We start from the raw sequence: 288,358 nt of genomic DNA, 5'->3' as shown, positions 1-288,358 counted from the left end.
TTTACAGTTTTTCAGCTATCTACTGAGACTAGAAATTATATCTACTGGAAATAATACTGGTGGATCTACTGGGAATGGTGTTGATTCTAGCATTAAAAAATATACTGTATTTCTATAGTACCTTTCCTGTGAGAATCTCAGTGCTTTGCAAACATGATTGAGTTAAGCCTCAGCCGCATTTTACAAATGAGTAAACTGAGGCAGAAAGCGTTTACATGTACAGATGGCCCAACCCTGCACAGCTCATATCTGGATCTGGATTTTAAATCATCTAAAAGTCTGGCCATGTTTGCATCTGGCATTTTGATTTGGTCTATTTTAGAGATAGGGAGCAGCTCTGACCTTTTGAGTGGAGTCAGAGTTTAGATTCCAGAAACATCCCCTTGCGAAAAGTTTGGGTTTCTTCTGAGACCCTGTTTTCATTCATTATAGGGCCCTGAAATCCTAATCCTGATCCTCGTTCAGGTTCTGACATAGTCTCTGTGTCCAACATTTCTGAGTGTTAAAATCCAGGACTTTTGTTCATGAGTATCTCTAATTAAAGTAAAAGCAGCTTAGGAACAGATCCCAGGAATACTTCATAGTTTAAACCAACTTGTCCAGCAGCAATGAAGACAATCCCAAAGGGAAAGCACAATAACCTTGTTTTTCTCTTTTGATCACCATTATTTGTAATCTAGTATTAGAAGCCTGGAAAGACCATGTGTTGTTTGGGGTATTTTTGTCTGTTTTCTGTCATATACATTAATATTAGTCAGTGTTTCTCAAGAAGTACCAGCCAAGATGGCTCTTCTTCCTTCTGCCAGGGTATGTGTCAGCAGAGCCGCAAGAACAAAGGTTTGTTCATAACCTTGGCTCCCTCTGCTGGCTGGTTCTGCAGCAGTCTAGCACCAAATATTGTTAGCCCTACAAAAATTACAGCTTTTGTTGTTGTTAAAAATGTAAACAAGAAAGAGGACAATATAGGATTTTTCTTTTTTAAAAAATCTCAGGGAAATTCCCCATCAAAATATAATCCTGTAAAATGAAACAAACAAATCTGGGATTCAAGCTATTTACCAATATACCCTTGGAGCCAATCTTTTCTGAATACAGTGTTAGAGAGAGTGTGTTTGCAATGTATTTCCTTCATCTATTTTTCTGGATTATTGCTGTGTTTCTTCCTTGTCTTCCAAGCTCTAGACTTCCATTTACTTAGTGTCCCAATAAAGACTGCGTACTTTAGCCTTAAGCAGTGGTAGCCTTCCCCCCACCTGCTAATTGCTTTATTTGTACTTACTGCTTCCGGCCTCTCATCAACAAAGGCTTTAGCGTAAAGAGCAGTGAGTTAGAACATGATGAGGAGACTGGGAGCCAGAAGAGAGAATACTTCTGCAATTACACAGTAGCCTGGAGTAGCTCTTCTCAAGTCAATTATGGAGCCTGGATTGCCTAAAACTGAGGACAGAGCACCTGTTTTAAGTTGTCTATGCATCTAGGTTACTCTAAATAAGGGCAGAGTTCCTGCTTTATTTCCAGTTGCTTGTCATTAATAGTCACGTATTTCCTTCCTAAAGTGTTATCAACACACATTTTTATTCAATTAGCGTATTAATAATGCTTTGCGCTTGCATGACTTCTTTCATCCAAGTGCTACAGTGCTGTACAAACGTTAATGAATTAAGCCTCACTGTAGCCTGTCAGGAAGGTATTCATATGTCCATTTTACAGGTGGATAAGCTGAAGCACAGAGTGGCTTTGTGAGGTGGTTGGATACAAGAGGGATAAGCATCTGTATAAAAACCTAGACAGACTAAGGTCACTAAGCAAATCAGTGGCTCAGCCCAGAACAGAACCCAAGAATTACATATTTAGAGCAGCAGCAACCGAAGTTTATTGGTTCCTGTATGATCTTCTCAAAAGAGTGTTGTGGAGTGCATTGATGGAACATCAGGCTCATGTACCACCAGTGGTACATGTCCGAAAGTTTAGGAACCCCTGGTCTACAGCATGACACCAAGTCCCATACTCTAGGACAGGGGTTCCCAAACTGCGATACATATACCACTGGTGGTACATGAGCAAAGGCATATGCAATGCTGACTCAGGTACTTGCTGTGTCTCTTTAGAATCTCTAATGTTTCTGTGGGAAACAAGTCACTACGTAACTGTGGACTGAACCAGTAAATCTTACTAGGTTTTTTTTAAAGTGCATTTAGTGCGGGTAAAAGATTGCTGATGGACAGCACTGGAAATCACAGTTAATTATATATCCACAAAAGAAGCCCAGCAACTGTGATGCAAGCTTCCCACAGCGCCACACTAAGATGCTCCAATCTTGGCCTGGTGAGGACCCCTATTCAATTCTCAATCTCACCAATGAAACTTCTCATTAGAAAGCCAAATGGCATGGTGGTATCCCTTAGGGAAGTAGTTCCCAAACTGTGGCAATGAACTACCAATGCTCCACAGAGAACTAGTCAGAGGGTGCTAGCTTCTCCTTTATTCCACCTGCAATTGCATTAAGAAAAGTAAAAAAATGGCATTAAATACTGTTCTAATATTAATTTTCCATGTAAGCAATTATTTAGATCCTGCGGAAACATTATTCAATGGCCAGTAGAAAATAAGGGTATCCAGGTAGTCATGATTCAGAAGGCAGGAGTCCCTGAGACAATCTTTCTGTCAAGATGCAGTTCGTGATATGAAAAAGTTTAGGAATATCTCATTTAAGTATTTATGGGACAACACTTATTATTGTACGGTATCTCGGCCCATGTAGATGTACTGGGGACACCCTTATGAAAACACCTGTCCACTAGAAAATGAAATCAGAGCTCCTCTTCATCCCAGATCAACCACTGAATAGTGGTAGTTATCTGACAGTGATAACTTTCTGCCACTACCAGCTCAAGACGTATTGGATCTGGTGACCTAGAGGTGAAAGGCTGCATATCTCATTACCAATCCCCTTAGCTGCTTGAGTCCTGAAAAGCATCTTAGTTCTGACCTGTGCAGTTCGATTGCAATGCACCTCTGAAAAACAGTAGATTGCTAATAGATTTATTTCCAAGAAAAAGAAAGCATTTATACTGTCAAATTAATCAGGTTAAATGAAGTTACACAAAATCGTGTTTTAATACAAACGCCATAGATATTTCCACCGCACTATTTATTTATTTTTTATAGCTGCTAAAGTTTACACCAACAGTAGCTACTTGCCACACTGATGAAGCCAAAATTCTTCTGTCTTTAAACATTTTGATTTTTACCTCCACATTGGAAAAAAAAAACTAATTTGAAAAACAAGGTAGATTTCTATAGCTTATCAACTATTGTAGACATACACAATCTGTACTGAAAGATACAGGTTCATGTTATGATCATCACAGGCTCAGACTGGAGCTGACAGCTGGCAGCCTGGTTAGTTTTACCATAGTTCAAACTGAGGCCACACTGGAGGGAAGGCAAATTCCAGTTTCTGTTTTATCAAACCTCTGTGCAGAGGCAAAGATCAGCTTCAGTGTTTAGCTAAAATTCTTCGGAGATGCATGTTGTCAGATCAAGTGAGCTGCCAACTTCTCCAGAATTATCAACATGCCATGTGGGTGTTTTTGTTAACATTATGTATACATGGAAGGACACATTTTCTACATCTGGGGGAAAAAAAAATCAATGAATTAACAAACTACATCTCACCCACCGCAACCTGTATGGAAATGCACATTAGCTTTTTAATACATGTTAAGTTTTTATCATTACTGATTCAAAGACAGAACATCACATTCTAAAATAACTCTTCACTTCTATAGCACTCTGTAACTTCAGACATCTAGGCAGAATGTGAAGGGAGGAGGCTGTGCTGATGATATATATTTTTTTCTCCCACTCATTTCATACAGTTATATTTATACAAGACTGAAACCCAGAGGTAGCGGGGCGAAGAGTTTTAACTAGCAACCTGGACCGTTGGGAAAAGGCATCTTCATCACTAGGAAAGCTCAGAATGGCAAATGAGTTAGAGTTAAGCTTCCTTTTTCTCAAATCTTTTACCATTGGAGGGTTTTTAAGAGGTGGAGGGGGGGGGCCAAAAATGCTGACCTTAATTAATGGAGACCCACTAGACCCAAAGGAAAAGTTTGGCTCTCAAGGCCTTGGCCTCCCCCTGAGCCTCTCTTGGGTGTAATGAGAGAGCTCAGCTTCATTACTGGCAGCTGAGGGGAAGGGTCACTGGGGATGGATTTGCAGGGCCCTCATTGAGAGATCACTCCATGCTGAGAGGAGCTGGCCATGCTCTTGGACACCTGGTCATTAACATTGCTAATTAGCGGCCATTAATCAGAGCTCTCATTTTTTTTGTTGTGTGTCACCGGCTCAGAGAAACCAAGTGAATAAGAAGATTGTTTCATTACCTCCACATAAGGTGGAATGAAAGCAGTTCCCATCAGCTCAAGATGAGATGGATTAAGGGAAAGGTTAGACAACAGTTTAAGATGAGCCAGGGAGGGGGAACAAGGGGACCTGAGCTGTCCTCTGAGGGGGAAACCAGTCACCTATAATTAATGAAATCTTCCGCAACCTAATTCTAATCACCGTGTGAGCTTCCCACCATCAACCAAACTTCTGCAACTTAAGGGCTCTAATTTATCTGTTTGTGCATGAAATTATCTGGCAACCAATTTCTCTCTTGTTTAGGTTTTCTTCCAAACCAAGCAGGTTTTAATTGTGTGTCATTTTGCATATATATAGATCAAGAAATTACATTTTGTTCAATACACTTGATTAAATTGGTCATGGTGCCCCTTCCCCGGCCCACCAAGCGGCAGAGAAAATATTTTAGTAGCCTAATGTAGAGCTATATTCATTAGGAGTAACTGAGAAAGTAGAGAAGAAAGCTGAGGAAAAAAGCTGAGTTGAAATCTTTTAGCCACACAAGAATGAAAACAATATTATTTGTTCTGCTGATACTGGGTTTGAAAAAAAAAAGACAAAGGAAAATATAATTACTGGTGTATATAGACCCAAATAAAGACTATAATGAGCAACTAGATTGTTAAAAGCTCCTTTGCTTGTGAAAATGCACTGTGGTTCTCTGATGCCCTGTTGTATAACTTTATAGAACAGGTGCCTAATTCTCCTACTGGGATACATTTTAATTGAGTAGTTTGGTTGCTTTACACCAATTTTAATTTTTTTTGTTCACTTTTACTATAACAAGCTCTTTATTTCCACAGACGCAGATACCCTCCGGAATGTGATTAGGAGCAGGTTTTATATGTCCAACTTTCTATAAACAGCATTTTGATTTCTAAAACAAACTAACCAAAAGCTTGATTTGTTCTGCTTATGTGTGAGGGCCAGTAACTTTTAGACATATGCACTGAGCATTTCAATCAAGTTGTTTGCATATCCATTCATTTCAGAAAGACACTCAAAACGGATTACAAACATTTAATTGTGACAGGCATAAAATAGTTAAGCAAGGACAAATGGAAGTTCAAAATATGCCTAAGGATTCACTAGTGTTATTGGATTGTTCTGATCATGGAACATAAATTCCTCTTGTAGTTTCAAAGCGACTTCATTCAGCTAATGCATATTCCCTTTCATAGCAACAAAAAGTAAACCCATGTTTCTTATGTACTTGAATTCTCTGTTTATGTATAGCAGTGAGGTTAGGTAAAAATGTTCATAAAACCAAACTTTGGAGCCATTTCATTTGGGCTGGAAATCTAATAATATGATTTCTGGGACTTCATGGGAAAGTTGAAGGCTCAGGGGGAAATTGCACAATGAACAGCTGAGAAAAAGTTGCATTCTGGCACAGAATCATGCAAATGGGGCACATTCTTCAGTTTTCTCATGACGGATTGTCTCTGAAACTACTGAGCCAAGCTGCTGAAATGCTAATGAAGGAGATGCATCAATGAGCTGTGTCATCCCGGGGGCTTCTGAAGGGGACAGAGTGGGGGGGCCGTGGGGGGAGAAAGGAAGGAAGAAACCGAGAATGAAAAGAAGAGGGGCAGGAGGAGTTTCAAATATTGGGGCTGGTCTGCTCTTAAAATTAGAGAGGGGAGAAAATAGAGCTGTGGTGAACTCTGATCAACAAGCCCTCTTCGCTTGTTAATAATATAAAAGAGCTCGCAAGCCAACTGCCCATTAAACTTGGGATGGGGGTGAAAAGGAAGACTGGGATCCACACATTTTGGGTTTTTTTTATGTTTTGCAAGAATGAGATCAATGTAGAGAGCAGAAGATTCTTGTGAAAACTCAAAAAAAATCATTCTTTTTCCTGCTTAACTTAGAAGCTCAAAAATTGCTGCTATTTACAAACTCTGTCCCCTCTTTTGTGATATTTAAGAGTTTGTATTTGGTAAGAAGACCTGTTACTTTTCATCCAGGCTGAGAGAAAGCCACAGAACTGCACTTTTTTGCTAGCAGAGTCTTAACTGAGCACGTGGCACTTGCTTGCCATCCCCACCTGTGAATTTGTTTTTTAAAATTTATTGTCAGAGATACACCAAGATCTGTATTTTGCTATAAAGTCCTCTGTCTTTGTAATGGGGTGAACCAAAATCTTCAGATCTGATCTATCCCTAAACCATACAGAATATGAGATTTGGATCTCAGAACTAAGGCTTGAGACCATCTCTACCAGTCTTAAAAGTTTGCTGTAGGGTCCACTTAGGAATAGTTTTGTTTTGTTTTTTTAAAGAGCTCGGCTCCCATTTAGGCACCAAAATAAGCAGCCACGGTTTCCAAAGATCTCAGCATACAGGGCGCTGAAAATCTGGCTGTAAGTGGCACAAGAGGAATTGCTGGGTGCTGCCCACTTTTGAAAATCTGACCCCAATTGGGAGTGCTGAGCACTTCAACATATGAACTTTAACTCTCCAAATATAACGTCCAGGATTCAGCCTTCCAAAATTGTTATGAAGTTACCAACAGCTGAGGCACAAAATCTACTCACCTGCCATTTGCCATGATGATTGAGAATAACAGATTTTTTTTTTTATTTACTTGCCCCTGGCAAATGGACAAATAGAATTTTGTGAATCTGGTTTCATGTAAACTCATCAGACCAAATCCTGTGTGGATTTGTACCCTAGGAAAGGCAGCATGATCTGATAGATAGGGGACTGGGCCAGGTATCAGGAGACCTTGGCTTTATTCCTGGCTCTGCCACTGACCTGCTGTGTGACTTTGGGCAAGTCACTTCACCTCGCTTTGTTTCCTCTCCCATTCTTTGTCTTTTTAGGTCTATCTAAACTCTTTGGGGCAGAGACTACTGTTGCTTAGTATGTGTTTGTTTGTATCGCACCTAGCACAATGAGGCCTCAATCTTTGCTGGAGCCTTTGGTGCTACTATTATGCAAATAACAATAATAGTCATAATATAACATAATCCCACCAAAATCAGAGGAGTATCAGTCTGCACAGAACTTGGCCCATGGCATTTTAAATTATTATTCTTAGGTAAAAATCTGCAAAGCTTCTGTTTAATTGATTACTATTTTTTGTCTCTTTTCAAATCTTTTCAGCAACACCAGTGACCTCAGTTTCAAAATCAGCCTCTAAATGTAAACAGCTTTTGCGTGCGTGCGTGTGCTCTCTCTCTCGCTCTCTCTCTCTCTCTCTCTCTCTGGATTTGTGTGCACATGAGGTAACCAGAAGTTGTCTGCATGCCCAAATGTAAAGGTTGAGTCCAAAGGCCCATATATTGTGAATTAATTCTTCTTCCAAAAATGTCGTCAATAGCTATAATTAGTTTAGTTTCAATATAGATGCTGTCTATGCTTTCAAAAAGTACCACTGTTATTCATTCACTCTTGGTGAAATCCAAGGTACTGAATTCTCTTAAGTACTTCTCTTTGTTTCTCTAGCTTATTTAGCATCTGTGTTATAACATATAAACAACTAACTAGCAAATGTGGGCTAATGTGCAGCTTTACAGTTACAATATCAATATTCCAGCGCATCTGAACTGCTAAATATGCATTTGGTAAGAACTAAAATGTTAAGATGAAAATATTAATTCTTTATCAGTGTGTTGATATAAAGTTCTATGACTACCGTAAAATGCTGGGGGGGGGGTATTTCTTTAGATTTAAATAATAAAAAGACACCATACAAAGATTCTGGTACTTAAGGAAATGTTATATTATATTCCAGCAGCATTAAACCAGCAAACAGAATAATTATAGCAAAGTAATCTTAATGTAATATAGATGGATGCTGTATAAAGCATGTGTGTGTACAGAAAGATAAACACACACTCACATATAGATAAACACATGTGCCTTAAACACCAAGTTAGGACTTATGGAGATAAGGATAAATCATAATGTAATGATCTGGAGCTGAATTTCTCCAAGGTCTTGGTGTGTTTGGATCCAAGCTTTTGGTCCAGGTCCATCTCTCAAATATATGGGGACCTCGTTTCGACTAACAAAAGCAAGGAAATTATAAAATACAGCTGACAATTTAATGAACCTTTTTGTGCCCCAGCGTGTAAGACCACCCACACCTCTTAAGATCTCTAATGGAAAATTATACAAGCTGCTCTAACTAAGTATAATTGGATGGGCAAAGGATGGAGTTTTCCAGCCTTCATAATAGTTTTACTTGTTATGTTTTACTGTTAGATTAAATGGAATATTAAATCTTTCAAGGAAATGTGCAAGGGTTCTAAATTTTCTAAGTCTGCTAAATCTTATTTGTTCAGAAAGGTGCAGGTGGGTAAATGTATAGTATAAAAACCCTTTTTAACATTATGGAGTAAATGTTATTCATCCCTTGGGTAAAACTGACATCACTTCTGAGTCATATCGGGGATCAGAGCTGACTGAAAATGGCATGTTTTGCAAAAAGTTTTGAAAATGTTTTTTCTCTGAAAATGTCACTTTTTTTTCAAATTTTCAGATATTTTAGATGAAAAAAATCAAAATAGGAAAGAAGAAAAAAACTGATTTTTTTAAAAACCAAAAATGAAAACATTTTGGTTTTTCTTCCTTTCTTTCACTTGGAGAGAACTGGAGAAATGGTCTGAAGTAAATAGGTTGAAATTCAATAAGGACAAATGCAAAGTACTCCACTTAGGAAGGAATAATCAGTTGCACACATACAAAATAGGAACTGACAGCCTAGGAAGGAGTACTGCAGAAAGGGACCTGGGGGTCATAGCGGATCACAAGCTAAATATGAGTCAACAATGTAATGCTGTTGCAAAAAAAGGAAACATCATTCTAGGATGTATTAGCAGGTGTATTGTAAGCAAGACACAAGAAGTAATTCTTCCACTCTATTCCATGCTGATTAGGCCTCAGCTGGAGTATTGTGTCCAGTTCTGGGCGCCACATTTCAGGAAAGATGTGGACAAATTGGAGAAAGTCCAGAGAAGAGCAACAAAAATGATTAAAGGTCTAGAAAACATGACCTGTGAGGGAAGATTGAAAAAATTAGGTTTGTTTAGTCTGGAGAAAAGACTGAGAGGGGACATGATAGTTTTCAAGTACATAAAAGGTTGTTACAAGGAGGAGGGAGAAAAATTGTTGTTCTTAACCTCTGAGGATTGGACAAGAAGCAATGGGCTTAAATTGCAGCACGAGCGGTTTAGGTTGGACATTAGGAAAAACTTCCTAATTGTCAGAGTGGTTAAGCACTGGAATAAATTGCCAAGGGAGGTTGTGGAATCTCCATCATTGGGGATTTTTAAGAGCAGGTTGGACAAACACCTGTCAGGGATGGTCTAGATAATACTTAGTCCTGCCTTGAGTGCAGGGGACTGGACTAGATGACCTCTCAAGGTCCCTTCCAGTTCTATGATTCCCTTATTTTCCTTTTTCCATTTTGCCATTGAAAAGGAAGGTGAAGGAAAGAGAGGAAGGAGATCGGGATGAATTTGGGCCAAGTTATCTTCCTTACTACAGATGATTAAAAATAGGGCTTAATTCCTCATACCTTGAGTCATGGTTTACACCTGTGAAAATTGGGTGTAGGATCATAATAAATTGGAATGGCAGCATTTTATACCCACTTCATGCAGGTACAAATGATGACTCAAGAGACAAAGTAGTGAAAAATCTGTCCCATAATAATTAATAGTAGTGCATATGTGGCTTTATAATTCGCTCCAAAAACCTGTATTTAATCCTCAGACTTGCATCAGCCAATGTCAGTGTATCTTGTCATTGCACATGCCAATGAAGTAACTGATTTTTCAAGGAAATCTCTGTTCACATACTGTAACTAAGAGCAGGCATGGCCAGCTGTGAGCATGAGCCCAGGTACTTTTATGGGAGATGCATTCCGCCTGTTCTCTCCCACCCCACTGGCGTGCAGTAGCCTTCTTCCCCATGTACACTTTGAAAGTCACCCAGCTGCCTCAACCTTTAATTATGCACGATTTGAAAACCTGTTCACACTCCCTCTTCACCCAGTAGAGAAGTGCCCCTTGCCTGATTTCACTGGACCCACATATTTACTTGGCACAGAACCTGACACCCCTTAGCTGTGTAGACAGCACTTTGAATTGAGGCTTGGTCTGGAGCGCAGGCTTTGAAGCCTGTGCAGGCGGGAGTGGACTTCAGAGTCCGAGTTCCAGCCCAAGTCACAACTTCAAAGAGCGGTCTACACAGCTAATTTCAGAGCACTAACACAAGCTCTGCTACACCAAGTCTGTCCACTCAGGCTGGGAGGCTCGCTGCTGCAGGCTGTGTAGACGTACTCTTAGGTGAACAGCCATTTTGTACTTGATTCTGACTAACAGGGAGGAATTGGTTACAAATCTGAAGGTTGAAGGCAATTGAGGTGATCATAAAATGATAGATTTCATGATTCTGAGGAAAGGAAGGAGTAAGCAGCAAAATAAGGATAATGGATTTCAAAAAAGCAGACTTTAGCCAACACAGAGAACTGGTAGGTAAGATCCCATAGGAAGAAAATTCTGCGGGGAAAAGAGTTCAGGAGAGCTGGCAGTTTCTCAAAGAGACAATATTAAGGGTACAATAGCAAACTATCCTGATGCAAAGGAAAGATAGATAGGAAGAATAGTAAGAGGCTGACATGCTCTATCAGGAGCTCTTTAATAGCCTGAAAATCAAAAAGGAATCCAACAAAAAGTGAAAATGTGCAAATTGCTCAGGATGAATACAAAAGAATTGTTCAAACATGTAGGGACAAAATGAGAAAGGCTAAGGCACAAAATGAGTTACACCTAGCAAGAGACATAAAAGGCAATAAATGCATTAGGAGCATGAGAAAGATGAAGGAAAGTATGGTTCCTCTACTTAGCAGGGAAGGAGGGTGGATAATAGGCAACGTCAAGAAGGCTGAGGTATTTAATGCCTGTTTTGCTTTAGTCTTCACTAAAATGTAAATTGTGACCGGTAAATTGTGGCCAATATGTAACACAATTAATATTAACACCTGGGGGAAAGAATGCAAGCCAAAACAGGAAAAGAACGGGTTAAAGAATAGTTAGATGTATTCAAGTCAGTAGGACCTGTTGAAATTCACCCTAGGGTACTTAAGGAACTAGCTGAAGCAATCTTGGAACCATTTGCAATTATCTTTGAGAACTCCTGGAGGGTGGGTGAGGTCCCAGAGGACTGGAGAAGGGCAAATATAGCACCTGTCTTTAAAAACGGGAACAAAGAGGACCCAGAGAATTATAGACCAGTCAGACTAACTTTGATGCCTAGAAAGATACCTGAACAATTTATTGAACAATCAATTTGTAAGCACCTAGAGGATAATAGGGTTGTAAGTAATAGCAAACATGGATTTATCAAGAGCAAATTATGTCAAGCCAACCTAATGTCCTTCATTAATAGGGTTATTGGCTTGGTGGTTAGGGGGAAAACTGTTAACATGGTATATTTTGATTTTAGTAAGGCTTTCGACATAGCCCCATGGGACATTTTCATAAGCACACTAGGTAAGTATGGTCTACATGAAATTACGATAAGAAGGGTACAAAACTGGTTGAAAGACTGTACTCAAAGAGTAGTTATCTATGGTTCACTGTCAAACTGGGGGCGGGGGGAGATATATCTAAGGGGATCCCACCAGCGTCTGTCCTGGGTCTGGTATTCAATATTTTCATTAATGACTTGAATGACGGAGTGGAAAGTGTGCTTATAAAATTTGCAGATGACACCAAGATGGGAGAGGTTGCAAGCACTTTGGAGGATAGGATTAGAATTCAAAACAACCTTGACAAATTAGAGAATTGGTTTGAAATCAACAGAATGAAATTCAGTAAAGATAAGTTCAAAATACTACACTACAAAGAAATAAATCAAAAGTACAACTACAAAATGGGACCTAACTGGTTAGGTGGCAGTACTGTTGAAAAGGAAAGGGGGCGGATTATAGCGGATCACAAATTGAATATGAGTCAACTCTGTGATGCAGTTGCAAAAAGGCAAATCTCATTCTGGAGTGTATTAACAAGAACGTCATATATAACATACAGGAGAGAATTGTCTCATTTTATGTGGCACTGGTGAGACCTCAGCTGGAATACAGTGTCCAGCTCTGGGCACCACACTTTAAGAAAGATGTGGATAAATTGGAAAGTCCAGAGGAGAGCAACAAAAATGATAAAAGGTTTAGAAAACCTGATCAGTGAGGAAAAGTTAAATAAACTAGGCACATTTAGTCCTGAGAAAAGAAGACTGAGCGGGAGGGGACCAGATGAGTCTCCAAATATGTGAAGAGCTGTTATTAAAAGGATGGTGATCAATTATCCTCCATGTCCACTGAAGGTAGGACAAGAAGTAATGGGCTTGATTTGCAGCAAGGGAGATTGTGGTTAGATAGTAGGGAAAACTTTCTAACTATAAGAATAGTTAAGTACTGGAATAGCCTTCCAAGTAAGGTTGTGGGAATCCTCATCAGTGGAGGTTTTTAAGAACAAGTTAGATAAACACCTGTGAGGCATGGTCTAGGTATACTTGGTCTTGCGTCACTGCAGGTGGCTGGGCTAGGTGACTTTTCCAGGTCCCTTCCAGCCCTACCTCTCTGTGATTCTGTGAAGCTTTTACCTGTAGATCTCAAAAAGAGGCGCATGAAAAAAAAAATCAAACACCTCAACAGTCACACTTCATTTTAAGTTTCCCAAAATTGTTCAATTTCACAAACATCCTGTATAATTTTGTGGATTTTTTCAGTTGAAAATGGACCTACTTTTGTTCCAAGTTCACTCAAAACCATCCCTATAAATGTGCATATTTATCTGAGATAAAAATCAGTATTCACACTAAAACCTGCAAAATTTCAAAATATTTTGAATTGTTTTCAATGTAAAAATGACTATTTTATGAAAAATAGATTTTGGCATCATGAAATTGCCCAGGACAAAACTATACAAACTCTCACATGAAAGGTCACTTTTGTACAACTCTGGCATAATCAAGTTTTTCTTCTGTAAGTCCTGCTTTGAAACTGATTCAGGTCCAAAGAGATTGATATGCATTATAACCTATTATTATTAATTGTATTGTGGTAATGTGTAGAAACCATAATTAGGGACATTGTACTAGCTGCACAATGACCGAACAAAGGATGGTGCCTGCCCCAAGGAGCTTACAACCGAAAGGTTATTCTGTGGCGTATGAGAAATGGGTTGGTGATTTTAATCCAGTGTGCATTGGAAAGGTGCTGACATCACAAAAGTCACCACAACTTGGACTAAGTGACACGCTTGTTGATGAAGGCATCAAGCACTGAATGGCCCATCTGGTCTAATAACAATAAATATATGAATAATGGTTTGACAAAAATGCTCTTTTTTCTAATCCGAAGCTTTGGGGGAAATATTGTCAAAACTGAACATTTTCATGGTTTTTTAAATCAAAAAGTTTATTGATATATTTTGTTTACAGGCTTTCAATAAATGAAAAATTTCAATAACCATTTAAATTTTAAAATGTGCATTTTTTATGAAAAACAAATAAAGGGTCAATTTTGAACCCTGAGAAATGAAATCAACTTGGACATGTATCATGGAATGCTTTTTCCAATTTTTTTTAACCAGTTGCAGGAATGGACAAAACAACTGATCTCTCCCTAAAAGTATGGTCCCTTCAGTACAGAGTTGAGGTACGTTACTGGAGCACTATGGGGGAAACGTGTATTGAGCCTGTCCCATTGACGTTCGATGGGAGTTTTGTACTGATTTCAGTGGGAACTGGGTCAGGCCATTTGTGCCTAAACAGAGGATTTCAGCTTCCAGATATTAACATGTCACCTTTGAGCAGCAAAATAATAATTCATAAAATAAAATAAAAAATAATAATAATCTAGGCAAACTGATTTTTTGCTTTTGGGGTTTTCGGGGTTTTTTTTTTGTTTGTTTGTTTACTGAAAACCAAACTGAGTACAAATGAAATCTTATAATAGGATTCATAAAGGTACTTAGGTGCCGAACTCTCCTGGAAATCAATGGAAGTTACATCTCCACCTTTGTGAATCCCACCCTTAAGAACCAAGGATTAGAACCAAATATTTAACATTTTCACTCAATAAACAACTTATTGGCATATTAGACTGCAACAGCAAATAAGGAACCTGTATAAGAGGCACAACATATTCATTGGATCAGCATTCAGGCTGGAAAAGAGAACAGCACTGTGTATTTACCAGTCCTTAATGCTTTAACTATTGGTTTGATACATTTCATCATGTGATAAAAAATACCTGTACACAGATAACAGGGAAGAGCAATTACTTATATAAAAGCTGCTGAAAAGTTGTCCTGAGGCATATAATAAAAAAATAAGATTCCCCCCCCCCCCCAAGTGAGAAATGATTGCACAGTAATCCATGCCACTTAGTCAAATACCAGAAACGGATCCCTTAGACCCATAATTACCAATGTAACAAGCAGAGCCTTGAGAAAACAAGCTGGCTCTCAAGACACTAATCTCCACTGCTAGAACCCAACCGCCAGGCTTCGTCTTGAGAAGTGAATGAAGCGGGCCAGTCAATAAAGGGACTTACAGAGCCGGCATGAACGTTCCACATGTGCTACTTTGTGAGTGGCCTTCAAGAGGGTATGAGGTGGGGAGCGGGAGAAAAGCAGGACCAAAAAAAGAAAAATAACAAGCCAACTTGCTTCTGCAGAAGCTGCAGAGCTACGTAAAAATAATTAATCCAACTGGTCCCCTGTTTGCGGAAGATCTTATCAGTAAAAATAATAATAAAATGAGCCCTGGCAGCCTGGATCTCTGCAATTACAGTGTGAATTGCATGAGAGGATTATATGAAGTGCTCTTGGCTTGGAGGGTGGGGAACCAAGACGCTTCAGCTTGAGAGCAGCAAGCAGCTGCTTTGGGGCTTTGCACCTGCTGGTTACCAGGCTGTTTTCACCTCTAGACGAAAAGCAGCCTCTCTGTCTCTCTCTCTCACTTCTTTTCACACAACTTCCCAATCTGAAAACAGAAAAGGGGAATAGAAAAATAATCAAATTGCCCTCCTAAAACCTTAAAGGAGTTCCACTGAAACAGCAAGAAACTTCTCAAGTCAGTAAAGGGAAATCTAGAGATGAAGTTTGGGGCCAAAGAAGCGGGGCAGAGGCAGCAGACAGAGTGTGATCTGATATTGGCAAAGTTTCAATGTAAATCCAGGGGGGCAAGGAGGGGGAGGGGGCTGGGGAGAGAAGAAAGGACTCTTTTACTGTTTCATGCTTCTAAATCCTGCCGATCAGCATAAGCTCAGCTCGACATTCTGGGAATAGCAATGAGGCACACACAACAATCAAAACACACTAAATCCGTTTGATGATTCAGACACTTGGTGCATCTGCACCAACAAAATGGGACTTCAATTAAATAACCTTGCCGATTTCCCCAGGAAAAAAAAAAGTCGGGGGAGCATGAGGATTTTTAATTAGTAACTCCAAATACAAGCCGTTTTTTTAATTAGGTATTTGCATTACCACTTTACTCTAAAGTGAGAGTTGTAAGGTCACGGGATTGTTCTGAAAGAAGAACCTGGACAGTTTGTTCTTAACGTTTTGCCGCAACCTGGATTTTCCCCATACAGCTTTATTTCTTTTTTTTTTTTTAAGCAAATGGAACTCGGCTGTAATTTGTCAAGTTGTTCAAAATAAGACAGGCTTCCTTTAAGGCTTTTAAAAAATATATTGTGAAACAGGAATGTGTTCCAAGGCCATAGAATAGTTGTCCCATATTTTTAACATGTCAGGTTTCTCTGGGTGTTTGTGTTTAATCTCCATATATATGTAGTTATACAGAGGAATATGTACACTCTGATATAGTAAAAGTGGAACTGAATGAAAGTCCTATATAACTGTAGTGCATTGCAACCGGCAATACCAGTCAGAGTGAACCTTTGATGATAAAAAGAAAAGGAGTACGTGTGGCACCTTAGAGACTAACCAATTTATTTGAGCATAAGCTTTTGTGAGCTACAGCTCACTTCATCGGATGCTGTAGCTCACGAAAGTTTATGCTCAAATAAATTGGTTAGTCTCTAAGGTGCCACAAGTACTCCTTTTCTTTTTGCAAATACAGACTATCACGGCTGCTACTCTGAAACCTTTGATGATAGTGAACTTCTGTGGGCTATAAAAATATAAAATAAAAATGAGTGAAATCTGGGCCCCATTGAAGCCAATGAAAGTTTTTCCGTTGACTTCACTGGGGTCAAGGTTTCACCCTATAAGTCTTCCATAGTGTGTTCTGGTATGAGAGTGTAGAGTCTCCCGCTCCTTCTCTTTCCAGACACGTGCACACACAGAGAGTCCTTAAGCGGCACCCCTTACCTGCTAGGCAGAACTGCCCCTGAAGTAATGAGATTTTTGTCTGCCTACGGCCCGTGCTGTCTTCTCCTCCTGAAGGTTTAGAGGGAAAACTCAAGCTCTCTGACAGCTTAACTGCCCAATCACACCAGGGTGTGCTACTGCCTTCATTTTTGTTTAAAAGAATTAGACTGACAAGGATACGTTTGTATTGAATTGTGAAACATATTTTTGAATCCTTCCTTGCTGGCTTTGGTGACAATTTTTTCTTTGACAGGAAATTTTCACCCCTGATGTGGAAGTGTTAAGATTGGGTTCCTTTTTTTCTCTCCGGTTTTTAAACCCGTAACCTTTGTTTCCTCCAACTGCAAAAATTAGATAAAAATATTCCCTCCCTCCCAGAGATGCTGTGAGGCTTACCATTTGTAAATGGCTTTGGGAACTTTGGATACACAAGGCCATGTGCATTATTAGATACGATTAAATACTTTGTTTTCTTTCCACATACACAAGGCCTGACTTCCAAAATGGCAAGGAACCCAGCCCCGTGAGCAACTGTGGGCCTAAACTGAATGCACAATAACTGCAGCTGCATGTACAAATCAGGTATCTGTCCATGCAGACTAGACACACAACTGTTTACAAACCTGGACAGCTTCTGTGTTTTGGAAAATCAGGGCTGCAGTATACTAAGTAGACTTTGCTGCTGTCTGTATAATATCAAGTGGCTCCCTGGAAAGTATTTTGAACGGGTTAATAATGAATGATGATATCAATTCCTTGAGAGACTGAAGTTGAAAACGTTAGGCATTTATTATGTAAACTTCAGGTTATGTTGATTTTGGAAATCTTGCACGGTCACCTAGCTTTAGACAAGGCATGACAGATTAGAGTCTTAGCAGAGGAAAAAGTGTGTCTTAGCAGGTGTAAATCAAGGTAACCCCATTGAAGTCAATGGAATAAACCCAGTTTTCCAATTGAGGATCTGTCCCTCATTGTATGCTGACCAGGAAACCAAATATATTCAAAGCTGGGTACATTTATTCTGTGAAGCATTGCAAAGGTTCGATTACTTAGGCCTCTCTGGCACTCTTCATTAAGCAAAACGGACCAAAACTAGGGAAATTCTCCTGGAAAATAATAGCTCTGATCGGCTTGGGGGAATTGGAAAGGAATTTTGGTGCTGGTTCCTTTTGATCGTGATTGATTTGTAAGCTAATGAAGTACTATGTGGAGAAAAATGGCCGAAGCCAAGCAGATGGGGAGCAGGTGTGCTGGACCGATTTTTAAAGTGGGGGTGCTGATCATGGAAACCATATATTTGGTGTTTGTTATTACTACTTCAAGCCAGGGAGTGAAGCAGCACCCTAGTTCCAGCACCACTGGGGAGGAATACGTGGCATGTACCCCATTTCTATACAGTTGCATGCAGCCCCAGTTCAAATTATCCTGGTGACCTGTGACCTGTAACTATGCAGGAAAAGAGAGCATGGATTAGCCACAGGGGGAGTGAGAAGGGTCAGAAGGAGGATTGTGCAACATATTTACCCACACATCCCCACCCCTCACCCCCCTGTGGGATGTCAAAGCCACATTTCTCAGTGTTAACCAGCATCGTTTACTATCTCAATGTATCCTAATTGCTTTCCCTACCCTCCATCATAGGAGGCATATCACCCAGGGGGCCACGGGGAACAGGCAAGGTGAGACCTTCCATCTACTTGCAAGAAGGAAGCAAAGGTTGCTCTGTGGATGCCCACCCTTCACGTGCCCACCGTGCCTGGGATACACCTTTTCTGGCCCAGTGTCACAGGTGCTGGAACTAGGGGTGCTGGGGGTGCTACCGCACCCCCTGGCTTGAAATGGTTTTCATCATATACAGGGTTTACAGTTTGGTTCAATGGCTCTCAGCACCCCCACTATACACATTGTTCCAGCAGCCCTGCCCAATGTAGTAGAGGATTCCTGTTCCTCTATCTCCATACCAGGTTTTGAGGTGAATGTTCCTCTCGCTCACCTTTTCACGTGAGTGGGAACATACGGCTGGGACCTTTCATTAGTATCTGCCCTTAGCAGTGTACTCACAGGGGAAAGGGACGACAGTGACGCCTGTCTGCAATGTGCACCTCTTCAGCACGGGTGACTGGTGTCAGCTTCTGATGTCCCCATCACCAGGGCTTATATGCTTTAAGCAGTAATACACTAATTCACTACTGTGGTAGGAATGATTGAAATATTTAGACATAATGGAGGAAGTTTAATAGGGTCTACCGGGAAACCCAGGTGTTTAGATCAGCTTAAAAATAATAACCTCCTCCCCTGCTGAGAACTTTCTTTTCACAATAAGCTCAGCTTTTATTCTTAGCCATAAAGGCTACCTCAGACAGGAAATTATTCACGTGATTGGTCTTTACAAGTAGTGGAGGGTTTAAACTCAGGGCTGGAGAGGTCATTAGTGGACAGCCATGTGATTAACCTTTGCTAGCCCATTTCTTTTCACACTTTGTTAACAGCTTCCATTATTGCCCTTCTATGTCTTGAGGAAGTAGTTTATTGACAGTATTAAAAATACATAGCTACAAATTCCAAAGAGGCCATCCTGGTGTAAAACGTCTAACAATTTATAACCATCTGATGTAAACGGGACAGAACTCCTCTATTTTTTCATGAGGGAATCCCAAAAGAAATTGAAGGGCTAACATTGGATTTGATTCATACCCATTGATTCAAAACCCATTACCCTTCACTGTCCCTATTTCCCGACCCCTCCCCAAAAATATATTTTATGTGACACACACACACAAAAACCAGGTCACAGCTGTAAAGCTTGGTTAGCAGTCAGCTGAAAGTGTCAGGGTTTAATTGGATGAAATCAGATCCTTAATATTATTTTAACTGGAGATGGGTTTGGACCAAAATCCAAGGATTTTGAGGATGTTTAAAATTAAAACCTGGATGGAGGTCCAAATTTTGCATCTGGCCCCCATTTTTACAGTGGTCTAGGCACCAATAAATGCTTGGATGTTTGATCCAGATGTAAATTATGTGGTTTGTACTTCTATCACTGGTTTTAGTTTGTCAGTTTTGGTTTTCAAATCCAATCGTGTTATGCTTTTTTTTCCTAGCTTTTAGTCTGAAGTTATCTTTATTCATAATACACTGAGACTCTGGGTTGAGAATCTGGCTGGCTAGACATGGGTATAGAGTATTCTATGGTTTTCTGCCTTAGTGTCTGCATGCGTGACGTGACCTGCCTCTAACAACACATGAGGATTCACAGGTGGGACAGACCCATCAGATGTAATGAATGGAATCAAACCGTGGAAAAACCAAATCTAGATAAAAAATGGAAAATGTTGTGATCTGAATGTGTATTTTGCCAAAACAGTGGAAATGAGCAAGATTTTGCACTGACCAAAATTTGCAAATTTTTCATAGTCAAGTTCAACAAAAATGTAACAAAGCAAAAGCCAGAGATTTTTTTGCATTGCTGCTGGGCAGGAATTCAAGTGAGTAGTAAAAGTGTGTGTGTGTGTGAGCACGCTAGATTATGGCTTTCCAAATCTAAAGAGCCATTCCTATAGAAAGTGGCTGAATGTGTCTTTTCTCGTTAACTTACGGGAATTGTTGAGCATTTTTGCACACAATGGGACACTCTTTTAGTATCTGAGGAGAGGGGGCAGAAGTCACAGAGAGCAGAGAAGCAAGCCAAAGAAGAACATCAGTTTATGAGTGCAAAATTTACCGTAGAATATTTAAAAAAAAAAAAAAAAAGCTGAATGTGCAAATTGAAGCTTGCCTCAGGCAGCTAGAATTTCGTCAAGTGGCATTTGTTTGTCAGGAAACCCAACGCCTGACTGAACTTACCAGTCTTACAGGGGACATCTTTATGCACGAATGAACTGCCAGAACAGTGTAGTATGGACTCATGGGCTCTTTATAAAGTAAAAGTGAATTGCCAATCCCCCAAAGCACCAACCTACAATTTTCTGTCCTGAAGTGCCAAGGAATATAAGGAGCAGCTTCCCCTTAGAAGGGTGGGAGACTAGAGGTGAGGCAAGATTTGGGATCCTTTTCAAGGAACCTGGAGAGGGAAGAACCCCAGGTGTGGGTAAGTCGCTCAAGGGGCTTTAAGGAGATTTGGGAAGAGGCCTAGAAACAGGTTATGGAAAGATCCTAGGTTGGGGAGAAGTGAGATAAGGAAGAGGATATGGGTAAGGGGAGAGGGCTTGGGATAAGAATTGAGCACTAGCTTCCTGTTTGGGCAGTGCATGGCTGGAGATGAGAGGGAGGGTAGGAGGAAGTTCCCCAGTATTGACAGGAGAAAGACCAGAGAACACGTGGGGGAAAGGATGATAGAACTGATTAGTCCAGAGAGCGCAAAGGCGAACTACAAAGCTACAGTTGGTATTGATCAACTCTATATCAACAAAGGCTGTGGCCTGCAGTGGGCTGGGGGGGCTAAGGGTGTATGTTTATATTTGGACTTCTTTTCCCCAGGAAGGGAAGGATTATGGTTTGGCCAGAGAGCTACACTTTATCAATTTACCCGAGTAAAGGGGAAACTGAGGCCTGGCCACTTCCTGAGGTCCGAAAGATAAGGACATACTATGATGCCTTTCCTTTTGGTCCATGTAAGCTTTGGATCAGAAAATGTATGTCTGATCAATAACATAAAAACATGAATGATATCAATCATGTAACAGAATCTTTAGTGACATTTTAACAATGCAAAAAATTTCAGCTGATACATATATTTTAATATTTTAGTGGCACCCGCTTGCAGCCCTATTCTTAAAGATGTGTTGGAATTTCTATCCTAAACTTTAGCTGGCGGCCAAAGTTTGACACACAAGGACACAGGAGCATATCTTTTAATGAAATTTTTAAAAATGCAGTTTGACAGGTTTATAAGACGTCCGACTGTTTCTAAAAAAAAATGTACACCAAGGTATTTTTTGTTCTCTTCTAAATCAAACCCAGTTGGGATTTTTAAACAGAAATGTTGCTGTCTGTTAGTTTGCAACGATTGATACTTTGCGGTATTTTATGGCAGTGGGGAGGGGAATCAGGAAAGGCACCAGGGTAATGTTTCAAAAAGCAGACACTACATATATGCTTACTTAATTGTATTCCCCATTCACTCCTCATGTATATTTTTAGACTAGCCCCTTTGCACTTCTCTGACAGCACCAAAGGGCTGAGATTTGGCCAGGTGAGATCTCTCTTAAGTGGTGAGGAGCTCTCAGCCGGTATAAAGCAGTCATGCAAGATCTTACACCAGCTGCCCCTTTCTGTCCAGTCCCTCCCCCTGACACGTACTCCTCCTCAAGCATATGGAGTGTGCGAGGACAGGGAAGAAACATGCCAAGGACAGAGTGCAATTCTCTGCTTCCCTACTCCTCTGTACCTACACTAGTGACATAACATAGAGCAACCCCTAGACTGCTCACACAGAACCTGAGCTAACTATTCCCCACAATATGATTCCCTGAAACTGCCCCATCCCTGTTCTCCTGTGCTGAGTGGAGTTTAGTTGCTTAACAGAATCTGACCCTTAAATTAACACAGATTTAGATTTGATATTTGGCCCATTCCTGCTCCCAGTGAAACCAATTGCAAAAGTCCCATTGAATTCAGTCCCAATGTTTGTAAAATGCTTTGAACATGAAGTGCTAAGTATGGTTATTTGAAGCCTGTGGACAGTGCTTGCTCTGGGAATCACCTCCCTACTCCTTAATCCTGCATCATCTCAGTCCTCAGCTAGACTCTGGAATCTCAAAGATTTGGATTCAGTTCGATGAATGATTTATTTTAACTGAACTAGTTGGTCTCTTCCTACTATGACCTAGATGCACCATGGATATTATCATTGGAATTAGGTTCCATTATTATTACTTTATGCTGTTACTGGGATATCACAATACACTATAGATAGACAGATAGATAGATCTTTAAAATGCATATAAATAGGTATCTAATATATATATAGTTGCATCTGTCTGATGTAGATGCATTGTTCACTGCAATATATTTGCTAGTAGCATGTGTGAGGTTTTAACTTGTGGGGGGGGGGTTCCCCGTAAATTACTATAGTTAGAAAGTTTTCTTACCCAGTAGCACTAGTGCACCATATTGATCTTTTATTTTTTATTTTATTCAGCATCCATTACCCATTCCCATCTAGGATGGAATAGCTAAAGCACTGTTATCAGTTGAGGTTGACCAAACGCTCAAGAGTTCAGAAGCAGAGATCTCATAAGGCACGTTACCAACTAACATGCCATTATTTCCTTGTCTGAGCATAGTTTCATGCGGTAATCGAAGGAGGGAAGAATTGTGTTGTCTTAAAGAGAACAACACTTAGTCTGAATTGTGAAACTGGTCGATGTGACCATATGCCTCAGCATTCTCACTGCATTGGAATAGTCAGGACTTAGCAAAGTTTTCAGTTAGTCACAATATTACACTTTCTAATCAAGGTTTAATTTAGCCAAACAGTAAGGGCATGATGAAGCCCTGGCTGGGATGATTTAGTTGGTGTTGGTCCTGCTTTGAGCAGGGGATTGGACTAGATGACCTCCTGAGATCCCTTCCAACCCTAATAGTCTATGATTCTGTGTCTTGACAGACAAAACAGGTGTTCTTTTCAGTTGTGTTAGCTCATCTGAGTTGGCTAACATGGCTTTAGATACACTAGCCTGTGTATTAACAGGGCTTTTCAATCATGTTAAGCTAAGTCAACTGAGGTAACATGGTGTGGGGCATCAAGACATGGCCTCAGATTCAGCTTTATCTAGTTTTTAGTGAACGCTTTAGCTAAAGCCAAACCTGACCTCAACCCAGCTCAGCTGCTGCACAACTGTGCAACTCTGTCCTGGGAGAGATTAGAATGACTACAGAACTTGCTGCAGAAAGCACTTCTCCGTTGTAATGCGTCAGCTTTCCCACTATTATGCAGTTTAAAAAAAAATCCTTTGATGGTCTTGTGGCTAAGGCACTGACCTGGGTTTAATTCCCAGATTTGGCACCATTTTCCTATGGGACCTTAATCAAGTCACTTCATCCCTCTGTGCCTGCATTTATCGTCTGTAAAATGGGGTTAATATTTCCTTTGTTTCTATTACCTATTTAGATTGTAAGTGTTCTGGATCAGGGGCTGCCTCTTATCACATGGATTTACAATGCTTAATGCAATGAGGCTCCCCATCTTGGTTCCCTCCCTTAGGCAGTACTGTAATACAAATATTAAATACTGTAGTAATAAATTAGGAAAGGAGAGAGAGAAACAGGTCTCATTCCTATCATTTATTTTAGTTCTTTCAAGATACCTCAGCACCACTAGGATGAATATTGTGAGTAACCAGGTACAGAGCCTGCTGTATGGGGAATGACCAAGCAAGAGAGAAAAGAAAAGAGTAATTCCCATCGTGAGGTTTTATTTCAGTGTGTCAGGTTGATGATTTACAATAACTGCTTGGTATCCAAAGGGAAAAAGAGAGAAAGAACTATTATACCAATAATATATCATACTGCAGGCAGTATACAGCTTTACTTTTGTCCTCTGCATCAGTTTATATCCTGAAATTTGACTCTGCAGATCTGCTCCAATCTACCCTAAATCAGCTGTCCAATTAAAGGTTTTGCATATGAGATAATCCTCTGAGTCTGCAGGAAGCTGAGCTAATGTTTGCTTTATATTTTAATGTCTAAAAACCCTAATAACTTAAACCTCAAAATGCCCAGTCAAGTTTGGGGAGAAGCCCTTCATATTTTAATTCAATGCAGTAATGGTTGGGATCAACATGGTATCTCCTCTCCCAGTTCTGGCCACAGCACCTTGCCATTGCCAGCTATTTGGCTATCTTTTCCACACTGCTTTCTCAGGCTTCTTGGAACTCAGACTGGAAGACAAAAGGCAATTCAGACCAGCTTGATGCTCTCACATACTGAGAACTAAACCACTAAGCAGATATCATCAAAACACATTTCACTTGTGACCTTTCACAGCCAATGAATTGGAAGGATTTTCTTTTGCAGTGGATTGAATTTAAAACTACTTCCCAGGAGCGAAAGGTCATCTCATGGAGTCATGATATCCAGTTAAAGAGTTCTATTTAACTGTATTTAGCATCACAATGAATGTAGTTATATATTACCTGGTTTGGGACGCTTTTGAGCTGAGAAGGGAGATGTTGATGGGGGAATAGATCCTTCATCACCCACAGAAATGCACTGTAATAGTTGAGTGAAAGAACAAAGGTAAAATATTTGACTAAATCTGCCCTTAAATCTGTTCCCCTTTGCCAGCAATGTAAGTGGTCAGAACAGCATGGTTTGTGTTGCATAAAGGATGCATTCTCCTCTTGATGTGTACACATTCATGGGAGTTAAGCATGCATCAAAGCGAGAATATACTATTTACCAACTTTCTACAGAACTTTGATCTTCAGATACTGGATGTATTGTGGTAAAAAAACAAATTCATTGATCCTGTTGCATGAAACCAAATGCCCCCACAGCAGCAAATTGTACCACCGGCTACAAATCTAATTGGCAGCTAAAGGGCCATATACACCAGGGGATCCCATGACATTATGTATCCTTTGAGGCTATCTCTTTTCTAGGGAGCACTCCCTCTGCTCCAGATCTCTCTTATCTTAAGGCCTCTCTATTTCAGCCTTTCCCTTTCTGTTGAGATTTCAGGAACGCCTTTCTCCCTGAGCCAAATTCAGACTAGGTATAAGTGTGTGCCACTCACAGAACTGGCTGCAGTTCATGGCATGGGAAGTGATTTCTGCAGACAATTTGGAAAATGTTTTGGGATCCTTTGGCAATATAAAATGAGAGGTTCTACACCCAGTGTTATACATGATTGTACTGCTAAGCAAATACCACTTAGGGAATAATGTGGGTGATTTAGCTGCTTATTCTGTTTGTGAGATTGCCACACCAATTATGGTTTTTCATGAACTAAGCCATTTTTTAAAAGAACTATTCAATCTTCTTAAGTGTTTTTTTAAACTTTGTGAATTGCTTTGAATTTGCTGCACTTACCAATACTCAAAACTCATAATTGCTGCATGTATCAGTCATGATTCACATAGACTCATAGATATTTAAAGGCCAGAAAGGACCATTATGGTCATTTTGTCCGACCTCCTGCATAATGTGGACCATCGACCTCACCTAATAACCGCTGCCTCAAGCCCACCATTTCTGTTTGAGCTCCAGCATATGTCTTAGAAAGACATCCAGTATAGACTTCAAATGATGGAGAATCCACCCCATCTCTCTGTAGCATGGTGTTCGAGCAGTTCCAACTGGACGAGCGTCACTCTTATAATGGAGGTGGGCAGCTTAAAGAATCCAATGGGGCTTGGAATCTCTCAGGGTGAGGGAGCGGATAGAGTTGATTGAAAACAAAAGGAAACTTTCATTAAAACGTTCATAAAAAATTCATTTTGATTTTTTCATCAAAGTTTTGAAATTCAAGGGAAAAAACTTCTGCTTACTGAGCTACATAGGGCTTGCCTGAGGCAGCATTCCTAACAAAATTAAGGGATTCTAAGGGTACATCCCCACTGCAATAGAAGACCCATGGCACGGCCGTGGCTGGCCAGGACCAGCTGACTGGGTTTTGGGCTGAGGGACCCTAAACTGCAATGTTGGTGCTCGGGCTAGAACCCCGGCTCTGAAACCCCTCGAGGGGGAGGGTCTCAGAGCTTGGGCTCCCTCCAGGCCAAGCCCATGCATCAACATGGCAATTTTTACCCCCCGCAGCCCAAGCCTTGCCAGCCAAAGTCAGCTAACCTAGACTCGTCTCTATGACTCAGATTTTTTATCACAGCATACACATATCTACTATTTACAATCCTGCACCCAGCCATTACAAGTCTTAATGTGTGCTCCCACCCATGCGTCTGCAAGGTGCTAGTTTTAAAGGGTGCAGTCAGACAGATCTTAGTCTGGCTCATTCAACTCCCACTTTGCCAGGGATCAAGTGAGGCGTTTTTGAGGACTCTGTTGCCCTGCTATATTAGGGAGTTTCACAGCCCATATAAAATATACTATTTCCCTTGCAAATACTCACCCAAGTCTGCTTAAAACTCAGTTTCTGCAAGGGCTGATGCAAGTAAAACATAATCTGTCAAGTGTTTGCAGGAAGCAAACACACAGGTAGTGTGAATGTGGCTAAAGTTGTTATTAATGTCGATTACTTGCAGTGTGGACCAATTGTGGTAAGCACTGCACAAACATACCAGAAAGCTCTGCCAGGAAGATCTTGTAATATAATTTCTGATAATGGCAAATTGAAAACTGATAAAAGGAAATCCATTTGACACCATGTACAGTTAGCCTGTGGACCGCAGAGCCAAATTGGATTCGACATTGATGTGAATAACAAGAATATTCAGAATCACAATAGTAAATACTAAAAATAAATAAACAAAAGAGGTTAAAACATAAATCATCCCCAGGGACAGATTACCTCATAACTAACTGCTCCAGGGCTTCTTGCACTTTCCTCTGTAGCGCCTGGAACAGTATTGTAGGCCAGATGAACCACTGGTTGGATCCTGGACGGTTTATGTTCCTAGAAGATGAAACAACTGAGTGTGCAAGCAGTGAAGTGCAGGGATGGAAAGAGTATGAGGGGATCAGTATTAAAAATATGCACTTAGGCCAACTAGGGACATAAACTGATGGTTCTAAATGACTTTCTACAGTTCAAAATAAAAAAACTGTAGAATCTCTTTGTGGTGATTCCCTATAGATATTATTCTTGAAGTAGGCCTTGGGGGAGCAGAGGGGTGAAAGAGGGGGTAAGATTTGCCTTGCTCTCCAATATAATTAATGTTTTAGTTGCTTTAAAGTATTCAATGAACACACTATACATGTACCTGAAATGTACTGAAACGGCCCAGTCTTTCTCTGGTGTAAACTAGGTTAGCAGCACTGGAGACAATGCAGCTAATGCTGATTTACATCAGCTGAGAATTTGGCTCAAGGGTGTTGTTTTTTGTCTCCAGTTTTCAAGCTTTTACTAGCTGGAATAGGGCACATTCCATGCAGGAGCTCGTGTTATGCATTTAGCATAGGAAATCATCACCTTTATGCAGGCAAGTAGCAATGTTTCTGGAAGGCTCGCATTAGGCAAAAGCTGATTTATTGGTGTAAATGAAGCACTTTACACAAATGGGGAAATGCCCACCACGCAGGCATCTGGAATTCGAGACATGCATATTGCTTTGCTTCATGCTGGCAGAGCTGCAACTAAATTCTGACCCAGAAGACCACTGCCACCTCAGGGTCTCAGATCCTCCAATCACCTACAGTTTTTCTCCTCCCACAGCTTTAACCCTTACAATGCTGGCTGAATTAATACTTAATGTGACATAGATCTCTGTAGTTGTCAAAAGACTAATCTGTCACCTTTCTCCACACCCCAATTTCAAATTAGAAACCTGCCCCGCAATATATCTTTTTGGATTTATGGAAATACTACGTTCACACAAGCCATTAATGAGTGATTCTGTCAGTTAGGACCCTAATATCTCAGAATTATCCTGTACTGTAGTGGTTTCTAAGGCAACCACACTTTTTGAATGAACTGTAGAGTAAAGTATGTAACAGTCAGTCTACAAAAAGCAGCCACTGCTGTTCTAAGTACATGCAAATAGCAGGGTACCTGCTCTTATTGCATTTAAAGGCTGGGCCACATCCTCAGCTTCAGTGAAAGGAACTGTAGTGATTTATACCAGCTGAAGCTCTGGCCTTTAGTGATTTGGGATATGATATTTAATAAAAATCAAGCCGTTGAAGAGAGTAAGACTATAAATCAGGAAGAAGGAAAGCCACCAAAATATTAAGACCAGTCCTTTTCAAGTCCTTTGAGGACTCCCACTGGGCTTTGAGTGAAGAGGAAGTGATTGGAGGGATCTGAGAAATTGTATATTGTGCTTGGGGCTTCAAACTGCAACAATTTTGGGGTTTTCTGTTTTGTTTTTAAGATCCAAAACTCCTTGAACTCTAGGAGAAATTAGTTTGGAACTTTGCAGCCTGGCTTTCTCTTATATCCCTAAGTGTTTCCTCCCAACCCTAGAATAGGTACAGTCTGGGTGTTTAAAAAAATCTAACTTTAGTTATGTTTTCCCATACACAAAGAGCTGTGCTCTAATTTTGGTGATAATGGGTCATATTTTGTATTAAGAGAACACCATCATCGAGAGAACAAATGTAAGATTTCTATGAGAGAGAGAGAGAGTCTCCTCTGTAATAGGCTGACTCTGGACACAAAATGGCAGCCTCTGAAGCAACGAGTGGGAATGTTCTCTGTTTAAAGGTGCAGTACAAATTCAAAAATCTTTTAAGCTGCATATAACGTAACTCTTACCCTAGTTTTCTCTAATTGAATCTAGTTAAGGCTTTTGAGCACTGGAGAATCTTAAGGAATTCTGAGAACAGTTGTTCTCAAAGTCCATAAAATCCAACCAATAGCATGCGTTAGTCATATCTAACTGAAGAAAGTGATTGGGCCTCCCAGAGAGAGGGCAACAGTGTAGGTTTCTAAAGGAAAGTGATTGACAGGTTCAGAGATGACTGCTAACTAACCCTTATGGCAAATATATTTAATAAAATGTGGATTTCAGTTTGCCCCAACCCCTCCTTCCTTGCCACCATCCTCTAATCAATATTGGACAATGCATGTGGCTATTTTGACATTTCCATATCAACTTTAACCTGATCCACGTGCATGTTCTTTCAAACAGAATAGCTAACGGAGACTTTTATAATGCCAGATCTACAGTACAACAATGCAGCATAAAATATGCTTTCAACTATTGTGCACGTCTTTTGCAAAGAAAACTTCTGATGCATTCTTTTATCTACTCCATTTTATGTGGGCCAGCCCTTGTGCTTCTAGATTTTTCTCCCCTCCAAAAAAGAAATATTTGTCTAATAGATTGTCACTGCTCTCACATTTCCATTTTTAGCACATGCAGATGTGCTCATTCTGATGGAACCTTTCATTTTACTAAACGTGGAGAAGGATTTTTTGTCCACACACCAATTGAGCTGCAATTAGGATCATTACAAGAAATGGATCCAGGAAAGTTTCTTGTGTAAAGTAGGTCCTAGGTTTCTTGGCAACAGATTTAAAAAAAAAAAAAAACAAGAAAAGAAATCCAGGACATCTCCTTCACAACAATCTCCTTCCATCATATCTAGTCTTTTGTTGGGTCTTTTCATTTTTTCAGTTTCTCTTCCCAAGAAAGTAGGTAGCGATAACCATAGGTATCCCGGAGCCTTTTGTTAATGCCGTAATAACAGAAGAAGATTGTTCAAAGGTGTGCTTGAAGTATGCAATTTCCAATTCCCTTTTGAGTGGTCAAACATTATTCAGCCTTTGCTTTTGATTCAAGCTAAACAAAAATCAAAGATACACCCACCAAAATTCAGGATTTTGAAAGTTTCATCACCCCATGTTTGCTGCTAATACTTACGAAATAGAAAAGAATTCTAATTTAAAAATGTAGGGGGCGATAAGTTCACTCTCCTTGCCACCCTAAAGATGTAGTTCAATAGGCATTATGAATTTTGTAATATCCTTGCAGTGTTTTTACTAAAAGCCAAAGCAGAATGACCCTAGCTGAACAATACCTCTTGTAAAATTGCAGCAGTTGCTAAAAGCTTGAATACTGCAGAAAACCATGGGTCTGAATGCAGTTCTGTAGACTCTTTAAGAACAATTGATATAATTTTCAGGTGTCTGAAGTACAAAGAAAAGGAGTACTTGTGGCACCTTAGAGACTAACAATTTATTTGAGCATGAGCTTTCGTGAGCTACAGCTCGCTTCATCAGATGCAAAGATGTACAAAGACTCATCTGCTGCATTCTGCCAGGCAATTATGAGGTTGAAAGTGGCCTGGATCTCAATAAGTAGACTTGAAAAACCTGTATGATGGGGATCCTGAAAGGACAACATTGGGGGATTTTCTGGGAGTCAGCGATGCTGTACTTCATATGTGGCTGTGAAAATAGCACTTAATGGGTGGATGGAAAGGATGCCTTTAACTACTGGAACTTGAGGAAACATTTTAGGTGGGATGTTTATTTCTGAGACCTTTAATCTATTTTTCTAAGGGAGCACTCGCCACATTTCCGAAAATGTTTGGACAACAGTAAGTGTATTAAGCTCCAAACAGCTGCTGTCTGTTTAGCAAAGTCAGAGAAAGCATGCCTTATGCACATTTAACAGTGGGTGGCACACATGGAAAAATGTCTTGTTCCATCAAACTGCAACATGATGTGTCATGAACAGCTTGTCAGAAAACAATGTAGGTTTTGCGTTTGCTTCCAGGTATTACTAGATAGAGAACATCTGACCTGTGATTTTTTTTTTTTTTTTTGCAGCTTATTAGTGGGTGGGGTTACCCACACAGATGCAGGTATTTAGGGATTAACTGGAAATTATGCAGAACAGCAGGTACCATCACTTAGCAGAAATTCAAAATAGTGAACACAGTTTATCTGCTACCATCACTTTTGAAGGGGGTCGTGATACATACCATACTCTCTTTGCTAATTCATAGATTCCAAGGCCAGAAGGGACCGTTATGATCATCTCATATGACTTCCTGTATAACACAGGCCATAGAACTTCCCAAAATCATTCCTAGAGAATATTCTTTTAGAAAAACATCACTTTGTGATTTGAAAATTCGCAGTGATGGAGAAACCCTCACGACACTTGTTAAGTTGTCCCAATGATTAATTACTTTCACCGTTAAAAATTCACACCTTATTTCCAGTCTGAATGTGTCTAGCTTCAGCTTCCAGGTGGGATTGTGTTACACCTTTCTCTGCTCAGTTGAACAGCTTATTATTAAATATATATTCCCCATGAAGGTATTCTGAGTAGCGGGTTGGACTAGATGACCTCCTGAGATCTCTTCCAGCCCTAATCTTCTATGATTACAAACTGTAGTTTTGTCACCTTTTAACCCCTTAACCTTGTCCTTGTTAAGATAAATAGACTCAGAGACTATCCATATAAGACATGTTCTCTAATTCCTTAATCATTCCTGTGGCTCTTCTTTGAACCCTAACCCAGGCCATCGCCTCCACCCAGACTTTTCCCCAAGGCCCCACCCTCGCTCCCCCTTACCCCAAAAGTTGGGGGGGGCTCTGCTCCAGCTGGCAGCCAGGGGCAGCTTGTGTCAGCCCCGGGGGTTGGGCCAGCAGCCTGGGCTGGCCAGTGGCCCGGTTCTCAGTGCTTGGGCTGATGCACGAGCCTGCCTGGGGATTGGGCCAGCACGGCTCGGAAGGGCAGGCCAGTGGCTCAGCTTGGCACAGGTGGGCCAAGGCTCCTCTGGCCAAGAGGGGCTCAGGGTTCCAGCCAGAGGGGAGGGGTTTGGGGTTCTGGCAGGCAGGGCCTCAGGCGGAAGGAACGGGGGCTAGCCTCCCCGAAAGGGGGCTTCACCCGCTACCTATGAATAGATAGATGTGTAAGGAGTCAGTCATCCTGTTCCCTAGTGTGATCTGGCATTCTGTAGCAAACACCAACTAATATCCCATCTTGTGCTTTATCTGTTAGGACATTTGGTCCATCCTGGCTTTTATAGAGATGAAAACAAACCCTATCACATAGTATATGTCTATGGAGGAGCATAAGCATAGTAGCTGATTTAACAACAGAACATGGTAATTTACCACTTTAAAGCTTCTTACTGGGTTTTTAGTGTATTCAATTAGTTGGGTAAAGTAGGAAATTAATAGCATATACATAGCCGCCTATTTTCATGCTGGAATATCGTTTGATTTTTCTCCCCTACCCCTCCCCCACCCCATTTAAGAGTCTTTGGGACAATGAAACAACTTCCAGGATTTGAACCATTAAAAAAACTGAAAATTTGAATTTGGGATAAAATGTCTAAGTCAAGGTTTATTCGGATGCAATCAGAAACCCTGCAAATTGGAAGGAAAATGGTCACCTCTAAACATAGAGCCAAATTCTACCTACAGATTCCCAAGCACCACTCCTACAAACTTTAATGGGAGTTGTACATGTAACCTCAGACAAAATTTACCCTATTCCTGTGAGGCATTGGTGTAAATCCATGAAGTCTCTAAACCATCATTTGAGGACTTCAATAGCTCAGACATAGGTGAGAGGTTTATTCCAGGAGTGGGTGGGTGAGATGCTGTGGCCTGCATTGTGCAGGAGGTCAGACTAGATGATCATAATGGTCCCTTCTGACCTTAATGTCTATGAGTCTAAATCAGAAGTGAAGTATTAATTAAAAGGGCCAATCCTGCAATGTTCTGAGCAACTACTAAAAATTTACTAACTATTCTTGACCGCCCACTGAGTTCAGGGCATTCAGCATGTTGCAGGAAAACCTAAGCCAATTTTGTTTGGGATAAAAGTGACTGTGGACTAGGACCACATCCATGGCAGAGTGATACTTTCCTCCCCTGGGAATGTTGCCTTTGCCAAAAGAAGAAATAATTTCACCTTCCTATTGAGCCAACACAGACAAATCTAACAGTATGTGCCGCAAACCATATTTGTGTCTACTCCTGTGGGGACTTCTGTGAGGTCCTGAGTAGCCTCAGAAAGTCACTGAAGTCCTGAAGGTTACATGGAGTTCTTTTTGGTTCATATATCTTCAGCAATAAGAATTCTATGATCAGAACTTAGTTAACAATTCTGTTGAGGATGGACAAGATAAAAGGGAATCAAGTTCTGCACCTGCTAACAATAGCAAAAAGTAATGAGAACTTATTTTAGTATGTGAAGTTGGCAGACATGCCTCTGAACCCAAAGTTGCACTTATGGCATAAGGATCAGCTCTGATTAAAGTGCCACTTTTGAATAGTCCATTTTTTTAAGGATAAATCTGCACATCAAGGAGGAATTTGAAGGGTGGAGGCACTGGACAAGGTGAGGGAAGGATTCTCAGGTACGTGGGACTGCATGGAAGGTGCAGAGACGAGTGGAAAGACAACACAAAGAGGGAAGATGAGTGGCACACAGTCAGCAATTGTCAGTGCAGGAATAAAAATAATCGGAAAAACCAGTGGTGTGCCATAGAAATCCATACTGTTAGTAAGTAATGGCTGAAGTTTATATTACTAAAGTTTCCGCTATTGTTGGGCTACATCCTTGGCTGATATAAATCCAGTGTAATGTCATTGAACCCAGTGTAAATATATCAATTTACACCAGCTGAGACTCTTATCTGTGTTATATTTATCTTGTTACTGTAATCTTGATTGGGGCCTCATTGGGCTAGAGCCATAGAGAGACAGGTTCCTGACTCAAAGGTCTTACAGTCTCTGGGTATATGTGTATGAGGAAGTGGCACCAGATTAATTAACAGTGTGATTTTCTTAAAACTGATGTAGTTAAACTGGTGCAAAAGGCTGAGAGCATACTGTTATTTCTGTTTAAACTAGGCTTATTTTGGTTTAGTGTAAATCACTAAGGAACTAGTTGAAGCTAAACCTGAAGAGCCACTTTTAAAACAAATAACTGTCCACCCAGGGGTTTGCATTGTTTTAACTAAACTGGTTTAAAAACTGTTGCAAGTTTCTCATGTAGATAAGTTAAGACCCACCAACTGTGTGCAGCAATCAGAAGGAATAAAGGAAAGAAGACTAGCAAAGGAGTCATAAAAACATTGATTTGTATGGGCCAGCACTATGCATGTTTTGAGGTGGTTATTTTGTGAACTAGATGTTAAAAATAATATAAATATCAGAAGTACCTAACTAGACATGCATCCAGCTGTTGTTGGTTGGAAAGTTCCAGTGGAAGTGGGTCTTAACGAGAGATCTGAAGGAGGACAAGGTAGTGTCTTCATGGACTAATTTGGGGAGGATGTGCCATGCGAAAGCCCCAGTGGGATAAATGGACAAACAGCAAATGGGGCTGCCATTGCTGGACAAGGTAGCAATGTGATAAGATATAAACAGGAGAGGCTAAATTGTGAAGGGCCTTAAAGATAAGGAGAAGAAAGTGGGCAGTTGATAAGATGGAGAAGTGGGAGGAAACTAGTGGATGATTCTAAGGGTTGGGAGTTGGAACGGTCAGAATGACAGCCTAGAAATTTTAAGTTAGCAGCAGTGACGTGCATGAATCTGATGAGAGGGAAGTGGGTACTAGGAAAGTGAAAGGAGGGGGCTGCAGTAGTCAAGATGACAAATGAGGTATGGCCTGAGAGAAAAGGCCAGATTTTGGAAGTATTATGGAGGAACATATTACTTATTAATTTAAAATAATGAGATTGGCACCTTAAATGTCACTACATAAGATGACAGAGAGATTCCTGAGAAAACAATAAAACATGTTCTCCTGAACAATACAAGAGGACTGGCAAGACCTGACTCCACTACCGGAGTGGAGATATAAAAAGGACATTGTAAAAGTCTGTGTGAGAGAGAGAGAGAGATTTGGTTCATAAAAGACATGCCGAAATCCAGCCATGAACCTAGCAGAAAATAGTGGGCCAAAATCTCTGCTGGGGCAATTCTTTGTTCCTTTTCTTTCTTCTTTTTATAACTCACCATTGTGTTGAAAGGGACTCAGTACTCTAAAGACCCTGTTCTATTTGGGGAGGTACGGCAGCATATGAGTCTGCACAATGAGGCGTTTGTCTGAAGTTCTCCTTAAAACTATTTGAATTTTAAAGTAACTAGTGTGGGGAACCAGGGCCAGATTAACATTTTGTGGGCCCAACACCAAACTATTTGTGGGCTCCCATGGTGCAGGGAGGGTCGGTCACGGGAGCGAGGCAGGGGCTAGGGACAAGCACAGCGGGGCGGGGAAGCAGACAAGATCCCCCCGGGGTGGGGAGCAGCTGGTACCTACCTCTCTCCGCTGGAGCTGGGTCCTTAGCAGCCAGTTCTCTCTCTCCAGCTGAGCTGCAGCTCTTCAAGGCACCAGCAGCTGCTCTTCCTGCCCTCCTGGCAGGAAGGTTGATTGCAGTTACTTCTGTAACTGGACTTTTAGTGTCCGCTTTTCGACTGGAATTTCTGGTAAAAAACCAGACACCTGGCCACAGGTACTGAACGGGGGGGCCGGGGTCATGGCCCCAACACTTTTTTCTCTCCTTAAGGGTGAGAGATGAGGGGAAGGGGCAGAGAGGAGCAAGCAGTGGGTGAGGTCTCGGGGGAAGAGGCAAAGCGGGGCAGGGCCTCAGGGCAGAGCGCTGGTGGGACCACAGTCCAATCACCGATGGCCCCCCCCCAACTCCTAGGGAGATTCCGGCACTCCTGTCTGGCAACCATAATGGGTCCCCTCTGAGTGTGTGCCCAGTGTGATGGCACCATTGTCATCGTTGTAAACTGGGCACTGTGGAGAACAATGTGTAAATCGTTTATTATGCAATAAAAGAGGACGCTTAAGACTGATAGCAGGCTCTAAGAACATATGGAGTGTGAATTAGGTGTTCCTACTGTAGGGGCTGATTCGGCTTCCATTGAAGTCAGTGAAAAGACTCCTATTGACTTCAGTGGGGAATTGAACTGCGCCTCAGAAGACTATTCCTACAGCCCTTCCTCACATGAGTAAGATCAGCAGAATTATGCCCTTAGGGACTGCAATGTTTAGCATGAAGGAAGCAGTCATGTTAGTCAGGAGAGAAGATACAGCATTTCCTTATTAAATTCGTTAGCACTTAGCTCATTCTGAGTCTGCTCAGGCTTCTGAAGCCATAGTTCATGCCGAGTACGCTCAAAGGCTTAACACAGGTGCTAGAATAGTTGGTTCCATATTAGAATTACATCATCTTGTTTTTCAAAGTTGAGCCCATGGTAGTAACTTGATATCTGTCCTGATGAGCCTCTGTGATGTACTCTGGTTCACAAGCATGGCTGCCTTTCATGCAATTGTATCCAGTCAACCAGTCACTAGTGTCTGAGCTACTCACAGAATTGGGTTTGGGGCAGTCCCATTGCGGGTTAGAGTACACATAACTGGGAGATTTATTCGGCTAAGGTCCAAAGGCCCAATTCTGCAGCCCTTATTTCCATTAGTGAGGATTGAATCTTTAGTCTGATAAATGCTATTATTGCCCAGCAAAGCTGGGACCACTTCGCTGTCCCATGTTATGCTGTTTAGTTTGGTCAGAAGCCAGCCACGTTGACCATCACTATTGATTTTCAATAAAAGAAAAAATGACTCCCGCAAAACAACATACTGAGACCAAGACCAGGCAAACAAGTCCAGGAGTGAAACTAACATTCACAGTCTCCCACCGCAAATCTGAAAAAACACCCAGAGTTGCAGCTGACATCATATCAATAGAACAAATCAGGGATCTGGACTGTGGATCGGAGAAGAGAATTTTGCTCAGAGAGATCCACTAATTAGATCCACCAATGAGCAGCAGCTTCCACCAAGGCAGCACATATGGAGAATGTGAGTTTGTTTTGTAAACATGAAATGAACTGCATAATGCGCTGTAAAGTATATAAATGGCAACATTATTCCCATTTTCCAGATGAGTAAAATGAGATACAGAGAGGTTAAGGGGGCCAGTATGAGAACCAAAAGTCCTGCCTACCAGCCCCTGTTGTAACCATCAGACAGCATCCTCAAAATGAGATTCTAAGAGCTTGGCATGCTCTCCTGAAGGACAAATTCCATTCCAAATGGATTCTTTTGTCCTAAGGCCACATTTTCACCATAGAACATATCTGCTCATAATGATGGAATACAGTGTTGGTAGTGAGGAAGGGGGCATCAGGGGGAATTACAGCAATTGTATGTATTTGCTTGCCTTTATGACTTGCAGGTGGTGGACACTCCAAAGCACTATTTTCATTTATATAAACAGTGTAACTCATCCAAGAATGAATTTGTACTCCTTGAATGAAAGCGGCAGCTGCTCAGCACAAATATCAACCTCGGAAATAGACACATCTTCTCATTTCAGCCTAACAACTGTAATCCACCATCGACAAGTTGGAAGAAAATGAATATAAGAAATCAGAGCAAGAGGAACAGAGAAGGGAAGTGTGACAGAGGGGTAATGCTTAAGGTGAGCCAGGAGGAAAAACCAACCCCTAAATAGATTCCATATTCCCTTGCTGTCCTTGTGAAAGGAGGATAAGTCAACGCAAGACAGAGATGCTAAAAAGATGAGACGCAACACAGGAAGCAGTGACAGGATGAAAGGTTTGCTGAGATCAAACAAGAGAAATGAGAACTATAAGAGTCATTCCTTCCTCTTACACTTGCAAGTTCAGGTACTGGCTTGTGCAAGAGCCACAAGGGAAAAAGCAGAGTTCAATGGATGACCTAGAGATGCAGGGCCTGATTCGCTGCTCCATTATACCAGTTTAGACTGGTATAACTCTGACGTCAGTGCAGAAAACTGGTGTAATACAGTAGTGATTCAGCTCCTAGTTTGAACAAATGGTATAACAGTATAGAGCCCAAACCATGTGGGCTATGGTGCGGAACAGTAATAGTGCTATGATCTCCTGGAATCATAGAATTGCAAGACTGGAAGGGACCTCGACAGGTCATCTAGTCCAGTCCCCTGCACTCATGGCAGGACTAAGTATTATCTAGACCATCCCTGACAGGTGTTTGTCTAATCTGCTCTTAAAAACTTCCAATGATGGAGATTCCACAACCTCCCTAGGCAATTTATTCCAGTGCTTAACCACTCTGACAGGAAGTTTTTCCTAATGTCTAACCTAAACCGCACTTGCTGCAGTTTAAGCCCATTGCTTCTTGTCCTGTCCTCAGAGGTTAAGAAAAACAATCTTTCTCTCTCCTCCTTGTAATACCTTTTATGTACTTGAAAACAGTTATCATGTCCCCTCTCAGTTTTCTCTTCTCCAGACTAAACAAACCTAATTTTTTCAATCTTCCCTCATAGGGCATGTTTTCTAGACCTTTAATCATTTTTGTTGCTCTTCTCTGGACTTTCTCCAATTTGTCCACATCTTTCCTGAAATGTGGCACTCAGAACTGGACACAATACTCCAGCTGAGGCCTAATCAGCATAGAGTAGAGCAGAAGAATTACTTCTCCTGTCTTGCCTACAACACTCCAGCTAATACATCTCAGAATGTTTGGGTTTTTTTGTAACAGTGTTACGCTGTTGATATATATTTAGTTTGTGATCCACTTTGACCCCCAGATCCCTTTCCACAGTACTCCTTCCATTTTGTATGTGTGCAACTGATTGTTCCTTCCTAAGTGGAGTACTTTGCATTTGTCCTTATTGAATTTCATCCTATTTACTTCAGATCATTTCTCCAGTTTGTCCAGATCATTTTGAATTTTAATCCTATCCTCCAAAGCACTTGCAACCCCTCCGAGGATGGTATCAGCCACAAAATTTATAAGTGTACACTCTATGCCATTATCTAAATAATTGATGAAGATATTGAACAGAATTGGACCCAGAATTGATCCCTGAGGGACCCCACTTGCTATGCCCTTCCAGCTTGACTATGAACCATTGATAACTACCCTCTGGGAACAGTTTTCCAACCAGTTGTACACCCACCTTTTTGTCGCTCCATCTAGGTTGTATTTCCCTCGTTTGTTTATGAGAAGGTCATGTGAGAGAATATCAAAAGCCTTATTAAAGTCAAGATATACCACATTTACCACTTCCCTCCTATCCATAAAGCTTGTTACCCTGTCAACGAAAGCTATTAGGTTGGTTTGACATGATTTATTCTTGACAAATCCATGCTCATTGTTACTTATCACCTTATTATCTTCTAGGTTCTTGCAAATTGCTTAATTATTTGCTGCATTATTGAAGTTAAGTTGACTGATCTGTAATAGCCCAGGTTGTCCTTATTGCCCTTTTTATAGACTGGCCCTATATTTGCCCTTTTCCAGTCCTCTAGAATCTCACCTGTGTTCCATGACTTTTTGAAGATAATTACTGATGGCTCATTGGTCATTGGAGTGCACCCAATTTTTGGTCAAGATTCTTAATGTTCAACACTTGAGGACTTTCACATTTGGTTGCAAATATAAAAAAGGCCCTGTTTTTGCAGCAACTTCACAATAAAATGAGCTCTTGGAACAAAATGGTTTTCATTGTGAAATTCCATGTTTTCAGAGACAAACTACTATGATCATGAAAATGTACAGAACAGAATTTCATAAGAAACAAAACCACAATGATAGTGCAAATAGCCAATCATGCAACAGAAAGACTAGACATAGGAATAGATACCAATTATATAGACGCAATAAGGGGTGGAGATAGGACCAAGCATTCTTCTCTGGTTTGTTCTCCTTTGTATAAACCCTGGACAAAACTGATCAAGGTTACTGCATTGAAACTTCACAAATGTATCCTTCGCCTGGCTTCCTCTGTGCATGGTAAGTATTCATGTATGCCCTTGTACTAATACCATGTCATGTGGTTCTTCCTACTACCAGTCTCTAGTCAGTTACTGATGCAGGTTGTTTCATGCACATTTAATCAGTCTGGCTGATATTTCCTCAGATATACAGTAGCTTGCAGGTTCCATAATGTGTATCTGTAGCAAACTGTACTTATGAAAAGAATTGATCTTTTTTCCCTGAAACTTGGTCTACTTTAAACGTACCTTGCTAAGCTGTAGTTCATGTATATAATCAACATGATTAGTTCTGAAGTGACGTACGGTCTTTTTTTAGTATTTCCCCAAGCACCCACTACCCCTCCCAACAGCAAGTCCTGTGACCCACCTTTCTTTCCTTATATGCCTTTGCAGGGAGACACAGTGACCTTTACATTAGAACTGGGCAAGAAAATTGGACAATTGTTTATTCACTAGAAAATGCAGTTTGGGATGCCCTAAAACTATTTACAAATTTGACAAGAATTCACCAAATAGTTTTGGCCCATTGGTCCTACTTTGAGCAGGGGGTTGGACTAGATGACCTCCTGAGGTCTCTTCCAACCCTAATCTTCTAGGATTCTATGATTTTTTGTTCGGGTTAGATTCACAAAGGACTTTGGCACCATTCACAAAGTGGCTAGAGGTGGAGGTGTTCCTCCCCTTACAACTTTTAGCCCCATGGTTGGGACACTCCCTAGGATGTGGGAGACACAGGTTCAATTCCATCCCAGCACACAAACACACACACACACCCCCGATGTGGAGCAGTGTTTTGGTCTTCGGTCTCCCATCTCCCAAGAGAGTGCTTAAGCACTGGGCTTATGGGGTATTCTGGGGCAGGTCTCTCTCTCAATTTCTCCTGTTGATGTTGTTCCACTTTGTATAACATACCTCAAGAGTCATTAGGCCAGAGAGAATAGCCCAGTGGTGAGGGCACCCACCTGTGAGGTGCGATGGGAGACCAAGTTCAAATCCTTGCTCCACATCAGGAAAAGAGGGGAATTAAACCTACATTTCCCACATTTTGGGTGAGTGCCCTAACTACTGGGATAAAAGTGATAAAGGGGATATCACCAGCTCCTTCTCCTGTTTTGTAATTCTAGCCCTTTAAAAATGCCCCAGGAAGCAAAATGTTTCATTTTCACTAAACATTTTAGTTCAACCCCAAATGAACATTTTTGATTCATTGAAGATTCAGAAAAAATTTAGATTTGGTTCGGCCTGAACCAAAAGTTCTTTCTTTGTTTGTTTGTTTTAAACTGCTGGCAACCTGAAAAATCAGTTATACAGCGAGCTCTACTTTTCACCCCTTCCTTTTCTTTTTCAAACTGATGGCCTCTCCCACATCCCACAAACCCTACTGGATGTAGTAATGAGCACAGGATGTGAGTCCTAACTTCTTGCATGAGTATGTAGGCAAGAAAACCTATGCCTGATTGTGCATAATCGTAAAGATGTTTTGTGTGACATGACATGTTGTTGTAAAAGAAGTTCAAGTGTTCATCACTAGCTGGAGGCAGGGAGCTGCTCACCCCGGTAGCAGCATCCAATAAGGGCTGGTGCCTTCCCCTATCATAACGGCTGTCTTGGATGGCAAGTGGAATATGGAACGAGAAAAGGGAGACAAATTTCTAGCTCAGCTGCCGGCTGGCTCTAGTGAGCTGGAGCTGAGAGATCCTGTGTAATGTTTAGCACTGTGGCTGCATATTATTAGGGTTCTCTAGTGAATATGTTCAGGATTAGGTTTCAGAGTAGCAGCCGTATTAGTCTGTATTCGCAAAAGAAAAGGAGTGCTTGTGGCACTTAGAGACTAACAAATTTATTTGAGCATAAGCTTTCGTGAGCTACAGCTCACTTCATCGGATGCATTCAGTGGAAAATACAGTGAGGAGATTTATATACACACAGAACATGAAAAAATGGGTGTTTATCATGCACACTGTAAGCAGAGTGATCACTTAAGATGAGCTATTACCAGCAGGAGAGTGGGGTGTGGGGAAGAAAACCTTTTGTAGTGATAATCAACTCTCCTGCTGGTAATAGCTCATCTTAAATGATCACTCTCCTTACAGTGTGCATGATAAACACCCATTTTTTCATGTTCTGTGTGTATATAAATCTCCTCACTGTATTTTCCACTGAATGCATCCGATGAAGTGAGCTGTAGCTCACGAAAGCTTATGTGCAAATAAATTGGTTAGTCTCTAAGGTGCCACAAGTCCTCCTTTTCTTTTTTCAGAATTAGGGGAACTCTAGAGGAATTTGGCAGTGGGAGTTAGGAGTGCTTTTGCTGCATACTACACTTCTAGACGAGTTTATTTTGGCCTTGGATTAGCATCATTTCCTCCTTTTGTGGTTCTAGGTGACCAGGCTGTTGGAAGCGGCCACACATCAATCTCATAGCCCCAGGCAAGGGATTGAGCCATCTGACTCCAGGAGAGTAGAGCAGGGTGGGGGAAAGCCACCAACCTCCCCTGAAGACAGCTAAGGTACAGTAAGAAGAGGAGTCCTGGGAAGGAACAGAGAAGCCAGTTTACACAGGTTTTGTAGCTATACAAACAGCCTCGGTCAAGGATCGCAGGCTCACTGGATTAAATCCTGGCCTCACCGAAGTCAAACTCCCATTGACTCAACAGGGACAGACTTTCACCCACTGAACCTTGAACCCAAGTTTCAGTTGAGTGAATTTGAGATTGATTATTTTACACAGCTTTACTATATATATATATAAAGTAAGTGTTTAATTAATATACAGGGCCCAAGCCTCCCAAAAGACAGGGAGAGATGGATGTCTAAAAGCATTGTTTTCTATATTGCATAATGTAAGTGACAATACCACTAGTCGTCTTAACTATTGGATACCTTTTTCTAGTCCAATAAGATTAATTTGGAGCCCTTCTGTCAATGAAATTGGACAATGTTTTTATTAGCTGACTGTAGTGAGGTTGAGTGGCCTCCCACTGAGCCAGAAGGGGAGGGACCACTCTCTGAACCCAGGTGGGCGGAAGAGGGCCATGCATGCCCCCCCACCGGAAGTCAAGAGGAGGGACAGGAAGCATAAAAGGCAGGTCCCGGAACTCAGTTGGGCTTCAGCCACCGGAGGAGACAGATGCCTCCTGCCTGCTCCTGAGCCGCGAGACCATAGTGGAGCCCTGCTGAGCTAAGGACCAGGTACATCCCGGGGGGAGGGGAGGAAGTGGCCCATGGGTAGCTGACCTCAGTCTGGCTACATCGCTGCCTAAAACATGGTCAGTGTGTTGCGGCTGGATTCCCTGCTAACCCAGGGGCAGAACACTCCACCTCTGTTAGAGCCCTGGGCTGGGGCCCAGTCAAGTCAGCTAGGCCCATGTCCCCTTACCCCCTGCCTCCCCTCCCCTGGGGTGGCAGCCTCCCCTCTCTAGGCCAAGAGGCCTGTATTTGTTGGCCGTCCTCTGGAGCTAGGATGTCAGACCTCTTTGCTGCTCTGTCCTGAGCACAGGCCAGAGCCATAGACCATTTGCTGCCCTGCCCTGACTGAGGAGTGAGCTCATAAACTTTTGCTGCTTGGCCTTGATTTCAACCCAGAGCACCGAACTCTTTGCTGCTCTGCCCTGACTGCAGGCTGGAATGATAGACTGTTTAATGCCTAGCCCTGCTTGAGGACCTGGGGCCCAGAGACTTGTTTGCGGCACTGGCCGGACTGCATGCCAGAGCCATAGGCTGTTCAGTGCTCTGCTAATTCCCTGACTGTGGGTGATGCCCAGTGATGTAGTGAGACGGAGTGGGCTCCCACTGACCCAGACGGGGAGGGACCACTGCTAACCCACTACACTGACTCCATAAGTAATTTTTCCAGTTGCATTGTTGGAACAGTTCATGATGTAATCACTCTTGAAAACCATCAGCAAGATCACTTCTGATTCCATGGTGTATTTTGGTTAAGCTATTGGGTGATGTAATTAAAATCCAAGGTGGGCAACATCTCACATCGATGATGTTTTGGAAAGTTTGATCGTTTCAACCCCATACCATCTGCTTTGAGGATCTTATATTTAAAAGATCATCTTAAATAACCTTTTCATTGGCATTAAAGATACTGTCATGAAAAATTGTTTAGTTTGGGGCAGTATATTTTCATGAGACGAATATGTATTAAACTAAGCTGTTAACTCTGAGTCAAAGCCAAGACCTGGCAAATAAGATTTGCTTTGCTCACAAAGAGGGATTTTCCATCAATATTATTTTTTCTTAAGGTTAAATAGTCTTCAGCTGAATTTTGAGCGTATTACCTAACATTTCTCACAGTGTGCCTGGAGCCAAAATATCTAACCTTGGACGATACATTTGAAAACAACTGCTTGAGAAGCTGAATTTCATTTTTTTTTCAATTAAAAATATAGACCCTTAGTCAAAAATTTGACTGAGACCTCTTATCAAGCCACATGTAATGTGTGTTATGGCTTATTTTTTATCATACATTAATGAATTATCTTCTCAGTGGAAGAAGACTGCATGTCTCAGCACTCTGAATAAGTACAGAGCATTCAGTTCCACTCCATAGCAAATTCAGCCTTCAACAAGTCAGTGCTTCCAATGATGGCAGTGATGCAAAACTGCTTTGCCAATGTTTTGCTGGGTTTGTTGCTAGGTGATGACTTGGAAAACTTTGCTATTCCTGCTGAGCGGTTTTAAAAAAAGTCTTCATATTAAATAGCATAAAAATAGGCCATCTTGCTTCTTTAACTTCTGTTTTCTACCCCCTGTAGTTCCCTTTCCCCCACCCGTGCACACACCCTCAGCTCTGCTATCCAGAAGTTGGAGCCACTAGAAAACATTTCCATTTTATAAGTAAAGCGGGGGAGGGAGGAACATTAATCTTGCTGCACATGAAATATAGTGACTTTTACAAATGCCCAGTGATTTATGGTGTCTCTTTGTTTTTACTTTAATTTCAGGTTAAAAAAATAATCAGATTTTTAATTATTCAATGTGATTGGAGTGGGGTTTACAGGTTACAACAGATTAGGGAGTTAGTTCCATTGCTCCTGGGAATGGCCATTCCAGCTCAATATGTCTTGTACCTGGGCTGTATTTCAAAAAATCCTTGGCTGTGACTCCTTCACCTGCCAAGCAGCAGGGAATCCTGGGAAAGCCCTTAGGCTTGTCTGAGGCCTGGTAGCATGTCAGTGATTAATGATGTAAAGTTCTAGAGGCGAGACACTGTGAAATCAGATGGTAGCAAAAAGAGTTAATTCTTGGGCTATTTCCAAACTGGGCCTGTGAAGGAAGACAAAATATTTATTCAAGACATTGTACATTTTGTATCTATGGAGGTACTTTTGATGTCTTATTCTCTAGACATGATGCCAGCAAAGTAAACATAATAGTATATGGCTAAATACCATACAGTTAGATGCAATTATTTACCTTTTTTTTCTGCTTTACTGTAGACTTCTTTTTAAATCTTTGCTCTGTTATGCGATATGTTGTAAACATACTGTAGGAACAGCCGTTTTGTGTGGCAGATTTGGACAAAAATAAACAGTGGCCCAAATTTGCCACAGTCATACAAAAATGCAACTCTGTTGATATTCGTGGAGTTACCCACATTTTCAGCCAAGAATTTGGACTACTGACCTTGATAGCATCCAGTTATAATCTAGCTCATAGGGCTTAATCCTACAATGTGCTAAGTGCAGAGTCCTTAAATCCCACCTCCAAGGAGATGCTCAGCAACTTGCAGGATTGGGTGTTTTAAAAGTGCAGCTTTCTTCCCCCGGGGTGTGTTTGGTGCTGTACAAGCATAGAGGAAGATGTGGTTCAAGAACCTTACAATCTTAGGCCCCAGTCCTTCAGAGATGATATAGCTGTTTAACTCTACGTACATGAGTTAAACAGCTATATAATTATTTCAATGAGACCACTTGTATGCATGAAATTCAGCATGTGCGGAAGTCAGGGTCTGAAACCAGAAAATGAACAAACATCAGAATTTGTGCTGAGTTTCCTGTCCTTGGAGGAGTGGGATGAATGTGGGTTTGGCTCTGCTACAGAACTCGTTTCTTATCTGTGTGTAGTTTCCCCCCAGCAGATGCACAAACTTTAGCAGAGTCACTTTAACACTTCATTAATTATTGAGAGATGGCAGAAGTTGTACGCTCTCACATCAGTAAATAGTAATTTAGAGGAGTGGGGGGTGGCATAAGTGAGCAGCTTTTTCACTACAGCTGCACTCCGAGCGGTACCAAAAGTCTTCCTGTGCTTTTTGCCAAAAGAGCTTGTTAGCATAACCTTTATGGATTACATTATTTAAAAAAAATAAGAACAATTTTGGTGCTAAATGTGTGAAGCAAGAATGGGTGAATACATAACATGTTGAACAGATCCATGCTCCCCACACTTCATTCATTTTATATCTTCATATTGGACTGCAGAGCTGAAAGGCATAAAGACAAATTGATTTCATGATTACATGTTACATAACATCATAAAAAATTTAACATTAATTACAGCATTGCTCTTCTCGGCAATATACTTGTCATTAAGTTAGGGGGGTCTGTAGAACTTGGGAATGGTTAGCTAAGGTTAGCTTATTATCAGGATATTACTTCATGGTTTCTAGATCCATCCCTTGGGGGCCAAGGTTTTCAAAGGTTGGAGTCTAACTTTACGCTCCCAAGGCCATAGTTAGGCTCCTAGATAAATGGCTTCAATTACAAAAGTGCTGAGTACTAGGCCCATTGGAAAATGGGCTTTTGTTGAAATTTTCCATAGGAAAAGATTGATTTTTGGCAGAATTTTTAATCAAGAATATCATAAGCCACAGGAGAGACTGCAAAGCATCATGGGAGATATAGTCCTATGAGCCCTACTCCCCTGCTGGAGTGAATGGCGGCAATAGGGACATGGAACTACAACTCCCATGAGGCACTGTGGCACCTCAAGTAGATGCAGAAATTAAGGTTGATTTAACCTGCAACAAAATGTGGTGATCAAAAAATTTTTGAACTGCTTCGTCCATGAAAAGTTTTGATATTTTGACTTTTCTTCCTGATTTGAGACAAAAACAAATGTCATATTATTGGAATTTCTCACAGGATGGAAATTTTGTTTTGGTTTTTATCGACTCTGTCGAACACCCAGCTACACCTATTGAAGTCAATGGGTGATAAGCACTTCTGAAAAATCCAGGCATTAGTTAAATTGGATTTAGGTACCTAATTTTAGGCTCCTAAATCTTAATCCTAACTCACAGGATCTGAGCCAATGGAAGTTGATACAGCAGTGACAACTAAAATAAACCCATTTGGCACACTTCTGTATTTGATTGTCAGCTCTCTAGGGGCAGGGACCTTCTCTTTCTTTATGTTCTTCTCCTCTCTCACGCACTGGACCTACAAGATGAGGGAGTAGCCACCTCGTAGCCTCTAAATATCCCAGCACAAGGTTACCATGCAGGCACTCTTTCCTAAGACTTCAAATGAAAGAGATATGCAGGCCTTCTTGAAGCAGAAGGGGGTGTTATGCACAGAAGCAATGCAGTCCAAACATTATCCAAACCCAGGCCAGTTGTGAAGACTTTTACCAGCTCTGTGGGCCAACTTGCATTCATTGTTTGTAGCAACCTGCATGGAACTTGGAAGGACGATCATAGGTTGCAGGAGGGAAACATATAGAGGAGGTACCAGGAGCCAGTCTGTGTGCACATGACTTAAATGTTTGTGGCAGTTGCAACATCTCTGTCAATAGTTTCCTTAAAGATCCAGTTTAGTTTTAAAAACATGGAGCCTTCTCATGTTATTACCCAGGATGCCATACATAAAACCTGGTGGCAATAGTCAGTCTAGTGTGACCCACAGTAAGGAGAAGAGTGTGATTAATAGGATAACAAAGAGAAACCTAACAACAGACCAAATAGGCAGCATGAAGGGACTCAGACCACTGGGAAAGCTTGACTGGTATACAAAAAAATCTTATAGAAGTATGAAAGCAGTGGAAGCAAGAATTGAGCCAATATACAGAGGTGACCATGGGAGACAAAGTTGGGACTATGAAGCTAAAGCTTTCTGCCTATCTCATTTGGGGAGGAAAGGCTGAGAAGTGAATGAGACACTGTTGCCAGAATAATGCGTGAAACATTGAAACAGCTGATAAAGGCGACTGATGAGTACTGTGACCCCAGACAGAATAAGATTGTAGAGAGACTATTTTTTTACCCAAAACCAAGAAGCAGAAGAGGGAACAGATACTCATGTTACAGAGTTGCAAACTGTGGCATCAATATGAAACTTTGGAGACATTAAAAATGCCCTAATTAAAGACAGGATCATTTGTGAGACATGTAATTCCATCTTACAGCAGATGTGAGAAACATATCTAACCCTGGAGAAATGCCTCCAAATAGCAAGGGTGAGATGTGACCAAGTGCTGGTGATGCACAATAAAACCATTCTGAGGCCAGTGCACAAATGCAGGCCCTCCATAAGAAACCCATGAAACAAGCACTCGGCCTAAAGTACTACAATCATGGGGCTAACAGCCAAGGCTACAGTGTGATGCCTCAGAAGGAGACCTAAGAGCAGCACTGATGCAAAGTCCAGCGACCCGTTGCATTTGCTAGTAAAGCCCTGACCGACACAGAAAGGGGATATGCTCAGATGGAAGAGGAGCTATTGGCTGTGCGCTTTTGATTGGAACAGTTCCATCAGTTGGACACAAGATGGATGTGCAGTCTGATCTACCCCCTACTGCCAGGTCAGGAATGTGGGATTTTTATTTAAAGGGGCTAAAGTGTAATCCTGGGAGATTTAAGAGCTGACATAATGAGACTGATATACGCTTCACACCTGGGGACAGAAGCACGCCTGAGATGAGCGAGGGAGTATATCTGCCAGCCAGGCACAAATGCCAAGTTGAAAGCATACAGAGAGTCATGGGAGGCGCATGAACTGCCAGCTGGGGGAGGGTAGCCCCCAGTCCCGCCCCTTCCACCAGAGGCCCCGCCCCTTCCACCCCAGCCCCGGAGCACTGGGAGGTCAGGTGGCATGACCCCAGCCCCGAAGCGCCAGGAGGGCAGGTGGCACAGCCTGAGCCGGGGCCACCCCACAGGGAAACTGGTCACTGGAGCCACGTCGAGTGAAAGCAGGATGGGGGCGGAGCATGGGCACGGCCATGCTTGGCTGTTGGGGAGGCACAGCCTCTCCCAGCCTATGTTACCCGCCGCCCATGCATGGAGTGGTGCATGGTGTGAAAAAAGTATAGTGGCCAACAGCAGAAGGAATGAAATCCTCTACAGCCTAATGAAATCCCAACCCGACCCTGGAAAAAGGTCAGAACAGATCTGTTCACTTGTAATGATAATAACTACATGGTCACAGTAAATTACTACTCCAGTTTGTAGGAGGTGGACTATCTAGAGGACACTCAGGCAAGAATCGTGATCAGGAAACTGAAGGCGCATTTTGCAACATATGTCATACTTGACACGCTGGGCTCAGACAATGAGCCGCAGTACGCTGCAGCAGAATTCAAACAATCCACAGCCAAATGGGATCCAAGGTACCTACCAACCAATGGGAAGACAGAGCTGGCAGTAAAGACAGCCAAGAGTCTGATGGCGGAGGCAAAATAGACAAGAAGGCGATGTTGGACCTACCAGGCAATGTTGGACCATTGCAATACACTCTCCCAGGGACTAAACAGTAGCCCGGCACAGGGACTGATGGGCTGAAGAACCGAGAGACAGTACACAGAAGCAGATAAGAAAATGTCAGGCTAGACAGGCAATCTGCTACAACAAAGCAGCCAATGACCTGAAGCCACTACACATAGATGAGCTCTGGGTCCCACCATCAAATAGCTACACAAAGCAATGGCAAAAAGCCACAGTCCCATCTGCAGTGGAAAGCAGGTCATATTGAGGTAGGTACAGATTCAGGACGGCAGTGGAGATGAAACCGAAGACAACTGTGGAGTAGTGACAGACAGTAGACCCACGGGATCAAGGCCAGAACCAGGAGAACCATGTGGACTGACATACCTCATTTCTTCTGACTGTATGTGAGCAATACAACAGGACAACACCCTCCTGAATTACAGCAGTGGAATGGAAGCAAGTTCCTCACCAACAGCAGCAACACAAACCAGAAGTGGCAGACAGGTTCTAAGACCAGCATCCCTAGAAGACGATCAGGCCTAGCAGAGGGCATGATAGTCTGGTGGTAAAGGCCACATCCCTAGGGTGGGCTCTGTACTAGCAGCCTCTGGCCTGACCAAGTCAGTAAACACTGGCACAGAAGACACAACAAGAAAAATTGATGAAAGATGTAGAAACCTGAGTAGGTCTTGGAGGGGGGAGCACAGGTTGCAGGAGGGAAGAGTGTGAAGGAGATGCCAGGAGACAAGTCTTTGTGCATGTGGCTTGAATGCTAGTAGCAGTTGCAGCATCTCTGAAAATACTGTCCTCAACGAAGAGCCAGTGTAATTTTAGAAACAGGGGGTCTTCTCATGTTATTACCCAGCACAAGGTACATGCAACAACTGTCTTGTTTTAACCATTTAAACGACTAATGCTTTTCCACTCTGGCTGTACTTACAGATATCCCAGTCTAGATCTTGAGTGGCCCATGTGAGCTTGGTGTAGCTCAGAATGGAGGATGGCTTTAAGCATCTTCCCCATCCTTGGCATAGCAGGTGAGAATTACCATGGAATAAGAAAGCTCTGGCCACACCCTATGTAGGAGCCATTACAGAGGGTGACTGACTAAACTGCCATCAGAGCAGCTTTACATCAATATGTGAACTGTTCTTTTTATCACTTAGCATCTGCTAACAGGGAAAATGTTTTAGGTCAGCCAGTATTTACATGACAGACTGAACGGCACGAAAGGAGCTTATTCTGGTCTATTTGGTAAGTAATAATATATCTTTCACATTTTTCTTTTTAATATGTATTTGCCTGACAGGCTGGAATGGCTAAGAAGAAGAAGTTTTGTTCTCTTGGGTACAAAACGCATGGTGTGTTTTTTTGTTTGTTTTGTTTTTTGTGTTTTTATTAACTTCCTGAATACACATTTACTCAGTCTCCAACATAGCAGTTCTGTTTTCTGGAATAAATAATACACATCTTATAACCTTCCATTACATTTGAAAAGAAATACATCAATTATATAATTGTTTTAAACATGTTATACAGATGGAAAAGTTTTGGCAAATCTACAGGAGCCAGAAAAAATGCCTAAAGAACACCGCTGGATTAAAAACGTTCTTCTCTTTATTGCAAACACCACCTTAGATTATTACTGGTAGATTAATGTATTCTTTGGCCTTTGTTTCCTTTTTCATTTGTGTAAGCATGAACAGTGAAACCAGACAAGTGTTCTGCTCACTTTTGCTTACGACTGGTTTCCAGGCAATTGCACTCCCCTGTTCTCATGGTTTAATGCTGCAATCGGTGAATCTTATTGGGCACATTTGTGGGGGCAGGACCATTGTTTTGTTCTTTGCAAGCACCTAGCACAATGGGAGTGGGGGCTGGCTCATTACAGGGGCTCTTAGATGCTACACCAATGCAAACAATAACTTGCAAGTAAGCACTTTTTCCCGCTGGCTGTCATCTTTTGCTCCAGAGTCTAAGCTTTCTCTTAAAGTAAAAAAGTTTGGTCCTGATCCAAAGCCCAAAAATGTCAGTAGATGGCCTTCCAAGGATGAATTTTTTAATTTTATCTTTGTAACTCCAGGTTCCTCCAAGGAGCTGAGGAACCTAATTATGTTCTGAATCTTGTTGGAAAACGCATCTTTTTGAAGGTACTCTCTTCCTGGGTTTACATTTCATTGAATGCCCCATTCATGAGCTCATTTTAGAATGTTTTTTTTTCCCCCAGCTTCTCTTGTGGTACTGACAGTTTAATGGTGCCAACATTCTGCTACGACAGCAACGTTTGCTCATGAGACAGATTCGGTAGCTGGGATAAACTGTGCATCTAAACTTCCATTTTTTTGCAGATTAAAAACAATCCAGTCCTGCCCCTGAACTGCTCTGAGCAAAATGTTTCTGTGCCCTACAAACACCAACAGTCAAAAGGTGGAGATAACAGAAAAGGGCGCAACCAAACCACTAAACATGGATTTGTAGCTGGGCTTCAATTGCTTATGCTTCAAGGAGGGGGAACACTTTTCAGTCCATGGTACGTTTCTCCGTTGCATGACATGACAGCGACATCTGTTCTCATGTGGCTAATACAGTTCAATCCATGATGAGCAAGATTGCAAACTGACATCACATAGGAATGTGCAGGCTCCCACAGAAGACATGGCATCACATGTGGCCCTTTTTTCAATCAGTTTTTTGCGTCTATCTTCCTCAAAGTGTTTACAGCCTTTATTGTTAATTGCCATGCGTGTCTGTCCATGGCTCGGTCTTCAAAGTTATCAATATGTATGCTGCATAAGGGCAGATTATGTTAAGGGTGTCTTTGAAGTGTTTTTGTTGTCCACCGCACATTCCAGGTTTCAGCTCGCCACAGAGAACTTCTTTCAGGAGTCTCTCCTCACCAATTCTGATAATGTCCTGTCCCTCTAAATTGAGCTTTAATGATCATTGCTGGTGGTTTTTGATCTTTCAGCAATGTTAATGATGGATACTTTGTCTTGACAACGGACCTTCAGAACAGAGCATGTGGCGTTTTTCAAGTTGTTTAATGGGTCGGTGGCAAACTATCCATGTATCATGCCCATAATCAGTCTTATTGGCTGTTTGATGGCGTGCTGGTTGAGTATCCTGTGGTGAAATCTTCTGAAGGCCTGGCTTGCCTTTCGTAGTCTGCCTGATATTTCTTGATCCAGGAAACCATCACCAGAGATGGTATTGTCAAAGTGTATAGCTATACATTATACAGCTAGGGATTAGTCACAAAACTAAGTTCCAGACCCAAAAGTTCACCACATCAAAGCCAGTTCACACATGCTGCCACATGTGTCTTTGCAGGGGACTTCCAGGAAAAGGAGGCCCTGCCCCACCAGGGACAGGGTAAAATACTACTGAAGCGTTTGCCATTTGCGTTCCAGTGACATGTAATGTAGAGTATCAGCAGATTTTAGATGACTGAACTGTGATAACAACTTTAGCCCTATGTGGAGCTGGAACATTTCCCTTACTGTCTAGCCCTGGCCAGAACACATCATGGTTCCCCCTTCCTCCTGTGTAACAGGAATTCTCCATTCTCTAATCCCCCGTCTCCACTCTCACAAATTCATAATGGGAGATGTTACACGAGATTCTGATTGCATTTATACTGGTGGAAATATGATGTGACTTCACTGATGTCAGTGAAGTAATCCTGTCTTTCCCCTGTTTGCCCCTGTGGGAACAAACACTCTCCTTCCTTCCCTAGTTGGCATGGCATAGGCAGTATTACTAACCTCAAACATTCAAACAGGTCCCCAGACTTGAGAGAGGCTGAAAAACCATTAGACTTAAAAGTGTATCATTTTTTGGTTTTGATTTTGGTTTAGGTTTGTTTTCTTTCTGGTTCTGAGCCTTTAGAGTCACTGATTCAAGCTTTTCTCTGCAGCCATGACAGCTAGAAACTTGCATTAAAAAAAAAAGCAAGCTGAGAGTCTCATATGATCACATGATTCCAGAAGCTGGGGCTCTTAAAAAAATCCCCCAAATAAAGTGAGAGTCATGATAAAAGTGTTGGAGTTGGCAACACAGACACTGACAAGATTTTGAAAGTCACCTGGATCAATATTTAGATTTTCATGAGGTAGCAAGTTTGGAAAGCTTTGAAGGTGGCGATTTGCATTTAAACCCTAATTGCAAGTGGAAAGAAAAGCATGCTTATAATAACAACCACCTCCTTTCTATGCCTCCCAGTGTGCAAAAGGGAGGCTTGAAGACTTTGTTTGCCAATTTCCATTTGCAATGCCGGGGGGGGAGGTTACAGCTCCCCCCCCTTTTTTAAAAAATTTGGGAAGTTCACTGTAAGCTGAAAAGCAAACAACCAAGCAAAGACTTTCCATGTACAAAGCAGATGGATGCGCATGGCCTTTCTTGAGGGAGCTGGGCAGGTCTCCTTAACCGCAGCTTGTTTTGTACTGCACATCACTCCACACTGGCAATTGTTATTGTGCACCTGTCTGTAATTTCAGAGGTTCACCCACCTCAAGCAAGCTATATTTAAAAACTCAACGCTGATAAAAAAAAAAAAAAGAAAAGAAAAGTTCAGAGGAAGGGATTTCCTAGGTCACAAATAAACATGTGCAGTTGAGCGCTCACTAAGTAAACAGAAAACAGGGGCAGCTGAGAGAAATCAATTTAGCTGAACAAACAATGTTCCATGTAATGAACTACTAATTATCCTTTTATGCCATGTCAGTCTGAGTGATTACAGAGCCGTGCAGTTTAATTTGACGTTTGAGCATTGCCTTGCTCCATTAGCCTCATATAAAGCTACGACACGTCGAGAGGGGGTGGGGGGGAAGTGGTGTATGGGGTAGGGGGAGGCTGTCTTTATCTAGAACTAAGTAAGCACCTGTAGCAATAATAAAGAAAATATCTTTTGACAAATATCCGGATGATGATAAAGGGTCCAGCATCTGGGGACTGTAGCAAGCATGAGGAGGCATCTGCTGCCCTTTCAGAAAACTTAGCTCTGTGTGTTAATGGTGTCCCAGATATTTGAGGCTTGCATTAAACTAGCCATAAGTAGAGAAATAAATTCCACAGATCAGACACATGGACAGGTTGTCTCTGTCTCCAATACACAGGCTCCTGCATCGGTTTGCCTTTGGCTGCAAACTCTGAAGGAGAGGATACGTGAGCCTCCCAGATTTGAGAGGAAAAACACAACACTTCCTGGACATAAATATCTTTCCATGTGTGTGTGGTGTGGGTTGTTGGGGGTCCCTCCTCCCAGCACACACATACAGTTTTATCTGGCAATTTTCACACTGTAGATAAAGCAAATCCCCTTAGTATTTGGGAAATCTCCTGGTTAATCTGGAACTGAAAGAAGTGTATGATAAATACTAGTTTATTATCACACAGTTTGTCCAACTAGCTGTACTGATAACAGGATTAAGGAGAATTAACATGTGGAGAAAGCTAAAGACAATTATTTGGTATATACATTGTGGCTATTAACTCTGAGGATACCAGTGTAATTACCATATTCTAATATCTGGAGATAAACACTTTGGACTTGATTCTCTTCTCACAATAGCGTACATCCAAAGCAATTCCTCTGAAATCACTGGAGTTACTGCAGTGTAAAACTAGTATAAATGTGGAGAATTGGGCCCATTGTCCAGTATAATAAAATGCAGATTCTTCCATTGCAAAACAGTGACATTAAGAATAAATTTGACCCAGTGTAACTAATGTTACAATTTCTGGAGTTAGGTTAAATAATGACAAACCTTCACCCAAGCAAAAACCTAAATGTAGGTTTTTATCATCTGTACATCGGAAATCCCTCCCATTTTCAATGTCTTCAGCATTGAAAATTGTTAGTGGACCAACAGATGCTAAAATAGTCCATATTCAGGGGGAGCTGATTGGCAGGTGTAAAAGTGTTTCAGAGCACTCCAATTTGAGTTAAAATTCAATGAAATAATTTTTCAACAGATCAGTTTTATTGCTTGTTCTCTTTTGAAGTAAAAATCAATACTTTCCCCTAAAAATAACCACCCAAGCCTGGAAACCCCAAGGATATGTTTCAATATGTTATCTTTCATATAGGATGTACCATCTATAGTTCTCCTACAGTTAGATCCCCAGCTGGGGTAAATCAGCCAGCTACAATGACATCAGTTTACACCGGCTGAGGCTCAGGTCCACAATACGTAACATACTCAAACATCCACCCTCCAGAGTTCTTGCAGTTTCCACACCTTGAACCATCATTCAGTTTGGCCTTTTCTAAGCCTATTCCCAGAGTTTCCACACTGTCCCCAGTTTAAGTGAATTTAGAACTGTTGAAAAGTATCACGTTGACAACCCTGAAGAGTGAAGTCCTCTTATCCACAGTACAAGTATCACGAAATTGGACCTACCAGGCAATGTTGGACACTTTTTTGCCTATAGGCTTCAACCATAATTTGGCATGACCATCATTAGGGTGGTTCAGTCTCCATGCTCATTCAGTTCTTGGCCTTTCTGCTGAGCCAAGAGCCTCAGCTACGATTGGTGGGTTTTGTTGTTTTCAGTGGACAGGTGTGCAGCATTGAGAACACCAAACTCACTTCGCATAGGATCCCAAGCACCTCCAGGGTGATGGCGACTTTTTGGTCACTGCCAACCTGGACCAGTTTTACAACACACTGGGTAAAATTCAACTCTGGTGAAAGCGACAGGATTTAAAAATAGAACTGCCTCTAATCACCCCAGGGCTGAACTGGCCCCATTATTTCTTTTTAATCTGTCACTGTTGTACACATTGGGGTCTCTCTCCAAAGAGCATTTGTAACTCCCATTGATGCTAATGGGTGTGACATGCGGGTATCCAGAAGACAATAGATCCCATTGACTATCGTAGCTCCCTGGACTTGAGTGATGCTCGACACTTGATTAACCTAAACTAATGAGGCACAACTAGAACCAGTGGAAATGCGTAGGACTCATGCCCTCTGAAAGGCTGTAGTGCAGAGTTTACAGTGGTGTTTTCCAATCAGACACACCAGGAGGGCTTCACCCTCATCCTGAGAGAGACCAGTGGAAAGTGACGGCAAGAAAAAAGTGCACACTTAGGAGCAAGTACTCTCTTCCTTGAACATGTTTACAGTGCACAATGGGGCCCTGATCCTTGGCTGGTGCTCCTGCAATATAAATAATAATAACAATGACATAGGAGATGGTTTCAAATTCCTGGGAAGTTTAAGGTTTTGCAAGATTTGATGTCAGCTCTCCACTCATCTGCTTTTCCTCTTCATAGGCCAGGAGCTTGGAGGTTGCTTTCCCAGTTGGCATTAGGCAAGCAAGAATGACCAGCTCTTTCCAACATAAAACACTGATAATTTGGCAAGCAGGAACCTGTGAAATCTGTGAAAAGCCAGTGACCCATGCAGTGGACACTGGTCGTGTACTGACAAGTACCTGGCATTGTCATGGAGTACTATCCACCAACCTGGTCCTGAAGGGAGGTCAACACTTCTGCAAGGTGGTAAGTGCCATTGTTCATTCATTTATTCATTGATTCTCCTGCTCATGGAGTGTAGAGTGCACACTTTGGATCACCCATGTCCAGAGCCTAGTCTCCTGCCAGTGTTGCAGCCTGCTCTGTATTAAGGCTGAGGTAGGCAAGGTCGGAAGCCACAACATCCCTCCAGTATTTGTGCGGCCATCCACGAGGTCTTCTCCATCCAGCTTTTATTGGATCAAGTGCATAAAGCTGGCGGACCTGCATGGACTCCAGCATACAGAGCAGAAGTCCAAGCATCCTGAGCTCATGTTGAGTCATTTGGGAAGACATTGGAGGCTGGTTAGTCTGACACCTGACATCCTTGTTCAGAATGTGATGAAACTACCATGTATGTATGCCTTCAATTCATCCTCGCTGGTTCATGTTGTAAGTGTCCAGCTGACACATTTGAGTCTCTGTGGTGGCCCAGGTTTCAGAGCCATACGGAAGGATAGAAGTCACTGCTGCTTGATAGATGTGCATCTTAGTCCAAGTTGATATGTAGCGTTGATGCCACAGAGGCGTCAAGAACGTGCATAACACCCAGAGCCTTGCTGATGCGATGTGTCATATCAGCAAGGCAACCTTTCTCCTTGGTGACAACAGAGCCAAGATACTCAAATGAGTTAACAGATTCAACTTCTTGTCCATCAGTTACAATGGGTAGGAGTAGAGGTCCACCATCAGCTTGGTCTTCTTCCAATTGACTTGAAGACCAAGCTTACCACTCAAATTAATGCCAAGGGAGCTCCTATTAATCTGCTCCTTCTCCTTTTGAAGTTAATGGCAAAACTCCAAGGGAAGCTTGATCAGACCCTTATGGGGTAAGAAACAGTATTAAAAATCAAAGTCTCATGTAAAACATATAGTTTATGGGGAACACTTGGTATAAAAGTTCTGTAGTACATCAGTCTTTCTCATTGTATTTTACATGCCACTGCATTCCAGGTCACAGCAGGTTAGTGTTTTTGTCATATCTTGCAATGCTTGCCTTTATGTAAGTGCTGCTAAGAATAAAATTAGCAGTGGGAGAGAAACAGCAGTTTGATGTCTAAATTTAGAAAACTTGATGAATAAATCTATTAACTTCATTGCAGAAGGAGAAAAGAATAGCAACCCTTTTTGTTTAAAGGAAAAATAAAATAAATATAAAATAAGAGCTGATTGCCCCTTTAGTTTCTTGAGGGGGCTGATTTAAAGTCTTCTAATTCCAGGTAGAAATCTAAATAATAGTTGATTGCCTGGTTTGATTCATGGGACCATGACTTGAGAAGAAATTTTCCAGTCAGATCTGAGAGATTTTGTTGAAAATATTGTCAAAAAGGTCTCCTTTCAGCATTTATTGGAGGGGAGAAGCACAAAAGGCTATGTCCTCTTCATTACATAGCATAAAGCAGGTTCTTCCAGGTGTTCTGTGCTAACGTGATGCTGGCTTCATTGTAACGCTCACAATAATCACATACCACACCCCAGACATCGGGCAAGCAATACTGCTCACAATGTGAGGACGACCGGAAGGAGTGAAAAGCTGATTCCTAAAATAATGGTGAAGTGAAATAGCACAGGGAGCTGTGGGTTTTAAGAGAGAGGTTCCAAGCTTATAAATAATACCGAGGATACCAATAATTTCCTAAAGTGAAGTTAACCCCAGTGCAGATGACCTGCATAGGAACATATGCACCACTTAAACCCCATGGTAAGGGCCAAATAGGGTATATATACATGGAAGCTCTGATCCAGCAAAGCAACTGAGCACATGCTTAACTTTAAACACATGAGTAATCCCATTGACTTTGTTGGGACTACTCACATGCTTAAAGTTAATTAAGCGTGTGGTTAAGTATTTTCCTGGATGGTGGCCATAAGGCCTTTCTGCCCTCAGGGGACATCCACCTGGAGAAGAGATCACAATTTCATGGATCCTGAGCCATGCCTGAGGATGGATTTAATTTGTCCCAGCTCTCTAGCTCATCTCCTTCTTCCAGGCTGCCTCAGGAGTCCTGGTGCAAATAGAGAGGCTCCAAGATGGGAGTCAAAAGTCCAAAAGAACAGTGGTGTGACTATAGATCTGTAACACACAAATCCCAAAGCTGCTATTGCAGAACCTTAAAGAAACAGTCCATGACTATGGCAATAAAATCAATAGCCATGGCATGACACTGCCCTTTCCTTAGCTTCTAGATTAAAAAAAGGGAACACTGATAGCTGAGCACGTTAAATCCCTGCTGAGCAGGAACAAGACTGTGCCTCAAAATGTTTATTTTCTTCCTTTAAGAATATTTGCTCTGCTTTGATTTCCAGTGTTTCCAGTTGCCATATCAACCTGAGAAACTTGCTCTGCAATTGACAGCATATTTTTCAACACAGGATTTTAACACTGGTTGCGTCAGCACAGAGTTTCAATTGCTAATGTTCCATTTTTTTTTTTAAGTCTGTATCTTCCCAGATAGCCCATGTTAGTTTGGGAATGTGCCATTCCCTGTTTACTCAACACTTCTCATGTCTCCTGAAAGGCAAGACGCAATGGACCAGAATCACCCCACTAGCAGGAGAGAGGTCAAAACTACGGGCCAGATCCTTAGGTCTTGAAAATCAGCGTCACACCGTTAACATCAGTAGAGCTATAGTGATTTAAACCAGCTGGGGATCTGGGCCTATATGCTTGCACGGCAGGCCTGCTGCACCACAGGAGGGATTCAGCCCTCAGGGAAGGATAGTTACCATTGCTGCCCTTCTTTTGGAAATTCGACCAATCAAAGTCAGCTTCATTCTCTAGAACTCTATGGGACTCTCGAAGCGTGGCTGAAAGAGGAGATACATTGAATCAACGGTGAGCACTACCTCTTTTCTTTGAGGCTGGGCTGTCTCTCTTAGAGCTCCCCCGGTGGAGGGGACCTTGTCATCCTCCGGTACTGTTAGAACCTTCGCCCTCAATCCAGTGGACTTTCAGTTGCCGTTGGCCAACCTACTGGCCTAAACAGGAGTGAATCTGGCCCCAGTGCATGAAATGAGTCTGATAGAGTGAGAGTCTATAACATTTTTCATGGTGACTGTACTGGGCTTTTAAAGAGAGAGAGAGAAGGAGAAAAGAAAGGAAAAAACCCTGAATCTCTATCTTTTTAACATGGAGATGCCGCCACAGCAGGAAATAATGGATTGCTGTGATGGTGGCTTGCCTGAAAGCCTGTAGATTTATGTAATGAGAAATACAATTCTTGCAAAGGACATTGTTAAATCTTTTCAAAATTTCAGCAATGAGCCATTTTATTGCTAATAATATGGCTAGATTATTCTTTTAAAGAATCTAAGAATGTTTGACAAGAGAGGAAAATGGATAGGACTTGAGGCACTGTAATCTATATTTTTCGTTTACCTTGCTTGAAGCTTGAACAACACATGTGCCACAAATGATTTGTTTATTACTCATAGCCCCTAAGGGGACCAGTATCCAGTCTCGGAAGCATAATGGCTATTCAAATGAAAGCTTTAATAGATTGTTGCAGATTTGATATCAATGCAGCAAGAGAAAGAGATATGCAAATATTCGGAATTAAACAAACTAGCAGCCACCTTTCACCTCTGGAGCCGCGGTTTCAAATCTGGATCACATCATAAGTGAAATGAGTTTGTTGGCCTCAGTCCAGGTGTCTGGGGAAGTTGTTTTTTTTTTTTTTTCTGTCTCACAACAACATTGCCCAGTTTGAGATGTTTGGCATTTAACTGGCGTTTGTGGCTGAGGAGAGCTCAGGGGTGTTTCAGGTCAGGACCAAGGTATATTAGCAGGGGAAACAGCTGCAGTCCCGGTCTGCTTGTAACAGGGTTGGCTACCACCCAAGTGCCGCCTCATGGCCAGAGGTAGCTCTGCAGCACTCCCCTCCTCCTATTGTCTCCTTCACAGCATTCCTTAACCAAACTCCTGATAGTTCAAAGGAAATTAAAACATTCCCATCCTGTGGTCCAAGTTATTCACTCTTTAAGTACACACTGGCCCTGTAGCCCCCAACCCCTGTTCAATATCTCTCTCCCGTTAGTTGAGAGGTTCCCAGCCCTCTTTCTCAGAGTTGGGCACAGTTAAAAGCCTCTGCGAAAGCTAACCTTGCTGCTGCAGATCTCTGCCTCCAGAGCATCCCCCACCTTACTGTGGCCACCAGCTGCCCTTTATAGGGAAGTTCCTGATCCTACTCAGGTGGGGCGCATCCTGTAATCAGGGTTGGCTTAACCCCAGCCCATGGGGCAAGCCACCTTGTTACTCTGCCCTATGCCTATCTTAAACCAGGGCTAGTAATCTCACCCTTAGATTCTGTATAGATTTTTATACCACACTCATCACCATAGCATCTGATCACCTTCCAGTAAGAAACGTGACTACACAACAATCACGTGTTCTCTTATCCTCTTCCCGGGGGAGAAGTGTGTGCAGTGGAGTGTCGTGCTTTGGCAGGGTTTTTATTTAACTATACGCGTTGCTCCATGTTTATGTTGCAGAAGGCAAAGTCAAAGAAATGCGCCTTGCACTTGGAGTGAACGGTGGTGAGCTTTTTGCTGGTCCTCCTACTGAGCCATAGAAATTAAGGATGGAAAAGCGCTATACCCAAAGATCCCAATGGCCCGTCTATGTTGTGTTAACCGCTGTGGCAGGAGGACCCAGTTATATTTTGGAGAAAGTAGAGCAGAGCTGTAGCTTCATGTGGGGACACAGTTTAAACATGGTTCCATCCCATCTACACTGCAAGACCATGTTGGGGGATTGCCTTGTTGTTAGCGGGGTCCCCCGAGGTACAATCTGCCTAGGAGCCCAGCCCCAAATCCACATCAAGAAATGCTAGTATAACACCCTTGTCCACCCTACAATTGAAACTCTGCCAGCAACAACTGAGAACATGAAACACTGGGGAAAAATAATAATTATACATAAAAAAAAACCCTGTAAAAGTTTTCAGTGTCTTCTCAGTTCTTGTAAAACTGCTATTATCTTGTCCAACCTCCGGAGCTTTTTATGCAATTATCAATTATGTCGGGTGGATTTCAAAATGCAGTCTGAAACACAGAGGCCACATCTCAGGAAAGAATGCTCAATATGGAGAAGTATAGAATCATAGAATAACAGAGTTGGAAGGGACCTCTGGAGGCCATCTAGTCCAACCCCCTGCCCAGAGCAGGACCAATCCCAACTAAACTCCCAACTAAGTAGTCCTCTTAGCAGTACTTTTATTTGTTATTTGCCCAAAATGGAGCATAAAAATAAGACAATGGAAAAGGTTGCAGAGAAGGATGAATCTGTGGTTGAACCACTGGGTTGAGATTCAGAAGATGTAGGTTCAGTTCCTGACTCTGCTGCAAACTTCCTATATGAACATGGGCAAGGCACTTTAATCTCGTCATGCCTCACTTCCATATCTGCAAAATGAGGATAATGATAATCCTCATGGCCGTCTTGTCTACTTGGATGGCAAATTCCTTGGGCAGGCAGTGTCTCTAACAATGTATTATTAGTAGGATTATAACAGTGGAGCCTAACGGTCTGTCTGCACTGAATTGTAAACCTGGGTCTGTTGGACCTGGGCCTGGGGTTTCAGTGGGTAGGTCTACACAGCAAGCAGAAATCCTTAGAGAGAACCTGGCAGAGAATCTCAGAGCGCATGTCTATAGACTCAGGCTTACGGAGCTTGCATCATGGCAGTAAAAATAACTGTGTAGACATCTCCGGTGCCAGACTCTGTTTGCTTTTTAATACATTTGATTCTTTTTAACCCTGGTTGGGCCTTAGGATGTTTTTCCAGAAAGTTATCTTGCCTAAACCTTAATATGGCTAGCAGTCGATTTTAGAAACAAGTAAGGAGATGTCAGTAGATTTATAGGAAGAGAGAGTAGCAGCTGTTCTTAAAAAATATTTAAAATATTGTGCAGAAAGGGTCGCAAACCCTATGGCTTGGGGTAGTGATGCAGCAGTGTTTGGTGCTGTTGCTATAGAATAATAGAGTATTTGTAAATGGAAAGATACTACTGTTTGGTCCACATTTTTCAGTGAGAATGACAGCACTGAGCACTCCATGACCTGGACTCAAAAGTAGAGCTGGTTGGGAATTTCCCAACAAAGTGTTGTTTCACTGAAAAAAATTTGATTTGTAGAAACTGAAATTGTTTGAGACAGAGGGCTGGTTTCAACGAATCTCCTGATTCTATTAAAAAAAAATTGATTTTTTTTTCAACTTGTCAAAACGTCCGAATATGATAGTTTTGAAACAAAAAGTTTCATGCATGTATTCTAAATGCTTCTTTGTTTTGAAATTTTAATTTATTCTAAAAAGGGTTTTTTTCTAAACCATCAAAATTGCAGTGAAATATTTCAAAATTATCAAACTGAAATGTGTTGTTTGAGCCAATTTCAAAAATCTTTCAGATTATTTGTTTGTGAAATTTTTCAAGATCAATTTTTTTTATTTCATTTCCCATCTGGCTCTACTCAGAAGAGACCAAGGAAATTCTTTTGTTCTCTTCTTGGTCCCACTGAAGTACGGCCATGCTAGGTCAGACCAATTGTCCATCTAGCCCAGTATCCTGTCTTCTGACAGAGGCCAGCAACAGATGCTTCAAAGGGAATGAATGGGATGGCAACTATAAAGCGATCCATCCTCTGTTGTCCAGTCCTAGCTTCTGACAGTCTGAGGTTTAGGGACACCCTGATCATGAGGTTTCATCCCTGACCATCTTGGCTAATAGCCATTAATGGATTTATACTCCATGAACTTATCTAATTCTTTTCTGAAGCTATATTTTTGGCCTTCACAACATACCGTGGTAACATATTCCACAAGTTGACTGTGCATTGTGTGAAGAGGTACTTCCTTCTGTTTGTTTTAAACCTACTACCTATTAATTTCATTGGGTGACCCCCGGTTCTTGTGTTATGTGAAAGGGTAAGTAACACTTCCCTATGCACTTTTTCCACATCATTCACGATTTTATAGACTTCTATCATATGTCCCTTAGTTGTCTCTTTTCTAAGGTGAACAGTCCAAGTCTTTTTAATCTCTCCTCATATGGAAACTGTTCTGTATCCCTAATCATTTTTGTTGTCCTTCTGTATCAATTCTGATCTATGTTTTTTTGAGATGGGACAACCAGAACTGCATGTAGTAAACAAGGTGTGGGCATACCATGGATTTATGTAGTGGGATTATTATATTTTCTGTCTTATTATCTAGCCCTTTCCTAATGGTGCCTAACATTCTGTTAGCTTTTTTGACTGCCGCTGATTTCATACCATTGCAGTTTTCTTCGTGCTGCTTTCCAAGACCAAATCTGAGCCAGACTCTGAGTTTTGTGTGAATGGCAAGCGGGGGTTTTTTTCTATTTTTTTTTTTTAAATGTTTCCTGAGTATAGAAGGCTGTCTGATCACAAACAGCTTTTAAAATGATTTTAGTAAATAGTTTGAAACCAGACCACGAAGTCTCTTGTAACTGTAGGCTTGTCCTAATTTGGTTTGTCGCTGGCAGCCCATTTTCATTTTCTTCCCCAACTCCCCCAACCCAACACCCCCCCGTAAGAGCAAAATATTGTATGTTACTTTTGAATCAGGATTTGTAGGAAGCTGCTACACCGAACAAGATACATAAGTAAACAGCGACACCTTGTGGACAAAGTGTATCAGCTTTTCCAAAATATGGAAAAGGCTTGTCGACATGATATTTCTATACTTTACCCTCTGTCCTAGAAAAATCAAATTTCAAATGGAACGAATTAAATGTGCCATATGTTTTGGTTCATGGTAGTATCAAGAAAGAGTCTTATTTCCACAATTCTGCAAAAGTGAAGGTGCCCAAAGCAGTGGCCAATACAGATAGGGGATCTGGATTATTCTAAGCTCTGAGCATGGACACAGCTCCAAATAATGTCAGGGGAGATGATGAGGGGAGAATAGACTCTCAAGTGCAGCACCTGAAATTGAAAAGGTAAAGAGGCAAAACATGACGAGCTATAGAAATGCTTATCAAGGGACTTGCTGGGCACTAGCAGATGCTCACATAAACAAGGGCTCAGTACCAGATCGGTCAAAATGAAACTACCATCCATTAGTACAGGTCTGCCTATAAAGAGTGTAGAAGTCTCATGAGGACTTCCATACAAGTAATGGTATGGCCACATCTCTCACCAAGTCAGGTTAAAATGAACTACTAGCTCTGAGCAACTGATATGTTGAGAAGAATATTTGTTATAAGTTTGGCCCTTTATCCTGTACATGCATCAATACTAAGCTGAGTGTTCACCATCCCGAATGAACAAACTATGTTCATCTCATGCTACCATTCATTTCTTCTCTTTGCTACGTGTAATAAGTATTGTTTCTGCTCCCTGACTAAAACCTTTCAAGCCAGCAACGGAGGCATAACAGGCTCTCTAGCGTTTTTGTGGAGGGAATAATTATTTGTGCTGAAATTCATGAAGCTTTCATGATTCTTAGACTTCGTCAATTATATCAAGTGGCTGTCCAGATACTCTCACACTAATAATAGGACCTTACAATCATGGCAAACTGAATTTAGTGTTCTTGCACAACAATATTTGTGAATCAGGGTTTCTTTCATGTTCAGCCAGCTCTCCTAAACCCTCTCTTTAACACAGACTAGAGCTGCAAAGCTCCAAATCCAACCTGCCTTAGTGAGAGATGTGGACATATCGTTACTTGTATGGAAAACCTTGTGAAAGTTCTGCACTCTTTGCAGGCAGAACTGTAGTAATGGGCAGTAGGTTTATACTGACCCATCTAGAGCCCTTGTTTATGTGAGCATCAGCTAATGCCCAGCAAGTCCCTTGATGATCATTTCATGTTTTGCTTCTTCTGTGGAAGCTCCTTTCAGGATCATGCCCATAGTTTGTCAGTGGTGCTCTAGGAGTCTGATTCCAGCATCAGTAATGCTTGTTTGACAAAGGTGTAAGTGTGACTTCAGCAGATTGACTCCTGATTTACATACACAAGGATAACCGAGAGAAGAATTGGGGCCTATGTTTCTGCCAGTCAGGGTTCTTGCAAAATGTCCGTTTTTAAACTTACTTGTTTATTATTTATTTGCATTGTGCATCACGGCAAAGAAGAGTTTTAAGGGGGGATCTGAAGGAGGACAATGAGGAGTCTCTGTAGGTTATGTGACAGAGTTGGGCCAGATGGCTGCAGGAGAGCGATAGAAGGCAGATATATTAGCCCCAGGCTAAATAGGTCCCTTTTCCCTGGGTAAGGTAACAGGGAAGTTTCCAGAACAATCAGGAACCTTCTGGAAACAATTAAGACAGACAGGCTGATTAGAACACCTGCAGCCAATCAAGCTGCCAGAATCAGTTATGGCAGGCTAATCAGGGCACCTGGGTTTAAAAAGGAGCTCACTTCAGTTTGTAGTGTGTGTGTGAGGAGCTGGGAGCAAGAGACGCTAGGAGCTAAGAGTGAGAACACATACTGTTGGAGGACTGAGGAGTACAAGCATTATCAGACACCAGGAGGAAGGTCCTATGGTGAGGATAAAGAAAGTGTTGGGAGGAGGCCATGGGGAAGTAGCCCAGGGAGTTGTAGCTGTCGCACAGCTGTTCCAGGAGGCACTCTAGACAGCTGCATTCCACAGGGCCCTGGGCTGAAACCCGGAGTAGAGGGAGGGCCCAGGTTCCCCCCAAACATCCCAATTCCTGGTCAGACACTGGAGAAGTTGACCTGGACTGTGGGTTCACAAAAACAGCCAAACTGAGGGCTGCCGTGAATCTCCGAGGCGAGCAAATCCGCCAATAAGCACTAGACCCACCAAGGTAGAGGAGGAACTTTGTCACAGTATTTACAGGGAGCTCCTGCCATGCACCAGTGGCAGCATGGGAGAAAGCACCAATGTGCTTGTTTGAAAGTTTAACAAGTGGGCGATGAAGGCTGGCATCACTGGCGAATCAGAGGCAGGAGGCAAAATCACGATAGCCTCTGAGAGATGATGGGTTGCATGGGGATAGACTGTGAAGGGCCTTGAAAATAAAGCCAGGTAGTTTCTGTTTGATGGGATGGAGAAGAGGGAGTCTGTGAAGAAGTGCAAAGAAAAGTGTAACATGGTCAAACAACAAGCTAGGGATCTTTGAAGCAGCATTTGGGACAGATATGAGCAAGGCAAGATGAGATTTGTCAAGGCCAGAGAAGGGGATGTTGATATTGTGACAGACTGACAATATCCTGGACAAACTTTATGGAATTAAGACAAATTTTACTGAATTAAGTTAAACCTTATTGAATTGGGTTTAATACCTTTGGGGTCCATTGTATTTTTAAAAATGCAGTTGTCTGTTGTGGCATTTTATGTTACTCCTCTAGTAGGTGGAGGTTGGTAATGTCCTTCCTCTGTTATCAGCCCTGTGAAGCCACCCTCCAGGAGTGTGTACTAGCATGTACTAGCTCCCATGGGCATGGGGTATCCATAGGCCAGGGAAGGCTATGCCTCCCCAAACAGCCAGGCATGGCCCTGCCCACGCTCTGCCTTGAGGCCCCACTCCTGCATACCCCCCTTCCCCCGTGGCCCTGTCCACACTGCTCGTCTTCCCGCTCTCCCTCAGCCTCTCCCCTGAAGCTGGTGGGGGCTGGGGCTGAGGCTAGGGTGGTCCGGCCAGCAGCTCAGGGTAGCTGGTGGGTCGGTGCTCAGGCCGGCTAGTGCTTGGGCTGGCTGGCCAGCAGGCCGGGACTCAGGGCGGGTTGGCCAGCAGCCTGGGCTGGCTGGTGGGCCAAGATTCATGGTGGCCAGTGGGCCAAGACTTGGGGCAGCTGGAGCTGGGCTCCTCCGGGCACGGTGGAGGACTCGGGGCTCCAATGGGGTAAGGAGTGCGGAAGGGGAGGGGGAGGGCGGGGCCTTGGGAGGAAGGGGTGGGGCTAGAGGCTAGCCTTTGCGAACAGGGGGTTCACGCACTGCCCATGCTAGTTCCAGCTGGATTCTCCAGGGACCAACAGACAAAGAAAGGAGTTTTGGATAAATAGCCTGATTTTACACAGGCTCAGGTCCAAGGTATTAATACCTCATGGTTTGCAGAAGGCCCCAATTCTTAGGGAAGGGTTGGAAGAACAGAGCCAACAGAGGCCCCATAAGACTGGATGCTTGTTCTGAGCTGAAGCTGCAATGAACTTGAAACCACAAGGAATCCCTTTGGGTTGGGTGTTGAAGGCCTGCTCCTTCCAGCGCCCTACATGAGGGTTGGGGTGATCTCTGGTTCTTTTATTGTTTTTAATGTGTTTTCTCTGTAATGCTTTTATCTTAAGAATAAAATAGCCTTGCATAAAAGAATTGCATGGTAACTATAACTGTGGGCAATCAGGCTATGAACCATTCCTGAAGAGCAAGCAAGCAGGCCTGCTTGGGCAGCCTGTCTCTGCTGGGAATAATGCAGTGAAGGCAGGGAACTGTGCAGCTTGGAGGTACTTCAATCAGAAGGGAGTGAGATGCAGGTCTCCACTCAAGAAAGGCAGCAGCCTGGGGAGCTGGAAGCCTGAGAGTGGGTGCCCTTGCTGAACCACTGAGCTGAAATACAGGTGCAGTTGCCCTGAAGTGTAACAGATACTGCAGGAGTCAATATTCTATTAGTCAACTTGATATTATCTAGTCTTCGAATTTCAGGGATTTTTTTTTTCACTGTTGTTTTTACGAATGAAAAGCTATTTTCCAAATGAAGAATATTCTGAGATTTGATTGGTAAGGCATTATTCTTACTGGTAAGCTGATTCAAGGCCTCTGATATTTTACTTTCCAGCTGTCAAACAGAGGTGTCCCTCATTAAACCAAACCAAACCAAACAATCATGTGAGGACTTATTGCCTGTCAAAAGCCAAATGGAACTCTATATGTGAGTAGTCTACGGTGACTTCACACTGCAAGTTGGGACACATTCTCATTTGAATATGGTTGTGTTTGCAAAACAAACACTTGTGAAACAGTATCTACCCTATATTTAATGCAGGCTTCCATTGAGCTATTTTATATTTCTTTTTCAAATATACTTTTGGACAGTTCCCTAGTTATCATGGAATAGTCACTGGAAGTGAGTATTTCCTCGTGCTAGTGTCTGGGATAAGGATACTATTTCTGGCTCTGCCAAGGGCTCACTGCATAACTTTGAGCAAATTCCTTAACTCCTCTGCACCTCAGTTTATCTGTCTATAACATGGATTTAAAAATACTTACCTAATGGAGGTGTTAGAGAGACAATGTCTCTCTTACCAGCAGAAGTTGGTCTTATCAAAAATATTATCTCACCCACCTTGTCTCTCCAACATCCTGGGACCAACATGGCTACAACATGGCAAACAATAATGTGGGTATTGTAATACATAGGTAATAGTTGAAGGATCAGAGATCCTTGGGGGAAAGGTGCTATGGAAGAGAAAAATATTCTTATTACTAAATAGAACATTTTTCCCTGCCTCCAAAACACTTGAATTTACAGTAAATTACACAGCTACAGTGGCAGGTTATCTTCTCACTCAGACAGATGTAAATGAAAAGGAACTCTTTTAAAGCCAGTGGAGTTACAATAGTGTAAAAAAAGAATATGGGAACTTAGAATCAGGCCCATCCGTTTATACTGTTCACATCAACTTTTAATGGAAATAAAATGGTGGAAAAACAGGACTGTATCAAAGATTCTACCCTGGTGGAATTTTTTAAACTTAGAAATAAGATGTCTGGACTGACAATCCTGCAAGAAAAAGATACTCCCTGCAAACCCCAATATTAGTCACATATCGTCTTTCTATCTATTTCATAGAAATTGAACTCCCCTGCGGAATCATTTTTCGACTTCTTTCCATGGACACCTAAAATACTGCAGAGATTCTATTTTTTTTTTAAAAGTGCCACTAAATCTTCACCTCATTGAGAAAATACCAATTTCATTCAACAGAATCGTAATTAATCTAGTTTGGAGGTCGAGGAGGGCTGGCATATCCCCTTAACTATGAGTAATGAAAGCCCAAAATAGACTCAGGCAGCTTAATGTTCATGACTTGGAATCCTGCCCTTAACAAATGTATTGGATGTTCTTACATGGCCTCCTGGCTGCTTATGCTCATATATCCATGTGCTTTGATGGCATCGTGCCCAATCACAAGGTGGCATGCCAGTTTCGCTGGGGGTATAGGTACCACACAAAGAAGGGGAGGTTTGCTGGGTAATCTGCCTAATGCTCGAAGTGGTATCGCTTATGTGTGACATTCCCTTCCATTGTGATAGCAGCGCCACACTGGTGCCACAAAGCCCCCTCGGACTCATTAACACACGTATGGGCCAGCAGAGCAATGGTAGAAGACAAGTTGCTCCTGGGTAATCCTGGTTGCCAAATAGATTATGTAGCTGCAGGTACCTATTACAGCCAGGGATAGGGTGTAGAAACGTATAATCGCATTTGAGTCCATCCCTCAGGTAGTCTATATGTATGAAGATCCAGCGCAGGCAGAAGGTTCAGGACACAAGCTGAATGTCAAGTGGCCTGGCCTCCATGCATGCAATCCTAATGCCGAGGGGCTCGCCGGAACTTTTCCATCCACTCTTCTTTTGGATGGAAAATTGGGTTTTGGACTAAACTAAAGTTTTGGGCAAAAGTGTCTAGCTTTCCTCAGGAAAATCTCCTCCTGTTTTTCATTGGCATATCAGAAATCAAATACTTTTCAATTTTTGGCTGAAAATATTTGGGTTTCAGAAGAATATTTACAGACATTGGTGGTCAAAAAGCATAAATTTTCCAGTATGGGGGTTTTTTCAACAAAAAGGCTGATTTTCCCACTGACATTTTTGATGCAAATGAAGAAAATTAATTTTCATCTAAATTGACTGGGGGAAAATAACCATTTTTGAACTAGCTCTCCTACTGACATTCATGGAGCTGCACAGATGTACTGGGGGCAGAAATTATGCTAAAGAGCGAGCCCCAAAGCAGAGCAGTGCTTCCTGTACTGTATTCTGTCTTCCAGATCATTAATGATTATGTCAAATACACTGCAGTCCTCATTCCTAGTCCTCTGCTCTATCGATTAGACCACAGGACCTCATCCAGTGGTTTGCAATGCCTACTGTGCATGAGGGGAGGCAAACATAAAAAAGCATAAGGAGTGAGCCTTAGGTGAAGCTCAAGAGACAGCCGAGTCACCTAGCCCCTGATCAGCATTGTAGCGATGACTGAGGTAGATAAGCACAGCTGGCCTGTTGCTTAAGCCTCTGGGTCAGATCTTCAACTTGTGTAAATTAGTGTAACTCCCCTGAAGTGAACAGAGCTCTGCTGATTTACACCAGGTGAAAATATGGCCCTCTGAGTGGAGATGCCTGATAGGAAGAGAATAACCAAAGAATAGGCAAAACTAAGAAATGTGTTTGTCAGTAGGAGAGATCTGCAGCTGTTGACCCTTTTGCTGTTAACTCTGTCTGGGTTATGGCTCTGAATGTGGTAGTAACCAAAAGCCTTTACTAAGTGATGGTTGCTATGTAACCAGGGAGACTGGACCAATGGGTTGCTATTTCCCCAGACTGGGAAATGAGAATCCCCCTTACCTGTGCCAATAGGTCCAAGCTGCTGGGGAGGGAGATGCGAGCGAAGGTCAAAGGAGAAGTGGTAAGAGGGGAATGGAGTGTGCAGGATCACTTGTAGTAAGAGAACAAAATAGGTCTCTAGGAGAGAGGAAGACTACCTGATGGTGTGTATCTTCTGTGCACTAGGCTGCTGACCAAACACAAAATGGAAGCTGCCTGTGCATTTGTCATTTCTCCATTCTCCAAGGGTGCAGGAAAATAGGGTGACCAGATGTCCCGATTTTATAGGGACAGTCCTGATATTTGGGGCTTAGTCTTATATAAGCACCTATTATCCCCCATCCCAGTTTTTCACACTTGCTATCTGGTCACCCTGAGTATGTAGAAAAACAAGTCGCAACAGATACAAACTATTTACAGCACACCTTTCATGTGTCTTCATTTGGTAAGAAGTGAGGGCGCTCCTGAGGCCTATGAATCAAACCGAACAACAAGGAAAATTTCAGAAAATAAAAAATTGTCAGAGACACAGAAGAAAACATCTTTTACTTTTTGACCAGCATGTGTTTTACTTAACAGGAAAAAAGAAAAAGGGGAAAAGGTTCTGCAGTTGCTGGGTCGCATTTGAGTCCATCCCTCAGGTAGTCTATATGTATGAAGATCCAGCGCAGGCAGAAGGTTCAGGACACAAGCTGAATGTCAAGTGGCCTGGCCTCCATGCATGCAATCCTAATGCCGAGGGGTATTTATTATCAAAGTACTAATGAACTTGTCGTGGGAGAATGGGTCTGATTTCTGTTATTTAAAAAAACCCATTTTTCCAAGGCTAATTGTGAGTAAGGCCCCTGATGGCTCCAGGGAGCGGGAATGGAAGGATGAAGATGTGGGGGATATGGAGGCTGAAGGGGTACAGAGCCCTTCATCCTCCACTCCAGGTCACTGGTTTGAATTTGTCCCTGATTGTCATGGAACAAGCTTTTCCCTTCTTGGCCTCCAGTTCATATCCAGCCCCAGAGCTCGATCACCGCCTTCAACTCTGTGAGTTGGGGGCTGGAGAAAAGCTTGGCAAGGTTTCCTTCCTGGAGATGGACTCATAGCATTCTGTCAGTGGACAGCTTTGCCTCCTCAGCCTGCCACCACTTCCCCAAGGAAAAACAGAGGCTTCTGTGCCTCTGTACTGGCCCTGTGTTCCCCTTCTCCCCACCTACTGGGTAGGGTGGTTACAGTGCATCCACTCTGCTGTAGATGGCTGCCCCTGAACCTGCGAAGCAATTGAAGGGGCTTCAGCATAGTCAATGCAGCTTCAGGCTACATGTTCACTGTCGGGCTTGGGTTAAGAAGATGATGCACGTGCCTCAGGCCCCTAACTGCCTGCTGTCAGCATGACCGTTTTCGTAGGATCCCAGGCCCATGGAACTCCCCTTCATAGAGGTTCGGGGAAAGGATGGGGACAGTGCACCGAAGTCTGTCTCACTCCCAAAACTCCTATTGCATCATCAAGGGCAGATCCTCGTGTGGTTAGATCTCTCCACATACTAATCTTAGGGGCCCCGAGTCAGTAGCTGTTTAGTGGCCTCTGTAAAATGGGTTAGTGGATCTCAGGCCACTTTGTCAAAAAGAGGTCTCCACATCACAAATCACCACTACAGCAGGGTAGTGGCATGAAGCTGTCTGGGCACCAATCTACCTCCTCATTCCTAGAGGTGGACCTATATAGAGTCACACTAATGAGGCTGGAACAGCTTCCTCTGCTTCTGCCTATTCTGTAGATAAATATAGGACTCAATTTCCAGTCCAGCACCTTTCCCCACACTAAATTCACTATGTATAGATTGATAGATAGTAGATATTCTTGTTCGTGTTCTAGAGGTAGCCTTAAACAGGATGTTTTAAGCCATGTTGCTGGCTCCTGGAAAGGTTAGCCACATGGCTCTGTGGTGGGCAAAGTGTGTGATTGCCATCGAACTAGGCAGTCATGCTCTCCTTGTCTTAGATTTCTTTATATGAGTCAGAGGATGAGTCAGACAAGGAAACACTGAGGCCACACAGGTGGCCAACTCTCTAGTCTAACCTGTGCAATGACTGAGGTTTTGCTGCGGAGCAGCAGTTTAAAGAAAAAATAACAGAACGTGAGTCACATTCATCCCTGGTGCAGCTCCACCAATTTCAATGGCACTAAACCCATGACGAATCTGGCCCCGTGTTCATCCCTCATAAAATAAAGGAAGCTTCCTCCTGCAGCAGAATCAATTGGAAAAGGGAGAGAGGGGGAAAATGTGCTTCCTTCTAACCCACATTAAAAATAATCATTTTTAGTTGCACAATGGGGACAGATAAAACCAGTTCTGCTAGATACCACGGTACAATCTCCACAGCATGTCATGAAAAACAAATGGGCAAAACTCAGGGATTTCTTTCATCTCTGCTCATTTATATATAATACAGGGGAAGTGAGGGGGCATAAAGTGTGTGTGGGAGGGGTTTTTTTTCCTAAGTTGATCATGTCACCAGGGTGAGCACCGAAAAGCTTTAGTATGGATTTTATACATGGACAAAATGATTGGAAATTAAAGTTTTTATTTGTCAGGTTGATTTAGACCAGTTGGCTAGAAATAATAATATTTATTTTTTAAAAAGACTGCCAGAGTTTTCTCTAGTGTGCAGTGTTTTCTGTCTCAACCGTTTCCTCCCATTTGGCAGGTCAGTTGTGTATGTGAGCACTACTGGAATGCTGAAATACCACCTGAGGGAGAAAATTGCTAATCACTAAAAATTACTAATCTTTCTCTCACGCTAAACAAATCCTGCGGAGAGATTTTTTAGTTACACAAGGGTGCTGCCCCACACCCCTTTCCCCCCAGTTAATGATACAGAGATGCAAAAGGGACCATATCACATCCTAAAATTCATTAGCCGGGGCATTTTCACATGGTAAGTTCTAAGTCTGAGTGCAAAATAAAGACACAAAAGACTGAAAAATCTTCAAATGCACAGCACCAGTGCTCTCTGACAGAAAGGGCAGGGAAAGGAATTTAGACAGCTATATCATATTCTCTTAATATATTACATATTGCCAACCGTCCCCAACTGACATTGTAACCCTGTTGTGCTAGGTGCTGTATAATACCATAGCAATTGTGGTCTCTTCAAAGAGTTTACAATCTAAATAGACAAGAGAGATAAAGGTTGGAAAAAAGGAAAGCATTATTTTATGGGTAAGGAGCTGTGGCACAGAGATTAAGTAATGTGCACAAGGTCACACAGAAAGCAGAGCTGGGAATTTAACCCAGAGCTTCTGAGTCCAGTGCCATCCTTCCTCTCGCTCCTCTATTACCCGCTTTCCCTGCCATATAAATTTCTTATCCCTAACAATGACATTTTAATGACATCCCCGGGGATATGGAGCCTTCTCTTTCCCCACTGTATTTTAACAAAGCCATACTCACATAAACCTTCTAGTTTATGCGATGAAATGCGACATACCATGCCCACACTATGCGACATACCATGCCCACTCAACTGGCCACTGGCAGCAGGACTGAAATCCCAACCCTACTGCTCCAAAAGCCCAAGTCCCACGAGAATTATAGAAAGGAGACCACTGTGGTGAACAAATTAGAGGATGTGCAGACTAGGAGAACGCGCACCAGTGAGATGCTACTATAGTGGTCATAAAAAAATATATTGCCCCAAAGTGTAATTAACAACTATGGCAAACATATTTCATCAGCAAGACTAACCCATTCAGCAGTAGCTGGAGGGGAATAAAAAGAGGCTTTTAATCTGCCAACACCTAGCTTCAGTGCTCTGTATTTCCCCTGCAGCAGCTGATGTAGCAAACGTCTAAAACACGGCAGAATGCCGCACATCCAGCGTTCCAGCCACTGCTACAGACGTTGACTCTAGAAGAGGAATCAGGGTGCTGTGAGATAGGGTATTCGACAACTGAGAGCAAGAAGGGCCACGCATTTAGTGGGGAAAATTTGAGGTCATGTACTCTCTGGCACAGTTCCAAAGGCATACACCCTCAGCTGTTTGAGTCCGGCTCTTGTCTTACACTTAGCTTGTAATTTCTCTGGGACAGGGACCATCTTATTGTTAGGTGAGTTCACAGCGCCTATCACAATGGGGTCCTGCTCCATGACTAGGGCTCCTTGGTGCTATGGTAATATAAATCAATAATAATAATTAATAGTAATGGCTAAATGCATCAATCTCTCTGGTTCAGAAACCTGGGGGATTTTAGGCATTTCTCCCACAACTAGCAGGAAAAGTGCTGTATAGATGGCAGACCTCGCTGAATTTAAATGTGCACCTTGCGGTGGATTTAAAAAAAAAAATTGCTGTACAGTTTTGCTGGCTTAATTCTACTTTGGGCCTCTGAGAGCCATTAGAGAACTTCTGATCAGTGGAACTTGGGCATGTTTTGTTTTCCATCTTTAAGATTCTTTGGAAGCCTGTTTGAGCTTCAGATTCCACAGCCAGTGCTGTGAGGCCGGGATTTCCTAAGGCTCAGCTGCTATGCAACAGATGCACAGGTGTGTTCTGATAACACATCAGCATTCTTGGTTTTCACTTAAGCAGAAAGAAAACAAAAAGGTAGCAGATTAAGTCATATACAGGCACTAACAGACGAGAGAGAGCGAGAGAAGTTTGAAAGTACATTTGGCCAACATAGGAGGTCCACGATAGCCTCGCAAAAACAACTTTTTTTTGACAATTGTGACAGGAAATTTTACCACCAGCCTTTCTGAAACCTACAGTCAGGTTGGAGATTATCATCAGATTGTAGCAAAGCGCTTGAGCAGACAAAATACCATGATCTTTAGGCAGTCACCATCAATTCAACGTGACACCGTTATGATAGCGCCACCTGCTGAGCGGGCTGTTGGTTTTGGGTTGGTTTTTTTTAAGGCATTTCATGGGATTTGATTCTTTGAGTCAAATATAGCCCTAGTGTAAACAGACTCAACTCTTGACACCAGTGAAGCCCGCTTGCTCCAGGGCTGATTTTATCCCCCCTCGTTTCTCAGGTATCAATCAAGTACTGTCACATTGTTAAAAACAGTAGTGGATGCTTAGGACAGACTATGACTAAACTACACTGACTCAGGTGCAGTACATTCTCTGTTCACTGCAGTCCAAGGCCTGGAGCTTACCCTGTATGTCAGTTGTGCCCCGCTAGAATGGAAAACACAAGGCCTTTTCCAGGAAGATTTTTTCACCACCCACTTAAATAGTGAAAAAGTTTACAACCAGGAACAGGTCTTAGGCAATTACATCTAGAAGACCTGAATGATGTTTCACTGCAGGACAGATCCTAACTTGCCCTCCAGGACTGAGTGGGACCCCTTATTGAGCTCTGCCCACAACCTAGGATAGCTAGATATTTCTGCTAAAATGATCAGCAATGAAAGAGTTAACATTACCATTTAAGTTGTTGTCACTGAGTTGGAGCATTAACACCCCATTGGAGTGAATGGGGGAAGGCCACATGACTCAGCTCTGTTAGCTCCACTGAGCCTTTTGCTTGTGCAAGGGCTGCAGGATGTGGTGCTGATACAACTTAGTCTCTAAGGTGCCACAAGTCCTCCTTTTCTTTTTGCAAATACAGACTAACACGGCTGCTACTCTGAAACCAATCACAGGTGCATGTGCTGCGTAGCCCTGCTCGCTGCTTTTCACCAAATCTTCAGAACTATTCCAAAACTAGAGCTTCAGCCGAGTCAGCTAGTCTTCCATGCAGGAGATGGGGGTTTGGTTGCCTCTCCAAATCGCTTGCTGACCTCGGGCTTGGAACAGTATGGAGACAGCATTCTGCATTGCTGGGTGGAGAGAGTACTTTGTATCACTGACAGTGAACTCCTCCTGCCACTGTGGTGTTGAGGGGCTTCAAAGGGAATCTCCATCCAGTCCGTATCGGATCAAAGGTTGATGATTGCAATTGGAAGGTCAGAAAGTGAGGCAAGGCAAGGTAATGTTGTAGGGCAGTGGTTCTCAAAGCTGGTCCGCCACTTGTTCAGGGAAAGCCCCTGGCGGGCCAGGCTGGTTTGTTTACTTGCCGCATCCGCAGGTTCAGCCGATTGCGACTCCCACTGGCCGCGGTTCGCCACTCCAGGGCAATGGGGGCTGCGGGAAGCAGCGCAGGCCGAGGGATGTGCTGACCGCCCTTCCCGCAGCCCCTACTGGCCTGGAGCAGCGAACCCCAGCCAGTGGGAGCCGCAATGGGCCGAACCTGCGGATGCGGCAGGTAAATAAACCAGCCCGGGCCGCCGGGGCTTTCCCTGAACAAGCGGTGGACCAGCTTTGAGAACCGCAATTGTAGGGGACACACTTCTGAAAATCTTCACTAGAGTTTTTGACTGTCAGTAGACAAACCTTTCTGGACGTCTTCACCATTGTTGCTTACCCCCTTTAGCTTTATCTATCTCTCAGCAAGATTGAGTGCTTGTCTACACACAAAAACTCTACCAGGATCAGGGCCGGCTCCAGCTTTTTTGCCACCCCAAGCGGCAAAGAAAAAAAAAGAAGCAGAGCCTGCCGCCGAGGAAGGAGAGAGGGAGTGAAGCACCCGCCGCCGAATTGCCGCCAAAGACGCCGACGTGCTGCCCCAATCACGGGCAGAGTGCTGCCTTTTTCTATTGGCCGCCCCAGGCACCTGCTTCCTTCGCTGGTGCCTGGAGCCGGCCCTGACCAGGATCGTTAAAGGAGTACAACCATACTAATATCAGTACAGTCTATTCTTGTGTGGGAAGGGAAATAAGCTATACTGATACAAAGCACCTATATACAAGTATAACTGCATCCACACTAAGCAAAACTATTTCACTATAAAAAAAGTCACACCCCTAACTAACATAGTTATACTGGTTCAAGACCAGGCATAATACTGAGCACTATATTTGTAACTCTGCTGCCATGCTGAAGGAATCAACACCTATCATAATTCGATTGTTCACTGATAAGTTTGATAAATGCTTTTAATGTACATGAGTCAGAAGCAATGAGTTAGTGCATATTTTTACAGATCAATCAGTAATATTAACATGAAGGTGACTTTCAGCTCAAGTGACAGATTGCCTGTGAAATGCTTTCTCAAAATGGAGCAAAAAGATGCTTTTTATAAAAACTCCTGGCACTCTCCTGTCAAGTCTTTCTCCAAATCAGTGTTGCCCGGTAAAGCAGGATCAGGGCTATTTGAAAACAGCAGCAAGTTAAGCTCTTCTCTGAAAGTTGTGGTGAGGCCTAATTTGCTTATCACCTGGGGTTTCCTTTTTCTCCCAAATTTAGGCATGCCAGTAATTTCTATGGTGATTGGTCTGGTCATGCTTGTATACTAGTTCATTGCAGGTGGGAGTAAAATAGCCAAATATCTGGAACATCTGAGTTGGGAAAAGGGAGCATAAAGAAGTCTACAGGAAAGAGATCATGAGGGAATTATATTAAAGCCTCAGATTGCTCAGAGGCCCAAAGTTCTCTTTTTCCATCCCCACCAAGCCATGGCTACTGAAATCTGCATGGGCCCAGTGCACTGCAGTCAGCTTGGTTAGCACTAAATGCAACAAGGCTCTTATTAACTCACATGTAAGGAAGCTGCAGTTAAATGAGTTACTCATTAACTCTTAGGTAAAGCAACGTAATTAAATAGGGCACTTTGTAAGCCACAGGTAAGCAGTCTGCTCAATAATGTACAGATAAAGCAATTTACACTTAATTAGAGTGCTCCTTAACCAAGAGCAATAATTCTTATCTATGCTTTCATGCAGAAGGATGTCAGAGTGCTTGACAGACTGTGGACCACATCCTGTTCTTGTCTGTTGTCTAGTCTCATTAGGTACGTCTATACTGCAATGTTAGGTGCAGATTTCACACTCAGGCTCCAGCCTAAGCCCCCTTCTATCTACACATGAATCTGCTAAGTCAGGGCTCAGACCTAGGGACCAGGACCCCCTGGGGATGAAGAGTCCAAGCTTGACTCAAGCCGGGATCCAAGGTTCAAGCCCTACTGCTTTGCAATGTAGATGCAGCCCCATGGGACTTCTGCTTTAGGAGTCTGCCTAAAGTATCCCACAATCCCATGGACCGACTGCTCTTTGTCTTCTGGACAGTTACATTTTACCACATTGCACCACAAAGGGCTAGAGTGGCCACATTTTGGGTGGGGACTAGGAAGTCTGGATAAGGGTGCTTGGACTCAGATCCATATAATACAGTACAGACTCTGGCACTCCAAGGTGGGATCCAGGGTTCAGCAACTCTGAATCTGGGGTTACAAATAACCTTAGGTGCTTGAAACCTAGGTTAAAAAAGGTGCTCAAGACTTAGGGTCTGCTAACTCGAGTTCTACTAACCCTGGGCTTACACTGTAGCACCTACCCTTTGAGTCTGTGAGCATATCCACACTAGGAAAAAGGTTAGAAGGCTGATGCAAATTCTATCTAAACCTACAACTGCCTTGTCCTCAGTAGGATGTTAGTTACTACATGTTAGTTCCACCTTTTTTCCTAGTGAACCCAAGGCCTGCAGTATTTGAGTTTACTGAGGGCCAGATTTTGGCAGATAGGGGCCTAAATACCTTTGAGGATCTGGGACTCCAGGATTCTCTCCTGTGCCTACAGTTTGGGCTGTTTTACATGCAGAATTGTAATGGTTGAACTTAACACCTTATCTTAAACTGGTTTAATTAAATTGGTGCAAAAGTCTGTGTGGACACTTATTTTGTCTTAAATCAGGCTTATTCTGATTTAGATTAAATTGTTTAGGAACAGGTGTAAGATGAACCAAAGTAAGTTACTCAAAACAAAGTAAGAGGGTCCATACAGGGATTTGCACAGGTTTCAATTTGGGTGTAGACAGGGTCTGATTCTCCATTGCTCTCTGTCTTGTGCAGTCATTTACACCGCTGCAAAGTGGGTAAAAAAATGCTACAGTTCTGATCTGCTGTAAATGACTGCACAAGATACAGAGCAATCAAGAATGAGGCTCATTGTGCTTGCTAACTTACAGGTGGAGTACCTCCCAACTCATCAAGGTGCACCAGATGGAATGGTGAAAAAGAAGAGAGCAAAGACAACAGGAAGAAGAGGAAAAACAGATGAAAGGTATCCTGTCAGCTAAGCAGCACCTCTTGTCAGTCATAGACTGGAAGGATTGCCTCCAGGGAAGTCAGTTCAGGTAGCAAGAGTGATAAGGGATAGATGATTCACCCAGCTTGAGATAAGGAAATAAATTGTAACTGGGTTCATAATTTTGTTCCCCTATTTTTTGGCCACTGCTCAGGTTCTTTCCTCCATGGATAGATTTCTGAAATAGATTCTGATTCCCCCAAATGTGTGATGATCCCTTATTAATTATTATTATTTTATTATTATTTATTATTAATTATGGCTCATTGGGAAAGAGACTCTGCCTTGCAATATATTTTGGTTTGGTGAACAGGAAAAAGAGTAAAAAGAAAAGGAGTACTTGTGGCACCTTGGAGACTAACAAATTTATTTGAGCATAGGCTTTCGTGAACTACAGCTCACTTCATCTGATCTGTTCTTCTGTCCAGTTAAGCTTTATGTATTGCATTTTCCAAGCAAGTTCATTCTTCTAACTAATCTGTTCTTTTATTAGGTATTCATTTAAACCAGGGTCACCATACAAGTGAATTCTCCTCATAATGTCCTTGGATTTTTACATCACCACTGGCCACTTCGTCCCAAACCTTGTCATGTTCAATGAGTAGATGCATGGTTCATTGATGATAATCTGGTCCTTCTGTAGCTTTGTATATATGATGACACTCATGGACATAGTGGGTCAAATTGAAGGCAGTGGAGTTAAGCCAGCAATGGGTGTAGCATATATGGCTACATAACTGTGAGGACATATATTGATTCCAGGTAATTTGCCTTTAAATCTTTAACTCTTTCATTTTGCCTGCTGTAGAAACTGTGGTATGAGGTGCTTTAATGTGGAGGATTTCGTGGAGATTTGATATTTGTTGGTTAACCTATGTTAAAAGTATATCTTCTTTTAGAAGATATAACTTTCTTTTGGGCTTTCTGAAAAAAATAACAACTTCTAACGTGCCTTGTTTTTGTATGGTGGTAAAGACCAAGGCTGCGTGGCTTTACGAAGCTTTGGGTGTTAGCAATGTGTTGTGGAAGTTTTACAGTAATAAGTAAGGGTTGATAAATTTTATGTTGATGTAGGTAAAGCCTGAGAAACAGAAGTGGAGGGTTTGACCTTAACTGTGTGTTTGATACCTTTTCAGCATCTGAGGAAAATGTTACAATAGCAGAATGTAAGAACCTTAACTAGCATTGAACAAAGGGTTGTTTTCTGCCTGGGATTTGCCTTAGATATGTGGGAAATGGGTTTTTTTACCCACTCATTTCCTGTATCAGGTGTTCACCTGAGCTGGTCTCAAACTTCCAAATTCCAGTGAAAATCTTCATCAAAATTTCAGGTTTTGACAGAAAAGATGAAGAAAAGTGGCAATTATCCCCCCAGCTTTTATATTCACTGAAATAGCCCCTTTGCATTTTGAATTTCTTCTTGTGGCATAAGGCATTTTTTAAACTCTCTAATTACTTTTCATTTGGTCTGACATGGCTTCAGTGTTCACTGAATGGAACAAGTATGGTAACACATGGTCAAGTTATTAAAGCAGAGGTTCTTGACATCCCAGAAATGAGGACTGTGAGTTACCACTGTCAACTTCTGGCACTACAAAATTATATGCTGTGCGTGGTGATTTTTAAGGTACTCAAAAGGAAGACTGGCCTGTGAGCATGTCTGCAAATAATTATTAAGGAAAGAAATCTGGAGGACTTGGGATTGACTTCACCTCTGATCCAAAATAAAATTTAGCCCTGAGACAAAATGTGAATGAGAAGAAATATTCAAGGATATGTGTTAATAGTAAGCTGTTGTCTAAGTGTGCGGTGGAGAGTGTCTCTCACACAAGCTCAGAGGTCTCCGTTAGGAGACCAGGAGAGAGATGAAGCAGCCACTGGGAGTGGAGCTGGCACCACTGGTATTCATGATTAAAGGGCATGATAAGGACCTCCAGGGAGAGAGCCCTGGGAGGTGCTCAGTGGAAGAACAGCAAGGGGGTTTATGAAGCCATGCCCAAGGAACATGGAAGTTGATTTTAGTTTGTGCCTTTGGGTTTGGGTTTGTTAAGGGTTTCTAAGGGAAGTCCTTGAGAGTCCCAGCCCTGAGAGGATTTACTCAAAGACTCTACTCATAGACTTTAGGGCCATAAGGGACCATCTAGTCTGACCTCCTACACATCACAGGCCACAGAATCTCACCCACTCACTCCTGTAATAGGTACATAACCTCTGGCTGAGTTACTGAAGTCCTCAAGAGGGAACCTAGAGAGGCAGCTGGGGAGAAGGCCAGATAGGCTGAGCAGGAAGAAGCCCAGGAAGACAGCAGCAAGGACCTGGATGAAGCCCCAGTCCTTGGCTGCTGGTTATAGGGACCTTTGGCTAGAACCTGGTGTAATGGGAGGGCTCAGGTCACCCTACTCGGCACTGAAGTAGGTTGCTTGAAGCCCCTGAGATGGGTATAAGGACAAGTGAAACCCAGGGAGAAAGGTGTGAGGGCCCAGAGTTGGAGCCAAAGACTTAATACAGGGTCTTGGACTCTAGCTTGTTGGACTGTTATCTCAAAATGGGTAGACATAAATCATGTCCTGACCGGAGGGTTGAGTCATGGGAAGAGGTGGACCACTGGAGGACCAGAACAGCTGTCAGGAGGGGGTGCCAGAGAGGGACAGAGCTGCTACACCATGCCAAGTCACGAGGAGGTGCTAGAGCGGTGAGTGCCCCCTTCACTAGAGATAAGATGCTCCTACATGCCTGTGTAAGGCCCACACACCATGGAAATCACTCACTTCTACTCCACTATGAAGGGTCCACAGAAGTGGACACTGCACAGCCCTAAGTGGTGGCCTCCCCACCACAGGCTTCCCATGTTGCCACTCCCAGGGAAGGAGCAGGGTGGCATGAGGAGGGCATGGGTGCCAATATATCATGCTTACACCGCCTGCCATACTGGTTATGTGGGTTTGATCACTTTGAATCACTTGTTGGGGCTGAAGATTCCTGTCCTCAGCCCTCCTGTCTTTCAGAGCATTTTCCTCAAAGCAAAGCCCTTTATTCAGGCTCAGCTCTGTTTCTGAGGGCTTTGCCCTACAAGTGCAGGGACTTATGAAACAGCATCCTTTCACCCTACCAGACTGGGGAAGCCCATATTGTAGCTATTAGCGTAGCAATGACAGCAGCATGTGGATAACTAGAAGGCCTTCTCCCTGCGTGCCATTAAACCACTACCTTTTCATGAGAGGAGCACTGAATTCCTCCTCACCCAAATAAAACAGTGAGCCTTTTATTCATTTCATCATTATCTAGGGCTGCCACATTCAAATGATTCTCCAGCAGTCCCTTCATTTTGGAGTACATGTGTTGAGAAGGGATTGGAAGCCTTTTGATTAAGAATAAGAGGTGATGACACTTACAACCAGTGCACGGTTGTTATCATTACCAGGTACCCTCACTTCCCCGGAGCTCTCTCTTTAGGTTGCCTCTGATATAAAGCTACTGTACTCTGGGTCTTAATTGAATGGAACTATTCTATAAACACACACACACACACACATATTCCTTGAATCCCAAAAAGATCCCTAGGGAGGGAGGGATCGAGGCGGGAGGAGAGGAGAGACAGATGTGTCTAGTCCCTAGCAGACTGTGTGTGTGAGAGAGAAAAAGACTTCTTTGTTCCCTGCAGACCTGCCTGCCATCCACCAGAAAGTATCTTTTTTTTTCCGGATGTCAAATGAGTGATTTGACCACCCACTTTTAATCCCACGATTTACTGCTTTTGGCCTGGATTACCATTCACCTAAGGCCACCTTTCCTGCTTAGCTCACCGTAAATTTACACAGGACACCTAAGGGAAAACATCTACCCTTTTGACCTTATTTACTGTTCATACATATGACTCTTTAACTCTCTGACGCTGTCGTGGTAACATCCTCTTGGTAACAACATGGGAAGGAAACCTGCTATCTGCCCATCAGGATGCAATCAACTGTTTCCTGAGATTTTATTTTCATGTGCATCTTAAATCCATCCAGAAACTACAGCTGGTGCAGTGTTCGCCAGACTGCTTGTTAAGCAGGGTTTTCTCAGTGCACTGGTGAGCCATCATCTACACTAGCTGTCTATTTTCCTGGTTTATTTTAAGGTGTCAGTTTTGACTTATATATCCCTAAAAGGCCTGGGACATACCTATCTCTATCCCCATACAGTACAGCCACAGCTGTACAGCCATTTCTAAATGGGAAATACCCTGCCAAAACCCCCCTTGTCTTTTATATCAATGAGGGTTTTGGCAGGGTATTTCCCATTTAGAGCTCTGCTCCTTCTGGAATTTGCTCCCTCCATCTTGGGTTGTAATAGCCTGAAGTTTGTTAACCCTTTGTTGCCCCTGGCTTGCATGGCTGGGGAGAGCTCAAGTTTTTCCAGGGTGCCTATATCTTAAAATAAATACTCTTTGTTTTATAAGGCAGAACTAATGGCCAGGAAAATTATAACCAATGAAAAGAAATGCTTCAAGTAAGTAGTCAGTAATTAAGTAAGTAATGCGGAATTCACTGCTGCAGAAGGACATTGTGTCAAAAGTGGTAAATATGATTTGATATTGTATCTCGGTTTACGTAAAGGTAATCCAATCTAATCTCCTAGCTCAGAATGTAAATTGATACCCCGCAGGAATCAGGAAGGAATTGTTCCTCAGGAATGATAACTAACATTTGATTAAGTATGCTGATATCTTTCTCCTTCTGCTCAAGGGACAAAGGGCAGTGCTTTTGGAACAGGAGGTTCTGAATTCTGCCCTCCTGGTCAAGATATGCAACATATTGGCAAGAGTGATGTTTCTAGAGGGTTCTAGACATGGTGCAGTAGCTCAGTGGATCAGGCACTGGACTGGGATTTAGAAGCCCTTTATTTAATTGCCTGCTCTCCCACTGGACTGCTGGGTGACCTTGGGCAGGTCCATTGCATTCTCTGTGCCTCAGTTTCCCCATCCATAAAATGGGGATGTTACTTGCCTCCCTTGTGAGGTTATCTGAGATCTAAGGATGAAAAATGGTATACAGGACATAGGTGTTTTATGACTACATTTGACTTGTGTGTCTTGTTAAAGAAATGTATCTATTGTATTATGCAAGACACCTCTTCAAAGCTTACATTTTTTTTAGACTCCATCACTTTTTGCCATCCTGATGTTGAACTACTGTATCCCCGAAAGCATGTCTGTGTGCGTGGGGTGTCTTGGTTTTGATTTAGGATATCTGCAACCTGCAATCTTAGTGCAACAGGATTTGCCAGTCAAGCATGGCAGGAAAACAAAGGGACAAATAAGATGCAGATTCCTTTACATGCTCTCCATCACAAAGTGACCCCCCTTCCCCAAAAAAATCCTTTTGCATCTCGTCTGCTTCCTGTTGGTCTCCTGTCATTAGGCCTCCATTCCCACAGCCATCAACAGTTTGCTAACATGACAAAAAAAATAAAGAACGCTTGATGCCTGGAGCAATCTTGGCAGCTCAGCCCCATTCCAAATGTGTTTTCTTAAGCATCACGGACATTTTTTTTCTTTCCCCGTCTTTATTTTTCAAGTCCAGACTTGACTGCTAGCGAGCTGGGGATTTCTGTGGTTGTGCTTGTCATGCTCCAAGTTTTCTTTGTTTGACAATGTGTGCAGAGTGTTGGTCACCCTCTCCTCTTACTAGATAGAATGCACTGGGATGAAGAGTCTTAATTGCCATCTGATGCCCCACTGAGTGTCAGAGTACATGGGGTATGCATGCTGCTCTTTAGTTTGGGTCATTTGAAATGATAGATGTTGGAGGATGGTAGATTAGTTTCTGTTGAAATCCTAGAGGCTGCCTATGTAGGTAAATGTCATCCAGTGCTCAGCAAATGCATTCAGTTGAAATCAACAAGACCTTGGATTTCAGACCTAAGTGACCACTAGAAGCACTGACAGCTTCTGCCCATGGCATAAACACTGCAACCTAATGGCACTTTCTGTAGCGTGCGCTCTCCCATCACTCCCTGTCTCCTCTCCTATTTATAACATTCCAAACTCTACCCAGAACACAAATACATTAACCTCCATTATAAGTGTCTTGTTAAGCAATTATATTATGATCAGAAGTCAGGGGTAGAGCTGGGTGAATAAGTTTTATGTTTAGGCTCAGTGGCAGCTCTGAAAAATAAAAATACAAATGTTCAGGTCAAAGTGAATCTGAATTTTTTCAGAATTTTTGGTGAATCAAAAAGCTCTAGGGTTTAGAGCTGTTCCAGAGTGGAGATTTGTACCTGGGTCTACCACATCTCAGGTGGTTGCTCTAACCACTGGGCTAAAGGTTATAAAAAGGGAATGTGGTGGCATCACCATAGCCACCTTCCTCCTTCCCTTTCCACCACCCCCACCTTGTAAATGGCTGGAGGGATTCATGTCCAATTTACAAATAGTTGCAAGTTGATCAAAACTGCATTTCCCTCCCCCCGCCCACCTCGCTTTAGTGAATAAACTAGTCCTCTGAAAAACTTCACCCAGCTCTAGTCACGATGCTGTTTGACTGAGCTGAGTCACACAATCTTACTGTTTCCTCTTGTACGGAGCTTGGATTATAAAGTGTGGGATACTGATGGGGGAGATGCAGGACTTGGATATTGCTTCTCCTTATTGCAGTGGTGGGTAACTTGTCTAAGAGTTTTTCCCAAAAGAATCTTTTAGAGGCAGCGTGGTCAACTGTACAGTGTGCTGGGCTCTACCATGGACCTGCTGTTTGATCTTGGACAAGTCACTTCCTATCTCTGGTTTCCTCTTCTATCCATTGTGTCCTATCTATTTAGTTTATAAACAATTTGGGGAAAGGTCTCTTGCTATGTTTGTGCAGTGCCTTGCATAATGGAGTCCAAGTCTTGGTTAGGCCCTCAAGGTATTACTGTAATAATAATAATTTAACATAACGGTTAATAGTATCGAATAACAGCACCATTGTTCTTTGTTTTAAATGGAAAATCAGTACAACAAAAAGGCTAAGGGAAACAAACATGTTTTGATTACACTCAAAATGATCAATAAGGTTATGAGAGTGGAGAATTATTTTTTCCCATTTTGTCGGTAGACCTTTCTCACTCTGTGCTAAGAGTTACACTCCTGTTTCTCCTAACTTGTAGAGCCAACTCTGCAATGGGGAGCATGTCAGTTAGAATTTAAGAAGTGTCTGATTTTGACATTAAAATAAATTAACCGAGGTTACATTGCTCTGCTGCTGCACCTGTTCCACTCATACACAGAAATGCTAGTGTGCGCTGTGGGGCTGCTTCACACTGGTGAGATTGGACGCCGTGATCACCCATGTGTTGATGAAATTATCCTTTTATCAGTAACTCCAGGTGGGATTGCTTCAGGAGCTGGAAAAATCCAGGAGGGGCCAAAGCAATGGTTTTCAGTGCTGGATGCTCAAGACAGCAGAGGTGAAATGGCCTGTTGCCCAAGTCCCGTATTTTTGGCACACGCAGATACTCATATTTGCAGTCCTGTGTCGATTGAAGCATCTGAATGCAGGCTATGGATGTGCCTGTGTTTCAATATTCAGCATTGTTGTCTTCTAAAATGGGATGTTACTGGCTTGTAGAGCTCTATCCAACTCCCAGTGGTTTCAGTAGGAGTCTTTCTATTGATTTCAGTGGAAGTTGGATCAGGACCTTAATGAGAATATCAAGTGGGTTGTAGGAGGGGGACAGAGAAAGGAAATGGGAATGAAGCAACGCTGAAATAAGAGTTGGATGCCTGAGCAGCCCAAGAGGAGAAAATGAAGACAGATGGGTCGCTTATGTAAGCGGGGGGATAATCCCGCTCTTGTGGGGAACTTTCCTGGCTTCTGGACTATCCCAGTGAAGTGGGCTAGCGAAAGGATCTGAGCCCTCGCTCCCACTTCCTTTACCCAGTGGCCTCCCTGCCCTTGAGGACTCTCCTTCCACTCTCCTGTCCTCAGAGTAACAGCCGTGTTAGTCTGTATTCGCAAAAAGAAAAGGAGTACTTGTGGCACCTTAGAGACTAACCAATTTATTTGAGCATGAGCTTTCGTGAGCTACAGCTCACTTCATCGGATGCATACCGTGGAAACTGCAGCAGACTTTATATATACACAGAGAATATGAAACAATACCTCCTCCCACCCCACTGTCCTGCTGCTAATAGCTTATCTAAAGTGATCATCAGGTGGGCCATTTCCAGCACAAATCCAGGTTTTCTTACCCTCCACCCCCCCCACACACAAATTCACTCTCCTGCTGGTGATAGCCCATCCAAAGTGACAACTCTTTACACAATGTGCATGACAATCAAGTTGGGCTATTTCCTGCACAAATCCAGGTTTTCTCACATCCCCCCCACCCCCATACACACACAAACTCACTCTCCTGCTGGTAATAGCTCATCCAAACTGACCACTCTCCAAGTTTAAATCCAAGTTAAACCAGAACATCTGGGGGGGGGGGGGTAGGAAAAAACAAGAGGACACAGGCTACCTTGCATAATGACTTAGCCACTCCCAGTCTCTATTTAAGCCTAAATTAATAGTATCCAATTTGCAAATGAATTCCAATTCAGCAGTTTCTCGCTGGAGTCTGGATTTGAAGTTTTTTTGTTTTAAGATAGCGACCTTCATGTCTGTGATTGCGTGACCAGAGAGATTGAAGTGTTCTCCGACTGGTTTATGAATGTTATAATTCTTGACATCTGATTTGTGTCCATTTATTCTTTTACGTAGAGACTGTCCAGTTTGGCCAATGTACATGGCAGAGGGGCATTGCTGGCACATGATGGCATATATCACATTGGTGGATGTGCAGGTGAACGAGCCTCTGATAGTGTGGCTGATGTTATTAGGCCCTGTAATGGTGTCCCCTGAATAGATATGTGGACACAGTTGGCAACGGGCTTTGTTGCAAGGATAAGTTCCTGGGTTAGTGGTTCTGTTGTGTGGTATGTGGTTGTTGGTGAGTATTTGCTTCAGGTTGGGGGGCTGTCTGTAGGCAAGGACTGGCCTGTCTCCCAAGATTTGTGAGAGTGCTGGGTCATCCTTTAGGATAGGTTGTAGATCCTTAATAATGCGTTGGAGGGGTTTTAGTTGGGGGCTGAACCCCAACAAGGCTGGGCCCAGGATTCCTGAGGGGCTCGACCCCCAACCCTGCTGTGGTCACCTAAGACAGGGGCTAGCGTGTCCCCACTCCGGGGTACTCATCTGCACTGGGCACTTCTCTGACCCACTGACCATTACATACAAGTTAAAGCAAATGCAAGTTATTTAATCCACAATTAGTTTTTAAAAGAATAGGGAAAAATGGGAAAGGTTAAAAGAAACACGTCAACCCGCTCTGTGGCAGGGAACATCACAAACAGCATCTCTGAAATGTCAGGGCAGTTCACAATCTGCTCCTTGTAAGTCCCAGGCCCCTTCTCAGCCCTGGCTGTGCTGCAGGGATGCTGTGGGTTGGACACTCGCTCTGGTGGTGGCCACACGCTCTCAGGCACTAAGTGGTAGGACCCTTCTGCCCAGTGTCGCCCCCGCCCTGTCGGGGTTATGATCCAAGCCTGGCCTGCAGAGCCTCTTGGCTGAGACGTCTCCCTGTGCTGGGCCTGCTGCCCAGGGTCCCCCTCGGTCTCCCCAGCTGCTCACCGCACCCAGCTCTGGACTGCTCCAGCCCCGGCTCCACCACTCTGTCTCTGCACGGCTGCTGCTGCTCTGCCTCCAGCTCCCTGGGCTGCTTCTTTGGCCCCTCTGGCTTTGGTTGCTGCAGCTCTGCTCCCAGGACAGGTCTGCTCTCTCTGGGCTGTGCCTCTGGCTTTGGGGCTGCAGCTCTGCTCCCAGGACAGGTCTGCTCTCTCTGGGCTGTGCCTCTGGCTTTGGGGCTGCAGCTCTGCTCCCAGGACAGGGTCTGCTCTCTCTAGGCTGCTTTTCTGGTCCCTCTGAATCTGGCCCAGCTCTGCGGCCCAGCTCTGCTGCCCAGCTCAGCTTGGGCCCCTGCTTTCTCCTTAGCTCAGCCCTGCTCTGTCTGACCCAGGCAAATCCAGCTCACGCGGAGGACGGGACCTCCTTGGCCTCCTGACTGTCTGATTAGCCTGCCCACCCTGTCATTCAGGCTTACCTGGAGCATTGGCCTCTCCCCATTGTTCCTGGGGATTATCAGTCTCAGGGTCCTGGTTTAGTACCGGGAGCTAGCCAACCAAAACATTCCCACTAAATGTTCGTAAGGGGGCAACAGTTCCCTTACACTTAGATTGGAAGGCCTTTGGGATAGGGACCATCTGTTTGTACAGGGCCTAGCACAGTGGGGTTCTGATCCATGACTGAGGCTGCTTGGCACTACCAGAATACAAATAATAAGTAATAATGAAATGGGCTTGAGCTGCAAAGCTCAGATCTCATTTTTCCCAAGGTGGAGATCTAGAGTTTAGGTTGGGCTCACATCTAACGAAAGAACTCAGTCTCCAGATCTTCATGCTATCTGTAGAAAAGGGTGCTGTATAGGAGAGAGCAAAGCAGACTTAGGGAGAAGAAAAAAGAAAGCAATGGCTGAAGTACACTAAAAAGTAGAGCTGAGCAGGAAATGACCTTCCCATCCCATGAAAATTTGAGATTTCAGATCAGGATGAAACCTTTTTTTACTCCTCTTGGTCTGCTCAGTCAGCAACCTTTTCATCTCCGCATCATCCAGCTCTTCATTCTTGAAGAGAATCGCTTTCAACTGTACACACAAACTACAGAAAAGAAAGTTCTCTAATATAACACCAGTCGTTAGATGGCTCCTTTCCCAAAAGCAGCTGTTGGGAGCTTTCTTTCAGATGCTTATTAAGCACCAGCCTGATCACAGTAATCAAAAATGCGCAGAAAAGATTCAGTTCATTCCTGGGGAATGCCACTGGTGTTACATGAGGGATTAATTTGGCCCAGATCATTGTTTCTGAGCTGTATTGCGACTGAAGGGTTATACTTGCAGTACTGCCAACGCTTGAGACTTTATCGCAAACGTCCAACAATATTTGCATCGGGTCCTTCGAAAAATTTTCAAATGAAAAGACATTTCCAAAATGTTGAAGTGGGATACTTCAACAATTTTGAAAGTTCTTTCAAAATTGTTTTGAGTCAAGAAATTTGTTGAAATCCACCCTTTTCCACAAAAAGTTTTGGTTTTGACAGATCAGCATTTTTCAACAAAAAGTGTTTGTTTTCGCAAATTCCTGACTAGCTCTACTAAGGACTAGTTGGAAGACCACGTCCCTCATGTTGAAAGATGTCATTCATAGGAATACCTACGTTCCACACAGATTTGGTATCCCCTTCCCTCTTAATGCTTGAAAATCATTTACATTGGAAATAGACTCATGAAACTGGAGGTACAAAATGTTACTTGCACTGAAGAACTATGGGACTCGTTCCTTAAGTTTCCACAGATGATTGTTCTGTGTTTCTCATTTTGGGTTTTTGTCATGCATGATGTCCTACATCTGAGCCACAGCAGATTGAGGTGTGGGTGGCGCACAGGAATAAGGAACAGGAACCACAATTTAATAAGCCCAGTGTTGGAGAGAATGTAATTTTAAAACACATTGTCCCAGCTAACTGATGCTTATAGCTGGAATCCAAAGACAAGGGTTTATACTTGGGAGAAACAAATATATATTGATTGGCCTTCTAGGCAAAAACAAAATGCCAGCCCCTATATCAACACATACTTTTAAGATTTTCACAGGTAGGGGATTGCTATCATCAGCCCAGACAAACCCTTCTCTTTGCTCCCCAACATGATAGCAACAGTCAATACACTGAGCATGCACAGTGGATTGTCTTTTTTCCATATATTCTGCTTTTTCCATGTGGCCACAGGAGATATATGGCTTGAGCTTGCAGATCAGGGGATGCAGGTGAAATCGAGGGCTAAAATTCATGTTCTGCTATGCCACAGCATGCAAATGGTGATGGTAGCTCCAAAGCCTGCAGAATTCCTATTGCTAGCAAGTGCATTATTTCCAACAAATCATGAGATTGGATTAAAACTCATGAGACTTTTCTTAATAAAAATACATTTTGGGTTTTCGGGTTTTTTTGCTTTCTGGTTTTTAAATTTTTGGGGTTTAAATGGGTCAACTTTTCTCTGTAACCCTGAGAGCTAGGAACATTTTTTTTTTTTTAATGAAAGCTGCAATTTTTACATATTCACATAACTCCAGGAGCAGGAGCTTCAAGAGAACAACCAAATATCACAAGATCTGTAACACTGCAAGTACAACCTTTCAGTTGCAAGACACCTCAGTAAAAATGATCTGGGCCAAATTCATCCCAAGTGTAACTTCAGTGGTGTTACTCCATGCATGAATTGAGCCTCATTTGCCTTTTCTGTGCATCTTTGATTTCTGTGATCAGGCTGGTGCTTATTATGCACCTGAAAGAAAGCTCCCAACAGCTGCTTTTGGGAAAGTAGCCATCTAAAGACTGGTATTATGTTGGAGAATTTTCTTTTCTGTAGTTTGTGTTTACAGTTGAAAGCAATTCTCTAAGTCTTGAAAAGGATATAATTATTTGCTTTTACAATTAAATCCATATAAGGGGCGAGCTATTGTTGCATGCTCTTTGAAAACATGCTCTCTTTTGATTACTGTGATATTATTAATCAGTTAATTATCATCACTGAATTAAAATAAAATGCCCAAGTAAACAAATGCCTTTTCTGTAAGGAATGTATTTGAACTCTTTTGTGTTTTTGTTTTGGTTGTATTTGGTTTTCGTTGTCGTCTTTCTGGTTCTTACAGATGTGGTGCATGTCTCCCTGTCTCTGCAGAGCTCCCCCAAATGACAAACACGTGTGCATGCCTACAACTCTCGGAGATTGTGCAGGCCTCCTAAAGGTTGATGCTTTTGTAACAATTCCATCAGGCTTCACCACAAGGTATTTGTCTGTCAGCAATGGCCAGCTAAGTGATTAGCTGACACAGCTACTCACTATATGGGTCACTGGCAGAACAGACAGGTTCAAAAATACAAGACATTAGTTCCAAACCCTCCTGAATGCCTTGCCTATTTCATTAAGCTTTAAGCTCGGTTGTCTTGTGCAGGCAAAATAACACATGTTGGCACTTAAAAATAAAAATAAGCTGTTTAAAAATAGCAAACTGACCCCCTGGAGGGAGAGAAATTAATTTTTGAGGGTAGGGATTTTGTTTGTTTATTTTTGCCTCCTTTATTAGGGCTAGGCTGTATTTCCTATCTCTGTGGAGGGTTGAAATGCACCCCAGTTCTCCATTCTGAACATCCAATGTATTTATCTGAACCAAACTTTTGCCCCATGACTGCATTACATTTCTTGTCAATTTTGGCCTTAATTTTTGCATGCCATGTATATACCTCAGTTCTACTAAAACACAGACCAGCATCCCCCTTCTCTTTACTGCATACATGAAGTTAGTGCTAAGAAACAGATCCAGTATTTTCATTCCTAGAAACAGTAGATAGCTAACACTCAATTTTAACATGAGTTTTTTTTATCATTTTAATCTTTACACCCACACCCTTCCAAATGCTCTTCACTCAAGCACAATTTTTAATGAGTGCAGGACTGACAAGTATTGGCGACACGAGACGCAGATGGCATTTTAGCCCTTGAGATAAAGAATAGGTGTAAATGAGTGTTATGATTGTATACAACGAGCACAAATGCAACAAACCACCATAGGAAGTAGATAATAAGCAAAGTCTCTATGGAATATAAAAATCTATGGTATAACAGAGAGAGATCAGTAATCGAACTAATGGACTGAAAGATGGACAGCCAGTTTTCATTATGACGGGAAGGAGAAAGCAGAGTTGCTTTCCTATTAAAGCTGCATTTCATGCTGAAGTGGGAAGGTGAAAAGTTGCCAGGCATTTAATGTTTAATTTTTTTTTTTAGAATTACCCTAATGCTATTCAACATCAAAGTTTCATAAGGGCCTAGTTTCTTGGATTGCCTCCTCTGCACTCATATATGTGAATTTCTCTTGAAGTGGTAATGGCTGGTGATGAAAGCTATGGGATGGACTCAAGGTGATCCTGCTGGCCAAAAAAGTTGCACAGATGGAGGAAGTTAAAGAGCAGGTTTCATGAAATATAAAAGAGGCAAGTGTGATTGAAAGTCGGGGGATATATTTAGATGGAACAGGATCATATCCTAGTGCCTAGTTTCCATGGTGTCAAAGTCTTAGCTAAATCCTTATATCATAAAAAAAAGTAGACAGAAACATTCTCTCTTAAATTTCGATTATGTGTCAGAAGGGCAGTAGGATTTGAAGATCTTGTCAACAGACAAAACGGAAGAGTATTATCCTGTTGTGTAGGATTCAGCACAAAAAAGATTACAGCTCAGTTGACCACAAATAGAAATGCCAAGAGACACGAGCCGAAGAATAAACTGTACAGTGTGTGGAAAGGACTTTAAATAACTTACACTGGGCTTAAACTATCCAAAAAATATGTTCTGTTAACATTAAGGGTTTGACTTCAGCCTTTAAGAGCAAAGGAATTCAGAGTTCAAAGGCAAAATATCTGTCCCGTTGTGCCTCTGTACGTCAGCCCATTGGGATGGCTTGTTTGCTATTGCACTACAGCCATGTATGAAAATAATTCTTACTGGCAAAAACTACATTTTTCCACTGGTTTTGCAGAAAAACAATTTTTTCATCAGCTTTTTTCCCACCCATAAAAGTAAATAAGCACAGGTAAATAACACAAATTTGGGTCATTGTTTTTCCAATGAGAAAACAGCATTATTACTTTGTAAAAGTGGTGACCTTTTACCAAGAACCAAACTGACAAACGTCAGCATCTGGCACACTGTGATTCTGGGTGCTGCCGAAAACGAATGATAGCCCTGATTCTGCAAATATATATGCACATGCTCATCTGTAATATGCCAGCAGCCCCATCATTAGGACAGCTCACTCCATAAAGTTAAGCATGTGCATAGGTGGTTGCAGGATTGAGGACAATAATACATGATTTGGGGCTCAAGCCAACTATTACTGAAATCAATGGGAGCAAGATCATACCCTGCCTCTGGGAATATGACAGGTGGTGTTTGAGCTGAACAAAACTCATTCTTGGTTCAAATTCACAAAGTCTAACAACAGTCACATACTTGTATGATTTTAGCATTTTTCATCCAAGATGCTGCAAGTGAGGCACAGAGAAGATTAAGTGATTGCCCACTGTCAGACAGTGAGTTGTGGAAAAGCTGGAGAAAACCCATAAGCAGTGACTCCTGGTCCTTTTATCTAACTCCTATATCACCCTGCCGCCCTAGTCTATATCATGGGGGAAGGGGGATATATAGCCAATTAAGATACAACTTTTAAAAAAGGACATCTTTTGAGTGCTTCCCCCAAAAAAGAACCCCCCAAGAAACTAAAAATGCAAGGTTTCTGTATATAGTTGGTGGCCACATTTTCCCCATGGTTACATTAGTTGTTGCACCATTGCAAATGAGAGCAGAATTTGCCTCTTTGAATTTCTGTGGTACTCCTTTAAAAGTCCTGGTTCTGCACCTTGCTGCTCAGGGGAACAGGCGTTGTCTCACACAGATCTGATTGCAAGATGGGTGCCTTAATGTGCAAGCATTCAAGTCAAACCAAATTTGATTTTAATTGACAAGAATTTTAAAAAAGTAAAACCACAAGTCAAACTCCCTCCCAGCCTGAATCCTTGCATGCCAAGTTTCAGACCTGAGTATATTTAAATTTTTACGGCCAAGCTATAAACCCTTGCAAAAATCTTATAATGGAAATGCTGACAGGCCCTTAACTACAGCAGCGCCAGCAGTCGCCGCTATAATAAAGATATTGCATGTTATCAATAATCCTCTTTTTGGCTGAATCCCTGCATTTCTAAAGAGAAAGGGCTTACTGACTTGACAAATCTATTCTATAAACTTTGTCTCGGCAAAAGAAGAACCCTATTGACAATGCAACTGAGATCAGGGAAGGCACCGCAGCCTGCCTGACTGCCAGACAGAAGCGAGCTGAGTATCAAAATGGGGCACTTATATTTTTATCTCTGCCCTCTAGAAGTGGGGAAGGAAAAACTCTTTTCTCTGAACAAGACAGAGTCAGCTGAGTTATACAAAGATTGAGTAAACTGCTGCTCTAGGCCACTGGGATGACTTTGATATGGAGAGAAAGTCTTCATATGCTGCTTTCCACTGGGCAAAGTTCTCCTAATTAGGGGGTGGATATGTGTGTTTGTTTACATAATCTAAATAAATATACCCCTGTTTCTTTGGCAAAGAGGAACAGGATGGTTCTTCCTTCATCCTGGACTAAAATTGAATATGCTAATACTTCTATTTAAATAACAATACTTATAGGAAACGCCAGCAGAAATGGATGAGATCTCAAGAATGACTCTTTTTATTCATTATTCTTTCTTTTTCCAGTAGGAGTTATTCTAAAAAGATGTATTTTTAGTTTGGCTAGATAGTGGATTTCACATCCATTACGTTATGTCTCATGCTTCACTTACTATACCCTGAGGCTGCTCAAAAGATTGAAATACTGAGTGAAATCTGCTAGAGTGAGGACAATGGATCTGATTTATCAAAGGGAAAAAATGTGTATAGTTGAGGTCTGATTCTTCACTGCTTTACTCCACTATGTATACCATTTACACTGGTGCAATTCCATTAGAACCCCCTTGGGTGTGGGGTTTTGTTTTGTTTTCAGATTTAGCAAATCAAGATGGCAGTCGTACTTGCTATTTGCCCCTAGCTGAATAGTAGCAAATAACTGTTGAATCTCCATATGGACAGGTATGTGGAACCTTTCCCCCAGTGGAACAGAACGGGCTGGATCTTCATTAAATGTCTGTTTTCCTGTGAATGCAGCAGTCTGGTGCCATGTTTTCTCTCTCCTGCATGTACTCTGCACTTGAATGGATTTAAAAGCTACACAAACAAGCACTCTCCCCTTTATCATACACCGCAGACCATGCAACCCATCCCCCCTTAGCTCTGCCAGCTTTCCATCACCCCCTTAACTGCCCTTCTGCACATAACCTTCTGCTAAACAACCGTCTTCCAGCACAGCCAAGTATATACCAAACATCAACTACTACTAACGGTGGGTGGGGAGGGTGTGAAAAACTTTCGGGTAAAGAGGCGTGTGCAGAAGGGCGAAAGGGGGACATGGCGAAGGTTGCAGTGTATGGTCTGCAGTGAGTGCTTAATCTGTCATGAAAGAGGTGCCGGGGCTCAAGTCATTTTTTTTACATTTATAATGGATGCAGCAAGCCCACAGGTGCCAGGGCTATGAACGGCCGAACCCAGAGGTGCCGGGGTTTAGCCTTGGCGGAAATCCAACACTGTCTGCGGTGCACAGTAGTTGTGGTGAAAAGGTGTGTGCTTGTGTGTGGAGGAGTAGCAGGGTTGGGCTGGTAGATGGATTTATTTTTCACTTCCTTGCTCTTGTGGGTTTGTGTCAGGTAGGGTGTGGGGATAGCAGCCCGAACTGCTTCACAACAAAGTTCTTTGTGTATTCATATACGTAGGACAAAATTTCAAGTGTTCAGTATTGGCCTAACCATTGCTTTCAGGGGCAACAGAGTTAGGCCGGTGCTGGATGCGTTGGAAAATCCCACCCATAATGTGTATGGTTCTCCTTTATCATACCAATGACAGACTTTCCCCTCATTTTACCCAAAGACTAACGCTTACACAAAGCAGAACAGCAAGGATCACGTTCTGCCCTCCATAACAGCTTACCATGTGGAACCAAAGGCATCACGATGGGTTCCTGGTTCAGACAAGCAACATGGTCTGTGATTAGGGTTTCTAGCTGGTATGGTAATACAAATAATAGGGAATTTATGTGAATGCCATACTGTTTAAGTAGCATGTGAGTTTCATAAAGGACTTATGAGTTCAGTTCATAATATGAATAATGGTCCATTCTGTATATTACAGTCCATGTACATACGACATACTGGCTAGAGGTCTGCTCTAACTCCCATGGATGTTAAAACTAGGTCTTGATTTAGATAGATCTGGATCAAGACCTGTGTATAATACATGAAATATATATGTCCTTTCCCCCAAGGACTTATTGGGGGTAGCTGAAGGCATAACGGCAGGATTTGATTCTAGCTGCTCAATTTCAGCTGCATGATCCAGAGATATTTCTTAATGTCTTTGTAGAGAATATGCTCTAGAAACTGAGGAGAATGGAGGGAATAACGGAAGTGGGAAAACTACTTTGGGACAAATAAAAAGTGACTGAAAATCTGCATAGGAACTGACTCCAATCCCTTTGTAGAGGCTGTGAAGAAAGCACAGAACTTTTTTTTAGATTTGTATTTCACTCTCTTCCTCCTGGTACATTTCCTAGTCTGTGGGATGGCAAGTGGAGGTACCCCAAAAACGTGAGGGAGCTGGTGACTGCAGTATGTCTAATTCAACCAAGGAAGTACTGAAAGTCTTGTTAGGGAGCCTGGTCTAAGGACAATACTCTGTTCACTGTTTCCGCTAATGGCGTGTAGCTTCCAATAGTCCAGTTGAGCCCCGAAAGTCCTAGCTTTGGAACACCATCCAAGGGAACTGAAGCCCTGATCAATATCTCAGGGCTGTAGCAGTGGGAAGGCTTCTCATGCTGTTCTCTGCCCTCACCCAGCACTGCACTCCCCTCATGCAGGAGAAAATCCCATGTAGGGAAGAGGATGACTCAAAGTCTTTAAACTTAAACTCTGACATGTCTCACGTTCTCCATGTGAGATGACCTTTGACTGCTGAGAACTGAGGGGGCTTTCTCCACAGGAGTTGTGCAGCCAAGACCCTAAAGTCTAGTATATTTGCCTTTGAGTTTTGAAGACTAAGACTATAATTAGGAGGTGCTTTTGATGGAATTGACTAATGCCTTTTCTCCCAGAAGACACGCGTCGGGTTAGTACAGGGGTGGGCAAACTTTTTGGCCCAAGGGCCACATCAGCGTTGCAAAACTATATGGAGGGCCAGGTAGGGAAGGTTGTGCCTCCCCAAACAGTCTGGCCCCTGCCCCCCTTAGAATACCTGACCCATCCAACCCCCCCACTCCTTATCCCCTGACTGCCCCCTCCTGGGACCCCTGCCCCGACTGCCCCTGGGACATCCAACCCCCACTGCTCCCTGTCCCCTGAGTGTCCCAACCCCTATCCACACCCCTGACCCCTGACAGGCCCCCTGGGACTCCCATGCCCTATCCAACCCCCTCTGTTCCCCATACCCTGACCGCCCCCCCAAAACCTCTGCCCCATCTAACCGCCCCCTGCTCCCTGTCCCGACTGCCTCCCCTAGATCCCCTGACCCATCCACTCCCCCCTGCTCCCTGTCCCCTGACTGCCACCCCAGGACCCCCTGCTCCCCGCCCCCTTACCATGCCAGAGCCAGCCACGCCGTTGCGCTGCCTGGCAAGAGCAGCTGGCCAGAGCCTGGCAGTGCAGCACGGCACACTCAGGCTGCGGGGGAGGGGGAACAGCGAGGGAGGGGCCGGGGGTGAGCCTCCCCGGCCAGGAGCTCGGGGGCCAGGCAGGACAGTCCCACGCCCGGATGTGGCGTGCAGGCTGTAGTTTGCCCACCTCTGGGTTAGTAGGTAGTAGGAGATCAAATGTGAAAGTTGTGAGACACCAGCAGTTACAGAACTGGAGATTCTGCACTGGCAAACCAATAGCAATTGAAAATACCATCACAATTTCTGAATGATTTACACTGCTCTCGAATTTAACTGACCACACAGCACTGAGCGAGGAATGGATCACTTGGCACAAACAAGCCAGTCTTTGCAAAATCCTCATTCCAGAAATCACTGTTGCTATTTTGGGAAAGGCACAAGAAGAGTGGGGGGGCTCTCCAAAGTAGATCAGAGTTTCAAATGGCAAGTTATAAACCCCTTTATCCACTGTGATGGGGCAAGGCCAGATGGCTATAGAAAAGTACTGGGAGATAGATATATTAGCTCCAGGCTAAACAAATCCCTGGAACCAGGATAAGTGAAATGGCAGCTGCTCCAGGTCAATTAAGACACCTGGGGCCAATTAAGAACTTTCCAGACGGCAGGGAGAAGGCTAGGTTGATTGGGACACCTGAAGCCAATCAGGGGCTGGCTGAAACTAGTTAAAAGCCTCCCAGGTAGTCAGGTGGGTGTGCATGTCAGGAGCTGTGGGAGGAAGTTGTGCTGTTGGAGAGGCTGAGTAGTACACACCATATCAGGCACAAGAAAGGAGGCCCTGAGGTAAGGGTGAAGTGGAGCTTGAGGAAGTGAGGGCTGCTGTGGGGGAAGTAGCCCAGGGAATTGTACATGTCGAGTTTCTAAAAGGTCAGCTACCATAGCTGATGCTATTAGGGTCCCTGGGCTGGAGCCCAGAGTAGAGGGTGGGCCCAGGCTCCCCCACACACACACTCACCTTTGCCCCCGATTAATCACTGAGACTGGGAGACAACAGAGACTGTGCAAGGAAGGATAACTTCCCCTCACTTCCCTTGCTGGCTTATGATGAAAATGGCACAGTAGACTGAGACCCTTGTCTCTAGAGAGAGAAGGGTTACGTGGAGGGTTACAGTGAGCCTCTGAGGCTAGCAAAATCCACCAGGAAATGCGGGACCCATGGAGGCAAGGACAGAGCTTTGTCACACCACTTATAATGTTTTAGCAGTTGAGGAGGGGAGTGGGGTAAAAGGTGCAAGCACTGGGAAGAATTTAATAAAACCAGGTTTCAGAGTAACAGCCGTGTTAGTCTGTATTCGCAAAAAGAAAAGGAGGACTTGTGGCACCTTAGAGACTAACCAATTTATTTGAGCATGAGCTTTCGTGAGCTACAGTTGCTGTAGCTCACGAAAGCTCATGCTCAAATAAATTGGTTAGTCTCTAAGGTGCCACAAGTCCTCCTTTTCTTTTTAATAAAACCATTAACCAAACCATACTTCCGGGATGTACTTTTACCCAATTCTTTCCTCTTATGTTTGATTCATCATAATTACACACTTAGAATCTCTGCCAGAGCCTTTTTTATTTTATTTTTTAGACAGTACCAATAGCTAGGTCTTATTCATGTTTAACTAAAAAAAAGTCTTTCTCTTTTTTCTTCCAGGGTAGTGAAAATATTGCACCATCTGTTTCACACAATCTAGTCAGAAAAAAACTAACTTACTAGATTTTTAGATCATTCCGTATGTATTTAACAGATTAAATCATCTTTCTACATATAAACCCTCCCTCACGAACTATATACGTTTTACACGCACACTTGCGCATACACAAACACCCCTTTTGATCCATAAGTTTTATCACACAACTCTTAACACTGCAAAATGTGTCTACACGATTGTTTTGTTTTAAATGTTTGAAATCCACTGTGCCTTCTTTTCTTTTTCCTCATGGGGACTATTTTGTGTCAAAGTATACATTTTAAGTCTAGGTAAAGGTGTCTAGGTACCCTGGAGATGAATACTCTGGAAATGTGTGACTGTGGTGGGGGGCGGGGGCGGGTAGAGTTATGTATGGTTGGTATGTAAAATAGATGGCAGCCCTCAGCATTAAAACGGATGCTAGCCATATCATCCTTAAAAGAAATTTCTTCCTCAAAGGGTTAAAAGGCTCAGAGCAATAAAATATTCATCACTGACAGTTTTAAGAAGGTAAAAGCATTTTCCCCGGGGGCATCTTGTGGTGCTGTAATCTTGCCTTATGCACAGTTTCCTATCTCTCACTTCCTTCCTCATTAGGTTGGTGTTCGGATAAAAGAGTAGAATGGGTCAGGAGGTCCTGTTCCAAGTAATTAGAGAGTTGCTTCTTTTATCTAAGTGTACCTTGTTAAAGTATATCAGTGTCAGCCAGGTTAATTGGAACTTTAATACATAATTGATGTTAATTTATGGCCCTTTTTGTTCCAGGATGCTCATGAGGACCCTACACTCAGGATACAGTTTTCTTGTTATTAATTATATACAGAAAACCAATATCCCCATGGGAAGAAACCAATGTCACCCACAATATATAAAAGATCCAGCATATCCATTAGAGTTATGCAGATCTTCTGCTCCTAAACCTGAGCTGCCTAGTTTACTGGTAATTCATGATTTACAAAAGCTTCTATTCAGTATTGGCTTTAAAAAAATGTAATTTCTGCTCTGGCCAGTTAACTCTGAGTTCAGTGGACCTACTCCCAGTTTCTACCATTGTAAGTGGGAGGAGTAAGATTGGACTCCAACATTATGGATTATTCAGTTAGTTTCATACATTCACAATCTATTTTCTCCCTGAATTTACAGTTATCCATTTGGCAGCAGCAACACCTTGGAAACTGATGAAATAGTGTACAAAACAAATTTTAACAAACAGTCCGTTTTAAGATCAAACCTAAGACCCTCTGTTAATTTCTATACCAGTCAATACACTATATAAATTCACTAATACCAGCCAAGGACCATCTCCAGCAATAGGTCATAAGAAAACAAGAAAAAAGAACTAGACTTCAGCTTTCCTATATTTTTTCCCCCCTCCAAGCTCCAATTTACTCTGTTTCTGTCTTGCTTGGTTGTGAAATTGCACTGTGAGTGGCCTAAAACCCACCTGGCTCTGGTTTCTTGTTCTATTTTGGAGTGCAGGCTGATTGATTTGTCTAGATCCTAAGGCTCCTTCATGCAAACTTGATCAGCAAAAGAAGCACAAATACTGCCTTTAAATACCTACAAACTCAGGGCCATATGCCACCTTTCTGAAATCCCATCAGAGGGGAAATAACTTGTTGCATCGCTTCATGAACTGGAGTTGGGAGCCCCCAGGAGGAGACAGCAGGAGCACTGAAACTCTACAGATCCGCTTGTCCTAAAGGATAGCCATAGACTCAGCCCTGTGAATTCCAGGACATCCGTAGAGACGGCTCAGACCCTCTGCAGGGAGTCCTCCTCCCCGGCAGGAGCCATGCTGCCATTGCAAGAAGAAAAGGAGTACTTGTGGCTCTAAGGTGCCACAAGTCCTCCTTTTCTTTTTGCGAATACAGACTAACACGGCCGTTACTCTGATGCTGCCATTGGTTCACCCTGCTCTGTGTGGGCCTCTTTCCACCCCTGATATGAACAGAAGGTAGCTGGTGCTGGTCTGCCCAATACCAGCTCCCATGTAGATATCGTAATAGAAATCTGTGTGTGAGGAGCACACAGTGTGTAGAATGGCTGCTTCCCCTTCTCTCTATCCCCATAACCCATCACTCTAGCCCAAAATCTGCAGTTCCCCAGCCTCAGTGTGCATAGGCTCCCTTTGGAGGCAGAGTATTTTTTAGAGAGCCATGCTTTACCCTTTTCCCAATTTATCCATGTTTGGGCAGACTATCCTCCATTTTGATTCCCCTCTCCAGCAAGGAATGCATGGAGAACATGGTACTTTCAGAGTATGGTGCCCTCAAACTGATGGGGATGTACCCAACAATACCTTGAACACTTACCATTCCAAGCTCAGCGAGAGCTTATTGATGCTGCTGACGTTCACTTTCTCCTAGAATCTGCCAAGTTTCAGACTGGAAAGACACGCTAACCCTGTACAACTGGTTTTCCCCTTTAATTTATATCTTGACTCATTTTGCTCTCGGAAAACCAGCTGTGACATAACATAACAAGCCTGTTGTGGCTCACGCTGGAGCATGACACAAAACATGATGTGTCTAGTTTCTTTGGAACCTTTCTCAGATCAGGTATCAGCCCCAAAGAGGTCATTTTAATTATCAGATGATTAATTAATTAGAGAGTTAATTGTCAGACAGATGAACCCAAAGATTATGTAGCACTCTCCCTGTATGTCTGTGATACAAAAGAAAAATTTTATGGTTTTTTTTTTTAAGCTGAATGAATAGAAAGAAAAGTGCTCAAAGTTTTTTTGGACATCCATTTTGATGATTTAATGGTTTGAATTGAAGCCTTTTATGTGAGGTTTGTGTAACATTTCTTAGGTATTATTGCATCTTATTGCAGGCAGACCTATTGCAACAACTGGTTGAACAATAACAAAAAAAATTGTGATAATTTTGCAAGTTAGAAATTGCATCTTGGTTCAAATACATTCCCGCCCCTTTTATTCTCCAATACCCAAAAGTTTATGCTAAGCAGCTTTTGTCTGTACAGATGCATGGGGCAGAGCATGGGTTTGTGTGAATAGGCATGTTGCATGAGAACACGGTGATTTGTGCCAGAAGTACTTGCCCCATTATCCCATGTGGATTTTCTTTGTGGGTCTGGAAGTGAGGTAGGTAGGAGGCATTTAAAACCAGATAATTCTGATGAAAATGCAGCAGTGATCAAAGGGAAGAGATGGGGCTAGGAAGGTGGATGTTTGAGGAACAAAAAGAAAAGTCTGTTGCTTAGTGATATTTTGTGCTCTAGCCCCTGAGCGTGCAGTAAAGTCTTTGAAGTGTGGCCAGAAATTGAGGCCAAGAGATCAGTCTCCTGGGACAACTACCCTTTAGGCCTACCTCTGTGTATGGCAGAAGAGTAGGTATATGTCTGTGCAGCCACAGAGTCACCAGTGGGAGGACTGTCAGGAAAGTTTGGAAGCTGGCAAGCAGCTCCAGTCAGGAAAGGGGCAGGTCCTCAGCTGCCCAAGTATCAGCAAGGAGAGCGGTAGCAGCTGCAATGTGGTAGAGTGGAGGCCTGGCACTGAGGCAATTAAACAAAAATAAGTGACCAAGCTACAGAATATAGGACTGCACATGTAATCGCTGTGTCAGTGACCATGGAGACGAGGGCTGAGGAGATCAGTGTATGCAATACCCTTGATATCGTTCTATGATGGCTATATAGGTCAGTGTTTAATGCGGCAAGCGGGACTTCAACCTCCAGCTTTCGTATCCACATGAACTAGCTTCCCTTTACTCAATCCTTTCTGGATGCCAGCATATAAACAGTAAGCCTCTTTCACAGGTTTATGCAATTTTTAGACAAGATGCCATCTTGAACAGCTTGGTTAAATAATGCAGAGTTGTACTGTGCCTTGTTAAATAGCTTTTAGGATGGAGTGCAGGTCTTAGCTTTAAGAGAACTAAGTGTCCACATTTTTTTTAAGAATCTGAATACTTAAAAGTGTTTTTTCTCAGGAGGGTTAAGGTTATGAGAAAAATCCAATAGACATCAAACAGATCTAGACACCATTACAATTGCATGAAAATCTCTTATGGCTTTTTATCGTATTGCTTTGTGCAAGAATTTCCTGAGAGAGCACTGAGCAGAACTGATTAACCTCACAGAAACTCCTTCAGGACTCAATATTCTCAAAGGAAAGTTACTAACTGGCACCGAAGGCTCTTACTGGCCTGTAGTCTGGAAACCATGGACCAGGAGTTGAACCAGGTGTCCTTCAAATGCAAGGTTTCAGTGTGGTAGCCGTGTTAGTCTGTATCCGCAAAAACAACGAGGAGTCCTTGTGGCACCTTAGAGACGAACACGTTTATTTGGGCATCAGCTTTCGTGGTTTTAACCCACAAAAGCTGATGTCCAAATAAATGTGTTTGTCTCGAAAGTGCCACAAGTCCTCCTCGTTGTTTCTTCAACTGCAAGTAGCTGTTGATGTAGTAGGGTTTTTTTGGTAGTGACTGCAACATATTTTCATGCATGCATGTGTCCCTTAGTACACTTTACTAGAGACGACACTCCACATGGTTGATTGTTGCTGCTTCAAATGGTTCAAAATCAATAGAATCAGAAAGACAGGAGTGCATTAGGGCCGCAGAAACAAAAAGAGAAACATTTGAAACCCTATGTGACCCTTATGCCTATTGCTACAAGAGAGATGTCTACCCTGCAGCTGGGAGCATGCCTCCCCGCCCAGACAGACACACCCGCTAGCTCTGCTCAAGCTAGCACCCTAAAAATAGTGGTGTGGACATTGTGGCCTGGGCGACTACTCTGGCTAGCCGCCTGAATATGAACCCGAGGGGTTGGGTGGACTTGGGTGGCTAGCCCATGCCACAACATCCACAGTGCTATTTTTAGCACACTAGCTGAGCAGAGCTAGTGCATTTGTCTACTTGGGCTAGAAGGCATGCTCCCAGCTTCAGAGTAGACATACTCATAATGATTTCTGCTTCACTGGTGTGAAAACTGAGAGATCTTTGCCTCTCTTCCTCGGTGCGATCTACCTATGCCACTGTGGCAAGTGATGCCGTCAGGATAAGCAGTAAAGGACAACAATCTTAAATGTAGGGATTTGTTTCTTTCTTTCTTTTTATTTATTTTTTTTTTTAAGAAGTGGCTGGGAACCCACAAGTCCCATGAACTCCACGCTAAGCTGTAGGCACTTAGCACTGCTGAAGATTAGGCCGATAGTGTTCAGCTACGGTATGTACATAGTGCTGCTACAAAAGCTGAGGGCCTGCTGGTGCAACCCTTGCATTGGTGATGACACAAGTAATCCTACCAATTTAAAGGCTGTACAGTTGAGCCCTGAGTTAATATAACATGTGCTTAGAATATGATTTATAACAGGGTCTTCTAGCTCATACCTGATTTTTAATGGCCCTGAACTTGTGCATAGAAAACACAGGTGAAATATCTAGCCACAGAGCTAGGAGTAGAAGCGTTGACAATTTAATCCTGGCTGAACTCCGCCTTTCCCATCTCCTCACTATCATTTTGTTACTCCTGTTGTCAAATCTGAAATTAAATTGGAAGCTCCTTGGGCGCGGGCCATGGCTTTTTATCTGTACTTGAAGACACCTAGCATGCTCCTGGCTGGGTGCTGAAAAGTAACGAAAAGAAAATGTTTAGGAGTAGATTGCCACAGACCTCACTTTGCGACAAACAGGAGTCCAGTGCCACCCTTATTCCCCCTGCTCACATTGCGACTGACTGGGGGAGATCTGGGGATGCTCATCTGATACTGTCCCCAGCAAGCAAGGAGGAGGGGAGGGGATAGAATAGGGTGGGCAAAGGGAGGAGCCCTGGGTCTGGCCACCCCATAGTAGCTTGCTGGGCCCATGATGAGGAGTATGTAGCTCCACACACAGAACTGCAGGGACTTATTTTTCCCCCCAGGGGGAGACTTTGTGAATTTGTGAGTCACAGTGTAGCCCATGATTATGCATCATGAAGAGGCTTAGTGCTATATACTGATATTGAACAGGCACATCAGATGCATGGAGCCCTGGGTTTAAAACTTGCATGGAATATGTGCAGCAGTGCAGAGGCTGGGATAATATTTCTACTGTCTCAGGTTAGAAAGACCTGCTGATGTGTGGTGGCAATCTGAAAAACCATTGGCTCAGATTCACGGCTGCTGTAACTCCAGTGAAGTGGAGTTCCCTGTGTCATGTTTTCCACAGGGGTGTCTCCCTTAGTTCTGTGTTACTGTAGCCGTCGGTGAGAGAGAGAGGCACGGTTGGAGCACTAGAATGGTTGCCATAAACTCCTGAATCTTAATCTTGATTCTCTTGCTAGCTTTGAGTAAGTCCCTTAACTTCAGCATCCCCATCTGTAAAATGGGTTAATGGCCGTTACTAACTGCATACATAGTAGTTAGGATTAATTAGATAGTGCTTTGAAAATGAGAAGTGCTCTATAAATATGTTGAGATGACCAGGCTGCCTTTTTACAAGTGAACACCCAGGGGCACGCTGAATGTTCAAGTAATGTACAATCAGGCCCTTTACCCAGCGTTGATTCCCCACTTGCAGGTGTCATCTTGCTTCTGACTTTGCAATGATGTCTGCAGCAATCAGTTGCAATGCCTCCAAGGATTAGAGAGAGGATTATGACTTCACTGGGGGGAACTAGCACTGGGGTAAATGAACCCTACAGAAACAAAGCTCCTGTTTTCCTACAAATTCCCTTAGTGATCAAAACAAGAGAAGGGAAGCACAGACAATCAAATGTACCTGCAGCTTTGTCTCTAAATACAACAGTTGGATTGGTGTGGCAGCGGAACCATAAATGGGAATTGCTTTGCTCTTGAGCTTGACAGAACTGCCATTAATAATGCTGATGTATTCTTATTGCGTCGTGCAGTAGGGACTGTGGAGTCCAGAATGAAAAAAAAATCCCCATCTATTCACGGGCCTGCCTAAGACCAAAAAATATATAAACATTTGGTTTAAGGTGACCGGTTCTTAACCAGTCCATAGAGAAGTTTGAGGAGACTTGCAGGAAGAGGGGATAGATGAGACAGTTTCCCTTAAAAACAGCCAACTCCAGCCATGGCCAAACAAAACTGACTAATCAGTGATACTCCAGGAGGGTCAGAAAATGTTGGAAAGACACCACTTTTCATGCCGTGAGAACAGCTCCTGGTAAAGCTCTGTCACCCAGAATAAAACAAGCCAAGTGGGAAAATATTTACACCCCAAACTAACCACATTAGAGCCCTGGACATAAGCCCCTCACAACTGTCAATGTGGCTGTGGAGGACCTTTCTGGCTGTTAAACACCTTTTGATTTCACCTCGGGGACAGTTAAATCATGAGGTTATACTCGTCATGCACCATGGACTGCTGCTCCGTCAGGTTTGTAATGCTTCATTCTCAAATTGCAAACCAATTAGAGCTGTTTTGTTTTCCTGGTTAGGTGAAATTCCAGTGTATGCTCCTCCCGGAGCTGCATACCTGTTGCAATGTGTTTACACTACCCAATGAGCATTGATCAGATTGCAAGTGCTTCATGCTGCAAACTGTGCAACAGTCTGATCTGAAATTTTATTTACACTGACTCTGTAGCTTTCAAATTCCTCATATTCCTCAGATTACAAATGCTTTGGAAGCCACACCACTAAAATGTGAGCAAACTCCTTATCTATGTTATAAATGATGCTATATTGCTGTAAGCCGGGGCTTTAAAACACTAGTCTTTAGGCTCAGGAGGTATGGGTTGGGTTTTGGGGGAGTTTTTTACGCCATATGCTAATAGATTTAGACTGTAGGTATTTTATAATGAAGTACTAATCCATGTACATTGTAAAAGCTAAATTCACCCTGCAAGAGTTCTGTGGTCCTGGGAAAGTATTGAGGGTTTGAATGAAATTTTCTGTAAACTTCTATTTCTGCCATAAAACTGCGAAGTTCCAAAAAAGGATCTGTTTACTACCCTTTTGCAAGTGCCATCAGGAACATTATCTGAACTGACTTTTGCTCACAAACACCACTGTAAATATTCCATTAATTATATGTACCTTTTTATCACAACATACTTTAGAAGCTTTTTTGCAATAATTTACATAATATAAGGAGCCAATGTCTAGTTCTGAGCCTAGAGCTCCCCTTAGTGGACTGAGCTGTGCATGCAGTTTATTAAATATATTGCTTCTAAGGACCTACGGTCACAGCTAGCTATTAGAGACAGAAATGACCCAATTTGATTATCCAATCCATTTCCCTAGCAATACTGGGTTGTTAATATAAGCCCCATTCTACAGATAGGGAAACTGAGGTTTCTTACGTGAAGTTTCTGTCAGAGCTGAGGAACAGATCCTACCTCTCTTGACTGCTACTTCCATCATTTAGCCACAAGACCAACAGTTCCTCCAACACAAGTCTCTGTTCAGCAACAACTTGGATTTCTATATTGGTCGTAGGTCAGAGACCTGCCCATTTCAACTGCTTTGGTTCCCATGCTTGATTCAGAAGCCCAGTTGCCTTCCTACATTAAGCTTATGCAGTTGGTGCTACTGGCACCAGTGACAGCTCTCTCCTTTGCCAGTAGATTTACAAAGTCAAATCTGCCCCACAGAAGCCAGCAGAGAGTGCAAGCAAGTGCTGGACTCAGATGCGTGGAGTGCTCTCTGTCAAAGCGAGGCAATTTCTGTTATCCTCACTGTCACAGCTCTCCACTGGCTGTGATTTAAACTCATAGCTAAGATGATGTGCTACTGACTTGACTGAACGAGCAGAACATGAACACTTGCGAGCGATCTCTCAGAAGCAGAGTGACCACAGCAATGTAGAAAATTACTCTTGTAGGGAAAAATGCATAGGGGTTATAGAATAGACACTGACTAGATTCTATTGCATGGCCTAGTGATTAGAGCATGGGACTGGGAGTCAGGGCTTCTGCATTTTATTCCTGGTTTGCCAAATGACTCGCTGTTATCCTGGTTAAAATCTCTAAACCTCATTGTGCCTCGCCATTCCATGTGTAAAATGGGTATAATTTAGCTACCTCACAGGAGGTAAAGCTTAATTAATAAACATAGTTTATTAGGCACCTCAGTAAGTGGTCTGATTTTCAAAAATGCTGAACATCTGGCAATTTCCACAGGAGTCACCCTTTCTAAGGGGGAAAAAAAAAAGGCTTGACCTAGTGCTTTCAGAGTACTCGCTCCTGTCTCTGCTGGAGTCCACAAACAGCGGCGAGACCCTTTTACTGGTAAAACACACCCCATGCAATCTAGTTACCATATTAGTTTCCACCATCCTTATACACTATATAACTTCCGGAAGAGCAGTCTCTCTTTTCCTGCTTCCCCACCTTTCCCACTTCCTTTCTGTGCCTCTTGTGTCATCTGCCATGTCAGCTGCCTAATTAGCCTCTTAGTTCTCCTCAGCCCATCAGTGAGGCACAGCTCTTCTTACTGAGGTCTGCTCTGGAGCAATTCAGTAGAGTTGCAGTGACTAGAGTGCTGGATCTGCTGCTGTTGCCCAGGCCTCTGTCACAAGCACGAAACCCGGGGATGAAAAGTGATATGAAAGAGTTAAGTATTTTTTACCTGAGTGAACTGAACTATTCAAGTATTTACAATGGAAAACTCATCCATTACTCATCCAATCGGGGCACAGAAGCACACTATGATTTGTACGTCCAGTCAAAACTTTTGTTCTTTATTTGTACTGCAGTAGCACTTAGAGTCATAGACCAGGGCACCCCTTGTGCTAGACACGATATAAACACGGGACAAGACGATAGTCCCTTCCCTGATGAGTTTATAATCTGAAGTAGCCCACACATTTTGAGTCTCAAATTACATATAATTTTCCTGGACAAGTGAAGAGATGTAGCTCATGGCCTCTGTCAGTTCTTTCTTTTGAATTATTCAGATTGTTTCACTGTGCCTTATCTTCTACAGGATCTATTTTCATGCACAGTATCCAGAGGAAATGGTTTATTTTTACAGATTTGACTCCTCCAGTGTTGGGTTGTCTTTGTGTATCCGAGGCACAGCATTGGCCTCCATCCTGTGAGGTGATGAACACCTGCCGTGTGGACTTCAGTGAGGAACACGGGCAGCTCAGCACGTCACAGGAGCTGTTTATTATCTCACAGGATTGGGTCCCCTTTTTGTTATTAGTTGGCACTCCGCTTGCACTATATCTTCCCTTTCTACATTGTTTAAGTATTGTGAGCTGGAGATCCAGTGGCAGACATGCCAAACCTATGAAAAAAACCACAGAAATTGGGCTTGTTTCTGGCTTAATTGGCTTGTGAGTTGCTTGTTGGCTAGTTTTTAGCTTGTTGCTTGTTATAGCTTGTTGTTTCTTTTTTTTGATTGGCTCCCGGCAAGCAGGGGCAAGGGGATGGAGAGAGTCAGGGGTGCACATTGGGCCCATCACAGTCCCAGACTGCATGCCGGGGGAATATTACTCACATAGCGTATTGGGGTTCTTAGGGATTGGCTTATTTTGGCCTTGTTTTGAAATGGGATTCGCTTGATTTTTTGGCTTATTGTGAAAGTCGCAGTGCTTATTTACCACTTGAAAATTGGCAACTGTGTCCAGTGGTAGCATAGCAGCAGTAGGTATGATAAGACACACATCTGTATTACAGTGTTGCATGAAGGAAGAACTTCCAGAAGAAGAGATGATTCTATTCAGTCTGGCCATGTCTTGGAACTTGTGTCCAAACAGGCCTGGCTCAAACAACTTGTAAATGGGATTGATGGCATATTAACAGATGGGCATCAATTTAGAGATAAAAGAGAGTTCATTGTCATCAGACTTGTTCTGAGGAAATTCAGGATTCCCACTAACCTATAAACTTCGTAGGAGTTGAATATGCACAAGATACGAGAGAGACAGAGAGATCTATGCCCAGGGTAGTGCAAGCTTCCCTGCCTGTGTATCTCCAGGTTCTGGTAGGGAGGATGTAGGTTTGGTCTCCATGCCCATTCAGTACTGGTCTTCTCTTTGGAGCTACAATTGTGTTGGGTTTGCTATGCAAGGCACCCAGTTGTATGTACGATTCCACCACCTAATGTCATATGGGTGACCGAGTAGCTATGATGCTCACTCCCTGCCAACCTAGACTGAATTTGGACCAGTGACCTACATGCAATTACACCATGCCCCATTCCCAATTCCCTAAACTATCCAGTCCCCACTGACTCTTCAATGTGATCCTCTTTCCCAAAACAATCTGTGCCCATATGATGAGACCTACTGTTAGGATTTAGGTAGTGAAGTAAGAGTAAACATCAATTTTATCTGAAATAGTGGCAATATTGAATTAGGTCCCTTTTTAGGAGTGAAATCTAAAATAAGTTAGCGGTCTCCCTGAGGCCCAAACCTAAGGTCTAGATTTGGATTGGAGTCTAAATTCCCCAATACCTGGGAATAGCCAGATCTAGGGTTTCCCTCCCAGCCCATCTCTAGAAAGGCCATTTGCATGGCAAAAGCATATTTTTGACAAACATGCAGAAAATTAGTAGCAGCTAAAGTCTGACTGAGCAGGTGATTTTGAAGGGTGGGGGTGGTTTCGAGGGAGGGAGGATAAGATCTTGGCAACGTCACTACTTTTGATAAACTTGTTTTGTTTAATTCCACAGTTTGAATATATGTTCTATCAACTTTTCATAGGCATTTAAATTGCATTTCATAGCCAGGCTAAGGTGTGTGTTGTTAATGCAGGATGGTGGGAGGTGTGCTCGCAAATCCTGTTATCAGATAATGGGATTAGCACGCATACCTCCTGAGCGCTGCTTTAAAAACTTACTTCTGAATCTACATATTCAGCGCCTATACCAGCCACACTATGGTACAACAAATAAAAGTGCTGGGGAAGCATTCTGAAGGCCCTCTATCGTGCTTATGATTATGCAGCAGTGACGGCAGGCTGAATGGAAGACAAGCTCTGGCAGCATTTAGTCTGGTGGAGGAGGTGAGCTCTGGCAGGACTGCTGAGGGGAAACAAAGGGGAAAGATCTCTTTGAACAGGAGAAAATGATGCAGTGATAGAAAGAATGAAGGGCCTTTTCCTGTCCCAAGTGGATTCAATTCTACTATTAACTTCAGTGGCAGCAGCAACAGACTCAAGGCGGGGGGGAGGGGGAGCAGAAAATAGCTAATTTGAGGGTTTGGTGGGCCAAACCCAGGAGTTCTCACGACAGATTTTTTTGGTGGCCTCAGAGTATTTTTCCTAAAATACTTAATTAGCTTTAGGAAAAACAAATAAATAGGCCCATCAAAATCATGGTAATTTATTTTATTGCTCGCTAGGTAGTCTGCTGCTGTGAAAAGTGATATTTGTTTGTATGTTAATATTTTTCACAGCCTCCCAGCTAGCTACTAAGTCTGCTGGGAAAAGTGATATTAACAAACATACAAGTATCACTTTTCACAGCAGACTTACTTAGCCCTGGAAAGCCCGGGGACAAATTAAGCCCTGGATAGGGAGGTAGCTGGATAGGCTGCAGGAGCCAGGGGTGATCAGGGGTGGGGGAGGCAGTGGGGAGACAGAGTCAGAGCCTGAAGCCTTGGGGACAGGCCCCAGGAAGGAGCTTGAAGCCCTGGAGCTGTAGCCCAAAGCCCTGTGGCCAGGGGATGGGGCCCTGCGGCCAGGGGACGGGGCCAGAGCCTGAAGCCCCACGGCCAGGGCTCAGGGATGGAGCCCAAAACAAAGCTTGAAGCCCGAGCCCCACCACCCCCCGGAAGGTGGGGAACTTGCTGTCTGTCTGCTCCTCCAGCATTGTGGGGCAGGGGCAGGGCCCAACCCCTGCTGGCAGCCCCAGCAACCAACACCCAGGCAGCACATCCGGGAGTAACAGAGAGTGGGAGGGACAGCTGCTTTGCCACCCCAGTCACTGCCCATGTGGCTGTGGCCGCAAGAAAAGCCCCTGGTGGCTGCATGCAGCCACGGTGGCTGCATTTGAGAAACGCTGGCCTAACCATCAGAACTCCCATCAACATTGTCCTGTACAGCTGCCTTTTCCATGCCACAGCCCAAATCTGCCCTGCAGCACAACAGAAGCTCCCTTAGCTATTTCCCCTCGCCGGGTCAGACCTGCAGTGGAGTATTACCAACAACTGATCTTGCGTTCTTTGCCCACCTCAGAATTCCCATTAACTTCAAGGCCTTCTACCATTAGCCACACGTAGTTTACGGTTGGCAGCTTTTTGTATATGTAAGAACTGTGGTGATTATTAAAGGATTAATCTGTTTAGGAGCAGTTTTCTAACCTCACGATCTGGTCAGCTAATAAGAGCTTTTTCTGATGGTGTTACACCTCCTATCTTGTATCTCACTGGTTAGGTGTGTTTAGTGAGTGGAGTTTTGGTTTCTGGATTTTTTCTTAACTGCCCAGAAATACATATTGCATATTTACTAGTGTAGCCATTCTATACAATCCTTTCCAACAATGTTAGCCTAAAAAATCATAATCTGACTTGTATGTGTATTGATTACACATTTCTGTTTAAGATAGAGCTGGTCAAAATTTTTCTGACAAAGTTTTCTCATAGAAAAATAGGGTTTATTTGAAAACTACATTTTATACAGGAAAATATTAATTTTTGACAATTTCCTCAATTTTCTACACACACACAAAAAAAAGCTTTTAAACACTTCCGGTAAATGTATCCCACAATGTGGAAACAAAACATTTTGTGTTTTCCACACTGACTGTTTCTCAACTGGGAAAAGTGTAGGGGAAAAAATAATTTACCTGTTTCAAAAACTTGTTGCAGATAAACTGGAGTTTTCATAGGAAAGATCCTGTTGTTTTGTTTTTTTCACCCAGTTCTAGGATTAATCATGAAGCCTGAACCTAAACCAAAACCACAGAACCAAACACCTGCAAACATGAAAGTCTTAGAAATAAAGCATTAAAAATCCAGATCTGTATCTGAACTTTGTAACATGGACCCATATTTACTTTTTTAACAACTGACTCTTTGGTTCCTGAAAAGCAGAGATTACGAAATTGGTTCACTGTTCAAAGAATGTCCTACAATCTGCAGAATGAATTGGACTGTGTGCGAGGGGGAGAGAGAGGGTTTAACATTCTTATGGTGCATCTGTTAGTTTGTCTAGTAAAGAACATGTACAAGTTCGAAGATTATTAGCATGAAAACAGTAAAATATATTGTGAAACAGGATGCAGAGTCTTATGGGGGAAGAAGATTAGTGGATTTTGTCAAAAGGCTGCTGCAATAAAGGATGTACCAGGGTTTTAATAGCATAAGGAACTTACTCAGTTTATGTCTCCGTATATCTAAAGCTTTTGACTGAGAATTATAAAGCAGTTGAAGGGATTTGGACACACATCTTCCACTAATAGAATCAACAAACTGCCACTGGCTTAGAAGCTGCCTAGAGACTGAAGAAATCCAGATCCGGCTCCAATTCGAGATCCCAACTGTGTGACTCAGACCTATCTCTGTAACTGGCAAAACCAGAAACCAAGTTCAAATGCTTTTAAATTTGGGGGAAACTCTTATTCAAATCTTAATCCAGATCTGGATCCAGACAGTAGCTTGGGCCTAGGTGTATTATACACCAAAATAGAACAATGACTCCTGATACCCTCAAACTCTGGGGCAGTTTTGATCTGCATGTGAATCCAGAACGAGAATGTCACAGCTTGGGCCCATCTTTACTTAGAATTTGTCAGTGGTAGACTCCAGTTACTATTGATCTGTTGCTATGAGGCCAAATCCTGAGAAGGACAGCAGAGGGAAGGCCCAGAAAAACAATCACCAATAAGAAGCGCTTACCTCAGATGTGAAATTCACGTAATATATATAATGTCTCCCTTTAGTAGCTGTCCTGAGGAGCTGCAGATACTTTAGGAAATGTTCATTATGTTCCAGCAGCAGTGCTCACACTGACATAGGCACTAAAGTAGATATAACTCATGCTTTTCACATCATGGAATCTATGATGTCAAAACCGCCCCTGAAAAAGCTACCTAGGTGGGCTCCCCATCACAGGGGTTCCTTAGTGAAGGGAAAGATGCTCAGTGAAAACCCAAGGTTTCATGACACAGTATTGAAACGAACTGCTCAGAGCTCCCTAGCAGGATATATGCACTCAGACTTAACAAGAAAAAGGGTATCGCAGATGAGTTTTCTCTGAATCCTCCCCGTCCCCCCATAAAGGAACCAACATTCTAAATTCATAAGTTTGGGCAAGTAAAACGCCTGTTAAATTTCTTGCTTTTTAAAATGAATATAGATCTTTTGAAAGGTGGCAACCTTTTTAAATTCTGGGATGGTGGGTGGACTCCACAAAGAAAGGCTCGCTCCCTCAGAGGAGGGCGAACCCACAGAACCCAGAACTTACCCAAGTCTGGGGGACAAAAAGTGAAGATCAGTAAGGGGGACATGGGTCATTAGGGTCAACAGCCCTGCAGAATGAAGAACTCTATTTATCCTCTCAACAAACACAGCACAGAGCTTCCCCAGCATTGGCCCACCAATATGCCACAACCCCAAACTGCAGGGAACACCGGTAGGGATGGGATGATAATTCAGTTTCCATCCTTGACCACTTTGCTGAAACCACCAAGCAGGGTGCTAGTTGTGGAAGTGGTTGTCCATGGACTCTTGTCTACTAGGAAGGGCACTGGGATTCATGCCTCATTTCACATAGGTATCTGTGCTGCTCTTGGATGGTAACTATTTCCAGAGCTATGCTGCTCTTGATGTGGAAGGTCTGGCTGTGACAGGATGAATTCCTAGAGTCACCGTAACGTTGCACTGCTGAGCACTGTACTCTTTATAGATGGATGTGACTGCCAAACGAGGCCCAGGGGGACAAGTTCAGTGTAAATGAAAATACTGCTCTCTGCCCAGCTTTGAAATGGGAACATCAAACAGAATGAACAAATGCTTTCTTCTTCCTTAAACCCATTTGTCACTGCTTGTATGGCCAGCAATGGCCACATGGCATCCTGTCTCTGGCACTGTCTTAGGGAGTGGTGGCAGCAAGGAGGAGAACACATGAGAAACTGAAAGACCCCATGACAGTCCATTCAAATGGGCCATCCTGCTGGTGCCTGACAGGATAGCGCTGGGCAGGAAGCCATACTGCAGCATACACCGCTGATCCGTTGCAAAAGAGCAGGAAGCAGCCATGGCTATTGCATGCCACAAGCAGCAGCATGTGCCACTAGCTGGCTAGGGGTCAGCCATTCCCCTTACTTGTTAAACCACAAACCCTTTTGGGTTGTGGGGATAATTGATACCAGCCAGTTCAGGAGCACATCTGCCTGGCCAGTGTTTGTATGGGCCCCAGGTTTAGTAAAGCGCTTAAGCATACACATAAATTGCCCTCTGCAGGACTTAAGCCTGTGATTAAATGATTTGCTGAATCTGGATCTAGAATTCCAATCTGCATGCTGTGCATTGGGAAGATTATTATTATAAATGATCTTTTATTTTCAGGCAAAAATCTGCAAAACTCCAGATTTTTCATACAATTCCATCAGTGTCTGAGTCAAAATGTAATTCAACTCCAATCTACACCCCAAATATTGTAATGATTTTGTTTAAAATATTTCACATAGCCCAGCAGGATTAGCTGTAGGATCTCTCCTGTTGACAAATATTTTCACTCTTTAGGCTCTGAGATCTTAGGAATTGTTCTAGAAGCCATAATGCGGTGGGGAGGTGGGGGGGATGTTAATTTGAGTATAGATCCCTTGTTGAATAGATCCAGTAGGCAACACTGCCTGCTGTGGGAAACTGTCCTGCTTCTTGGTTAAGATTTGGTTCTGTCAGAAATGCCTGTATAGATTTCCCCACAGAAAGAACAGAGTATTCCCCTGCGTGTGAATAAATCCAGCTCAGATGTACTAATTTTTTCTTCACTAAATACCATTTCCAGTGCAGTGAAAGTATCTTTACTACCATACTTTCTAACCCTGTATTCGATGTATTGGGGGATTTTTGCCTGGAAGAAATTTCTCTGATTTTTCACTAGATGGTGCTTTAATATCTCTTTACTGAATGACAGTGCTTTTTGGATTTTTTTTTAAGATGGAAATTCAGTCACACTTAGAAAGAAGTGAGCAGCTCAACTACTTCTACAGCAGTAAGTCTCCGTGGCCTCTGCTAATAATATTATTTTGCTTTACTGAAAATGGCAACAGCCCAGAGCAACAACTGTTGTCCTAGCTGGGTGGAAGGGGAAATTCCTATATATGCTAATGAAAACTCATAGAAGAATTCCTGAACTCATGTATTTATTCTTGGAGTATAGCCAAAGCACGTGTTATGAAGCAGTTTGTGGCAACATACTGTCCCTGATTTTTAGTTTGCAGGATATCTGTGCTCCAGAATAACTTCCAGCCCTTATGGTTGAGAAGAGAATTATCAGCATTCCTACTCACAGACATAACACCTCCATGGTATCTGGAGACAGCGCTGCACTGATCTGCACCTCTGGCACCCCTGCTTTCTCTCCACTTGTCCTTTTGTCAATGTGTTCTGTGACCTACCCCTCCAGCCAGAACACTTCTCCAGACCCATCCCCTTCTGGGGTATCAAAAGTCTAATGTAATACATTCCAATCAACCATAAACAAAAAATATCCTTCTGCCCCTTTGTTGCCTGCGTCCTGTCTGTGACTTTTACTAAAAATACCCATGACAAAATCTTGGCCTTTCTTATGAGGCCCAGGTTTCTCATCATCTATCAGTCACTGCACAGTTGGGGAGTGTCTAACTTTTTTTTTTCCCTTCTCTGGCAGGTGATGGGGGAACCCCATCACAAGAACTTCCAAAATATGAACAGAATATAAACTGATGACTGAGACTACAGACAGCTTGAAACAACAGCAGTGAAAGAAATATGAACTCCTACGATTCATCTTGATGTGTGTTGATGCTGAGGCCTAATGATGGCACTCCAGATGTTAACATTCTCAGCGGTTTCAAAGCTGATCATTTTAGCAGACTCATGAGGGTAACAAATTTCCCCATTAAGTCTGGATGTTCTGGCGAGGTGTATCAGAATAACTGGTCACGGTCACGTTTTGCTGCAAGGAGAGGGAATGAGGGATTCAACTACTACGTCATATTTAAAGTCACACCTACAACTGCCCATAAATGGAGAAAGAAAAATCACCCCTTTCTCAAGTGCCAAAAACCAAAACGTAGATCCACACCTTCCGGTCCCCGCTCCAGCTGTCAAAACTGCCAATGTTTCCCCCATAGCTTCTATGCATTTCCAAGAGCATAATTCCATAGTGTTCTAGAAGGAGAAACGGGGACTGCAGAAGGGTGAATACACAGTTAGTGTTTCTATCAGTGATAGATGAGAAATCCTGAGCTGCAGAGGGACTTCAGTGTGATGGAGGGAAAAATAGACTCATTCTACCAAATCTACACCTCAGGTACCACGTGGGTGGGGATGGGGTTGGGGATGAGAATTGAACGCCACATTTCCTAATGAACTTACACGGGTGAAAAATGTGACCACTGCAGTCTGATGTGGGTGACATTTAAGAGCCTGTTTACCCAATTAAAACTTCCTTCTGCTCAAGAAGTTGTTTCCCCCCCATATGCGGCACAGCTAAACAGCTTGGGAAAGGCACTTTTGTTTTAACACTGCAGAGAGATGATGATGATATTATGTGGTGGTGTTGACAGTGCTTAATTTGTGGCAGTTCATAGCCCCAGCATCTCATGGCTCGGCAGTTCATAGCCCTGGCACCTCTGGGCTTGCCGCATCCGTTATGAAAGTAAAAAAATTACTTCAGGCTCGGCACCTAATTGCTTGAGCCCCGGCCCCTCTTTCCTTACAAACTGAGCACTAGGTGTTCTAGAATCAGTTGTATGTGACCGATTGTCACAGAAGACCCATAAAAGAGTCTGTCCAGTGCCCAGTTCAACGGGACCATGACCTAACTTTATTATAGTAATACAAATGATAAATAATAACAAAATAACTAGATAGTGCACAGGTCAAGTATATTTCTTCAGGAAATCTGAGACGGCAAATAATATTTCCAGTCTATTTTGTTCTAAATTTAAGCTACAGACACTAGACAGCCCAACAGCCAAAATTCAACCTGCCCTTCAAGCTGAATTCCAGACTTTCATGAGGTGTGTTTTTGTTTTTGTTTTAAACAGAAAGACCCTGCCTTCCTACCGAACAGGTGAAATGTTAAGGCCTCAGGTGAATGCAGTGAACATTCTGTTGTAAGAGAGGGTTGTATATTCTGCCTAAGACTGCATCTAAGATTTATCGTCCAAAATAACGTCTGACATCCTTGAGAGCACCAGAGCGTCTGAGATTTGTAAGCTGTTCACCTTTGTTCCTTCTGTGTATACCAGCATAGCTCAACTTGGGTGTCATTTTTCAGACTCTGCTTGCAAAATGCTTATTTGTGCTTGTTGAGCCTGAAATGATCTGCCTGCTTTGTGCAACTCTTCCCAGTTAAGGGCATTCTCAATTAAATGGCTTCCATTACATGAGCTTCTTGGATGTACTGATTTACAGTGATTAATAATGTATTCTGGGAACTGCCCAAACTGATGGATGAGCCTTTAAAATCCAGCCTCTGCCCTGATCTTTAGTCAAGCAAGTTCTCCTCTGTGGCTTTTTTTTCCCCCCCTCTTATTTTCTCGTCTCATATTGAAATCATTTATTTGGTCATAAAAGCTAACGATGGTATTGCTCGCTCATTGATCAGCTGATTTATAACTAATAGACTGCCAGTTTCCAGTGTCTCCTAAACTGTTCTGGAAAAGTATAACTTTGCAGCTGGACTGAAGGAACAGAAAACAATGTCACTTGAGGAAAGCAATGCAGTATTGATAAAGGGGTGATTTCTAATATGGATCGTTGTATAGGGGGGAAAGGTTGATTGGAAGCCTATAATGTAAAGATCTGACTGACCTCTTGCTTACATTGTCATAGCTCCTTTGTCAAGGGCACCTGCAGAGTTGGTTGCTGCACCGGAAAGGAGAGAGGAAAGTTATCCCAAGGTAATTCAGAAACAAACATGTATCACAGTTTCAGGGACATTCTTTAAAGTGGCTGCTTTGCATTTATAGAACCCACTTCCCAGGGAAAAATACTTGAACAATCTTGATTCAGGGTGGGATTTTTCAAAAGCACCTCAGTGGTTATGTGCCAAACACCCATGGAAAGTCAATGGGGCTTACGCACTTCTGAAAATCCCACCCTCAGTCTCACAACCTTCCTAACAGGGACCCACAGCCAAAACCAGACACAGTTCATTGCCCCCAGCTGATTCAGCAAATGAACCTAGCCTCCTGGTTGTGCCTGCTGGAGTCCTCAGCCATTCTTAAGGGCCTGCAGCAAGCCTGGATCCCTGGCTACTCAATGGCATTCTATGCCTCCAGCTATGTTTCTGGTCTTGTTCCTGTTTCCTCCTTGCTCCCAGTTCTTGTTCCTGGCTCCTGCCCCGGCTCTGGCTGATTCTCTGGTTTTGAGTCTTAGCTCTGGCTTCCTCCCTGGACTTGGTATTTGTTTCCAGACCTGTGGCTTCTGCTTTCCAGCTCTTGACTCTGGCTCATTCCCTGGGTTTAGTAACTCCAATCCCGATTTGGGTTTGGGCCACTAGGCCTGGTCACCCCTGTTCCAACCAGTAGGCCACCCTCCTATCTTGAGCATTAGGCAAGGCCACTGACAGCCTGGTCCTTAACACTCCCCAACAATGAGATAGGTAGGGATTGCCAGATCTATTTTACAGATGGGGAAACTGAGGCACGTAGGCCCAATGATTTGCCTATGGTCACACACAAAGTCAGTGGCATAGATAGAACGGAACCCACGGGTTCTCACTTTGTTCCCTGATGTAATCCTTGCACATCACTCCTTCTCACAAGAAAATATTTTTATTCTTTTAAACAAATCTTCCATTATCTCCCGATAGCATCACTAATATCCACCAAGCTACAATTGTATTTTACATCCGTTGCCTGCCTTTCTGAACCAGTGATAATTTCCCAAAAGATTGTCAATTTACAGCATGGAAATTATTTAAAACATTTAGGATGTGTCAATTTTGTTGCAAACAACCCATGAAAATAAACAGAACTGAAGGGACCTAAATCAAAGATCTGGACTTGAAAGGATAGAATTGCTTCCAGTCATCTACCTGGAAGGAGGGATATTTGATAGCGTTTCCTCTGCTCTGCCACCTGGTTAAGGATGAATAAGTGAGTAACACAGCCTTTGTGGTACAGCTAATTACCTTATATGTTAGTTCATTCTTGTGAGCTGGTTATAGCTGGTAACTGTTTCCAAGCTATTCAGTTGTGTTCTGATGGGCAGCTGCAGTGAATATGAGAAATAGGCTTGGAGGGCACTAGGTTTCACCAGCTTTTTTTATCCCCCTGAAGTTGACTTGCTGAACCCTTCTCCTTTTTTGAGAATTTTTTTTTCCTAGAATGGAGATTCCTCCAAAAGCCCCAAGCAAACTGACAAAAGGGACTGCCTGCCCAGAGTAAAGGATGATGAGGAACTGCACTTGTGCAAGAACAGGTCGGAGCACTAATTGAGTCTGCGTTACAATTCCTTGTCTGCTCTCCCCACCTTGATCTTGGAGGAAGTAAGGGTTGCATTTGTAAATGTATTTAGGCAACTAAAGATGGATAGAGGCACCTAGGGGGATTTTCAAAAGTATCCAACTTCATCTTTAGACACCTAAATTTCTGGCCCCAAGTTACTTTGCCCTCTTTCATGGAGCCACCTACTTCCCCTTGTGCACCCAGCCAGCTCCTGGGGCTGGAAGGTCAGATGAGCAGAGCCAGGGCTCCTCCCTTTCTTCCTCTGACTTACTTGTATCAGTCAAATAGCCTATGCTTTTCCCACTGCAGAGTCACAATATGAGCACATCCAATCAGAGGAATAAGGCAGGGCCTTACTGCCTTGTGCAATCAGGTAAGGGCTGTGACAATCTCTTACTTGAGGAGGGAGGGAATATTCCATGCAAGTGAAGAGGACATAACTATAGTAAGAGGGACAAATACAAACAAAGCCACATGGTTCCTCTTTCTCCCAACCCCTCTGTGCAAGGGCATAGTTTGAAAAATATCAATCTGCCATATAATTGTAAGATGAGTATTGTCAATGGTCATCAGCATGTCCTGATGCTTACATTGTCACATCATCTCAAGATATTACCATATTGATGATGGGCAGTTCCAATGGGGTGCTATTTATGTGTGACAAAAGTGACCTTGAGACTTGTAAACCACCAGGTTTGGTAAGGTCACTTGCAAAACCTGGAGTGAGGGCAACCCTTAATTTATAGGATCTGGACCCTCTACCAGAATAGTGGTTATTGCTAAATGTTGTACAATCTAACTGGAGAAAATGCATATAATATCAAAGTAATTTTTAAAAACTTCCCATTTTTGTACCAAAAAAGCCATGTTTTAAAGGTCTTATATACATACAGATAAAGGAAAACAATAGTACCTGTAAATTTGGTTATGATGGCCCCAGGTAGATTTCAGCAACATCAAACTGCATTCTGCTAGCTAATTATCATTGCTATTAAACATCTATCTTAGTGCAAAATACAGTTTAGGAGCTTTAGGGCTCAGACTAATCAAGAAGCAAGATTAACCACTGACGCAGGTCATCTTTTCCATAATTCAGTTAATACAAAGCTGCTACTCGTTGCTTTTTACCACACAATAGTTTATATTGGAAAAAATAAAAGGATATTCTCCGGTCTGAAATACTGGAGTAATTACATTTTTATTACATGGGGATCAGTCCCTGTATACCCATTCCATTGCAAACAAACTAGCTGTATAGAGGACAGAGAATTAGATTAAATCCAATGATGTATCTTCTAGGTTATACCTTTTATAAAAAGTGCTACATGGTTCCACCTTAAGTGCTCAACACATTGAAGTAACATTGAAAACATTATGTATTTGTATTACAGTAACACTTACACCAGACAATTGTGCTAAGCAATGTACAAATATATAACACATAGTCCCTGCCCCAAAGATCTTACAGTCTAAGAATTGGACAAAAGGTGGATCTAACAGACAGATGGGGAGCAACGACAGTGCAAGCTTCTCCATGCTGCCTTAACCAATGTGCCTCAACTGTGCAGTGGAGCCTCCCAGCCATGAGGTGTCTTGATACTCTTCATTCATGCGTAAAGCAAAGGAGGACTTGTGGCACCGTAGAGACTAACAAATTTATTTGAGCATAAGCGTTCGTGCGCTACAGCTCGCTTCGTCGGATGCTTAGTCTCTAAGGTGCCACAAGTCCTCCTTTTCTTTTTGCAAATACAGACTAATGTTGTACCAATAAAATAAAAACCAGCAGGATCTTATTAAAGGGAAAAAGGCAAAATACCACATTTATTGTGAATACAGAAAGAATCATAGTAAGCAGTTAGTTATAGCTATAACATTCCATTCAATCTCATATTTATTCACACATTCATTCATACAAACACACACACACACACACACACACACAGGTTCTGCAAGGTTGTTATCATAGTTACCAGCCTTAGAGTTGCTCATGCCAAGCCACTGGCCAGGTGGCCTGGACATGAGGAGGGAGCAGGGCCTTGTCAGATGCTCATCTGATGCTCCTGGAAGTTGGTTTGCAGAATCAGACCCCAAAGTTCTCACTTTTTAGAGTCTATTTTTATAGGAATTTCTTCCTATGCCAGTCTATGGGAATTGCTTCATCATGCTGTTGCTGAATCAATCAGCAGATAGCACATTCCTGACGGCTCCAAGATGTTATCTTGTTCTTTGGTTCTCCCATCCTTGAGGCTGTTGGGTGGATTCCAGTCTGCCCTCCGGGGGGTCCTCTGGTTATTTCCACTTGACGCCTTCTTCAGCCGATGGACACTGGATTCTTAGGCTGGCACCTCCCTGATCATTCAGTTATTATCCACACCAAGCATCCATCCACATACATCCTCTATCTCTATTTTAATCACAATGGTTAATACAACAAAAGGGCGGGGAGTCTCTGGGTGCTGTTTCTGTTGTTAGAGTATTGCTTTGAGTCTCTCTCTCTGTGAATTGCTTTGAGAACAGACTCTGTCTTAGAATGTACTAACACAATTAGCAGCTTGCAAGTTTCATACATAGAGGGAGAGAAACAGTACCAAAAACCAAGAGACCTCTTAATTAGTAATACCCTGGAATTTAAACTCTGGGGAATCAAACTCATTTGTGATTTTAATACAGAACTTCTTTAATATGATCCAACACTAACACTAACACTACTGTGAAACCTTTCATTCATGCTTGTATCTCTTTGATGGGAGTGCCAGTTGTAACAAGGACGTGGGACTGAACCTAGGACATGACGCTGCAAACCCTTGTTCGCTTGAATATTCCCATGGAACTGAATGGAACTACTTACTGGCCTACAACCTCAGCTGGATTCATACCCTTAACCAGGACATGAAAGGGTCTGGATCCCATTACCAGTTCTCTGAGCCATCTATTCTTCCAGCCTTTCGCTGTTATGAGACTGTTCTCCACGCTAATAGATCACAGAAATGAAGAATGAATTTGCAATAAGTCAAGCATTTCTAATTTCTTATGTGTTCTGCTTTTCTGATTTGAAAGACCATTACAATCTACTTCAGAAGTTGTTGTTGCATCCATACTAGAGACCCAGTGAGTCACACAAAAAGCAACTGTACTATTTGTATAGGTTCTTCATATTATGAAAAATATTCTTACAAGCTCAAACTTTTTATTATTCAGTTTTTTGTAAATCATTACTAATTGATCTTTATGAACTGATTCTCCTCTCATTTCCACTGGCATAAATCCAGAGTAGCTCCATCTAAACCAATGAAGCAGATCCTCAACTGGTGTAAATCAGCGGAGCTCTGTTTTTTGGTGTTTTTTATTTTGTCTTTTGTTTTGAGGTATGCTAGTTTACAATAGCTGAAGATCTGGCCCGACAGCATTATACCTGTGCAATACCATTGTGAGAGGAGAATCAAGCCCCTGAATACAGTCAGCATTGACACTCACAAGATTAGGGAGTAATTCACACTCTTCTTGAATTACTCAAACAGGTATTTTAATACCCTCTTTGTCTAGTTTAAATAGCATTAAGGTTGTGACCCTAACTGACAAAAGCAAGGAAGTTCAGAGTTAACATTGTCGTTAACTTCCCCTGAGTTGGAAAGATGCCTCCATGACACAGCAGTGTAATCTAAGGACACAGAGGCAGCCGTAGGTGTTTACTTCTTTTTGCTTATGACTGTATAGATCTCTGATGTTTGTATAAAATAATAGACTTGGTTTTGCTTGTGAATTATAACCCATAAACTGATGTTTGAAATGGACTCTTGTGCAGAGGGCCAGATTCTGATGCCAGTTTCATTACACAGTGAAACTACACTGGATTTATATTGGTGTAACTGAGACTAGAATTGGGCCTGATACCTCATTCCTTGGACACCAAAACCTCCCATTGATTATTTTTGTGGGACTTCTGGGTGTGCAAGGAATACATGATTAGGCCCTAAATCTAATTAACTTTCCAATTACTTGATCTAGAGTTATTTTTAGTTTATCCTGACCTACCTGTATTGTCACTCTGTTTACAGTGCTTTGATAAAATAATTCAATCAGATGTGCAATTACACAGCATAATCCATAAAGTAGTATCGTGTGTAATAACACATGCACAGCCGATCAGATAGTTGACCAGTGAGCAACCATCTTCTTCATTTGTGGTTGTTAAACTTGTCATATGCAACTTTGGATAATGTTACATTGTGTTGCATAACTCGGGAATAAAAACAAACGAACAAACTCCCCATTGCAATAATACACCTTAATGTTTATATGCAGTGTTGTTATAGGCGTGTTAGTCCGAGGATACTAGAGAGACAAAGTGGGTGAAGTAATATTTTACTGGACCAACAAAGAATAAAGAAGTGGTCCAATAAAAGATACTACTTCACCCATCTTGTCTCTCTCTTAGATTTATTGCTTCTAACCACCTTCACTGTATGTTGTTTGAAGTGCAGAAGAAAGAGTAAGAAAGGTGCATATTCAAAAATAGTACCTCAGCTAACAGAGCGGATCCCTGCCTGCCACATCTTCTTACTTTCCTGAAAAATGCAAGATGACAAATGTCAGACTGCAAAGCCAGCACAGATGTCGGCGCACTCTGGATTCTGTTGTACCTTCTGAATCGTTCACTGAATTGCCAAAAAGGGACTTTCAATTATTACCAGCAGGAGAGTGGGGTGGAGGGAGACAAAACCTTTTCTAGTGATAAACACCCATTTTTTTTCATGGTCTGTGTGTATAAAAACATCATCTGTATTTTCCACAGTATGCATCCGATGAAGTGAGCTGTAGCTCACGAGAGCTTATGCTCAAATAAATTGGTTAGTCTCTAAGGTGCCACAAGTATTCCTTTTCTTTTTGCGAATACAGACTAACATGGCTGCTACTCTGAAACCTGTCAATAGAAGTTATGTGCCTAGCCTGCTTTGGTGCTCTGTAAACCCTATTAGGCACCTTTGGCTTCTAAATACTTTTGTAAAGCTGGATCTTGATCCTGCATTTGCTGAAGTCATTGGTAAATTGAAGAAATATTAGCAAGACAGGTTGCAGAGTAGCAGCCGTGTTAGTCTGTATTCGCAAAAAGAAGAGGAGGACTTGTGGCACCTTAGAGACTAACTAATTTATTTTGAGCATAAGCCTTCGTGAACTACAGTTCACTTTATCGGATGCATAAAGTGGAAAATACAGTGAGGAGATTTATATACACACAGACCATGAAAAAATGTGTGTTTATCATACACATTGTAAGGAGAGTGATCACTTAAGATGAGCTATTACCAGCAGGAGAGAGGGGTGGGGGGAGAGGAAACCTTTTGAAGTGATAATCAAGGTGAGCCATTTCCAGCACATTTTTAGGAGTTAACAAGAACGTCTGAGGAACAGTGTGTGTGTGGGGGGGGGGAAGGGAGGGGAGGAATAAACAAGGGGAAATAGTTTTACTTTGTATAATGACTCAACCACTCCCAGTCTTAGTATTATAACATTCATAAACCAGTTGGAGAACACTTCAATCTCTCTGGTCACTCGATTTCTGACCTAAAAGTGACTATTCTTCAACAAAAAACCTTCAAAAACAGAGTCCAATGAAAGATTGCATGTCATAAATATAAAGGGAAGGGTAAACCCCTTTGAAATCCCTCCTGGCCAGAGGAAAAAAACTCCTCTTACCTGTAAAGGGTTAAAAAGCTAACGGTAACCTCGCTGGCACCTGACCAAAATGACCAATGAGGAGACAAGATACTTTCAAAAGCTGGGAGGAGAGAGAGAAACAAAGGGTCTCGGTCTGTCTATATGCTGTTTCTTGCGGGGATAGACCAGGAATGGAGTCTTAGAACTTTTAGTAAGTAATCTAGCTAGGTATGTGTTAGATTATGATTTCTTTAAATGGCTGAGAAAAGAATTGTGCTGAATAGAATAACTATTTCTGTCTGTGTATCTTTTTTGTAACTTAAGGTTTTGCCTAGAGGGATTCTCTATGTTTTGAATCTAATTACCCTGTAAGGTATCTACCATCTTGATTTTACAGAGGTGATTTCTATTTACTTCTATTTCTATTAAAAGTCTTCTTGTAAGAAAACTGAATGCTTTTTCATTGTTCTCAGATCCAAGGGTCTGGGTCTGTAGTCACCTAGGCAAATGGGTGAGGCTTTTTACCAAACCTTGTCCAGGAAGTGGGGTGCAACGTTTTGGGAAGTATTTTGGGAGGAAAGACGTTTCCAAACAGCTCTTCCCCAGTAACCAGTATTTGTTTGGTGGTGGTAGCGGCCAATCCAAGGACAAAGGGTGGAATATTTTGTACCTTGGGGAAGTTTTGACCTAAACTGGTAAAGATAAGCTTAGGAGGTTTTTCATGCAGGTCCCCACATCTGTATCCTAGCGTTCAGTGTGGGGAAGGAACCTTGACACTGCTGAATTGGAATTAATTTGCAAATTGGATACAATTAACTTAGGCTTGAATAGAGACTGGGAGTGGTTGAGTCATTATACAAAGTAAAACTATTTCCCCTTGTTTATTCCTCCCCCCCACTGTTCCTCAGACGTTCTTGTTAACTCCTGGAAATGTGCTGGAAATGGCCCACCTTGATTATCACTTCAAAAGGTTTCCTCTCCCCCCCACCCCACTCTCCTGCTGGTAATAGCTCATCTTAAGTGATCACTCTCCTTACAATGTGTATGATAAACACACATTTTTTCATGGTCTGTGTGTATATAAATCTCCTCACTGTATTTTTCACTTTATGCATCCGATGAAGTGAGCTGTAGCTCACGAGAGCCTATGCTCAAATAAATTGGTTAGTCTCTAAGGTGCCACAGGTACTCCTTTTCTTATTAGTATGACAGAACACCACTCAATTTTCAGATCCCCAGGCTGAATTCCTATCTATATTTAAACATACAAACACAAAAAGAACATTATTAAGTTTATGAAGCCAAGCCCTCAAAAGTTAGGAAATGGCAGAATTCAGGTTGCCTGTGTAACCTTCGTTTGGTCTCTTGTGTATATGGATTATGATGTGATCTTTAAGTACATGATCACAGGACCCCGGCCTCATTCAGAGCACAGGAACAAAAAGGTCACCAGAAATTTTTAACAAAGGAAAAACAATGTATTTTTCTTAGCTTTTTCTTGGAAACAGCTGAACTGTTTGGCTGAAATTTTCCAAAAATTTCAGCATGAAACAGACACCTGGCACAGGAAGTTCACCCTCAAACTGTTAAAGTTTGGCAAAGTAATAAGCAACTGTAAACAGGGTCTTATAATGGGAAGTGTCGGGCAAACCTTAATTGATGGAGCTACCTTCTCTGTCTCTAATAGGTACTTATGAAGCCCGCCTCTCACTATAGATAGTCTGAACACTGAGTTTACAGGTCTGGTGATTACAATAAACAGCTTTTGCTTTGTAAAATGGGCTCTTTTTTTATCTGGAGATCATTGTAAGAAAATAAGGGCCAAAGGTACATAAGCTAAAATTTTAAAATTAAGCACACAGGTCCCAATTCAGCAAAGCACTTAATCATGTACTTAAAGTCAAAGTCAGTGGTATTTAACCATGTGCTGAAAGTCATTCACTTTACTGAGTCAGGGCCTTAAATCCATATTTAGGTATCTAAATTAATAATAATTAAGACCAACCTCTTATATAAAACTTTTCATCAGTGGATCTCAAAGTGCTTTATAGAGGTGGTCAGTATCATATCCCTATTTTACAGATGGGGAAATTGAGGCAGAGAGTGGTGAGTAACCTGAGATTCTACATATGCTTATGTTAACATCAAACCTAGATCCTGTTGATGGAACACATTCCAGAAGACTAAACTACAGTGATGTGAAGTGGCTGAAACCTCAGTCACTGGGAGCTGTAATAAGCCAGCACAGGCCGAAAAGTAATTGTAGCCAAAGCACTGAGTGTCTGCTGATTCAGTGCTCTGACACATCTCTCATCATCAGTGCTCTTAAAAGAAAATGGTTGATTCTGTATCCTTTTAATTGACTCATTATTTTAACTGATTAGCCACTTTAAAAGCTTGCCCAGAGAGGTCTGTGCACTTTGACAAATCATTCTGAATACAAATAAAATCATCTTGTTGTTCACATGAATGATAAATGCTTTTAAAACCTTCAATTTATTTTGCTCAGCACTCAGATTACACTGTAGTTTCATGCAAATTCAGACAAATTTAAACTTTTTTTTCCAATCCAGTTATCAAACAGTAAATAAAATAAACTCCAGTCCACTCCCATTATAATACCAGTCTAATGAGCAAAGTGCTTTGCGTGATATAAATAAGTGATGCATTGAGAGTAAGAGAGAGTTCAGTGCAGTAAGAAAGTGTTTCCCTCAGCCTCACAGCAGACTGAGTGTAACAGAACAGAGAGCCATGTAACTTTGTGGACTTGATTCTGCTCTGCCATCCACAGGTTTTACACCAGTATAACTCCATGGGCTTCAGTGGAATTACTCCTGATTTACACAAGAAAGGGAAGTTTCAGAGTAGCAGCCATGTTAGAATGGGAAGAGAGCCAGGCCCTGTGTGTTACAGGATGTTGAGATCCTTCAAAACTGTGATGTTAAATTATTACATGTGTGTGCTGGTTTGGAAATGAAAGGATTATTTACATTAGAATTACCTCTGTTCACATGTGGCTGAGTTCTGGCAGGGGTTCACACAGGTGTAGGCCCAAAAGGGTTAAAAAGATGGAGGAAAACAGCTGAGCACTTGATAATCATTGTACTGCTAACTTGGGGGTGGCGGTGAAACACAGCTGCATGTGAGGTTTCAGTATAAGAACAAGAGTTTCTCAAGGGGGAAGAATCAACTTAAAGTTCTGTGGTTGGGATATGACTAAACTACTCTGTCTCTGAGTTGAAATAGTAGCAAATGTGTATTGGAACATGCACTCACCTGTTTCACAGACCTGGTAATTAGACTTTGGAGCCCTGTAGCAGAGGTGGGTATTTAGACATAGACAAATATTTGCCCTAACAAAGTGACATTAGGTGCATATATGACTGAAACCTTTGGGGGATTATCATTTCATTGAGGTAGCACTAAGAGATTGCAGAATGGTTATGCTAGACACTGTACAAACATATAACAAAAAAGACAGTTCCTGGCCTGCTATGGAAGTTTTCACAAGGAGCAGACAGAATTTGGCCTTTTACTTTCAAGATGAATTCTGTTTTGCACAATGACAGGAGTATTATATGAAACAAACATGGAGCTAGTCTGGCAAAAGGAAATCCAGTATGCACCTCATCGTGCCAGATATGGCTTCCGCATTGTGGGGCAGGGAAGGATTCTGCCGGGAGAGAGCAGAGAACGTTGCCAAATACACCAGAACAATAAGCTGGGGAAAACCAGGTGGGTGAGGCAACCTCTTTTGTTGAACCAGCTTCTGTTGGTGAAAGAGACAAGCCCTGTGAAACTCAAAAGCTTGTCTCTTTCACCAACACAAGTTGGTCCAGTAAAAGACATTACCTCACCCACGTTGTGTGTCTCAGATCGTGGAACCACCAGGGCTACAACACCACTGCAAACAAGCAGAGGAAGAGGGTCTTAAGTTCTGTGAGGATCTCCACTGGAGCCTGTTGCTAGAGGCTGCGTTGAAGATGAGCTCATCTGGCGCGTTCCCTGGCTGTCCAACTTGTACTCCTTCCCCAGCCTATGGTGCCCACTTTTGGAGACGCAGCTGGCTGCCTGTAGCTAAACCAAGAGGCCATGGTCACTTTCCCCCAATGTAATCTCTCTTCCTGGTGAGCTTTTCGCTAGTGAGAGTCTGTATCTGGGTCTTCAGAGAACTTAGCCCATCATTTGCTTGTGTCATCAATGCTATAGTTTTAGTATAATTATAAGCTCACTCCTGTAGAAGTGCCCTCGTTTATCACCTTCACTGGGCCTCTGAGCCAGGCACAGTTCCTGGAATAGCTCCATCCTCGTTATTTATAAATACTGTACAGAGTACAGCTACTTTGTGGAGGTTTTTGAGGAACTATATACCCAAAAGCCTGTAAAAAATGGGACTGGTAAATTGTGTTCAGACACCAGTAACAAAGACCTGACAGAATTATAGAATTCTCTTGTGAGCATAATGGTTTGAAAACTTCTGCGCTAAATGGAAGGCCAAAATCTGGGGGAGCACATAACCCCAGATGGCCCCCACACGTCACCTCTGTTCTCAATTAACTGTATGAGTAGCTAATTTTGTTCCCCTCCAATGTGCGTTACTTTGCACTTAGCAAATTGAATTTCCTCTGCTGTTGTGAGCTTCATTCACCTACCTGGGTTAGGTCCCTCTGAAGGAGCAGACAAACTGCAGGACAAACAGTTAATGACTATTTTAGTCACTTGTGATTAGAGCTGGTCAAAAAATGGAAAATATCTTTGAAAAACTTAGACAATTTTGAAGTCCTTTTTAGTCCACAGGTTGCAAAAAGAACCATCGTCATGTATTCAAAAAATTTTGTGAACTTTTTATCAAAAATTTTCAGTTTCAAAAAAAAAAATGGGGGGGGTCTTTTTTTGTTGCCATCGCCTCCCCCCATTTTCCTCCCCCCATTTTACCCTTTAAAAAAAGGACAAGAAGAAAATAAAAGATGAAAATAGGGAAAACCATAAACTAAAAGAATGCTTTTGTTTGTTTGCCAGTTTAATAATAAAAAAAAGTCACGATTTTTAAAGAAAATGTTAAGGCCATTTTGAAAAACTGGCCAGCTCTACTTGTAATACTGTAGTTTTTACACTTTACCACTAACCACAGTCCTGTTGAACTATTCAGCCTGCTTCTGATTATATATCCTTGCTGGATTTAATACCATCCTTACAGCAGGTGCAAAATCTGCAGAAGAACTTGAACAATTAGCACTAACATGATTCTTGGGGGAAATGGCAAGTGACTATATAATTTACTCAGTGGTGTATTTGTGCTTCTAATTACTGCTCAAGCAAAATATACACAGCACGTTGCATGACAGCACAGTGTAAAGTGGGTATATAAACTGAGCATATATACATCAGTGGAAATACTCTGCAGGATGACAAATGAAGTGCAAAATGCTATTGTTTGTTTATCATTGGTAGCATGCTTAAGCATTCAGTAATCTGTGTTTCAAAACGTAGCCTAATGTTTTCAGAGGTGTCTGTCATCCTGTTGATAATTCAGTTGTGCCAACATTGGGAAGCTAAGCAAGTAACCACGATTGCAATTACCAAATTTTTTTTTTCTTTAATACAGCATTCTTTCTTCACACTAGTGTCAAAACCCAGGGCCATGTTAGACTGGCCCTTGAATAAGCACAATAAGGGAGCACACGTGCAGCCTTCCCACACCTCTTGTATAGCCTGCACAGGTGCAGATCACAATAGCTGTCCCCACAAACCTCTGCTTACTGTAAACTACTTTCTTCCCCTGCCACTTCCCAAACACACTGCCCGAGAAGGGAAAGGGAGAAGTGAGGAGAAGACAAAACCATGGCCCTGCCTCCTTCCACAGTAGTTTATGGAATGGAGCTAGCACACGAGAGAGAACCATCTGCATCATCCTCATTAAAAGGTAGAATATTCTCTTCTGCCAGGCACAGAATACCTCAAGAGCCAGAGTCTCTCCTGGTGCACTGTCAGGAGAGGTGAACATTTACACCACCCTCTATTTAGGGTTGTATGTAAATCACACAATCTAGTCCGTAACATAGGCATCATGTGATCCGGTCATGTCATGTGATGAAACTATGCTTTGATGGAAACTGTTATATTACATTACCATTCTGAAGTATCGATGATTACACCCAGAAAACAATTGTGGCACCTTTACAGATTTTTCAATGACTTGATCATCTGTTTATTTATTTATTGCTACTCACTCTTCCTTTAAACACTGCTCCTTTTCAAGACATACAACTAATTTTTTTTCCCACTGAACGTATCCGATGAAGTGAGCTGTAGCTCACGAAAGCTTATGCTCAAATAAATTGGTTAGTCTCTAAGGTGCCACAAGTCCTCCTTTTCTTTTTGCAAATACAGACTAACACGGCTGCTACTGTGAAACAACTAATCAAGAAATTAAAGCTGTGAGAATAATCCGAGGTCTGGAAAACCTGCTTTACGGTGAAAGATTTAGAAAGCTCAATCTATTTAGCTGATTAAAGAGAAGGTTAAGAAGTGACTTGAGCATGGTCTATAAACAGGGTTGGAAGGATTAGATTTTTATCGGTAAACATCAATTTCACCATATACACACAAACCAATGCAAAACAATTTCCATCGATAACTGAAATTTACAGATAGGCAAAGGAAGACAAATGCTGCTTGTGAACCTATGAGAGTTTGATTTTAAGGATATTTGCTTTGTATATTTTGACATGGAATGTTGATGGTTTGTCTTAATGATTATAAAGCTTTAACTTTTTGGAATCTCAGCCTCTACTGTCATTAACTGTTGTCTGCCCCTCCCCTGCATAATTTCCCATAACTGTGAAAATTTAAATTTATAAAAATTAAAAATGTTTAAACCCATCATGTTTCACAACTGTGAAAATTTCAGTTGATTAAAAGTTGAAAAAAATGCTTAAAATTGATTTTATCCATCAAAATTATAAAATAAAAATTTTATTGGGCTTGGCATAGTTATAAGTACCTATATGGGAAGAAGACCTCTCTAGGTAAAAAACCAAGGGATTATAAGGCCAAATGACTGGAAGCTGAAGTTAGATAAGGTGCACATTTTAAACAGGGTAATTAACAATTGGAACAAGTTACCAAAGGATGGGGTAAATTCTCTATCACTTGAAGTCTTTAAATCAAAATGTGTCTCTCTTAAATATGTTCTAGCTCAACCACAGGATATGGGCTTGATGTAGGAATCACGGAGTAAAATTCTGTGGCATGTGAGATCATCTGATGTGACCTCCTATATCGTTATGGCTTTGCAAGCTAGGAATCTATAATATTATGTACAGCTACCAAAACAACTGTTTGAAAAACTAACATAGTAACTCTATAATACATCTTTAAAAGAATATTAAAAGGTGAACTGCAGAGCTAAAATAAAAGTAGAATTAAGATGAGAAATAAGGGCCAAATTTCTTTACTCAGCAGGCTGTGGAGAAGCTCAACACAAAATAAATTAAGAACTATTTTTCACCCCCCATTCTGTGAAATCCTCTGGCACTTCCTGACTTGTTAGAGACACCTAAGCATGCCATCTTTTTATGGCACCTCTGACACAGCTTGGCCAGTGGGGCTAATGGTATCAGTGATGTCACAACACAGATTTAAAATTCAAGCTGAGTGAAAAGCAAAAACATAAACAAGCAGCAGTATAAGGTAAAAATAATTTGAGGCCAGATCATATCCTCATAGAAATACTCATGTGGGGACAGGAAATTCCATGAGGTTCCCCAACAGTTTCCTTTGAATTCTTCCACTGGGGCTGAGGGGGGATTTTGTCTCCTGCATAGAACGAACCCATGGTTCAGCCTGCTCGCAATCCTTGTGGATCATCAACCTGGAAACCCTGAATCTTCACATATGCTCTGACCCCCCGCAGTTCTGTACCCACAACCTGGCACTGAAGCTTCACTGGAGCTGTGCAGCCAAGAACTCCCCAGCTGGCATCTACCACTGGAAACCTCTCATTAAGGGGGCTCCCCAGCGCAGCCAGGGTTCCTCAGGAAAGTTAACATAACTTCTGCTTGCATTATCTTTCTGCTGGGATTTGTGCTGAATATCAGGTTGAAGGTGCATATCCCCCACTGGCCCTGATCTATGCCTGCACACTCTTTCCTAGCCCCTCACCATCCATATCTCCCTGAAGCCACACAGAACCCTCCATGGGACCCAGCAAATGAGGCCACAGACGCTGAGCCCCCTCACACACCCCATCTGCACATGGTGGTTGCTCTCTCTCTCTGAACACAGATCCAAACGGTACAATCTGGCCTTCATTAATACAGAAACAATTTTTAGAAGCTAATCTAGTACCAAAGCTATGGTTATCTGTCTGTCGTTGGGACTTTAAATATGGTAATGTCATTCTTAACCTGCCAGTAGAAGGTACAGTCTGTGTACTAATTTATAACATTTCCAAAGCTATGTATTCTTGCAGAAGCTTTCTCAAGTGTAGAATTACATGCCTGACATTTAATGATAGATCTACTAATACAGTACATACCATAAGGAACTGCAGAATACATTAAAATGAATGACCTTCTTCTGAAAAATGGGATATGACATCTACCCACCTTATCTGTGGTGGGACTAGTCGTGATATAACTTTAATTATGTATGTTTGTGGTTATTTTATTTCTCTAATTTATTTACTAATTTTGATTGATTTTGGTTCTGTTGAAAGTCTAGGGACTTTTAAAGTGTATAGAATGCTCTTCTTTTCTGTTTTAGTTTGTGTTTTTTATTATAAGATTTAAAGTTTAGTATCATGTCATAGTGTTTGGATGCAAACTGTCCCAAAGTTTGTGGATATTCAGAATCATGCTTTTTGATTTGGCCCTTTATATAGGAGCCAGATGCAAAATTTAGACCTGGATCTGAACTTCTGCTGTTTCAGATGTATCAGGATATGGTGTTTGGATTCAAGCCTATCTCTAATAAAATCAATACAGTTAGATTAATAAAAAATATATGTCTGAAACCTACTATAAGTTATGGAAGTCAAAGACTCGGATTCTGATCTCATTTATACCTCATTTATATTTATTTTGCATTGGTGTAACACCATTGACATTCATAGAGTTACACCTGATTTACATTGGTGTGAAAAGAATTGGACCAAATAACTTTTATTAAAAAGTCCATCAAAAATTATATAAAGCATGCGTAATGTATTTCTCTCTCTATGGACTTCAGCCATGCTTACTTACTATTGCAAACCACTTCTATTTAATTTCTGTTTTTAGTACTCCCTTGGCATCTGTAAGTACCTCTGCTCTCAACTCCAACTGATGCAGCTGTATCCATATCATGAAAAATTAATTAATCTGTTGCAGAATTACATCTTGATTGTTTCTGATTTAAGTAGCTCAACAAGGTATTCTAAAAGTAAAGACATGTTAAAGTAAATCTGCTTTTTAAAGACATTGGCACTTGGCTAAAAACCAGAACAAGGAACTGTTCTGTATACATTACAACAACAGGTTTTAATTACAATCTGGATGTCCACAGTTCTGGACTGAAATACTTGCATTTCTTTAACCCCAGTAATGGAATCTCTAGATCATTTGTTCAAATCAGGACTCAGTTCATGATCAAAAGTGTTGCCATCTGAAGATGAGTGGCTTGTGGTATGTGAAATGAATTTTGGTGTGGTCCTCGGTGGACTGGTATCCATATTTGATCACTAAAATTAGCAATGATTGACATATTTTTCTACACCGTCCTAAAAGAGACCAAGAATGGAATGGACACTAAGAGCTGGACTAACCTCTTTAGCCCTAGAGGTATAGTCCTTCCAGCTCAGTTAGTCCTAGAGTGCCCCAGTGTAAGCAAGTCTGTACTTCTGCTGCCTATAATGTGCTTTACTTGCTTTGTGGTTACAAAGGACTTCACTCCCCAGTGCTGCCAACCCAGCACCATTCATCTACTCTAAAGTTTACTCAAGAATATTCCCGTGATGGAAGAAACCAGCAGAACTGTTTCCCAGGTGCAGGACATCACCTTAAAGGGCACTGGCAATTAAAATAATTCTGACAATTTGACATCTCGACTGGAACATGATCCTGTGAATTAATCTACCTTGACAATCTGTTGGTGAATATTTAAATAGGTTGGCAGTCAACACTAGAACTGTGGAACATAATATACATTGACAGCAGGAAGGAGCAGGTAAACCCGATAGCCAAATTAAAGTGTAAATTGCATTCTTATTAGCTGAATCTCAGTATAAAAATTCAGTCCTCACATGAAATGAAATAATAATAATAATGAACGCTTTCCCTTTATATTGTGCTTTTTAGCCAACAACTTTCAACAGGAAAAGAAACCCATCTATTTGTTAAAATGCAGATTATATGCTGCATTCATTCCTTTGGCAAACCACCCATTCACTTAAACAGCAGTTTTACTTGAAGAAAGATTTCATGATATGGTCCTCAACCTTCAACTCTTATTCACATGAATAGTCCCAGACAACTAGTCGATACTCAATTATTCACATGAATACAGGTTTCAGGACTGCACCCATAGTTCTTACAGAACCGTGTTGTAATTTCCAATAGTCCAAAAAATCAGGTAGCAGGACACAAGACATTAACCTATAGGTTACTGATTCTAACCCAGCTCATGCCAGTAATGTCTAAAAGGTTTTGGCATAAAATGGCTGTTACATGAACGTGCTAAAGTTTCCAGTTTATAGGTATCTATTTCACAAAAGTGATCGTCACAATTATTTCTTGTACCTTTATTGGTCTCTCTGCAGAGCGGCTAATAGCTGAATGGAAGTAGAGACTAAACAACTCCTTCACCAATAAAGATGGTTCCTAATAAAGCAAGTTGGAAATAGTGCATTTTATTCTGATGAAAAAGGGGGGTTTTCTAAATGAAAATTTTTGTTTTATTCTAAAATTGTTAGTTTCAATAGAAAAAAACAAAATGTCCATGAAGTTTTTTGAAACCGGACCCCAAATTTTTGTTTTTTCTGTAAGTTTCCATGGAAAATATTTACTAATTTCTCATCAGCTCCAGGCTCTACAAAATCTGATAGTGTTCTACCAAAGTGCCTCTATGAGGGAGCCTGCACTGTCATTCTCTGTGCTAGGCTTCTGTTCTGGGAAAGAGAAGACTCTGAACTCCGGGGCCCTCAATCCGATACTAACTCTGCTAAAAACAACAACAACAACAACAAAAAGTAAAGTTAGCAAAAGAAGGAAAGATTGTAAATATTATTACCTTAGTTCATATCTCAGCTACTGTATGTGAAATCTAAACTCGTATACAAACTAGGTCACCCCAGGTATATTTCTGGCAATATTCAAAAAGACTAACTCAATTGGCACCGCACAAATGGAGCTGAAAGGACATCATTAAAAATGTACAAGATAGAGAATTCATTTTGACTATATCAGTTGCAGGTTTTTCATATGGCACCCGTCCAAAATCCAAACAAAGGGTAACACAGCGAATCAACAATGGCATCGTCCATATTATTCATTGGGATTGATGCATTCCTTTCCCAAACTAAAATCCCATGTACCTCAGAAAGCACTGAGCTTACTTTTGAAGGTTACTTAGTCCATTATATTGATAACTCTCTGTGGTTTTTAAGAACATAAACAAAATACAAGAAAACAGAAAAGCCTTAAAAACCATGAAACCAACAAGGTGCGTGAATCACACTACTCTTTCATTCTGTCAGCTGCTGTTCCCCTTTCAATATCTGTAGGGCCTTCATTTTCAGTTTTTATTTTATTTAATTTTCCCTGGGAATTTATCGTTATTACCACAACAACAAAAACAGATGAAAATCAGTGCAATAAACTATTCATAATTTTTCTGGCTAAATACTGGGGTTTATTTTGGTGGAAGGAAAGACTGGGGTGTGGGAAGCATTCAGTAGATTAATGTTTTGAAATCCATTCATCAATGTGGTTTGCTGCAGAACTAAGAACTCAAACCACAATGCCATCTCTGAGTTTAAGAAAACAATACATCTCTAATCCCCACGTAAAACTTTTCATTTGAATAAATAGTTTACTGTTGTAGACTTAGAACTATTAGCCTATAAATATTTACATTTACTAATTGGCCCATACCATTTGAAGTGTATACATTCAACTTCATCCTTTTTCTCTTGTTTTTGTTTTTTAAAACTTTCAACTGCTTCCTTGTCTTCTGAAACTTTTTCTGTTACAGATTATCATTTTCTTCCCATTTTAGTGTGTCAAATCTTGAAACTGTTATCTGCGAACAGCTTGAAATGTGTATGTGGTGGGTGTGAGATTCATCAGTATGTTCAGATACACACACACTTCAGAGCTTGTGTGCGTGCCTGTTTGTTTATTGTGTGTATCTTCTAGACTAATACATAACCTTACTTCAACAGACAGCTTTGCATATACACACAGACTAATGCATTATCGTAATATATAGATCTCATGCAATGTATTGCATTTCCCTAATAAAACAAGCTTTTTAAAATAGATATGAATAATGATACAAATGTAGGGTGAAAATCAGAAAAAACTGAATAATACTTTTTGTAAAACCCAGGAATTTTTCAGTAAAAATAGTTTTAAACTGAAAATGAAGGGGCTTAAATATCTTTCAGCTGTAAATTGTAAATATAGGCCTCAATTGCATATCTGTATTTATGTCAGCACTGAAGCACATGCTTACATCCACCCCTTTTTAGGACAGCAGTCCTGCTGAAGTCAGTGGAACATAAGCATATGTTTAAGTGCTATCCTTTAAATAGGTATGTTTTCCTGAATGGGTGCCTTCGTTTTTAAGCTCTTTGTGGCAGGGACCTTGTCTCTACTGAGTGGTAGGTGTTTTACAAACAAGTATAAAATCCAAAACCAAAATACTCGAGAACTATTTATTCAGAAGGTTTCATTATTAAATACAATTGCTTAATTGACTTATGGCTTCATAATCCCTTGATATATGTAATAGTGTCACTGTTTAATCCTTCAGCCTGTATTTTGTGGCTCTGCTTGTTAAATGAGCATAAGACAAGATAATACTACACATCATGCTTCAAGGGGCTATTTATGCAAGGTGACATAGCTACTAGAGATGGGTGAATACCACAAAAAAGTCCATAAATATTTGCATGAATTTTTTAAAATAAATGTGTGTTGACTGTGTTTGGTCCCTTTTGTGTTCCTTTTCCAACATGTTCTAGCATACAAATTGACCGCAGAAAACAGCAAAGTTTTAAACAAGTGTTGGAGAATATTCACAGGACTCATACATTCAAAAATTCATAAACGTGAGTATTCACAGCAGAAAACTGTTTGTAGGAGTTATGTTTATGCAGCTAGGGAACAGAAGAACCATGTGTCTAAAGGAACCAATACAGCTCATATTTTGAATACTTGCAGTGAACTTACAGCACAAGAATTATTCACCAGTGGCTCAACACCAACTCCCATTGAGGCTAATGAGAATCATCCCACTGCTCTCAATGGGAAGTGAACAGACCTCACAAGTAGTTTGGCAAATAAGCTCAACTACCATATGCGAAAATCATATGCTGTTTGTGCACAATCTGCAAACAGAAAGAAGCTAAATTAATTGAATAAGTTATTTATTGTGAACCCATTTACTTAACTCTGCTCATTAGTTCCTGTCTTATGCTCCTTCACACCCTTTGCTAATCAGTCATCATAAAATACTCCATTTTATTGTTCAAAAAAGAGACTTCCTCACATAAGTATGATCCAAAGGTATAAAAATTGCTATAAGAAAGTAAAAACTACTTCTTATATATATATTTTTGAGTAATAGGAGACATTTACAAAGCAGGTAAATTCCAAAATACTCAGTGGTGATACTTGGAAAGTTATTCACTAGTCTCTTGTTGATTTGGAATTCAGCATGTAGTGTCTGATCTTGCACAGTCCTGAGCCCCTCCTGGCCATTGCTCAGTGAATCAATAAAATCAACTCCCACCGTGTCAGTGGGACAAATCTTAAGATCCTTACTTAATCAAACTCCTGTTGATATCAATAGGAGTTTGAAGTCAACTGGAATTTGACTAAGTACTGAGTCAAAACTGTGTAAGGGCCTCTGGGTTTGTGCCAATGGGCACTTCAGCTACTGGGGCTTAACATCTCATTGGATCAGGTCCTAATATAGCAATAGCTTCAGTAGAATACCATTGCCCTGTTTCAGTTTCCAGGACACTAGGGAAGCAGGACAGAAAGCTACTCCCGAATGATAACAGGACCCCTCATTTAATTAAACCCAGTATCAGTTGAACACGCAGGCTTCCAGACAAAGGTGATCAGTTCGGATAAGAAAATAAAAATATCCAGGGAAATCAAATATGGGAGAGCTGTAGCTTTAGTGCTGTAGCAGGACTCGATGGAGAAAGTGAGATGGCAGAAAAGGGATTAGGATTGCTTATATACTTACATAATGTTTGGCCTAAATTTGATTACAGTACTCAGTAAAATCAGTATCCACCATGTACAGCAAAAGAAATTAATCTGCATCGGAATCATGCCACACGGTTGCATAACTAATTCAGCAGCAATTGTAAAATGTTTAATTAGGTAATGTTTGTGCTGCACTTTGAAGATGTAAAGCATTGCATACATGCCACATAGTAGCAGTAACGTTTGTTTTGTATTTCTGCAATGGCAATAATAATAATTTTCACATACAGAGCAACATTCCTGTAAAAATCCCACCCTGCATTACAGTTTGTTTAAGCCTCACGTGTCTGCATGGGCAATACAGTATTCTACTCAGTTTATCAATGGGTACACCAAGACACACATAGTTTAAGGTCCAGAACAGTGGCCTTTAATTTTGGGAATCCAATTTTAGATACATAGGGTTTGTCTTTAAGAGGTGCTGAGCACCTGCCGTTCCTATTGATTTCACTTGAAGCTACTGATGTTCGTCATCTCTTAAAAACAGCTTCCATATCTCTAAAGTTTGGCACCCAAAATTAGAGACAATTTAAAAAAAAAAAAAAATCTGGGCGAATGACTTTTCCAAGCCACTTGGATAGTCAAGAATAGGAATAGGATCAGGAGTGCCCTGCTTATTAGATAATACAGCCTCTCCTGGAAACTGACCCTTTATACACAGAAACACTGAGCTAAAAGTCACCCATTAATTACGGTCATCTGTGCTAAAGGCCAGTAAGATCACATTCCCCACAGTTACACTAATTATGCTGACACCAAGAATATGAGCCAGAAAAATAGCCCATTTACTGGGTGTTATTAAAAGGTTTCAGTAGCTCAGAAAATAATTATACGTAAAGAAAGGTGGCATACAGTGTCTGTGGAAGGGTGTGGAATGTCTGGTTGTGACGCAGTGGGAATGTTCTTAATGGTTTTTCTGAGTACTGTGTGGGTGCCTCAGTTTCCCTTTGCAGTTCTTAAGTATCTAGGTGGTGGGATAAGGGGTGTATGATTGTTGCAGAGCCCTAGAGGGCAGTTTGTTCAGGGGGCTGCATGGAGAATGGCCACACCTTGTCTCCTGGCAACTGATGGCCTGGGCCCCGCTTCCCTGCAAAGGCGCCAACTGAAGGTGTTGGAGAACAAAGAGATCAGATGACCTCCTGGCCCCGGGTAGACACAAAGGCCAGAGGAGGAACCTGGAGAGTGAGTTTGGAGCTGGCTGGGGATGTGTGGGGAGGCGCAGACATAGTCTGACCTCCCTGCCCCATGTTTGGAGCTGGCTGGGGATATGGAGGGAGGCCCAGGCCCAGGCGGGGCGCTGGGCTCCCTGCCCCCCCAAGTTGGACCTGACTGAGGGGTCCTGTTTCTTGCACCTACAAGCTCTGTTTTAGACCATGTTCCTGTCATCTAATAAACCTTCTATTTTACTGACTGGCTGACAGTCACAGTGAATCGCAGGAAGTGGGGGTGCAGGACTCCGTGACATACGTGCAACAGCAGCTCTGAGAAAACATGACGACACAAAATGTACTGATGGGGGAGATACCTATGACCTCCAACTGAACCAAGTAGTGGGAGGTAAAAAATTTCATATGCAAATGTCTGGGGTACACATTGCTAACTTACTTACAAATTAAAACTAGATCGCTTACATCTTTTCACACCGCTTAATCTGAAACCTGTCTTTATCGCAAATTCTCTGGCAAAGAGCGCTGGACAGTGGCGGCTCTGTGTCCGTTTTAGTGGAGGCACTGAAATTTGGTTTTTTTAATCTTATCTTTTCCTTCATTGCTCTGCCCTGGCTGGCCAGTTATTCGATTAAGTCGTGACGCTCTGGAGCCTCCTGCTGGAATGCGCACGGTGCAGCTAGCACAATGGAGTGGCTGCAATCCTTTGTGCCAGTTTTGAGAAGCTGGTACAGGGCAACAGCCACTGTATACCAACTACATCTTTTGCACCCCCTAAAAAGGGAACAAAATATGACATGAGCTTCACCTTCCCCACAGCTTGTCTTCCTTTCTTTCTTCCTCTTCAACAGCTCTTGCCTCTTTCTCCTGTCACAGATGTTTTTCGTCTGCTCTCCTCATCTAACCCCTCCATTGTCCCAGTTACCCCATCCTATCTCCTGATCTTCCTTGTGCCCACTCTCATCCCCTCCCTTACTCTTCTCCTTGACCTCTCATTCTCCTCTGACTCTTTCCAGTCACAATACAAGCATGCTTACGTTTCTCTGATCTTAAAAAACGCACTGGAATCCAGGGACCCATTGGTGCCAACTGGCAGAGGGGGGTGCATAGGGTTTTACAGGGATCTGCACAATAGTTCGTCAAAAGCTGGCATGTGAGAGAGCCAGAAGCCCACTGCTGGTCATAATCTTTGCAAAATATACTTACAGATAATATTTAAGGAGTTATGTATCTATACTAAAAAGTATGTTCTTACAGTTTTGGAGTTAAGGTAGGTCACCAGGAGATGACAGACCTCCTGCCTGAGAGGCACATTTCCAAGGTAACTGACACTTATCTCCCTGTCTGGCCATTTGTGTATTTTATACTTCACATAGTTTGCGTGTTTGGATACTGAGCCAGGCACGAATTGAGAGATTGTGAAACCTACAAGAGAGGAAATCTACAGGAAGAAACCAACAGCAGTGTCGTGTTTATGAATAAAGACAAGGAATTGATCTGGTATATCTTAGAGTGCAAAGAAACACACTGAATCCTTTGCTAGGGAGGCAAACTGACCGTGTGTATGTCTCATGAAAGAAGGATCACAGCCTGCCTGGCTGTAAAGTACTGCAGGGATTGTGGGTGAGCAATACTTTCAGACATGAGTATCTTGTTAATTAAGTCTAGGCTCTAGAATGTGTTGTGATTTTTATTTTATATGTAACCATTTGTTTCCTATACTTCCACTTCCTGCAATTTGAATCTCTATGCTTTGTTAAATAAACTTCTACTTGATTTCAGTATAAACAAATGTATGTGCTGTGAATTAAGCAGAGTGATGATTTGGTAAAACTGGTAAGCTGGGGTATAGTGCTTCTTTGGAAACAGTAGATCAGTAAATACTGCAAGTGTCCAGTGAACCAGAGGTTGCATGCTCCAGGGAGATGCTCAGATGGCTCAAGAGTTGGAGTGTGTCTATCACTAATCTGTAGAGTGACAGTGGGACCTGCAAGGCCTAAAGGAGAGTGCTTGTGTTGCCTTTGGCCATTGACACTGGGGAGATGACCCACAGCAGGCACAGACGACGCTTCCTCACACTGAGGGCAGGTGGTACCAAGGTGCCTCACAACCTTGGGTACCCCTGGAAAGCACCACACCCACTCTTGACCTCACTTGCTTCTCCAACTACTGCCCCATCTCCCTTTCATCTCTAAATTCATTGCACATTGATTACAATCACTGTCTGAAGTTCCTCTCCTCCAATTCCATCCTACATTCTCTCCAGTCTGGCTTCTGGCTCTTGCACTCAACTGAAACTGCTCTCACCAAAGTCTCTTTTTCTACCTAAAGATCAGAACCAGTACTCCATCCTCATCCTCCTTGAGCTGTCAGCTACCTTTGATACTGTTAACCATGCTCTTCTTCTTGAAATCTTGTCCTCTCTTGATTTCCATGACTCTGGGTCCTGGTTCTCCTCCTATGTCTCTGATTGCTCCTTTAGCATGTCCTTAGGAGGACCAACTTTCTGTGGGGGTTCCTCAGGGCTCAGTCCTTGGTCCTTCCTGTTCTCCCCATACACCTTATCTTTGAGTAATGTCTTCCACAAACCAAATTAAATTACCATCTCTATGCTGATGACTCACAGACCTGTCTCCTTCTATCTGAACAACTCTCAGTCTGCCTTTCTGACATCTCCTTGTGACTGTCTAGTCAACAGCTCAAGATCAACATAGCTAGAACAGAGATCCTAATCTTCTCCTCCTCGCAACCTCCTTACTTGATTGCTATGGACACCACCATCATGCCAGACACTTAGGGTCATGACCTGCACATCAGATTTTCAACTCAGATCTATTTTCTAGGTCCTCATATCCAAGCTGTGTCTAAGTCTTGCCAATCTTTCTGCATAACATGTCTAAGATACAGCTTTTCTTATCCATCCACACAGCTAAAACTCTGCTCCAAGCTCTCATCAACTCACATCAACTCACATGCAACATCCTTCTGTGATGGGTTGTACCCCTTTTTGGGGTGCCACCTGATGTGCTGAGCCCACCCGTTCCACCAGCCTGGGCTCCCTCACCATGTTCCGCTGTGCCAGGCCCTCAAGCCTTCTCCAGGACAGACACACTGGTAGGGATACACCCAGCTGCAAATGGACACAGAGACACTGAGATCAGTTCTGTGTGGGAAGAATCAGATCAGGGATTTCCCAGCACTCAAGTGTACACCTCCTTTGAGATGTCAACCCAAAATTATATGGTCTTGCACTGTATAGAGATCTATACAGCGTAAGCTCATGAAAATTGCCCCCTCCCTCAATGTGGAGGAAGATATACACAGCTTTCCCCCCACCCCTTTATGGATTGCAGAAACTGGGTTTTGGAATAAACAAAGAACAAGTTTATTAACTACAAAAGGTAAATGTTATGTGACTATAAGAGATAGCAAACAGAACAAAGCAGATTACTGAGCAAATAAAACAAAAACACATAAACTAAGCTTAATACACTAAAGAATACTGGCTACAAATAATAATTTCTCACCCTAAATGTTGTTTCAAGCAGGTTGCAGAGTTTCTTGAAGGTAAACTGCACTGCTTGCAGCTTGAATCTCCAGGTATTCCTTTTACAGGTTGATCTGTCTCGCCTGGGCTCACTCCCTACCTCCCCCAGCTTAGTTCCTTTTGTTTCTTCAGGTATTTTCAGCAGTCTTCCTTCTTGTGCAGAGAAACAGTTGAGAAGAGCCTAGATTAACTCACTCCCCAACCTTAAATAGGATTCACATATGGCGGCAATCTTTTATTTCCTAGCCCACCCCTTCCAATGGAAAAATACCAGCTCAAGATCGGCCCCTGTACCAGGTGACATGATCACATGACCTTGCAGTATTAAAGTAGCGTCTCAGGAAGGTGAGAGATTAGTATCTTCAAAGTTCTGTTGTCCTTCTTAATGGCCCATCCAGGCTGATTGCCTACTGTCTGGTGGGAATTCCCCCAAGCACACACACAGTTGTATTGCTACATAGTCAATATTCCTAATTTCACATACAGAAATGATACATGCATACAAATTGGATAATCACATTCAGTAAATCATAACCTTTCCAATGATACCTCACATGACGCATCTTGCATAAAACATATCTTAGTTATGTCATATTCTTATCATAGCAATACTTTTTATGATGAATATGGGGTGCAGTGTCACATCTTCTGTCTGGTCTTGACAAATGCGATCTTGCCCCATTCCTATCCATTCAGAATGCTGATGCAAAGGTGCTGTCCTCTTTTCAAATGTTAAGGATTATCCACATAGCAACCTTAACTGAGATGCTACAGTATGGAAAGACCTCCTTGCAAGAATATATTATGATATGAGCTTTCATTAAGCAATCAGAATACTGAGATATGTCCTATGCTGTTTTGCATAAGAATAGGGGCTGACTGTAAAATACTGTATGACACATTCATCCACTAACTGGTGCTAATTATCAGATTATAAAATTTACAGGAGGGCAATTATAAAATTGTACCACTATGACACCTATATTCTTACAAATCATTAAAGAATCTGAAGATTAACCCATATTTCATATAGATATCTGTATTTCTTCTTCTTCTAGCCTTAGTTCCATCTACATGGGGTCAACTCTTTTTGAGTTTTTCTTCTCCATTCCCATCTGTATTGAAACGGTTCCTTGGAAATGCTGCAGCTAATCAAATCCTTTTCTATGACATCCATCCATCTAGTTTTGGGTCACCCAACCTTTCCTTTACCCTCCACTTCTCAGTTGAACACCCTGTTTCCTAAATACTCTTTCAAACTTCTTTTCACATGCCCAAACATCTAATCCTGGATTCCCTGATCTTTTCTATAATTGATACCGTCTTCACACTTACTCTAATTCATTTGTTCCAAACATGGTCCATTCTTGCAAAACATCCATTTTTAACTTTTTCCTTTCCGCTGTATTCAAGATCTGCTCCTGTGTCTTCCTCAGTAACCAGCAATCAGAGCTACAGGCATGCACTTTTGTAACTATCATCTTGTAGATCTTACTTTTCAATTTGAAAGACATTTTCCTATCACAGATCAGTCTGCTCACTTCTCTCCATTTAGTCCATGCCTTTCCTGTTCTGCATATAAGTTAGATATCTGTATGTACAGTGTATAATTGAAAAACAATATTAAGTAGCATAGATGGCAATTAATTGCCAAATACTAATATAACCATTTACAGAGTCCTATCTTGCAAGGTGCTGGGTGCCCTCAGTTCCACAAATCAATGAGTGTTGAGAGGCTCAGCACCTTACAGAACTGGGCCCAAAATTATTAGAGATGGGTAAATGTTTCTTTAAAGAGCTAGAGCTTGATTCTCTGTTCTGGCAGAACTATGCCTAATGTAGAAATGCAGGGAGAAGAGTGCTCTAACCTATCTTTCCACTGCCTCTATTCTGAGGTTCTTCAACTGACATAGGAACAGCCTTAGGACAAAGCCGAAGGTGCTCTGATGTGCACTCAGCTGCCTATGACCCTTAGGGGCCATTCTGGTAGCTGGGATTAACTAGAATATAGAACCCGCATCCCATGCCCACGAATATTAATTGAAAGTGGCTGTTACTTATCTGTTACAAATTTCCTACTGTGTGACCAATAGTACCCCAGTTCTGCCATGAGCTCTGTACAGATGAACTCCTTCACCCATGCCTGAAGGGAACAACTTCTAGGATTAGGGCCCTTAGTGATCACAACTGACAGTCTGAGGTCCACAGCATTTTAATTTTAATAAGGTTTTATTGAACTGTTACCAGGCTGGGTGAGAGTTCTGTTAATCCCAAAGATCTGTGACTCTCCTTTTGTTTGCTAGTAATAAATTAATCTCCTCAATTTGCCTTGTTATTAAATCAAATTGAGCAGATAAAAGTATATATATGTTGTGTCGGGATAGCAGTTGAAGCTTTACACTGTAAAACAGATTTTTCAAGTCTAAAAGCAGTAGTAGGGGGTGGGGTAAAGCAAAGGATCCAGCTTCCAATATACAAGAGCAGATGTAGCAAAAAGAAATGAAAAGATAAACTCTGTTGCATTTATATAATCTTGTAAATGTTGCTATTTAAAACACATATTACTTTTGTTTATCAGATCTTATTTCTTGCAAGCAGCAAAAAAGCAACAACAAGCTCGACAGAAGATTTTCTTTTTTAAAAGCTCTATTCATTTGATAAGAGTCTCTTTGTACTTCTTCCTGAAGATTGATTGCCCTAGGCAACGGTCTGCATGTGTATTTAGATTCAGGGCCTTGTGACTGGAAATCAGCCACTGATTATCTATATAATTGGTGCTCCAGCCAGGTAATTGAATGCCTGCAGAATAAGGATGTGTTAAAGTAACCCTGTATCTCTGATGCAGACTTTTTGACTATGCTGTGATGCTGGCAGACTAGGTGCCAGCTCATTCCAAGGACCCTAGGCCTCACTGAACACTGACAAATACATAGGTGAGGCAGACCGGTTTCCTGCTATGTGTTAGCATTGTTAAAACAGATGTTAAGTTGATAAGACTGTCTTTAGACTTGATGAACTGATTCCAGGATGGTGTATATATTGATCTCATAATCTCTGTAACCCATGATATAAAGTTATATTGATTGCACTGTAAATCTCTGTAATTGTGTAACTCACCAAACAGGAAAGAAGCATGAATGTAAAGGGCTGGTCCTGCACACCAGAACACCCACTGAAACCACATGAGCCATTGCAAAACATCGAAGGACAAAGACTTTGTTTATTGCTCTCGCACACACCCATGAAGAAGGGACATGCACGTGAACTCATCCCATAAACTTGAACTCTGGGGGAACAGAATATAAATCAGGGGTGGTCAAACTTTTTGGACCGAGGACCACATCTGGGTGGGGAAATTGTACGCAGGGCCAGGGCACGTGGTTGGGGTGCGGGAGGGAGTGCGGTGTGCAGGAAAGGGCTCAGGGCAAGGGATTGGGGCAGAGGAGGGATGTGGGGTGTATGAGGGGGCTCAGGGAAGGGGGATGGGGTGCAGGAGGAGTGCAGAGTGCAGGAGGGGGCTCAGGGCAGGGGTGCAGGAGGGGGTGCGGACTGTGAGAGGGAGCTGAGGGCAGGGGGTTGGGGTGCAGGAGGGGTGCGAGGTGCAGGCAGGAGGCTTAGGGCAGGGAGTTGGGGGGCAGGATGCAGGAGGGGTTCGGGCTCCGGCCCAGCGCCACTTACCTAAAGTGACTCCGGGGTGGCAGCAGTGTGTACTGGGGACAGGGCAGGCTCCCTGCCTGCCCTGGTCACACAACTTGCCACTCCAGGAAGTGACTGGCACCACGTCCCTGCATGGCCCCTGGGGGAGGGGGGCATAGAGCTCCTCGTGCTGCCCTTGCCACACCGCTAGGTACCTCCCCTGAAGCTCTCATTGGCCGCGGTTCCCCGTTCCCGGCCAATGGGAGCTGCGGGGGGCAGCACCTGGAGGCAAGGGCAACGCATGGAGCCCTCTGCTCTCCCACTCCCCACCCCGGGCGCAGGGACGTGGTACCGGCCACTTCTGAGAGTGGCGTGGAGCCTGCAGCACCACAGGGGGCAATCCCGCGGGCCGTAGTTTGCCCACTCCTGATATAAATACTTGAGACCAAGGACCTGTATTGCTATGCTGCTTGGAATTTGGAGAGGGCAATACTTCTAAGCATAAACAAGGGATCCCCAAGCTGCTTAGATTGGGTTAGCCCTGAAGGACATATAGAACTTGCATATATAGCAACTATTACCACTTTTTGGAACCGAAGACTGTAAACTCATTTGCATATGTTTACCTGCTTTTATTTTATACATAACACTAATTTTTTTCTGAGTATTATAGGATTGGCTACAAGCATCTTTAGTTTGAGATCTGGGGTACAATTGACCTAGGGTAGGTAACTGGTCCTTTGGGACTGGCCGTAACCTGAATATTGTTGTGATTTTTGGTGGAAGGAGCCATCTGTCATGGAAGCAAGCTTGCCTAGGTGGGTACCCAGAGTACCCAAGGGGACTGTCTGTGACTCCATATTAAGGCTGTTGTAATGCTTGAGGAGCTCACGCTTGATACTTGATTGGTGAAATCTAAGTATAGAACACACAGCCAGATTGGGGTTTGTGGCCTGTTTATTAACAGTCTGCCCTGAGGTTGTCACTCATGGTCATGAGCCACTCAAGACAGTTTGACCTGTGGATCTGGAAATAAAATCACTAGTGTTCTATATATTTAGTACATAGGTTTTTTTTTTCAATTGGCATCTTAGTTGCCAATATAAATTTTGCAGATTAACATTTTCAAGAATTACAAAGTTATTAATTTTAAAATGAAAAAAACAAGCATTTTCCAGTGGGAAAGCATTGGATCCTAAGGAATCTTTACTGCCCCTGATACCGGGGCCCGCATCACTCAGGGCTGTGTCCTGCAAGTTTTTATGCATGCTTAATTTTATACATGAGTAGTACCATTGACTTCACTGGGACTGCTAATGTGCATAAAGGTTTGCAGGATTGTGTATCTGAACTCTAACTTCTTATATTTAATTTTTGAAAGTGTCCTTTTATCATTATACATTTTTGTTAATATCAGCGGACAGTGAAGTCCTCTGTTACTAAGTAAACAATTGAAAGCATCTTCCCCATGGATTGGGAAGCCTAGTCAAGCGGCTAAAGCATATGACTGAGGTTCAGAGTATCTGGGATCTTATTCTTTCCCTTCAGGATAGTTACTCATGTTGAAGTCAAGGTGGGTGGGACCTTTGTTCTATTTCTTACTTCAACACAGATTTACTGTGCAAAGTTGAGCAAGTCTTCAGATCAAAATGTTACAAAATCAGAGGCCACTTTTGTTCTCAGGCTATATCTACACTACCCTGGTAAGTCGACCTAAGTTATGCAGTTTCAGCTACATGAATAATGTAGCTGGAGTCGACATAGCTTAGGTAGACTTACTGCAGTGTCTACACTGCGCTGGGTTGATGGGAGACACTCTCCCTTCGACTTACCTTATTCTTCTCGCTCGGGGTGGAGTACCGGGGTTGACCAGAAAGCAATCTGCGGTCGATTTGGCGGGTCTATCAACCCCCAGTGCATCAATTGCTGGAGCATTGATCCAGCGGTTGTGTAGACGTAGCCTCAGTTTTTGGGTGCCCACATCCAGACAGCTGAGGCTTCATTATCAGAAGTGCTGAAGACTCACTGCCTTCTGCAAGTCAGGCCTTTAGTGTCTAAGTTGAGAACCCCCAAAAATTATGACCTGAAATCTCAGGCTCCGCTTTTGAAAATTCTGCTGCAGATCTTGTTTTACTTCAGTTTTCCTCTTTGGTAAAATGTGAGCCACACAAGTGGTATTGTGAAGCTTAATTCATTAAGATTTGCACATTGCTTTTGAACAACTCAGAAGGGACACTCCAGAAGTACAAAGTTTTATTTTTCTCAAGGGTAAATTTATTATGATGGATCAAGTGTTTGCTTAATATTGTAAAAGGTAGAGTGTTCAGAGCCTGTTATGGTAATTAATAACTTAATTCCACTAATGCACTTTCTTCCACTAATTTTTACTCCATTTTAAAGCAAAATATATATAAGTGATGTTGGAATCAATTAGTTTGTCAGGTGCTTTCAAGTTATTTTTGATGCAGTGCACCGCTAGAGTAACCTAACAGGAAGTGAAGAATATCTTCATCTAACCGAAACTGCAGGTTGAAATGTAGGCTTTCAGAATGTTGCTACTCTTATTTGAATTTGCTAAGGATATAACTAACGCTCTCATTCTTCAGAAAAACACTATGATCTTTAATAACTAGTGGTCAGGACCTTGTTTTTACTTCTTCCCTGAAAGAATGCTGATCAGATCAGTTAAGCTTTTGGCTGGAAGCTCTCCAATACGACTGCTATCTGGGCAATGTTCCACAGCTGTGAAATCACTTTGGTAGTTCAGAAGTGGATTGATTTAACATTAATTTAGTTTGTAATACTGTTTGAAATTCAACTTTGCTGTATTTGAATCTTTTCAATAATACCTAGCATTTAATATAGAACTTTACAAAGTTTGAGGTGCCTCTAATAAAAGTTAAGGATAAATATTTTTCTAATTATAAATTCATATCCTTAAAACTGCATGGGAGAGGAGAGATCTCACTACTCAAACCATCCATCAGCCACACTAAATGTCCAAAATAAGTTGTATTCTGCATAAATCTCTAATCAAACGCTGAAACCTACACAAAAGATCTGTGACAAATACAGTCATCATGCAATACTGCACATTATTGTGTTGTACTAAAGTGGTAGGCAGGACTACATTACTCCTGCCTCAGCACAACTGGACTAGATGATCTCTCAAGGTCCCTTCCATCCCTACATTTCTATTATAGTAATTTGGAACTTCAGGGTAGCAGCAGGGATAGAATTCAGATCTTCCTTCACAGAGAACCTTTTTCTATTTTAATCAATGACAAAGCTCTCCTTGACTTTAATGGGAGCTGGATCAGGTCCCAAAAGCCCAGGCTTTTACTACTTAAAATAATCCTCTTTTAACTGTTTGCAGTAAAGAGCGTTGGAGCAAGTCCCTCATCCTACAAATACGTATGTGCGTATGGTTAAACATGTAAGTATTTGGAGGCTTGGGGCTGAATACTGTATTTAATTTTCACAATTAGACGTTCTATTTTTAATAGAACAAAACAGAGATTTCATGGAGAACATTACATTTTATGAAAATGTGTTAATATCCACTTTTAATCAAACAGTAATTTTTTTTTTAAACAGGCTTCTATAAATGTTTCAGTACAGATTAAGATGACGAACCAGTCAAACTCTCCACTGCATCACACTACTTTATACCAGGTAGTACAACAAAAAGGAGACGCAGGCCTAAAGACTTTCAATTTGCTTTTAAACATCCGATGAAGTGAGCTGTAGCTCATGAAAGCTTATGCGCAAATAAATCTGTCAGTCTCTAAGGTGCCACAAGTCCTCCTTTTCTTTTTGCGAATACAGACGAACACGGCTGCTACTCTGAAACCTTTTAAACATTGCTATATTAGTTTGAATAATTCCCAGAATTCTGCAAAACACACATTTAATAAAAAAAAAAAAAAATCAAACACACAGGCTGGCATTTCTACTCCAGCAAAGCCGAATGTTTTATTTTGCTGCAGCACATTGTACAGATGTAACTTTCTCTTTTCTCCATTTAACTTCTGGTCCCCGCTTCTTTCCCTCTTCCCCATGGTTTGCTCCCTGGAGGTTGCTATACTTTGCCTAACTGCTTCCTCTGCTTTTGGCCAGCTTCTTCCCAGCTTTATTACTTATGGTACTGTAGTGTTTAAGAGCCTTAGTAGTGGACACGGACCCCATTGTGTAGGCCCTGTACAAACATAGCACAAAAACACAGTCCCTGCCCCAGACTATACAATTAAGTGTGAGAGAGCGGACAACAGCTGGATGCATACGGGGGGGTGGGGGGGGGAGTACATGGAAACAATGAGACAGTTTCCGTCAGCATGATAAGCAGTGGTCTCAGCACAGCTGCTGTTTACTTCTTGTTGAGGGTTTTGTAGGCATCACCCCAAAGGGGGTTTTGAAGCAAGAGGGGTTGATTTTTCAAGACGCTGAAAGGGAGCGTGAGGGGCAGCACAAACGCACTGGTTGGAACATGTTCCTCAGCAACCCCTGTTCCTCCCCCAGCGACCCCCACTCCAGCTTCAGCTCCCGCCCCCTCCTCAGCTTCAGCTCCCGCCACCTTCTTCGGGACCGACTTTCCCGCCGCGCCCCGCCCCGCCCCGCCTTTCTTCAGGCCCCGCCCCTCGCTCTGTGTTGCTGCTCCCGCGTCATTTCCTGGAGGCGGGGCGGACCGCAGGGAGAACCTGCCTCGGCGACCACAGCGGCTCTTTGATGGCGGCTGTCGGGCGGCCGCGGCCCCACCGGCTCCGGGTGCTGGGCGGGCTGCGCCGCGCCTAAGCAGGCGCCGCGTCTCTGCGCCATGGGGAGGCGGAGCAGCGGCGGGCGGCTGCACTGAGGCGGCGGGACCGAGCGGCACTTTCGAGGGGAAACCCCACTCCGGGACCTGCAAGGCCGGGGGGATGTTACGGTGGATCCGCCAGCAGCTGGTAGGTTCCGGGCCGGCCGGAGCGAGAGGGGCCGGGGAGCGGCCGTAGGGCGAGGGGGGCCGCCCCGCCCACTGGTAGGCGGCGGGGGCGGCCGCCTTTTGCCCTCACCTCAGAGCCGCTCCTGAGGGCGGAACTTTCCCGCCTCGCCCCTCCACCAGCCCCACCCCCACGCTTGCCCCGTGTGCCTGGACCCCCGCCGGGCCTCCGGGGCGGCTGGCCCGCGGGGAGCCTCACCTCAGGTCCCGCAGTCCCCTGTTCCGTCTGAAGCGCGCCCGGCCCGAGCCCTTCCGCCCCAAGCGGGGCCGCGCCGAATCCAGGCGTCTCCCGCGGCGAGCGAGGGTGACTGGAGGCAGGGCTGAAGTAGTCCGGGACTCTCGCTCCTCAGCCTGTCTCACAGCGAAGGAAGTCAGAGGCGGGCTCCCCCTCCCACCATGGCAGGCGTGGTGCACTTTGACGGTGGTTAAGGAAACGAGCGAGTCTTTCCTCCTGAATGCGGGATGTGTATAAAATAGGGCTCGGAGGAGTGAAATGTGGCAGGGCGGCTGAAATCGGGGTGGATTTTTGTTTTGTCTTGAATAAGATATGTTCCTGCAGCTTTCAGAGTAACAGCCGTGTCAGTCTGTATTCGCAAAAAGAAAAGGAGGACTTGTGGCACCGTAGAGACTAACAAATTTATTTGAGCATAAGCTTTCGTGAGCTACAGCTCAGTTCACTGGATGCAAAGTGAATACTTCACTGGATGCAAAGTACGAATACGGACTAACGCGGCTGCTACTCTGAAAAATGTCATTTTCAGTGGCTGGACAAATTCTGGGACTCTCCTTTCCTAGCACAACACCTTTGAGTCTTCTCTTTTGAATCCTTGCCTGTCCCAGTTCTCAATACATGGGCTCTTAGAAGCTGAGATAACTGAATGAATAAGATTTTAAATCTGATTGGTAACCTAACATAAAACAAAATCTTCCATTTTAAGTCGGACACTCCTGATTAAAAACTGCATTATGACAGACTAGTGTAGAGAGACTCCTTCAAATGAGCAAGAGTTGGTATGCCTGTTGCACAGTACTGATAAGAACACAAGGCAACTGTACAGTAATACACACATTCTCTGCCAGTTCAGAAATAAACATAAATTGATGTTTGCTGTCTCCCTTTAAATCATTTGTCAATAAAATAAGTCAGCAGCCCTTGAATGCCTTCCAATTCATAATGCAAAGTGAAATGCAAACTCCCAATTAAAGAAATGTTTTTGGAGTGTCTTGTGGGTAGATGCTTCTATTATTTTTAAACACTTATTTCATTGCACTTATCTTATGGATGGCATGCTTTATACAACATGTTAGTGTGGCTAGAGCTTCTCTTATTTATTTATTCTAGTTTGTTTAATTGCAAGCTGTCCCTTTTTTATGATGTAAAGAAAAACAACGCCAAGACTGGCTTGTTTGTGGACATCATTTGCTTTTTTTGAACTAGTTGATAGTCATGAAGAGACCTATGTTTTAGATTATTTCTGATTTAATTATTTAAAGCATAGAGCAGCCAGTGACACTATGATTGCCAGTTTGACTGTTTTTATTGCTTTGGTGTGATGCTGAAGTTTTATGTCCCTGGAAATTAATTGTTTTATCTCTGTTCTGGATATACACTTTTGTTTTATTGCATCCACACGCAAAAGGTTTACTAGTCTGTTTGTCTCATCAAGAATGAAGACTTCGATGTAGTGCAGTTGTCTTTCATGTTTACTGTGAAGATGGGATTACTGTAGAGCCTGCCTGTAAATAGGTTGGGTTTTTTTTTAAATGTCTAGTCTCTCACACTAAGTGTACCTTGAAATATCAGTTCTGGATATTAATATATAAGATATGGTTTTCTTTGTTCTTCAAGTGCACTGTAATACTGAGCAGTTCTTCAAAGATATTTAGTCTTGGAGTAGAAAGGTAAATTGTGTCATAGTCTGCATGCTCAAGATGATCCAGTAGATTTAAGGTAACTGCTTAAAGTGTGGCTAAAAAGTGACTTTATATGCAAAAATTATAGCGCTATCCTAGATTTTTAATTACTTAACCTGCTGTTTATTTTTAAAGTTAGACGTTGGGTTGTCTGAGCCCACAGCTCAGTCACTGCAGGTATTGAACTTCATGTTGCAAGCTGACAATGGCAGTTTTCTTAAGAAGGTCCTTAATATTTAAAATACTGTAAACTAAAAAATAATCAGGTGAATTAAAGGTATTTTTTCAGATTATCTGAAGATGAAGCTGTGATCTCTCATTTCTATAAAAATAATAAATGGCCCATAAGATTCATTTTATTTGTAGTTTTTGTCAATGTTACTATGTCACTGTAAAACTTTATTCTAAAAGTACAAACATCTATACCACAAAATTCAGCTAAACAGTTATGTTTTAAAGAATGTTCTGAAGAAAAGAAGGGGTGGCTGGTCAACTTTGCTTTAACAGTGGAGGAAATCAGGAAAAGAGGAATCATGATGTAAGGGGAAAAGGATTGGGTTGAAAAAGGGTGCTAAGAAAGCAAACCTGAATGATGGGAAGGATGAGTCATGTTTCTTTTTCTTTTGTTTTTAACCTCTGCATGAGGTTTCATAAAAACTCCTTACATTGAAATTCAGTATATGCAAGCTGCCAGTCTGCATTCTCTCACAGCTCGCTCCCTCACTGGTGCCCGTACATACATATTGATCTAACTTTTTAATGTTAATAAAGGTTCAGCAAACAGTTCTATTAGAAGAGAACATAGTAGTGCTGAATAGCTGGGGTGAAATAGTGAGAAGGTATTAGGGAAACAGGTGAGCTGCAAGAGAAATAGTTTTGATTGTGCCATGGATGGCATAGAGGTTCAAGGAGAACTGGGGCTATTGTGGGGAGGTAGAGGCAGAATCTAATTTGATGTGGGTAGGAGGAAATATACTTTGTTTTGGCTATCTGCTGCACACGTGTTGGGTGTGGCAATGGGTCTTGAAACAAAGTATGCCTGTAGATGGGAAGTTTGGAACCTTGAGTGTCTGAGTGAGCCTTATTTCAGTGAGTGGGAGTACTGAAATAAATATGAAAGAAGAGTATGGAAAGTAGCAGGGAAGCAGTGTGGGAATGGGTATCAGTGGACAGGGCAGATATCCTGCTAAGGCTGCATCTGTGTAGATTGTATGTGAATATAAAGTTAACAATTTTTGTTTTACTGACAGTCCAGTACTGCCTATTGTTACTGGTGAAATATGCAGAAATAGGATCACCGTAGTACCTGAACACCTATGTGCACAAGGAGAACAGCAGGAAGACTGGTGTGCCCTGAGATGTAGGAAGGATGGTAGGGGAAATGGGTTACTGATAGAACCTGATTCTTAGCTGAAGAATTAGATAGTAAATTCCTCAGAGTGGTGACTTTGCCTCATTTTTGTCTGTGAAGGTCTATGCAAACCTCTAGTTTTGTACAGCTAAGTCATTGGCCTAGATCTCTCGTGTTGGGAGGGCTGTGGAGCCCTCATGACTGGGAAGGCCATAAATAGAAATTAGCAGTAGCTTCTCAGGAGGACTGGATTTGAAGAGACTGAAAATGTAGTGTGTGTTTAAAAAAAAAAAAAAAAAAAAAAAAGAAGCAGGAGAAGCAACAACTTTAAAAAATGAACACAGTACAATGTATGATGAACTTATTAGCATTCATCACCATGAAGAGAGTAATTGTTCTACTCTGTCCCTCTGGTCTTTCAAGGTGTGTGTGTGTGTGTGTATATATACACACACACAAGTTTTTCATTATGGTGTATGAACATGTATGTTACCTTTCTAATGCACATGAACAACAAGCATGAGGGGGTATAAACAGAATAATTTGGAGAACTGTTTTGCAGAAAAGGAGAGAACAATCCAATTTGAAAACACTTTTGTTGTCGAGATGTAATCTAAAACTATTGTTTTAAAATATAGTTTTCCTTTAAGATAATGTTAGTATATTGCTATACAGTATTTCTCACAAGCCTATAAACACTTTGCAGAATTGCAAAACTGTACCTATATCTGCATTAATATTTATACATTGTTTTGAATATGTTTTCCAATTAACTAGTCCTATAAGATAACAGTGTTCTTAGAGATATTATTGATGAACACAGAGCAAGATAATGTTGGTAAGACTAGAGGTCAGTGTTCAGTGTACACACATGAACCTGTAATACCAATCACTAAGTTCTGTTCTGTTCGGTACTGTGCTAAATTTCTGCATATTACATTAATAACTCTCTGCGTTGTTAGCCTAATTAGTAAAACTTTAAAAAATGCAGTATCTTCAGTTGTTTTCATTTACATAATGCCAACATGCAACAAGTCATGAAGTAGGTTTCTAACTAGGTTATGCTACTAGCTGCCAGTTAACGTATATACTGGGTGTGTGGGAGAAGAGGTGGAGGTGAGACCAGCGCAGTCAGTAGTGATAGGAATGGGCTATGGAGCGTGGAATGTGCTTTGCTATCTTGGAAGCAGCAGCAAAGATGCTGGTGCCCTCACTATATCTAATCTTTTGATTACACACACAGTCGGTGGGTGGATTTGTTGAGGATTCGTTAATTTCATAGGTGCAACCAACTCTGCAGAAAAATGCAGCCAGGCTGGTAAAGAGCAGTTAATAGAACACTGCATTAACACAAAATGAAAAGTGTCACTTTGCTTTTAAACAGTAATGATGGTACTTTAAGACCATACATTTTTAAAGTTCTACATACTTCATTTGAAATGCTAGTGTTCTGGAGTGAAATATGTCCAATTTGAAAGCAGTTTAGTTAGTAATAATTTATAATATATTAAACCAAGTGTTGTAGTTCAAATCTTGCATATCTTTGAGTATTTAGATGTGAAAAATCAGACAGGTAGCCTGTCAGAAATTACTCTGATTTTTGGTGTAACTGGCTAAAAGATTTTTTTTTTAAGAGTATGTGAATAATTTGAATATTTCCCATTGGGTTATTCAGTAGATGCTATGAGCCTGCAACTGTTTCCTTTCTGGCAGGCTCTAGAATTGCCTATTCTTTGGTTTATATGTGATTGACCACTCTGTTGCATCTAAGTGAAGCATAAATATAAGTTTGTCATCTAGGATACTTGTTTCTCTTTTATCCAGAAGTGAATAGAAGATCTACCCAAGCATATAGGTGCAGTATGTGGAGTCAGATTCCTAATAAATGTATATTAATTGGTTTCAGAGTAACAGCCATGTTAGTCTGTATTTGCAAAAAGAAAAGGAGTACTTGTGGCACCTTAGAAACTAACCAATTTATTTGAGCATAAGCTTTCGTGAGCTACAGCTCACTTCATCGGATTGACTTTCCACAGTATGCATCCGATGAAGTGAGCTGTAGCTCACGAAAGCTTATGCTCAAATAAATTGGTTAATCTCTAAGGTGCCACAAGTACTCCTTTTCTTTTTGTATATTAAATATGTTCCAAGACCAGGTCTACATTGTAAATGTACATCAGTATAAGTGTGTTGCTCAGGGGCGTGAAAAATCCACATGCCTGAGTGATGCAGTTATACTGACCTACCTCCACTGTAGATAGGAGGGCTTCTCCTATCAACATAGCTACTGCCTCTCACGGAGATAGATTAACTATGCTGATGGGGAGAAGCTTTCCCATCTGCATAGTAGCATCTTCACTGAAGTGCTATGATGTAGATCTGCCCTAAGATGTTCTTAATCATGATTTTGAACTAAAAATGTGGTTGAGAGAGGATGCCCTAGGACAGGAGTGGGCAAACGATGGCCTGCGGGCCACATCTGGCCCACCAATTGATTTAATCCGGCCCTCAAACTCTTGCTGGGGAGAGCGGTCTGGGGCTTGTCCTGCTCCTGTGCGCCAGCCGGGGAGCAGAGTCAGCAGCTGCTCTGCGCCACTACCAGAAGCAGTGGCATGGCCCCTCTCTGTCTCCTATGTTTAGGGGCAGCCAGAGGGCTTTGCACGCTGCCCCCTCCCCAAGCGCCATCCCAGCAGCTCCCATTGGCCGCAGTTCCCAGCCAATGGGAGCTGCAGGGGCGGTGCTGGCGGATGGGGCAGCGCATAGAGCCGCCTGGCCGTGCCTCCGCACGGGACCCAGAGTGGGGATACAATGCTACTTCCGGGAGCTGCTTGAGGTAAGCACCTCCGGGAGCCTGCACCCCAGCTCCCTGCCCCAGCCCTGATCCCTCTCCTGCCCTCCAAACCCTTCAATCCCAACCCAGAACACCTTTCCGCACCCCAAACCCCCATCCCTAGTCCCACCCCAGAGCCTGGAGCCCCAGCCCAGAGCTCCGTCCTGCATCCTGAACTCCTCATTTCTGGCTCCACCCCAGAACCTGCACCCCCAGCCAGAGCCCTCACCCCCCTCTTCACCCCAACCCCAATTTAGTGAGCATTTATGGCCTGCCATACAATTTCCATACCCAAATGTGTCCCTCGGGCCAAAAAGTTTTCCCACCCCTGCCATAGGACATAGCCAAGGATATAGCCATCATGTTGCCAATTTGGAGTTAACTGTCTAGTTTTGAAAAGAAAACCCTGTTTTAAAAAAACAAAAACCTTCCAAAAAAGCAACCAGGAATATTATTTTCCATGATATTTCTTCTTTGTGGTATGCCTGAGATTAACTGGTGCATATCAGGCATTTATAAGGCATGGGATGTCTTATTCAATAATCATTATATTATACTTGTCTCTATACAGCGAAGTACTACTGTAGTTCGCCTGATCCAGTCTGGATGAACAAGCTGTCATGAAGCTGTGGCTTTGAATATAAAGTTGTAGAAATGTTAATCCATTTATAGCAAGGGTTTATGTTTTTCAGGGTTCGTTAATTTAGTTTTTCAGGTTTATTTTTCACAATTTTGAGTTTTATGTAGAAGTCCAAAAATTAGGGGGCTTGGGGGCTTTGTCTTTGAGTATAGTGTAATGAGTAATCTCTTTTTCTAATGTTCTCTCATGCACTTTAATGTAGTACTGTTTCAAACAGCGCTATACTGAAGTGCACAAGGTAGGGTTGACAACTTTCTAATCACACAACTGAACACCCTTACGCCGTCCCTGCCCCTTCTCCGAGGCCCCGCACCCCATGCACTGCATCCCCCCTCCCTCTGCTTGCTTGCTGTCCCCCACCCTCACTCACTTTCACCAGTCTGCAGCAGGGGGTTGGGGTGCGGGAGGGGGTGAGAGCTCTGGCTGGGGGGAGAGGGGGCATGGCGCAAGCTCTGGGGACAAGGAGTTTGGGGTGCAGGAGGGCTCTCCAGACTGCGGCTGAGGGGTTTGGAGTGCAGGAGGGGGTTCAGGGCTGGGGTTGGGGTGAGGGAGGAGGTGTGGGCTCTGGAATGGGGCAGGGATGCAGGAAGGGTGTGGGTGCAGGGAGGGAGTTTGGGTGCAGGAGGGCAGCTCAGGGCTAGGGCAGGGGGTTGGGGTGTGGGAGGGGGTTTGGAGTGTGGGCTCTGGATGCAGGTGGTGCTTACCTCAGGTGTCTCCTGGTCTGTGAGCCTAAGTCAGGCTCCCTACCTATCCTGGCTCCACATGCTGCCCGCAGGCGCCGCCCCTGCAATTCCCATGGGCCGTGGTTTGCAGCCAGTGGGAGCTGCAGACCAGCGATGGGGTGGGGGCAGCATGTGGAGCCCCCGTGGGCACCCTTGCGCCTAGGAGCTGGACATGCCAGTCGCTTCTGGGAGCCAGGGTCGGCAGGAAGCCTACCTTAGCCCAGCTGCACCACCGACCGGATTTTTAGCGCTGACCGGAGTCACCAGGGTCCCTTTTTGACCGGGCATTCCAGTTAAAAATTGGATACCTGGCAAACCTAAAGCCTAAAACCTAAACCTAAAGCAAAGCCTTTAGTGCTTACCAGCAGTTTCTACATGGACAAATTAATGCACAACACATCAGTGTGTTGTAGAAATCACACCCCCATAATCCACATTGCTGCTCTATGTAGAGACAAACCTTTAGATCAATTGTTTTCAACCTTTTTTCATTTACGGGCTACTAAAAAATTTCAGATGGAGGGGCGGACCCCTTTGGAAATCTTAGAAATAGTCTGTGGAACAAAGATTGAAAACCACTGCCTTAGATACAAGTCACTATTTCTGCTGTTTTTCTGGTGTTTGTTGTGTAAACACCAATTTAATTTTTGTTAAATCAGGGGTGTTTTATCAGTGTTTATTGGTTTTATGAATATTTATAACTGTGTGTGGCCTGATTTGGCCATAGTGCTATTTGGGCAGTGTTTATGCATGTTTGTTTTGATAAGTCATTACAATGTGAGCAGCTGAAAAGAATGGCAAACTTGTGATACTTTCATTAAACTGCCCTGCAAGAAGTCCTTTTGAAAACCCCTGTCGAGTGAGAAAAGCTCTCTGGATCTCTTTGCTAGCTGCTGTTCTGTGGAGTTCTTGAGCGTCTCAAGCTATTATATTCTTCCACTATTCAAATGAATTTAAAAAAAAAAATCTACCTAGGAGCAGATCCAGGGAAGACGCTGAGAGCTACCTGGACTCTAAACTTTCGCAAGCAATAATCCAAGAGTACCAGCATGCTGCAGTTGGCAGAGTGTCTTCTTCCTGTGTCCAGCAAACCTGAATATTATCATGCACTGACAATGCATTTGACACTGTGCAAGACATGAATCAAGACAGTACCTGCCCTAGTGGGCTTATCTAGAAAATGGACAAAATTTATGGCGCAATCCTTAGGAATAAGTCAGTGTTGTGTGTTTTTTAAAATATAGTTAAAAATAATTTTCCTTTAGTACTGCCAGACTTAGATATTGTAACACATTCCATACTTTTGAGAATGGGAGTTGCAGGGTGATTGAAGACTCTTTTCATATTGGTAATTGACATTCCTAGCAGGCCAGTCCAATCTAGGAGTTTTATATTTTTCTCCTAGCAGACGGACACAAGAAAGGGAAAACCCCTAAACCTTCGTGACATCGTTCCTTGAAAAGGGTGCTGTAATATACGTCTATGCTTTATTTCCTGAATCCCTACATGGGGAGGAGATTATTTTTCCCCTACCACCTGTACTATTTAGTTATCTAATTTAATTTTAGTAAACTTCTTCATCTAGCATCTCAATTTAGTGATTATTACTTGGTTCTAAATTTTAGTTGCTGCTTAGCAAAGGTTTTCTTAATATATCATTAAATGGGCTTTCATCTAGTACCATACATACAACGAGCAAAGCCTGACTTGCTGGTAAGAGATGGGAAGGGGGGGGGAAATCTATGTGTTGGACTCTATTTAGACTTTTTGAGTAGGGTGGAAGGAGTTATGAGGTAATTCGCATTTTTTGTACAACCTTAGCAAGTTGAATAGCATTTGGCCATATTGCCTATTTTGGCACTAAAGGCCTTTCATAGTAGTTTCATTTTGTCACTAAGTAATTTCACTGCTTTTATTTTTTATACATTGTTCTTATTTTTCTGTATTGTAGTGTAAGTGCTATATTTTGAACTAAAACATTATTAAGGATTCTTAATTTCTGAAGTCATCAAAAAAATGTCTGATTGCTCAGGTTTCAGAGTGGTAGCCGTGTTAGTCTGTATCAGCAAAAACAACGAGGAGTCCTTGTGGCACTTTAGAGACTAACAAATTCATTTGGGCATAAGCAGCTTCTTTGCATTGCCTGAGCAATGCAAAAGTGGAAGAATCTTGCCACCCCTGCTTAGCTGAGTATTCCCTTGGCTCAGCTTCACCAATTCATAGCTGGTGTATGATCGATCCCTCACAGATTATAGTGTTGTAAGTTACAGCAGCTTCTCGGCTCCTCTAACTTGTGTTGGGACACAGGCAGCATGAGAATCAGGGGGCTATAACCAATGCAAACAGTCTTCTTCGTGGATCTTCACACAGGAGAGAATCTGGCCCTGTGTCTTTGAATGGGCACATTCTGTCACCCAGTGAATATGTTGTCTTTTAATCATGTTACAAAAGTTGAACTTGCTGAGTATTTTCTCCTTCTAATTTCTCTTTTATTTTCTGTTTTAACTGCTGGCCAGGGTTTTTTTCAGTACAGAGTGTTCCAGAAGCATGTAGCAATGGTCCTATATTCAACCAGCTATCTGCTCCACAGAGAAACATCAGTTGCCTGCCTCATATGACTTGTATCCCATTTCATAAAACTCTAAATTTTAAATGGACTTGCAGAGCAGTGTGATTTTTGATGAGATTATTGTTAAAGAGGAGTTTCAAAACTGAGATTGGAGATTCTGGATAGGGTTTGGCATTTTAATTATATACTTTGGGGTTTTTTTTTTTCCACTTGTATCTTGTCTCATCTTTTGCTCTAGTCATGAGCCTCTTCTAAACATCAATCTCTAATTGTGTCAAACTTCTTTGGTTTTGATTTTTGTGACTTAAATGATGGATACTTAAACCAGTGACTATAGACTGTGACTATTACATAGATTGCGTGGCTCTATGCGCAAGACTCCTGCATTGACCCAATCCTATCAAGTAGGTGTCCACTCTTAAGTTTATATTATGTTGTTGGCTAAAGTATTCACCAAAAATGTTACTCTGATAAAAATGAAGAATTTCTTGTACATTCTGGCCTATGCACACTATACCAGTAAAAATAAGTTACAGTAAATGGTGGTTCTACTATGTAAATTTGCTTACAAGGGAGGAGCTAGTTTTCAGTTTTGTAAAGCTTGAATAATTTAAGGTAGTGCCAGTACATGATTTTAAATCAGATTTGCAACTAACTTCCAGAACTTGGAGAAGCTTGTTATTGTTGCAGCTGCAGTTTCCAGTAAGTTTTAATTTTAAAACTTAGCTTTAATAGATTATTTAAGAGTACCCAGCCTGGGATGGGGGAAAAGCACCCTCTTAATAACAGTCAAAATATTTGAACCACAGATCAGTTTTTAATAGGTTTCTGTTATAACGTATTTCTAGTGATTAATCGTATGGGGTAGTGCCAGAAGGCCTCAATCTGGATCAAGGTTCCAGTGTCCTAGGTGAGTACAATCATGTAGAAACACATAGGCAGCATCAGACGTGTTAGACACTTTATAGTCAAGTTACAGGATAATGTGTTTGTCACAAGGAGCTTAGTCTAAACAGATTACTTGTAGATGAGAGATGCAATATAATAAAAATCAAGTTAATTTGTTAAGCTTATCAGTTTTTTCTTTTGTTCTTGAGGATCTCTTTGGTGAAACATTGTGTTTTTTTTCTTTTTTGAAAGGAGTCCTAGGAATTAGAGGCTTCATGGAAGAATGATTTTTAAGGTGGGACTTGAAGGAGAAGGTGGAGACACAATGCACTGGCTTATTTTGCCTGGATGACAGGCTTTAAATAGAAGCTAAATTCTTGAGGGTCCCAAGAATTTCAAATTCTTGAAAAATGAGTAGTTGAAGTCCCTACACCTAATCATGTGAGGTTCGAACAAAAAATCCATTATACGCTTCGAAAGTAAAAATTAATAACTGCACTAAAAAAAACCATAGAAAGCAGAAAAATAATTAAAGGATCACTGTTAAGGTGGGCAGTCCTAAAGTATAATCTTCCTTTAAAATAGCATGTTTTCTTTTGTACTACTGTACCTGGACTATTATATTAGTTCTCAGAATGGAAGGTGTGATGTATGAAAAACGCCATGTACCCAACTAGGTGAGTATATGGTGACAAACTAGGGCACTGGAGTTTACTGTTCTATAAAATCACTGGAAGATAAAAAAGAACTATACATATAGTATACTCTAGCATATACAAACAAATACCTACTATACTTGGTCAGTCCATTTTGTTCTAGTGTGCAGGTAGGGTATTTATCCTGCAGTTAGAAAGCCTAGATAGTGTTTTTTGGATGAAGATAAGTATATTTAAAGTCCAGGTCTAGCAATGAACCCTTTTCTTTTTTTATATGGTGTCATAAATATAAAGGGAAGGGTAAAACCCTTTGAAACCCCTCCTGGCCAGGGGAAAGCTCCTCTCACCTGTAAAGGGTTAAGAAGCTAAAGGTAACCTCGCTGGCACCTGACCAAAATGACCAATGAGGAGACAAGATACTTTCAAAAGCTGGGAGGAGGGAGAGAAACAAAGGGTTTGGGGGTCTGTCTGTAGTCGTCTTGGCCGGGGACAGAACAGGAATGGAGTCTTAGAACTTTTAGTAAGTAATCTAGCTAGGTATGTGTTAGATTATGATTTCTTTAAATGGCTGAGAAAAGAATTGTGCTGAATAGAATAACTATTTCTGTCTGTGTATCTTTTTTGTAACTTAAGGTTTTGCCTAGAGGGGTTCTCTATGTTTTTGAATCTAATTACCCTGTAAGATATATACCATCCTGATTTTACAGGGGGGATTTCTTTATTTCTATTTACTTCTATTTTTTATTAAAAGTCTTCTTGTAAAACACTGAATGCTTTTTCATTGTTCTCAGATCCAAGGGTTTGGGTCTGTGGTCACCTATGCAAATTGGTGAGGCTTTTTATCCAACATTTCCCAGGAAAGGGGGAGTGCAAGTGTTGGGAGGATTGTTCATTGTTCTTAAGATCCAAGGGTCTGGGTCTGTAGTCACCTAGGCAAATTGGTGAGGCTTTTTACCAAACCTTGTCCAGGAAGTGGGGTGCAAGGTTTTGGGAAGTATTTTGGGGGGAAGGACGCGTCCAAACAGCTCTTCCCCAGTAACCAGTATTAGTTTGGTGGTGGTAGCGGCCATTCCAAGGATAACGGGGGTAATATTTGTTACCTTGGGGAAGTTTTGACCTAAGCTGGTAAAGATAAGCTTAGGAGGTTTTTCATGCAGGTCCCCACATCTGTACCCTAGAGTTCAGAGTGGGGGAGGAACCTTGACATGTCATAAATATAAAGGGAAGGGTAAAACCCTTTGAAATCCCTCCTGGCCAGGGGAAAGCTCCTCTCACCTGTAAAGGGTTAAGAAGCTAAAGGTAACCTCGCTGGCACCTGACCAAAATGACCAATGAGGAGACAAGATACTTTCAAAAGCTGGGAGGAGGGAGAGAAACAAAGGGTTTGGGGGTCTGTCTGTAGTCGTCTTGGCCGGGGACAGAACAGGAATGGAGTCTTAGAACTTTTAGTAAGTAATCTAGCTAGGTATGTGTTAGATTATGATTTCTTTAAATGGCTGAGAAAAGAATTGTGCTGAATAGAATAACTATTTCTGTCTGTGTATCTTTTTTGTAACTTAAGGTTTTGCCTAGAGGGGTTCTCTATGTTTTTGAATCTAATTACCCTGTAAGATATATACCATCCTGATTTTACAGGGGGGATTTCTTTATTTCTATTTACTTCTATTTTTTATTAAAAGTCTTCTTGTAAAACACTGAATGCTTTTTCATTGTTCTCAGATCCAAGGGTTTGGATTTGTGGTCACCTATGCAAATTGGTGAGGCTTTTTATCCAACATTTCCCAGGAAAGGGGGGGTGCAAGTGTTGGGAGGATTGTTCATTGTTCTTAAGATCCAAGGGTCTGGGTCTGTAGTCACCTAGGCAAATTGGTGAGGCTTTTTACCAAACCTTGTCCAGGGAGTGGGGTGCAAGGTTTTGGGAAGTATTTTGGGGGGAAGGACGCGTCCAAACAGCTCTTCCCCAGTAACCAGTATTAGTTTGGTGGTGGTAGCGGCCATTCCAAGGATAACGGGGGTAATATTTGTTACCTTGGGGAAGTTTTGACCTAAGCTGGTAAAGATAAGCTTAGGAGGTTTTTCATGCAGGTCCCCACATCTGTACCCTAGAGTTCAGAGTGGGGGAGGAACCTTGACATGGTGGCACAGTGGTGGGATTAACCTGAAATCATTTTGAGATCCAGTTGAGATTTTTTGAACTAGAAATACAGATTTTAAAAAGGAATTTTTAGGAAGTCCAGAAGGCAGCTTTGAAACTGAAAGCAGCTTGGTTTCTCTCTGCTTTGTGGCCAAGCAGAGACAAAAGGGGATCATCTTGTGAATTGCAGGTTTTCTTGCCTGGAGGCAGGGTACTTAACTCCTGCAGGGAAATTCACAGTCTTCCAACCCAGAGGTTTTTTTTTCTTTCTTTTCTTCCTAAAAGTAAATAGGGGGTGTGTGCTCTACCCATTTGCCTGGAGACAAAAGTGGCAGGGTTTTTTTTTAGGATTTTGATTTTTTTTTTTTTTGTTTTACAAGGAGCACAGGTTTGAAAAGAAATTTTTTTTTTCTTTGGGCTGGGTAAGCAGTTTTCCAAGTAGTTGGAGGTTTTTTGCTTTAATTTGGGCCCAGAGCAGAGACAAGGGAATTGTCTTTTTCTGTAGGCTGACAATCACTATCAGAGAATAGGTACTCTATTCCAGCACAGCAAAAGTTTACAGCCAAGTTTTGTTTGTTTATTTCTAAACCTCGGGTGTAAAGTTAGTTAAAAACAGAGAGGTTAGAATGGCCAAATCCTCAGCTCGACTACAGCTGGAATTAGCCAAATTTCAGGCTGAGGAAAAACAAAGGGAACATGAAAGACAGATAGAACTCATGCGGCTGGAGAAGGAGGTACAGGAGGCTGCTCACAAGAGGGAAATGGAGGCAAGGAAGCATGTGGAGGAGATGGAGAGGATAAAGGCCCAGCAGAATATACCAACAAACCCTAGCAATCCTTCTCCAGGTACCACTTCCCATCCCAGAAAGTTCCCCACCTACAAGGCAGGTGATGATACTGAGGCCTTCTTAGAAAACTTCGAAAGGGCCTGCCTTGGGTACAACATCTCTACTGACCAATACATGGTAGAGCTGAGGCCGCAGCTCAGTGGACCCTTAGCTGAGGTGGCAGCTGAAATGCCTAAAGAACACATAAACAAGTATGAACTGTTTAAATCCAAGGCGAGAGTCAGAATGGGGATAACACCCGAGCAGTCTCGTCGGAGGTTCAGAGCCCTAAGGTGGAAACCAGACATGTCATTTACCCGACATGCCTACCACATTGTAAAACATTGGGATGCCTGGATATCAGGAGCAAGTGTTGAATCTCCAGTAAATTTGCCCTTCCTAATGCAAATGGAACAATTCTTAGAGGGTGTTCCTGAGGAAATAGAAAGATACATCCTAGATGGGAAACCCAAAACTGTAATTGAGGCAGGAGAGATTGGAGCCAGATGGGTGGAGGTGGCAGAGAAGAAGAAAACTGGTCGCAGTTGGAGCGGAGACCAGAAGGGACCACCCCAGACCACACCCTATTACCGGGGGCCGCCCAAAGCCCCACCTACCTCCCAAAGAACCCTCCAGACCCCTTATCGTCCCACCACCCCGTTCTCCAGCAACCCACCTCGCCCCGGTGACCCGTCAGCTGGACGATGTTTTAAATGTAACGAGCTGGGGCATGTAAAGGCCAACTGCCCCAAGAACCCCAACAGGTTACAGTTCATTGCACCGGAATCACACCAGAGGTCCACAGGCCCAGATACCTCCCAGATACCCTTGGAGCGGAGGGAAACTGTGAGTGTGGGTGGGAAGAAGGTCACCGCGTGGAGGGACACCGGAGCACAAGTGTCAGCTATCCATGCTTCCTTAGTGGACACCAATTTAATCAACCCAGAGATCCAAGTGACGATTCAACCCTTCAAGTCCAACTCTTTCAATTTGCCTACAGCCAAGTTGCCTGTCCAGTACAAGGGCTGGTCAGGAATGTGGACTTTTGCAGTCTATGATGATTATCCCATCCCCATGCTGTTGGGGGAAGACTTGGCCAATCATGTGAAGCAGGCCAAGAGGGTGGGAATGGTCACCCGCAACCAGGCTAAACAAGCCGTGAGGCCTAGCTCTGTTCCGGAAACTTCTATCAGGACCCAGTCAGAGGTGATGGACCTGGACCCCAGGCCAATGTCTGCAACAGCAGTAGTGGATCCAGTCCCAGAGACCCAGACGGAACCAGTCCCAGAACCGGAACCAGCCAAACAACCAACACCAGACCCCGTGCCAGCACTGAATCCAGTACTTGCAACCTCAACACCAGAGGGCCCCACCGAACCTGAACTGGCAGCAGCCGATAACCCTACACAAGAGGCTCAGCCGGAGCCTGAATCCCAACATAGTGCACCAGCGGAGAGCGGTTCACAGTCAACAGAAACAGCTCCATCCCCTATATCGCTTCCAGAGGGACCAAGCCTATGTCCCCAATCCAATGAGGAACTGATGTCTCCAGCATCAAGGGAACAGTTCCAGACCGAACAGGAAGCAGATGAAAGCCTCCAGAGAGCTTGGACGGCGGCACGGAGCAACCCACCGCCTCTCAGCTCTTCTAATCGATCCAGGTTTGTTGTAGAAAGAGGACTTTTATACAAGGAAACTCTTTCTGGGGGACACCAGGAAGACTGGCATCCTCAGAGACAGTTGGTAGTTCCAACTAAATACCGGGCCAAGCTCTTGAGCTTAGCCCATGATCACCCTAGTGGCCATGCTGGGGTGAACAGGACCAAAGACCGTTTGGGGGGGTCATTCCACTGGGAGGGAATGGGCAAGGATGTTTCTACCTATGTCCAGTCTTGTGAGGTGTGCCAAAGAGTGGGAAAACCCCAAGACCAGGTCAAAGCTCCTCTCCAGCCACTCCCCATCATTGAAGTTCCATTTCAGCGAGTAGCTGTGGATATTCTGGGTCCTTTTCCGAAAAAGACACCCAGAGGAAGGCAGTACATACTGACTTTCATGGATTTTGCCACCCGATGGCCGGAAGCAGTAGCTCTAAGCAACACCAGGGCTAAAAGTGTGTGCCAGGCACTAGCAGACATTTTTGCCAGGGTAGGTTGGCCCTCCGACATCCTCACAGATGCAGGGACTAATTTCCTGGCAGGAACTATGAAAAACCTTTGGGAAGCTCATGGGGTAAATCACTTGGTTGCCACTCCTTACCATCATCAAACAAATGGCATGGTGGAGAAGTTTAATGGAACTTTGGGGGCCATGATACGTAAATTCGTAAATGAGCACTCCAATGATTGGGACCTAGTATTGCAGCAGTTGCTCTTTGCCTACAGAGCTGTACCACATCCCAGTTTAGGGTTTTCCCCATTTGAACTTGTATATGGCCGTGAGGTTAAGGGGCCATTGCAGTTGGTGAAGCAGCAATGGGAGGGATTTACACCTTCTCCAGGAACTAACATTCTGGACTTTGTAACCAACCTACAAAACACCCTCCGAACCTCTTTAGCCCTTGCTAGAGAAAACTTACAGGATGCTCAAAAAGAGCAAAAAGCCTGGTATGATAAACATGCCAGAGAGCGTTCCTTCAAAGTAGGAGACCAGGTCATGGTCTTAAAGGCGCTCCAGGCCCATAAAATGGAAGCATCGTGGGAAGGGCCATTCGTGGTCCAGGAGCGCCTGGGAGCTGTTAATTATCTCATAGCATTCCCCACCTCCAACCGAAAGCCTAAGGTGTATCATATTAATTCTCTAAAGCCCTTTTATTCCAGAGAATTAAAGGTTTGTCAGTTTACAGCCCAGGGAGGAGACGACGCTGAGTGGCCTGAAGGTGTCTATTACGAAGGGAAATGTGCTGGTGGTGTGGAAGAGGTGAACCTCTCCATGACCCTTGGGCGTATGCAGCGACAGCAGATCCAGGAGCTGTGCACTAGCTACGCGCCAACGTTCTCAGCCACCCCAGGACTGACTGAACGGGCATACCACTCCATTGACACAGGTAATGCTCACCCAATTAGGGTCCAACCTTACCGGGTGTCTCCTCAAGCTAAAAGTGCTATAGAACGGGAGATCCAGGATATGTTACAGATGGGTGTAATCCGCCCCTCTGAAAGTGCATGGGCATCTCCAGTGGTTCTAGTTCCCAAACCAGATGGGGAAATACGTTTTTGCGTGGACTACCGTAAGCTAAATGCTGTAACTCGCCCAGACAACTATCCCATGCCACGCACAGATGAACTATTAGAGAAACTGGGAAGGGCCCAGTTCATCTCTACCTTGGACTTAACCAAGGGGTACTGGCAGGTACCGCTAGATGAATCTGCCAAGGAAAGGTCAGCCTTCATCACACATCTCGGGCTGTATGAATTTAATGTACTCCCTTTCGGGCTGCGAAATGCACCCGCCACTTTCCAAAGACTTGTAGATGGTCTCCTAGCGGGATTAGGAGAATATGCAGTCGCCTACCTTGACGATGTGGCCATATTTTCGGATTCCTGGGCAGACCACCTGGAACATCTACAAAAAGTCCTTGAGCGCATAAGGGAGGCAGGACTAACTGTTAAGGCTAAGAAGTGTCAAATAGGCCTAAACCGAGTGACTTACCTTGGACACCAGGTGGGTCAAGGAACTATCAGCCCCCTACAGGCCAAAGTGGATGCTATCCAAAAGTGGCCTGTCCCAAAGTCAAAGAAACAGGTTCAATCCTTCTTAGGCTTGGCCGGTTATTACAGACGATTTGTACCGCACTACAGCCAAATCGCTGCCCCACTGACAGACCTAACCAAAAAGAAACAGCCAAATGCTGTTCAGTGGACCGGAAAGTGTCAGAAGGCCTTTAACAAGCTTAAAGCGACACTCATGTCTGACCCTGTACTAAGGGCCCCAGACTTTGACAAACCGTTCCTAGTAACCACAGATGCATCCGAGCGTGGTGTGGGAGCAGTTTTAATGCAGAAAGGACCTGATCAAGAATTCCACCCTGTAGTGTTTCTCAGCAAAAAACTGTCTGAGAGGGAAAGCAACTGGTCAGTCACTGAAAAAGAATGTTATGCCATTGTCTACGCTCTGGAAAAGCTACGCCCATATGTTTGGGGACGGCGTTTCCACCTGCAAACCGACCATGCTGCACTAAAGTGGCTTCACACCGTCAAAGAAACTAACAGAAAACTTCTTCGGTGGAGTTTAGCTCTCCAAGATTTTGATTTCGACATCCAACACATCTCAGGAGCTTCTAACAAAGTGGCTGATGCACTCTCCCGTGAAAGTTTCCCAGAATCAACTGGTTAAAATCGTCCTTGAGATGTGGAAAATATTGTTAGTCTTTATGTACTTGGTAGTATATTTAGAGATGCATGTGTCTTATTAACTCTGTTTTCCTAGAGCTCCAGGAAGAAATCCCAGCCAGTGTTTCACCCTAGCTGAGATTTGGGGGGCGTGTCATAAATATAAAGGGAAGGGTAAAACCCTTTGAAATCCCTCCTGGCCAGGGGAAAGCTCCTCTCACCTGTAAAGGGTTAAGAAGCTAAAGGTAACCTCGCTGGCACCTGACCAAAATGACCAATGAGGAGACAAGATACTTTCAAAAGCTGGGAGGAGGGAGAGAAACAAAGGGTTTGGGGGTCTGTCTGTAGTCGTCTTGGCCGGGGACAGAACAGGAATGGAGTCTTAGAACTTTTAGTAAGTAATCTAGCTAGGTATGTGTTAGATTATGATTTCTTTAAATGGCTGAGAAAAGAATTGTGCTGAATAGAATAACTATTTCTGTCTGTGTATCTTTTTTGTAACTTAAGGTTTTGCCTAGAGGGGTTCTCTATGTTTTTGAATCTAATTACCCTGTAAGATATATACCATCCTGATTTTACAGGGGGGATTTCTTTATTTCTATTTACTTCTATTTTTTATTAAAAGTCTTCTTGTAAAACACTGAATGCTTTTTCATTGTTCTCAGATCCAAGGGTTTGGATTTGTGGTCACCTATGCAAATTGGTGAGGCTTTTTATCCAACATTTCCCAGGAAAGGGGGGGTGCAAGTGTTGGGAGGATTGTTCATTGTTCTTAAGATCCAAGGGTCTGGGTCTGTAGTCACCTAGGCAAATTGGTGAGGCTTTTTACCAAACCTTGTCCAGGGAGTGGGGTGCAAGGTTTTGGGAAGTATTTTGGGGGGAAGGACGCGTCCAAACAGCTCTTCCCCAGTAACCAGTATTAGTTTGGTGGTGGTAGCGGCCATTCCAAGGATAACGGGGGTAATATTTGTTACCTTGGGGAAGTTTTGACCTAAGCTGGTAAAGATAAGCTTAGGAGGTTTTTCATGCAGGTCCCCACATCTGTACCCTAGAGTTCAGAGTGGGGGAGGAACCTTGACATGGTGGCACAGTGGTGGGATTAACCTGAAATCATTTTGAGATCCAGTTGAGATTTTTTGAACTAGAAATACAGATTTTAAAAAGGAATTTTTAGGAAGTCCAGAAGGCAGCTTTGAAACTGAAAGCAGCTTGGTTTCTCTCTGCTTTGTGGCCAAGCAGAGACAAAAGGGGATCATCTTGTGAATTGCAGGTTTTCTTGCCTGGAGGCAGGGTACTTAACTCCTGCAGGGAAATTCACAGTCTTCCAACCCAGAGGTTTTTTTTTCTTTCTTTTCTTCCTAAAAGTAAATAGGGGGTGTGTGCTCTACCCATTTGCCTGGAGACAAAAGTGGCAGGGTTTTTTTTTAGGATTTTGATTTTTTTTTTTTTTGTTTTACAAGGAGCACAGGTTTGAAAAGAAATTTTTTTTTTCTTTGGGCTGGGTAAGCAGTTTTCCAAGTAGTTGGAGGTTTTTTGCTTTAATTTGGGCCCAGAGCAGAGACAAGGGAATTGTCTTTTTCTGTAGGCTGACAATCACTATCAGAGAATAGGTACTCTATTCCAGCACAGCAAAAGTTTACAGCCAAGTTTTGTTTGTTTATTTCTAAACCTCGGGTGTAAAGTTAGTTAAAAACAGAGAGGTTAGAATGGCCAAATCCTCAGCTCGACTACAGCTGGAATTAGCCAAATTTCAGGCTGAGGAAAAACAAAGGGAACATGAAAGACAGATAGAACTCATGCGGCTGGAGAAGGAGGTACAGGAGGCTGCTCACAAGAGGGAAATGGAGGCAAGGAAGCATGTGGAGGAGATGGAGAGGATAAAGGCCCAGCAGAATATACCAACAAACCCTAGCAATCCTTCTCCAGGTACCACTTCCCATCCCAGAAAGTTCCCCACCTACAAGGCAGGTGATGATACTGAGGCCTTCTTAGAAAACTTCGAAAGGGCCTGCCTTGGGTACAACATCTCTACTGACCAATACATGGTAGAGCTGAGGCCGCAGCTCAGTGGACCCTTAGCTGAGGTGGCAGCTGAAATGCCTAAAGAACACATAAACAAGTATGAACTGTTTAAATCCAAGGCGAGAGTCAGAATGGGGATAACACCCGAGCAGTCTCGTCGGAGGTTCAGAGCCCTAAGGTGGAAACCAGACATGTCATTTACCCGACATGCCTACCACATTGTAAAACATTGGGATGCCTGGATATCAGGAGCAAGTGTTGAATCTCCAGTAAATTTGCCCTTCCTAATGCAAATGGAACAATTCTTAGAGGGTGTTCCTGAGGAAATAGAAAGATACATCCTAGATGGGAAACCCAAAACTGTAATTGAGGCAGGAGAGATTGGAGCCAGATGGGTGGAGGTGGCAGAGAAGAAGAAAACTGGTCGCAGTTGGAGCGGAGACCAGAAGGGACCACCCCAGACCACACCCTATTACCGGGGGCCGCCCAAAGCCCCACCTACCTCCCAAAGAACCCTCCAGACCCCTTATCGTCCCACCACCCCGTTCTCCAGCAACCCACCTCGCCCCGGTGACCCGTCAGCTGGACGATGTTTTAAATGTAACGAGCTGGGGCATGTAAAGGCCAACTGCCCCAAGAACCCCAACAGGTTACAGTTCATTGCACCGGAATCACACCAGAGGTCCACAGGCCCAGATACCTCCCAGATACCCTTGGAGCGGAGGGAAACTGTGAGTGTGGGTGGGAAGAAGGTCACCGCGTGGAGGGACACCGGAGCACAAGTGTCAGCTATCCATGCTTCCTTAGTGGACACCAATTTAATCAACCCAGAGATCCAAGTGACGATTCAACCCTTCAAGTCCAACTCTTTCAATTTGCCTACAGCCAAGTTGCCTGTCCAGTACAAGGGCTGGTCAGGAATGTGGACTTTTGCAGTCTATGATGATTATCCCATCCCCATGCTGTTGGGGGAAGACTTGGCCAATCATGTGAAGCAGGCCAAGAGGGTGGGAATGGTCACCCGCAACCAGGCTAAACAAGCCGTGAGGCCTAGCTCTGTTCCGGAAACTTCTATCAGGACCCAGTCAGAGGTGATGGACCTGGACCCCAGGCCAATGTCTGCAACAGCAGTAGTGGATCCAGTCCCAGAGACCCAGACGGAACCAGTCCCAGAACCGGAACCAGCCAAACAACCAACACCAGACCCCGTGCCAGCACTGAATCCAGTACTTGCAACCTCAACACCAGAGGGCCCCACCGAACCTGAACTGGCAGCAGCCGATAACCCTACACAAGAGGCTCAGCCGGAGCCTGAATCCCAACATAGTGCACCAGCGGAGAGCGGTTCACAGTCAACAGAAACAGCTCCATCCCCTATATCGCTTCCAGAGGGACCAAGCCTATGTCCCCAATCCAATGAGGAACTGATGTCTCCAGCATCAAGGGAACAGTTCCAGACCGAACAGGAAGCAGATGAAAGCCTCCAGAGAGCTTGGACGGCGGCACGGAGCAACCCACCGCCTCTCAGCTCTTCTAATCGATCCAGGTTTGTTGTAGAAAGAGGACTTTTATACAAGGAAACTCTTTCTGGGGGACACCAGGAAGACTGGCATCCTCAGAGACAGTTGGTAGTTCCAACTAAATACCGGGCCAAGCTCTTGAGCTTAGCCCATGATCACCCTAGTGGCCATGCTGGGGTGAACAGGACCAAAGACCGTTTGGGGGGGTCATTCCACTGGGAGGGAATGGGCAAGGATGTTTCTACCTATGTCCAGTCTTGTGAGGTGTGCCAAAGAGTGGGAAAACCCCAAGACCAGGTCAAAGCTCCTCTCCAGCCACTCCCCATCATTGAAGTTCCATTTCAGCGAGTAATGAACATTTCAGAGTGGGGGAGGAACCTTGACATATGGATTGACACAATGAATCCTAACTGACTCTTAGAACAAATATGTTAAGACAAAACTTTGTTTTACTAGGCTGTTATATATTCCTTAAGTATCTTTAAATACAAGGCCAAGGGAATATCTTTCAAAAATGTGAAGGTATGACCCAAATCATGCAAAACATGTATTAGCTTAATTCAATGTTACTGCAGTCTGGATTACAATTTAATTTTTTTTCTTTGAAATTACAGGCAGGTGTTCTTTGTATTATTATTTTCCCCCTATCATTTAGTCGAATATGCTTGCAACTTAAATTCTTGTTTCATTTTCCAGTGGAGGTGGGAGGAAGATGCAGAATATGAAATAATTCCTTTGTTATTTTAATTAAATTGAAAGAATCCTAACTTGCAGCAGTCAATAGTGAATTATTTGTGTCTGGTTTCTCTTAACTCTGCTGTTGTGTCCTGTATAGTTTTGACACCATTTAACTAATTCTGTAGGAACCTGGCATTGATATCAATGCCTTGAAAAGGCACACGAAATCCTTTAGTTGCTTGCATGAAGACTTGAGAGCCAGCAGATAAGAGCGGTAAGAGTTGATCTGACAAAGCAGTTCTGGAAATACAAGGTCATTTCTGCTAGCAAAGTACAGGTGACAGATTTGCAACTAGGCTACATTGTTTTATGTAAATTTTTCTTACCTCTCTTCCGTTGAAAGGATTTTAGGGAAAAACAAACTGTAGTGAGAATGAATAATAGGAATAACAGCAACAGTATCGTTTTTTAAAAAAAGTCTAAACTTATCTGGCCTCCAAAATTGAACAGGATTTTTTTTGTTTGTTTTTTCTTTAGGATCAGCTAGGGGGAATTTTCCTGTAAATGAAGTAAGAAAACCAGCGGTTTAGGGACATTGAGAGGGGGTATACCTTCAGCATGTTACATATTTATCTTCTGAAATGTTTTGTTTTTTATGAAGAAAATGGGAAAAGATATTTGTTCCTATACTACCAGGAAGCTTAAAATATTTTAAAAATTATAATTCTTATTAGGTAGCGTCTAACCCTCAGAGAACAGCGCTCCATCTGATATTAGTGCATTGTATATTGAAGACTAAAATTAGTATTGCCTTTTGTCTATGCAACATATGAACTTCAATGTAATAATAGACCGGGGTGGCCAACCTGAGCCTGAGAAGGAGCCAGAGTTTACCAATGTACATTGCCAAAGAGTCACAGTAATACGTCAGCAGCCCCGCATCAGCTTCCCCCTGCTCCCAGCGCCTCCCACTCACCAGCAGCCCTGCCAATCAGCGCCTCCCTGCACCTCCCGATCAGCTGTTTTGTGGCGTGCGGGAGGTTTGGAGGAGGAGGAGGAGCGAGGGAGTAGCAGGCTCAGGGGAAGGGGTGGAGTGGGGGCAGAGCCAAGGGTTGAGCAGTGAGCACCCCCCAGCACATTGGAAAGTTGGCGCCTGTAGCTCCAGCCCCGGAATCGGTGCCTGTACAAGGAGCCGCATGTTAACTTCTGAAGAGCCACGTGTTGCTCCGGGGCCACAGGTTGGCCGCCCCTGTAATAGACAATTGCTGAGTAACTTTCATATCATAGAGCTGGAATTTAATTTTGGTGGGTTTTTTTGCAACTAAGTCTTCAGTTTATTATTGTCCAAGGCATGTTCCTCCCTCTTTTTATGCATGTATAACTTTATTCTGGTGAAAAGAAAAGGAGTACTTGTGGCACCTTAGAGACTAACCAATTTATTTGAGTTTAAGCTTTCTACCCAGAACTGTTAATTTCTCAGGATATTTAAATATCAACTTGGAAAAAAAAGAGTAGTCACAAAATGCCAAGGAAAGTTAAGGTTTAGCAAGCCTTGGGGAGGAAATTGTTCACGGACATGTCTGAAAGTAGCACATTGTACTGATATTTAAATATCATCATGGTTGAAATGCTGAATTAAAAACTGAGACAAAAGTGGCATGTTGATAAAAGAACAGAATAGGCTCTGAGCTAAATGTTAGGTGACAGTGCATCCTTTATCAAAGTATATTAAAAGGAAGAACTAGGCAGTTTGAACTACTAACTAAATTATTTTCCTTTGAAATTTGTTGAGCAATAACCATAAGTGCAGTTGCCGCTATAATTTGGCCTAAATTCGAAAGCTCTTCATTTCTTGTGACTGTGTCTAGGAATTTTAATCAGGGTAAAATCTTCAGCTCTCCCTTTCTGTGAATGAGGGAAAATCTGAATAGATTTTGGGGGAGAGTAGGAACTGCTTTACTTATTTCCAACTAAACACATTAGTCTAAATTATCTACTAAATTAAGACAAAATATTGGAAATGAGAACTATAAAATGTTTTTGGTGAGCCATTCATAAGTGTCTGTTTGAATGACCCATAGGGACATATAGTAATAAGCTTGTTGAGTAACACTGGGCTGCACATTTAGAGGATTTGTCTGGGATGTCATTCAGAAGTGAATAGGGCAAAATTGTTCTTTAGTTGGTGTTATCAACATTACAAGTAAATACTGTGACAAAGCTCTGTCCTTACCTCCATGGGTCCCATGTTTCCTGGCAGATTTTGCTATCCTCAGAGGCTCACTGTGACCCTCCACGTAACCCTTCTCTCTCTAGGGTCAAGGGTCACAGTCTACTGAGCCATTTTCATCATAAGCCAGCGAGGGAGGTGAGGGGAAGTTATCCTTCCTTGCACAGTCTCTGTTGTCTCACAGTCTCAGTGATTAATCAGGGGGCAAAGCCAGGGGGAGGAGGAGCCTGGGCCCATCCTCTACTCCAGGCTCCAGCCCAGGGACCCTAATAACATCAGGTGTGGTAGCTGATCTTTTAGAAACTCGACATGTACAGTTCCCTGGGCTTCTTACCCCACAGCAGCCCACCCTTCCTCAAGCTCCACTTCACGCTTACCTCAGGGCCTCCTTCCTTGTGCCTGATATGGTGTGTACTACTCAGTCTCTCCAACAGTACAACTTCCTCCCGCAGCTCCTGACATGCACACCCACCTGACTACCTGGGAGGCTTTTAACTAGTTTCAGCCAGCCCCTGATTGGCTTCAGGTGTCCCAATCAACCTAGCCTTCTCCCTGCCTTCTGGAAAATTCTTAATTGGCTCCAGGTGTCTTAATTGACCTGGAGCAGCTGCCATTTCACTTATCCTGGTTCCAGGGATTTGTTTAGCCTGGAGCTAATATATCTATCTCCCACGACTTTTCTATAGCCATCTGGCCGCGTCACAATACATACATGAAATGAATGGAAGTGCATCCCCCTTTGTGGTTGTGCGTCTGTCATGGCAAATGAATTTTTGCGCTATGAAATTGATCTCTGCAAGTGAAAAAGAGCTTGAAATTTCATTCTAATTTTAAATTAGAAGAAAGCTCATGGTATGGCACAAATTTAGATTGTCCTTTGTCCCTGCAGAAATTTTTCTGACTTTCAACACACAGGATGATGATAGCTGCCTGATAGTTGTGGGAGGAGTACACAATTGGATTTTTCAAGACAATATAATTATTCCAGATGTAGGAAAGAGAGGTGTTGAAAGAAATGGATTTTTTATTACTGAGAAGAAAAGAAGGCATATTCTTTTATTCTTTCATATGCTTAGAAACCATGCAAGTCTTTCACCATATAACATGAGAGACACTACAAGAAGGATGTGAAAACATTAGAAAACGTCCAGCGGAGGGCAACAAAAATGATTAGGGGTCTGGAACACTTGACTTATGAGGAGAGGCTGAGGGAACTGGGATTGTTTAGTCTGCGGAAGAGAAGAATGAGGGGGGATTTGATAGCTGCTTTCAACTACCTGAATAGGGGTTCCAAAGAGGATGGATCTAGACTGTTTTCAGTGGTAACAGATGACAGAATGAGGAGTAATGGTGTCAAGTTGCAGTGAGGGAGGTTTAGGTTGGATATTAGGAAAAGCTTTTTCACTAGGAGGGTGGTGAAACACTGGAATGCGTCACCTAGGGAGGTGGTGGAATCTCCTTCCTTAGAAGTTTTTAAGGTCAGGCTTGACAAAGCCCTGGCTGGGATGATTTAGTTGGGGATTGGTCCTGCTTTGAGCAGGGGGTTGGACTAGATGACCTCCTGAGGTCCCTTCCAACCCTGATATTCTATGATTCTATGAGCGCAAGGAAATATTAGAATAATAACACTTAACATTCAAAGTGCTTTATGTATATTGGGTAATATTTTCAAAAGTGGCTATTCAAATACCAAATTTTGTGTGCCTAACTTGAGGCATGTTAAATGTGTTTGATTTTCAAGAAGTGCTGAACAGCCACCTTCTGAAAATAAGATACCTTTCAGGTGCTCCAAGGTGAGCATCCAGAAATTGCTAGTCACTTTTGAAGATCTTGGCCATTATCTAGTTATCACACTCTTCTGGGAAGGAAGTTGTTATGCTGTAGATGGAGAAACTGAGGTTAAATTATTTGCTCGAGGGCACAAAGGCAACTGAAGATAGCACTGGGATAAATAATACCTAATCCTTCAATCCCAGTTGCAACTGTGGTGGCACCCATAAAATAAGCTTTTTTAAAAAAAAAACAGACATAGTTTAAATTTTTAATTTTAGAATTACTTTTGCATGAACTGTCATTGACAGTTCCACAATTTTTTGTTTTGTCCAAAGCTTTATTGGAAAATTGACAGGAACTTGTGTAAGGATCCATAGTTCCATATAAATGCCAAAATCCCTTCCCCAGAATACTAAAGAATTAGAGCAAATGTACTGATTTGTGATAAGACTTGAATAGATCTATTATTTACTGATAAAATTTAATGTTCTACATTATGAATGACCTTTATAAACAGTCATTTAATTCTTTATGTTCTTCTTTGCTATAAATTCTCATTTGACTTTAATGTTAACAAAACATAGTTTAGAAGAATTCTCAAATCTGTATTTTAGTTATGTATCCTGAATTCAAGCAGTTAATGAGAAGTGTAGTATGGATAATTGGTTAATTTAAATTACATGTGTGGTTGTGTTATACTGTACCTATTTAATGTTCTTCTAGAGAACTTAAATTTTTGGGTGGGGGGGAGAGAGAGAAAGGTATCAGATTTCTGTTGGAAAAAAATTTGTAAGAGAAAATAGCTAAATTGTATGTGTATGCTGCCATATTGATTAAGGTAAAAACTTTTTTTACTATTGCTGCAGAGGAGTTTAAATGACTTAATGCTCTATAGAGTTTTAGGAATACAGTTTTGTTTTATTTTAAATTATGACTTTTTATGCATACTTTACAATCAGTCCTGGTTACCAACAGGTCTGTGTAAACAGAAGCAGTCTCCCTGCTAAGATTGCTTTTTTGTTGTTGTTTTTGTTTTTAGTGATGTCAGAAATCCATTGTTTGACATCAAAATTATTTCCATGGCAAAGCTGCCAGAGTAAAGTGCAGCATCATTGAATGACCCTGAAGAAAGAAGGGTGGATCCAGAAGAAGCCTTACAGGGGTAATTTAGACAGGCAGTGGAGTTCTGCTTAAACTGGAATTCATCCAGGTCATTTTGGTTAACAGCCTTACTCTTCTTTTAAAAAAAATTAAAATAAAAGACAGGTTTCAGAGTAACAGCCATGTTAGTCTGTATTTGCAAAAAGAAAAGGAGTACTTGTGGCACCTTAGAGACTAACCAATTTATTTGAGCATGAGCTTTCGTGAGCTACAGCTCACTTCATCGGATGCATGCCGTGGAAACTGTAGCAGACTTTATATATGCACAGAGAATATGAAAAAATACCTCCTCCCACCCCACTGTCCAGCTGGTAATAGCTTATCTAAAGTGATCATCAGGTGGGCCATTTCCAGCACAAATCCAGGTTTTCTCACCCTCCACCCCCCCACACAAATTCACTCTCCTGCTGGTGATAGCCCATCCAAAGTGACAACTCTTTACACAATGTGCATGACAATCAAGTTGGGCCATTTCCTGCACAAATCCAGGTTCTCTCACCCCCTCACCCTCGTCCCCTAAAGCCCCTACTCTACTTGCGCTATATTGATGACATCTTCATCATCTGGACCCATGGAAAAGAAGCCCTTGAGGAATTCCACCATGATTTCAATAATTTCCATCCCACCACCAACCTCAGCCTGGTCCAGTCCACACAACAAATCCACTTCCTGGACACTACAGTGCTAATAAACAATGGTCACATAAACACCACCCTATACCGGAAACCTACTGACCGCTATTCCTACCTGCATGCCTCCAGCTTTCACCCTGACCACACAACATGATCCATCGTCTACAGCCAAGCTCTGCGATACAACCGCATTTGCTCCAACCCCTCAGACAGAGACAAACACCTACAAGATCTCTGTCAAGCTTTCTTACAACTACAATACCCACCTGCAGAAGTAAAGAAACAGATTGATAGAGCCAGAAGAGTTCCCAGAAGTTACCTACTACAGGACAGGCCTAACAAAGAAAATAACAGAACGCCACTAGCCGTCACCTTCAGCCCCCAACTAAAACCCCTCCAACGCATTATTAAGGATCTACAACCTATCCTAAAGGATGACCCAACACTCTCACAAATCTTGGGAGACAGGCCAGTCCTTGTCTACAGACAGCCCCACAACCTGAAGCAAATACTCACCAACAACCACATACCATACAACAGAACCACTAACCCAGGAACTTATCCTTGCAACAAAGCCCGTTGCCAATTGTGCCCACATATCTATTCAGGGGACACCATCACAGGGCCTAATAACATCAGCCACACTATCAGAGGCTCGTATACCTGCACATCCACCAATGTGATATATGCCATCATGTGCCAGCAATGCCCCTCTGCCATGTACATTGGTCAAACTGGACAGTCTCTACGTAAAAGAAAAAATGGACACAAATCAGATGTCAAGAATTATAACATTCATAAACCAGTCGGAGAACACTTCAATCTCTCTGGTCACGCAATCACAGACATGAAGGTCGCTATCTTAAAACAAAAAAACTTCAAATCCAGACTCCAGCGAGAAACTGCTGAATTGGAATTCATTTGCAAATTGGATACTATTAATTTAGGCTTAAATAGAGACTGGGAGTGGCTAAGTCATTATGCAAGGTAGCCTATTTCCTCTTGTTTTTTCCTACTCCCCCCCGCCCCCCCCCAGATGTTCTGGTTTAACTTGGATTTAAACTTGGAGAGTGGTCAGTTTGGATGAGCTATTACCAGCAGGAGAGTGAGTTTGTGTGTGTATGGGGGTGGGGGGCATGTGAGAAAACCTGGATTTGTTTTGGAAATGGCCCACCTTAATTATGCACATTGTAGGGAGAATGGTCACTTTGGATGAGCTATTACCAGCAGGATAGTGAGTTTGTGTGTGTGGTTTTTGGGAGGGGGGTGAGGGGGTGAGAGAACCTGGATTTGTGCAGGAAATGGCCCAACTTGATTGTCATGCACATTGTGTAATTGTGTTGTCACTTTGGATGGGCTATCACCAGCAGGAGAGTGAATTTGTGTGGGGTGGGTGGAGGGTGAGAAAACCTGGATTTGTGCTGGAAATGGCCCACCTGATGATCACTTTAGATAAGCTATTACCAGCTGGACAGTGGGGTGGGAGGAGGTATTTTTTCATATTCTCTGTGTATATATAAAGTCTGCTACAGTTTCCACGGCATGCATCCGATGAAGTGAGCTGTAGCTCACGAAAGCTCATGCTCAAATAAATTGGTTAGTCTCTAAGGTGCCAAAAAAAAAAGTCTACTAAACATCATCCTAGATAGCAGTACGGTTTCCCAAACAGCATGCTGAGTTATTGTTCTCTTTTTCAGAATAGAGTACTGCCTACTGAATTTTCAGCCTCACTTCTTGGAACACCTGTGTTGCCCTCCAAAATGTCATCTGATCTTATGAGATACAATGTGAATTGGTTACAAAATGTGGTAAACAGCAATGATAGAGATGAGGAGGAAGAGGAAATTGCAGAAATAGTGCAAGATTGCTGCTGTGGATCTTTAGAACAGGAAGGAATATAGCAGTAGTTCTTTAAAAGAACAGGAACAAATTTGAATGGAAACACATAAGCCTGAGGGTACCTGGGGTTCTTCACTCTTTTTTCTGAAAAAACGAGCATAAGCTTTCATGAGCTGTAACCCACTTCATCAGTTGCATGGAGTGAAAAATTCTATGCATGGAGCCACTGAGTCACTACAAAAAATAATTTTCCCTCTGTTGATACTCACACCTTCTTGTCAACTGTTGGGAATTGGCCAAATCCACCATGATTGAATTGGCCTCGTTAGCACACCCCCCCCCCCCGCACTTGGTAAACCAAATCCCATCTTTTCATGTGCTGTATATTTATATCTGCCCACTGTATTTTCCACTCCATGCATCTGATAAAGTGGGTTACAGCCCACGAAAGCTTATGCCCAAATAAATTTGTTAGTCTCTGAGGTGCCACAAGGACTCATAGTTATTTTTGCTGATACAGACTAACACAGCTACCCCTCTGAAACTTTTTCTAGTTCTTGACGCTGTGCTTAAAATTGCTGCAAGAAAGGTTTTTCCCTCCTCTATAGTAATCTTTGATCTGACAAATTTTGTTTGACTTTAGTACACCAATATGCCTAGAAAAATTATTAGCTGGCTATGTGAGTACAAATCTGTATAGACTGAGTATATGTGAGCAGATCCTTTCCTGATATAGGAAAACTAGTCATCTAAATAAAATAGTTTTCAGAAGATGGATTTTCTTACTCAGTTTTTTTTTTTTAATTTTTAAAAAATCTGAATAGGTTCAGCAATCTATAGGCAGATCAGTGGACTGTTTCCCAGAGGGCAAGAGTTCAGATCCCATGCATCTTGGGTCAGAATTCCTCCCCTCCTTAGGGAAGTGACCTCTTGCAATGGTCTCAAGTTTATTCTCTTTTTGTTAATACATAGTGGTGTTGAAGGGCTCCTGAAGGAGCTCTCTTTCCTCAGTTAGTGTTGCTGTTGTGCATGTCTTCTGAGTAAAGGAAGAGTTTCCAGATAAGACTTTGCCCTCTTCTTTTTTCGCCCCATCCACTTACACATGAAATTCTGAAATTGCCTTGTTTCCTTTCCATAACAAATTAGAGAGTCTCACACCTTTCTCACAGGAGTTTGAATGATTATCAGTAGGAGAATTACTGATGGAAGGTGGGAGATAATATAAGGTGCATGTAACAGGGCACAGGTTGGCCCCTCTATCTTCTGCCACTTCTGCACCCACAAACCAGCTGGAGACCTCTGCTTTGGTGCAGTCACCTGTGCTCTTTATTTACAGTACAAGTTCCCACCACCTTGTAGCCACAGACAGCATCAGGCTTACAGCCTCAGGGACTGCTAGCTTCTGCAGCCAGCCAGGGAGAGTGGCTTCTAACTCCCTTTCCTGTCCCCTGGTTTCCTTCCTGACAGCCTTTAGGTAGCCCCTGGCTAAGGAGGCTGGCAGCTGTTCCCCATTTGCCACTTAGGCCTGGACTCAGCCAGCTCCAATTCCCCTTTCCTGATTGGAGCTGGCATGACAGAGAGCTGGTTCAGGGTTTCCTAGCCAGCACCCTGTCACACGCCTCTCCCCTTATGAACTGCCATGTTCGTCTTTCGTCGGCCTTTCCGCCCCCCCTTCCGGTGGGGTTCATCTGCGGAAATCGCTTCCCCTCTTTCGGGTGATCATCTGCATCATCTCCCGGGGCGTTGCATCATCCCCCACCCGCAAAAAGTACACTGGCTGGGGGTGGATGTCCCCATAGCTCTGCTGCCACCCACAGGTCCTCACACCAGTCGCACCCCTGCAAGCATCCCTTCTCCCTTATCCCTTTTTCTTCCGGTAGGCCAATCCTGACCTCCTGCTGGGCACCCTGGGCCTCAGGTTCTCCCAAGCCACCAAGTGGGGTCCCTGTTTCTTCTCCTGGGAGCTGTGTTGCAGGGAGCTCCTGTTGCCCCTTTTTTCCCCTCTAAGGGGCTTTGGCTGGCCATCTCCCCAGTACCTCCTTCCCCTCTGTCTACCCTATCTGGGCTCTGGTGTCTAGAGTTCTCATGTTCATTACGCTGTGGACCTTGCTCCTCTTCCGCCCCGGGGCTTCTCAGTTTAGGGGTCCCTGCCCCCTTCCTTGAGGAACCTTTCTTTTTGCCTCCCAGGGGAGGGCCCCAGTCCATACCTAACACAGTGGGGTAGGGTAAACCCCCTACTACTCCGACCCGCTTCCATGTAAAGCTGCCCCGCACTTCTAGGGGCACCTGGGCCACCAGGCAGTATCTCCTGTCCCTGTGGAAACATTCCAGGGCCATCTGTGCACCTGGAATTATCCAGTGCGGTTTTATCAGCCCCCTCTGGACGAGCAAACAGGCTGAAGCTGTATCCACCAGGCCCCTGTATGGTTTCCTCCCCACCCTCCCCGGGAAGGTGGACAGCCTCTGTCTCCTTGTCCATCCTCCAGTATTGGTCCAGCCACAAAATTTGGCCCACCTACATTCCATATCTGGGCATTCCCCCTTTTTGTGTCCTGGTTGCTTGCACAGCCAGCAGACAATCACGCTGGCTCTACTGGGAGCTCCTCGGGGTTCTTCCTTCCTCTCGGGGCATTTCATCTTCTTCCCCAACTCTCTGTCTTTATAGGGTTGGCCCTCCCTTCGGGAAACGTCTGCCTCTGTGTAGTCCTCAGTCAGCTTGACTGCTGCATTGACCGTACTTGGCTGATGTCACCTGACTCGGATATTCTCGGGGAGGCCCTGTAGCAATTGTTCTAGGATGAAGGCGTCCATTATCTTCCCCACCGTTTGCGCCTTGGGCCTCAGCCAGCGGGTGGCCCAGTCCATCAGTTTCTGGGCTAATGCCTGGGGCCACACAGCCCCCATCCATTGGGCAGACCTGAACGTTTGGTGGTATTTTTCCGCCGACAGGCCCACCCAGTCTAGGATGGCCATCCTCACCATCTCATAATTCCAGGCCTGTTCCTTGCTCAAGGCCATGTAGGCTGCTTGAGCTTCTCCCGCCTGGTAGGGAGCCAGCCGTAGGCCCAGGTTGCCCTATCCCTTCTGGTGCCTATGGCTATCTGATTGAATGTACTGAGGAAAGCATCCGGGTCATCTGCCGGGCCTATTTTATAGAGTTCTAAGCCTGGTGGTTGGGTGCCATCCCCTGCTGCGGGACTCACCATTTGCTGCGGGAGTTGCTGCCGCATGCTGGCCTGCTCTCTTATAAAGTCCTGTAGGCTTTTCTGCTGTTTTGCCTGCCAGGTTAGCAAGGCCTGTCTCTCGGCCTGGTGGGACTGCTGAAAGCCTTCCAGGGCCTTCTGCATCTGCTCCTGCTGTTTGACGAGCCATTGCAAGGTCTCCTCCATCTCTGGGCTGCCAACCACATCCATTGGCTCAGGATCCCGCACAAGCCCCCAGAGATGGTCTCCTCTATCTTCTGCCACTTCTGTGCCCACAAACCAGTCAGAGACCTCTGCTTTAGTGCAATCACCTGTGCTTTTTATTTACAGTACAAGTTCCCACCACCTTGTAGCTACAGACAGCGTCAGGCTTGCAGCCAGCAGAGGAGAACGGCCTTTAACTCCCTGGCTCCTCCCTTTCCTCTCCCCAGCTTCCTTCCTGCCAGCCTTTATGTAGCTCCTGGCTAAGCAGGCCAGCAGCTGTTCCCCGCTTGCCACTTAGGTCTGGGCTCACTCAGCCAGCTCCAATTCCCCTTTCCTGATTGGAGCTGGCATGACAGAGGGCTGGCTCAGGGTTTCCTAGCCAGTACTCTGTCATAGTGCATAATATTTGTACATCACATGATGGCAGATAGTATGCAAATGATAAATTTACTGTTCAACAGCAGATCCGTAAATATTCCTTTGTGTATTCTATTATAAAGTTTGAAACATGGCTGCTGGTGTGTTGTACGCTGGCAAAGAGTTTCATATTTAATGAGTCTTAGTTGAGAGGATCATGACAGATTTTTTGTTTCAGGGCTTGTGCTGCTGTTTCAGTTGGCAGTGTTGTAAAATGTGTGTGTTGGCTTAATTGATAAGTGTTGCAATTTGTTAAACTTAATGCTTCTTTAAATAATAGTAGATGGTAAGGATAAAAAGTGTGATAGCTTAGCAGTGGATAACATCCACCTTCCCCAAAAAACTTTGGCTGTTGAGCTAGCATGACTTTAATTCAGTTGGCTTTTTTTCTTGGCTTGCATTTTGGGGGGGATCAGTTGCACAGTTCTATTGTAGGTACCTTTTCCTCCTTTTTCTCTTTCGGGTTAACATACATGTATCCCCAATAGTACTTCCTCAGCAGTAGTGTGAAACTTGCATGAGGCAAGTGGGGGAGAACCCCAGTGGGAGGTCAAGTTCTCAGATCTGTTCCTGACTGTCATTGAGTACTCTGACTTTGGCTAAGCTACTTAAAATTTTCCCCCATGATTTTTAAATTCAGTGGATGATTGTGGGCTCAGCTTCTGCCTGATGTAAACAGCACAGTTAAAATCCCACTCTCCAGGTGTCAGCTGCTTGCTGAGTAGAATGTTTCGCCTCTGCACTACTTGGCTTTTGACAAATAGACTGATTGATGGTCTGGAAGGGGGACTTGAGATCCTTTACCTCCTTTCTCTTTGGCAGAAGTGGATAGATGCAGTGAGGAATCTCTTTTTTAACCACTGTCAGCCCCCAGTATCCTCTCATTGGTGGTGGTGAGGGAGGAAGGCTCTTGGGTTTTTCAAAGAGTAAGCTGCTTGAGTCCTAAAATAACCACTGCTAGAGTAACTTCTTTCTTTCTCTTTCTTTCTCTTTCTTTCTCTTTCTTTCTCTTTCTTTCTCTTTCTTTCTCTTTCTTTCTCTTTCTTTCTCTTTCTTTCTCTTTCTTTCTCTTTCTTTCTCTTTCTTTCTCTTTCTTTCTCTTTCTTTCTCTTTCTAATAAAGCTGTCTCTATAGCAGTGCTAGGAAAGAGAGAGGGAGGTGAATAGTGGCTCCTCAGCGAGAAGGCAGAGAGTAGCTTGGGAACAATAGTACTTTGGGCTTAATGCTTTACAAAGGTAAATAGGCTTCATAATGTCCATTTTTAGTGATGGTGAAATAGAGGCATCAGAGATCTTGTGACTTGTCTAAATCAGTGTTTTAAGAACTTTTTTTCTGGCAACCTAGTTGAAGAAAATTGTTGATGCCAATGACCCAGTGGAGCTGGGGATGAGGGGTTTGGGGTGTGGGAGGGGTCAGGGCTGGGCCAGAGGGTTAGGGGGTGTGGTTGAGGGCTGCAGGGTGGGGCTGGGAATGAGGAGTTCAGGGTGTGGAAGGGGGCTCTGGCCTGGGGCAGGGGGTCAGGGCTCTGGGCTGGGGGTGCAGGTTCTGGGACGGTGCTGGGGATGAGGGGATTGGGGTACAGAAAGGGACTCTGGATTTGGTGGGGGGCTCAGGGCAGGGGATTGGGGTCTAGGCTTACCTCAGGCAGCTCCTGGGCAGCGGTGTAGCCGGGGTGCAGAGGCAGGCTTCCCGCCTGTCCTTGGACTATGCTGCGTCCTAGAAGTGGCCAGCAGCAGGTCCAGCTCTTAGGCGGAGGCGCTCAAGCGGCTCTGTGTGGCTCTCGCCCTCAGGCACCAGCCCCTCAGCTCCCATTGGCCGGGAACTGGCCAATGGGAGTGCAGAGCCAGTGGTCGGGTCAGCATCCGGAGCCTTGTGGCCCCTGCACCCAGGAGCCAGACCTGCTGCTGGCTGCTTACGAGGCGCAGCACCGTGTTGGAACAGGTAGGGACTAGCCTGCCTTAGCCGGGCCGCACCGCCGATGGGATTTTTAATAGCTCCCGGTTGGTGGTGCTGACTAGAGCCACCATGACCCAGTGCCTTACATTCCGCGACCCGCAGTTTGAAAACCACTGGTCTAAATCAGGAAGGGTGAGATCTTGTATCCTGTTGGTCCCAAGAAAACATGCACTCCTCTAAAGTGAAACTAGGGCCTGGTCTGCACTTAAAAATTAAATTGACCTGGCTATGTCTCGGGGGATGTGAAAAATGTTGCACTATACTTAGGTCCACCTGACCCCCACTATAGATGCAGTTAGATTGATGGAAGAATTCTTCTGTTGACCTAGTTATCATGTCTCAAGAGAGGTGGATTAACTACACTGAACTACAGAAAAAAACACTTCTTTAGATGTAGGAAGCATTTGTGTTGCTAGAGCGCTTGTAGTTTAGACATAGCCCTAGGAGTGCAGTAACTGGCTGGAGAAAATAGCTTTGAAGTGTGTGAACTAGTGGGGGAGTATGTGTGAGATGGGATGGAGAAAAGAAACAGGACCCTACTTCTTATTTTGGAGGGAATCATATTTTTGGCATCCTGTAGAATAGGGAGAGGAAAGATAAGATCGGGGTGGAAGGAGAAACGCTAGTAACCTCTTTCATTTAAAAACAAAAACTCTCTTCTCTTTCTGTTTCCATTTCTGTTGAAATATGGTTGATAGCCACCTTTGTGAAGGGCTCTAAGAGCCTCAATGAAAGGTCCTATTTGAGTCCAGGTATTACTCTTATTTCTTCTTATAAATTTATTGTGCTGTGACCTTTTGTACTGCTATAGAAGTATTAATATGCATAAACACATGACCCAGCTGACAGATGAGAAATTTTGTGGGATTTTCATGCTTGGTTAACTTTTTAAATATGCAGAATGGTACACCAGAAACTTTGAATTCCTGATCCTACATTCACTTTTAAATCCCTATGCAAAACATTTTCAATTGAAAATCATACTTCAGTCCATTTTAAACACAAATCTTTTTACTGTATGACTTAAAGAGCTTAAGGAAAGAAACAACCACCAGCAAACGGAACACTACTACATATATACTGCCTTTATTATGGATTGAAGGCATTGGCTTCATAGTTAAGGTTGCAGCTGGGCTTCCATACAAGCTCACTACCCGTTCTAAAATCTACAAAAAAACAAACCCTATATTGGAAGGCTGGATGTAGGACTTGGCTGAATTGTTCCTGGAAAAAAGTAAATGACTCAGACAAAGGTTTCCTCAGCTATACCACCCTAAAAATAGAGCTGTAAAACAGTTCAGAGAGGGTTTTTTTCTGCTACTTTGAAGTGAAAACAAAGGAGAGATGAAATCCACTTTATTGGACTCTTCTAACAGTTATAGTGCTTAGGACCTAAATTTAATCGATTTTTAAAGTCAGATTACTGAAGTTAACATTTTCTTTGGTAATGACACTAGGGAGTCTGAACTTAGATTTGCAAGAGTGCTTTGATATCATATACTAAGTTTACAATTTTTTAAAATGAATCTAGTTGTTGTTCTTGTAGAAAGACACCTCAGAAATGTTTCATGAACGCCAGACAGGCTTATCAATAGGAGACATGAGATTTCCCCGCCCCCCGAGGCGTACATGGGAAACTGACATGTTTCTTAATGCTTAGTGGGGCCTCCTCAGGAGGTCTAATAGAAGGGGGATTATGCTCCCCTTATCTCTTTCCCCAAAGAATCCAGTTCTCATCCAGTCCTGTCTTCCTGAGGCTCTCCTGGGATTTATAATGATGGGTACCCTGCTCATGCATAACTTAGGAGATCTGCAGATGGCTGAGAAGAGGGGATAATATCCTTAATGGTGTTCTTCCCTTCTTGTGGATCTTCTGAGGTCTGCAGGTGGGGACGAGTCCCAGCAAGCATTAAGAGGCTCACTGGGAGCCAACTCCAAGTCTTTGGCTCACTGGAGCCTGCCACATCCACCTGAGCTTGTGGGGGGTTACCCTGACCCCTTATGAACCTAATGCTGAGAGGGAGTGCTGGTCCCCAGTGGGCCCAATGATACTTATCAAGTGCTTCTTCCTCTTTCCCCTCCTCCAACCCTCCACAAACCTTAGCAGGCTTATTATTTTTTAGTGAGCCTGTTTTGGGTTGCTGGGGTGGCGGTTGTTACGGAGTTGAAGAGCCTCTAAGGGTCATGGGGAAGTTGGGAGCAGGTGAGGGAGTCTTCACTCCTTGGTGATTCCTACATTGGGCCATAGTAGAGTAAGGATATGGGGGAGGGGGGAGGAGTTCACTCTTCATGACCTCAGTGTGGACTGAGAAGTAGTGAGATTTTTTTCACCACCACCCTTTCCCAGTTACATTTTCCTCCATTCCTTTATACATCAGAAGTCAACAGGAGAGGAGCCCTTAGCACCTAGTCTCTGCAGTCTCTTGAGGATCTGCAGAGTTTGGCAAGATGGGCCGTTTTGAGGACCTTAAGTAGCCTACAGTTTCAGGGCTCCTCTACACAGGGCTATGGGTGAGTACTTTGGTTATCCGGAGGCATAGTGACTAGCTGATTAAGGCCCTAATCCTAGAATGACTTCTGCACAGCCACAGGGATCCACTTGCACAGAGTTCATTGCAGGGTAATGGCCAAAGGGTTTATACAGTTTTTAGTTCTGTTTTTGTAAACTTTAACATTCTTGACAGGTAATATTCAGTTAAACCACTGAGCCTGCACCTTAACCTTAATGAAGCTTTTGTGTGATGAATTTTATATGTTATCACTTGTTGTGTTAAAAAGGTTACATTTTCTTCATGGGTTAGCTTTTGTTTCACAGTGCTTATTAGAGTCTTGGCAAGTGTTGCTAAAGAAGAAACTTTAGTTTCTAAACTTCAAGATCTACAAAACCACAGCTGAATAGTTTGGTGAAAGCAATACACAGTTCCCTTTTGTGGAGGTGTTTAAAATTATGTAACACATAAATGTAAAAATGTAAAAGTAATAACCAGATACCATTCCTGTTTGTTTTAAAAATTGTATGTCTTTGGCTCCTCCTTCAGAGATCAGTGTTAATGGTTACTTATGTTTTGCTGTGGTGTTTAATGACAATATTATTTATTCTGTTTATTTGTATGTCTTTCTGAGAATTTTCTGTATTACTTAGTTGAATTCAAGTTCTGTCCATGGAAGAAAAAAAATCAGTGACCTGTATTCCAGAGGCAAATGATACATCATCTACTCCTGGGTGAATTCTGTGCCATTACGTGCACACAGAATTCATGTCCCCTGCAGATTTTTTTTTGCTTCCCCGCATAAAAATTACTTTCTGATGGGGAAGCAAAAGGAAGCCACAAGAGCAGTCACGCGCCCCTCCCCAGCAGTGTGGGCATGTTGTTTTGGGCACCTAGAGCAGCCACTGGGGAAGTAAATCACTGTAGGGGGGAGGGAGGGGCTAGGGACACCCAGGCCAGTGGCTTCTACCCTGCACTGGGCTCAGCTGCTAACCCCGGCAGGACTAAGGATTTGCTCTTCCCCTGCAAGGAATGGCCAGGTCCGATTCACCCCCAGAAACCTGCCCCAGCTGCAGGAAGCTCCACGCCCTCCCTTCCCGCTTCCTGCCCCCATCGCTCCTCAGCCACTTGGGGAGGGGGTCACTGTATGGGGAGCTGCTCCCCTGACAGCCCAACCCCTGTGCATCCCCTGCCATACCCAGACCCCACTGTCGAGCCTCCCCCCTGCATCTGGAACCCTCCTGCACTCAGACCCTCAGCGAGCCCCTGCACCCAAACCATTTCCCAGTGAGACCTCCCCCACTTGAACCCTCACCCCAAAGAGCCCCACCCACCCTACACCTAAACCACCCGGAAGAGCCCCCTGCCTCACTGAGCCCCAACCAGCTTCACACGGAACCCTATCCCATCAAGCCCCATTCAACCACATTGCACCACACAGAACCCTCTCACCCCACACCTGGATCCCTCCACACTAAGCCCCTCCACACTTGGATCCTGCAGGATCCAAGTGTTGTGGGGGAGATTATTAAAAGCACTATGGGAAGCTGGGTGTCTAACTTCCCTTGTGGCTTTGAATATTCCTCTGTGTATTATTTAATGTCCGTAGTTTTAAAAAAAACAAAACCAAGTAATGGCATGGTGAGACCATTTTATTATCAGAATGTCACCAGTTGTTATCTACTTTGGGAGTTTGCTTATTCTGCTTTTGCTACTCTCATCTTTTCTTTCTTTCGAATATAACTTCTTCAGACTAGAGACCAGGGCTTTGTGTGGAAAGTGCCTAGCATTTTGTGGTTGCCATGCACCTTCCAAACAAAACAAAAAAAAATCTGTGTACGTTTTTCATATCTACCAGGTACGTATGCTTTCTTACTCACAAATATTTCAGTACTTAATATAGTTTAGTATACTTTAGTATAGTTTTAGAAATAGTTTAAGAAGTATTCATTCACAAGCTCCAGTTATCCAAAATATTGGTATTAAAAACATTCTTCTATCTTTTGTTCTCTGTCAGCATTCAAACAAAAATCGTTTCATTATCATTCTGTATTTTACCATCTCAAATTCATGCTTTTTAAACTTGTCCCTTACAAAGCTCTGAACAGCTTCTTCCTCTCTTTTGTTTCCTATATATGTTTCTAGTCCTTTCCCAGGACTAATCCCTTTGTGTATGTTACACTGCAAAAAAAGAACCCATGGCAGTGAGTCTCGGAGGCTGCGTAAACTGACTTGTGCTTGTGCTACAGGGCTAAAAATAGCAGTGTAGATGTTTTAGGCTCAGGCTGGAGCCCAGGCTCTGGGGCCTGCCACCCTCACAAGGATTCAGACCCCAGGCTCCAGCCTGAGCCCGAACATCTACACTGCTATTTTTAGCCCCACAGCACTAGCCCCATGAGTCAGTTGACCTGAGCTCTGAGACCCGCTGCCACAGACTCCTCCCTCTCCCCCCCGCCCCCCCCGTGTAGACATACCCTTTGTGTTCTTGTCCTAGTTTTATCTTCATACCTTCTTTCTTGCCACTGTACATAGAACAGACTCTCACTTCTTGTCTGCCAAAAGTTTATTCTTCTTCAAATCTTTTTGTAAAATCTTCCTAAATTGTTCTTGCTCCTTTCTTTCTGCATTAGCTTCCTTCATGTTTTCTGAAGTAAATTAAGTTCTGCAGTACTTACCCATCTTTGTGTATAGTGCTTTTCAGATCAATGAATGAAAAGCACTGTGTAAGTGTATGACAAAACACTCAGGATTAAAGTATTTTGATTTTTATCCATGTTTTGTTGCATTTATATTTATCACATTGTCCATCACATATTTTTGCTGGCAATCAATTTCATGCTTACAAATTGAGTATGAAGGGATAGAGCTCTAATTGGTTTTGTAAAGCACTGAAAGAAATTTTAATATGACAGTTTTCAGAATACTTGACATTGCTTCTTTAATTTTAAGGTCTGATGCCTTTATTACCTATGATTATAGTTTTAAATCAGTAAGGAATCCTCTTTGAGTTGTTTTATTGCAAAAGGCCTCTTTATTCCCGCTACAGTTTATAAAGCAGAAGAATTGAACTTTTCAACCCTATCTATATTACTAGTGAGGCCTTGAAAAACATACCCAAATTTACTGGAATGAGCCTACCAGAAAAGTGAAAAAAATCTTACCTAAACTGGGAATCTGTGGAATACTACAAAGAAGAAATAATGAAAAACTTAGAGCATATGCTTATATTTTGCTCTGTGTTGCTTGTTTTACCTTGTTGGGTTTTTAAATTCAACACTTCTGTGGCTTTATTCAGGTTTAGTCTTGTCAGATTGTCCCCTTATTTCTCCAGTTCTCATTTGGTGTTGGTTTGTGGTTATTTCTGCTGGATTTGGACTAATTAATTGTTGCCTTCATTTCTTTACCCAGTTTATTCCATGACTTTTGCAGATAAAAAAGCTAGCGTTAGGCTATGTGTATTCTGTGATACCTTGTTGTTTGTTACTAACGTCCACATGAGATGTCTCCCGTCGTCCGCTGAAGGGCAGTCTAAACCAAGGGTTCTTAAACTTTATTGCACCGCCATCCCCTTCTGACAAAAAAAAAAAAAAAAACAAAAAAAACTACTACACGACTCCAGGACGGGGGACCGAAGCCTGAGCCCCAGTCAGGCAGGGGGGCACAGCCAAAGCCCAAGGGCTTCAGCCTCAGGCAGGGAGTCTGTAACCTAAGCCCCACCAACCGGGGCTGATGCCCTCGGGCTTCAGCTTTGGCCCTGGACAGTGGGGCTTAGGTTTTGGCTTCAACCCTGGGCCCCCAGCAAGTCTAATGCCAGCCGTGACAACCCCATTACAATGGGGTTGTGATCCACTTGGGGTCCCGACCCACAGTTTGAGGACTGCTGATCTAAACTGATATTTGCTTTCCATCAGACCCAAAGGAAGTGTAAGGGCTACCTCAGACTCCCTCTGTTGGCTTTAAAAATCTACTCCCCCACTCTGCAGTCCAGTGCTGAGGATCTGGTAAGGGAGCCATAAAGGAACTCTTAGATATCACTCGTCTAGTTAAGCCCAATGCCAAATTTGTAGGATCAGAATTGTATGAAGTCTGAAAATATGGTGGAAAAGAAGTTCTTGGTGCTGAGACTTCCTCAGTAGTAAGCCTTGCTAAGAAGGCATGGAGCTGTGACTTGTAATCAGCTGCTCAGTGCTGAGATTCTTCTTCCGCAGGGCAGACTCACCTAAGCATTTCCCAAGAGTGGAGATGCATAAAGGCAGTTATTGAGGGAGAGAGATTTGTTACTAGTAAGAGTAGTTCTTTCCCCTTCTTGTCAAGTTGTTGTCTCCCGGAGTGTCTTTCTTTCCATAGCACTTGTAGGTAGGTTACACAGCCTTGCTGAGCTTGGGAGGTAATGACCAGCCCTCTGGAAAATTGACCAGAATGGTCTGACCTCAGTGGCACAAATGGCACCTGTGCCACTGTGAGTCCCCTCTCACCCCCATCCCTGCCTTGCAATTTTGGTCAGGATGTGTCCCCAAAATAATTTGGTCACCTTTCAAATTGTAGGATTTGGCCACCAAATTTAACTTTCTTGACGCATAATGCTTGCTGTTTCCTTGTGAGAACAGGCAAAAATGACAGAGCAGGCGAAAAGCAAGCTTAATCCCTGCAAGGAGGGAAATGGTTGTGGCATGCAGGAACAGACGGGGTCTCCTTCAATATTTCAGATGGCCAAGAGCAGTCTCGTAGCAGACTCCTGGTACTTGTCCCTGCTCAGCTGTTGGAGCAGCCATTGCACTCAGGCACTGCTGTCCTGTCCCCCTCCACCCACTTTTTTGATAGTGAGTCTTCCTGACCTACTACCAAAACTAGGGCAGCAACAGATACTGGTGTGGCTTTGCTGGATCTGATTCCAGAGCAGCTGCCAGTGTAGGCTACAGCAGCACCAGAAGTAGGATCAAGCTCCCAGGTGGAGTATCTGCTCTTTGAAGAGGCTTTGTAGAGGAGGCAGCACTATGGGATTAATTTTCACTTCTAAGATTTGTCTAACCCTGCTCAGCAAGTCTACAAAACACAGTGCTCCCACTGTTATCATTGGTGGACCTGAATTGGTGGTAACAGTGGGAAATTTTAGAAGATAAAGTCTCTGAATGTAAGCAAGGCTTTTATGCTCTTTGAGGCAGGAAATCATTTACTTACTTGGGAAAGAGGGAAAATAATGTTTGGCCAGTTTCTTGATTTTTCCACTGGTCAGATTATTTTTTTCAAACTTGAACCATAGCATTGTTAGTGTGACTCTCTTCTGTTTGTTTAAACTTTCTTATATGATTCAATTATGATCAACATTAGTATGGCTTTTAAAAGTACGGCTTTGAATATCTTTAATTTCCTCCTGTATTTTGGTTTCCATTTTTGCTTCTCTCTGCCTTACTCATACCCTCCCTCAGCCAAACTGCCATTTCTCTGTTTTGTTTTTTTCTGGTTTTACTGTGAGACAGTAACTTTTACCCTCATTTTTCATAGCCTGTATGTGCTCTTTCTTCTGATTCTTAAGATTTTTTTGTGATGTGTCCCCCATAAGGAATGAACACACTCCACATAAATTAAGGTTGTTTTCAGTTGACCATGTCAAATTTTAAACACAATAGGAAATTAAAAAAAAACACAAATTAATCAAAATGCATTTAAATGACATTAAAAAGCAAGCCTCCTAACAGCAAAATAATATATACTTTTTGGCCCAGATATGTTCATCTTTGTGTCCAATTCATAATCTGCTATTCTAAGACTCTTGTTAAAATTTGGATCACAATTTCAGTTTAAAGATTAGCAGAATTTTGTGTGCCATCTGTGATCTGAAACGATAGTTTTGATGTAAAATGTCCTGCCTGTTGTTCAACTGATTTTTACTTTTACCTTTCAGGGTTTTGACCCACCACATCAAAGTGATACACGAACTATTTACATAGCAAATCGTTTCCCCCAGAATGGCCATTATATTCCTCAGAAATTTGCAGAGAACAGAATCATTTCATCTAAGGTAAGGATCCATGTACTTTGTCAAAAATATTTGATAAAAAGTAAACATCACTTAGGATGTTGTGGAGTATCTGTGCATCTGGTAGTGTGATGTGTTTTCACATCATTTAAAACAGCAAATGACTTCAAAACCAATGTTTAAAAAGTGAGGCCCCTTCTCCTCCTCCTCTCTGCTCCCATCACCCTGCCCTTCAAAATACAAAAGCCTGATTGCACACTGACCGACCGTCTCAGGTAAAATTCCTCAGAAAGAAGATGGGTCTTGAACCATGAGATCCACTGGCAATTCCCTGTATCACCTCCAGATATTTACATCTGTACTTAGAGAGGGCATCTCTCAAATTGTCAAGCCTGTTATGTGAAAAAGAGCATGTTAGTGTAGAGAACATTGAGCTGCCCACAGAGTTTCCTTTTTGGTGCACAGTCTGGCCGTTGGTGGGGTGAATGGACCTAATTGGTCAGAATAAATATCTTAGTTGACTGGATGGTAAGAAAGCAATGTCTGCTGCTGCAGCAGCCTCAGTAAATCTTTCCCCCTTCCCAATAGCCATCTTGCAACCAGCTGATTGGCTCAGCAGAAGGGAGAAAGCAGTCCCCAGGGGAACCACTCTGACACCTCTCCCGCCCTCCCACCCACCCATGCATGTGCGCGCACACCGATACGTAGGAAGGTATCTTCAGCTGGCACTGCTGCAGCCAGCACAGCTACCTCGATGCCTGGGCTTCTCCTAGCTCCTGGCTTGTCTACAAGAAGGGACAAGCCTTGGCTCTGCCTCACCCCAAAGACAGAGAAGAGGGTACAGCACTTTGGGAAGAGGAGAATGAGACGGTTTTGAGGGATTTGTTGGGGAGAGACTGGGAAGAGATTGAAAAGTTTTTTATGGAAAATTTGTGCAATGTCATGTTATATAACCCCACTTCTCTTTTCTTTTCAGTATACGGTGTGGAATTTTATTCCAAAAAATTTATTTGAGCAGTTCAGAAGAGTAGCCAATTTTTATTTTCTTATTATATTTTTGGTTCAGGTAAGTTGAATAAAACTTATAATTTAATGAGAGAGACTCCATAGTCGGAATATAGAGCTGGAAACCAGGATTTTCTGGGTTATATTCTCAGTTCTGCTACTCATTCTCTGCCTTGTGCAAATCACTTAAACTCTGTCTCAGTTTTTTCATCTATTTTTTTTTAAAGGCACAGTAACTATTTCACAAGGGTGTTGGAGTCTTAACTACTTGGACTGCACTGGATTTAGGCTCAAATTTGAAATACTATTTTGAGTATTTGCAGCTACATGCCCTTGTAGGCAGTCTCATCATACCATCCTCCCCCATAAATTTATCAAGCTCGGTCTTGAAGACAGTTAGGGTTTTTTTGCCCCACTACTTCTTGGAAGGCTGTTCCAGAACTTCACTCCTCTGATGACTAGAGTTACAAAGGGATCTCGCAAAACTGGGTGACTGGGCAACAAAATGGCAAATGATAAATGTTGATAAATGCAAAGTAATGCACATTGGAAAACATAATCCGAACTATACATACAAAATGATGGTGTCTAAATTAGCTGTTGCCACTCAAAAAAAAAGATCATGGAGTTATTGTGGATAGTTCTCTGAAAACATCTGCTCAGTATGCAGCAGCAGTGAAAAAAGCGAACAATGTTAGGAACCATTAGGAAAGGGATAGATAATAAGACAGAAAATATCATAATGCCACTATATAAATCCATGGTACGGTCACATCTTGAATACTGCATGCAGTTCTGGTTTCTCCATCTCAAAAAGATATATTGGCATTGGAAAAGGTACAGAGAAGGGCAGCAAAAATGATTAGGGGTATGGAGCAGCTTCCATATGAGGCAGGATTAAAAAGACTGGGACTGTTCAGCTTGGAAAAGAGAGAACTGGCTAGGGGCAGCATGACAGAGATTTATAAAATTATGAATGGTGTGGAAAAAGTGAATAAGGAAATTTTATTTACTGCTTCACATAACGCAAGAACCATGGGTGGTCAAAGGAAATTTAATAGGCAGCAGGTTTAAAACATAAGGAACTACTTCTTCATACAGTGCACGGTCAATCTGTGGAACTCGTTGTCGGTGGATATAGTGAAGGCCAAAACTATAATGGGGTTAAAAAAAGAATTAGATAAATTCATGGAAGATAGGTCTGTCAGTGTCTATTAGCCAAGATGGTTTGGGATGTAATCCCATGCTTTGGGTGTCGCTAGCCTCTGACTGCCAGAAGCTGAGAGTGGACAACAGGGGTTGGATCACTTGATGATGGCCTGTTCTGTTCATTCCCTCTGAAACACCTGACATTGGCCACTGTCGGAAGACAGAGAACTGGGCTAAATGACCCATTGGTCTGACCCAATATGCCCATCCTTTATCCTCTTGGAAACTTGAGAGCATCATTTCTTTTCCTATCTGCTTTATCAAAGTAGATTTTTATTTACTACTGTTCATGGTCCACTTGGTTCTGCACAATCTTTGTCTATGTTATAGTATTCTTCTTGGTATAAGATATGTTTCAAGGCTGAAATCCTGTCTGGCTGTGTAATAGCAGAGCACAAGTTCTCTCGCTCAGACTGGAATTTGCCATATTTTTTTAACTCTGGTAAATTTGAGAGTGTAAAGATCAAGGCCCTGCTGTTGCCCAAGCTATTTTCTCTAACCTTTAACTTTTTAAAACTCTCTATGCAAGATTTATTTGGTAGTGCTTCCCAAGGCAATGAGTTAAATTTCAGGTAAACCTAATAAATTTCTTAAATTAATATTAATGTTTTCAATAACTGTTTTCCCTCTGTATCCTTTCTCTGCAGCCCTTTAATACAGTTAGTTTATCCTGTAAAGTAGCACTGTTCCTGCAGTAGAGAAAAACCCATACAGGCTCGTGCACACATGTTTAGTGTTTGCATTGAAGTTGGCACCACAACAGTGGTAGCACAAATTGTAAAATCTGCAAGGTTCTCTTATGGAAGACAGAAAGCAGTACTATGTGCAAGGGGATTCTTTAATTTATGTGCCAGAGATAAAGCCTTAGGAAATTTGTGCTTTCAGTTTTCAGTCTGAATTTAAGATGTCTTTTATCCTACTTTTTTTGTTGTAAGCTAGTTCTTTGTATGGTGTAAAAAAGCAGTTTCATATAATATATATCTTAACTCAACTTGGTAGGAGAAAATAAATTCTTGTTTTCGTTGGTTAAGAATCTTAAAATCAAAATGTGATGCACACTACCAACTGCAAGAGAAATTCTCTTCTGTGATCCATAGATTTTCTGTCTGCACTGTATGTCAGTATTGCCACCTTTTAGGAGAACTGCTTCTGACATCAAGGGGAGTTTTGCACTAGAATGACTATAGAATATGTAATAAAGAGCCTCTCTGACTTACATAATTTTGCTCATGTGGTGTAAAATGTTATTGCCTTTGGTTTTGTAAGATTTTAAGAATAATCTGGTACTAACATTATCCTCATTCTCTTTTCCTATAGCTTATGATAGATACACCGACCAGTCCTATTACAAGCGGATTGCCATTGTTCTTTGTCATAACTGTAACAGCCATAAAACAGGTATGAAATTAGCCTAAATAGCATGATTCCTTTTTAAACAGTTTCTTAATCTTTTCTTTAAATAGTGTAGTCAGGATTTGTTAGACACTCTAAGCGGTAAAGCGCACACATAGTTTCTAGAAAGAAATCAGTAAATGTGTTTAAAATGTTGCCCGCTAGAAGCTTAAACTGGGGAGCTCTGCTTAGCTGTCAGGCACCCAATGACTCATTGTAACATCCTTAAATGCACAGGAATGATTGTCAAAAGACATTTTTGTCTAGACTTTGTATATCAATTGTTATAAGACCATTTCCTAATGCCTCTCACTTATTCCCTTGGCACACCTCAGTACACATTATAAAGGAATCCTCGTACATAATACAGACCAGGAAAGAGACTTGGGGTGGGTGATGCATTAAAAGTATCTGCATGTTGTTTGGCAGCAGTTAAGAGAGCCCCAAGAGCAGCATAGAGAGCTTTTCTTGCCAGTGTAGAATGGTGCCCTAGGCAGGAAAAGCTTAAGTCCTCCCCTGGGGCAGAAATCTAGGCATTCACACAGCTGTCAGATGATTGGAGGTAATCACTTTACAGTTACATATTGATATCCTAACCTTACAAAAATATTGTTTGTAACCTAAACAAAGAGATCTGACTATATTTCACTATCCCTGAAGTATATTAATGCTGGTAGGGCTTTTGGCAAGGCTTAATTGTTACCTGCAAAATAGGATTAAAATTCAACAACTCGAGATATCTGAGCCATTACTGATTATCTTTGAGAAGTCATGGAAGATGGGAGAGATTCCAGAAGACTGGAAAAGGGCAAATATATAGTACCCATCTATAAAAAGGAGAATTAGACCAATCAGCGTAACTTCTGTACCTGGAAAGATAATAAAGCAAATAATTAAGCAATCAATTTGCAAATATCTAGAAGATAATAAGGTGATAAGTAACAGCATGGATTTGTCAAAAACAAATCATGTCAAACCGACCTGATAGCTTTCTTTGGCAGGGTAACAAGCCTTATGGATGGGGTGAAGCGGTAGACGTGGTATATCTTGATTTTACTAAAGCTTTTCATACTGTCCCACATGACCTTCTCATAAATAAACTAGGGAAATGCAACCTAGAGGGAGCTACTATAAGGCGAGTGCAAAACTGGTTGGAAAACCGGTCCCAGAGGGTAGTTACCAGTGGTTCAGAGTCATGCTGGAAGGGCATAACGAGTGGGGTCCCGCAGGGATCAGTTCTGGGTCTGTTTCTGTTCAATATCTTCATCAATGATTTAGATAATGGCATACAGAGTACTATAAAGTTTGCAGATGATACCAAGCTGGAAGAGGTTGCAAGTGCTTTGGAGGATAGGATTAAAATTCAAAATGATCTGGACAAACTGGAGAAATGGTCTGAAGTAAACAGGATGAAATTCAATAAGGACAAATGCAAAGTACTCCATTGAGGAAGGAACAATCGGTTACACACATAAAAATGAGAAATGACTGCCTAGGAAGGAGTACTGTGGAAAGGGATCTGGCGGTCATAGTGGACCGCAAGCTAAATATGAGTCAACAGTATAACACTGTTGCAAAAGACAAAAAAAAACGAAACAAAAAAACCCACCATAATTCTGGGATGTATTAGCAGGAGTGTTGTAAGCAAGACATGAGAAGTAATTCATCCACTCTGTTCCGCTCTGATTAGGCATCAACTGGAGTATTGTGTCCAGTTCTGTGTGCCACATTTCAGGAAGGGTGTGGACAAATTGGAGAGAGTCCAGAGAAGAGCAACCAAAAAAGGTCTAAAAAACATGACCTATGAGGGAAGACTGAAAAAATTGGGTTTGTTTAGTTTGGAAAAGAGAAGACTGAGAGGGGACATGAAAACAGTTTTCAAGTATGTGAACGGTTGTTACAAGGGTGAGGAAGAAAAATTGTTCTTTACCTCTGAGGATAGAACAAGAAGTAATGGGCTTTAAATTGCCGCAAGGGAGGTTTAGGTTGGACATTAGAAAAAACTTCCGAACTGTCAGGATGGTTAAGCACTGGAATAAATTGCCTAGGGAGGTTGTGGAAAGATTTTTGGAAATTTTTAAGAGCGGGTTAGACAAACACCTGTCAGGGATGGTCTAGATAATACTTAGTCCTGCCACGAGTGCAGGGGACTGGACTAGATGACCTCTTAAGGTCCCTTCCAGTTCTACGATTCTGTGAACTTCAGAATTATATGCGGAATTCCCCAAATAGCAAGGGTAAGACGGTCATTCAGGATATGAAATACTGAAGTGATCTTTTTCTGTTTGTGTGACTCCCCACCATTTGCTGCACCCGTTTCAAGACACATCACAGAACTCCATAACTCTGTTAGACTGGAGCCAATCAGTTGCAACGTTGCAGTGGAGGGAGTAGAGGGAAGAGAAATAGTGCCTCTTAAAATTAGGGTATTAAAATACTTCAAGATGGTATGATATTTTAAATCCAGTAAGTTTTTGTGACCACTGTAGGCTGTCTCCAGTCTGTAGCAGGATTCCATAGTGTGTGAGGCATCACCAGCATGTTGTGGTGAAGTACTGTAGAGCAAGCTCTTTATCATGAAAATGCAACTTACAATGTAAAAACATTTTTGTTACATAACTGCACTCAAAACCAAAACAATCTAAAACTTCAGAGCCTACAAGTCCACTCAGGCCTACTTCTTGTTCAGCTAATTACTAAGACAAACAAGTTGGTATTACATTTCCAGGAGATAATGATGCCCGCTTCTTATTTACAATGTCACTTGAAGGTGAGAACAGGTGTTTGCATGACACGTTTGTAGTCAGCATTGTAAGATATTTATGTGCCAGGTATGCTAAACATTTGTATGCCCCTTCATGCTTCGGTCACCATTCCAGAGGACATGCTGATGATGATCGTTAAAAAAAAATAAGGCATTAATTAAATTTATGACTCAGCTCCTTGGGGGAGAATTATATATCTTCTGCTGTGTTTTACCTGCATTCTGCCATATATTTCATGCTATAGCAGTGTCGGATGATGACCTAGCACATGTGTTCGCTTTAAGAACACCTTCACTGCAGATTTGACAAAACGCTAAGAAGGTACCAGTGTGAAATTTCTAAAGATGGCTACAGCACTTGACCCAAGGTTTAAGAATCTGAAATGCCTTCCAAAATCTGAGAGGGATGAGGTGTGGACCATGCTTTCAGAAGTCTTAAAAGAGCAACACTCCAATGCGGAAACCACAGAACCGGAACCACCAAAAACAAAAATCAACCTTCTGCTGGTGGCATCTGACTCAGATGATGAAAATGAACATACGTTGGTTCGCACTGCTTTTGGATCACTATCGAGCAGAACCCATCATCAGCATGGATACATGTCCTCTGGAATGGTGATTGAAGCGTGAAGGGATATATGAATCTTTAGCAAATCTGGCACATAAATACCTTGCAATGCTGGCTACAACAGTGCCATGTGAACACCTGTTCTCACTTTGAGGTGACATTGTAAACAAGAAGCAGGCAGCATTATTTCCTGCAAATGTAAACAAACTTGTTTGTCTGCGTGATTGGCTGAACAAGAAGTAGGACTGAGTGGACTTGTAGGCTCTAAAGTTTTACATTGTTTTATTTTTTATTGCAGTTATTTTTGTACATAATTCTACATTTGTAAGTTCAACTTTCATGATAGACTGTACTACAGTACGTGTATTAGGTGAATTGAAAAATACGATTTCTTCTGTTTTTTACAGTGCAAATATTTGTAATCAAAAATAAATATAAAGTAAGCACTGTACACTTTGTATTCGGTGTTGCAATTGAAATCAATATAGTTGAAAATATAGAAAACATCCAAAAATATTTAAATAAATGGTATTCTATTATTGTTTAACAGCACAATTAATTGTGACTAATTTTTTTAATTGCCCAATTAATCATGAGTAGTTTTTTTTTCTTCACTTGACAGCCCTAGTTCCTAATGTGTATTCTTTTTAGCAGTTGTGTTGCTCAGAAACAAGAGAATTTTAATGGCACTGGGATTTACATGACCCAAATAAGCCTTTTCTTTCTTCTTCGTTAGAATCATAGAATATTAGGGTTGGAAGAGACCTCAGGAGGTCATCTAGTCCAATCCCCTGCTCAAAGCAGGGCCAACCCCAACTAAATCATTCCCAGCCAGGGCTTTGTCTAGCCAGGCCTTAAAAACCGCTAAGGATGGAGATTCCACCACCTCCCTAGGTAACGCATTCCAGTGCTTCACCACCCTCCTAGTGAAATAGTGTTTCCTAATGTCCAACCTAGACCTCCCCCACTGCAACCTGAGACCATTGCTGCTGCTTCTGTCATCTGCCACCACTGAGAACAGCCTAGCTCCATCTTCTTTGGAACCCCTCTTCAGGTATTTGAAAGCTATCAAATCCCCCCTCCCAACCCCCCTTCTCTTCTGCAGACTAAATAACCCCAGTTCCCTCAACCTCTCCTTATAAGTCATGTGCTCCAGCCCCCTAATCATTTTTGTTGCCCTCCGCTAGACTCTCTCCAATTTGTCCACATCCCTTCTGTAGTGGGGGACCAAAACTGGACACAATACTCCAGGTGTGGCCTCACCAATGCCAAATAGAGGGGAATAATCACTTCCCTTGATCTGCTGGCAGTGCTCCTACTAATACAGCCCAATATGCCGTTGGCCTTCTTGGCAACAAGGGCACACTGCTGACTCATATCCAGCTTCTCGTCCACTCTGCAGGTCCTTTTCTGCAGAACTGCTTAGCCAGTCAGTCCCCTGCATGGGATTCTTCCTTCCTAAGTGCAAGACTCTGCACTTGTCCTTGTTGAACCTCATCAGATTTCTTTAGGCCCAGTCCTCCAATTTGTCTAGGTCACTCATTGTTCCACACCCTTAAAGAATTGGGTTAGCCTTCTGAGTATTAGTAACATAAGACTGTAAACTTGGAAACACAGAATACGGTACTTCGGGGTTTTTTCTCCATTCATTAGTCATGTGTGGGATCGTCCAATATCAGGTCATTTTTTAAATAAAGTGTTCTGTTTCCAGGACACTCTTTAACCCGAAAGAAGAAAAATCTCATTCAGTGGCTGAATTAAGAGTATAATTGGGCAAAATGCTTATATTTTATGTATAATAAACACCATGTATGGAGGTGATATCAATTTTATAAATTAAGAACCAGTTGATAGATGATAAACCTATCATACCCCTTTGACTGCCTCAATAAACTTTCCATAGAAATATTTCCTCTGTCAACCCCCCCCAAATTAACCCTAGTCCAAGGTTCAGGACAAGCAAGATTTAGTTCTGTATCAGTAACAACTTTTTCTATATGTGAATATCAAAACATTCAGGTCCAATATCTTGTGGCATTCCAAGGCCAGAAACAATCTCATTGGGGTTGTGATATTCCCAGCATTTCAGTGAGACCCCATACTCCCTTCTAGGTCTGCAAGGTTCCAAGAAAGCAGACTGCTTTGTCATATTTTTATGTACGGAAAAGCAATAAAAATAGCTTTCCAGTTTTTTTTATGGTTGCTTCTGACCTCTGTATAGTTGGAATCATGGTAACTAATATCCGCAGCTTTGCAGGTGGAGAGAGAAAGATGAAAATACACACAATAAGGCTTCTAAAAAATCCTCTAAAACATCCCTAAAGCAGATTTCTGTAATATTGCATATGACAAGTATAGAATATATGATGGTGTATAAGATGTGGTATAAATTTATAAAGATACTGAAGGTAGTACTTTAGAGTTGGTTGGCTGTTTTGTCCATTTGAGGCAAAGTAAGGTAATGAATCTGTTTCTCAAGCGTCAGTGGAAAGTGACTTCTCCATATTAAATGAAAATGCCCTTGAATATTTGTCTCACTGAATTTACTATGTTATCAAAAGTACACTAGATCTTCACAGAAAACTGTGACCTTTGCTTTAATCTTTAGAAGTAGTTGATGAACACACTTTTAGTACTTTGAGTAGCATTCAGCTTTTTATATAGAAATGGTAAATCTGCTGCAGGCTTCGCTTTTTATCAAGTCAAACTTTTTTAAATGTTCACATCTGAATTTTATGCACAGCTGTGAGCTTGCTTACTCGCTCACCAGGCCTACTTTGAATTGAGAGTACAAGACACATATACTTGTGAATAAAACATTGGTAGAAAAATTATTTAACAGTGAACCATAGCCAGAGTTAACCAAGAAACAGCAAAATACATTGCTGCTAAGAATTACTGGCTCAAGAACTTCTCTGTTATATACTTAGATTTTAAGCTTCTTGGCACAAGGACTGTCTTTTTGTTCTGTGTTTGAGCACCCTTAGCACAATGGGGTCCTGGTGCATGACTGGGACTCCTAGGCAGTACATTAATACAAATAATATTAACATTAATCTTAGTTAGCCGTTTAATTCATATGAATGCTGGACAATCCATTGCCTCCAGCATATCAAAAGTATCTTCCAGGATATACCTATTACTGTCTGTCCACAAATTTTTTGGGAGATGTACAAGTAAACAAGTAATATATTAACTGATGTACAAAGAAAATATAAAACAGGACATGTACCCTCCTTTGATTTTTTGAATATCTGGAGGGGAAAATGTTGGATTGTCTTCTCTATTAAAAATCCAGGTTGATTAGTCACTCTAAACCTTTGCCCTGGTACACTCTGGATGAATTAAGACTTTGTACCTGACTGTTTTTCTCACATACGCTGTCATTTCCACTTGCTCAACAAAACATGAATGTCAACTCCACACCATAGAAGTTAAAATCTCTTTACAAGAACAGGTGCCTCGGCTGTTGCTCAGAAAGATGCTAGAGCAAGCTCTCTGGGAATTGCATAGTTTAACAGAAAAGGGGGTTATTTTAATAAATCAGTAAATGAGACACTGGGAATGATTGTTTCTATTCCCTACTCAGTTGCCTTAATCCACTTAGACATTGTGAGGCTCTCAGGTTGCATGAGCAGTTGTTTTAACTCTTCTTATGGAACCTTCACCGCAGATATTTGTTTTAAAATAGTAATAAGATTCCATAATTCTACATTACATGTGCTATGTTTTTTTTATCTTTATTTAACAAATCTGAAACTAGTGAAAACCGAGGGTGCTTCGACTGCACAGTGATGGGTGCAGTCGAACCTGAATAGAACAGAGGTCTGGTGACATGCTTTTGGTCACACAGCTGGTTGCTTGTTTGCAAAGCTATGGTGCCTCAAACTACTTTGTTACTCTTAGAAAAGTATATAGCTGTTTAAAATAGAACATTCAATCTTGTATTTCTGCAGGGGTATGAAGACTGGTTACGACATAAAGCAGACAATGAAGTAAATGGAGCTCCAGTTTATGTTGTTCGAAGTGGTGGCCTTGTAAAAACTAGATCAAAAAACATTAGGGTATGTATCTAGTAACTAGCAGAAAACAGTGCATTTCTTCTTTAGAACTATAGTTATGCCAGTTCATTTCAGCAAAATGCTCATTTGCTGCATTGCAATTTTATGGTGGTCTATTGCATTATAATTTTGAATAACTGTTAAAATTAATTCTTAATCTATTCTTTTTCAAAAGCATACTCTCATTTTTGTTTATCTTTCAGGTGGGTGATATTGTCAGAGTAGCCAAAGATGAGACTTTCCCTGTTGATCTTGTACTTCTGTCCTCCGATAGAGTGGATGGTTCGTGTCATGTTACTACTGCTAGCTTGGATGGAGAAACTAATCTTAAGGTTGGTAATCTAAACATATGCAGTTTTCTAGTATGAAATGCAACGTAGAAATAAGAGTCAAATCAACTTACAGCCTTTGCTAACTTAGTAAAGGCCAGCGTCCTTAAATTTCTCTGTTAATGACTCAAATAGGAGGTTTTGTGTGTCTAATTTTACTTTTTTTAAACATTTCTCACAGCTCCCACAATGTGCTGCAAGTATCAGGGGGTAGCTGTGTTAGTCTGTATCCACAAAAACAACAAGGAGTCTGGTGGCACCTTTAAAGACTATCAGATTTATTTGGGCATAAGCTTTTGTGAGTAAAACACCACTTCTTCACATCTGAAGAAGTGATGGTTTACCCACGAAAGCTTATGCCCAAATAAATCTGTTAGCCTTTAAGGTGCCACCAGACTCCTTGTTGTTAATGTGCTAGCAGTTTTACTAAAAGTAAAGAGAGTGTCTAGGTTCTGTACTTATCAAAATATAGTTAATTTTTATCTTAACTTATTTGAGCACATAGCAAGGCTATTTTTACTATCACGATACGTCATAATCTGCTGTTTTACCTTCTTGTGCTACACATAAGATCTTATTCTGCCACCCTTACTCAAACTGAGTAGCATCCAACCCCCCATTGAAATCAGTGGGCTTACTTTTTAAGTAAGGTGTACTACTCAGTGAGAGTAAGAATAGCAGAATCTGACCTTTAGTTATTAGGTGTATCTTAATATATCAGAACTGTAGTATCCCTGTTTATTTTATTTTTTGGTTTGAGCTGCAGTATATTAATAGGACCAAGAACCTTGCTTGATCTGGTAATGTAAGAAATGTTATAAATGGTAATTAACTTGGCCAGAAAAAACCCACATTAATCACTTTTAAGGAACATTATTGCAGTACTTTAAATGGTAGTTTGCAGTGTCATAATGGTGAAACATCTGTCAGTATACAAGATGTGATGCTTTCATATACAAAATCCATGACCCTTTTCAGGGTTCCAGAGGCTTTCCTTGACCAAAGAAATGCCAACAAACTAGTACCTTTCTGTATCATTGAGAAATTCTCATATATAGAGATGTGTGTTTTTTCAGACTCATGTTGCAGTCCCAGAAACAGCAGTATTACAGTCAGTTGCCAACCTGGACACACTCGTAGCTGTTATAGAATGTCAACAGCCAGAAGCAGACCTATACAGGTGTCATTTTATTCTTCATAATTTTGAAGTTGATTTAAACGCAAAATTTCTGATGGTGGTTAATTATATGGATCTTGCTGAGAGGAAAGTTTCTCTCTGTGTATTGTTGTACATTTCAGGTTTTATTAAACAAATGTCGGAGTTTGTATGTAAATCCCTATGCTGCTTAAAGCTGCAAAAAGGGAAAGAGCCTTCTGATTTTTATTGTTTACATTTTAACTCCAGCATGGTTCTACATCGCTTGTTAAGCAGTAAATTTGTTCACAACTTTTAAAAGTAATGGTGCTTGAGCAGGAATTGTGGAAAAAGACGAGCTGTACATGGTTCTGCCAAAACACTTCAGTCCTGAATATTTAACTCCCCTTTCTTTGGTTATAAATTAAAGTGTCTCAAATTGTGTGATTTTGTTTTGATTTTCTACTAAGACCATATACCCCAAAATTTACTTTCATTTACAGCCTAAGCAAGATTTGAACTGTTTCCCAGTAGCAAAAGAGTAGTTTAGTAAACCCTTACTACACCAACATGTCTCATTTAAAAGCTACTGTCAGCAAGCAGTGTAATAGACTTTTTAAAAGGGTGTTTTCCTAACAAATGTATGCTATGTGTAGGTCTATGACCCTGTAAATATTTCTTACTCATAGCATAATAGTAACATTGCATGATTTTTTGTATTAATGACTAGCTTTAATAGAAGCTGATTACTAAAATGAATATACATGAAAGTTATCATATTATGTGGACAGTAGCTTATTTTAACTGAGTATTTGGATCCTTGTGGAATTTCAGATTCAAAACATGAATGTATATTTGCTTAACTAGTTATTGAACACTGAATCTCAAGTGGATTGTAAAGGTCATAGAATTAGTGATGTCAGTAAAGAACTAGTAAACCAATGATAGTGAACTTTTACAGTCATTTCATATCAGGGTGTTATAAGGCATACAAAATATTTTTGACATTTCAGTCACCGAAGAATTTGAAAGTAACTGGATAGTTTATTCATCTACTTTGTTAGATGTGAAATTACTATTCATTTCAGATGAAAAATATACTGGTAACTTTGCCTTTTTTTTTTTTTTTTAAAGGAATTATATTTCTTGATTGGAACATGTAATCATTTGGTAGGGGGAGGTTCAACCAACTTAACAAAAGATATTTTTTTATCTGATTTCATAAATTGAGTTGTATGGGTTATTTCTAAAATCACTCAGTTCATTTTCTTGAGGGGGGGATGATTCATAGCTCTTGTTGATGACTTCTTGAAGCATACCTCAAAATTATCACCAAGGTTAATGTATTGCCCATTAATAAAACAGACTGTAAATCAAGGATGGGATATTCTATCTGGCGCATACCACATTTATGTCATGCTTTCCTTGCATTAATGAAATAAAGACTTTTTTTATATTGGAGTTTGTACACCAACATTCTGGCATATGACCTTTTTTCATAGATTTGTTGGAAGAATAACTATAAGTCATCAAATTGAGGAAATTGTGCGGTAAGTAAAATGTTTGTAAAGCTAACTTAATAAAACTTTAAAAGCTAAGCTAAGGTGATCGAACATGACCATCATAAAATTATCATGGAATGGAAAAGGGTAATAGTTTATTATCCAGATGCTACTTCAACTCCATAGTAAAGGTTGAGTCAAGTAAAACTAGATTAGACAGTTGAAGTAGTTAAACCTAAACTTACTTGTTTTCCAAAGTTTAGTTTATAGTAATTTTAAGTGTTAGTTTCACCACTTGAATTAACTTGCTTTTTGTAAGGTTGGCATTTGAATGTTTTTAAAATGTGTGTATGAAGTTAGCATGTCATATTTGTGAGAAGTGTTGTAACTTACAATTCTATGTCTTGTAATGCAGTAGATACCCATGGCTTGATGATCAGAGGCACGGAGCACTCTCCGCTCCTGTTGCAATCAGTGGGAACTACTGGCTTATTACCCTGCTGGGGCTTTTTTTTTTTTTTAACATTTAATAAATGTGCACTATCACTAGGTATTTAACTACTTAAATGTTGCAGAGCATATATATGTACAACACCTGTGGTAGTGAACATGCCTGGTGTAAGAGGTTTTCCTGTCCGTTGAAATAAATGGAATATGCATTTAAAATGCGGCAAAAATTATCAAAAGGGTCAAGCAGTAAAGAAGTTCAGAGATTTAAGACTGGATTTTCAACTGATATTAGCTCCCATATAGGCACCTAAAAGAAGTGCCCAGAGTTTCAAGAGTACTTAGCGCCCAGATTGAGAGTAGAGCTGGTAGGTGTTGAGACCTCTTGAAAAGTTGGTCCTCTCTATCTTTAAAATGTGCTTTCATACATAATAGATGTATTCATTAACAAACCAGTTCCTTCCTGTGACTTGTTTGATATTTTAATGCCCAAGAAGTTCATTTTTAATTGTTTTTGTTGTTCAGGCATAGGCCTTAGGGATGAAAGATCTATCTTCTGTCTCCACACTTCATTTGAGACTTTGGTCAAATCATTTATTCACCCTGTACTTCAATTTACTCATCTTTAAAACTGACATGTTTACTGAGCTCACAACCAAATTGGGAAGCTTACTTAATTAAATTAACGTTTAAATAAATTTTTATATCTTCAGATAGAAGGCACTATATAAGTGCTCAATTATAAACTTGTTAAAGAGATTATTCAGTTAAGTGGGAAAAGGGCCTTAAAAAATCAGAACCAGTTAAGAATGAACTTCTTGGACTGGTTCTGATTTTTTTTTTTATTTATTTTTTTAAGGCCCTTTTTCCACTAACTGAATAACCTCTGAAACAAGTTTATATTTCAGCACTTATATAGTGCCTTTTATTGGAAAATTATAAAAATCATTATAAATGTGAATGAAGTGATGCTCTCAATACCTCTGTGAGGTTGGTAAATATTATGTCAGTTTTAAAGACGAGTACATTTGAATAAAGGGTGAATAAATGATTTGCCTGAGCTCTTTTCAAAGGTCTTGCATGAAGTGTGGAGACAGAAGACACATCTTTCAGCCCCAGAGCCTATGCCTGAACAACAAAAACAGGGCATTCCCAAAGGTTTTCTTTCGGTTGCTACCACATTTGCAGGTCTTCAGAATATATTATTGCCAAGCTTTTCATGTTCAGCTCCAGGATTAATCTCAAAATTAATTCAGTTGAAAAGTATAGCAGAACCAGTTTAAACCATGTGTGATGACACACTTACAGCTCCACCAGTAGACAGAGCTCATATCTCTTTACCATCAAAAAGAAACCAGGTTTGCTTGTACTGCACTGATTGAACTATGTATTCTGAGCTAGCTAAACTGCTTTTATTGACTGTAAAACCATTTGAGTCCAGCAATATGGATACGGCTTCTTAGGAGAACATAATTTACCTGAACATGTAAAATCTTCTCTTCTTCAAGTGTACTATATTGCTTTTTTTTTCCATTAAAACTTTGCAAATCGCCTAAGAAATATTTACATTATAAGAAATTTTACTCAGGTTTGGGTTGAATTCTTTCTAACAGTGATTTTATACCGGAAAAAAATTAAAGCAAATGTCACACGCTCAAGTGCATAATTTGCACATACAGTTACTGTAGTTGTAGATGCAACTATGGCAATTGCTTGTGTAGCTACAGTTAGTCTAGCATAAAAGTCTGTCTTTTGAGAACAGTTTTTTAAATCTGGGTTATGTTTTCAACTGAACTTGAAGGATCAGATATTTTGTTTATGTAAATGGTAGTCATGAGCTATTGTTGCTACTGGTTATGAAAGAGTGAAAAATCAACACTAAACTGTACAGGAGGCTAATAAGCTGTACATTTTAGTGTTTAGTTTTTAATTCTGGTGTCTGCCTCTCCACTGGAGTTTTTTTCCATTTCAATTTCTGTTGGAACCACTTCAGGCAAAATAAGGAAATTTTACTTTTTTTGCTTGACTTTAAGCTAACTTTTTTGACAATTTCCAAAGATGGTCCAAACACTGGGATGGAACATATACATACCACTCTTACCTTAAATTAACCTTCCTGATAACTACAGCTGTGCTTTCCACAGCACCAGTTTCAGCTAATACAAATTAATTTAAAGGGATCCTTAGAATTCAAAATGTGTTGATGTCCTAGATTTTAAAAATAGCCATTCTTAAATATTGTGTTTTAAAAAAAAAATGCTGATGTATCTGTTTCTTTTTAGACCTCTTGGGCCTGAAAGTCTGTTACTTCGAGGAGCAAGATTAAAAAACACAAAAGAAATTTTTGGTTTGTAGACATCGAAACATTTTTAACAGTGTCTTCTTAAAACATGTTGATGAATTGTGGCCTAATTTTCTCCCTCATATTGAAGATATTTTAACAGTCCTACTGGGGGTTACCTGTAGATGGGGTATGATTATGGCTGAAGGGGAGGAGACTATGACCAGAGAGCCCTGTGGGATATCAAATTCTGTCTTTGGGTTTAATAATGGAGTAATGAGTCCATTAGATAGGTGGCTCTGACACTGCTGTCTGTTTCCAGTGTTTAAGACCTACTCTAGGGCATTTATATTCTGATCTCTATACCCTTAATTAATATCAGGGAACAGTACAGACCTAACATTGAGCAGTATTAGCAAGTGCTAAAATTAATTCCAAAACTCTGCTTTATCATCACAAAATGCCACCGAAAAGTCTAACTAGCCTCACCATGCTGTCTGAGTGCACATTACAAGTAGCAACCCCTCTAATTTTTGTAGAAAATACCAAGCTGTACCTGAACAGAAACTGAAGTATTCTGTGTTTTTCAGGTGTTGCTGTGTATACGGGTATGGAGACAAAGATGGCATTAAATTACAAGAGTAAATCTCAGAAACGATCAGCAGTAGAAAAGTATGTACTGTATGTGTTATACTGTCTTATTTATGTGTAGAATCTAAACTCGGTGTTTCAGCAGTAATTAAAAAAATTAATTGCCTATGTTTTTGTCAGTACATAGACAAAGAGAGCTATTGTAAATGCTAGGCCTTCTGCAGGCTGGTGTAATTGTAATTTAAATTTCATTTTTTAATACTGGTTATCTAATTTCATCACTTCATTACTTACAGCTTCATTTTGCAATAGTGTGCAAAACTAGTTTGATTGCTCGCTCTTACAAGGAAGGATTAGAATAATAAAAATAGGTCAGTTTTTCCTCTAAGGCTGTGTTGGGCAGTCCTCACACAGAGACTTTCTAAGGCCATAATGCTACTCCAGAGTAGGCAGGAGGAGATTATTCAAGAGATGTGAGGTGCTCCTTTCACCGGGGGTTTGGAGTCTGTGTTTTACAGTAGTCCCAACCGTTGTCACTCTCTTGACACATCCTTTATTAGGAGGTTGCATCCTGCGCTTGCAGTGGGATGAACTCAGTCGAAGTCTTAATTTCTATCTCCTGAATTCTGATTTTCTCCCCTTCTTGTTCTGTGTGGGTGCTTGTCCCTGTTACATGGTCTGCGGTATTATTAGAGAAGATGCAGACTCTGAAAAGAATGTCTCCTCAGGTGTATATGGAGCACTAACTATCTGAAGATACTGGAAAATGCAGTTTGCCATGAAAAAAGTATTTTTTGTTTAATTTCTGGAAAAAATAATTTACCCAGAAACATTATGTGAGGGATATTAACTCCTTATAAGTTCTATTTTTAATTCTTGGCTTGTTGTCTTTCCAGTCTAAAAGGCTGTTAAATGTACTGTTTTGACATAACTACAAATGGAACTCATTATACCAAATTTGTCTCTTAAAAATATTTAATTTGTTTTGTCTGTGCAAGTTGTTAAAAGTGCAGGCTGTCCTGCTGACATTCTTTTACAACCAAAGAGTTAATTACCATATATACTGTATCATAAGCCGGTTCATTTATAAGCCGACCACTCCAAGATGAATAAGTAAAAATGGAAATTTTTTATGACCGATTCATAAGCCGACCCTATAATTCAGGGGTCAGCAAACTTTGGCTCTCGGGCCATCAGGATAAGCTGCTGGTGGGTCAAGATGGTTTGTTTACCTCGAGGGTGTGCAGGCACAGAGGTAAACCTAAGTAAACAAGGTGTCCCGGTGTGCCAGCTGCTTACCTTGATGGGCCAGGACAGCAACTGGTGGGGAAATTTTTTGAGGGGGAGAAACTGGGGATTAGGGGAGTGCTGCCTAGGACCCCCACACTCTCCCCATTCCATCCCTTCCCACCTTATCTGGGGAGGGCCAGGGGAGGATGTCTCTGGCCTGGCTGGAGCTGCTCCGGCAGGCCGGGTGCCACAGCCTGCCAGCCCCAGAGCTGCAGCTGCTTCGGAGGCTGGGGGGAGAGCAGCGTAGCCAGAAGCAGAGAGGCTCTGGCCCCGCCTCTTCTCTTCTGGCTCTGCTGGCTGTGCTGCCTCTCCTTGCCCCCTCTGTTCGGGGGAGGGGCTGTGTCCCACCTCTCCCCCCTGTACCCGTTCATAAGCCAACCCCCTTCTCTGGTGGTTCCCTTTTTTACTTAAAAAATTCGGCTTATGAACGAGTATATACGGTATACTAATGTAGTCAGACACAAACAAATCTGTGGGATGCACAAGAAGCTGCTGTATCTTTCCCTCCCATCGTTTAACATTTCCCATGCACTGACATCAGCTCTGACCTTAATTGACAGGGTTGAAAGGTGGTCACTGTCCAGTCAAGGTACTGACAGGCAATGCCGTGGAACTGCATTTTCAGGTAGCAAAAAGGGAGTGGCCTTGGATTGGATTTCTGTATTGGTCTTCCTCACTTCCTTCATATTCTGAAGTGGTATTCGGAAGAGAGGGTGTCCTTGGAACAAGGATAATAAAAGTTAATTCCCAAAACTCCAAACAGCACCTGTTTCAGGAGACAGATTTTGATAGTGTTACACCTTAATCTAACCTTCAATTTACAATAACTGCAGAAATCTACTGTAATTTAGTATACATTCTAGTCAAATGTAGTATTCCATTCCTGTTTGCCATTGTTTCCATTTGTCGCATAAAAACTTTTCTGTTCTTTGAAACAGACACACTGAAAATATTTGCCAACAAAACATTTTTTCATAGTTAAAATTTAACATTGCTTTCATACATTAAGGAAAAAACAGAACAGAATACACTGAAATAGTATTTTTGTGTCCTCCTAGGTCGATGAACTCATTTTTGATTATCTATCTAATAATCCTCCTTTTTGAAGCAGTTCTGAGTACAATCTTAAAATATGCATGGCAAGCTGAAGAAAAATGGGATGAACCTTGGTATGACCAGAAAACTGAACATGAAAGAAACAGCAGTAAGGTAATATGTGGTTATGTAAAACTACATATTGAGTAAATACACCCATAGATACTAATAGTATGTCTGAACCTGAGAATACTGCCATTCTTGGATTTAGGCATGGCAGCTGCATAGTCTTTCATAGATATAGTTGGAAATCAGTATTGCTTTAATTTAGCCTTTGGAGGAATCCAGCTTTAGTTTTAGTCCTGTTTCTGAAGTGGGGGAGCACAAACTGTCATTTCCTAGACTTTTTGTTTCTTTTGGCAAGGCCTAGTTTTTGATCGTTTTGGTTTTTCGTAGGGTATATTCACAAGGCTCTGTCACAGGATTCTGTGTGTTCATCTCACATTGTTTGATGGTATCTTGCCCATCCTTTTATGTTAAAACAAAGGCATTTTTGGGATTTTGCCTATTTTGTGCACTGCCTGTTCCTGTGATTTTTATTATATTTTTTACTTTGGGAAATCCTGTCATGCTGGTATTCTTCAAGTAACTTCCCTTTGCCTGTAATTTCACTGCTTTGAAGACATTGCCAGACAGAATTCTCTTCCCTTTAGAGTTTGAAGGAATTCTTTGAAGAGATGTTCCATTGGATCTTATAGTTTACATCTCTGGAGGATATCCTTACTTAGTCATTTTTTTACTTTACTTTTATTTTAAATTTCTGACTTGTTTTGGGGGGCCTCCTGCTTCCCATGCACTTCAGGAGCTTATAGGAAAGTTTGAGAGGGGTTGAAATTTTCAGAGGTACAAACTGGAGTTAAATGCTCATTTCCCACTTACTTACTTTGGGAGTTAGGCACCTAACTTGCCTTTGTAACTTTGGAAATCTCCCCTCTAGACTCTAAGGCAGTGGCAGTTGGTGTGTGCTGACTAGTCATCATACAAATATGTAAAAGGATCCAAATTGTTGGATTGAAGAGAGTTCTCCCAAGTTTCACACTGCTGCTGTAAAATAAAATGGAAGGAGATATGAGGAGCTCTCATTCAGGAACCTACAGCTAATGTATTGGTACCTTTATTATAACACGTGACTTTCCCATGGGTTTATGATGTGAATGTTCTTCCAGATTGAACTGGAAAAACATAAACATCATCTCTTCCTGGATGTCACTTTTTTGTAAGTTACATTTACTGTTAAGTTGGGTGTTAAACTTATCAAATGCTCTTGTACTAGCTTTAAAACAATCTTATTTTAAATTTTAATTTTGCAAAGTATTAATGAAGATGTTTCAAAATTGCTTAGTGACCATCATTTTAGGATCTAAAACTACTGAAAGAATCTCCAGTTTTTTGAAGTAGTCAGTCAAGTAAAGGTGTATTTTTTTTTCTTAATTTGTATAAAGTAGTTGCAATATAAATGAGAAGAACTTCTGGAGCCATTGTAGTGTGTTGGGGAAAAAACAGGATAAGTATTTACTAAGCCATTCGATCCCCTCATCCTCACCTTCAAGGCTATATGTAACCTTGCCCCTTTCTTTGATGTCATTTCCTCCTACTTTTCCCTCTTAATCATCTCTTTTTCACTTTGTTGCTCCCTTTATCTTTCTTCAGTTCTTATCAGCCACCCGCCCCTTTATATCTCCATTAAATATGAAGTTTTTTAAGAATTCCTTCTAGCTTCTGCCGCTGCCTTTTCCCCCAAAATATCTTCACACCCTCCATTTTCTGAGCTACTACACTGTACCATGACTTTGTTTATCGTGTTTCTTAGATTTGAAAATCTTTAGGGCAGGGAGCCTCTGTTTTGTAAATCACCATGTAAACTTACAGTGCTGATTAAATAGTTATGCCAACATTCCCTCGTTAGGAAGAACACTTTTTTTTATTAGCAAAATATCTACTACATTTCCACTCTATTCCTGCACATTGTTCTCCTACTCCAGTATATTTCAATGGAGTTAAAAGGTATGTTTCAGTTCTTCTTGTCTCAAATATCCCTTTTTAAGTTTTCAGACATTGGTAGGAATTTCCTCAAAGATAAGTTTATTGCTGAGATTGTCACACTAATTATCAAGATAATACTCAAAGAAACTAAAATTGCATTTCATCCTTGATTCACACCTTTTTCAAAGTATGACTGAACTATGTTGTCGTCCTTTAATATAGAAATTTCTAGCTTCTGTTACTTTGTAAAGCTACTTTAATGTGATCTTCAATATCAAGTGTAAATCATGAATACTATAGATAAATGGGTAACAATGTGGAATATCTGTTGCTTTTAACTTGTTTTGCCTTCATAACTTGTGGATTGTTAAAGTTTGTGATTGGCTGTTTTGTGCAGTATGTGATGTGAGTTGGTCACCTCAATCCAATTCCTAAAAAAAAGTGTTTGCATTACAGAATCATCAGCACACTTAATATTGCACCCTCCTTTACAGTCTCAGCAGAGAAGACATGGATTGATGGGCTTGAGAACTGAAATATCCTCTCATCACTAAAGGCAGTCTCTCTGCATCAGTCTTAAAGACACATTGCTGGGGCACTATGGTGAAGTCTGCATTGTTGTACCTCTTCTGTGTATATATAGAGGACTTCAGTCTCCTCCAGTACAGACAATCTGATACCTTTCATAATGCTGAAACACACTTAAGTGACCAAGTTCCGCTTAATGACTCTGATAATCCTTTCCTTCTCTCTCTCTCTCATAGATTCTGAGATTTATTTCAGATTTTCTTGCTTTTCTGGTACTTTACAATTTTATCATCCCTATTTCGCTTTATGTGACTGTTGAGATGCAGAAATTTCTTGGATCTTTTTTTATTGGCTGGGATCTTGACCTCTATCATGAAGAAACAAACCAGAGAGCACAAGTAAATACTTCAGATCTCAATGAGGAGTTAGGACAGGTAACAATAATGTTCATTTTTTACTTTTTGTTTAAATATCAGTGTTAAACAGTAAGGAAAAGTATTAGTGACTTCATATTGACTCTATTTTGAGCAACTCATAGGAGTTTGAAAATAAGATCTGCATATCTGACATGATGGCAGAAATACATATTTGAAGTCTCTTTTAATGTTAGCAAAATAAGTTTGTGATATATGGGGAGATGGTAATAATTTTTCTGTATTAAATGTACTTTATTCCAATTTGTTTTCTTTTATATTACCCTAGGTGGAGTATGTGTTTACAGATAAAACTGGTACACTAACTGAAAATGAAATGCAGTTTCGGGAATGCTCTATTAATGGCATCAAATACCAAGAGATCAATGGCAAACTAGTTCCAGAGGGGTTGACTGAGGATTCCCCAGATGGAATTAGACTGAGTCTTGTAAGATTTTATTTTTCTTCAAACTGAATAAATGCTGATGAATATTTCAGTTTAAATATTATTTCTTGGTGTGTTACGTAGAAGAAGAAAAATTTCTGGAAGAATTTCTGGTAGTAAAAATGGTTACAGAAAGAGTGGTAGATGTAAGGCAGTTTGAGAAATTTGATTTTTTAAATACCTTATTCTGTGGTACTGTAGAGTAATGCATCTTGTTTTAGAAAGATAAACTTGGCTTATGAACTGCTCTGTCTTTTTATAGATGAAAGAGGAAGAGCTTTTCTTGAAAGCAGTCTGTCTCTGTCACACAGTGCATATCAGTGCAGACCAAACCGATGGCATTGGTGATGGGCACTGGCGTGCCAATGGAATAGTGTCTCAGCTGGAGTACTATGCTTCCTCACCAGATGAGAAGGCTTTAGTTGAAGCTGCTAGCAGGTGAGTTCTAAGGCCAAAATTGTGACCGGCACAGCATGGCCAACAGCAGCTTCAAAAGTGAACAGGGAGATTTCACGGCCCTATGGCTAATTACTACAGTTTACTGCAAAGGGGTTTTATATATACCACACACCCACACACACCCCATCCAGGCATTTTTTTATATAGAGAAAGTTTTACTTCTGGATTAATTGATAGAAAGTAGGCAGCCCAGGGACATGGTCAATGGGGTCTCTACACATCGCGGTTCCACTGGGCCACTTAGAAACTTAGGCAGCTCACATCCTTCACAGGTAGACTATGATTATTAGCCTTCTAGCACAGTCTTAGACTAGATTAATAATGAGGCACTGAGACATTGCAGAATATTTTAATAACTATTACAATTAAATACTTAAATACTCTGGCTGCAAATGTCTGTTTTAATTCTCTAGTTTATAATACTCCAACCTTAAAATTGGATTGCTGTTTAATACTTTCATTAGTTATTTTAAAAATAAGTTAGGATACGTTACCAGGACCTGTGAACACTTTGAATCAGTTGATCAAGCTTAAACAAAGCAGACTGTTTTAATTGTCATATCTGTGTTTTGTTAATATTTAGGAAGATGCTGGTATTGCTGAAATGCAGTTATAATTAGGCTTAGCAAATTAGTCTGTTACGGAATATGTAAAGTGTATGTTTAGAATAATAAAGCACATAGTATACTTTAAAGTAGACTAGATCTGTAGAAGATGTAGAAACCCCCACCCGATGTTAAACATTGGGTGGTTAAAAACATTTATAGAAACTAATTCTATCAAACTTAAATGGAGGGCATATTCCTCATGTTACTATGTTTCATACAGCGTTGCATCATCTTTACTACAAAAGAGGCATAGAAGTAAAGAGTATTTTTAATTTTCTGGAAATTAGATCTTTTTTCAGAATATGTAATACTTTTGCATTATTTAAAAAATGGCTCTTCCACAGACTCTCATGTTAATGAAAATAGTAGGCAAACCTGGTTTTTTTGTTTTTGTTGTTTTTTTGCACATTTTAGAGTTGGTGTTGTATTTACTGGAACTAATGGGGAAGGTATGGAAGTGAAAAGCCTTGGAAAACCAGAAAGGTATTTCTTTCATATCACATTTATTGTGGTTCTCAAAGGACAGAACATTAATTCATGTGGATTAGTATAATATTGTACTTTTATATTATCTTTATCCTTCCTAGCTGGAAAGCACAGAATATTTTGTTCCTCTTGCTTTCCCCATAACTCCCTTTTTCTGAAACCTTTGCATATGATGTCCTTGAAATGGTAGTATTCAGTATTTTTTAATGAGAATTAAATGCATGTAACAATGGAAGGCGTGTGGGTGTGTATATATGAAGATGGCAACTGTCATACATGTGCATATTGATCATGTCTCAAATTTTTCAGCAAGCAGTTGAGAATATATGGATATTTGCATTCTCTGCGTTATACCGTAGAATATTTTTTCTTGGTCTGATCTATCTTAGTAATAACATGACTGAAGTCAAAGTTTTCAAACCTCTTAACTTCCTTTGGAGCTCTTAAATAACATTTTCAAAAGTGACTTAGACACTTAGGATCGTAAATCTTATTGAAAGTAAATGGGCCTTAGGTTCCTAACTGACTTAGCACTTTTCCAAATGTTACCCCTTAAGTTAATACAAGATAAGGCAGCAAGCTAGCAGCTGAAAGTAATTTCCAGACCCCAAGCTAGTATTCAGTAAACAAAGATTTCCATTGGGGAAAAAGAACATGGCGGGGAGGGATAGCTCAGTGGTTTGAGCATTGGCCTGCTAAACCCAGGGTTGTGAGTTCAATCCTTGAAGGAGCCATATAGGAATCTGGGGCAAAAATTGGGAATTGGCCCTGCTTTCAGCAGGGGATTGGACTAGATGATCTCCTGAGGTCCCTTCCAACCCTGATAATCTAACTTTCGCCAGACAGAGGCTACCAGTACACCACTGCTGAAAAATAGCAGGTGAGAAAGCATGTATAATAGTCCCCATTTGTACATAGTATAGTTCTTATAGAATGTCTGGAGCAGAATAGGGGTTTGGGAGACATTTTTATAACTTGTATTTAGCTGTTTCCTACTGGCATTTGTTTCTAAGAAAAGCTGCTTTCCTTTCCCCTCTGTCTCCCCAGGTTTAAATTACTTCATGTTTTGGAGTTTGATCCAAATCGTAGACGAATGAGTGTCATCGTAGAGAGTCCCTCTGGTAAGCAGCCAGATCTTGCTCAAAGTTGTAATTTGTAAACTGCTAAATGGTGCATATGCTCAATTTTTACTCTGTTTTTTCTTAGGAGAAAAGCTCTTATTCACAAAAGGAGCAGAATCTTCCATTCTTCCTCACAGTAGAGGGGGAGAAATAGACAAAACAAGGATTCACGTAGATGAATTTGCTTTGGTAAGTCAAAATGTTCAAGATCTAAACCAACTAATAGATCTTGGTTGCTCGTGCTACTGCTCAGAAAACATAGTGGATGTGTACAAAAGAACTGTGGGCCTCTGTTATGTGGAAGGGGTATTGTATGTATGTGGCACAGCCTTTGCGAGATCTGAACCTGACACCACTAAATCAGAACAAATGAGTATGTCTTCTAATTTGGTTTGATTGATAACTCAGTGTAACTTATAAAACAAAAAAAAATTGATTTATAGTTTAAAACTCATTCAGATTTAAATTTGGCAATTGCATCCTAAGAAGTCACTGTTGCTTAAGCCAGTTGGGAACCCATTCAGTCCTTTTCTGGCTGCTGTCTTTTAACCAATCCCCTTGAATCTCTGGTCAGCTCTTTTTGTTCCTTCCAATTACAATATGTAGGGTCTTAAAGCTGCATTAGTGGCTTAAACCAACCAAAAGCCTTAGTCTTGAACAGATTAAACCACTCTATCTAAGGCTTTAGATGAATTTAAGATGTTTATGCAGCTTTAAGGCCCTAGGTAGGTTTAAACTAGGAAAAATGTTCAAGGAAACATAATTTAGGGCAGTGCTCTTCACTATTTTTGAAGTGGGGGCAATTTTGGGGAAAAACCTTCAACATGAGAGCCACACTAGCCTGACACAGATGGTTGAACGCATGTCCGACACAGACGGTTGAACACTCTTTGTTGGTTGATATGGTAATATTACAGTTATTGGTAATATTGCTTGGAGTGCAGAAGAGGGTATGGGGGGCTGGCTCTTGGAGGGGGCTCAGGGCTGGGGCAGGGGCTTGGGGTGCAGGAGGGGGTGAGGGGTGCAAACTCTGGGAGGGAGTTTGGGTGCAGGAGGGGACTGCAGTCTGGGGCAGAATGTTCGGCTCCAGGAGGGGGCATGGGGTGCGGGCTCTGGAAAGGGGCTCAGGGCTGGGGCAGGGGCTTGCGGTGCAGGAGGGGGCTCAGGGCTGGGGCAGGGGCTTGGGGTATAGGAGGGGGCATGGGCGGTTGGCTCCAGGAGGCTGCAGGTTGGGTGGTGGAAGAGCTATTCAGAACCTGCCCCGGGGAACAGCACTTCCAGGAGCAGCTTGGGGCCGGGGCTGCCCAAAGTAAGGGACCAACCTGCACTTGTGGCCCCTGGAGGGGCACGTGGCTCTGCGTGCTGTCCCTCTCTGCAGGCACCGCGTCCACAACTTCCATTGGCCACAGTTCCCTGTTCCTGGCCAATGGGAGCCATGGGGACGGTGCTTGCAGGCAGGAGCAGCGTGCGGAGACCTCTGCTCCTCTCCTTACCCCTAGGGCTGTGTGGGGCGTGCTGGCCACTTCTGGGAGCGGCGTGGGGCTGGAGCAGTCAGGGAGCCTGCCTTAGCTGCAGCCTCACTACCATCGGAGAGCACGATTTGACAGTGAACTTCACTCAGGGTCCACGGGAGCCACCACTGGCTCGTGGGCCGTGCAGGAAAGAACACTGATTTAGGGGGACTAGTCAAGAGTGGAGAGGCACTTACATGGGGAGAAATTCTAAGATTCCATGAGTTCAAATGCCAGCAATTTGCAGGTGACACTGAGCTCTATTATTAACATTTTTATGCCAATGTCATCCTTGCCCCCATCTCTCCGAGGATCTAGGAGAGGAAGATTTGACTGAAGCTATACCCAAGCCAGGTAGAGGTTATGTTTGTAAGCAACAGGAAATGCTTAGAAAAGCTTCCAACCACACTGAGATCGTCTGTTGAGGGAATTTGTTCCCAAATCCTCAAAATAGATCACAGTCTGAGTCTTTCTAGACTCCTCAAGGATACTGAACTCTCATATAGTGCTGGCTGCGAAACTGACTAATTAGGAATCTCTAGCCTATTCTTTCCAATGACAGCTTTTCCTTAGCTGAACACTTTTGTTACCATCACACTGTACTACACAACTCAAAATGCATGTACAATTTTCTCATACCTGTGAGTATAATCTGCAGTGCTCTGTCACTAGTCAACATTTGGCCTGCTGGTGCTTTTAAAGTCAAATACATTCCTTCTGCCTCTTCCAGGCTTTCCATTATGTTTCCTTCCCTCAATGTCTTCTAGTTATTTATTTTTTGTCTTGTATGGTGCTGAGTGCATTTTTGGCACTTAACCAAATTTTAGCTTGGTAGTAGTAATCTGCCTTATCTAAAGCAACTGGTCAGTTTTTTAAGGTGTCCATTATGTGTATTTTTATAGGATATAAATATTGTACTTGTACTGCTTTTCATATGCTTTTAAATCATTTTATGAACATTATTATCCCTGAAAACGTACGACATCTTGTTTGGTTGCAGAAAGGGTTAAGAACTTTATGTGTAGCCTATAGAAGATTCACAGCTGAGGAGTATCAGGAAATAGACAGACGCCTTCATGAGGCTAGAACTGCCTTACAGCAACGAGAAGAACGACTGGCAGATGTATTCAACTTCATAGAAAAGGATCTGGAATTACTTGGGGCTACAGGAGTAGAGGACAAGTATGTTTTGGGACTTCTGCTGATTTCTCTACAAAAACAAAGCAAGCTTCTGTTTTATAATTCCATGATGGTGCACCCTTCTTTGTAAAATTGTCCCGACAGAGTAATAGATGGCTACTTATCTTCACTTAAATAAATGCACACATACACTCAACGAAGTCTTAAATGTAGTAAACATGTTTTGCAACGTGAGACTTGGTAGTTCCAATAGCGTGCTATGTGCTTTACAGACAAGTTTTCAAATGTCTACCTTGTAAAGTGCATTCACAGTCAGACTGACTTAAATGTATGGTAAGGCTTCCAGATGCCTCCTGGGAAAAACCTGAAAAGTGAATACTCTTGAGGCCCTTCTACTTTTATGCTGTATTTTTTAAAAACTGTTTTAATTAGTCTCAAGATAAATTCTGATGATTCCCAATTTGAGGTCATAATCTCTTTAACAATAGATTGCTGAATAAAGTACTGTGATTTGTGTAAGATTATAATTTCAGGGTGCAGATAGAACTCTAAAAGGTTTTTCATGTATTTTATGGAAATATTGCTAAAAGTAAAAGAAAAATAGAAAAAGATACTGAATATAGGAAACTAAAACTTTTCTTATAAAAGATTTTTTTTAAATATATACAGAAGATCTCGGCTTAAAAGGCTTTACTGCTGCAATTTTGAAGTCATTTCACTTAGTAGAGGTAAACTTTAGATTGTACTTTGCTGAGGTCTTGATTAGACTGGGTGGAAATGAAATTGGCTGAATACATTTGTGAATAGTGTTAGGAAAACCCTTATTGCATCCAGATAAGCCAATTTACAGGTTAAATATCCTACCATATCATAACTGCCTATTTCAAATGTGATTGTGTACCTTTTTATCACACGCTTTGTTATAGTTAAATATTAAACCCAATCATAATGTGGACTGTTTCTTTGTAGTGTGTTCTACCAGTTAGTGAAGATGTTCTCTATTTTCAGACTCCAAGATAAAGTCCAAGAAACTATAGAGGCACTCAGATTGGCTGGTATCAAAGTGTGGGTGCTTACTGGAGATAAGCATGAAACAGCTGTCAGTGTGAGTTTATCTTGTGGACACTTCCATAGGACCATGAACATCCTTGAACTTGTACAACACAAATCAGACAGTACATGTGCAGAGCAGCTGAGGCAGCTAGCCAGGAGGTAAAGTACCATATGTGGCAATCTGAATGATGTTATAACTCTGGATTATTTATTTTTTATTTCTCAAGTTTTATGACAATTAGTCATTTTAGTTTATTTACATGCCTAATATATAAACTTACTCTGTTACTAATAAAGCTGTTGCTTCTGAAAGTCTAAGAGACCTTCTTTTTCTCAACTTGTGTGATTATTTGTTGTGAATATAGTACTTGCTTACTGTAACTAAATTAAAATACAATGTTGTTTTCAATATAATAATGACCTCTTTTTTCTGAATAGAATAAAGGATGATCATGTAATCCAGCATGGGCTGGTTGTGGATGGGACCAGCCTCTCTCTTGCGCTCAGGGAACATGAAAAACTGTTCATGGAAGTTTGTAGAAATTGTTCTGCAGTGCTGTGTTGTCGCATGGCACCCCTGCAAAAAGCCAAGGTAAGTCAATATGCAATATTAATGGTTGTTTTCAAATATAAGAATGTTTAAATTTGTAAACTATATTGCATTGATTATGATGACATCCTGCATTCCAGAGCTTATTCTAAAGTTAAGTATTGTGAACTTCTTCTCAGAAGAATAGTTAGTATACCTGAAACCAGAGGCATATTGCATAATAAAGGTTTGGTTCTCAAGCATTGGCTTAGCAGTTTGGTCATCTAACAGCATTGTCTTTATTATTTACCTATTAAGTCTGTTTAAGTGGTGGTTCTGTCATTTGGGCAGCTGTATCACAGTGAAAAAGGAGAACATGAAATCTATGTGTAAAATTTAATTTCTAAATCTGTGCACCATTCACATCAGTTAATTTAACAAAATACCTCTTAGTAAGGATCCATGTGCAGCAGCTGCTCTAGTGCTACATACTGTACAGGACATATTCCAGTAGGTGGCTTCAAAGTAGCAGGACTTATGTGAACAGCCTTGCAGACACAGCAGAGCAGTGGGGGATGCCGTTGCTAGTATCGCTAATTAATGAGTACATGGACAATTAAGCGTGATCAAATTAATGTCCCAGCTAAATTTGGACAAGGAGCCACTACAGGTCACTATTCACTAGAATTCCTGTAGCAGCATAATGTACTGGGTTTTGCTCATTTCAGATATTTCAACAAAAGACAAAAGGAAAACATTCTAGAAACAGTCTTCTTACAAATTTTCTTGTGTTTTTTGTTTTCTGTGAAGTGTTTGTAGGATATCGAAGTGACTGTGACACCTACAATACTTGTAATTACTAGTGTTTTGAGTATCTCAGCTCTTCAATGCTATTTTAGTAAAGACATAAGACTCTCAGTTACTGCTGACAGGAAGAGAGGCCAGTTCTATTAACCAGTAATACGGTTGAGACTCCTTCAAGGAAATCATTTCCATCTCACCTCAGTAGCTAAATGGAGAACTCTTCTTGGATTAAATTGGAGAAGCTTTATGAAGAAAGTACATCTGCAATTGTTAAAAGGTGTAAAAGATCTGGAAGTTTGTGTTTGGAGGGGGGAAATGAGGCCTAGCTTCTGAAAGAATAAGATCTCTAGTGGTAATGTGCCTTCAGACTTCCTTTTTTTCTCTGAAGCTGTCCTGATTTCACGTCTACTCATATTTAGGTCTTCATTGAATTTTGTTCAGCACAGTTTTAATAAGCTGCTGGATATTCTACAACAGTGGGTAGTGGCATCTCTCTGGCTGGCTTGGTCCTATCAAGCACATGAATGAAGTTTGAACCTACTATATGATTCTGTTCAGACTCTATAGAAGAAAGTGGTTGCAGAAGTACTGGTAACTTATTACCACTATCCAGCCCAGAAATCCAGATGTTTCCAAAATTACTGTCATGGGTGAAATGTCATGTTTGGCCTTGGCTTGTAAATGATCCTCTCAGGAATTCCTTTGAGTAAATGGGAGCATGGCTAACCATCATGGTAGACCTGTTGCTCCTGAGAGAGATTATTTTTCTGCTTAACGTAATGGGACTGAAAATGGGTGTATAATGTAAGAAAAAAACGTTGTCTAAAGAGAATCAGACACCTTTCCAATGTGGAACTAGTTTCTGGCCGTTGTGTAACATTATACCTATTAAAGGATACATGGAAATCAAAACAATTAATTATGGACCTGTTCCAATGTCCAGTGAAATCAGTGGGGTTCTTCTATTTAAGTTTCTGAAATCTCAGGAGAGGTTTGTTTCTTGATGATACGATTCCCCACTGGCTGAGATTATTCACTGGCCTGATGATGATAGTCATATTACATATTTTGCTTGACTTGAAATTTTTGTTGCCAGCCTGCATCTTCAGAGCATAGCTATCTTCCAGTTTGGGGTCAATACCTGTTTAGTTGCTTTTGTATCTGTGAGGTACTTATTCTTGGCTACCAAAGAAGGTAGGTGGCAGCCAACAAGAATATTTTTTTACATCCTCTAGTTCCTATCTTCTCCTGCAAGTAGAACTTCCTTATTTATTATTTCCTTAGAACTTATTTCCTGCATCTTATCACAACCTATGTTAAAGTATTTTCTGATGGAACTGACTTGCCTTAGCCATCGAAACTAGTCAGATTACTCTGAAATGAGTACAGGATGAGGATAAACATGTTTTGTGGCAGCTTACTCTAGGCCTTTAAGGTTATATTCCTTCATTCATCATGCCATTCCTCTGCTTTCTTTTGCCCTGAGTGCATATTGATACATCAGGGAGTTGTACGATTTTCCGCTGGGAGATATTTTCTGAAAAGGCTTCTGTCTCCACATCCAACAACTTGAAGGCTCAGAACATCTGTAATTGTGTTTGTGAGGTTTATCCCTTTGAGCTAAAGCAGCAGTTCTCAAACTGTGGGTTGGGACCCCAAAGTGGGTTACAATCCCATTTTAATGGGGTCCCCAGGGCTGGCATTAGACTTGCTGGGGCCCTGGGCTGAATCTGAAGCCTGAGCCCCAGTACGTGGGGCGGAAGCCCAAGGGCTTTAGCCCTGCATGGTGGGGCTCAGGTTACAGTCCCCCTGCCTGGGACTGAAGCCTGTGGGCTTTGGCCCCCCTGCCCAGGGTGGTGGGGCTCGGACAGGCTCAGGCTTCGGTCCCCCCCTTGTGGGGTTGTGCAGTAATTTTTGTTGTCAGAAAGGGGTCGCAGTGCAATGAAATTTGAGAAACCCCTAAGCTAGAGCACTCTTTCTCCCCTATAGGAAATTAATCATTCATTGTTTCTTATTGGCAATGTGTCTGTTCCAAGGAATGCTTCTCAAGTAGGAGTATTCCTAGCTCTGGTTAGAGGGTTCCTGTTCAGAATGTGTTTTTTCTGTGTGCAGCAACGGTTTTTGAGGACCGCTGTTCTCAGGAATGCACGTAATTCTTGCATCCAAAAATACAATAGCGTTTCTCCATTTTACCTGTTCTGCAGTTGTCCTGCCCAGTAACTAAACTGGGACCACTCACTACCAGTAGACTTATTTTGCTTTGAAAAAGGAGGAACTATGTTTGTTAGTGTCATTCTTAATTGGCATTCCTGACGACTCTTTGACTTCTCAGATCATATTGGTGGTTATCTGTCTGTCCTTTTAAGGTATGTTTCTTATATGAACTTATCCTTTCTTGCATCCCTTCTAGTACGTGAGAAGGGTGCAAGATTTTCTTACAGCAATGGTATGTTCTTCTGGCACGGCACATCCTTTCCATTGTCTGTGCTAAAATACATATTTGATTACATTAGCAATTCCTTTATTGCACTGTACTTAAGTAATCTGGGGACACATCTGTACATTTGTGTGCTTTCCTTAGCTGTACTCATCATGGTTGCTTCTGTGGAGTATCTCACAAAAGTTTTAGCATTCCCTTCCAGGTTTCCTGTGTCTCCTGTTACATTACTAGTACCTTTCTAGGTTCTAGCCTTGCAATCAAAGACATAGGGGCTGCACCTCTCCTCCTGCACAAACCAAAGGCAGTTCAAGCTTGTCTAGAGGGCTTGGTCACACCCTTTATCCTTACACTAGACTCTCTCTCTGCCTCCATTGGTGCAAAGCAGCAGTTTAGCACCCCCTTCCTTTTCTATTGCAATCCTTAATGGTAGAGCAGTCCAGTTGGAGCAAACTGAAGATCAAGAGGTGCTTCATCTGCAAAAGAGACCTTTTCAGGAGTCACTTCTCTCCTAAATTACATGGAAAGGAGGAGTTTGTTAATCCTTTTCCATTAGCTTTTCCACTTAAGAATGAATATATATATATATACACACACGTCTTTTGGATGACTTTTTTAGTATATACCCCCTACTACTCAACTTGATACTAATGAAAAAGATCATATACAAAGGAATGTAGGGCAGGCCATATGTTATTGCCTTCATTTTGAGCAGTGTTGATCATGTCTGTGGCCGTTTACCACCTATTCAGGTATTCCTATGCTCTCCTGTTTGTTGTAAGAAGTTTGGGAAGTCTCCAGGATTTTCTGAGTTATAAGAAACATCCTTAGATTATTTCTGGCCCCTTTTATGATCTGGTGATTATTTGGTGGATACTTCCCTTCAGCTATATAGTCTCCAAGAAAAGGAATCCAGTTAATACTGTAGGTTTCAGAGTAGCAGTCGTGTTAGTCTGTATTCGCAAAAAGAAAAGGAGTACTAGTGGCACCTTAGAGACTAACCAATTTATTTGAGCATAAGCTTTCATGAGCTACAGCTCACTTCATCGGATGCATTCAGTGGAAAATACAGTGAGGAGATCGGATGTTCCTGTTAACTGCTGGAAATGGCCCACCTTCATTATCACTAAAAAAGGTTTTCTCTGCCACCCCTCCTCCCCCGCCACCCACCCACTCTCTTGTTGGTAATAGCTCATCTTAAAAAAGTGATCACTCTCCTTACAGTGTATATGATAACACCCATTTTTTCATGTTCTGTGTGTATATAAATCTCCTCACTGTATTTTCCACTGAATGCATCCGATGAAGTGAACTGTAGCTCACGAAAGCTTATGCTTAAATAAATTGGTTAGCCTCTAAGGTGCCACTAGTACTCCTTTTCTTTTTAGTTAATACTGTATTTTCAGAGAGATGAAATGTATTGTAATTAAGCTTTAAGAGCTGAGGGAACATCATTCAGTCCTGTCAAATTATATGAAGCTAAATTCAGAGAAATTAATCTCTCCTTAAATCTGTACATACCACCAGATAAAAGTTTTCTCCATAACCTACTCTGCATAATCTTGAGACAGTATTATCAGGGAATTCAAATTTTGGATTATTCCCTGGTTGCATTTTCAATTTTCCCTTTGTTCAGTAGGTATGGAATGTCTGTGTTCATCCTAGTTATTTTGTATGTCTTTTTATGTGATAAAATACCCATTTTATAGTAGATATGTTTTTATATTATAGTTTTTTAATCAGTAGCCTGTGAATTAATATGGGAAAATTGTGCTATATTCTTTTCCCACCCATATTGAAAATATGCTTTTCTTATGTTGTGTGGGATGATTTATGTTATACAGTTCAACTCCAGGATCCAGTTGTGGTTTTTTTCCCCGTCTTTTTTCTTTTCTTATATTTCAAGTTTTTTAGCATTCAGACTTTTTTTCGTTTGCCTGTATTATGTATACACAGCATGATCTGATGGATGAATGAGTCTGGTTTCATAGTCCCCATGAAAACTTTTAAGAGAGTTAACTCTGTAGGTAACCTTTGAAGGTACTGTCTATCTGTTGCTCCCACTCCCTACTTGCATGAGAAGTAAAATTCAGTATTTTGGTTAGGTTAATAGTTGTAAAAGAGCAGATGGTTATGTGGGGTGACGGTTGTGTGTAATAGCCTGGAGGCGTGTGTAATTTCTGATTTCAGAGTATGTCCACACTGCAGTTGAAGGTGTGATTTGCAGCTCAGGTAGGCATGCCTTGGTTAGCTTTAATGTAGACAGCACAGCTTAAAATAGCAGTGAAGATGTGTCAGCATGAACAGTGTAGCAACTCAGGTGTGTACCCAGAGCTACAAGCAGCTTATACAGCCTGTGCTGAAGCATGTGTCACCAGGTCTTCACTGCTGGATTAAAGCTCACATAGGTATGCCTACCCAAGCTGTATTCACATATTTGATTGCAATGTAGACATACCTTAAAAGTTGTTCAAAAGCAAGAGGCTTTTCCAGTAGAGTTATGAATTTGTGACATGTCCACTTATGTGACGTGCTGGAGATACTCTTATCCAAGCATGCTTATCCCTGGGGTTCACTAGTGGGTGCATTTATTTAAGCTGCTCATGAATTAGTGACAGATTTATAACCTGAAAAACTAATTTTGAAACCTCCCCTTCCCTTCTCTTTTTTTTTTTTCTTTTTTCTCCTCCCTCCAGGTAGTACGACTGTTAAAAACATCTCCAGAGAAACCTATAACCTTAGCCATTGGTGATGGGGCTAATGATGTAAGCATGATACAAGAAGCGCATGTTGGCATAGGTACCTGACCTTTTTCAGAACTTTCACTTGATATAAATTACTAAATTTGTGTTCTTTATAAAGCATTCTACTGTATGTAGAATTAGTCTGTACTTGTACTTTTAAACTGCTAAACTTTAGCCATTTTTACACCTGAAAATAACAATACATCAATCTTGCAATCATTTTTAAACACACTTGCAGTTGCATGTTATATGTCAGAATTTCAGTGGAATCTAAAATGTAAGACCATTCCCTTCTGAAGACAATATTTTAAATATCAATAGCTTGTGTCTGTTATATGGCACATTAGAATCTAGACCCCCATAAAGTATTGTTCTCTTAATTATCTCCAGTCGTTACTTAAGACACTATTAAACGTCTCTTGACACAGAATTGAAGCTATTCTCTCTATATAGGTAGCTAAAGTTTTGCCACCATTTCTTCTGTTACTACACATTGAACTTTAATTTGACATTGGTTAGTCACACCAATGTTTTCTTTCCATATATCTGTTTTTCTTGAATCGCCATGTTGAAAGGGGACCTTACCCAACGTCTAGTGAAAAGAATCCAAAAATTTAAAAATCATTTAGTTTTATGTTTCACTAATAGAATAATACTTTATCAAATAAGACTTCAGCCCATTTTACTAATCCATCTCTCTACTTTTTTGCAATATATAAATAGCAAAGCTATTAAGATTTAGATTTGGATATAATTACATGCTGCTTTAGATTGTCTTCCACCTCTTATCAAAAAGTGCTTAATTTTCCGTGCTGATTATATTTATTTCCTAAATTGCACCTTAATCTTGCCCATATACAAAAATGAAAGATAATAAAAAGAAGAGTAACATGAAAAGAATGAAAATCTTATTTCTGCAGTCATTTCTTCAAATCCTTCATTTTCATTCTAGACTATTCTGTTATATTCTGCATGAATAAGAGAGGTTGATTTTGCCATTTAAAAAGAACTCTAACAATCCTTTAATCATTTTTTATCTGGAAGTCTCTTGTAAGGCATCGTTCAGGATGCAAAAGTCCATTCCTGGGGTATCTTGGTTTGTATCTCATTTCTCTTACTTTCCTCATTTCATTCCTAAACTAACAAAATGTAACAAACTTTCTTCGCAAGGGGGTTTTTACTTGGTTTCTTTTCTAATCCTTTTTGAAAGGTCCTACTGGGACCTATGCTATCTGTATCCATTAAGAAAGCTATCTATTCAAAATCAGTATGGATTAATGGAGGTTTGCATTCCAAACATAATAGTTTTTCTGTTCCTTCGGCTGTTGCAACACGTGAACTGTTAACCCCAGATTTTTAAATTCCTGCTTTGTTTTATTTTCAACTTGTTTCCTCCTCTGTACACACCTGAGGAATTGTACTTAAGGCACTAAATTGCCAAGCTGTTATAGAAATGGAAAAGATTATCTTCAGCCAGATTCTCAGAGGTGCTCAGCACCCGTAAGTGGGGGCATATATGGGAGCTGAGCTCTTGAATTGTAAAATGTAGGCACCTCGGTTAAATAGCCAAATTTTCAAAACTTCATTAAGATATCTAAATAGGAACTGCTGGATACTAATGAAAGTTTGACCCCTAGACTATACTCAACCCCACACTTCCCACTGCCAGTGCAGAATTATACTTTGTCCAGTCTAGCTTTAAATGCTTCTAAGGAAGAGGCATTCTCTCTTTCTCTTGAAAGTCTGTTGCCGATCCACAGTTAAATATTGTAGATTTCACTGTTAAGACTTTTTTTTACTCTTACTGAGCTTAAATATTCTTTTCCTTAACTTCCATCCTCTTTTTCTGGAATGAAAGTGGGTTATGACATACATGTGCCACTTTTCATTCTGTAAATCTTTGCATATAAACTAATCCCACTAGCCTCTTAAGGATTTCTGTAGCACCACCACCCTAAGAGTAACTGTAGGAAGAATTGTCGAAAGGTCTTGAATATCCTGATGCTCATCTAGTAGCAACTCTTTCTGTGACAAGAAAAAGCTACACAATGTTAATTTATTATGGTGACTGTGAAGAGCACAGGACAGCCTGCTTGAGAAATATACCAAGTAAATAGTAGATCGTCATCTATTGTTATAGTATGTGGTTAGTTCACATAAAAATCACGTAAGGAACATGAAATGATATACACTTGTCCAAGTTCCATTTGTAATTTGTGCAAATAATTCTAGCAGTGATACCTTTTACAACCTGTTTTTAGAAAAAAGCATCTCTCTAAAACTGAGCATAATAGGTAAATTCTAGGGTAGATGGTAGATTTGCACATTTTAAGTAAAAGGGTTTTTGTGATTCTGTATGCTTTATTGTTGCTGTGCATTCCCTTAACATATTTCTTTGCTATAAACTGTCATTCAAGTATAAATACAGTAGTATTTTGGTCTAACTGGTCCAGGGGCCTTGAGTGAAGCTGATTCTCTAGTTGTCAGAAGTGTTACCTCCTATTGGTATCAATAGCTACTGGAGTCTTTTAAATGTGAAAGTGTATAGAAGATGTATATTTTCATCAATTTACTTTTTCTGCAGCGTTTACTCTAATTTCATTTATATTTTATGTCCTAAATATTACAGGAATCATGGGGAAAGAAGGAAGGCAAGCTGTAAGAAACAGTGACTATGCAATAGCAAGGTTTAAATTCCTCTCCAAGTTGCTTCTTGTTCATGGCCACTTTTACTATATTAGGATAGCAACCCTTGTACAGTACTTTTTTTATAAGGTAAGTCTATTCAATGTGCCATTGATGTTCAGTAGAACTAAGCATTCCTTTTCCTAGCATAAAATGTGTCTCAGACTTTAATTCTTGCAGTTAAATCATCAGGATATTAAATATCTCCCATTTGGGACTATCTGGGTGTTATACAACAGAGCACACCTGAAATGAGAGACCCATTTTGCTTCAGAATTCATGTGGAAAACTGCCCACTGGAAGTATCTTTTAATATTGTGGCAGAGTTCACCTAGGCCAGTGTGCAGCTGTTGTTACTTTACCAACTTGAAATCCAAGTAAATTTTAAAATGAGTTAAAAGTCATCTTGGGTACTACCCTGAGCCCAGTTCGTTCCTCTGTCAGTTTTTGTCATCTACAGTCATCTTTTCCTATTTTAAAAAAAAAAAAAAGTTTATTCTTCTACAGTCGATTGTCCCTTTTGTATTCCAATGAGGGATATGTGCATGTGCCCTTGTATTGCCTTGTGGTTTAGCCCAAGGCAATAAAGGGCAGGCCTGACCGACCGCATCTCCAGTTCCTTCTCAGTGCCACGTGGTCCAAGTTGGAGCTTCTGCTGATCTCTTGTCCTTAGTGATGCACTTTTGAAAATTTTTACCAAAATACTTCTTATTTTTTTTATGGTTGTAATTTGATAATTCCTTGGGACACCACATTGGCATTTTTTCCCACCAAATTATTCCTTCCCACACCACAGTTCCTAGGTCTGGGTTCTGGAGTATGCCAAAGATGCCAAGATTCAAAGTCTGTGCTTTCTGCCCTGGCTCATTTTCCATCAGCGACAAATGCCAGTGCTGTTTGTACTGTTTGGGGGAAGCCCACATCACCTTCAGGTGCAGTATCTGTCTCTCCTTCCCTGCCTATCCATGGGAGGGCCAAGCTCTCTACCTCAAGAAACACCTCACGGAGGTTGCCATGGCGCCAAAGTCAGAACCTGGCCAGGGAACCCCCTTTGTACATCAGCCTGAACAATCCAACAATCCAGCCTGTACCCCCTACCACAGAGCTCCGTGTGGATCTGCCGGAACCAGTGCTACAGACTCCAAGTCGGGGTCTAGCCATCAGCCACAGAAATATGTGGAGAAGCATAGTAGTAAGTCTTCCTTTAAATCCAAGAAGGACGCTGCATGGTCCACAAGTTCCAGGCGTGGAGGAGCTACACGTTCCATGGTGCAGAAGAGAGACGGGAGGCCACACCGCTTGCCAGATCGACCGGTCCCAGCACCAAACCCCTCCAGCATCCTGTGAATTGTTGGTCCTGAGACGGATCCCTTTACTAGTTCCGGTCCTATCAATACACGGGTCATACCGTTGACTCCGGAGAGACTCAGAAGTGTTCCCAGCCCTCACAAACTGTTGGCTCTGGAAGGAGCCAGGTTTCTGCATGTTCCAGTGCACTCACCTCTGCAGAGGGCTCCATCTCCTTCCCAACATCTCCCGTCTGCTGGCCGTACCTCTCTTACACATCTTGTTCTGTTGGTACTCCCATTTGTGCAAGATTCCGACTCCTCTGAATCTGAGGGATCTGGACGTTTGGCACAGTGTGCCGCTTCCATTCCAGAAACATGACTACCAGAGGGTTCTGGTGGCTCTGTGGCAGTTTCCCCCTTTGCCTTACCCAAGAAGCAGATATCCGGCTCCTTGGGCACAAGTACAACAATAGGATCAATCGGGTTGGCCAAATTGGAGCTCCTGGCCCCAGTATTCGCCTTCGGAACAGTCTTGTCTGGCTTGTGAGAACTCCTCGGTTTCACCGCCCTATCTTTCATCCGGTAGATGTTTGGAAATGGGGTTAGACAAGGCACCGATCGGCCCGGCTCTGACAGTAATGGGGGATCCAGGGAAGATTCCCTTTGTCGTCTCCAGACGCGGCTGTGTCGTCGACACTGACCTCCCTGCTAGATGACTATCGTCAGTTTCAAGAACTCCTATGGAGAATAGCCAATACCCTTGATACCCCACTGGAAGAAATGCAGGACACTTACCACCAGTTACTAGACATTCTCCACACATCAGTACAGGCAAGGGTGGTCTTATCCATCATTGATGGGTTTCTTCAACCAGCACACATCATGTGGCATACCCTGGCCACATGTGCATTGACCGGAAAGAGGGCCAAGAAAAGGTACTACATTCTCTCCCCCCCGCCCCCAGTCAGAATTTTTATTTTCACACCCTCCACCTAACTCCATGGTAATACAAACTGTGTTGGAGCAGACCAAACAACAACACCCATGCTCCATCCAGCAGACTGGGAGCGTAAGAGACTGGACCTCATGGGTCAGAAGGTCTTCTCCTTGACTGGACTACAATTCTGGATCTCTAACTACTTGACACTGATGGCCAAGTATACACTCTGGCCGGATGGAGAAATCTGAAGATAAATTACCTCAGCAGGATCGTACTCAGTTCCAAGCAATTTTACAGGAAGGGAAGTTGGTGACCAGGACCATACTTCAGGCTGCAGTTTATTCAACAGACACACCCTCTCTTGTATTGGCAACTGGAATTGTCATGAGGAGTTAATCCTGGTAACACTCCTCCTCAGGTTTGCCTAGAAAGGTACAGAACACAAACAAGGACCTTCCCTTCGGTGAATCACACCCCTTCATCCAGAAAACTGATGATTTCTTATGCTCGCTTAAAGAACCAACTTATGATCCTGGGGTGTATATACACTGGCACCAAAGAGAAAATGTTATTACCTACCACCAGCCCAGTGCTATAGAACTCCACACTTCTACCACCAACAAGCCTACTAACCTTTTCAGAAGCAGCCTAAGGTACCCAGAACCCATCCACTGTTCTGGCAGCACAGACCTCCGCACAACACACTAAGTCATAGCAAAAGCGATATTTCTTAGTGCGCCTAGAGAGACATCAACCACTCCGTACACTGAGCTCTTACCCTCCACCCCTTTCAGGGATCGTCTCAAACCCTTTCCACTAGCTTGGAGAGCTATTACAACAGACAAGCAGGTCTTGGACATCGTTCAGTGGAGCTACACTGTGGTGTTTATGCCGACACCTCCTCCACATCCCCCACCCTGACCACCCAGAAGAGGTTTCTCTCACAACAGTATTCTTACCCTAGAGGGTGGACTGCCTTCTGCAGAGAGGAGCAGTGGAGCCAGTCCCTGCAGCCTTTCAGGACACAGGATTATATTCCAACAATTTTCTGGTACTGAAGAAGAAAGGTGGATGGAGACCAATTTTGGATCTCTGACACCTCAACCGTTTGATTCGCAAGCCATAATTCCATGTGGTCACCCTTGCAGCCATCATTCCCTCACTGGAAAAAGGCATATGGTTTACAGCTCTATACATGTAAGATGCCTACTTCCATATTGGCATACATGCGACCCACAGAAGGTTCCTGAGGTTCAAAATACACTAAGTGCACCTGGTATTGCTCCAGGGGAGGACTCGGTGCTCACTCACTGGGCAATGCTCTGGTCATCAGTTGGTCAGACCAGACGAACTACACCTTCACCCATACACAGACTCCTATCCCGCATTCTCCATGAACTCTGGCAGGAGAGAGCGTCGGCCATTCTGATCGCTCTGTTCTGGCCTCGCTAATTCTGGTTCCCTCTTCTCCACATATCTAAACAACCTCCACTCCTACTACAGACATTTCTAGAACTGCTGAGACAACACAACATTTGACTCAGGCATCAAAATCCATGGATACTACACGTGACAGCATGGGTTTTGGATGGACACCTCCATTAGCACGAGAATGGTCATTAACAGTGCAAGACATCCTCTCGAATAGCTGAAAGGACTACATAAGGTGATCGTATCAGGCCAAATGGACATACTTCACCTGCTAGGTCCAACAGTAAGGTCTTGCACCCGAAGCTGTGCGCATCCCTGTGCTCTTAAACTGTTTCCTCCTCCTGAAAACCTCGGGATGTGCTCTCAGCTCTGTCAGAGTGCATGCAGCCACCATTAGTGCTTTCCATCCTTGAGTGGAAGGGCGTTCAATTTTTACCCACCCCTTGACTGCCCGATTCTGGAAGGGCCTTTTGTGTAAATATCCACTCATTCAGCCTGTTGTTCCCCAGTGGGACCTCAGCCTATTTCTTATCTCTTTAATGAATGCTCCCTTTGAACTGCTGGCCTCCTGCCCTCTCTCTCTCTCCTCTCCATGAAGGTTGCTCTTCTTGTTGCTATTACCTCAACAAGGAGGGTTGGTGAACTGAGAGCTGTGATGGCACCACGTTCCATAAAGACAAGATCTCACTGCGACTGCATCCCAAGTTTCTGCCAAAGGTGGTTTCCCAGTTCCACCTCAGCATCTGACTACCTTCTTTCCAAAACCACACGCCTCAAATGAGTAATGGCAGCTTCCTTCCCTCAATGTGTGTACAGCCCTACCTTTTTATCTACAAAGGACAAAGCCATTCCAGAAGTCTTCCAGGCTATTTGTCACCATAGCAGAGAGAATTAAAGGACAGGCCATTTCCACCCAGAGAATCTCTAAGTGAGTCTCAGGGTTCATTGCACACTGCTATCAATTGTTAGAGCACTCCCCTGAGATGGGATATGAGCCCATTCCAGGAGTGCGCAAGCATCAACCACAGCCACTCCTCACGACATGCCTCTTGTGGACATGTGTAAGGCGGCCACGTGGAGTTCAGTACACACCTTTTCCTCTTGCTATGCTCTGGGACGTGATTCTGTGATGGACACCTCATTCAGCACAGCAGTCCTCTGCTGTATGATTCCACCATCTTCCTCGCACCATCCTCTCTAGGTACTCCTGGTCAGTCACCTTCAATGGAATACAATAGGGACTAGCATTTGAAGAAGAGGAGGTTACTTACCTGTAACTGAAGGTTCTTTGAGATGTGTGGTCCCTCTCTGTATTCTAGGCCCACCCTCCTTCCCCTCTGCTGTGGATCTGTAGGTCTGTGGTGAAGAAGGAACTGAAGACAGTCGGTCCACCCCACCCTTTATCACCTCAGGCGAAACCACAAGGCAATACAACGGCGCATGTGAAGGTCACTGAGCAATACTACTTTGAAAAGCTCTGGGCACATGGTGCATGTGCATAAGCCTCAGAAGAATACTGATAGGGACCATATATCTCAAAGAACCTCCACTCACAGATAAGTAACCTCTTCTTTCCTCTCTTGCTGTGTGAAAGTGCCATACCAACAGGACACTGACTATAGAGGAGTCGGAGTGAAAATACTCTGCACAAAGTGCTGTTAAATGCCCAAGTAAACAAGCTGGGATGGAAATTGAGATTTTTTTTTAATTATTATTATTATTATTATTCTTACATCTTTCAACAAGGGCTTGTCTACACATAGGGCTGGTCTATACTAATGCTGTAAGTCAACCTAAGTTACGCTACTTCAGTTACATACGTTATGTAACTTAGGTCAACTTACAGTGGTGTCTACACTGCGCTTTGTCGACAAGAGACACTCTCCCGCTGACTTACCTTCCGCCTCTCGGGGAGGTGGAGTACAGATGTTGATGGGAGAGTGCTCTACCATCAACTTAGCTTGTTTTGACCAGACCCGCTAAATCAACACTGCTGCATCGATCACAGAAGTGCCAATTTAGCCGGAAGTATAGACAAGCCCACACACAGTTTTTGTACTGCTGTACCTATATCTGTTTAGAAACCTGTATCATAGAATCATAGAAATATAGGGCTGAAAGGGACCTTGAGAAGCCATCAAGTCCAACCCCTTCTGCTTAGGTAGAACCAAGAAAACCTAGACCATCCTTGTCAAGCATTTGTACAACCTATTCTTAAAAACTTCCAATGATGAGGATTCCACAACCTCTTTTGGAAACCTATTCCAGAGCTTAACTACCCTTAGAGTAGTACCCTTAGAGTTAGAAAGGTTTTTTTCCTAATATTTAACCTAAATCTCCCTGGCTGCAGATTAAGCCCATTACTACTTGTCCTACCTTAAATGGATATGGAGAACAATTTATCACAGTCCTCTTTATAACAGCCCTTAACATATTTGAAGAGTATCATCAGGTCCCCCCAAGTCGTCTTTTCTCAGAAGTAAGCATGCCCAGTTTTTTTTAACCTTTCCTTGTAGGCTGGGTTTTCTAAACCTTTTTTCCTATAGTTAAAGCAATACAACCACTGAGTCTGGACACAGTTATATCAGTGGGAAAGGTGTTTATATTGGTGTAAATTATTCTCATAAATATATTGAATCTTAGGTGATACCTGTGAGAATAGTAGATAGTAAGATGATTATGTTTAAATTGAACCTTAATTCAAAAACAAGATCTGGTGCAGGGTGAAGCTTATTACTTTGCTTTCCAAAGTGGAATGCCCGCTTCATAGAAGTCATTTTTTTCAGGTCTGAGTGTTGGGGGCATATACATTCTAGGACTAACAATCCTTTTCATTTTTGTTTTTCAGAATGTATGCTTTATTACACCACAATTTTTATATCAGTTTTTTTGTTTGTTTTCACAACAAGTAAGTATTTGATGTTTAACTTCTTTGTATATGGGAGGGGATGTTAAATGACTAGATAAATGGGGAGGAAAGCAGTAAACTTTCTGCAGAAATTTTGTACGATTTGGCAGCTGAGTAGGAATTTTTCTTTTTGTAAATTGCATATTCTTTAGCTTGTTGCTTTATTCTTTTTCAGATATGCAAAAATATATTAAATGATATGATTTTATTTCCTTTATCAAAAATGTCTGCTGGCTTTTAAAAATGATCAGCCACCTGTTTCTTAACATGGCACTTCAAAAAAAAAAAATAGCTTTCTCTTCAGAAAAAGTGTCTGCTGTGTGACAGCTACTTTCCCACAATAACTGTATGAATCAGTAGAGCAACTTCATGGATATTTTATTTTTCTCTTTCACCTCCAAAGTTTGTCACTTCTTTAAACTGAATTGATGAGCTTGTTTTTCCCATGTCTAAAGAGAACATAATTGTGGAATGAATAAAATTACACTATTGACAACCCATTTTCTCTGACCAAAATATCTCATTTTTTGAGGGCATTTTTAACTCTTTGTAGTGCCTTTCCCGCATTATGGACAAATCAGCTTCTGCTGTACAAATGATGGACTTCAAGTGAACAACGCATTTAAGTATTACCTTAAAAATAGCCAGCCTCCATTTTAATGTTAATGGTCAGTAAAAAGCAAGGTAATTTTCTAGAACAAATCTAAAAAGTTCATTATGTCAGTGAGTTACTGTTTTCCACCCCAATTAAGTCACTTCTGCTTATCTGTCGTAAATTATTATATAGCTGTACGGAGTTTATAAAATAGCAGTTGCTAGAGGTTGGGGATCTGAACTTTTAAAGCTTTGGGCCATGCAGATTTCATCTCATGGGAAAGTGGTCTGGAGGACAGTGTGGAGCAGAATTAGGCACTAGTGGCTGAAGATCAGAAAACTGGGCCAGTGATGGAGGTCTCGTTGTCTCTGCACCACCTCTGACATCAGTTCCTGCACAAATAGCAGATTTTATTGTTAACATCATAAGTAGCTTGTTTGTTTTTTTCTTCCAATATCTAGTACATAATCCTAAGGCTTTTAAAAAATGTAATGGTTTACTTTATGCACCAAGATTTGTTTAGGTAATTGGTTTTTGCATTTGAATGTCCCTGCTTTTATTGCTTACATGTAGTTTGTGTGTAAATTTAATCTTCAGATTATGCCAGTTTCACACAGTCTTCAACTTTACAAATCTTTGATTAGATTGTTTGGATATCTGTCAAAGCCAGTCATGTCACAAATCAGAGCTTGTGGGAAAACACACATCCTCATCCTCCTCTCCGCCCCCCCCCCCCCCCGGCACGGAATCAAAGGAGAGCTAAAAATCTCTCTTGCTCCCTCTTGGGAGTATAAATTCTATTCTGAAAACACCATCCCTTAGTATCCTGAAGACTAAGGCCAGGTCTACACTATAAACTTACATTGGTATAACTGCGTTACTCGGATGTGAAAAATCCACAAACCTGAGCAACACAGTTATACTGACTGTGACCCGGTGTGCTTGGGGCAGCCCGCACTGGAAATGCGAAGGGCAGGGCAGGCTTCAAAAGGGAGCGCAGATACTCCCAAGACTGGTGGATAACACTGAAATTAAACCTCCCAACCAGTCACAAACTGTGCTTCTGATCCCCACACTGGTTATCAAGAAGCAAAAAAAGAAATCGCACAGCCCTCTTATTGCATTCCAGTTCTCCGGTTCCCAGTTAATACATAGGTCCCGTACAGTGAGATGTTATTTTAAAAACTCTGCTCACATATACAAAATGTTCTGCTGACCCCAAAGGGTAAGCCACTTTACCAGCTCAGTATAGGTTTGGATCTTACCCAAAATACCACATTGTCAGCCAGTCCTTTAGTGTCTAAAACTAAAGATTTATTATAAAGAAAGAACAAGAAGAGAGTTGTTAAATGGTAAAACAGTCCTATACATACAAAGACTTCAAAGTCCATATATCAGGTTCCTAGTAGTATTGGTGAGTTTGCTGGCTTGAAAGTCCCTCTGGAGCACATCCACAGCTTGGATGGGTCATTCAGTCCTTTGTTTAGAGCTTCATTTGTAGAAAAGTTACTCCAGAGGTAAGAGGCAGGACTGAAGACAAAGTGGAGAAGATGCAGCTGCCTTTTATAGTCTTTTGCCATGTGGCCTGTGCTTCCTTTGTCACAAACACAAGCTGCCTAGCACATGGCTCGGAAGCCTTAGAGTTCTGTCCATAGGCATGCCTTGCTGAGTCATAAGGTGTATCCCTTGCCTTCTCTCAATGGGTCAGTTGTATAGCTGATGGTCCTTAATGTGCCATCAAGCAGGCTATGCAGTGCTGATGCCAAATTGTCTGGGGATGTCACCCAGAAGCATAGCACAAGTTTTGTAATACAGACATACATACATATCCACTTAAATGTATACCCCAAAGGAAAAAAAAAAGTAGTAAGAGAACCAGAAAAGAGCCACTGTGGCTAAACAACAAAGTAAAAGAAGCAGTGAGAGGCAAAACATCCTTTAAAAAGTGGAAGTTAAATCGTAGTGAGGAAAATAGAAAGGAGCATAAACTCTGCCAAATGAAGTGTAAAAATATAATTAGGAAGGCCAAAGACTCAAAAAGTAATAGCAAAACAAATGTTAAGTACATCAGAAGCAGGAAGCCTGCTAAATAGGCTGCTAGTGGGGCCACTGGACGATCAAGATGCTAAAGGAGCACTCAAGGACAATAAGGACATAGCGGAGAAACTAAATGAATTCTTTGCGTTGGTCTTCACAGTTGAGGATGTGAGGGATATTTCCAAACCTGAGCCATTCTTTTTAGGTGACAAATCTGAGGAACTATCCCAGATTGAGGTGTCACTAGAAGAGGTTTTAGAAAAAATTGATAAGCTAAACAGTAATAAGTCACCAGGACCAAATGGTATTCACCCAAGAGTTCTGAAGGAACTCAGATGTGAAATTGCAAGACTACTAACAGTCTGTAAGCTATCATTTAAATCCGCTTCTGTACCAAATGACTGGAAGATAGCTAAGGTGACACCAATATTTAAAAAGGGCTCCAGAAGTGGTCCCGGCAATTGCAGGCCGGTAAGCCTGACTTCAGTACCAGGCAAACTGTTTGAAACTACAGTAAAGAACAAAATTGTCAGACACATAGATGCACATTGTTTTTGGGGGGAATAGTCAAGATGGTTTTTGTAAACGGAAATCATGCCTCACCAGTCTACTAGAATTCTTTGAGGGGGTCAACAACCATGTGGACAAGGGGGATCCAGTGGATATAGTGTATGTAGATTTTCAGAAAGCCCTCACTAAAGGCTCTTAAGCGAAGTAAACAGTCATGAGATAAGAGGGAAAGTTCTCTCATAGATTGTAACTGGTTAAAAAATAGGAAACAAAGGGTAGGAATAAATGATCAGTTTTCAGGATGGAGAGAGGTAAATAGTGGTGTCCCCCAGGGGTCTGTACTGGGACCAGACCTATACAACCTACTCATAAAAGATCTGGAAAAAGGAGTAAACAGTGAGGTGGCAAAATTGCAGATGATACAAAACTACTCAAGATAGTTAAGTCCCAGGCAGACTGCAAAGAGCTACAAAAGGATCTCTCAAAACTAGGTGACTGGGCAACAAAATAGCAGATGAAATTCAGTGTTGATAAATGCGAAGTAATGCACATTGGAAAACATAATCCCAACTATACATATAAAATGGTGGGGTCTAAATTAGCTGTTAACACTCAAAGAAGAGATCTTGGAGCCATTGTGGATAGTTCTTTGAAAACGTCCACTCAATGTGCAGTAATAGGTAATAAGGTAATTAAATAGGTAATAAGACAGAAAATATCATATTGCCTCTATATAAATCCATCATACACCCACATCTTGAATACTGCATGCAGATGTGGTCGCCCCATCTCAAAAAAGATATATTGGAATTGGAAATGGTTCAGAGAAGAGCAACAAAAATGATTAGGGGTATGGAACAGCTGCCATATGAGGAGAGATTAATAAGACTTTTCAGCTTGGAAAAGAGACGACTAAGGGGGCATATGATAGAAGTCTATAAAATCATGACTGGTGTGGAGAAAGCAAATAAGGAAATGTTATTTACTCATAATACAAGAACTAGGGGTCACCATATGAAATTAATAGGCAGCAGGTTTAAAACAAACGGAATCAGAGTGGTAGCCATGTTAGTCTGTATCAGCAAAAAAAAAACAAGGCGTACTTGTGGCAGATAATGCACAGTCAATCTGTGGAACTTCTTGCCAGAGAATGTTGTGAAGGCAAAGACTATAATAGGGTTCAAAAAAGACCTAGATACATTGATGGAGGATATGTCCATCAATGGCTATTAGCCAGGATGGGCAGGGATAGTGTCCCTAGCCTCTGTTTGCCAGAAGCTGGGACAGGGGATAGATCTCTTGGTGATTACCTGTTCTGTCCATTCCCTCTGGAGCACCTGGCATTGGCCACTGTCGGAAGACAGGATACTGGGCTAGATGGACCTTTGGTCTGACCCAGTATGGCCGTTCTTATGTTCTTCTATCCATAACCCAAAATACAAAGGTGATACAAAACACACAAATGAGATTATCATATCTGGCAAATTGTAACATCTTTGCAGATATCTTACATGGCATATCTGGCATAACTCATTGCAATTTTACAATATTGGTATTCATAATATCCTAAAGTGTTCCCCAGATTCCATACAACGTCATGCTGATCTAACCTCCAGAGTAGACAGCACTGTTTCGATGGGAGGGTTTCTCTGAGCAACATAGCTACCGCCTCTCATAGAGGCGGCTTAGCTATGCTGATTGGAGAAGTTCTCCCTTCGGCGTAGCGCCGTCTTCACTCAAGCACTACATCGGCGCAGCTGCACCAGTGCAGAGGCGCCGCTGAAGCGTTTTTAAGTATAGACCTGCCTGAACTTGGAAGATTACTTCACATTTGCATAGGAAAGAATGATCACAAATGTCCAAGCTAGAACTTGCTTAAATTATTAATTCTTCGGGGTAGGGGACTGAGTTTTTGTTCTGTTTGCACAGTATCTATCACAATGGGGTCCTAGTCCATAACAGGAACTCCTCGGTGCTACAGTAATACAAATAAAAAATAATTGTAATAGGATTTAACACACAGTGGAATGCACTTTCATGTATACACTGTATATTAAAACAGATTTAAATAGTGCAAATTCACATGAGATTAGGTGGATTTGCTGCTACTGTTGCTTTTATATATCTGTTCTGAAACTCTTTCCACTCTTTCCATTTTTGTATTTAAAAACTTAAACTAATTAAGTGTACTTCCATTTACAGACGCTCTATGACAGTGTGTACCTGACTTTATACAACATTAGTTTCACTTCTTTGCCTATTCTGATGTACAGTCTTTTTGAACAGCATGTTCACCCTCATGTGTTACAGAGCAAGCCAACACTCTATAGGTATGCATACCCTTTGTAACTAAATGTGGACCTAGTAGAATGTCAGTAGTAAAACTTACTAATAAAGTAAAATAAAGTGATGTCTTCTGTAGTTATAGCTTAATGTGCTAAAATTACTGCATTTGCTTAGATTCCCCAGTATTTGTATAACTTAACAGCCTTCAAGAAAAACTTGTAAAAATGACGTTTCCAATATTAGATTAGTTTCAAAAAATGGTTTTTGTGATTCAACAGCCACATCTGTTATATCCATTCCCATGTTAAGATTTGAAAAGACTGAACTCTTCTTCGAATGATGGTGGTCCCTATTGTATTCTACTGAGGGTTCACACATGCGAGCCATGCATCCGGAGCCAGAGAATCTGAAAGCAGAAGTGTCCATTGGTTCGTGCATGTGTTCTTGCTTCTCCTCCTGGTTTTGTCTGAGGTGATAAAGGGTGGGGCGGACCGACTGCATCTCCAGATTCTTCTCACCATCGCATCGTCCAAGTTGGAACTACTGGTGTCCTCTCGTGTGTGACACACCTTAAAAAGTGTAGAGTTGTATATCATTTGATTTTCTTGTACTATTTGCTGATTTTACTGTTTTAACATAGTTTTAGCTTTTTAGTAGTGTTTTTGAGTAGAACTGAGACTTTGGGGGAATCTGTTTACTGGTTACCCTTCCCACCCACATACCCACGTGTGGGTACTGGATTATGCCAAAGACTCATGGATTTAAAATCTGTGCCTCCTGCCTGCCTGCCTTCTCGATTAGCGACGAACATCTGTGCTGCCTCTACTGCTTGAGAGAAGCCCACATTTCATCCAGGTGCGGTATCTGCCAGTCTTTCCCATGCTGTACCCGTTACTCCGTTGGTCGGACCAAATTAACTGCGCCTGGCCTCCTTTACCACTCCTGCCACTAACACTCCACAATATCAGGCAGGAAAGAGCCACAGTCATCCTGATCATTCCATTCTGGCCAAGACGATTCTGGTTTTCCAACCTTCTCTGCATGTCAGCTCGCGCCCCACTTCCTATTCCCACTTTCCCTGAGCTGCTAACATGACACAGTGGCAGCATCAGACATCCCGATCCACAAACACCTAAACTCAGAGCATGGTATTTGGATGCGGGAATCTGCTCTAGAACAAGAGTGCTTGTCGGAAGTGCAGGACATCGAGCAGAAGGAAAGAGTCCACTAGGCATTTCTACCCGGCCAAGTACAAACGCTTTGCCTCCTTGGCCGAACCGAAGGTGCTTTCCCCAGAGGAAGTGGAGATTCCCCTTCTTTTGAATTACTTCCTATCCTTAAAGATATCAGGGCTTGCCCATAACTCTCTGAAGGTCCACCTAATGGCAGTCAGCACCTTCCATCCCCCCAGGGAAGGATACTTCCTATTTACACATCCGTTAACTACTAGGTTGTGGAAAGGCCTCCTCTGAACGTTTCCACCTGTACAACCTATTGCTCCCCAATGGGACCTCAACTTTGTCCTGTTGACACTGATGAAACAATCCTTTGAGCCGCTGGGTTCATGCTCTATGTCCCTTCTTTCCATGAAAGTCACCTTCCTTGTGGCTATCACTTCAGTGAGAAGGGTAGAGGAACTTGGGACCATGATGGTGGACTCCCCTTTCACCACTTCCCATAAAAACAAAGTCTCCCTGTGCCTATATCCTGAGTTGCTACCAAACTTCATCTCTGTTTCATCTCAGCCTTGCGTGCTTTCTTCCCAAAGCCAACCATCCGCTTGCCTGCTTTCTTCCCAAAGCCTCATGCCTCAGAAGAGGAACGACAACTTCACTCCTTTGACGTACGATGGGTTTGGCCTTTACCTGCAGAGGACAAGATTGATCAGAAAGTCCTCTAGATTGTTTGTTGCAATAGCAGAGAGAGTTAAGGGCCAAGCACACAGAGAATTTCCAGATGGATTTCTGGGTGCATTATACTATGCTATCAGTTGTCAGTACTGTCTCCACTCCTCAGGGTGAGGGCCCATTCCATGAGAGCCCTGGCATCCACCATGGCCACCCTCCACAATGTGCCACTTAGAGAATATGTAGGGAGGCCACGTGGAGTTTGGTACATACCTTCACTATATGTTACGCCTTGGTGTAGAACTCTGCAGTGAATCCTTCGTTCAGCACAGCTGTCCTCCACTCAACCATTCCATCCTCATCCTCACACCCTTCTCCAAATTAGGTACTGCTTGTTAGTCACCCGAGGTGGAATAGAATAGGGACCATCACTTGAAGACGAGGAGGTTACTTACCTGTAACTGGAAGTTCTTTGAGATGTGTGGTCCCTTTCTATATTCCACATCCTGCCCTCTTTCCCCTCTGCTGCGGATCTGTTGGATTTGTGTTGGTGAAGGAACTGGAGACACGATTGGTCCGCCCCATCTTTTATCACCTTGGACAAAACCATGAGGCGAAGCAAAAGCACATGCACGGACCAACAGACACTACTACTTTCAGATGCTCCGGATGTAAAGTGCCCTCAGTGCAATTCAGATAGGGACCACATGTCTTGAAGAATCTCTAGTTACAGGTAAGTAACCTCCTCTTCTCAATCATTGTCGGCTCACATCTGAAATCAGTGGTGGGGCTGCAGGTGGCAATCCTTGCAGTGAAGGGCAGTTTGGGAGAAAACAGTGTTTATCCTTGTGTGACTCTCTTCCTATTGTCTCTCAATCTCAGCCTACCCCCTCAAATCTAGTTGTTACTATGTGCCTCATTCCTCTGCTCTCTGCAGTTTGTGCTTGTGGACTAGAATTCACCTAGTGGAAGCATGTGGTACTTCATTCTTCAGCACACTAACCGCATTACACAGTTGTGATATTGTTGGTGGTGCTTAGTCCCTTTAGCTTCTAATGATCAGCTGACACTTTCTAAATTATATTTAGTTATTGAAGGTAGTTTTGCGTATTGGAGACAGAAAAATGTACTGTAGCGAAAACTAAATTCACTCATGTCATCTCCAAAGATGTTTTAAGTAGAACCATCTGTCAAAATTTATTTTGTGGCGTTTTTTATTTGTATCAAGTAATAAGTGAAATAAAAGTATATAGACAAAATAGATGCTCAGATTCTACAGTAATGGGAGCATATAAGTACCCATAAAGAAAATACAATGCAGATTAAAAAATCTTTTAGCCAATATTTGATAGTAAGGTTACAGGGCCTAGGAGGCAGATCCTGCCACCCTGGGGAAGGAGGAACTTCGTTGTCTGCCATTCAGATACAATTGTCACTGACATTCCTGTTAGCAACTTTTTAATTGGACACCTGTCCACTAGAAAATGGGCTGAGACCAACTTTTTTTAAAAATGCTAAGTGGTTAAAGCGGGGTACTCGGAGTGAGAGAGCTCCCACTGATTTCTCTTATGGCCTGAGGCATATCATTTAACCTTTCTGCCTACGTTTTCCCATAAAATTGAGATAAAAATAATAGTCCACTCACAAGGATGTTTGTAAAGGTGATTTAGAGGTTCTTGCCTAGATGGGAAATAAATCCTATCAGTGGTTTCAAGGTTTCCAGTTACCTGTCCCTTAAATAATTGTTTTATTTCTTTGCATTTTTTTAAAAATGCATCTCAGCAAAGTTAGAGAATGAATGTTATTGTTTTGAGTAAATTGCAGTTTCAGTAGCTAGCTGATCGGTTATTTGGAGAAAATTTGAAATCTAAAATTTGTTTTATTTCCACAGAGACATTAGGAAAAATGCACTCTTGGGCTTTAAACCGTTTCTTTACTGGACCATTTTGGGGTTCTCCCATGCATTTGTTTTCTTCTACGGCTCATATCTTCTGATGGGAGAAGACACTTCTCTGCTGGGAAATGGCCAGGTAAAATAGTTCACAAATAGCAAGACAGTGTATTCAGTGATTTTTTTAATTTAATATACTCTGCATGGTTTCTGTAAAATTAGTGTATTCTAGCAGTGCAAAAGTCACACTGTATTCTGTAAATGTAAACAGTAAACCAGTAGACTTCTTTTTTCTAGACCTTAAGAATACCTTCTACGCTGAATAAATACAAAATGTGCTTTACCATTATTCCCTTATAGGCAGTAAAAGATCCTGAAATTAAAGTGAAGTAAATGCAGCAGAACAGATCATTCATATGATGATCTGTTGCTCCTTGGCTAATACCTGAATGTTTGTCCAAAATAAACTGATATCCTAGAAAGATCCCTGCTCATGGATTAGATTCTATCTGCTTTATTTCTAATATAGTAAATAATTGAAATGTTGAATCTTTGGATAGTGATTATGAAATACCATTGCTGTTCTATCTAATTACTGAACATCTGTACACTTTCTGGTTACATAACTTTCCCTTTATATAAGCCAGTGACAGTAGAATCACAGAGTTATGAACACTTTGGGAATGGAGGTTGATTGTAATTCTGAAATGTTCATAACTCTGAACAAAAATGTTATGGTTCTTTCAAAAGTTTACAATTAAACATTGACTTAATACAGCATTGAAACTTTACTATGCAGAAGAAAAATGCTGCTTTTAACTATCTTAATTTAAATGAAACAAGCACAGAAAGTTTCCTTACCTTGTCAAGTCTTTTTTTAAACTTTCCCTTTATTTTTTTTAGTAGTTTACGTTTAAAACAGTAATGTACTGTATTGGCTGCTTTTTTGTGGGGGGAGGAGGGGGTCTCTCTTGTTGCCTGATTGCATACTTCCATTCCAAGTGAGGTGTGTGGTTGACTGCTCAGTTCGTAACTCTGAAGTTCTGCTCTATAAAGCAAATGTTCATAAAAGCCCAAACAAACAAAAACCCACAAAAAAATTAAATGGATTACTGAGTTTTTATATCACATGAAAACCTGTAATAAAATGTGTTTGAACTACCAGTGAATTATGACTAAAGATGACAGAGCATTATATAAATACCTCCACTCTCGGAAGTACAGAAATTCAAGCATTAAAAGAGAGATCCTTCCAGATGAGCATTTCTGGATAATGAATAAAAAACCCTGTGCAACTCTTAATTGTCAGAGTAATTCTGCATAATCGTATATCTTTATTCCAAAAAAATTGTCCCCCTCAGAGCATGTGCTGAAAGGCTTCTTTTGAAGTTGTTGCGGAACCAACATATTAGGATTCAAAATGTCATCGTTTAACATCTCTGTAACTTGAAGTCTTTAAATCATGATTTGACCACTTCAGTAACTCAGCCAGAGCTTTTGAGTCTATTACAGGAGTGGGTGGGCAAGGTTCTGTGGCCTGTAATGTGCAGGCGGTCAGACTAGATGATAATGATGGTCCTTTCTGGCCTGAATGTCTAACAGGACTCCTTTTGGTTCTGTGTAAATAATGAAATTTTAGACTGGTTTGGTGATTTAAACAATTTTTCAAACTCTTTATTCACTCTTCTAGCTAGTCTTTTATAAATCATTTTGACAGATTTGATAGTCTGTCGTTAAATTTATATGCGTGAAGTGTAAATAGTTTGTTTTCCAATAACATGAAGTCTTCAGCAAAGAAGTGGCTGTGGTATCAATGATGAACTCTCCTTCAGGGTCATGAAATGGAATAAGAGAGTCTAGTTTTCAATACTTAAAAGTGAAAATATGTCAGGAAGACTAAAACTTTTGTTTTAGTAGAATTAGTAGTATTTAATCTTTAACCTTTTTAAATTACAGGACACTAACACATCAATTCTTGGGATTTCTTTTTTTACTGCTAGACCAAAACAAGAAAAACAAAACCAGATTCTTCTAGAATCTGTCCAGGGTCAACTGGCCATTGTCCCTTTACCTCCATCATTACTCAACTTGCAGTGTGTTTGATACTAATGGGCAACTGCTGCTTCTGTGGGACTAGCATTTAGCATCAGAAAGTAGTGTTTTTTCTTACAGGTGGCTGTACAAATTAGGCATTTCTTACGTTTAATTACCTACTACCTTGTCCTCAGTGAGATTCATGCCTTGTGTACCTTAATTGTTGAATGCCAAATAACAGGAGAACTAAGTCCTATCCTAGAAGTTAGATTTTTTTTTTTCCTGCAGCAAATAACTTCAGCAAAGAGGACTGTTCGACTTAGTAAATTTGTAATGGAATATAGATCTCTTCTCTATGTCACTGATTCAAATTCTCCCCATCTCAGTGACCTTTTTCCATCCAGTGGCCAATGTGAAATAAGTTGGTGGTCTCTTTCTGTGATGATGTGGGGAAACTCACATTTCCACTATCCACATGCTACCTGTTCTATGAAGAAAGAAGATTTCAGTCTGTGAGGCTGTAACTGAGCACCTTTCACATATATACTTTGTAAAATAAATGAATTTCAGTGCATACAGTCATATTCTTTTATCTTGCAGTATGGCAGGTTTTTTAGGTCTTCCAAATGAGTGCTGCCACTGATGGCAGGAATTGTCAATCTGTTATATTCTGTATATGTCTGCCATAGACTTCTCATTCATTCTTGCTCAGACCTCAGTAAAACTTCCCTCCATAGCTTCCATTTATGGCAGTCAGGTGCTAGAAAAAAGACATCTGTTAAAGTTATTGAATGTTCCCATAGTCTTAAAGATGCCTTATTGTAAGAATGTGAGCTCTACCCCAGCTTCCTAAGCAAATGATACATATTTTCTGGTGAATGGACAATGACCAAAAATATTTTGTGTGGCTAAAGTCAGAGAGAACGTGAAACAATTGCTAAATTCTGTTTAGAGAGAGCAGAATTTAGATAGGGTGCAGGCTGAAAAGTTAGTGGTGATAATACAGCTAGCTAGAGTACCCATCCACTTATGAGATGTTTGACAGAGGCATTAAAATAGTTGAACCTCTGAGCAAAATATCTTTACTAATTGAGATATGTATTTTCTCCTCTCGTGTAACATAGTAAAGACCATATGACTTTCTGCTTGTGCATTCATAGAGACCTTGCTTTTGTTGAATTTTATTGAATGGAAAAAGTTTTTCAATATAGCTTTTCCCCACTGGATCAATCCATTTCCGAGCAGTTATTGGTTCTGGTACATCTAAGTGCCTAAGTACAGACTTAATGGTAGACTTTCACAGCACCAAACGGAACAATTTACTTCGTATAGATACAACATATGGTTAGCTTCTAGAGCAGAGTATGTAAATGTGTGTTTTGAGGTTTAATAGCCTTACGTCATGACACGCTGTACTTCAACTTGATTTTTTAGTTCTACTTTTTCCCCCCTTTTTTCATGCTGTGCATGTCGTCAGATATTGAAACCTAACAGGCAAATGGTAAGATTTATGTTAGAAGAAGAGAAGGTGATACAAAATATTGTATCTGGTATTTCACAAAATTAAAGGATGCAGCATCTACTCTCTAAATACTTTCAAAAATAAAAATGGTGGCAAGAATTTGTTAATTTTTTGCATTGCAGCTATACAGCCATCAAGGGTAGTGTAAATTAAGACACTTTTTTTCATGGGCCACTCATAATAGCAGTAGTTTAATCTCATGGTTACCGAGCTGAAAGTTTATTTTTCTTCCTCATATAGCAAGGCACTGGGTGTAGGGGGGTCCACTTGAGGGGGGTTTTTGTTTTTAAAATCAGTTCTCTATGACAAGGGCTGCAACCATGTTAATCCTAGCTTTCTAGTTGGTGAACTAAACTATCAAATTCCAAAGTGATGAATTTGGTTGCATATCTGCAGGTAGTGTCTTCCTGCACTATCCATGCTTGCCTACTTCTAATGAATGGTAAAGAAGTGAAATTGACAAGAATTCTGTTCTCTGTCTTAAAGTATTTAGAGTGTCAGTCACCATAGCCTCTAGGTGCTGCAGAGTCTCTTCAGTTTCAGTACCTGCTTGTTCATGAGAATAGTACAGGCAGGCAAAGTAGAAGGGTGATATGTGTTTGTGAAGCATGTGGGTACACAGTTGAAACAAACACAGCATCCTCACCTGTTGTTAGAGCTGGGATTTTGACGTTGGAGAATTTGTTCCAAGGTCTGATAATTTAGTATATTGGGACGGGATGATGAAAGCGGTAGATTCTTTAGAAGTATTTTAGGGTTGGGATTAAATTTTCATTTTATCAGCCTTCGAGAAAAAAGTGTCTCTTTTCTTAATGTTCTCTTTGAAGAACATAACAGCACCATTATTTTTGAATTATGAAGATTGTGGTTTGGAAAAACTAAACCTTCCAATGATGTTGCATTTTAAAAATAACCTTTAATGTTTAAACTTCGTAATTGAGGAGTTACTGCTTTTACACTAAAGTGGAATACCTTCCCATTGATAGTCATGGCTAGCTGGATATTCACACATAATTGGTTGATTAGTAACTTCATTTTCCTACCATCTCATTTTTGGTTTGGTTTTGTCATCCTCTGCTGTAGATTTGTGGTGGTAAGGAAAAAGATTCCTTACTAGTGGGGTGTACATTTTGTGACTCTTAATAGGAATTATATTTTTTCTTTGCTTGTGGTTTGTGCTTTACCCTTCTTGCTCTACTAACTATACTTAGTGAACAATCACAGGTTTCATTAGTGTAGCTGGTTTCAAATAGCTATAATTTATTACAACTGCTATAAAATGATTTTGTGCAATGACTTCTGTTTTTGTATTTTATTTAGATGTTTGGAAACTGGACTTTCGGTACTTTGGTCTTTACTGTTATGGTTATAACTGTTACAGTGAAGGTACAGTAGTATAATATTTACTCTCCATTTTGGGAAATGTGGGCAAATACAGAATAATTTGTCAGTTTAAAGTTGGTTTTGATACTTATGAAGAATGGTAAATAATTTTTGTCTCTCAAGGAAACAGGAGGTAAAGAGGGCATTAGGGTTAGTTTCAGTCATGGCTTAAAAAGATTCATTTCATAGCTTCGTGTGTCTTGAAACGATGTTTACTGATTAAGTTTGAAAGTAAATCCAAATAATTTGAAAGTAATGTTGTCTTTTCATATTAATGAAGTAAAACAACGTAGATTAATTTTCTAAACATGTTCTTTGTTTTTTAGATGGCTTTAGAGACCCATTTCTGGACTTGGATAAATCATTTTGTTACGTGGGGCTCCATTGTATTTTATTTTCTATTTTCCTTGTTTTATGGGGGAATTATCTGGTGAGTGATTTTTCCTTTTGTTTGTGTATGTGCATAAAACAGGAAGATAAAGTAGAACATTGCTTTTAGTGTTTGATAGATCCTGCACTATAGCTATTAATTTCTTCATACATTTAAAACAGGAAAGGAAATGCCAATCCCAGCAATGGATTTTTGCCCTTTTCTTCAGACCTAGAGCCTGTTACTCCTAACATATAGTGTGTAACTTTGCAGCCTTGCATGTATTTATCCCTCATCTGAAGCAGACACATCTTTATGCATTTTAGAACTCTTGAAATTCTTTACGTTTTTTCTAAGTTTACTAGTTTTCTGGTTAAGTGAAACTGTAGTCATTTTGTGTAACAACCCAAATTTTTCCCTTAGAATGACTGTTTTCTAAATCTCAGCATCCTCATACTGTTTCTGGAGACTCTTTTTTGCCTGCTACAATATTCCATGGATGCCATTCTCTCGAAGGCCATCTACCTCTTTCTGAAGAGGCTTCTGGCACCTGTTTCCATACATATGAATGCTGAAAAATTTGGACCATTTTCTTTGTAAATACAAATTTTCACTTCACCATGCTGCACAATGCAAGGCTCACTGTATCTAATATGGAAGATGAACTAATTAAATATTTCCCAATTAGTTCTTCATAGAATTTAAGGCTTTATAATTTCTACATAATGTTGGTTTAACAATCAGAATACTGTAAAGACTACTCTTGTTAATCATGTCCCTTTTAAAAATCCTGCACTGTTCTCATTTCTGGTTCTACAGGGATGTGCAAATTGCATATAGCTGTATCAATATGGAACCTTACACAGCTGTGGGAAATCCATGACACATGGGGAGGCAATGTTTCTTAAGGGGCAGCCTTAAGGTATTCCAGGAGCTCCAAAGGAGCCCTTTCTCTTATAGAGGCTGCTGCAGGGATTAATTAAAACAGCACATCCCCAAACTTCCCTAGCCACACTCTTCTCCAGCCCACACCATTCACTTTTTAGCTGCCCTATGCCACTTTCAATTACTAGACTCCCCTCAGTGGACTTACCGGTGCTGGGGTCCTATACTCTGACTTCTTGTGGTGGATACCATAAAACAGAGATGAATTTAGCAAATTAGTTTTGTTTAATTTGTACTTCTAATATTTTCCTCTAATTATCCTTCTCTGATTTTTCAGGCCATTTTTGCATACGCAGGACATGTACTTTGTATTTGTTCAGTTGCTGTCAAGTGGTTCCGTTTGGTTTGCCATAATCATCATAGTTGTCACTTGTTTGTTTCTTGATGTTGTGAAGAAAGTGCTGTGCAGACATCTACAACCAACAAGTACTGAAAAAGCTCAGGTAACGTTATGTTTTTATATAGAACATGGTCAATAATTAAAAGAAGAACTTTATTAAATTCAATCCTGTAATCGGATAACCAAATAATCCTCCTCTGAATAAATGTCAAAATATCACTTCCTCTGCAAGAATTTAAATGGCTGTGATGCTTCAGTATGTAAAATAGTGCTTTCATTTGAAAGCTGTCATGGGATAAGGGGGAAGGTCCTCTCATGGTTTGGTAACTGGTTAAAAGATAGGAAACAAAGGGTAGGAATAAATGGTCAGTTTTCAGAATGGAGAGAGGTAAATAGTGGTGTCCCCCAGGGGTCTGTAGTGGGACCAGTCCTATTCAACATATTCATAAATGATCTGGAAAAGGGGTAAACAGTGAGGTGGGAAAATTTTTAGATGCAGATGATCCAAAACTACTCAAGGTAGTTAAGTCCCAGGCAGTCTGCAAAGAGCTACAAAAGGATCTCTCAAAACTAGGTGACTGGGCAACAAAATAGCAGATGAAATTCAATGTTGATAAATGCAAAGTAATGTACATTGGAAAACATAATCCCAAATATACATATAAAATGATGGGGTCTAAATTAGCTGTTACCACTCAAGAAAGAGATCTTGGTGTCATTGTGGATAGTTCTCGAAAACATCCACTCAACATGCAGTAGCAGTCAAAAAAGCAAACAGAATGTTGGGAATCATTAAGAAAGGGATAGATAATCAGACAAAAAATATATTGCTTCTATATAAATCCATGGTACGCCCACATCTTGAATACTGCATGCAGATGTGATCGCCCCATCTCAAAAAAGATATATTGGAATTGGAAATGGTTCAGAGAAGGGCAACAGAAATGATTGAGTATGGAACAGCTTCCGTATGAGGAGAGATTAATAAGACTTGGACTTTTCAGCTTGGAAAAGAGATGACTAAGGGGGCATATGATTGAGGTTTATAAAATCATGACTGGTGTGGAGAAAGCAAATAAGGAAATGTTATTTACTCCTTCTCGTAACATAAGAACTAGGGGTCACCAAATTAAATTAATAGGTAGAAGGTTTAAAACAACAGAAGGAAGTATTTCTTCACACAACACAAAGTCAACCTGTGGAACCCTTTGCCAGGAGATGTTGTGAAGGCCAAGAGTATGATAGGGTTCAAAAAAGAACTAGATAAATTCATAAAATCAATGGCTATTAACCAGGATAGGCAGGCATGGTGTCCCTAGCTTCCGTTTGCCAGAGGCTGGGAATGAGCAACAGGGAATGGATCACTTGATGATTGCCTGTAGTGTTCATTCCCTCTGGAACACCTAGTATTGGCCACTGTCGGCAGACAGGATACTGGGCTGGATGGACCTTTGGTCTGACCCAGTATGGCCATTCTCATGTTCTTATGAAAAGGTAATTTAATTTAAATTATGTAAACCTATTTAATGCTATCATGAGATCCAAGTATAAGTAAGGATTTTACTCTTGCAAAGGATGGTAACTTTTGTACTAGAACTAATAAACCATTTCTGAATAAAGCGAACCTACAGACTTGCTGGAACACAAACTGTTCAGTCTTTAGCATCGACGTTTGTAAAAGCATGCCAGGATACATGTTTTGTAAAGAGGTGCGCTGCTTTAAGGTTAGTTGCGAAATTTACTCTTGTTGTTTTCTGAGGCTGAACAAAGTCTCTGGAGATGATATTGCCTTTGAGTGGCTGCTACAATGTAATGATGTGCAATAGTTTAAATGATTTCACTAGCATGTAGTTTGGCAAAATAGTTTTATAGCAAATATTCGTTAAGATTACTATACCGAAATACATACTTCTCTATTATATGCTGATAAAACATTCTCCATAATATAAATAGGGTTCCATAAAATCTTGGTTATGACTTATGCCTTATATAGACTATTTGAGTAAAGGTTATTGAGTTTAATAAAACTGTATTATAATGCTAGAAGGGACCACCGTTGTCATATAGTCTGACTTGCTGAATAACAGATCATAGGACTTCCCGAATTAATCCCCATTTGAACTAGAGCATCTTTTAGAAAAACATCCTATCCTTATTTAGAAATTTCCAGTCCTGGAGAATCCACTAGCCAATTGGTAAGTTGTTCCAATGGTTAATTACTGTCATTGTTAACAATTTGCACCATATTTCTTGTCTGAGTTTGTCCAGCTTCCAGCCAGTGGATCTTGTTATACCTTTGTCTGATATATTGAGGTACCCTCTGTTGTCAAATTTGTGTTCCCCATGTAAGTACTGATTGATCTAGTCACCCCTTAATCTTTTCTTTGATAAACTTAATAGATTGAACTGAGCTCCGTGATTCTTTCACTGTAAGATATGTTTTCCAGTCCTTTAATCATTCTAGTGGCTCTTCTCTTAACGCTCTACGATTTCTCAACATCCTTGAATTGTGAATGCCAGAACTGGACATAGCATTCCAGCAGTAGTTGCACCAGTGCAAAATACAGAGGTAAAATAACCTCTCTACTCCTACTTGAGATTCCCCTGTTTCTGCATACAGGAATCACATTAGCCAGCTCATGTTCAGCTGATTATCCACCATGACCTCCAAATCTTTTTTAGAGTAACAGCCGTGTTAGTCTGTATTCGCAAAAAGAAAAGGAGGACTTGTGGCACCTTAGAGACTAACCAATTTATTAGAGCATGAGCTTTCGTGAGCTACAGCTCACTTCCTCAGATGCATATCGTGGAAACTGCAGCAGGCTTTATATATACACAGAGAATTATGAAACAATACCTATTCCCACCCCACTGTCCTGCTGGTAATAGCTTATCTAAAGTGATTTCCAGCACAAATCCAGGTTTTCTCACCCTCCACCCCCCCACACAAATTCACTCTCCTGCTGGTGATAGCCCATCCAAAGTGACAACTCTTTACACAATGTGCATGACAATCAAGCTGGGCTATTTCCTGCATAAATCCAGGTTCTCACATCCCCCCCACCCCCATACACACACAAACTCACTCTCCTGCTGGTAATAGCTCATCCAAACTGACCACTCTTCAAGTTAAAATCCAAGTTAAACCAGAACATCTGGGGGGGGAGGGGGTAGGAAAAAACAAGAGGAAACAGGCTACCTTGCATAATGACTTAGCCACTCCAAGTCTCTATTTAAGCCTAAATTAATAGTATCCAATTTGCAAATGAATTCCAATTCAGCAGTTTCTCGCTGGAGTCTGGATTTGAAGTTTTTTTGTTTTAAGATAGCGACCTTCATGTCTGTGATCGCGTTTGCTTTCCAGGAAAGTCCCCTATCTTGTAAGTATGGCCTAAGTTCTTTGTTCCTAGATGTATGACTTTACATTTGGCCATATTAAAACACACATTAGTTGCTTGGTTCCAACTTACCAAGTGATCCAGATAGCTTTGTATCAGCGACAGGTCGTCTTTATTTACACTCCCCTAATTTTTTTTCATCTGCAGACTGTATCAGTAACAATTTTATTTTCTTCCATGTCATTGATAAAAATGTTGAATAGTGTAGGGACAAGAACTGAACCCTGCAAAACCCTAATGGATTCACACCTACTTGTTGATGATTCTCTATTTACAATTACATTTTTGAGACTTATTTCTTAGCCAGTTTTTTAGTCCATTTAATCTGTTCCATGTTGATTTGGTATCATTCTGGTTTCTTACTCAAAATGTCTCGATACCAAGTCAAATGCCTTACAGAAGTTTAAGTATATTACATGAGCACTATTATCTTTATCAACCAAACTTGTAATCTCATTAAAAAAATCAAGTTCGTTAGACAAGATCTATTTTCAATAAACCTGTGTTGACTGGCATTAATTATATTGCCCTCCTTTAATTCTTGATTAATCAAGTCCTGTATCAGCCACTCCATTATTTTGTCTAGGATCGATGTCACAGGCCTATAGTTATCCAGGCTGTCGCATTGACCCTTTTAAAATATTGGCACCACATTAACTTTATTCCAGTGCTGTGAGACGTAGCCAGCATTCTAAGACTTAATAAAAATCAACCGTAATGGTCTAGAGAACTCTTGGATACAAGTTATTTGGACCTGCTGGTTTTAAAATGTCTGACTTGAGTAGCTGCTGTTTAACATCCACTTCAGTTACTATTGGAATGGAAAATATTTCATCAGCAAATGACAACATCATCTGGCTTTTTCCCAAATACAGAACAGAAATATTTATTGAACGCTTCTGCTTTCTGCATTATTGGCACTTCTACCACTTCCATCTAGTAATGCACCAGTTGCATTGTTACAGGATTCCTTTAGTTCCTAACAGACTTTATACACACACAAAAAACAAAACAAAAAACTTATTTTCCTTAACTCAGCTAGCCATAGATTTCTGCTTATGTCTTTTTTCTCCTCTTATGAAGTTCGTAGCTTCTGATTTCCTTTCATTATAATAAATCTATTTTTAATCTCACTTAATCTTTCAGTAAGATGTTTTTTGCCATTGTGATTGCATGCTTATGGGCCTGGCCTGTCATGTTACCTAAGAGAGAAGTATGATACTATCTCACATTTTTCCTGTGATAGTCTAGGTATGTGTTTTGGTTAGTGCATTGTATTTCTCTTTCTCCATTAGTACTGGGCAGTTTGGCAGCATCTGCATTAGTGCCACTGCGTTCTGCAGGAGTACCTCTTGCTGGGAAACCCCAACTCTGGTATCAACTGCATTAGACCATCAGCTAAACTTTGCAATAAAATCCATTAACTGTTCTGTAATTTTTAATGGTGGTAACAACTTAATGACTGACTAGCTGCTTTTTGTGTGTGTGCATGTGTGTCTTTAGAGGTGTAGTTATAGTCAGAAAAGTAAATTTGCAAAAACAGGACCTTACTATTTCATGGGTTTTCTCCTGCATACATTCATACATATACTCACCTTTTTCAACAGTTGCAATCTAAGGTTCAGATTTTGCCACTCTTTAAGAGCAAGTTCTTGGGACTAGTCTGAGATCATGAAATCAATGGGAGTTACTATGGAGTAAGGAACTAAACATGAGTAAAAGGGTGACCATTTTTTTTTCTACTTATTTTAGTTAGCTGTATTATCATTAAAGCGGTGCGGTATGGGATTGTTTTCAGGTTTGTACATCACTGTTTGTTAAATAAATTCCAATTACAGAATGTTTTTACTGTGGATCTCAAAGCAAAGAAAATAACCCGGTTTGACTTTCAGATCTCACGTTGAGTTGGTAGGGATGACAACTAGAAAAAGTGTTGTTGTTTTTAAAACTAAGCAAATTTTGTATGGAAGCTATTGAGAGAATAAGTGGAACTCCACATTTCCATTGTAAACTCACTTTTCTCAGTACAACTGCATCTTACACGTGGCTGAATTAATTCCTGTGTACTTGCATCTTTTAAAAACAACTTAGCTCCCAATAACTGAGACTCTATGTGATACAGCAAAGTAAAACTAGTTTTAGGTCAGGACAAGGAAATAGATTATATGCAGTAATCACAAATTTTTAAAAATGGAGCTGTAGGGCTTTTATCACCTGCTGTCTTTCACCTTTAAATTCTAAAATATTTCACTGGGAGAAGAAATAAGCAAGCTTAAAATACATTTTCTTAACTTGGTATGCAAGGGATAATAATTGTCCTGGTAACTCTGAAAATGAGTCAACAGATTGTCTCCATCTTTTTAAACAGAGATAATAGTTTACTTTGGAAATTATAAATACTAGTATCATCAAAATAATCATTCCCCAAAGACCAATTATTTTCTGCATGTAGTTAATTGTTTAGACGTCATGTAAGATCTGATAAACTTCTGCATGAGAGAAATAGCTGAAAAATAATATACACTGTTTCTGAAAGCTGTCTTAAAATGTAAATGTTAAGGTATTGTAATCGGGAACTACTGTATAAGAAACTCTTAGTTTTACTGCATTTTGAAAGCCTATTTAATTAAAAACTTAGCAAAATATGTAGTATGGCTTTACACTGGGCTTTCATAGTGGGACAAGCATGACTTCCCCCCCCGGTGTACTCTGCATGTGTATAACTTTTTGCCATGTTCCAGGATTTTCTGCCTGATACTACAATGAAATCATAATTCTGTGTCTGGCTTCTGTCAAATGACATGGAAGTAATTGCTTTGAGCTTTTGCATTTATAACTCTATGTGGGATCACATAGGAAGAAATGGCTACTGTGGGGGGACAATCCCAGTCAAAATATACATCTTTTGGTAAACAGCAGAAATTACAATATTAATGGAGTGTCAGGAGAGTCTAAGGACAGCTGGAGAAGTATGCCCCAAGTATTTCCAGGGTTTTTTTCGCCCATTATGAAACTTTTTAAACATGGCAACGGTGAAAAATAAATGATGTTGGTGCCGGGAACAATCTTGCAAGTGTCCATTTCATGTGTGTTCTGTGTATGAAGTATATTCCAGTAAATAACAGAATGTCTTTTAAAATCCTGTCCTGTATCTTTCTCTTAGAAAAATACTGTTACTTACTGACTTGTATGTTCCATCCCTTCTCTGTCCACTTATAGATGTACTCCAACAGAGTTGCTTTAAGTGATGAGTTCATTGCACTGCAGCCATTATCCAGGGCAAGGAATCAGCTGAGCAGAATTAGGTAGAGTAGGAGGGACAATTCCTCATCAACTCTTATGCATGTTGAAGGTCAACTAACCAGCATTGAGAGAAATGGGAAGAGGCATGAATATTAACGTGGGATGAGAGGCAGTATCTATAGTGGAGATTCATTCTATTTGGCATCTTTCTTGGCTTTGCTCGGTGTTTTTTCAGGCCAATTGCTTCTCATAAGTAGCATGTACTAGACAGTCTTATAGGAGAAAATCCCTAGCATGATGCTCAATTTGGAGAATACAGTTCTAGTCTTTCTTGCATCCATTTTTAAAATAACCACAGTTTCTAGCATGGTTCCAGTGCTCTTGCTTTGTGTAGTCAAAATTAACAGTGCTTTCTGCATGTTGGATAAATACAGCTTCATAAGACCACAACAGAAAGGTCTTTGTATTTTAGGCAGCAGTTTCTTGCCAGTTGTTTGCCCGTTTTAATTTGCTTTCGCTTGTGCCATAAGAGCATAGAACATGTCTTTTGCTTGGGTGTAAATATACATTTGTGCATCAACTAAGACTCTTGCTTTAGTTTAATGCATCTATCAAGTGAATGTTTATTTTCAATGTATTATGGATGTCTGTGTCTCAAGATATTTGGGTGTAAATTGTATGAAATATTCAAAAAGACTGAAGTTTGCCTGTCTGTTGTCTAGGTAAAGTACTAAGATGCTGGAACTTTTATAATGCACTCAGTCTCAGAGAGTGCAATGCTATAGGACTGCAATTTGACATTTTGAAAGAATAAAACATGCACAAAAATAAATGTTTTAGCTTGCAATAAAGATTAAGGGCCAAACCTTCATCCCAGCCTTATACAACTTTTGCAGCAACAAAAAATTAAAAACACAGTTTTGTTCATATAGTATTTGATTGTCTAAGTCTGGGATGGTGCCTGTAAATCAGGACTAGGACATCCATGTGACCTACATTGATGGAATGGATGTACATCCTTCAAAATAGGGGAAAAAGAGAGTAAAGTGACTTATGCCAAGGTAATGAATGCTATATTTTAAACAAAGAATTGCCACAGTTAACACCTAAAAACCTGAGAAATCTCAGTTGCAGACTCTGTGGTTCGTCTGCCCGGGTGAGTGACATCACCACAAAGAGAAATTTCAAATAACAATTCCATTCTTTCCCGTTATTACCATGTGATGGTACTTGTAATACGACTCACTCTAGCAGGAATACCAGGAAGTCTGCAACTCAGATTTCTGAATATCATAGGGAGTTAATCTTGTTGAAATTCAGTACAAAATTAACTTCTGAAGGAAGGTAAGTTGGCACTTACCTTCCTTCAGGTTTTGAATGTGGTGGCAAAAGTTCAAAGTAAGTTAGTATATATGGTCCATATGAGTAGCGCAGGCATCAGCAGGTCTTAAGAGTTCTTCTATGTGGCTTCTCTCCTATAGACTTCACCCTGTACATGAAAATTGTGTGTAGTGGGGACATTCTAGTTGGGTGGCAAATTAAGATTTTGTACAGCAGAAGAAGAATCTAAGGGACAGAAAAGACTTTTTTATCCACACGGAATGCTAATGCGTGAAGTTTTAAATCTAGGAATTAAATGTTAACACTTTTTATTAATGTGGATAAAGCTCTGTCCTTCCATGACTCTGTCCCCACCCTCCTCAAACAATTTTGCTGTTGCCCCTTGTTTTCTCCCCTATCTCCATGCACTTCTACCTTTCCTAAAGCCCTCCATTGCAAGACTACAAGAGTATGCCTCTGTAGCCTCAGGTTTTAATGACCTGAACTGCTACTGTTTTTCTGACTCCTGTCTGATCCTTGTTTTCGTATTCACCATTATGTCTGCCTCTGGTCAGTAGCTGCTGCAGCAAAGCCTGGGGCCAGGAGCAGGTCAATTTCTATTAAATTTGTATTGTACATATTGTATATATGTTGTAATTCCACTGGTAAACCAGCCTTTTCCTCACCCTTCAGTGCCCCGCCACACACACACTAAGGGTCACCACAGCATCTCTTCTTAGCATGACAAACTTAGATTATATGCTCTTTGGTGGCAGGGACGATCTTTTTGTTTTTTGTTTGTACGAGGCCTACCACAGTTGGGCCCTGATCCATGACTGGGGCCCCTGTGGGCTGCCACAATACAAATAACAAAAATTATTTGGTGTTTGTAGACCATCATTTTGGAGGTACAACTGAGCAAAAAGCTTAGGAAATTTTTTTTATTTATTTTTTTTTTTAAAGTGGCATTTCAAAAGTCTCCCTGGCAAACTTCAAAATGTCTTTTTTCTAAATTTTGCAAAACTTTCTAGAAAAACTAACCAAGGATGAGATGTGGCATTTGAAATTTCAGGGGAATCAGTCTCTTGTTGGGGTGACTAGGAGAAGGTAAAAATGGGGCTCATAATGGGAACCTACTTTAAAGCTTCATTGTGGTGTTGCAATAACCATCTCATAATCTATTTTAGCTATTTACATAGCATAGATTATATTGGTATCTACGGCCTGGCTTCAGCGAAGCACTGCTTAAGCATTTGCTTAACTTTAAGCACATACTTAAATCCATTTCTTTTTAGCAGAGCACATAAGCATATGCTTCAATGAGATATAAGTGCTTTGTTGAACTAAAACCTGCAGGTGTCATTTGGCATACAGAAGACCCGACAAAATGGGAAAAGAATTGGAAAGACCCTTTGGACAAAAGCGCTAGTTTTAGACCTTTATTTGGGGGAGGAAGGGGTCAGAATTGAAAATTACTCATCTACATTCTTTGTAAGCCTTTAATTTGTTGACAAACTATACTCTGTGGTAACGCTGATGTGCATCAATAAATAATTTGTGATTTGTATAACTTTGATAACTTGAGAAAGTGATCATCTCTTCCTGCATAAGCAAATGTGCACTGTTCTATCAAGAACAAGTCAGTAGATTAAAGATTGGTTTAAAGATTACTGTTTTGAATTAAACTGATTGTGGTGTTTTATAAGATTTGTTGCTTTTCTGTCCTTCTAGATGGAAGAGGATAAGGGTTCAGTCAGCTCAGCATATGACTTTGCTGAAAGCAGGCACAGAGGGGAGGACAATAGGCAACTGCTAGCTGATCCATCTAGCCAGCAGGACAGTGCTTGCATTCACTAGGTAGTACTCCCACTGTACCCTTATGTATAGTCAGTCTTGGAATCATCTTTGAAATTCCCATACTTGTGATATTTACAAGGAAACTTACATGATGGCATGTTTTTTGTTTGGGCTTAACGGATTGAATCACTAATTGTAACACATAGTATTTAATTTTTTTCTTGATTCATTCCATTAAAGTTATCCATTCCCCTGGAAAACATTTGCATTACAATGATTTAAGATCCTTAGCCCTAAACCATACCTTTTCAAAACTTCTTTGCAGCCCAGAGATTAGTGTTCTCAGTTTTTTCTCTGCATATGTCAATCTTTAAGCAATGGCTCTTCCTGCCAGTTGCAGCCCAGTCAGGGATACACTTAGGATTGCCAGAGACTTTTTTGTTTTAAAACTATCTGTGCTCAGTACTGTCCACCTCACAGCATTCTGCATTGTTATCTTACCTGTTTTTGTCAGGTCTTAGTTTGGTGTCACACCCAACTATGATCAAATTTTGCACAGATATAAAATTGGAGAGGAAGGCTAGAGGAGATATAGGCAGTGAGGGGACATTCTGTATTAAAGTTAAAATCCTTATTCAGGAAAGGGATATAAAGAGAATGGATCCTAAACCAGGCAGCCAGTGCCATCATATTGAGTTTCTTTTTCTATTGTCTCCTTTACACTCTCCTAATATTACTTTTGATGTTACTAAGAGCTAGTTGGTACAGCTGACATAAGGAAGGTGTGGATTTGGGATTGCAAAGAGATCTCTGATGTTCACAGTTTACTCTGGAAGTACTACTTATAATGCTTCCACTCAGTTTTTAGTCTTTAAAGTGGGAGGTCTGTGGATTTAAAATAGCAAATATTAATTCTTCGCATTTATCTACATACTGGATTTTGGAAGGTCACTATTTTCAAATAGGTGGTATTAACCCTTTTAAGTCATGGTAAAACATTGACTCCTTATTAAGCCACTATTGTATTTCACAGAAACTGAAGGCAAAATTGATTTTAAGCTCATTAGAAATCAAATATTTTCATCTTAAGTAGATTTTTTTTATTTTATTTTTGCCTGTTTTTCAAAAATCCCCCCCTTTCCATTGCAGTCATTGCTTTTTTTATAGGTATTATAGGCAGTTCAGAAATACGGGTGCATTATACATTAAAGATTGCACAGACAGAGCATAGGATTCTGGCATTGAGGGAGACCAAGATAGTTTTATGCACCTTTTATACAACCCTTCCTACCAAATTCTGGTGCCAACTGTTTCATCCCACAAGTGCAAATTTGTGCAGCCGCTTGGCTACTCCATCTTTGTGTCAGCTTGTAACATTCTCCAGTGATACCCAGCCATTATGCCAGCTAGGGATCATTAGAGCGCAATTGCACCCTGACTACTTCCCCAACATGCACCCTCTGCCAGGGGCTAAGGAGGCCATAGCTCTGCACCACCTGGATATTCCCTCAGCTGATTGGTGAAGTCAACTTTATGGCCCCAGAATACCGCAGAGGCCAGGTTCTGCTTCATACAGTATATATTAAGGGAAGAATCAATTCTGTATATAAAGATCAAGATTATAGAATGTGAAGTTAGCTTGCCACTGACCCAAAATTAGGGGTTATATGAATCTATTGCTAATAAAAGACCTGTTTCCGGAGAGACTAAGACAAAAATATAGGTACCTATGCCTCCATGAGTGTAGTGAGAAAAGGGACATGTATCATGCATGAATAAGTAATAATGGAGCTCTTTCATGTGTGATCAGATAGTATATAATGTTTTCCAATAATTTCTATGAGAGAGACAATTTGCCTTTAACTTTGAGCCAATTATAAGTAGAAATCTCAGCTCTTAATCTCTTTCATGAGACTTTTTAAAGCCCCTCTCCTGTGATTTACTGAAGCACCTTCTGAGAGGTTCTCTGTCCTCAACTCCTGCTAACTTCTGTTAATTTCTATATCTAAAGTGAGCAACATAAATTTGTAAATATTTGAATGTCCTTTTTGAAATTTTTGGAGCCTCAGAATAACCGATACATATCGTCCAGTCAGGAGGTACACTTCTGTATATTATTCATCTCATTGCATTGCATCTGTGATGTTAAGTGACTAATACAGTTAATGTGTTCTTCCCCCCTCACTGAATTTGTATAACTGCTTAACAAATAGTTTAATTTGGGTTATGTAGGTAGCTTCCCCCATCACCACCCTCAATAGATTTGTGTACCCTTTTAGAAGGGAGAGGTAAGCTGAAATGCATTCAAAATACTCTCGCTCCAGTTTTTCTGCAGTGCTAAATATTTGGAATTTTATGTGTGCTGCAGTGGAAAAATACTCGGATGAAGTGTAGTATGAAGGAATTTGTTAATAGGTGATTTGTAATAAAAACATCTTCCTAAACTCTCAGTATAACCTCTTTCAGTTTATTTTAGTCTGTTTTACGCATACTAATAAACCTTGTTGTGTTCATTCATAGTTATACTAACGTTCAGCTTTTCCTTATTCTTACGTGAATATGATTGATGTTAATTCTGTGTTTAAATTCAGATAAAAATCTGTAGACAACCTTTCCCCTCCAAAAGTGAGAGGTTAATTCAACTCTGTATCACAAACTTTAATAATGGCATTCCCAAATTCCAATCCATATACTGGGTTTTGTAAAGGGAGGTTTATCTGGCATCATAGATGGTAACCTGGGATAAAATTTCAGAGTTATGTAAATAAGACAAGAAGGGTAGGTAGAAAAATTTACTCCTGACATTTTTGTTCATGATTTAATGTTAGCCTAAAATAGTAAGTCTATTGCGAGTCATGGAACCTGACTTCCTTCAGAAAACTGCGTTCTGCAGTTCTTTTTGAATTGTTAAAACTGTTATTTTTAGGCAGGTTGCCACATCCCCAGTCTCACTTATTCTAAACCCTTTTTTTAATTATTATTGGGGAGGGGGAAGATATTTTGAATGGGGACAGATCTTGAGCTAGTGTAAATTGTCATAGTTCCATTGATGTCAATGTGGCTATGACAGTTTCTACTAACTGATGATCTGCCCCTATAAGCGTATTACAGGTAGAGCATTATAGCAGATGATTTGCCAGCCAGGTTACAACAGTAGTGGGAACTGGACATATTTTTATTTGCTGGGTGCTTGTGTGGGGTCAATGTTAAACAATTGCCATTTGTTCAATAAGCCATTTATTTGTTCAAACCTTGGCCACACCGAAGAGCATCTAGATCTCCATCTGTATGTTTCACATGGAGAAAGCAATCTTTCTAATCGAAGGTATCATTATGATTTTCCTATAAAATAGAAACATATTCTATTAACACTATTGAAATTTAAAATCTAGCCTTATTTAAGCATTGCCTGTGATAGCAGGACACTTTTGTCACAAGAATCCACAAATACTAATTCTTCTCTCTTTTTTCACTCCAGCTTACTGAGACAGGTTCAGGTATCAACTGCTTGGACTCCATGTGCTGCTTCTCAGATGGGGAAACAGCATGCGCATCTGTTAGAAGAATGTTGGAACGACTAATGGGAAGATGTAGTCCAACCCGGGTCAGCAGGTGTGGAATTTCTCTCAATAGCCTTTGCTGCAGACGATTCTCCTATAAACTGGAACCTGATGAGCCTGCAGCTATTGATGTCTAGCAAACCAGTTGCAGGTTTTGCGTAATTAAACAGGAAATGTTATTCTTTATAGGCTTTTTTGATCCTAAAAGATCCATTTCTTGCTTACTGGGAGTGCTTTCGTTAGAAAAAGGAAGAAAATGGTTTTTCAAGAAACAGAACTCTCTTCAAACTTTTTGTTTGGTCTTTCTAGTATGAGATCTTGTGTTGTGTATATATGGTATTTTCTCTGGGTTTGTACATCCTTCTGTTTAGAAGAACAAACCTCACTGTGCTGATTGTTTTCCTGATCCAGCTTTTTGCCTTCACAAATCAAGTGTTATTTGTAAAGTCAAAAGGCTTTTCCTTTGATACTTAATGTATGTCCTCCAAAATAGTCCTAGATTAGCTTGAGTTACTTCTAAAGATATACAAAATGGTCGTATTTCCCCCAGACAATAACTCCATCATTAAAAGGAAAGTCTTTAGACTTTTCATCCATTGGTGGTTACTAAAATTAAATATTTTTTTGTAATATAACTTTTATACTCTATTTCTAGAAACCAGCTAATTTACAAAACAAAGCCTTCAAGTTGACTTAGTTTTAAGGATTTTTCTGTTTGTATCAAAAATGTCAGCAAAATCATGGGTGCCATTTAAAAATATGTGCTAAACATCTTCTTGAATTACATACACTAAAACACACATTGGTGGAAGAAAAACATAAGAATTATCAGAAATATTTGTAACAAGTAATGCTGACATCTTGCAACAAACGTAGCCGTGAAAGAAATTTAGAAAGTGATTTTGAGATCTACTGAAGTGAACACTTTCACATCTCCCCATTTCAAAAAACTCAGAGAACTAGGTAACAAATATGGAGGTATTTGGGGGTAAAAATAAAAAACCTTTTGTACATCATAGTCTGTCTTTTGCTGAATGATATCATAGTCCTCCATTATTCAAAAGCCAAACCTGGAAAAAAATTGCACTCTCACATTTACATGGGGTTTCCTTTAATATGTGAACAGCTGTCTCTTTTCAAGTTAAAGGATGTGATATCATTCATACAAAATAAAATCTTCTATGGGGAATTTATACTGACATGCATTGTCAGTTATGATTTTACCTTTAGGTGTTGACTTGGTATGTGGTACATTTTCAGTTTTAAAATTCTTGTGTTAACACAGTGTCTGTGATTCTAATCATCTTCTTTATTCTGGCTTGCTTATGAAATTTTGTTAGTTATTTCCATAAATCTAGGGTATAATTATGCAAAAATATCTTGTGTATAAGAAGGAACTGTTTATGATCAAGTAAATTTTTTTAAATCAAAACTCTTGCTGTATAGTAAGCAGGCATGATGTGTAAAATAAACAGTTGAATAGAATTTTTAAACTACAAGATGAGCATTTAATTGGTCTAAAATCAACATTTCTGTAGTGGTTCCTTTAGGTATATTTTCACTTACTGTTATCTTCTGTAACAAATGAAAACTATGTGTTGCAAATTAGAAACTTTTATTTTCCGTGCTGCTTTCTTTGTTCTGATGTCACCTAATAAGTGATGCGGTTTTTGGCCAAAAATTTGTTTATTGTGCAGGATCTCATAAAGGTAGGTATAATTATTTTTTCATTCTGCTAGGCATCTAGATTTTTTTACAATTTCCTCCCTCCTCCTTCAGTGAGATCTATTAATAATAAAAATAAAATATCATATTTGACAGAATATAAAGCACTTTTTCAATATTGTGCTATTTCTCAGGTTACTTGTCTGTTAACGCTTGTCATCTTTTTTTCCTAACGACTGTACCGTCTGAATAATTTTAGGGCCTGAAAGAGAGTTGTTAAAGCATTAGAATGAACATGGCTTCAAACAAACGACTATGCAAAACAATCTAGGTGCTAGTCAAAGGGCTTTAGGAGTTCGATGGTTGCTGCTGCAGCTCCAGGGTTTATATTGAAGTGGCTCTTCACAGCCCTTTCAGTTTCACCTTATGACAGTAACTGAAAAAGAATCTGCTTGCTTTATTTATTACCTGTTTGTCTTCTGAGTGACTCCAGCTCCTTCCCTTCAGCATTTCTTTTTAAAATCTAGTCTAAAAGTGGTTGGAGGATGTATTTACGTTCTTCCCCTCACTTCCCTTGCAGTACGTGAAAGTTGCTGAATACTTTTGTTGAACATACTAATTATGTAAGTCACATAAAACAGTTCTACCAGCTGTGAAATACTGAAGGTACAGTTAAGTACTTTTAATCCCAAAATATATTTACTGCTCAGTATTAAGCTTAGATGAGGCTTGGGTACAAATGCAATTTAGATTTTACTAAATAGCTATTGTCTTTTAGAAGATGCATGCAATCTCGAATGTAATAACTATTGTATAATGTTACTGGTGGTGTGAACCAACTGTTCTATTCCATCCCAGAGGTAGCTGAATATCATTGATGAATTAAGTGATACCTGTATATATGTAGCTTGTAAAAGTGCTTTGTAGTGCTTTGTAATGAAAAGCACTTTTCCAATTCTGTTGATATAGATAGCTTGTGTTTATATACAATATGTGCACCTAATATTCTGTCAAATATGATAATGGGATATGAAATTAGACATGCTATCAAATTTTGGATGGGAGCCATTTCTTTTGATCTCAAGGTGTACAAATGCTTGGAGTAGAGGGCAACTGGCATAAAGTATTGCAGTTTTATTGTTTTTTAAAATATAATCAAAATACATTTTTCATTGTTTCATTCATTTAAAATAAAATTGAAAGATTGCATGTTTCTTGCAAATCAGTAAAATGCATTTCTGTCTGTCTCTCTTCCATTAAACTGTCTGTCTACTCATCAGCCAATAGAATATTAAAAATTCTGGATCACACATAAGTTCTTATGGTAGAACCCATTACTGAATGATCTGGACCTGTCATTAGCCAATACACTTGTCAAGGTACATGTGTGTACTATTTTGGAGAAACAGCAGATTTCTGACAGAGGTGGGCTTTGGAGCATAAATTGTTTCCACTTTATGGCCCTCTTCCTTCTTACCCTTTATTTTCAACTTTTAATCTAATATGTTGACTTTAACAATCCTGCCAAAGCAGTGGCCTATATATAGGATTTATTCATCTAGGGAAATAACTTACTCTTAGGTGAAAAACATTGGTAGATCAAAAGGCAATGATAGTTTGGATATTTTTTTCACTTGTCATACATTTTAGTTTAAATCTAGTACAGCCAATGGTAAAATATATCTTAATGGCTATAGTTAAACTATTAGATGAAATTTGTTCCAAGTTAAGTTGCTCACAGCATCAGTATTAAAATATTTAAATAAAACACCAATATATTAGCATACTGCAATTAGCTATTTGTGTACTGAGAGGATTTGTTAGAATGATCTTACTATGCCAAAAATAAAATGTAGTATTCACTCTGCCTGATTTACATATATAATATTGAAGTTACCTCAAAAAGCCTAGAAGCCCCATATAATTTAAATTTATAGCAGATTAAATATCTTTTTAGTCATGGTATAGTGAATTTTTAAAATAAATAGTCTGTTCAGAAAATTCAAGAAATAGTTGCTACAGCATATTTTTGAGGGTTTGAATGAATTGCGGGTGTCAGGATGGAATTAACGGACTACAGTTTTAAAGAAAGGAATAATTTGCTTTATGCTCTTAGACCTTTTCTCCTCTCACCTAAAATTATAGGTTCCTAGTCAGCCAAACTTTTCTTTTATTGTTACTGTAGATCATGGAGCTCATCGGATCCCTACTATACCAACGACAGAAGCATCTTGACTCTCTCCACAATGGACTCACCCACTTGTTAACGAGCATTTGTTAGTGCCTGGTGGAAGCCATATGGTGCTTACATATTTATAATAGGTTATGCATGAGTTCAGTGCTGTATCCTCTGTCCTAGAAAATGTGCTAGCACAACAAAAACATCTAAATACAAACCTCGTGGTCTGTCTTGTAGCATAGCAAAACATACATGTGAAGGATAATCTCTTCCACTACATTTTTCTAATCTTATAACCAAATATTTGTATGCTTTTTCTCTGCCCATTTCCTCTTCGTGCTAACACGTTGGAATCCTGTGTTTGACATTTTATTTGAAATCTCAAGGTGAGGCAATGACCAAATGTTTCTGTTCCCAAGTAATTGATTTGAAGGTATGAACTTATTTTGAAGTCTGATTTTGTAAATTAAGCTGATTTTCCCCCCCCCCCTTGGGGGGAAGAAAATTTTTTTATTCTAAATTTGTATTGAAGCTTCTTGTTATGCTAACTTCTTAGTTTACAAATAAACAAAACTCTTGTTTTTTCCCTGGGCAAGTCAATTAATTAATATATCACTTTAAAAAAAACCTGAGCTGGTGAATTAGCTGTTAAGAGATGGAAATACCATCCGCATATCTGTACTGGTGTACAAATGGCAATATACTAGTAAAATATGACATAGCCCTTTTCAAAGTGGTGACAAAAGCATAGCATTGTGCACCCTTCAGGTATAATAAGAATCTCATGTTCTTTACAGGTAATATTTAAGAGCCAGTCATTCTCGTCCATAACCATTACATCCTACATGTTTTAATAACTATTATTGATCCTGACATGGAAAAATAGGTGGAAAACATGTTGAATGGATTGTACAGTTGTCTCGCTAGCATACGTATTGAAAATTTAAAGGGTTTAATCCTTTTAGCATTGTTGCGGGGTTGCATGTTTTATTTTTAATATATTTATATTTGTTCATACTGTACTTTCAAGATTTAATTAAGCATTATCTTCATATATCTGAAGGATCTGACACATTGATGGCAATGGTTTGATATACAATTATCTCAATAAAAACAAAGTGCACAGATGCTACTTTGGACAGAATTATAAATTTTGCAGCTACATTTTCTGCTATAAATGTGTCTGAGTTCTTGGGTTGGGTAGGAATTTTTGTGAATACGGTGTGTGTGTGTGTGTGTGTGTGTGTGTGTGTGTGTGTGTGTGAGAGAGAGAGAGAGAGAGACTAGCAGTAGGACTGAATCTACTGGCAGTAGAGAGATACAAAGAAGAAAGATGCAGGGTATCCATCAGTGAGATACACGGGATACTTCTCAATAGGATGTTGCTAGAAACCTGGTGCCCTGGGCCCCAGCACTGAAGCCAGGAGCGGCGCAGGGCTGAAGCTCGCAAACCTCCCCCCAGAACCCAGGAGCAGTGGCAGGGCTGAAGCTGGGAGCCCCTGTGCACTCTCCCCTCCCCCCCACCCCCGGCTTAACCTGGGAGCTGCACTGGGAGCCCCTTGTGCCCATACACAGCCTTTAGCTATCCCCCTGCCTGCACCCTGAGCTATCCCCTGCCCAAACACAGCCCCTAGCTACCCCCTCCCTGCACCCTAAGCGATTTTCAAACTTTTGAACGGAGTCCCCCCTTTGAGTTATATTTTTTGTTTCCGTCCCCCCACAGCCCAGACAGGCTGGGTGGCCTCCTGAGGGAGTTGGGGGTGGAGGTGGCACAGGACCATGCTGTGCGGAGCTGGCTCAAGCCCTGCCAGCCCTTGTGTCCCCCCCCACCCCCTGTATAGAAGTACAACTATGCCCATGCCCCAGGGTCCCCCACTGGCCTAGAGCCCTGTGCTCCCACCCCCACCAAGCGCTGGCATTTTCATAGCATGTTGAGGGGGGCCTCAGCAAGAAAAAGGTTGAGAACCCCTGTTTTAAATCAGCCTCTGGCTGCTAAGTCCCATAAACAAAATTTCTGCCCCCCTGAAAAGGAGAAGGAGGTGTTGGAAAGCTGCATCCACACTGGCAAAACTCAGACCTGTAATGATCTACCAGCGGTGGCAAAGGCGAATGCTGTAGCATAGGCAGTGGGCACAGACTTTCTTACCTAATCCAAGGTAGTGTAGACAAGGTGTGTAGGCAGGTGGGGGGGGAAGGGGGCAATTGACCCAGTGGGCCACAGGGCTCCTAGATGTGTGCAGGGTGGTACCGGCGAAGGTGGGCGAGCATGTGGAAGCCCTGGCCATGCTGGAAGAGCGTGCCCGGCAGCTCGCTGGGCCCCAGCCAGCCCAGACACAGCACCACCCAAATGTCAGGCAGACCGCGGCTTGTGCATGTGTGCACCAGCTGCCGCACGTGGTCCGGCTCCGCGCCCATATGGTGACACCCCACCAGGCCTGGGGGCCTATTGACCGTTCTGCCCTGGGGCCCGAAATTGCTGTCGGGGGGGCCTGTGTGTAAGGTGGACAACACAATGATCTAAGTGCCTGCCCCTGTCTACACTACAGCTTCCATTATTGCTATCACCTGTTCAGCTGCATTAGCAGTGAATTACATGATTGATTTTTTTTTTTTCCATAGTGTAGACACAGCCTTGGAAGCCCTCTACACTATGGGGCATGGGCTGCTGCAAGAGAGAGATTGGTCTCCATTATTCTCCTCCTCCCCAGCTTTCCTGGATTCTGTGAACTATAGGGGAGGAAGTGTTAAGATGTTTTTCCACTGCTGTTCTCAGATTTTTGGGTCATCCTCACTGCTAACTCCAGTGCCTATCTCTGCTGCTGTTTATGGCTTTCCCAGCAATGCAGCATTTTGGTTCACATCTTGAATCTTCATTTTTGCAACAATAAAGACTAGAAACTTAACCGTTAAAAATTAGTTTAAATTCTTTAGCAACTGGCGGATTTATCAATATTCAATTGTATACATATACTTGGAAGTCTGAGTTAAATACTAGCACGGGTTTTGTCAGTGGTTTCTGTTCCTGAGACGCACAAAAAATTTATGCCATGGTTATCTGTGAAATAATCTTAGGCCACATTTTCTAAACAACTTCTCCTCAGGTATCTGTTGTTTGCAACTGTTACCTTTGTGTGTTAAGCCATTCTGCTTCACTTCTCAAAAGTAGCCGTGTCTGTCAAGGTCATTCATTCCTTAGCCAGCCCTCAATGGTTTTCAGTGTTGCCATATAGTTTTTCATTAGTTCTTGTGATTAGTATGTCATGTTTTGAAATCTAAATTATGGTAAATGGTTTTATTAAAAAAAAAAAGGGGGGGGGGGAATGCTTTGAAAAATAACCCTGCTCCAAGCATTTACAACAATTCCATACCACACATATAATGTTTTGACTTTTGTGGTATGAATAAAAGGTTGAATACATTTGTGCCAAGCAAGCAAAATGTTTATATTTGAAGAGTAATTTACCTCCATTATGGTTTATTAAACCTTCCACCTCTTCCTGCTTCCCCTCCCTTATCAGTGTGTCTAAGGTTACTGAAGAAATATGTATTTAAGCAATTCAGGAAGAGCTTAAGAATTTATATGTCTACCCCAGGTACACTTCTCTATTTGGAGAAAAAAAATTTCAGTAATGCTTATTTCTCATTAATGGAAATATGTAATTGGTTTGCATAGAATACAGAATTTTTATCTAATGAATGCTTAGGAGGAAAAACAACAATATTTTGTAATGTACCACAAATAATATAGAATTGGTTTTACTCAAGAAAAGTTGTTTTTGTATATACCTCTAACTGTTACAGTATATGCGATATGCTAGTTCTAGATTTGCTAGTATGTGGAATTTTTCACAAAGCGAAGTTAACCAAGTCTGTCGTCTTCAATTATCCAACTGTAACTATTGATCTTTCTGATTGAGAACATGAGGAAAAAGAATGTACAGTATAGAGATGTGTGTAGAGTTACCTTTACTCTTGAAATCCACAAAATGAAGGCACATGCAAAGGATTCCTTCTGGATTTTCCTTTTAGTGCAATAAAGGCTGCTCCAAACATTCTTAACTCACAGTAACACAAGTGATATTATTTTCATTCTTATTTTACTGTGCAGTATTTTTGATATCCTGGATGGAAGAGAGCACTTCCATAGCCACCTTTTAAAACTAGATAGAATTCTCAGCGAATCTTAATACCTGGTATAGGAAAAAGTCAATTTTTCAAGAGCATATATTCTTTCATGCAACATTTGGTGTCTAAAGCATACCGTGTAGAGACTGGGAACTGGAAATGACATAAAAGTCTGCTTACATTAAAAACACTTCAAGCTAAAATATAAATATTACTTAAAATATCCATTTAAATATAATATTATAGAGGGAGGCCACATAAGTGAAGAGAGGAAATGTTGAAAACTTTATCGTTTCAAAATGATCTCATTTGCTGGTGGAAAATGGTTATTTAAAACCGATTACACAATTTACAATACAAACGACCCAACTGTCACTCCTTAGTAGAAATAATTGGTAATTCTTTCAAACCCTTATTTTTACAATCGGATAAAACTGTTGTGTGTGTGAAAAGTCTCATTTCTAGTACGAGAAATCTCGCATCATAAAGCTATTGGTAAACAAGGATAGTCCATAGAAATTTTGATTGGCTGACAAACTCTCTTTTAAGATTAGGCTTTATGTACTCCAGTTGTATTTGTGAAGTGCAGTATTCAGAATTACTTACCATGTATGCTACCAAAATCATTTGTTCAGGAGAATCCTCTATCTTGCTATATTAGTTTCTCATTTTACAATATACAGTAGTAATGTGGCTATTTAACAGAAGTTAACCCATAGTAACTAATTGTTACTGCATTATCGTATGATCACCATAGTTTCTAATGGAGTTACATTCCTAGAGTTGGGTGATCCATTCATAATGAAAAAGTTGACTAAGTTATCCCTTTTCCCGTCACAAATTATCTACGGACAGACAATTTACAGATTAGTGTTTTATGCAAACATTTCAGTCTACGGCTGGTTTGCAAATTCCTTGCTTCTACTGTTTGTTTTCTAAGGTGTGTGATTTATCACCTCAGTCACTTATCTGGTTTCTTCTCCCTTTTTTGGGTTACTTAACTTTCATGAACAGGGAAAGGGAAATTGGAGATTTTAATATAGCTGTGTGAAAACAACTGCCACTGATCTTCTCGCAAACACATTCACAAAAGTACTTGCAAGTCTCTTCATTTTCCACGGAAACATTCCTGCAGCTAAATATCATTCATACAGATTGCAAAGGCAGTCAAATGAAAAATACACCCCAGGTGCTATCCACATTAATCCATGCTTTTCACTAGCATGTTCTCCATCACTTCCTTGAAATATTCACCTAGCTCTAGCTATTACCATGGTATAATGCAAGTGGTTTTGCAGTAATTGTAGACAATTGACATTACCATAGACATGACGTTTGTTTGTTTGTTTCCAGTATGTATAAATGCATGGAACTTAAATAAAGTCTGACGGGCTTGGGGCAAAAAGGCATCTGATTATATAGTACAAAAAGGTATTTGAGAGCACCCTAAAAATATTGCTAATTGTAACACAGAATTATTTAAGACTCTTTTTAAATGTGTCTAAACATGATCTAATGTAATAGCAAATACCATTCTTTATAGTCAACATTTTTAAAGGAAATTGTTTCGTACGTCAAAGGAGCCTGGTTGATTGTATTTTTCTTATCTTGGCCGTGGGATAAATCGTAATACGTTGCCCATGCTTCTTAAATATATACGTGCAGAATACTTTAAAAATGAGACTTTCAGGTATAAATAAAATGTCATTACTACACCAAAGAGTATATTTTTAAGAAAAATGCTTAATTATGGTCCCATTAAATGCTTCAATTCTTATGCACATGTAGAAACAGTGAATAAACTCTCCCCCCCCCCCCCTTAAGAAAAGCATGATCAAGTGCTGCTTGTTTTGGGGGGGAAAACTTGAATGATACGCAAGAAGTACTAGCTGCTGTGTTGCGATTGCTGCGGTTAGACAGTAATGGGCATTAACAACTGGAAACTAGCGATAATTAGTACAAAAAATTTCAGACCACAAACACTGTGCTGCCTCTAATGTTCTGCTTGACAGCAGAGTTAATACAGGGGGTTAAATGTACAGTTCTGTTAGTGAAGTTGTTTTTAAATAGTTCATGGAAATTATATTTATTAAATAAAACTTTCACTTTTAGCTGGGTTGGTTTGTGTTTAATTGTGTAATTAGCTTTGAATTATGTATATTTTAATGCATTTATACTACACCATTTATGAGCATGATTTCATAACCACAGTTCTGTCTTTAAATTGCCTTTGAGCTATTGTGAAAGTTACTTTAAAATCTTAATGCTCCATAGCGTCCTCTCTTGTCTACATTTGGGAGTTTTATTTAATCCCTCAACAGCCTATTGGTGCACCTACAGCAAACGGAATCTTCAGTACATCCTTCACCTTGGAGCTGCTAATTTTTCTGGTAGCCACAAATCAGCATCCAAGAATTGTAACAAAGAGAAGTTTTGTTGTCTGATAGCTGAGTCCTTTTTGTTGTTGCCAGCATTCTAGAGTAAGTAAAGTCATCTGCAAACTCGGGTATTAATTTTGTATTAACTTTATCTTCAAGACAAGTTTACATTTAGCAGAGCAGCTGCTTTTGTTGAGTTTGATTTGATTTGATTGTTTTCTTGTACTGAAACTTTCCCTGAAGTTTCTTATAGTGTGCAAGCAGACTCAAAACTTCAAAAACTCTCCTGGGCTGCATTAAAAATTTAACAGCTCCTTTGTCCCTTGGCATTTCCTACCCTTTCAAATAAGAACATGCTGTGCATTGAATCAGGAATACACTTCAGCCTTATTTTGTATTGCATCTTTCATGCAAATTATCCCTCTGCTCAAGAACTGTATATCCTATAGAAACTTTGATTTCAGGTTGAATTTAAAGATGCGTAGAAGGAGAAGAGGAGATCCATGAAAACTGTTCCAGCTGACAGGAGTAACAAAGGTGAAGCTTTATTTGCAATCCTTGTGCCAGGATTGTGTAACGGAACAGAGAAAACCAGTGCTAGATGACCACTCAAGATGGCTTAGATGAAGTCACATGGTAGGCTTATAAAGCAAACAAGCCAACTGTGAATTAGAGCCTGAATTGGTGATACAGTAGGCAAGGCTCTCAATAAAAGCAAATTATGCAGGTGCCACTCTGGAGAGTATTATAAATTTTGCAATTGCTGGAAATGCCAGCACTTCATTTTTTTAAACAAAGCAGAGGAAATTGTCTGCTGAGAGAGTCTTCAAAATATAGCCTATTTTCTGTAATGTTAATAGAGCTAAATGGTGAAAGTGGCAGCCTATGAATTGCATGTAAATAGCATCTTACTATACAACACAGACAAAAAAAAAAAATCATAGAACTCTTCCATCTCAATAAGGGTGAGGGTTTTTCCCTTACCTAAATACTAATGAGCAGGTGCCCTAAACTTTTGAACCTTGGTATATCCTAGTAGGATGTGCTTTCATTTTATAAAGGGGAGAAGTATGGGTAAGGCCAGCAGCATAGGTAAAGGGGTGGATAAAGATAGCAGTAGAGGTAGTAAATTGGATGGTAATGAACTGGAGACAAGAGAGAGGAGACTTCAGGGCCACATGTGACACAAATTACCAATGGCAACATTTGAGCTGTTAAGTGAATGGGAGATGTCCACACACACCACCTTGGGCAAGAGGCTGCTCCAGACTGAACAAAACCCTAAAGCTCCCAGGGAAGACTGAAAAAAGAAAAGGAGGACTTGGGGCACCTTAGAGACTAACCAATTTATTTGAGCATGAGCTTTCGTGAGCTACAGCTTGCTCTAACACGGCTGTTACTCTGAAACCTGTCACTACACAAGGCACTGCATTTAGCCGTATGGAGTGGAAATCTATCAACTGCATGAAAAAACTTGTACAGATACAGACAGACATCATCTTCCTTTCCAAATGCAAACAGATGGACATCGTACCAAAAGGACTGAAGGTAAAAAATCCATTACAATCTACATACCAGCCTATGCTGACAGCGTATGCCACACGCTCTCAAACCGTCTCTAAGGTGCCACAAGTCCTCCCTTTCTTTTTGCGAATACAGACTAACACGGCTGCTACTCTGAAACCAGGGAAGACGGAGGGAGCCAATATTAGAAGTGGGAG

The 288,358-nt window shown here is 41.5% G+C and overlaps 1 protein-coding gene across 4 annotated transcripts; it reads left to right on the top strand.

Moving 5' to 3' along the window:
• The first annotated feature begins 156,728 nt into the window (after nucleotides 1-156,728).
• On the top strand, nucleotides 156,729-280,719 carry ATP11B (ATPase phospholipid transporting 11B (putative)). Of its 4 annotated transcripts, XM_084640015.1 has the most exons (31): nucleotides 156,729-157,034; nucleotides 201,955-202,071; nucleotides 203,006-203,095; nucleotides 205,561-205,641; nucleotides 212,924-213,031; nucleotides 213,232-213,360; nucleotides 214,434-214,537; nucleotides 215,995-216,042; nucleotides 218,724-218,788; nucleotides 219,313-219,394; nucleotides 221,662-221,812; nucleotides 224,446-224,643; nucleotides 224,912-225,070; nucleotides 225,330-225,505; nucleotides 226,549-226,617; nucleotides 227,668-227,741; nucleotides 227,827-227,930; nucleotides 230,253-230,434; nucleotides 231,401-231,604; nucleotides 231,884-232,037; nucleotides 237,912-238,014; nucleotides 240,589-240,734; nucleotides 247,153-247,212; nucleotides 252,557-252,684; nucleotides 256,379-256,517; nucleotides 261,255-261,320; nucleotides 261,644-261,747; nucleotides 262,910-263,075; nucleotides 269,590-269,675; nucleotides 272,665-272,790; nucleotides 276,209-276,342. In XM_084640015.1, the coding sequence occupies exons 1-30, from the start codon at nucleotides 157,008-157,010 to the stop codon at nucleotides 272,747-272,749; spliced, it is 3,405 nt and encodes a 1,134-aa protein (XP_084496141.1). In that variant the 5' UTR covers nucleotides 156,729-157,007; the 3' UTR covers nucleotides 272,750-272,790; nucleotides 276,209-276,342. The 4 variants fall into 4 exon arrangements, with proteins under 4 accessions (XP_084496141.1, XP_084496140.1, XP_084496142.1 ...); XM_084640014.1 differs by lacking the exons at nucleotides 269,590-269,675; nucleotides 272,665-272,790 and adding an exon at nucleotides 280,141-280,719; XM_084640016.1 differs by lacking the exon at nucleotides 269,590-269,675 and having other exon boundaries at nucleotides 276,209-276,347.
• The last annotated feature ends 7,639 nt before the right edge of the window (nucleotides 280,720-288,358 follow it).

The sequence above is a fragment of the Lepidochelys olivacea genome (genome assembly GCF_965140295.1).
Source record: "Lepidochelys olivacea isolate rLepOli2 genome assembly, chromosome: 9".
In the NCBI taxonomy this organism is placed as follows: Eukaryota; Metazoa; Chordata; order Testudines; family Cheloniidae; genus Lepidochelys; species Lepidochelys olivacea.
The sequence above is the reverse complement of the archived record's forward strand: the minus strand, read 5'-3'. Positions and strand labels throughout refer to the sequence as shown.

Excerpts from the sequence above, each read along its gene's own strand:
- ATP11B (XM_084640013.1), top strand. The coding sequence starts at position 157,008 with ATGTTACGGTGGATCCGCCAGCAGCTG. Across the intron at positions 205,642-212,923 it reads CTGTAACAGCCATAAAACAG|GGGTATGAAGACTGGTTACG; the intron begins GTATGAAATTAG and ends GTATTTCTGCAG. Across the intron at positions 214,538-215,994 it reads CCAGAAGCAGACCTATACAG|ATTTGTTGGAAGAATAACTA; the intron begins GTGTCATTTTAT and ends CTTTTTTCATAG.